The 271,139-nt window shown below is 45.6% G+C and overlaps 4 protein-coding genes and 1 long non-coding RNA gene across 32 annotated transcripts; 4 read left to right on the forward strand and 1 right to left on the reverse strand.

The window, feature by feature from the left end:
- Positions 1 to 12,067: 12,067 nt before the first annotated feature.
- On the reverse strand, positions 12,068 to 148,718 carry LOC131485790 (uncharacterized). 3 transcript variants are annotated; one of them, XR_009249015.1, is made up of 12 exons: positions 147,862 to 148,578; positions 147,711 to 147,765; positions 146,817 to 146,954; positions 101,220 to 101,340; positions 64,342 to 64,398; positions 56,721 to 56,888; positions 54,819 to 54,917; positions 53,809 to 54,099; positions 51,084 to 51,225; positions 50,634 to 50,795; positions 44,104 to 44,236; positions 12,068 to 12,657 (listed from the first exon to the last, which is right to left on the reverse strand). It is a non-coding gene; the product is annotated as an uncharacterized LOC131485790 (long non-coding RNA). The 3 variants fall into 3 exon arrangements; XR_009249017.1 differs by lacking the exons at positions 54,819 to 54,917; positions 147,711 to 147,765; positions 147,862 to 148,578 and adding an exon at positions 148,608 to 148,718 and having other exon boundaries at positions 53,809 to 53,990; XR_009249016.1 differs by lacking the exons at positions 54,819 to 54,917; positions 147,711 to 147,765; positions 147,862 to 148,578 and adding an exon at positions 148,608 to 148,718.
- SRSF6 (serine and arginine rich splicing factor 6) lies at positions 148,601 to 152,668 on the forward strand. Its single transcript, XM_058685679.1, has 6 exons — positions 148,601 to 148,853; positions 149,077 to 149,225; positions 150,565 to 150,689; positions 151,051 to 151,259; positions 151,529 to 151,612; positions 151,709 to 152,668. Exons 1-6 carry the CDS (start codon positions 148,747 to 148,749, stop codon positions 152,067 to 152,069), a joined length of 1,035 nt encoding a protein of 344 aa, XP_058541662.1. The 5' UTR covers positions 148,601 to 148,746; the 3' UTR covers positions 152,070 to 152,668.
- Positions 152,669 to 152,817: 149 nt separating this feature from the next.
- On the forward strand, positions 152,818 to 197,072 carry L3MBTL1 (L3MBTL histone methyl-lysine binding protein 1). 17 transcript variants are annotated; one of them, XM_058685652.1, is made up of 24 exons: positions 152,818 to 160,606; positions 161,602 to 163,697; positions 169,333 to 169,485; positions 169,638 to 169,864; positions 170,192 to 170,333; positions 170,561 to 170,711; positions 170,884 to 171,013; positions 171,649 to 171,733; positions 179,279 to 179,367; positions 179,888 to 179,992; positions 180,888 to 181,023; positions 181,357 to 181,466; positions 182,637 to 182,788; positions 183,222 to 183,298; positions 183,868 to 183,953; positions 184,153 to 184,263; positions 184,729 to 184,843; positions 185,685 to 185,784; positions 185,960 to 186,157; positions 186,248 to 186,297; positions 190,433 to 190,590; positions 191,021 to 191,083; positions 194,301 to 194,431; positions 195,951 to 197,072. In XM_058685652.1, exons 3-24 carry the CDS (start codon positions 169,350 to 169,352, stop codon positions 196,159 to 196,161), a joined length of 2,763 nt encoding a protein of 920 aa, XP_058541635.1. In that variant the 5' UTR covers positions 152,818 to 160,606; positions 161,602 to 163,697; positions 169,333 to 169,349; the 3' UTR covers positions 196,162 to 197,072. The 17 variants fall into 17 exon arrangements, with proteins under 17 accessions (XP_058541635.1, XP_058541636.1, XP_058541637.1 ...); XM_058685653.1 differs by having other exon boundaries at positions 152,818 to 159,568; positions 160,479 to 163,697; XM_058685654.1 differs by having other exon boundaries at positions 152,818 to 159,568.
- A 7,584-nt stretch (positions 197,073 to 204,656) lies between these two features.
- On the forward strand, positions 204,657 to 227,848 carry SGK2 (serum/glucocorticoid regulated kinase 2). 10 transcript variants are annotated; one of them, XM_058685673.1, is made up of 16 exons: positions 206,756 to 207,426; positions 208,449 to 208,514; positions 209,792 to 210,030; positions 211,235 to 211,294; positions 211,806 to 211,855; positions 212,390 to 212,447; positions 212,650 to 212,733; positions 213,643 to 213,774; positions 214,834 to 214,946; positions 215,242 to 215,278; positions 216,273 to 216,359; positions 219,016 to 219,111; positions 219,986 to 220,141; positions 222,146 to 222,235; positions 226,153 to 226,352; positions 227,454 to 227,848. In XM_058685673.1, the coding sequence occupies exons 4-15, from the start codon at positions 211,259 to 211,261 to the stop codon at positions 226,315 to 226,317; spliced, it is 1,104 nt and encodes a 367-aa protein (XP_058541656.1). In that variant the 5' UTR covers positions 206,756 to 207,426; positions 208,449 to 208,514; positions 209,792 to 210,030; positions 211,235 to 211,258; the 3' UTR covers positions 226,318 to 226,352; positions 227,454 to 227,848. The 10 variants fall into 10 exon arrangements, 9 of the variants coding, with proteins under 9 accessions (XP_058541661.1, XP_058541659.1, XP_058541658.1 ...); XM_058685676.1 differs by lacking the exons at positions 206,756 to 207,426; positions 208,449 to 208,514 and adding an exon at positions 204,664 to 204,851 and having other exon boundaries at positions 209,786 to 210,030; positions 213,646 to 213,774; XM_058685670.1 differs by lacking the exons at positions 206,756 to 207,426; positions 208,449 to 208,514 and adding an exon at positions 204,668 to 204,851 and having other exon boundaries at positions 209,786 to 210,030.
- A 1,659-nt stretch (positions 227,849 to 229,507) lies between these two features.
- Positions 229,508 to 263,540, forward strand: IFT52 (intraflagellar transport 52). Its single transcript, XM_058685669.1, has 14 exons — positions 229,508 to 229,650; positions 231,401 to 231,525; positions 232,392 to 232,479; positions 236,095 to 236,224; positions 236,504 to 236,579; positions 237,663 to 237,734; positions 243,232 to 243,358; positions 246,590 to 246,676; positions 249,025 to 249,093; positions 253,069 to 253,223; positions 257,564 to 257,651; positions 258,740 to 258,848; positions 261,556 to 261,701; positions 263,274 to 263,540. Exons 1-14 carry the CDS (start codon positions 229,630 to 229,632, stop codon positions 263,319 to 263,321), a joined length of 1,341 nt encoding a protein of 446 aa, XP_058541652.1. The 5' UTR covers positions 229,508 to 229,629; the 3' UTR covers positions 263,322 to 263,540.
- Positions 263,541 to 271,139: the final 7,599 nt, after the last annotated feature.

A 271,139-nucleotide genomic window follows, 5' to 3' on the forward strand; every position in this document is an offset into this window, starting at 1 on the left:
TGAGAATGGAATCTGTACCCGTATTTATATGACTCCAAAGCTGGTGTGAGTTTCTAGAAGGCCTCACTTGTCATCCCTTGGCTGACACTGTTCCCTGTATGTTACAGATGGTGTCCATCTTGTAGACATTCTGCCCCAGCCAAACAGATAGATGCTTATGCTGAGCTAGCCTGGGCCTGCTGCCCACACACCCAAGTCAGTGAGACAGTAGTGAGAGATCTTCCAGATCACCCTTCTTATGCAGAAGGGTGTTGCTGACTGGCCCCTTGAACCCTGTTCCAGGGTTTCACTCCAGCATAACCATGGCCAGACACCTTTACCTAGTACGTACCACCCCAAATCCTCAGGGCTGCCTCAGCCCTCCCTGGGTCGCTGGCTCATGACCATATCATCTTTCTTCTCTTCTCCCTGAAACAGATATTTATTGAGTACCTTCTCTGAACCATTCCCAATGCCAAGTTCTCAGGGTCCAGCAGTAAACAAGACAGCCACAGCTATAATCCTCACGGAGCTGTTAGTCTACTGAAGGAGGAAGACACTATATAATCAGAGACCAAACATCTCCAGAAATCATCTACTCAACACATCAATGTTTCCACTGAATCTGTAAAAGACCATCCAGCACTGAGTGAACACGATCCCACGGATGACCTTAGCTAACCCCCTACAAGGGTCTATGAGTTAAGTATTAATATTATTCCCAGTTTATAGATGGAGAAACTGAGTCCCGGAGAGGCTAAGTAAACCCAAGAGCTCATAGTTGACAAGTGGAGGAGCCAAGGTCTGAGCCCAGGCTGTGTGACTCCTAGTATGATGGGCTCAGGTAGCCAATAACCTCATTTATTTAAAAACAAGTTTAAAAAATAATTCAGATGGAGGCTAGCATACTCATGCTGGCCAGACATCATCTTTTAAAGCAGCTCATTTTCACCAATTGACAGGTGTCTGGGTGGCCCTAGGCACAAATCAGGACTCATTTCTTTGCCAGGAGAGTGGAGCAGAGGCTGAGGATAGAGGACGAGCCTTCCCGACAGCCCTTGGCAGGCCCCATCCATCTGGTCGGCTGGTGTCCCTTGCAAGAGGCCGCAGCTGATGCTCCCTGTCCTCCCAAGCAGCAGGTGGGACTGGCCACTCCGTGCAGACAGCAAGCCATTGATTTCAGATCTCTTCTCCCTCTCTTTCTCCCCCTCTCTCTGGATCCCAGGAATCCATCAACTACCCGTGCACACGCGGCCCATCCGAGGATGGCTATTACCTTCTGTGCTCACAGCAGAACTGCACGTCTCTATCCAAGCACAGATGGAAGACAAGGGCGTGGGGTTAATTGATCAAGCAGCACCAGCTCCTGTGCAAGGGTTGGCATAAAATGGCTCATTTCGCAGATGCACAGGCCCCTTGCTCACCAGTCTCCCGTGACTAAACCAGGTCACTAACACGCTTTTGAACAAATACCCCTGAACTTACACAATCAGGTTCATCTTGTGTCCCCCAAAGCGGTCATCTTGGAATACCGCAGTCACCTTCCTCCGTTCTGCAATCGTGTTGAATACTAACTAGACACAAAGCAGGCAGTAGGGCTGGGAGGCAGAGGGTGGGTTACATACAATTCAGTGCAACTTAGTTCATATCAATCAACATTTCTTGAGCACCTACTAGGTACAAGGCCCCATGCATGGTGGACAATTAGAATATAAAGGTGGGTCCTACCATCAGGAGTGGGATAGACACACAAACAAAAGGGTTTTCTGAAGGCGGCAGGGTGTGAGGAGGGCAGGAAGTGTGGGGAGAGGGGGAAACACAGGTTGGGGACAATACAAGAGAGATGGTGCTAAATCCTGGAAGAAATGGTAGTGGGTGTTAAGCTCAGAAAGGCAAGAAATGTCACAATAATTTTATTTTCTCTGCACCTATCTCAAGTCCCAGCTTACAGAGCTGGCAGGAAATTCACATGTGGGGTTCCTTTCTTGTCCCCAGGATCCTGTGAAGGTCACAAGGATCTTCATAGAGCCAACTTTAGGGATGTCCAGTGGCCATAGGTCCACTGGTTGCCTTTGTTAGGATATTGCCCAAGCCCTTGGGGATCCTTCTTGGCAGATGACAATGCTGCCCCCATGCCAAGCTGGGCTCAAGAAACTTCCCAGACTGGTACCTCCAACACCAGGGACCCTCTCACAGTCATCTTAAAACCCCTTCACAGTCATCTTGTCTTGATCCAACTACCTCCAGGATTCCTTTCTGCTCACAGAATCCCAAACAACATGTCCTTCCTGGCCTTTGGGAATTTTCTCTCTCTCTCTCTCTCTCTCTCTCTCTCTCTCTCTCTCTCTTTCTCTTCCTCTGTCTGTCTGTCTCTCTCCCTACCCTCCCACCCCCTAGTTCTGTCCACTTGGTTCTACTTTATCTCCACCAAAGGCCTCTCTCCCTCCCCACTTTGCAGAACCCCCTGTACTCAGTGAGCCTAGGTTATCAAAAATAACAGAATCAGGAAAGAGACCCTTCTACAGGCAATGTCTCCTTTAATCCTACAATGCAAGCTTCCCTTAGCAGGAGAGACAAAAGCCTCTCCACCTTGGAATAGGGAAGGCAAGAATACAACATGAATCAATGTAGTACGTTATCCCATCTGTCAAAGGAAGACTCAGAAACAGAAGTATTCAGAAAAGAAAAGGAAAATAAAATGTTTTTCTTGCAAAGAGTGCAAGAGAGTCAGGCTTCAGAAGAACTGGCTCACCAAATTCAAAACAAAGCAATTATTTCAGGAAAAACAACTGCAAAATGCCCTGGCTCGCTGGGTTTACGTTCGCTTGTTCATGACTTGAAAACAGCAACTTCCTCACACGATGATCATATGCACAAAAGTATCTGCAGAGATCACAATAGCAGGACCCAAGGACAAACCTGTCTTTGTTAGAGAGGCCAGACTTAAGGGAAGTATTCGAGGATATATTGTCTGGGAGACCCTAACAGACTGGGTTTGTCTCAGGGTTTATGAGTCTCTGTCGGTTCAGGGTCTTTCCCCCCACCAGTGTATGTGAAGTGCTTGATCAGATTGGAAGCGGGGCAAAGTGGCTATTTTGGCTTCTGCAAACCACACAATCTATAGAGAAAATGCAATGGAAATCCAAACGAGGAGATCATAAAAGTGTGGGCAGTTTGGGCAGCTGGATGTAGGGAGGGCAGAGACAGAGACACATTCAGAGTGGCTGACATTGGATGACAGGTGCTGCGAGGCGAGGCTGGAAGAGCCGGCTGAAGGTCAGACCGAGGACCGTGGGTGGCCTTCTCTGATACCTCAGCTGAGCTGAGCAGAGTGTGTGGAGGATGGCAATTGCGTGCCAGTGCCCCAGGGCCTAAAACATCAGCCAGACCCCGAGGCCATTTAATCCAACATTGTCTGACACAGGTGAGGAAACCGAGGCCAGAGAGCTTGGCCCTACAATATCTTCAGCAGTAGCACATTTGGCCTTCAGGTCAGCGGACTGAGCAGGGGGAAGGGAGGCATGGGTTTCTGAAGAGTAAGAAAACATTTAGAGTCAGGTGTGGCTCATGAGGCAAGGATCAAGGTGAACAACGTCGCTTCCTGCTAACAGTTTTGTAAAAGTAATTTTAAAGGATAAAGACAAGGATGAGAGCAAAATTCTTCTGCTGTTCACAGCCACTAACGGGCACTCCCAGGAGGGTCCAAGCACCGTGAACAGACTGATTGGAACATGGACACGGCCTCCCAAAAGGGTCAATCCTCATTCTGGCAGTTACACTCTGGGTTCTTTTTTTTCTTCCTATATATTGCTCATTTTAATTAAAAATAATAATCCATGCTCACTCTGAAACATGTAAACAATAAAGAAGGAAATGGAGCAAAAAGTGAGGGCCCCCTTTAATAGCTACACCCGATCCCACCCTCCTCCCCAAAGACAAATGATCTTGGCAATTCAGTGTCTACTTTTCCAGATGTTTGCACTGATTCACCAATTTGTATGCATACAAACTCATTTAATGAAGGGTTTTTCTATTCAAAGGGCATTACACAGTATATTCTTCAGTTCTTGTTTTTTTTTCTCTCTATTCAATTTGGCATCACAAACATCTTTTCATGTCACATACTTGACCTCTTTCTTTCAAACAGCTGGAAATTATATTGTGTGGGTGCCCCATAACTGATGTAAATATTCCACATTAATGCGCATTCAGCTTATTTTCCAGTTTCTGACTAGTGTAAATAATGCCATCATGCTTGCGTATGTTTTTGTACATCTACACATATATCCTATAGAGTAGATTCCCAGAAGTGAAATGCTGAATCGGTGAATATGTATACTTTATACTCCTGGCACCAGCACAGTATGAGAAAGAGGTTCATTCTGTTCCCCCCTCACTAAATAAGGTATTAATGACCCCTTAAGAATATTTGTCAGGGGTGCCTGGCTGACTCAGTCGGTAGAGCATGCAACTCTTGCTCTCAGGGTTTGAGTTTGAGACCCATTTTGAGCACAAAGATTATATAAAAGACATAAAAAATATATTCGTAGTTTGATAGGTAGCAAATGGTATCACATCGCGATTTGTGCTATTTATTTATTTATTTATTTATTTATTGGAAAGAGCAAGAGAGAGAAGGAGAGAGAATGAGCAGGGGAGGGACAGAGAAAGAGGGAGAGAGAGAATCTTAAGTAGGTTGCATGCTCAGCATGGAGCCCAATGTGGGGCTCAATTTCACGACCCTGGGATCATGACCTGAGCTGAAATCAAGAGTCGGATGCTTAACTAAGTCATCCAGGCATCCCATGTGCTACTTTAATTGTAAGTAAGGCTTATTGTAAGTACTAGCATTTTTTTAAATTCCAGTATAATTAGCATACAGTGTTCTATTAGTTTCAGGTGTACAACATAGGGTACTTCAATAATCCTTTACATTTGGGTTTATCATTGTTTTATTTGGGGTCTTCTGAGAAGCACACGCCAAGGCAGGATTGAACAAGCACGAGCCTTAATGGGGACAAAGGGAGGTGGGGGAGATGGGAGAGCTTTCAGACCCACATGCAGGTCTGATGTTTATCAAAGGAGAGGGAGAAGGAGGATTGTGCAGGATGATCCTCGGATCACAGTGCTGCTCTGAGAAAGCCTCCAACAGACCAGCGGGGTGGTTTCCAAAGTGGAGGGGCTCTGTCACTGGCTGGGAACAGACTAGGGGAAGCACGACCCAGTGTGACCACCATAGTGGACCCAAAGATGCCTTAGCTTGAGACTGTCAATCAGCTGTTTTTTTCCTCCCACCAAAAGTTCTTCTGGAGGGAGATCTGACCAACCCACCTCTATGGCCACCACTGTAGTTCAGCTTTCTTCTTCTAGAAGTTGGCCTAATTTTCTAAGGCATCTTTGTGTTTTTGTTACAGATCTGCAGAAAATCTTCATATATTTGATAGAGTAGTTCTTGGTTGAATATACTGCAAATATTTCCTCCCAGTCTGCTTTCTTTTAACTCTGGGTTTTGTTTCACTGGATAGAAGTTTTTTAAGTTTAAAAAACATTTCATAGTAAAATCTGTTAATTGTTTCCATTAAGGTGTCTGTGTCTTACTTAAAAATGTTATCTTCTAGGGGCACCTGGTGGCTCGGTTGGTTGAGTATCCAACTCTTGATTTCAGCTCAGGTCATGATCCCGGGGTCATGGGATTGAGCCCCATGTTGGGCTCTGCACTGAGCATGGAGCCTGCTTGGAATTCCCTCTCTCTTTCCCTTTGTCCCTCCTCCTACTCATATGCTCGCTCGTGCACGCTCTCTCTCTCTCAAATAAAAAAGAATGAAAAAGAATGCTATCTTCTTTTAGTACAAAGAAAAATGAGAGGAGGCTCCCATTACTTTGTCTTGTACCTTCTCTGACTCTGCAGTACATTATGGATGTAATTTTAGTATAAATGACTATACTACGCACTGACCAGGGCTTGACTGAATTTGCTTGATTTTTTTCCATCTAATTATTATAAAATATGTTTCCCTATTTTGTTACTATATTATAAAATATGTTTTGAAATCAATGGCAGGGCTCTGTTCATTCACATCAAAACCCATTTCTGGAAAAAAAAATCTCTGCAACTGAAGACATGGGCAAAAATTCAGCATTTGTGAGAAGAAGGTGGTGTTGCTTTCGTGATGAGCTGGGCCTGATGATGTGTGTGACCCCAGGTAGCAGCAAGGTGTGGGAAGAAACAAGGGGAGCCTGCACTCATAGTGCTCTGCTCCTTCCCTCAGAGAGCTGGTGAGACAGTTCTAAGGATGATGATCCAGCCCACACATGCCTGGATCGTTCCATCACAGCCTCCTTCTCATTTTCTCCCTAGCAGCTCTCTTAAGCTCTATTTGTTACATTTCTGACTTGGAAGCAGAGGTTTCCTGGCCCCTTCATGGCTCACTGAGAGTCAGGTGTTTGTGGCATATCTGCTGACCACTAGCCCACTTGGAGAGGGATTGGGGGAGAAAAGGTCCACCTTACAGGACCAGAGGAAGCAGGACCATCTACTGCTCACACTTACCTTTCCTATCTTATTTTCCAGTGTCACTGTCCTCCTTCCAAAGGCCTCGCAGGGGACAACCCAGCATGTCCCAGGATGCCCTCTACCACACCCACCTTCCCTTGGCTTCTCCCAAGCCCCCCCCTCCCCTGCAACGAGACCACAGCAATTAGCCCCAGACAATTATCAGTGATCCGGGACTGTCTTGATCTTACATTTTTATGTCAGGATGAATTTGGATTCTGAAGTTGATCTTATTGTGAGGGTTTTATGAGGGAAAGATTAAATTGTCCTCTGATGTGTGCTTCATTAGGCCCCAAATCCTTGAAGAGTCATTAAAGCATCTTCTCACTGAAATGTTCTCAATCTCAGCCTGATGGATAGCCACAGGAATAATCTCCCCATTATTTGGGAGCTAAAATGGCTGGGAAGCTCTGCCAGATGTGATTTTGCAGCAGTCCTTTGAGCCTGGCTCTTTTGTGGCCTGTGATCCCTCAAATCCATGAGTGTAACAACGCCAGAGCCTGAGCCTGTTCTGCTTTTCCCGGGAAAAGTCGTTCCTGCCCCTTCCTCTAAAGGGACAGCTTTTTCCTGAGTTGGCTACACTCTCACCATGAGCCCCCAGCTGTAGGTCTAGTCTGTGAGGTGGGTAGGGCTTAGTCCATGGTCAGAGCACAGCCTGGGACCAGGATCAGGGCTCAGTCTAGAAGTAGAGTCAGGCTGAGTGTGGGACCAGGATCAAGGCTCAGTCTGTGGCAAGGGTCAGGGCTCAGTCTTAGACGAGGATCAGTGCTCAGTCTATTATCAGAATCAAGGCTAAGTCTAGAAGCAGGGTCAGAGCTGTGTCTGGGTCCAGGGTCAGGATCCTGTCCACAGCCAAGATCAGGCTGTGGCCAGAGTCAGGGCCTTAGTCTATGACCTGGTTAACAGTCCAGTCTGTGGCCAAAGGCTCACTGACTGACCCTGGCCTGGCATCAACCCCATCTCAGCTCAGCGTACAAGGACTTGCCACCTTGCCTGAGTACTCTTACTCTCAAATATTAGCCAGACCTATGCCCAGGCAGGTTGTGCCAACAGCCACTGAGAAACTCAAAACTATTTCAGGTCAGAGACGGCAGACAGGAGTGCCTGTCGGTGAGGATCTGTATTAGAGGTGGCATAGGGGAAAGCTGAGGCAGAACTGTAAGGGGTCTGGAATGGTGACGGAAAAAGCCAATGTGACACCAGGGCCTCAGCCTCAGAAGTCCAAGGCAAAGGCAAAGAGATCCGGCATTATTTCCAACCCTTTTCCGGAAAGACTTACCACTTGCTCATCTTTCTGATTTCAGCAACAGAAAGAGCCAAATCTATGGGGAAGGGTCCTTGCTGATGCCACGTTTCCTTCCAATCATGGCTAAGAGGAGAGCTGTTCTGCTTTAGTATGAAGCACGCTGGACTTGCTGGGAAGCCTTTGCAAATTGCTCTTCCTCTCTGGGCTTCAGAACACTGAAGGAAGAGCCCTGAAGGGCTTTAATCAGGAGAGTGAGCACCATCAGGTATGCATGTTTGAGCGATCACTCCGATTGCTGTGTGCAGGATGGATCAGAGGGGACAACAGTGGAGACCAAGAGGAAACTCTGCAGTGGTCAAGACAAGAGGTGCTGGAGGCCTGGGCTAGGGAGAGGGCAGAGGAAGTGGTGGCAGAAGGATACTTCTGAGAGCATTCAGTAGGCAAAATCCACAGGACTTGATGGCCAGCAGATATGGGGGTGAGGGAGGGCTCAAGGGGAACTGGTGAATTCCAAGGCTCTGCCTTGTGCTACAGGTGGGTACTAGTGAAACCCACTAACATGGGCAGGTTAGAAGAGCAGGGTGGGTGGAGGAAGGTGTTGGTGAATTCCAGTCTAGAACTGTTGAGTTCAAGATGTCCATGGCACTTCCAAGTGGAGGCGTCCAAAAATGAATTGAGAATATAGGCCAGGAGTTCAGGTGAGCAAACTGGGCTGAAGATAGGAATTTGGGAGACTTGAACCCTTACCCAGGGATAATGTATAGGGAGAGAAGAGAAGGAGACACAGGATGGAACCTTGGGACACTCCAACATTTAAGGAACCAACAGGGGGAGAGAAGTCAGCAAAGAAGCCTGAGGAGGAGTAAGGAGAGGTGGGGGAAACAAAGTTGAAGAGGTGGTGTGCATGCTGGGACTTATAGAAAGAATGATATTGAATATGGCCAGGAGACAGGCTGTGAGAACTCAAAGGGTACAGTGACCATGACCTTGGAAGTCACTGGTGACTGCAGAGAAAGCAGTTTCTGGAATCCTTCTAGGGGCAGAAGCCAGAGTGATGGAGTTGAAGGATGAACTGAGGAGTTGATGTGGAGATTGGAAGTGTAGACAACTCTGGAAAGGTCTGCTCTGGAGGGGATCAGGTACGATCACAGCTGGAGAAAAGCCTGGAGTTTGAGGCAGAGAGGTATGTTCTAAGCACAAGAAGCCTTCATGCGAGTAAATGCTGGTGGGAGGGATCCACTAGAGGAAGAGATTAAAGGTACAGGAAAGAGAGCTGTTGGGGGAAAGAATGCATCATTGAATGTCTGTCACTTATCGTCATACCAGTCACTTCCCATACCCTTTTAGTATTTAATTCTGTCAACCTGCCTGTGGTGTCACATAACCATGCTCACTTCCCTCCCAGCACTTACCACAGTCAGTAAATTATTTTAATTATTCTTTGGCTTGTTTATTGACTCCTTTCCACAGATCTCAGCTCCAGGGATTCTCCAGTCCCCATCACTCCTATTTTACTTTGCTTGATTTTTCATCACGGCTCTTAAGACTACCTGATATTATATTACTTATGTGTTACCGGCTTTTGGTCTGTCTTCCCCACCAAAAATGTAAACTCCAGGGGATATGGAACTAAGCCTGTCTTGTCTCTGCTACACCCCAGCACCATAACTGGCCAAGATCATATTAGGCACACAATCCATGTATGGAATGAATGAATGATCTAAGAAAGACTGCTGAGAACTACAAAGTACTGTTCAAAGTGAAAGACAGGGAGAAAAGCCTGACACTGATCAAACCTCTACCATCTACCATATATATGGGTTCATTCATCCAAACTTCATAGCAACTTTTTGAGGTAGGAATGATAGGTGCCTTTTCAGAACTGAAGAAATTGGGCTCCAAAGAGCTTTTAAATGCTGTCAGAAATCACACAGCTAACATGTGCTGTGACCAGCACTGAAGGCCAGAATGCTTGGTTTAGTTTATTTGTTTTTCTCAAAAACCTGAGCTCCTTTCCTGCCTCACCCCCCCACCCAACCTCCTATGTCCCCATCCCCCACCCCACGGCTTCTGGGAATGATCACAAATCCCTCCCTCCACCTGTCCTCAGGACTGCAGGCCTGACACACCTCAGTGTGTGCTCCAGAACCAGACCCCTGGCTGCAGCCATACAGGGGGTGGAGGGGGAGCCCTCCACAGGGGGTTGGTGGTTGGGGCTGAGTGGAAGGACAGTCAGGAGAGAGATTTGAGAGAGAACGTGGACAGGACCTGATGGGTGAAGGGATATGGTGGCAAGAAAGAATGAGGTGCCCAAGATGGACTCCCAGGCTTCAGGCTCAGGGAGGGTGGGTGGCCAGTGCTGCTGAGGGCTGAGATCCAGAGAAGAGAAGAAGCAAGGGAAGGGAGCAGACAGGCCTGTGGACATCCAGGCGGTAATGTCCAGTATAAAGCTCAGGGGAGCAGTCTGAGTTGGGAGTGGTCAATAGAGGCATCATGATGGATGCTATTATAGAGGTAGCGTGGTGAGAGGGAGGGCCCAGGGTGGGCAGAAGAGGGTCTGTGAGCATGCTCAGAGGAGCAAGCAGTCAGTAAGATGGGACGAGAGCATCCCTTCTGAACTATGTAGCTGTGGAGACAAAAGACAAGACAAATGAGCTTTTCTGTGTGTTCACTCGACAGAATATTTTATAGCCTCCCTGGATAAACAAGCTGTCATCTACCACCAAACCCTCTATCAACTGAAGCAGCTTGGGGAAAAGATAATGCTGCAGGTTTGAATACTCTTAGCTGCTGTGCCTAATTACTACACAAGCAAACAAACCAGGAGAGTTGTAGGCAAAGAGGGGCTTGGCCGCTGCCTATGGAGGAGAGACATTTCCTTGCTCCCAGGGGAGGGATGGAAGACAAGCACAGACATTTATTGAGCACCTACTGTGTGCCACACACCTGGAACATGTCATCTTATTTAATACTGTATAAGAGGCATCATCCCCATTTTGCAGAGGAGGAAACAGAAGCTCAGAGAGGCCTGACAATGCACCCAGCTTAAAGGATTCACCCAAGAGTCTTCCCAATGCACTTCACAGCCTCCCTGGAGAAGATCCACGTTGTTCCCTTCCCTCCTTCCCCAATCCTGCAGCGTCAAGTCCAAATGCCATGCCCCTGATTGTGCAGCTCTGTGTACTATTCCTTTCGTCAGATGTCTGTTTGCAAGAAATAAAACTTTTGGGTTCAGCAGCAGAGCAATAACTATGAAGAAAACTGCCACTGAGAGCATGGAATTCAGCTCCCAGAATTACTGTATATTCAAAGCAGATTTCCAAAACACCATTTGACATAGGTGGTAATTCCAAGGGAACCCATTTGCCTCTTTCCTCCTGCCCTGCCCCAGGCACATACATCCAAGGTCAAATCAGCAAGAAGAAAAGGAGGTGAGGGGGCTGAAGGACAACTAGACTGCCCCTCAAGAAGATGCCAGCAGTCTTCTCTTTCAGGAGACAGACCAGCTCTCCTTCCTCACCCTGCAGATGGGGTCAGCAGCAGTGAACAGAGTGTGACAGAATTAGACCCCAATCCTCTTGCCTCCTAGCCCACTGCAATCTTCCCAAGACAAACTGCAGCTTCATAAGAAGCCAAGAAATCCATTTATGAGGAAAATTTATATATGTATTACTAGTAAGATTTAAATTAATTATTTTACTTTCAAAAAGAATCCCAATATGTAGCTTCCAATGCAAATGTGCAAAGATCACATTTCTATAAAAAAGAGAATGAATATCTAAAGAGCAACCAGAACGTTCCTAGCACTGTCTGTCATCATGAATTTGCATGACTGTACATGACACTCCAACCATACTGGCCTTTTTTTTTTTTCAGTCTCCCAAGGCCCCCAACTTTGATCTTATCTCAGGACCTTTTCATTTGCTATTCTCTCTGCCTGGAAGATATATCTCTAGGCTTACACAACTAAACTCTTATCATTGAGATCTCAATTCAAATGTTACCTCCTCTAAGAAGCCTTCTTGGACTACCCTACCTCAGGCAACCACACTGTCACTCTATACCAGTGGATTTCAAACTTGAACATGTATCAGATTCACCTGGAGGGCTTCAAATACAGATTGCTGGGTCCCATTCCTCAGAGTTTCTAATTCAATAGGTCTGAGTGGGTCCTGATAATGTATATTTCTCACAAGTTTTCAGGTTGTGTTAATGCCATTAGTCTAGGAGCAAAGCTTTGAGAGCCACTGTTCTATAACATCACCCTGTTTTATTGTCTTCATGGTGTTTATCACAGTCTGAAATTATCTTGGTAATCTATTCAGTTGCTTTACTATGGTCTGATTTTCATACTTATTGGCTGCTCCTGGGAAAGGGGTATCTGTCTGTTATTCATTATAGTATCCCCAGTACCCAGAGCAGAGCCAAGTACATGGTAGATGCTCAATGAGTATTTGAATAAATGAATTAGTGAATGGGTGGGTGGGTGGATAGACAGACAGATGGAGGATGGATGGAGGATGGATGGATGATGGGTGGATGGGTGATGGAGGATGGATGGATGATGGATGGATGGATGATGAATGATGGATGGTGGATGATAGATGGATGGGTGAGTGATGTATGATTGTGAATGGATGGCTGATGGATGGAGGGAGGGGTGGTGAATGATGGATGATGGATAGACGGATGGATGGATGATGGATGATGGATGATGATGGATGGATAGATGGATGGATGGATAGATGGACAGATGGATGAATAAATGAATGGATGCTCACCTCAGCCTCTGGATTCCTGCTTCTGTACGTGCCATCTTTGTTCTACACCAAGTTGATCCACAGGTGAAAATAATCCCATCTTCAATTTCAAAATCCCACTGATAAAAAAGCAAGAATGTAGATGGGGCGCCTGGGTGGCGCAGTCGGTTAAGCGTCCGACTTCAGCCAGGTCACGATCTTGCGGTCTGTGAGTTCGAGCCCCGCGTCGGGCTCTGGGCTGATGGCTCGGAGCCTGTTTCCGATTCTGTGTCTCCCTCTCTCTCTGACCCTCCCCCACTCATGCTCTGTCTCTCTCTGTCCCAAAAATAAATAAAAAAAAAAAAAAAAAGCAAGAATGTAGAACATTTTGCCGAAGATGTTGGAAGGCCATGGCCAGGAGACACATAATACAAAACAGCAAGTGAGTAAAACAGCACTTAGGCATGGCTGCTTTTAAAAGTCACTGGAGCTATCCTATCACCTTAAATGGTCCCCAGACAAAAACCATCTTGAAGGCTTCTCTCTCCATACCTCCTCCTCAGTGTCCTCCTCCTCCTTGCTCTTTTCCTCCTCAAATTTCTAAAAAATAATCTTTCTCATTTTCCCATATAGAGCAGCTTGACCATAATTTTTTCATTGCTTGAAGACCCCAAGCACACCAGTACACCTCATCTGTCTTTAAAAATTCCTGCATCGGGGCGCCTGGGTGGCTCAGTCGGTTAAGCGTCCGACTTCAGCTCAGGTCACCATCTCGCGGTCCATGGGTTCAAGCCCCGCATCGGGCTCTGGGCTGATGGCTCGGAGCCTGGAGCCTGCTTCCGATTCTGTGTCTCCCTCTCTCTCTGCCCCTCTCCCGTTCATGCTCTGTCTCTCTCTGTCTCAAAAATAAACGTTAAAAAAAAAATTAAAAATTCCTGCATCTTTGGGGCACCTGGGTGGCTCGGTCCGTTGAGCGTCCCACTGCAGCTCAGGTCATGATCTTGCAGTTTGTGAGTTCAAACCCCGCACTTGGCTTGCTGCTCTCAGGGCATAGTCTGCTTCGGATCTTCTGTCCCCATCGCCTCTGTCTGTACCCCGCTTGCGCTCTCTCTCTCTCTCTCTCTCTCTCAAAAATAAATAAAACATTTTTTAAAAATCCCTGCATCTTGGAGACTCTTTCCTCTTTTCTAATATTCATATAGTCCCTCGTATCACTTCACCATGTGTGTCTGTCTCCTTGGCTAAAGAGGCAAGAGATTTAGACAGAGAATCCAAGTTCAAATTTAGTCTCTTTTCTGACAAGCTGTGTGAACCATGAACTTGGTCAAATTGTTGCCCTCTCGGAGCTTCAGTTTCCTGATGCACTCGGGAAAAATGCTGACTGTTCAACAGTACTTATAATCAGTGGCATTACAATATTCACCAAAAAAGCCTTCCAAACTATACAGCACATGAACATTACCTATTATCACTACCCCTAGTTTATAATTCCTTTGGGAGTGAGGCTCATACTTTATGTGTGTTTTCATCCACCCCTCCAATGCCTCACACATTGAAAACGCTTCATAAATGCCTTAAGAGGTAAATAAGCCTTTGGATAGCACACTAATGAACATTTAAAGAGGGAGTAAAACATCACCTTTTAAAACCTTCTCCTTCTCCCTCCCATGGTGAACTTTGCTCTGATTTGATTTTTCTCTGTTCTAGAAGCTCCACCCTGGCCCGTAGGCAGAAATTAGTCTGTGTGCAGTGAGATGACTGCCTCCTGATGGCACAGCCCAGATGACCAAACAATGAAGTGTTAGAAGGCCCTGGTGAAACATTAAGATCTCAAGACTTTTTGATGCATTCAACAAGCTAATCCAGTGCCTCTTTGTTCAGAGAGGTTGGTATTTGCTGCTCTTCTGAAATTGTTGTCCCTAGTCACTTGGAGACCCCAGAAAAGGGGCTTCCTCTCAGAATAATCTGGTCACCCACATCCCTGCAGATGCCCCTCTCTCATCATGGGCAGGGGCCATCACCACCCCGACCACTCTCACGTCTAGGCTCAAATATTGCCTTGGGACTATTTCATTTTTATTTTTATTTTATTATTATTATTTTTTAGGGATTATTGAATCTTAAGAGACACAGACGTACCTGGCAGTGGAGCTGTCACAATCTGTAACAAAAAGGCCCTACATGATGAGCTGTTTGCCTGTTGGGGGAAGGAAGAATCAAATAGGACTAAAGCCAATTCCCACCCAGGAATAGACCTCAGGCAGCACCGATGCCTGGACCTGCTGAGTGAGCTATGTCTAGAAAATTCACCTCTGGATCTCCCAGGTTCACAGCCATCACTCAGAAGGGCACTACAGCTGCACTTTACTGGTTTGTTGGCAGAGTGTCCAGAATAATCAGGGGGTTGGGGAGCACACCTGGAGACTATAATGACTCTTATGAGAATGGCAAAGGTTACCTTCTCTCGGCCAGCAGTAGCAACAGCAAAAACTGAGCATCTCCTTAGAAAATTTTGGGGAGCCCTACAAGACTAAATGTCTCTGGGAGTCCTCTGTGCTGTCTCATGCTTTCTATAGCTGGATTCTCTCTCTGGAACTTAAATCTTGAACAGAGGTACAAAGTAACTTTTAAAAATATAGGGGTTCATCCCATCTCTCAGGGACTCTGCTTCCTACCCTCAGGAGCTGCCTTGATTTCCACACCTGTTCTCCAGCCCCCATACGCTCTGAGGCTCTGAGGCTCTGAAGTCTCTGAGAACCTTCATCTTATGAGGGTGAGCCTCACTTAGTTGCTGAATCTTGTAATATGATCCTTGAGGAAAGCAGGACCATATTCTCTGAATTCTCCTCTTGGTTTCCCTATATACAGATAATGTAAACATTCAGCAAAGAGGCTGGACACATTCGCCTCAAATGATGAGGTACTGAACCACTTCCCCTTTCCTTCTGAAGCAGATATGCACCAAGAGGAGAATATACACTCTTTGTCCCAGATCTCCCAGGGCAGGAAAGAAGTTGATGGTAGAGCTTCAAACTCAGTGATCTTTGCTTGCCTTGTGAACTTCAGTGCCACTGTTAACTGTTCACACAGTGAGCAGGAAAAGTGGCTCTCAGAAGTAGAACCATTTTCCACAAGTAACTCATAGTCTTTCACTACCCCAGAAGGAGTAGAATTGACCCTATGTCATTGGGATGTATCATACCAAGAATCCCTGGAGGATGAGAAATGCAATTCTCACCAACAATTTGGGGTAAGTATTGTTGCCTGAAGTTCTTTCTGTCCTCCCCAAAGAGCGTCACAAAATCCATTTGACTGGGTTTAATTTAACATATGTGGAAGCACATCTGCCCAACTCCCCAGCTCCATACTTCTCTTGTCCTGGCAGAGAGCCTACAGCTTCCTTAATGAACTGAGTAGGAGTCTGACCTTTCCCCCAGCAGAGAGCCTTCCTCTAAGAAGGCCAAGGAGTTCCCAAAGCATTCTTCCTGACATGTTCCCTTAGGGCACTATGTCAGTCAGACAAGGGAACTGATGTAAAAAACAACCCATTTCAGTGACATCAGGATACAAGACAGGTCAGTTAGAATCATGGATATTTCTCCTCTGGGCAGTCATTCAGAGACCCAGGTTCTTTCCCTCTTGTGGCTCCACCCTCCTCTCAGTGCTTGGAGTTCTCTCCATGTATCCAGTGGATGGTGAAAAGGAGAGAAAGTTGAGAACTGCATAGGAAATTTTGCAAACCATGCTGGGAATTGGTCTATATTGCCCACATTCCATTGGTCAGAACTCAATCACATGATCTCACCTAATTTCAAGGGAGTCTGGGAAATGTAGTCAAGCTCCATGCCCAGGAGGTAAAGGAATGCCACTGACCCTAAACATTTGTGTTGTCATGGAGTAGGGTCTGCCTCCCCTGGGCTCTGAGCATCTCAAAAGCAGGATCTATATTTGCCTCTCTGATTCATGACCCTCCAGGCTCTTGCAGGCATTTGATTTGTAATCTCAGTCCTGTTGTGTTTTCAAGTCTTCAATTGCTCATTCCCTCAATCATTCAGTCAGTCAGTCAGCAGTTGTTTGCAGGACAGTGGGGATGAAAACAAGAGATGGCTCTGTCCTCAGACAGCTCATAGCTTGTAGCAAAAGACAGACAAATACAGAAACACATCACTGAAAATGTAGGATGTGCTATGGACCCCAGATTTTTAAGTTTGCATAGATACCATCAGCGTTTACCCACATCCCCTCGGCACTCGCCACTCCTGTGCAAGGCGATGGCTTCCTAGTGCAAGTACCTGCATCCCTCCCTTGAGTATCCCCTGTGTGCAGGCTAGAAGTGCTGGAGAATAAATGTCCCCAGGAATAGCCTTCAAGCAACAACTCACCAAAGTTAGCGCAAAAACACCCCGGCTCCCTCAGCCCTCGGCAGGGCATAACCATGCTGTATGTTCTAAACTGCCCATGAGGAGTTCCCAGTGGCCAATGGCAGTAACCTGCTCAATAAGACAGCCTATGCATTCCCTTCCCTGTCCAACCTTCCTGGTTGCCTCTTCAGATCCCCTCCCAGAAAAACTACTCCCATGCATATCTTTGTCTGCTTCTGGGGGAGCCCAATCTAGAACATGCACCAACAAATAAATGAGGTGCACAGCCCCTTTACAGGTCTTCAGAGTCTGTTAACCTCAAATGAAAATTTACTGTTGACTAGCCTGTAATGGATCAGGGGATATGTCTAAACAATTCACTAGTTTTTCTTTAAAACAATCATAAAAATCAGGCTCAAACTAATGAAATATAATAACATTATATTAAATATATTAATATAAAACAATAAGCATAATCATGAAAATGCTGCCCAAGCAAGCACAGAGGGCACATGTTCCAGCAGGTGGGGCTGCTGGTGTTGTCTCCCTGTGGTCTCCCCGCACATTAAGTCAGTTCATTTAGTCCCTCATAGGGAGGCAGGGCCCCACAGCTGCAGTGACCTTCCCTTCAACTAACTCCATGGCTGTCTCTTCTTGAAAGAAGGAAGGTCTATGAAAATCATGCAGTAGATCAGGACTCTAGAATCTTCTACACGTTATTTCATCAGTTCCTCCAAACTGACCTTTGAGGAAGGCAGTATCATCTACCTCTCCTGTGGGGTAACAGGGGCTCAAGGGAATCAGGTAGCCTGTCCCATATCACAGGGCCCACATCCACATGACTTGAAACCCACACTACTACCTTCCCCCTTAGAGTGTGAGTGTGTGTGTGTGTGTGTGTGTGTGTGTGTGTGTATTTCCTGCATCTAGAGACTGGGATACGAGTGTTAATACTCAACCTCGGGTCTTGGAGGAGCCACAGTAGGAATGGTCATTCAGCCTTCAGGTTGCTGCTTCCCTTTGATCTGGAAGCTTCCCAGAAAAGAATCAAGGCAGAGTAGGCAGTGGGATAGCAGGACAAGAATTTGGAGCAGAAGAAACAAAGGGAAAAAATTTTTTTAATCATGAGCAAGGGCTCAGGAGACTGGTAGTACCCATGGGCAATTTAAAGGAGGTATTTTTAAAGAATCGGATAGAAGCTTTGCACTAATAGTTTGCACAGACAGAGAAAACAAAATCTCTTTGTGTAATCTCATCATGTGGTCACAGGTAGGTGAAGCCAAAAATCTAGGGCTCCTACCTTTTTGGGCGACAAAAGGACTAAGTGGCAACATTCATAAAGGGCCAGCACGAGGCCTGGCTGGCTCTCAGGAAGTGGCTCAAAAAATGTTTGTCACTCCTCACACCTTTCCCCAGTTCTAGCTAATTAGAAGGTCCCCAGCCTGATTTTTCATTGCTAATGTTTGCCTTCCAGGATCCCATACTGCCTGCTTCTATCAAGAAGCTAAACCAATATTTCCAACCCATCAACACTTAAACACGAGGCCAATTTGTCCAATACACTGTCTATTTATTTTCCAGGCTGCAATCTTTATGATGCATATTCCTGAGGCAGTTAATTTGCTCTTGAATACATCTCTTTGTGTATTGGTTACCCATTTCATTAGCTGCGATATTGAGACTGGCTGGGACATGTGGGGGATTTTTCACTGAGTGAAAGAAGGTTTTTAATAAGCCCCATCATCGCTGGCTTTATGGTGCCATTTGATGAGCAACAAATGTATTCATTTGGCAGCTGCATTCCTTAATCAGGTATTCACTGGGTAACAGCATATATAAATATGGAGAAACACAGAATTTAGGGAGCTGAGTGCAATCATTTTCCACAGGGATTGGAGCATTGTCTGTATTCACCATCAGTTTTCAGGCAAGAGCCTCTCCTTGTGGTGCATGGAATTCTGTCTTTAAGCACACCGTGCCCAGATCTAACTCATGGCCACCTATCAAGAGCACTCTTCCTCCGAGGCGCCAGATCCTCCAGGGGATGCTTGTCCCCTCTCCCACATCAAGTAAGTCCCCAGCATTTTGGCTTCTTTGACCGATGATACCAAACCTTCCCTGTGGCTCTCACTTTATTTGTTCTCAAAATGTCTCCAGATTTAAGTTATTGAAGTGTATTAGCTTTTTTTTTAAACAGGTTTACTGAAGTATAAATGACAAATTAAAATTGTATGTATTTAAGGTGTACAACTTGATGTTTTGATATACAGATACCTTGTGAAACGACCACCACAGTCAAGCTGATTCACATGTCCATCACTTCACAGGGTTACCATTTTCTTCTTCTTGGTGTGTGGTGAGCCCACTTAAGATCTACTTAACAAACTTCAAGTACACAATATAGTGAGTCATACTATTGTACGTTAGATCTCCAGAACTTACTCATCCTGCATAACTGAAACTTTGTACCCCTTTACCAACATCTCCCCATTTCCCTCTGCCCCCACCCTCGGCAACCTTCATTCTACTTTTTACTTCTATGAATTTGGCTGTTTTATATTCCATATAGAAATGAGATCATACAATATTTGTCTTTCTCTGTCTTGCTTATTTCACTTAACATAATATCCTCCAGGTTCATCCATGTTGTCAAAAATGGCAGGATTTCCTTCTTTTTTAAGGCTGAATAATATTGCTATATATTACACCTTTTTCCATTCATCCTTTGACAGACATCAGGTTGTTTCATTATCTTGGCTCTTGTGAATAATAAAGCAATGAACCTGGGAGTGTAGATATCTCTTCAAGATCCTGATTTCAGTTCCTTTGGATATATACTCAGAAGTGGGATTGCTGGATTGTATGAAATTTTAAAATAAATGAGGAACCTCCATACTGTTTTCCACAGTGGCTGCACCAATTTACATTCCCACCAACAGTATACCAAGGTTCCCTTTTTTTCCACATCCTTGTCAGCACTTGTTATTTCTTATCTTTTTGATAATAGCCATGCTCGTCGGTGTGAGGTATGTTTCTAGGAATTTCTTTTGTTCTCCTTGGGCCTGGGACAGAGGCCATTCCCTGAAGACAGTGAGACTGAGGAGGGTGAAGATCAGTGTGTGTATATGCATGTGTATATACACACGTGTGTGTGTTAGGTGCCCCCACTGATAAGGAACGTGTAACATGCTCAGCTAGTGTGTCAGGTTAGGAACCCTGCCTGATTACTGCTGCTGTGTCCATGACACCGGGAGCAGGGCCTGGCACATCTCTGGCACATTCTCAAAATAAGGAAAGGACTCATCAATTAAGGACCTGTTCTCTGTCCAGTTACTTCTAGACTATAAGTGAAAACTCCCAGATGTGCCAACAGAAGATGGCTTAGCAACAGACTTCCCTCCCCCTACTCCAGCCAACAGTGGCCTTTCTGAGACAACACCTCCACTCTCTGAACCCTGAGGGAAGAAGAGGGGCAAAAAAAGGAGAATGGCAAAGGAAAAATGAGCAGATGGAAGAAACCTACCTACGTTGCTGGCAGCCATGAATAAGGAAAATTAATCTCAGTGTGGAAAGGGGAATGTTTGCAAGGACTTGTCCAGGATTATAATAAAAGGGGGGATTGCAGTAAATGTTGTAGAAATAACACAGATTTTTCTCTTGTATTTTGAACTCCCTGAACTTCTCTTTATAAATGCAGTGTAAAAACAGGCCCTGAATCATGGACAGGCAGGCTAGGATTTCTAACATGTAGGGAGCGGGAGGCCCAAGGCCATGACCAAAGGGATATGCTGGGCTCAGGTGTGGACAGTCTTGTTCAGATGGCAGGGCACCTGGACCAGAGTGCAGGCAACAGTGACATCACAGCAGCCCTGTGTTTCTAGTGTGTGGTCTTTGCTTAAAGGAGCAGAAAGATAGGAATCAGGAAGTATCTACACAGAGTGATAGACTAATAGCCCATCTCTTCCAAGGAGACCTCCCTGACTTTTTCCACTACACCTTTCTCCAGGAGCAAGTGCCCCCATCAGCCTCCATATGTCCTACACTTAGCTCTACTTTACAAAGGACAGCTTTCCAAAGGACACCTCAACCACTGAGACCTCCTTATTGGCAAGAACCACATCTCACAAGACATGCAAAATAAAACGGAAAGGGAAGAGCCTGCCATTCAGGTTTTCTGTTTGGGGAAGAAAAAAATATCACTCTGGAACCAAAGACAGACTAAAGTTTTGCTACTCAAAGTTGTGCTATTCCAAAGCCCAGCAGCATGGGCACTGCCTGGAGCTGTTACAAAGGCAGCATCCCGGGCTCCATCCAGAGTCTGCATATTAACAAATCCCCAGGCGACTTATTTGTTCATTATAATTTGAGAAGCAATGGGCTAAAGAGTTGAAATTGGAATTTTGGGACTCTAAATCATTACCTCTCCAAACACCCACATTTCCATGTTGCTTTGAAAGTCGTGCTGATATATGATATATTTCTCTGATGTAATTTCTCCTTGTGCTCCCCCTGAATTGACTTCAACAGGGAGGAAGAGAATATTATGAAAGAAAAGGGAAGTCATTAATAGAGTGCCTACTCTAAGCCAATCACAATGTTGGCAGCTGTCACATGCATTCTCTTAGTAAGTCACCACAGCAAGCACTGAAATCATAAGAATAATGGGTACCATTTTCCTAATGGAGTGAACTTGAGAATGGATGAGTTAACTTTACCAAGTTCACACAATTTGGACTTGTTTTGCTGCAAGAAGCAGGGATCTCATGCTAACTCAAGCAAAGAGGGGTTACTATAAAGAAAGTAGATGACCCAACATTTTGGGATAGGAAACACAACAAAACGAATCTTATGGACAACAGTATCTCTTTTTTTCTTGGGAATCCATCTGGCCCTTGAGATGGGAGATTCTTGTGTAAATGACTTACTGAAGGGGCTTTCAGGAGAAAGAGAGAGAAGGAAGCAGGACAAGGAAGTGGAAAAAAGAGAGCTAAGCAAGGTGGAAACCAGCTTGGGTGGAAACCAAGCTTCAGCCTGATCTCACAGGGAGCTCAAGAGCATGAATGGAAACACAAAGTTGGTTCCCTCTTGAATAAACGAAGCTGGCTTTTTGTACCCCATGTAAGTCAGTCATTGGCAGCTGGTGGCTGAGGGTGGGGAACTAACCAACGTGGCCGGGAAGTCATTAAGTCAAGGGTTTCTCTGGAGAAGGACCAACTATAAGGCATTAGCAGCCAACACTCACAGGATCTTGAGGGATTGAGGGATGGGGTGCCTGCCCAATGAAGGGGAGAAGCACCAACTGTGTGTGTGTGTGTGTGTGTGTGTGTGTGTGTGTGTCTTGGGGACAATCTCTACCCTAGTACAAGGGATCTCTGTATCTCTCTGTGCCCTGTTCCATTCTCTCCATCTCTGAACGCAGTCCTCCATTTGCCCACACCTGTCCTCCAGAGCCTTCTAACCCCGGAGTGCACATGACCCAAAAGGACCCTTCCAGCCCAACAACACCTTTTGACTAAAGGTTTCAGCTCCCATGGTCACTGCTCAAGCATCTTAGCCAAATGTCTGAGAATGAAATCTGATTGGGCATCCAAATCATGGGTCTCAGCCAACAGATGGGGTGTCCTTAAGTCACATGTCCACCCCAGTCCAATCAGCTGAGCCTGGCATGACACAAGGGAATGTGATGAAGAGAAGTACAGGATGAGCCCATTCTTCTCAGAAAAGGTTTAGACGAAACAGGCAGTGGTGGAAATTTCTACTGCCCCTTAGCTGGAATCCAAGTTCACATTTCTCTGATTCCAAAGTTTATAGTCCTGCCACTTGACTTCCTTTTCGTAGTGTAGCTGTTCAGAACAAAACTCCACAGGGCTTCAAAGCCAAGCTCTACGACTTGCTAATCATGAAGTCTCAGGTGAGTTATAGGACTTCCTTGTGTCTCCATTTCCTCATCTAGGAGGTAATAACAGTACCTGCCTCATAAGGTTGTTAGGAGGATTAAATGAGTTAATATTTGTAAAGTGCTTAGAATAATGTCTGGCACATTGTAAGCATGATAGAAGTGGTGGTTAAGTAAATGAATATAATAAATGAAATTTTCAACCTCCTAGAAGGAGGGAGAAGTTGCTGAACAGGAATGGCCCTAGAGGGCAGAAGGGGGCCAGCACTCCAGAGACTGTTGGCACACTGACCTGTCCAGGATAGAGCGCTGGGAGACGGACAGGAGTGTCACCATCGTGTCTGAGGCAGGAAAGACTTTGCTGTCCCCTTTTCCAGGAAATCAGTGCCATGGCTTGGGGCAGGGTGACATGTCAAAGCTCACAAAGACCTGGTGACAATAATGACCGAGATTTCCAGTGTTCTGCTCTAGACCCTAGAGCTGCTCGTTCCAGGTTGAATTTGTCCTCCCTCCAAAAGTCATAGGCTGACATCCTAACCTCCTCCCACCTTCAAATGTGACCTTATTTGGAGATAGGATCTTTACAGAAGTAATTCAGTTAAGATGAAGTCTTTCGAGTGGGTCTCAACCCAGTAAGACTGGTATTTTTTTTAAGAGGGGGGATGTCTGGACACAGGCAGGCACAGGGGGAAGACAATATGAAGAGCCACGGGGAGAAGGCAGCCACCTACCTGCCAAAGGAGAGAGACCCGGAACAGGTGCTGCCTTACAGCCTCAGATGGAACCAGCACCATCAACGCCTTGATCTCAGACTTCCAGCCCCCAGAGCTGTGCGATGCGCTGCTGGTTAAGCCATCCGGTCTGTGGTAGCCCCAGCAAACTAATCCGGTGTCCTCGTCCGCACCAGACACACACTAGGCACTTCACAGGCCTCAGCTCAGTTCATCCTCTTACCCATCCTGTGAGGTAGGGTTTGTACTGTCCTGCTTCAGGGGTGAGGAAACTGCAGCACAGAGCAGGTGAGCACTCTGCAATCACGCGGTTAGTGAAAGGCAGAGCAGCACCTTAAACTCCTGTCAGCCGCAACAATGCCTGGCACACAGGAGGCCCTCGCCCTGTTTTTGCGGAGTCTTGAGACACTGTCATTAGACCAAAGGCCAAGCTGACAACCAATCCTACGAAGCGCTGAGGAGTCAGAACTGTCCCCGCTCTGGGAAAGATCAGGTAAGAAGCCAGAACCCAGGGAGAAGCAGGTCTTGCCCAAACCCCTCACGTCTCAGGCTCCAGGAGGTCCAGGAGGGCTGCGCAGCACAACCTCTTCAGCGCTTCCTCCTTCGCGGTTCCCGCACCATCCTCCAGAGCCATCCTCTGTTGAACTACCCCTTTGTTTCCCATCTCTGTGCAGGAGCTCGTGCTTCCTTCCTGAGAACCAGAGAACTGCTCTTAATTATCCCCCTGAAGGAGAAGGCCACGTTTGAGGCTGGCTGTATTCCTGGCAGAAAAGTGCCTGCATCACACTAAAATAAACTCACTGACAACCCACTCTGGGCTTTCCTATCTGAGGCATAGAATAGACAATGCCATCCCTTTGCATGAGAAATGAGAAATCCACCAACAAAAGAGGCCCAGCAGAGCTAAGTCAGAGAAGAAAGGAGAGGTGGCCTCAGACACAACACACATTGCTTTGTCTCCTAAATTACTTCTTTTAATGTATCTATGCTGAGTTTTTCTGACTATGGGGCAGACAGTTAATTTGTAGGAAATTGGGAGAACACAATAAAAGCACAAAGAAGAAAAGTTAAATCATCTACAACCCCAGCTCTCAAAGATAACCACTGTTTATATGGGGGGGTGGGGGGAGAAGAATTGTTTGTATGGGTACATGCAGACATGTAAAACTGATCCTGTTTTATTTCCCGCTTTTCTCATTTGATATGTTGTAAAACTGTTTTCTGTGCTGAGTCAAAGGGTGCTATTTGCTCTCCAACATCCACTCTCCCATTCTCCCCCTACTAACAGAATCCTCCCAAGTTTTTGATGATTAGCAGCAATTTTTAAAAAAAAAAAAAAACTACATTTCCCAGATTCCCTTGCAGCTAGGGGGTAGCCATGTGACCCAGTTCTAACCAGTGGAAGTGATGTATATACTATTTCCAAATGTTGCACTAAAAGACACATGCCCTCCGTTGCTCTCTTTGGCCACTTTCAGCTACCTCTCAGGGAATGAGGATGAAATATGGGCGGCCTTGCACCATGCTGTACAGAGGCAGAGCAACAAGATAGAAGGAGGCTGGGTCCCTTAGTGACCTCATGGAGCAGAGCCGCTGCAAGCCCAGGACTGACCGTCTCCAGACCTCTGGGTGAGGGAAAAGGAAACGTCCATCGAGTTCAATTCATTGTTAATTTGGGTCTGAATCTATATCCTAATTCATGTCTCTGGATCTTCCTCCATGGTATAGTGTGAATGACTACATGTTTTTCTGCCATATGAATGTTTAGCATCAAATTTTATTGAATTAAAAAAAATTATTGAATTGAACTAATTATAAATTGTTGGTCATTTGTGCAATAAATATCCTTCTACAAAATATCCTTTGGGTATATTGCTAATTATTTCTTAGGACATAATTACAGAGGTAGCACTCCTAAGTCAAATAACCCAAACTTTAAAACTATTTTTTATTCTTGGGGCACCTGGGTGGCTCAGTCAGTTATGCGTCCAACTTCAGCTTAGGTCATGATTTTGCTGTTCATGGGTTCAAGCCCCCATCGGGCTCTGTGCTGACAGCTCAGAGCTTGGAGCCTACTTCAGATTCTGTGTCCCCGTCTCTCTCTGCCCAACCTCCACTGCACTTGCACTCTGTCTATCTCTCTCTAAAAAATAAATAAACATTACAAAATATTTTTTTCTTTCAAGATTATTATGTGTTTTTGTGGGAAGGTATCTTGATTGAACATCCACCAGAACTTTCTCCTGTGCAAATCTTTATTTACACAGATTTGCAAGATTCACCCCATGGCTACTTTTATTTTTATTACCCTCTCCCTCCAGTATATATAGAAAGGAGTATAGGGGCGCCTGGGTGGCTTGGTCGGTTAGGCGTCCGACTTCAGCTCAGGTCATGATCTCATGGTCCGTGAGTTCGAGCCCCACATCGGGCTCTGTGCTGACAGCTCGGAGCCTGGAGCCTGTTTCAGATTCTGTGTCTCCCTCTCTCTCTGTCCCTCCCCCGTTCATGCTCTGTCTCTCTCTGTCTCAAAAAATGAATAAATGTTAAAAAAAAAAATTTAAAAAAAAAAGAAAAAGAAAAAGAAAGGAGTATAACTGGCCACACAAGCTCTGGAGTCAGATTTCCTGGGTTCATGTGCGTATAACCTTGGGAGAATTACTTAACCTCTCTATATTCAGCTTCCTCATTTTTCAAATTAGAGTTTCTAAAAGTGCCCACCTCAGAAGATACGAGAATTAAATCAATTAATACGGGTAGAGCATTTAGTGCCTACTATATAGGAAGTGGTCCCCAACCATTAGCTATTATTATTTTCATTGTTTCAAGAGTTCTTTATGACATTTGCTTTTCATTTAAAGATCTATTTAGATTGATGCTAGGTTTAAACTATTTCTATTCTTACTGCCCGCCATTGATATCTTGAATTTTCCATTTTTTAAAAAATGTATGTATTTATTTTGAGAGAGACAGAGACAGCACAAGCAGGGAAGGGGTACAGAGAAAGAGAGAGAGGCAGAGAGAGAGAGAGAGAGAGAGAGAGAGAGAGAGAGAGAGAATATCCCAAGCAGGCTCTGCCCAGAGCCCAGTGCGAGGCTCAAACTCATGAACCCTGAGATCATGGCCTGAGCCGAAACCAATAGCCAGATGCTTAATCAACTGAGCCACCCAGGTGCCACCTGAATTTTCCATTCTTTAAGTGTTTGCTTCAGACCTTGATATTTTGAAATGCATTTTCTAGCCTTTTTTTTTTTCAGAAAAAAAATATATACAAGTGATAAAATCTCTGTCTCTGTATACCTAACAATGTTTTTTAAGTTGTCATCCAATATAAATGACCTCTTGCCTGGGCACAGAATTTTGGGGTAACTTTTCCTTCAAAGCTTTGCCTCTGATTCTTTTCTTCTGTATTTAATATTTGTGAAGAAATCTGCAGTCAAATCAGTCTGTTTTTTTCCCTTTGTTTCTTTTGAAAATGTTTACCTTCAAGTACACTTGTAAGATTGTTTCTTTATCCTTGAAATTTAAAATTTCTCCTGGCAGTGACTATGGGATGGCTTCTTTTTCTTATTTATATAGGAAGGCTTTCCAGCTATAGATTGAAATCTTTCTTTAGCTCAGTGGAGTTTTCTGTACCTGAACCTTTAGATACCACTGCTATTGTTGTGCCTTGCTGAAAAATAACAATGTTCCATGTTTCAAATCTCTCTTGCATACCCTCCATAGCCTTCATAGGCCCTCTGATCACTTTCAGCTCCTTGTGTTCTGAGACACTTCCCAGCCTCAAGGTTCATTGATTCCCCCTTCCAAATGTTTCTTAAATCTGCCTACCTCCCTCCACCCCAACGATTCCCACACTATCAGATCTCCCTGCTTTCAGTCCTGCACCTCTACAATTCATTCTCTACTGAGCAGGGGGGTGGGGAAAACACACCAGCATCTCTTTTAAAATGTAAATTATGTCATTCTTCTCTCAGGTTGTAACATCCTTCAGTGGTTTCTGGTTGCACTTAGAATGAAATCCAGCCACCTGCTGGCTTCCATACACTGCCTGGTTTGGCCCGTGGAACCTAAGAGTTGTCCACCAGCCTAGCCAACTCTGTCCTGTTGGGGTTGACGGCATCCCAGGATAGAGCTTGGGGTGCTGGCAGAGGCTAAGAAGGTAGAGCTTCTCTCACGGAATATGCCCGAAGTACAGCTATCAGGCTGAGGATAAAAAGAGGTGAAGATGCTGGGGCGCCTGGGTGGCTCAGTCGGTTGGGCGGCCGACTTCGGCTCAGGTCGTGATCTCGCGGTCTGTGAGTTCGAGCCCCGTGATCTCGCGGTCTGTGAGTTCGAGCCCCGTGTCGGGCTCTGTGCGACTTCGGCTCAGATCATGATCTCGCGGTCCGTGAGTTCGAGCCCCGTGTCGGGCTCTGTGCTGACGGCTCAGAGCCTGGAGCCTGTTTCAGATTCTGTGTCTCCCTCTCTCTGACCCTCCCCCGTTCGTGCTCTGTCTCTCTCTGTCTCAAAAATAAATAAATGTTAAAAAAAAATTTTTTTTTAAATTAAAAAAAAAAAAAGAGGTGAAGATGCAAGAGGTGAGGACACAGTATGGAGGAACAAGTGGCCCCAGTTCTAAAGGGCCAGTAGATTCTAGGTTCTGAAAATGTCTTAGAACCAGAAAGATGAGAAAGAGCATGTTTACTGAGCACCTACTATGGGCACATGCTGTTCTATATATGGCTCACTTAATCTTTGCATCTTTATTAATTATTCTGTTTTGACCAAGAAATAGAAGCTCTGAGAAGATAAATAACTTGCCCAAGATCCCATGGTTAATAAAACAAAGATAAAATTCAGGTCTGCATGATTTCAAAGTTTCTGATCTTTCCCTCCATCTTGTGGCCTCCCTAAAAGGTGAGTTCCAACAAAGCATCTGGGGATGGGGCCAGGCAGAAGCGGAAGGCTTTAATAGGTCCCCAAGATGGGTAATCATCTCCTTGCTCTGCTCCAGAGACTTTCAATCTTTATATTAGACGACGCTAAGTTTGGCTGAAGTAATAAATAGACCTCAAAATGCAGCAATCCTAGCAGATATTTGTGGCTGGAGGATAGCTTTTTCCCTTGTTCCCTCTTTTTTTTTTTTTTTAATTTTTTTTTTAACGTTTATTTATTTTTGAGACAGAGAGAGACAGAGCACGAACGGGAGAGGGTCAGAGAGAGGGAGACACAGAATCCGAAACAGGCTCCAGGCTCAGCTGTCAGCACAGAGCCCGACGCGGGGCTCGAACTCACGGACCGCGAGATCATGACCTGAGCCGAAGTCGGCCGCTTAACCGACTGAGCCACCCAGGCGCCTCTCCCTTGTTCCCTCTTATGGATCCACCATGCTTGTCACCCTGTCTCCACCTTGCAGAAGGAGGCCCTTTGTCACCTGTTCTTCAGGATCCTTGAAAATGGCAGAGCCAAGAGATGAAAGGAGCCTGGATTCCTGAGTCACTATATGGGAGCCCATCTATCAAATGTCCAATTGTTCTGTATCATAAGCAAAAAACACAAAACTTTTATTGTTGAAAAGCCACTGAGGAGTGCCTGGGTGGCTCAGTCAGTTAAGCATCCAACTTCAGCTCAGATCATGATCTCACGGTTCTTGAGTTCAAGCCCCACATCGGGCTCTGTGCTGACAGCTCAGAGCCTGGAAACTGCTTCAGATTCTCTGTCTCCCTCTCTCTCTGCCCCTCCCCTACTCATGCTCTGTCTCTCGCTCTCTCAAAAATAAAAGAAACATTAAAAAAAATTTTTTTAATAAAAAAAGAAAAGAAAAGCCACTGAGATTTTGGAGTTGTTTGTTATAGCAACCAGCATTAATTACACTAACTAATACAAGTAACATCCCAAGTTTAAAAACTGAATCTCCAAGAGCCACGGTTTATATTTAAGTCTGTCTCATATCCGGTTCAGAGCTCCTGCCTCCATGCCGCCCTGCCCCTGGTGACCTGGAGCCTGTCCTGGCTCAGGTTCTCGCTCTCTGTGGAACTCAGAGAAAGTTGCTTCTCCTCTCTGGGCCTCCTTTACCCATCTGCCGAATGAAAGCTCTGTCCTGGTTGGTGGCATGGGGCACTCTGCAGGCAAGTCTTACAGTTCCCCGGCCCAAAGGCATCATTCCACAGTGATTCTATGTAGCATCACACCCACGGTCCTTGGGTTCATTGCAAGAGGAGGGTCAAAAACTTTTTTTTTTTCCCCAGAAGAGTTATTCCAGCTGATTATGCAATCATCTACATTTAGAATGCCTTTATAGTAACCATGGCAACCATGGCATGTGTGTGTTTCAAACTTTGTTCCAAAGCTGCTGATGAAGATTAAAAAAAAAAAATGGCTCTTTGTGTGGACATTACAAGGACTGAACTGGTTCTGTGCCCTCCTCTGTGGGGCTTAGTCTGGCTGCTGGCCACGAGGAGCCACGACCAGGAAGGGAAGGGCTTTCCTAATGGAGGTGACCATTATCTGAGCTGAACTTTGCCAAATGAACTGAGGTTTTCCAGGCACAGAAGAGAAACGGGGAACTCTGGCTGGAAGGTAGAGTGTGTGCACAGGCCTGGAGAAAATGAAGGTCCCTGATGTGTCCAGCAAGACAAGCAGATGGATATTTCTCGACTATAAATATGAGGAGGAGACCGTGGCAGAGGCTAGGGAGTTAGACCACCAAGGAGTCTGTTATACCAAGCTCAGGAATTTAGACTCGATTCTCAACTCCCCCGACCCTCCCCCCACATCACCTCCAGACCTTCTGAGTCAGCATCTTTCAGGGTGGACCCAGGCAGCCATATTTTTAAGGCCTTTCCAACAGTATGATGGTCGCTCAAAAGACTAAAAACAGAACTACCATGTGATCCAGCAATCTCACTTGTGGATATATGTCCAAAGCAATTGAAAGCAGGGTCTCAACGAGGTATTTGTACATCCATGCTTGCTCCCAGCAGCATTACTCACAGTAGCCAAGAAGTAGAAGCCACCTAAGTATCCACCAGTGGATGAAAGGATAGACAATACGGTCTACACAAACACTGAAATATTATTCGGTCTTCAAAGGAAGGAGAGTCTGCCACGTGCCACAAAAGGGACGAGCACCTCCATCTTGAGGGCAGCGTGTTGAGTGAAATAAGCCAGACACTGAAACAAATATTCTATGCTTGCACTTATATGAGGTACCTCAAGCTATCAAATCCACAGGTGGCTGCTAGGGGTTGGGGGAAGGGAACGGGGAGCCGTTTCATGGGTAGAAGATGAAGAGGTGTTCTGTCGCACAACAATGTAAATATAATTAACATTCATCAACTGCATAATTAAAAATGGTTAAAATAGTACTTTTTTAAGTTAATTTTAATTTTTTTTTTAATGTTTATTTGTTTTTGAGAGAGAGAGACAGAGCATGAGCATGAGCAGGGGAGGGGCAGAGAGAGAGGGAGACACAGAATCTGAAGCAGGCTCCAGGCTCTGAGTTTTCAGCACAGAGCCTGATGCAGGGCTCAAACCCATGAACCGTGAGATAATGACCTGAGCTGAAGTCAAACACTTAACCAATTGAGCCAGTTACATTTTACGCTATGTGTTTTCACCACAATTTTAAAAAATAAAAACTTTCCAGGTGTATCTTGTGCCCCACTGCCAAGAGCCCTGGGGAGCCATGGAGGGATTACTGTTATGGGTGTTATGAGATCAAACATTTCAGAAGGAGCAACCTGGCTGAAAAAATGGAGCAGGGGGTCATGTGAGATCAAATCTGAAGGTGGGAGACTGCAGCAGCCAGCCAAGAGAGACTGGGCTTCTGAAGTCCAGAACTAGGCTGGGAGAGGGTAGGAGAGCTGAGAGATGTCTTGTGTAAGTGGGTTTTACTGTCCCCATTTTACAGGTGAGAAAATGGGGCTCTAAGAGGTGTCTACCTTGTAGCAGGCCCAGAGTAGAGAGGATTCATTTATAGGTAAGTCTGGTTCCAGGGGGTCAAAGACACACAGGGCTTACTGTGCCCTTAGGAAGCACATCAAAAGATGTGTGTAGATTTCAGGAAAGGGAGACTCTCTTGCTGGAGGAAATGGCTGAAAGGCCTCTAGGTCATGCCACAGGGGCTTAGGCGGACCCCAGATAGGGTATATAACCCTGAAAGTCAAAGATGCTTGTGTCCAAAAGGCCTCTGGCTTCTAGAAGGCTGCTGCAAGCTTCAGGGACCAGAGCTGCCCCTGATCTTGCCCAGAAGAGGCAACGTATGCCAGCAGGAACTCAGCCTCCTCCCAGGCCTCAAGGACATTTCACTCTCCCCTCCCACCTCAGGGCCTTTGCACTGCTCTTCCTCTTCAGAGAAATTCCTTTTATCTCCCACTTTCTCACATCTGCTTAACCTTTATTCCTCTTTCAAATAGCAGTTTTAATTGCAAACAAGCATTCCTTCACACACACGCACACGCACACACATGCACACCAGAGCAAGCCAGTGCTCCTCGTGGTCCCTTCTCATAGTCCCCTGTATTTCTACCAACCCAGTCGGTCCCCCAGAAGAAACATATGGCACAGCCAGGCTGAGTAACCCAAGGTTTAAAAGAGACCATTTACAAAGATAAGTCAAGGTGAAGGGAAACACAGAGTGGCTTAGGCGGTGCTCCAGAGCCAGAAACAGTGGGGCGACATTAACACCCCTTGGCCTAGCGGGGAGGAAGCTGTATCAGAACCCGAGAGCTGAGTGGAGAGCTGTACCATTCAGTAAGGACACAGCCAAGTTCCAGTGATCTGGGGGAATAAATACCCCATTTCCCTCCCTCCCTCTGGTCTCTGGCCAAGCCCCCATTGGCCCACACCCCAACCTAAAAGCAGGGGACAGAAGAGCCATTGATGCAGTCCACAGTGATCAGCTTCCAGGGCACAGAGAAAGGGTAGAAGGGGGAAGGTAGAGTGTGGATCTGGAGAGGTAAACAGAGAGCATGTAGCCCACCTGGCTCCACCCTATAATTAGGGGGATATGGAAGTCTGTTTGATTATTTAAAGCCTGACTGTCCCTGACAAGATGCTTTTGCTTTGCCACAGGGCAGGTTCTTTCACAACACCCATTTGGGTGGTTGAAATGATTTTATTCTTGGGAGTCAATGGGCAGGCTATCTGACTGTCCCATTCGACCTTGAACTTCAGCCCCATCCAGGAGAGGGGCCTGGAGTAGATGAGCTACACTGACATACCGTATCCCCCTCCACAGACTCAGAGCTGGACCCCACTGTCCCAGACTCAGTCTGGGACCCCAGGTGACCACAGTCCGACTGGCCACCAAACCCTTGGCAGGTCTCGTCCACCCTTCTGCCACATCTGATCCCTGTATATGAATACCAGCCTGATTGTCTTAAAGTCACCATGCCTCCTCCAATAGTGCAGTCAGGACCACAGACTGCCCATGACTGTTACTGCCTACCCACCACCCAGTCCTGTGGCCAGATTATACCCCACCCTACCACACCTTACCCAGCCCAGTCCAATTGTCTTCCCTTATGGCTACTGCTAACAGCTTCTGCATAACATCCAACCAATTAAGGTGGCCAGGGGGCAGAAGGCACCTGTAGGCTTTGTTCCCAAGACAAGCTTCAAGCCAGCAAGGTCTGGTTCTGCCTTCCCATCATATCACTCCACATGGAGAAGAATATCAAGTTGGCTGTGTATGGATGTAAAAGTTGTTCACTGCACTGCCTAGCTGGATGGGACGGTGAGGGTTAAAACCTAGCCCATGCTCCCCTGGCCAAGCTATGCACCTGGCATGAGAAAGCGTGCCTTTCTCTAATTTGAACAAAGATGTCTTTGGGCCAGCGAGCCACCTTGAAACAGATCCTATACAAAATCCGGGCAAAAGAGCTTGTGCCCAACACATCTGGGGCCTGGAATATTCTCTATATATCTCTGAATTTCAGGAAGTCAGATGGCTTCAAGGCCAGTCCTTCCTGTGGAAATTCATTACACAAAAAAAGACCTTCTGGAGTAACAAAAGATATCACTGCAATTACATTTATTAAAAAAAAAAAAAGCATGGCAATCAATGTCTCATGCACAGACTGTGTTTCAAATGCCCTTAATCAATGGCTGTGCTAATTACACACTTATTGCAATTAATTTCATTTCAATTATGCCTTAATTACTAACCTTGAGTGAGACTGGGCAGCTTAGAGAATTTGTGTCACCACAGAGCTAGGACCCAGAGATAAGTTGCCATCGTCCTTCGACTGAAAGATGCTGCTGGGTTAAAAGTTGGTTTATTGGATCAAGGCCTTCTTTGGGGAGGAGGAGGCTGGTTTCTCCAGGGAGGCAATTCATAACGTGAGTCTGAAATTGAATGCAGGAAAGCAAGCAGCTGTGCTTACTAATTAACTGGAGCTGGTGTTTAATTTGCTTCGTATTGATGCCGATTCCTCACTGGTTCATTGGCTGTGGTCAGAGGATAAATGCCTTCAGAGTTCATGCTTTTGTGGTGTCCTCAGCCTCTGGCTTAGTCCCACCTGCTCCTTCCCTTCCCTCCAAAGGAGGGCTCTTTCTTACACCCTCCTCATGTCTACAAGGCTCAGCTCTACATTTCTGGGGCAGGGTCCAGGGAAGGTGTCCTTGGCATTGATGGCCTGCCCATTGACTCCCAAGAATAAAACCATTTCAACAACCCAAACGGGTGTTGTGAGAGAACTTGCCCTGTGGCAAAGCAAAAGCATCTTGCATGATAGACAGAACTCAGGCTCTAGAACCCCCAAGTCCTGGGTTCAAGTCTCAGTTCTGATCATTCCTAGCTCTGTGGGGCTTTTTTTAATATGAAATTTATTGTCAGATTGGTTTCCATACAACACCCAGTGCTCATCCTAGCTCTGTGGTCTTGAGCAAGCCATTTAATCTCATGAGTCAAGTAAATGAAAAACAAAAGTGTCCAGCAGTTGGTAGGAGCTCCAAGTGTCAAGTGCCTTCCACAATAAACCCCTTTCTAGGGCTTACAGAAAACCTGCCTCTGAGACATTTCTTTGTTTCTAGGAGAGCAGATATTTCCACAAAACACCTTTTTGAACCAGCTCAGGAGGAGGGAACTGTAGAAATATCCTAGTCCAGATCTTCATCTTAAAGATGGGGAGACTGAGGGCAAGCAAGGGAAAGGTGGAGGGCATATTGTGAGTTGATGCCAGAATTAGACTAGAACTAGGTAACCTGATTCCCAATTCTAAAACTTCCCTGCCACATGACAAGATAGCCTCTTTAGAAAGCCATTTGTCAGTATCTGGTAAAGACCGAAGACATACAAATATCCCATAAGTGTGATCAAGGAGAAAGGTATAAAGATGTTTCCGTGCAGGATTGTTTGTCATCAGAAACAAAAGTATGGACAACCTAAAAATCCCTCAATAGAAAAACACAGAGGCAAATTGCGCTGGAATAGCCACAGCAGCTAAAATGTATGTACTTGATCTGTCATCAGCATGGAGGAAATTCTAAAACTTAATGTTTGGGGGGCTCTTGGATGGCTCAGTCAGTTAAGCGTCTGACTTTGGCTCAGGTCTGTGAGTTCGAGACCCGCGTCAGGCTCTGTGCTGACAGCTCAGAGCCTGGAGCCTGCTTCAGATTCTGTGTCTCCCTCTCTCTCTGCCCCTCCCCCGCTCATGCTGTGTCTCTCCCTCTCTCAAGAATAACATTAAAAAAACTTTTTAACTTAACGTTTGAATTTTTAAAATCAAGTCTCAAAATGTTTACAGCACAGTATCCCTTATTTAATTTCTTTTTGAGAGAGAGAGAGCGTGTGAGAGCAGGAGAGGGGCAGAGAGAGGGAGAGAGGGAGATTCTCAAGCAGGCTCCACACTGTCAGTGCAGATCCTGATGTGGGGCTCAAATTCATGAACCTAGAGATCATGACCTGAGCCAACACCAAGAGTCAGATGCTTAACCGACTGAACCACCCAGGTGCCCCACTTATGTTAATTTTTTAAATTCACAAAGGCAAAGAGAGAGATTATAAATACATCCATATGTAATGTAGGTATTAAAACATGAGCAGGAAGAATATGTCAACTGAGGACAGGGGTGACTGGAGGACTGGAGAATAGGATTGAGGAGGGCGCAAAGGGCACTTAGACACGAAGCATAGCATTTTACTTATCCTTTTAAGAAATAGTTAAAGCAAATGATTAAATGTTCACATGTGCTAGTTTGGGATGATAGTTTCTTGGTTCTTCTTTCCAAATTCCTCATTCTGTTTGCAACATTTCATCAACACAGAAAAAGTAAAATGGTCAAGCGGTGGTAATCATCATCGACTAAGAACAGAGATACTTAACTTTGATACGATCGTAGGTTAACACTCAGTGCCACCAGAGATAATGTGACCACACATCCCAGCCTGACAGGCCCCAAACAGAGCTTGCAGGACATCAAAGATACTCAACAAATATTAAATGAATGGATTAATTAAAGAATTAAACCTTAGTAGATACTCAACAATGCATTTTCTCCCCTTTGCTTATAAAAGTTCACAGGAAAATCAGCAAAATGGACACAGTGAGACATAGATCAGTGATGAGTTCATTGCAGTTACTTAGATCCTAGACTCTTGGAGAGGGATGATGGTGGCAGGGATTAGGGAGAGGGTAGTAGAAATGGAGAGAAGTGGACAGATTTCAAAGATAATTAGATGAAATTAGTAGGATACGCTGATGGACTATTCATGGTGTCGAGTCCCATCTTGGACACAGTGCATCTAAGGAGCAACCCAACCTTCGAAGGGTAACATGCACCTTCAGTTTCCCTCCAGCACTGATAACATCTCTTCTTGGGGCTCTGTGTGCTCAGCTCAGCCCTACACCAGGGTAGTGCCCATTGGCTGAATGCCCCCAGAGGGTTCCCTGCTTCCATCCCGTGGATTTTCAGGAAGGCTCTGGTGACTCAAATGTTAGTTTGCAGGCTGTCAGGCGGACTTTGAAGCAGCAGGTTGGCCTAAGCAGAGAGAGGAAGGTCTCTCCCTCTCACCTCTGCATTGTCCAACTTCTGACAATTCAAGTGGCCTGGATAAGAATGTTCCCCAACCTCACCACTAGGCTTCTATCCTGACTGGATCCCCAGGGGGATCCACGCTAGAGCCTGTCTGTCACCTGCAGGACAGGGGCTGGTGCCAATTACATAAAACTATGAAAGGGTTCCTGGCCCCCAAGTTGCTAAGGAAATGCTCTGCTCTGACAGCATTGGCACGCGTCCAACAGCCAACGTCTGCCTTCACATCCCTTAAAACGGAACATAGAGGAAAACCCTTCTGTGAGTGGAAGCTTGACAGTGCGAGTGAAAATTATGCAAAAAGTGGTTAGCATAATCAAATCTTTGTGGGTCACGCTGGAAATGCCTTTTCTTCAAACATGAGTCTTGCTCTTGGGTCTCGTCCATTCTTTTTCTGTCTTGAAAAGTGTGGAAATGTTGGCTTTATCCAGATGGACTCACTGACTCTGGGTGGCTGCAAATGGATTCCCCAAAGGCTGTGCACAGTTGGTTTTCTTTCAGCTTTTCTTAATTTTCATTTATTTTTCTTCTACCCTCACCTGGCACTGGGCCAGTGCTTTTGGGTTGAATAAATTTAAATGTCATTACTGATAATAGGAAAATCATGCCCACCTGTGAGCCATGCCACACACTATAACTTTCCAGAAGAGGGGATTATAGGCCATCAACAGCCTCCCTCCCACTTATCCATCAATCCATCAGCCACCAGTACACCAAGTCCCAGTTTAAGTTTCGTGCAGCTCCAGGGTGCCTCCAATTATCTCAATGACTCTTGCAAACTTCTCAAAAATTTCTCAAAACAAATTGAATTTTCATTCAGTATCCCGTTAAAAATAAGTTCATATCATGCAAGACTTCAAAGCAGAGTTTCTTTGCCTGGATTGGACAGGTCTATGGAAAGAATTCAGTGATCTTTGAACTTAGGCAGGAAAAAAAAATTACTCTTTTTTCCCACTGAAACTTAGTATTTTCTTCCATTATGAATATGGGCTACAAACCACAGTAGTATGAGAAAGACAAGGGGCGCCTGGGTGGCTCAGCCGGTTAAACACCTGACTTCGGCTCAGGTCATGATCTCATAGCTCATGGGTTCGAGCCCTGCATCGGGCTCTGTGCTGACAGCGTGGAGCCTGGAGCTGCTTTGGATTCTGTGTGTGTCTCTCTCTCTGCCCCTCTCCTGCTCACACCCTCTCTATCTCTGTCAAAAATGAATAAACATTTTAAAAAAAGAAGAAGAAAGACCTGGGCTTTCACCATTTAAACCCATGGATTTTTTTCATATCACCTAACAGTTGCTATATACGTCATATATTTTGAAATATTTACATTCAACACTACTTACAAATTTTTTTTATCATTTATTTATTTTTGAGAGACAGAGTGAGACAGAGCACAAGCGGGGGAGGGGCAGAGAGAGAAGGAGACACAGAATCCGAAGCAGGCTCCAGACTCCGAGCAAGCGTTCAGCACAGAGCCCGATGCGGGGCTCAAACCCACAAACTGTGAGATCATGACCTGCCAAAGAAGGTCACTTAACCAACTGAGCCACCCAGGTGCCCCTACATTCAACACTATTTCAAATTCTCCTCTAGGTTGATAGTTAAAGCATTCATAAAGAAGCACACTTACCAAGATATCACAAAATTGTTTTTCTTAACATTTGTATAACTATCTTTCAATATAATTGGTTTTCTTTGGATTCCTATGTATTTGTTACGCATTTAAAACCTTTATATTGAGCAGAGATCCATAGGCTTCACCTGGCTATTGGTGGGGAGGGATCCATAGAGAAGAACAAGTCTAGGAACTCTGCTGTGGAGGGGGAGAAAAAGGGGCACGAGGGGAAAAATTTTTAATTTAACAACCATGGACAGAGAAGCTGTTAAGATGCCATCTTGTTCTGAGCTTACTCAAAGGATAAGATGTCCAAGGATAAAAGCAACAAGATTCCACCTCTCTTCCACCCCTCTTCCTAAACAACACTTCTCAAACTTTAATCTCATGTGGTAAAGAACTGGGGCACTTGGGTGGCTCAGTCAGTTAAGTGTCCGACTTCGGCTCAGGCCATGATCTCACGGTTTGTGAGTTGGAGCCCCGCATTGGGCTCTGTGCTGACAGCTCAGGGCCTGGAGCCTACTTCAGATTCTGTGTCTCCCTCTCTTTCTGCTCCTCCCCCGCTCATGCTCTGTCTCTCTTTCTAAAAAATAAATTAACATAAAAAAAATAAAATCATGAGGTAAAGAATTAAGCCTTGCCCAAGGAGAGATTCTGGCCTTTGTTCCTGGCTCCTAGGAGGTAACCTCCAAATCCTTAAAATTTCCCGGGATATAGAGGTGAGAATTTGGAGGTGGTTTGTTATGCAGCTATAGGTGACTGATATACCCCTGAACACTAGTGCATACCTCACCTGACTGAACTTTCTGCCCCTCTATCTTCTGTAAGTCAGTCCCCCAAGACCCTATCCCATGTTAGAAGCAAACCTTGTGCCAGTTCCCAGCCCTCCCCCTTCACTTTCTCTGTTTCTATTTTGATTCTCATTAACTGTGTGATCTTGGAAAAAAATATTTAACTCCTCTGAGCTTCACTTCTGTAGAGTTGTTGGGCATGTTGGGAACACAAACACACCTTCATGTTTATAAACTCTCTAGGACAATTCTCAGTATGCAGAGGATGTTCAACAAATGGTACTGGATCAGCCATTCCAGATGGACTCCTGAGAACTAGTGTGAGCATCACTGCACTGAGGCGCTACAGGATGAGCCAAAAGCTAAGATGGATGGATGATGGATACACAGGGATCTGGTTGGATAACTGAATAGATGAATGGAAAGATGGATGGACGGAGGAGGGATGGAGGGATGGATAAATTAAGATGTGTGTACCTTTGGAAGGGCATATAAACAGATGGTTGAATCATTTATGGGTGGAGAACGGAGCCCCTCATCCCTGTGGACACCCAACTACCTCACATTTGCTTCTTTGCCTCTTCCTTCTAACTCCCACTCATTCCTCGCCTTCACAATCAACTCCTGGGTTTATTTTAAGTGTCCTATTGAACAAATCACAAAACCTAAATTGGCTGGTTGAGGGTTTCTAGCATTCTAATTGTGAAGCATGCTTCTGAATGACTTAGGAGCTGAGGGGAGCTTGAAAAAAGCCCAAGATGCTGAGAGAAAATGAGAAACATGACATTTTGAAAAGGAAGCCAATTTTCTTTAACTAAAACTGTTGCCTCTGTAAACCATATTATAAATCCAATAAATTCACATAATTCTATGGTAAGTCCTTCACAAAAGAGAGAGAGGAGGGGAAAGGAAGAAAGAGAAAAAAGGATAAGAAAAATGTTGCAGATTTCCAAAGCCTTCCACCCTTTAAAAACAATTGCTTTGAACCTTATCATAGTTATTAAGAGTTAAACTACCTGAATTCAAATACAGGCTCCATCAATTCCAAGTGGCATAACCTTGGGTAAATCATGTACCCTCTCCATGCCTCAATTCCTTCATTTATAAGATGCAGAGGACAATAATACCTGCTTCATTGGGTAGCTGTGAGGATTACTGAGATAATATAGGTAAAGCCCTTAGAAATGTTCCAGGTATATGGTAAATTCATGGTAAATGTGAGCAAATATTATTACTATTACTCCCACATACAGTCACTAGGTGAAGAACACAGCAGTAGGCAGGACTTGGGTGACCTAGATGCCCTAGGGAATACAAATGAACTTGTCACTGCTCTGAAGATTCTTATCATCCCCTACAGCTTCACATATTGATATTCTCTGCCCTGATTATCACCCCCAACCATGATCCTGACGTCATGTAACCCAAGTATGGATGTGGATTATGTGGTCCAGTCTCAACATAATGTTCTATTGAAAGAAACAATCCAGGAACCAAAAAGTAATTTAAAGTATTCAAATATTTGCTCAGCATCTCCAAGAATTTCAAAGGGAGACATGCATTAACACACAATAAGCATCTTTAAAACCTCCTCTCACTGCTGCTTTCAATCTCTCACATAGCATCTCCCCCAAAATTCACCCTCTCTCCTCACTCTCAACCTCCCAGCCATGAGGCTTTTCTATTTCTTACCCCTCCATGTATTCCCATATTAGCTCTTCACCACGTAACCCATCTCAACCATCTGACAGCATTAGTGCCTTCTGCCCATTTCCTACTTTACCTGGATTCTGAACAACAAAGGTGAGCTCAGGAGGTGACCAAGAAGGCCAGAATTCTTACCAGAGAATCAGGGAAAGTTAAAAATACTCATTCATAACTGTTGTCTCTGCTACATCAAGTTCTCTGAAATCTCCTGCTTTGGCTCAAGCTATTTCCTCTGCCTAGAATGCACTTCAATTCTTTTGAGAGGCTTTTGGTTGGATCTGCATCTGTGTTGTGACAGCTGGGAATGAGGCTGGGATGGAGAACAAAGGAGGTGTGAGGTCTAGTCTGGGCAGTCTGACTAATCTCCAGTCTGGTTTGGAAAATGCAGAATGTGCTCCCACATAGATTGGGTGACCCCTGGCTGAGCATGTGGTCCAGGAGACACAATGGCTAGTAAAGAGTTGAACTAATTGACCCCCAAAAACATAGGTCTTATGGCATTTAGGACAAAAGAGCCCCACGATGGGGACAAAAGGGAGGACTGGGAAGTAGGGCAATGTGCACCCACAATGTTCATAGCCACCAAATACCACCCACTAGTCTCGATGAGGCAAGAGCCTCAGACTCGGAGGGTAGCACAAGATTCTCCAGACCAGCAGGCCCATGGTGGCATCTCTGTATCTTTACCTCCACCCCCTGCAATGTGGAGCCTGTTTCCCCTAGACCAGACCTTTGGAAAAACACCTTAGCAAGTTCATCTTTCACACTGTAGTTTACAGTTTTCAGTCTACTTTTACCTTTGTCCACATGAACCCATGAGACCACCAGGAGTGGAATCCCAGCTCTGGCCATAGCTCCATTGACTTTGAGCATGTCACTACCCCTCTCTGGGGCTCAGTTTTCTTACCTGAAAAATGGGAGTGTATTAGGATAAATTGAGCTATGCTACATAACAAACAAGGCTCAAAACTCAATGCCTTTAAACTACAACAACTTATTTCTTGTTCATAATATCCAAGGTGAGCCTGTGAAGAACTCTGCTCAACACAATCACACAGACTGAGAGTCTGTACCCTCTTGTAGCTGAACCATCTGAAACACAGGCATCTATATTCATATGGTAGGAGAAGAACTAAATTAGAGCAGGCTTCTAACTACCTCAGAAGTGACATGCATTACTCCCACTCATATTTTATTGGCCAGAACTAGTCACCTGGCTCTGCCTAATTCCAAAGAAACCAAGAGATATAAGAAAAAAAATGGATCTTTAGTAAGCAATACTGTCTCTGCCACAAGGTAGAATAATAATACCTCCCTTACAAGGTAACTCAAAGGATTAGATGAGCAATTATATTTCAAAAGGATTTTAACATTTAAACCTCAGTAAAATATTTACTGTGCAGCTTCTATCTGCTAGGCCTGATGCTCAGCGCCAAGAATATCCTCATGGAGCTTACAGACTAGTGCGTGAGACAGACAAAAATCAGATAATCCCACCAATGAGAGTGTAAGGAAGCACTGAGACAGGTGCACTGAGAGAGAGAGATCCATGGTGATGTAACAGGGAGCCCAGAATCATCTGGGGGTCCAGGAAGTATTCTCTGAGGTCATTGTTGAGTTAAGATCTGAAGGATCAGCAACAATTAAGTAGACAAGCAGTTAAAGAGAAGGTACAAAGAGCACTGATAGCAGAAGAAATAGTATAGACAAAGGCCCAGTGGCAGGAAAATTCCAGCTTGCTTGGAGGACTGAAAAAAAGTCCAAGAGGCTTGAGTCCTGAGACCAAAGGGCAGCATGGCATGAGAGAGAATCATTAAGTTCAGCAGGGGCCATACCTTGCAGGCCAGGACAAGGATTTATCAAACTGTGATAACAGTTAATTGTGGTCATTGTTACCACTTTGCAGAAGTAGAAACTGATCCCCTGAGAGGCCAGAAGACCCAGTTAGAGTCACACAGCCATCAGAGGAGGAGCTAGAAACCTGATTCAAGTCCTAACTACTGTGTGGCCTCCTCCAAAAGCTTCAGGGCAATTCAGGACTAACATCCTTCTCCCCCATCAGGAATAACCCTAGATCCTTCCTGGGACGCATTCAGCCTCCCAGCCAGTGATGCATGCCAATACACAGTGTTGGCCTGGGCTGGGCCAGCCCCACGGATGGCAGCTAGGATGGCTGAGGCCAAGAGCTGGGAAGAGACCACAGAGACCTCAGGCACTTCTCTTCCATACCAGCTGCACTGCTGTTGCACCACAGGGCTTTAGGCAAGTAATTTCCCCCTTCCAGCCCTCAGTCCCCCAATCTCTGAAATGAAAACATTGAACCAGATGGTCTTGAGGTCCCTTCCAGCAACAGGAGGCTTAGGTGTGTTTTCCAGCTGAGTAATGAAGGGGGAAAGTGAATAGGCTCTGAACCCAGTCTTTATCTGGAGAACCGCAATTTGCCAAACAAGAAAATCAAAGGGAAATTGCAAAGATGATGAGGGATGAACCTTTTTTAGGAACAACAACCTAATCACAAGTCACTGCTAGAGAAGAAATGTCACAAAAACCTTGATTTGCAGCTTTAGGGAGCAGCATGCCATGGAAGACAGGCAATTAACAACGTGAGAAGCTTCTCAGAGGCACAGATGAATCATGGAAGGCAGTGCCTATAGGCTGGAAAGGATGCCAGACAGCACGTGATCAAAATCCTAGTCTGATTCATAAAGTCCTTGTGGAGCTGCTCCAGCAAGAAGCCAGTCTGAATCTTCCTGAACTCCCCTTGTAGTAGGAAGCTTCATACCCATTCCCCTTTTGGACAGTGGCCAGCACAGTGCAATGCACATAGAAAGAGCTCAATACGTAATTTTGAATGAATGAATGAATGAATGAATGGCCCTGGTGCTGCTCAAATAACTCTCTTGATATTTTCACCCAGGAGTCCTGGTGCTACTCTCCGGAGCACGCTTGGTGTCATGACTGTCTATCTTAGGAAGGGATCGCCCAAAGCAGACCCTGGTTCTGGAGGTGCTTTTAGGAACCTCTAGCTGGAGAGTGGGGAAATAATTTAGGGAAAGGAAGGAAGCTAATAGGGGGACATTAATGAACAGGTTACCACTGTGGGGAATTTTGGCTTAAAGATTTTTGCTTAAAGAAGATGATAGGGAACCATGCTGGCCAAGATGGGAGCCACGAGCCACGTGGAGCTATTGAGGACTTGAAGTGTGGCTAGTTCAAATCGAGATATAGAGTAACTATAAAATACACACCAGATTTTGAAGACCTAGTATTTAAAAAAAGTAAAATATCTTATTGATGATTTTTGTATCATTTATGTATTCAGGGGACAACATTTTGAATATATTGGGTTAAAATATAGTATTAAAATTGATCTTACGTGATAATTTCTTTTTGCCTTAAAAGAACATAGGTGGCTCACAATTATGGCTCACATTATACTTCTATTGTTCGATGCAGACATAGAACATACCTTAGAGTTACTCCTCCCAAGGGGTGAGAGAGCTGAACTTCTACCCGCCAGCTTCTATGCATCATCGGTTGAGTGCTGCTCCCAGGGGTTAATTTCCCCGGCATTTCAACATGCCCCACGCACCAGCAAGTATCTGCAACCGGAGAAAACCCTCAGGCGGAGTTGCAGGATCTTGCCATAGGAAGCCACCAGCATGCGAGTGTAGGGGATGTGGGCGGAGTACCAGTAGCACCTGCTGTGCTGTGCCTTTCATCACAACTAATACACACCCCCAGGAAGTGGTAAGCCAAATTCCCTATTACACCATTATTACTCCTTCTTGCTCATTCAGTCATTCACACATCTAGACAAAAAGCATCTGTACTATGGGAATGCTGGCACACCAAGACAGCCACCAGCAGTCTTATTTTATCAGTGCCTCGGAGGAGAAAAGAAAAGGAGGACGGCTCATGCACTGTTAGCAGAGCTCGGGGGGTGCTTGGCGTTGGGCCCTGGATCAAGGGAAGGAGCAGGGACTAACCTCAGAGGTGAAAGCATGAAGGCTTGACCCTAAGTGGTGCCCTCTGGCCCAGCCCAAGGGGAACTTGGTCTGAGCAGCTCTAAGGTTTAATTGAATTAAACCAAGACAAGTTCCATTCTCCAGAGAGCCTAACATGACAGCTGTTAGGCATGGCTGGGGAGACAGTATGCCTCAACCACTCCGTTGGTGGGGGAGATATTCCTGCCCTAAGGTCATGGGGATGGACAGCTAATCTACCACACTCGACACTGGACAGATACGCTTGACGGCAATGTGTTGATCACACATACGGCCCAGGTGAGGAGGACACTGCATGTCACACAAGGCCACATGGGCATCGTATGCCAGGACAAAGTGCGCCACCAAGGGCTGTGGGTGGCAGGCCTGTATTATCAAGAGAGTGAGGTGACCCTTGTTTCCCACGAGAAGATGTGATTGGCTTCCTTGAATAACCCCATGATCTGGCAGGGAATTGAAACCTGCTATTCAGGGATAAGAGGGAACTGCACCCGGTCCCCTTGAGAAGGAGGGTTGCTCAGCAAGGGTACCTTAACTGTGGAAGCAGAGTGGAAAGGGGAACTTGCAGTCAGGCCAGGCAAAGCCTCCCAGTTTCACCAGATGTAAACACAGCACACCACACTGTGCCTTAATTTTAATTAGTGCGCCCCAGGGATGACAACAGCAGCAGCCACAAAACTCATCTGGGTTAGTGGTGTCAGCTCAGGTAGCCTCCACATGCACAGAATGTCAGACCCCCCCCCTTCATTAATACTCAGTGCTGCCCAAAGTGGGCTCAGTGCTGTGCTTCAGCCTGAGGGGCGAGTGATGGAGACGCTCCGTTATGGGCACATTGCTGACCCTCCTGTCTCCTCCTAAATCTCCCAGCCCCAGCTAGGTCAAACATCCCCACCCCCGGCTATTTGAATCCCTCGCTTTCTTTCCTACCTCTTGCATTTGGCACAAACAGACATTAATACATCTGCCCTTTGCTCCTTTAAGAAAACAGGCCCCATAACCCAGACATTTAGTTTTGCCCTACAGCACTGAACATGGAAGGAAGCTGGCTGTCAGTAATAAGGGTCCAACCTGGGACCCTGGCTTCTAGACCCCACCTCCCATCCTTCCATCTTGTCTGCTCCCGGTGACTTAGCACAGCCAATCAGAGGGCTGGGTTTGCTTTCTGCACTGGCCTTTCTCAACTTCTATAATCAATGCCTGGCTTGAGACACCATCTAGACTGAAGCCACAGAGAGATGCACTTTGTTCTGCTCTTAATGTAGCCCAGGCATCCAGCTAATAAGAGCTTCAGAACACTGCACCTCAGAGAGATGACCCCCTGAGGGCATATGCGAGACCCTATGTGGCTACTACTCTGCTTGGGTGGGAACTCCAAGCCACCAGTGCTTGAAACCCACCCCAGATACCTCCTTCCAGCTGCATTCTGGAGGTCAGGTCCCACGCAGACCCACCGTCCAGTGCTGATGGGGAGTGATGTCTGGGAACCAACTTGGGCCCCAAGCATCTGGAAGCATTCCTAGAGTCTGGCCAAATCTGTGTTGTTTACCAGAATGCCCCGGCTGGTAGCCTTAATTAATCCAATTTCCATCACAATCTAGCAGTTAGGTCAGACCTGCCACTCTGGGCACCCGGGGACCATAACCCCACAGTCCAAAGAGGGGTTGAGAGACTCTATAAACAAGGCACTAAAATTAGGCTTCAGATTCCTGGAGAAGCAAACAGTACTGCCAAAGCTTTGCCATGACTTATCCAGTGGGCAGCCTGCTAGGAACTTAGACTATGCTTCTGTTTCTGGGATCAGGGTTTTCTCTGCTTCAGTCAGAAGTCACCTTCTCTTGGGGCACCTGGGTGGCTCAGCCAGTTAAGAGTCCAACCTCGGCTCAGGTCATGATCTCATGGCTTGTGGGTTCAAGCCCCGATGTCGGGCACTGCGCTGACAGCTGAGAGCCTGCAGCCTGTTTCAGGTTCCTCTTTCTCTGCCCCTCCCCTGCTTGCACTCTGTGTGTGTGTCTCTCTCTCTCTCAAAAAGAAATAAACATTAAAGAAAAAAGAAGAAATCACCTTCTCTTTCCTGGGAAGGTGGGGGGTGGGGCTCGTGCAGAGAGTGACCCCTCTGAGAAGGAGAAGAGGCCAGTTTGGGAGGTTCTGATAACTAGTTTGCTGGGGCTGGCACAGACAGGATGGCCCAAACAGCAGAAAGTGAATTGCTCCCGGTTTGGAGACTAGGAGTCCAAGATCAAGGTGTCAGCAAAGTTGATTTCTGCTGAGGCCTCTCTCCTTGGCTTGCGGATGGCCTCCTTCTCCCTGTGTCTTCACATGGTCTTTCCTCCATGTGTGTGCATATCTATGTCCTAATCTCTTCTTTTTTAATGTTTATTTATTTTCGAGAGAGAGAGAGAGAGAGACAGAGCGTGAGCAGGGAAGGGGCAGAGCGAGAGGGAGACACAGAGTCCAAAGCAGGCTCCAAGCTCTGAGCTGTCAACACAGAGCCCAATGCGGGGCTGGAACCCATGAACCATGAGATCATAACCTGAGCTGAAGTCGGACACTTAACCCACTGAGCCACCCAGGCGCCCCTGCTATGTTTTAATCCTTTAAGGACCAGTCCTAGGGGATTAAGGCCCACCCATATGACCTCATTTTACCTTAATTACCACTTTAAAGTTCCCATCTCCAAATACAGTCACATTCTGAGGTCCTGGGGGTTATAACTTCAACATATAAATTGGGGGCAGGGGGCACAATTCAGCCCATCCCTGACCCTTCCTCTTTCAGAGTCAGCAAGGTCAGGATGCCTCGTACAGGGCAGGGTTTTATTTTCCTAGGAGACCAACAAGCCCCACCATGGAGTAAAGAATCAGAAGAAGGGCCTCTGTGTAAAATGGCCTAAAGAAGAGGGGGCAGCACCCCAAGAAGGAGACTGAGTAGAGGGGAAGATGAGGGCATTTGGATGGGGGCAAGAGATTAGGTCACAAGGTCAGAGCATTGATGTGAGCACATTTCCCTGGCAGTGTGTGTCCAGGAAGGATGACCGGCCCATGAAGAAGCTTGCAACATAACAAGGGATATTTAGCTTTCAGAAGAAGGGGACGGGATTCCTATCGTCACCTCCCAGCAGAAGGGTAACCAGTGTGCCCCAGAGAAAATATTGGACCTGTGGGTATAACCCAAAGAGAGGTATCTTTCAGGTACAGGAAAATAAAAACATTCTAGGCATTGAAATGTTCAGCCTTGGAGTAATCTGCTGCCACCAGTAGCGACCTCCCTTCACTCCAAGTATTTCATTCGGGCTGGAAGATCATCAGGGCACTTAGGGAAGTTTTCCTGTAACTCCCGAATCCCTGTGATGTATCAGATAAGAGGCTGAGACTACATAATTTAGCTCACAGACTGCCCTTGTGGTCCTTCAGGCTGCTATAACACCAACCTCTCTCTTTCCACATTGGATGAATTTAGAGTAGCTAATGACACATAATTCTGGCACGGAATTCATGACATCCATCCAAAATGTCCAAGCTACTTACTATATATTCATAGTAGCTACTACTGTAAATCAACAGATCTTCATACACACACACACACACACACACACACACACACACACACACAACAGCAAGACAGTTTACCTAAAAAGTGTAAAAGAACTTCTGGGCCCTATCAAGAAATTAAATCTTTTGGAAGAATTTGGCTGTGTGTCTATTGGGTCAGAAGTACAACATCACTTGGGGCGCCTGGGTGACTCAGTCAGTTAAATGTCTGACTCTTGATTTTGGCTCAATTCATGATCTCAGGGTCGTGAGGTTGAGCCACGTTCAGCGTGAAGTCTACTTGAGGGTCTCTCTCTCTCTCTCTCTCTCTCTCTCTCCCCCTCCCCTGCTTGTTCTCTCTCTCTCTCTAAAAAAAATGCTAAGAAAAAAAACACAATATCACTCTAGAAGTCCCCCAAATTATGTCTACATCCCAATCCCAGTGAATAAATTTTTTTATTGAGGTAAAATTCACAGAACATAAAATTAACTATTTTAAAGTGTACCATTCAGTAGCATTTAGTGCGTCCCCACTACCTCTCTCCAGCTCCAAAACGGTTCCATCAGCCCAATTGCAAACCCCCTTCCCATTAAGTCACCCCTCACATCTCACAGCCCCCAGCCCCAGGCAACCACTGACCTACTTTCTGTCTCTATGGATTTACCTCTTCTGGATATTTCATATGAATGAAATCATACAATGTGTGACCCTTTGTGTCTAGCTTTTTTTTGCTTAGTGTAACGCTTTTGAGGTCCATCCATGTGGTGGCACGCATCGGTATTTCATTCCTTTATATGGCTGAATGATATTCCATTGTCCTCAAACTTTGAATAAGATGCTTCTCTTTTTCACTTTGAAGTGGGCTCAGAAATTATGAAGCTGGTCTCAGCTGGCTCTCATGGGGGTTTGGAGCCAGTCACGCTCAGCAGGACTGCCGCCTGCCCTCTGTTCCATGCACCTTGCGCCATACAGCCGAAATGGTCTTCCTCGGGGAAGCCTGACCATGTCCCTCCCTGTGTAAGATCTTCCCACAACTGCCACTCATCTGCCCCCAGCCTGTGTCTCAGCCCCACGGCTGTGGGCCCCAGCTCTCTGAAGGACCAGGCTCTGGTGACTCTCCACGTGTCCCTCCTGCCCCCACCTCCCCCCTCAAATTGGTTCTAAGGTCCTAGTGCTCAAAAATCAGGCAAAAGTGGTGGATGGGCCATCAGATCAGGGGTGACAAAGCTGCAATTTGCCTCAAGGCTGACCTTCCAGGAAGACAGGCTGAGAGATTGATGAGTCCATTTAAGCTTTCACGCTGACACTTTTGGGGATCATGGCGCTTACTTACGAGGGGACTTATGTAACCAATGAGATATAAATAAGCACATTAAAGTATTCCTGCTCCAGCCCAGCTTAATGGCGAAGAAACTAATTGTCAGAAATTGGAAAGGGTCTGAAATAAATACGGCACTTCATGTCACATAGGGAACCCGGCCAAAGACGTCAGATTAAACGCAGGGATGTTGAGAGCACGCTTCCAGACACCCACGGAGCAGTTTTTTTGTTTCATTTTGGTCATTAGGTTCTCCACTTTCTCACATCAACCAACACAGAACAGTAACCGGCACCAGCTTGATTCTACCTCCTTCCAAGAGCCAGGAGAGTGAGCCAGAAGCCGTGGGTCCAGAGAGCACCCATCTGGCTTGTCCTCTCAGTGGCTGATGCCTCTATGGTCAGGAGTGTGTGACATCAGAACCTCAACCGTGAACAGGGGTGTCACAGGTCAGCCTCTGTAGACTGGGTTCCCAGTTGTCAAAGCCGACACCTGCCACCTCGGCGTTCCCCTGCTCCTCGCCAGGCCCTGGGTCACCACCTCCAAGGTCTCACTCCACCAGGGCAGCTCTCTCCTGTCTCTCCCCCTCCAGATTCCTTCGTGCCACCCTTCAGATGGGCTTATCTCCCCATCCAGACAGGAGCCCCCTGCCCTGGCTCCACCTTTCCCCAAGCTGCCATGTCTTCTCCTCCCCCCACCCCCCGCAACCGGCCATCCACATCTGTGCCTAGCCTTCTTATCCTCCTCCAGGACCTCCAGCCTCCAGCTTCTGGAGTGCATCCCTCCTCCACACAGAGACCTTTCTGAAGCATAACACAACCCAACACCCTCCACCTAAACCTTCCAGCAGCCTTTATCCCCAAGAGGAGGCCACATCTCAAGCTGGGCATTCTAGGACCATCTTGGCATGGCCTCCTCCCCCTCATCTCTCATGTGGCAAATACCCTGCAGCACCTCCCACCCTCCTCAGGCCCCTTGCCTGCTCATCCTTCCCAAACCGTATCTCTCCCCCATTCATGCCCCAGTCCCTATTTCCTGCCTTCCACCCCTGGGAGCCTTGGCTTCCCTATCTGTAAATGGATAGGTTTGGACCAGCTAATCCCCAAGGTTCCTCCCTCTTGGTTCTAAAAGAATAATGCAGCTTACCCTTTGTTCTGAGTATCTAAGTGCTTTCCATGGAAAACTCAGGAACAGCCAGCAAGGATCCCAGTGGAAGCAGCGGGCGTTTTCTCTCTCACGCCTTTCCCCCCCTCACTACTTTCAGTGTATTTCACCATCTCATGAACAAAAATAACCTGGTTTGATTCCCTAAGGAAAAAAGAGGAAGCTGAGAGTTAAATTAGTGTCCACTCTCAGAAAATCAAAAGGAAAAGTAGAGAGAAAACAAAACAAAGCATAGGAGACATCAAACCTATAGATTGACCAGATAACTTACCCCCCAGCAGCTGGGGACCCAAATGGGGCCAGAGGGACTGGGGAAGTTGAGGCAGGAAGAAAGGTTTGCCCACGGTTCCCTCATGGGATACTACTCAGAGGTTATCATGAAACATTGACACCTGTCAGTTCAGCTCAGACATACAACCATTCCCTTCTTACTTGATGTATCAGTTAAGGGCAAGCGCTCCCGCCAGTGGGAGGTCTGATTCTCAAGACGTAAAGTGTACAACTCTGTATTTGGGGAAGTGGCAGCTTATCTCTGTCTCCTGCTTGATCCTCAAAGCAGATGTAGTCCAGCCTTCTGGGGAGGAAGAAGGATGGGCTGGTGTGTCTTCAGATCATAGAGGACAGGGACCCCAGCTGTTACCTGTGGGTAGTACACCAGAGTTGAACAATAAAGAAAGGGACTTTTATTCCTATTCTTTTGTCACATGGTAATTATTTGGTTGTTTCAATCAACATATGCAGTACTTGGCTTGGGTGTTTTTTGTTTTGTTTTGTTTTGTTTTGTTTTTTAATGCGCCCACAGATGACAAAAGTTTTATTCCCCGGGTTGTTCGAGGAAACAAACTGATCCTGGAAGGCCAAATTACCTGTTGGTCATCTCCAGTGTGTTAAACTATCATCTATAGCATGGTCTGCAAACTATGTGATATAAGCCAAATCCAGCCTGCCATTTGTTTTTGTAAGTCCCACCAGCTTAGAATGTTTTTTTATTTTTTAATGATTTTTTCTTTTAGTCTAAAGAAGACTAGTGAAATGTGAAAATTACAGAAAATTCAAATTCTGGTGTTCACAAATAAAGTTTTATTGGAACACATCTGTGCACATTCATTTGCATAGTGCCTGTGGCTGCTTTTGCACTCCAACAGCAGCCTATGTAGCCCTTAAAGCCAAAAACGTTTACTATGTGGCACTTCACAGCGTTTGTCAACCCCAGCTCTGTATTTCCACATCCTGTTATTCAAGTATTAAAGAGTTAAGAATATATTTAAAAATGAAATTTTAATCAAACATCTGTGGAACCTTGAGTATATTCTTGAGGAACACTATTTGAAAACATACTTAAGGATTTTGTTTAGTAATGTGGGGTTTTTTTAGAAAAATCTTTTCCTCTTTAATTTTTTCGCTATGGAAAATTGTAAACATGTTCAGCAGTATACAGAAAATATAATGAGCCCCCATATACCCACCACCCAGCTTGAACAATTATTGATTTATGGCTGATCTGGTTTCAACTGTATCCCACCCACTTCCCCCTCCTGCATTATTTTGAAGCAAATCCCAAACAATATATAATTTCATCTGTATATATTATGTGGCATACGCAGTTTTAAAATAAACTTTTACAACTGGGGAGACTGTGACAAGCTGCATATAATAAGGAGATTTCTGCTAAAGAGTCAGAAGTCCGTGGGGAGGGAGATAGGACACAGACTTTCTAACTGATTGAGAAACGCATGTCACTACCTGATTTTCCAACCAAACTCCAGGCTGGGTGACAGTCACCAGCCATCAGGATAGGGCAGCCTCTCCCTCCCCCATCTATCATGATCAAGGAAAATAAATTAGAGCTAGGGGCAACAAAAGGGGGCTGATTAATATAATTCAAGACTGCAAAAGAGACAGACACACTTTCAGCTTAATGAGTTTGGAAAGCCATATGAGTACTGGCATAAGACGCACCCTGGCAGTGGGTGATGCTGGCTTTTTTTTCTCTTTAATAACCAGGGTCAACAGGAAGGAAGGAGAAGCAAGCTGCCTTTATGCAACCAGACTCTTTCTTTCATCTTCTCCCCTCTGCCACCTCAAGAACCCAAAAGACACCCCCAAATTCTGCTACCCATGGTGGGGAGGGGGTGGAATAAGAAAAACAAGAGCCATGCAGGGGGTCAGGAATGGAGGGAGAGGCAAAGGGTGTGAGCAGGAAGCTTCCCCAGAGGTCAGACCTAGCTGGTCACTGTGGCCTGCATGCAAGGGGCCAGTTAGCTGGGTTAGGGATGTCATGCCCTAATAAAATTGGAGGGACAGCGTTTATCTGTCAGCTTTATATGTCAGCTTGGCTTGGCTACAACACCCAGTTTATTTAATCAACCACTAATCTAGATGTTGCTGTGGAGGTGTTTCATAGATGTGATTAACATCTACACTCAGGCAGAATCCTTTACTTTAAGTAAAGGAGATCATCCTCCATGATGTGAGTGGGCCCGCTTCATCTAATCAATTGAAAGGCCTTCAGAGCAAAACTGAGGTTTCTCTGGGATGAAGACATTCTGCCTCAAGACTATGGCATGGGCTCCTGCCTGAGTCCCCAGCCTGATCCCCTGCCCCCCAAATGTCAGATGTGCCAGCCTCTGCAATCACCTGAGCCAATTCCTGGAAATAAATGTATGTATATAAATATATAACTGAAGAGAAGGATCAAATGTTAATTCATTTTCTCACAATTTTACAATCTGTAAAATTGTCCCCATTTTATAGATGAAGAAACTGATGCACAGAGAGGTTGGGATCACTGTGAGCCTGCCCTAAAGGACTGATGGAGCGATGGAGCGTGAGAGCAAAGGTGAGGGAAGCATTTGTGCCTTCCTTGCAGGCTCACCTGAGAGGCTCCAGTTCACTCCAAGGGAGGCAAGAAGACACCCACCTGGAAAGGGGGGTGGACAGGAAGAAAACACTGAAAACCAATGCAGATTGCACTTTCTGACCCCACTATAGCAGCATCAACAAAGCCCAGAGCAATCCCCATAAGTTATCCCGTCACATTTCCACGTTACCACAATGAACATCTAATATAGTAAATCTTTTCGTGTTCTCATTTACACCGTGTCCCCAATTTTATCTTACACTGTGCTTCAGGAGCTACTAATTCAATCAAAGATACCTTGATCAAGCCCTCTTGCTGCGGGAGAGGGAGAGAGATCATGCTGAAGACATCCATAGGAGGAGGCAGATGGTCCATGACGCCCAAGGAATCTTTGCTTGAGGAACCACATCCAGGGGCCCTGAGATGGGTGGTCTCTCGCAGGCATGTCATCCAGGCCCCTTCTCTGCTCCAGCTCCAATCTGGGGACCCAGCCATGCCTGTGGATGTGTCCCCCACCCTCTTCCTTGGAAACATACCTGACTGTTTTGTATTCCAAATGCAAACAGTCTGACAAGGTGTCAAAGTACCCTGAAATGCACAGAGATACCCGTGGAACACAGTCAGAGGAACGGTTCCTTTAGTAGGGCCAGCCCAGTGGGGGGCTCTCTAAATAACAGGGTCTGCCTGCTGGACAACCTCCGGAATAAATCCTAGCTTTCCGGAAACTAGAAGAGCAGGAACTTGTTTTCCCAAGTGGAAGCCTCATCCACACATGATCTTTCGGCCCACGAGAAAAACCCAGTCTGGGGACACCAGGGGAACCCCAACACAATTCAGGCCATGGAGAACAATGCAGCCCAACAAGCCAAAGGCTCTGCTATTCCTGAGCTCACATGCTGGGGGTGAGCTTTGGAGGGCATTCCTCACGTGGCCCTCAAGGCAGCAGGACCTGGGGAACCTGGAAAAAAATGCCTCTTCAGCGGCCTTTTCTCCAGCTCTAACACTGACTCCTAAGCTCTCCCCACCATCCATTTCAACCACACCCTCTCTTACATCCCACCAGGCATCCTCCTTTCTTGGACTCGAGCAGCCCCCTGGGTGGACCCATCACCCTTACATCACACTGGCCTGTTAGCAGGAGGGTGTCCCCATGGAGCCAAGAGCTCTCTAGACTCCCAACCCAGGCAAGCTGTGCCTGATGTCCTCCCTCCCCGTCACCTTCTTCACCTTCCCCTGACAGTCACAGGGTTTATTCTATGCCAGGACCTACTCTGGGTGCTGGAGAAACAGGAGTGAACAAGACAGACCTGGTCCATCCCCTTCTGGCGATTCCATGCTATTCATTTGTTCAGCCAACAAATACGGATAGAAAACCCACCACTATGCACTGGACACAGTTCCAGGTGCTGGGGAAACAGAAGTGAACAAACAGAACAAAAATCCCTTCCCCCATGGAGTTTACATTCTAGATAAGACACTCCATAAATCATTACACAAATTATTAATTACAAATGTGTAGCTGCTACAGGGGCAGAGCTCAGGACATGAAGAAAGCATATAGCCAAAAATCTAACCTGGTGACCCCTTAGGAACCACATTAACAAAGGCTTCAAGGAAGAAGGGGAATCAGCTGGAAGGGTGAGGGTGGAACCTGAAATAAGGTAGTGGCAGGCTTGGGGTCTCCTGAGGCTGTGAAGAAGAGATCTGTTCCAGACCTCTCTCCTTGGTCTGTGCATGGCCGCCCTAAATTCACACGACCTGTCTCCATAAGGACATGGGACATACTGGATTAGGACCCACCCTAAAGACTTCATTTTCACTGGGTTAAAAAACAAAATTCAGGGGTGCCTGGGTGGCTCAGTCAGTTAAGTGTCTGACTCTTGATTTCGGCTCAGGTCATGATCTCACAGTCCGTGAGTTCTAGTCCTAAGTCGGTTTCTGTGCTGACAGTGCAGAACCTGCTCCGGATTCTCTGTCTCCCTCTCATTCTGCCTCTCTCTCTCTCTCCCTCTCTCTCAAGATAAATAAACTTTAAAAAATAAATAATAAAAAAATGTTTTTTAATTCAAACAAGTCCCTTTGAAGATCTAATTGGCTTTATTAAGCAGTTCATGAGGCAGGCAGCATCCCGCCTAGCAAGCAGAGAGAAGGTCTGGGTTGTACAAAATGGAAGGTTTTCAAGGGAAGGAGGGTGGGGCAAGGAGGTTACTAGCAAAATAAAAGAAAGAATCAGACCAGGACTCCATCTATTCTCACAAAAGGGACCCAGGGTTATTGTTTTGCAGATGACCTTACTGGTGTTGATCAGGAAGTTTCAGATTGACCCCTAAAAGATCACATTCCTAGGATCTGTTGACAGGCTAATATTTAAGTCTCAGTTTGCTGTCATGGGGTTGGGTGGCAAATGACTCCATTTGGGGCTTGTTTTTCTTTTTTTATTTATTTATTTTTTTCAACGTTTTTTATTTATTTTTGGGACAGAGAGAGACAGAGCATGAACGGGGGAGGGGCAGAGAGAGAGGGAGACACAGAATCGGAAACAGGCTCCAGGCTCCGAGCCGTCAGCCCAGAGCCTGACGCGGGGCTCGAACTCACGGACCGCGAGATCGTGACCTGGCTGAAGTCGGCCGCTTAACCGACTGCGCCACCCAGGCGCCCCTGTTTTTCTGTTTTCGACAACGAAATTACTTCTCTCAAGACCCTACCCCAAATAAAGTCACATTCTGAGGTACTGGGGGACAGGACTTCAACATGAATTTTGGGAATGATTCAACCCATAACACTGACTAAGAAAAGTTTGGTGGGGAGTGAGAAGTTTTCACAGCCTTTCATATTTTTAGAGAGACTCGGTCAAGAAAACCCCTATGTACCCTTTTTAACTAACTTGACGGTCTGATTGTTTGTTCATCTGGGGCCATGCTTTACAGAGAGGACCACGCCGTCTGAGATTCCTAGTTCCCAGGGGTGAAAATCCTACCCCACAGACATTCCTGCCGGACACTTCAGCCAAGGACGCAACTAAAGGTTTGTTACCCAAAACTAAGTTTGCCTTTTAGTGGGTGTCAAGCCAAAAGAAAACAACCAAGCCACAGAATAGGAAAGGCAAGGGTTTTACTAGCAACAGGTAAAGGAGAACACCAGAGATATCTCCCAAAGCAGTGTCTCCTTGAGCAACAAAACTGGGGAAGTTTTAAGGTAAGGAGGCATACCTGTTCATGAATCAGCTTGCCCAATGGGGAATCCAGCATGGAATTGGGGAAAAAGTCATTTTAAGGGGACAGAGTTCAGGTCAAAGTCATGAAGGCCAGCAACGGTCAATATTGTCAATTCTCTGGCTTTAGTTGGTCGGTGTCTGAATACTCAAAGGGGCTTAGATCCTGCAAAGACAGAACATGCTTCAGGTCAGTCTTTACTTGTGAACCAGCACTAGAAGCTTTACCTCTGATCCATTGCCCCTGATATGATTAGGCTCTCTCCTGGCCTGATAGTGGCTCTTATATTCTTTTGTTCCCCTAAAATCATTATCTACTGGGGTCTATTTTTATGCAATTTCAACATATCCCAGGAATTTCTGTAAGAAATGTGCTTTGGGCATGGATCACAAGATGGGCAGAGACCTAAAACGACTTTTTCTATGTCTTGAAAGCTTTGTCTTTTATTTTTCCTGGGACCCCTAACTCTTTCTGCTGACAGGTTGGGCTAGCTACAAAGCGTGAGCCAGTGAAACGTAAGCAGGGCATTGGGGAAGGCTGAGAAGGAAGCACAGTAGACTGTCCATTTTCCAGTCAGTTCCCAAAAATGTCCGGAACTTTATCTACAGTAAGACTGTCTCCTGTCAGAGGTCCCCCAATCTGAACCACAGTCACCCAGGGAGCTTGTTAAAATACAGATTCCCGGGCCCTGCTTTGGAAAGACCCCAGACGTGTAATTTTCTTACATGCCCCAGGTGACTCAGGTCTCCAGTGGATTTGGAAGCTGCTGGCACACAGGCCCTTTCTTCCACTGGGCCTGAACATAAACATGTACTCAGGGCTCTGTGGAACCCAGTGGTTTTGATCTGTGGGGAACTGGCACAATTCCTAGCCCTTGATTATCCCACTAAATTGTCTCAAGACAGATTCTGATTTCCATTTCTATTCCTGCCTCTCAGCTCTGATTACTTCAGCAAATGCTTTTCAATTGCCCCATTCTTTTCTTTCTTAAAGAACAGCCTCTAACTTCAATTTTTTTTTAAATATATATCAGCCATTTCCCACATTCTAGAAGCTTTGTCCTTTCTACCTCGGGGGAGGGTTTAAGAAAAGATTTTATTTCTCCTACTTTTGATTCCTTTAAGTCAACAGAGATACCCTTACACAACATTGATCGAACCTTTTAAATGTGGTTAGTTAGAGATGGCCACTGGAGAGTTACTCAGCTGACAGTTTGGATTGGCCCCATGGCTGATGCTGGCAGTTCCCTGCCCATGGACCTCCACACACCATGGTCTGCTTAGGGCCAGCCCTGCAACTCACCTCCCGTGGCTGTGGGTACAGGCAAGACAAACCAGAGTCCTAAGGAGTTCACGTCCCTGGAAGTAGCCCTCAGCCAACTGGCAGACCAGGGATTGGTGGATAAATGCTCCAGCTTTTCTGTTTCTCCACGTAGAGAACTCAAAGCCATGTTCTACACTGGATCCCAGAGGTCCCTGGCTGAAATGAGGTCTGGTTGCTCACAGTGGCAACCTGCTCCATGATACACCCCTTACTGACTTCCTGCCCCTCGCTGTCTCACTTTCTTCATGCTTTACCAGATGCTTCCTGGGGTCACCTCCCAAGGAAATGACTTGTACTCAAATCTTTGTCTCAGCCAAAAGGAACTCAAAGCAAGATAGGCACTGTCCTAAACTGTTCTTCCTGTGCTAGATGACAGCTCCTCCTCAAGAACTCAAATCCCAGACTGTACCATATTTTAAATTTGATTACAGGACATTTAAGGTGCAACATCATAGATCACAGCAGGTCCTTCCTGGCCATGCTAAATTCAATCCTGTAATTCTATCTGAATGTTCCTCTGAGACTTGGGACCAAATCGGGCTTGAAGCTCAATAAATTGTCAGCATCTGCATTTCAACCAAAAGGCCAAAATAGAGCTTCTGGAGATGGGGTTGTAAAGTGGTGCACCCACTTTGGAAAGTGGTCTAGCAGTTGCCCCAAATGTTAAACAAAGTTATCAGCTGATCCAGTAGTTCCATCCCCAGGTCTATACTCAAGAGAACTGAAAATATGTGTCCTTATAAAACTTGTATAGGAACTGTCATCGCAGCGATATTCATAATACGCAGAGTGTAGAAACAACCCAGGATCACCTGCGTGGCTCAGTTGGTTAAACATCTGTTCATCTGTCCCACTCTTAATTTCATCTCAGGTCATGGTCTCATAGTTCATGGGGGTCATAATCTCAGGATTCACAGGTTCAAGCCCTGTGTCAGGCTCCATGCTGGGCTCCATGCTGGGAGTGCACAGCCTGCTTAAGATTCTCTTTCTCTTTCTGCTCCTTCCTCTTTATCTCTCTCTCTCTCTCTCTCTCTCTCTCTCTCTCTTTCAGAATAAAGAAATAAACTTTAAATCTTTTTTTTAAAAAATGAACTACTGGGACCTCATCAAAATAAAAAGCTTCTTCTGCACAGCAAAGGAAACAATCAGCAAAACTAAAAGGCAACTGACAGAATGGGAGAAGATATTTGCAAATGACATATCAGATAAAGAGTATCCAAAATCTACAAAGAACTTATCAAACTCAACACCCAAAAAACAAATAATCCAGTGAAGAAATGGGCAAAAGACATGAATAGACACTTCGCCAAAGAAGACATCCAGATGGCCCACCGACACATGAAAAAATGCTCCACATCACTCATCATCAGGGAAATACAAATCAAACCCACAATGAGATACCACCTCACACTGTCAGAATGGCTAACATTAACAACTCAGACAACAACATATGGCAAGGATACGGAGAAAGAGGATTTCTTTTGAATTGTTGGTGGGAATGCAAGCTGGTGCAGCTACTCTGGAAAACAGTATGGAGGTTTCTCAAAAAACTAAAAATAGAACTACCCTACGACCCAGCAATTACACTACTAGGCATTTATCCAAGGGATACAGGTGTGCTGTTTCGAAGGGACATATGCACCCCCATGTTTATAGCAGCACTATCGCACTATCAACAATAGCCAAAGTATGGACAGAGCCCAAATGTCCATCGATGGGTGAATGGATAAAGGAAATGTGGTGTGTGTATGTGTGTGTGTGTGTATATATATACACATATATATATATATACATATATATATATACATATATATATACACACATATGTATATACGTATATATATATACGTATATATATACACACATATACATATATGTATATATATATATACGTATATATATATATATATATATATACAGCAATCAAAAAGAATGAAATCTTGCCATTTGCAACTATGTGGATGGAACTGGAGGGTATTATGCTAAGTGAAATTAGTCAGAGAAAGACAAAAATCATATGACTTCACTCATATGAGGACTTTAAGAGACAAAACAGATGAACATAAGGGAAGGGAAACAAAAATGATATAAAAACAGGGAGGGGGACAAAACAAAAAAGACTCATAAATATGGAAAACAAACAGAGGGTTACTGGAGGGGGTGTGGGAGGGAGGATGGGCTACATGGGTAAGGGGCATTAAGGAATCTACTCCTGAAATCATTGCTTCACTATATACTAATTTTGATGTAAATTTTAAAAAATAAAAAATAAAGTTAAATTCTAAAAAAAAAAGTATAAACAACCCAAACATCCATTAGCTCTGGTGATGAATCAACAGCATGTGATGTGCCATCAATTGAATGTCATTCAGCCAAAAAGGAATGAAATATTAAAACCCACTACACCATGGATGAACCTGGAAAACATGATGCTATGTGAAAGCAGCCAATCACAAAAGGCCACATATCAGATGATTCCATTTATATGAAATGTCCAGAATAGGCAGACTCACAGAGACAGAAAGTAAATGAGTGGTTACCAAGGATGTACGAAAAGTGACTGCTAACAGGTGTGGGGTTTCTTTGGGAGGTGATAAAAATGTTCTAAAATTAGACAGTGATGATGGTTGCACAATAATTCTGTGAAAATGCTAAAAAAAAAAAAAACCACTGAATTGTATTCTTTTACAAGGCAAATTTTTATTTTATGTGAATTATAATTAATAAAGTGGTTATTTATTTAAGATGGAAGAGTGTGTATTTCTGAGATCCCAGTGGAACTGTACGTCTAATTTTTTTCTACAACTTTCTCATTTTCCTGAAACATCTTTTCAAAGCCATGTCACAATCTCAGAAGAAAACGAAATGAAAAGTCTGACCATGAGTCTTGATGTTGCCAAAGCTAAATTCCAAGCAGAGGCTGGACCCGTGAGCACCAGCGGGCACAGCAGAAAGAACACAAGGGGGTCTGGCTCTGCATCCTGGGCAGCCACCTGCTGCTTCTGTGACCTCAGCAGGTGGTGCCTGGACACAGAGTTTTAAAAACATTAAATGAGCTATATCTAGGTGAAATATGTCTCAGCCAGGCAGAAATGAGTCTTCTTAAAGCAACATTTGTGGGACAAAGGTTGTTCACCCATTTGCTCATTCAAGGCATCTGAACCTTGACCACAAGGGACCGGCTGACTCAGATGTCCCTCTGTAATAAAGCCAGAGGGACTCTTTAACCCAGGAAATCTTAAGGTCACAGAAGAATTCATTCAGAAAGACCGAGGTCATTCCCTGGGGTGAGGGCACAATACAGTTCAGCATGCAATTTCAACATCATGATGTTTAACCAACTATAAAAAGTCTTAAAGTCTATAAAATCATCCCCACTTCAAAGAAGAGAAATTGAGTCTTAGGGAAATCAAATGAGTGACTCCAGGTCACTCAACTAGAAACTGGCATTGCTGGGGCTTAAACCCACATCTCCAGCCATACACCATATACACAGGCAGAAGTCAGGCAGGGCCAGGGCTTGGGTGGGATCAGGCTAAGGAATTCAAGGAAACAAGGATGGGGAAAAAGTTAGGGCCACATCCAAAGCTGCTTCCTCCACCAGAGAGGCCGTGAGCATGGCCATCTGAAATGACCATTGGAGGGAAGCCTAGAATGACCAACCATCCAGACTGGGACCACACAGCCAGACAGCTTCCCAGAGAAGGCACACAATAGCCCTGTTCTGTGGAGATCATAAGGTAAGTGTGTGCACATGAGGAATGACAGGACTCACCCCAGCATGCAGTTAGTACCTTGGGGAGGCAGAATTCAAACGCAGGCCTATATGACTCCAAGCCCTATGCTCTTTGTCCCTTGGTACCTATTTGGGAAACCACTTAAAAAATTCTGTTGAACTTAGATAGGGGTGAAAGGACTGGAGAATGGCCCCAAAAGTAGCAGCTGCTTCTCAATTTGCAAATTATTTGTTCTTAGCTATAAAATGAAATAAAACCTATGCTATGAGGGGTGATGAGTTTACTGACATAAAGCACCTAGCAGGTGCTTGGCACATAGTAGATAGCCTAAATGCTGACTCTTTTTCCTCAGCAGGAAGGTTGGTGGTCTGAGGTCAACAGCCCGCCCCTCAGTATAAATAAAAAGACAGAGAGGCACAGTTGTAGCACACAGAAATTACAAAACAGGTGGGCAAGGCCTTGGGGAACATCTAATCCTATCCAGTAGATGGCGGCTTAAGAAACTGAGACTCAGGTTAAAAAAAATAAATTAAATAAATAAAAAAGGGGCACCGGGGTGGCTCAGCCAGTTGGGTGTCCAACTTCAGCTCAGGTCATGGTCTCACAGCTCATGAGTTCGAGCCCTGTGTCAGGCTCTGTGCTGACAGCTCAGAGCCTGGAGCCTTCTTCGGATTCTCTCTCTCTCTCTGTCTCTCTCTCTCTCTCCCCCTCCCCTCCTCTGCTCATGCTCTGTCTCTGTCTCAAAAATAAATAAACATTAAAAATAAAATTTTTTAAAAGAAAAGAAACAGACTCAGGGGTGCCTGGGTGGCTCATTTGGTTAAACATCTGACCCTTGGTTTCTGCTCAGGTCATGATCTCCTTGTTAGTGGGTTCAAGCCCTGTGTCTTCCCTCTCTCTCTCTCTCAAAATAAGTAAATAAACATTGAAGGAAGGAAGGAAGGAAGGAAGGAAGGAAGGAAGGAAGGAAGGAAGGAAGGAACTAAGGAAGGAAGGAAGGAAGGAAGGAGGAAGGGAGTGAGGGAGGGGAGGAAGGAGGGAAGGAAGGAAGAAACTGAGAGGTGACAGCTTGCCCATGGTCACCCACTAAAATGGCTTGGTCATTAAGAGATATTCCCAAGTTTTTTCCCTCAACTATGAGGAGCAAAAATAATTTCTCCTCCAGTAATCCTTGGCAACACTTAATAAAAACACTTCTCTGGCATAAATGCTAAAATTGCCTAAATATGGCTAACTCTTGGATAATGCTGGTTAATCCTGGCTAATGTTTGATTCTCTAAAGCGTCTTTTCCCATCAATAAACTTTTTTGTGGGAAACTCTCATTTGCCTTGTGTTTCTTATGGAAATGTGATTTGTACATACATCCTTTCTGCATAAATATTTAGCTCATCATTGTGCCGCACAAATTCCCTGCAAATTAGGTGGAAATCAGCCTCAGCTGACAGAAGCATCTATACTCATCCAGGGAAAAATCATTATTGTTTAGAACTTATTAAGCCCCGACAGTAAGTACTGGATGGGCCTAGGAACTTCAATAAATATTGAATGCAAATGTGAACCAAATGCTTGCGCTAAAGTTGTTCTTGTGATTTCTACCTACTAGGCACCAGCTAAGGTTGAGGGAAGAAAATGGGTTACAGCCTGGCTCTGCTAATTGCAAGCTATTTCAACCAAAGCAAATCACCAAGTACCTCCTCATCTATGAAATGGGTCTAACCAGCCCTATCTCATAGGGTTTTTTATCATAAAGATTAAATGAGATTACATGCATCAAGTACCCTGCATGAGGCCTGGCACATAGCTGATGTTCAATAATTGTCCATTTCTAACAAACTAATAAGCCTCAAGTGGGTGACATGTGGAACTGGTAGCTCACAAGTTGTTTACAGTTGTATCCCACCCCCATGCTGCAAACATAATTGCAGCGATCACAACTATTGGAAGATTGCAGTTAACTCCACCAATACGATATAAAACTAAGCAGAGGACCAGTTTCTAGATAGCTTGGAATAAGAATCTACATATTTAGGGGTGCCCTGGTGGCTCAGTCAGTTAAGCATTTGATTTAGGCTCAGGTCATGATCTCACAGTTCATGAGTTCTAGCCCCACATTGGGCTCTGTGCTGACAGCTCAGAGCCTGGAGCCTGCTTGGGATTCTGGGTCTCCCTCTCTCTCTGCCCCTCCCCTGCTCGTGCTCTGTCTCTCTCTGTCTCAAAAATAAAAATAAACATTAAAAAAATTTTTTTTAATCTGAAAAAGTGACCTCCCCGTCTGCCCCCCCACCCACACACAAACTTGCTCCTGAATTTGGAAACAGCCCCATCATCCACTTATCCTCCCAAGCTAGAAACATAGACATTATCCTTGCTTTTCCTCTTTCCCTCCCCTGCCCCCACCACTTCCAGCCATTCACCAAGTCCTACCAATGTGACCTCCTAAATCTCCCCTGGACTCAATCGCTTCTCTCCATCCCCATAACCACTGAGCCAAGCAAGATAACCACCATCTCTGGCCCGGAATATTGCAGTAGACTCCCACCTGTTGTCCCATACTCACCTTGGCTCCCCACACTTCCTCTCTCCATACCACAGCTGGAGGAATTGCTCTTTCGAACTGTAAATAATAATTCTAACAATTAATAGTGAATGCTTACATTGTGCAAGGTATTGTTCTAATCTATGACTCTTCACCCTAAAAGCTTGTACTTCCCATGGGACTTAGAATAAAGCCCCCAACTCCTTGCTTGAACCCTTCAAGGCCCTATATGTCCCGGCTCTCCCTCTTTTCTACTGCTCCTCTCATTATTTCCCCTGATGGATCAAATCCCAGAAGGTCTCTTCCTGACCAGTAATTTTTGAACAATTTTGGAGATCACCTTTCTGCTTTTATTTTTCCATGGAGAACTGGTAAAGATAAACACAGCCAGCAATTCATTATAGCAGTGAAAACAGATTTTATTCAGTACCCACTGACTGTAGGGGAAGTGCTGAGCTTGCTTCTGATTGTGCAGAGGTGACTGGGCATCATAAAGGGAGAATGGGGAAAGAGGGAGAGGGAATACTCATGAAAAATTACAAAAAGTGGGAAGGGGATGTTGGTCCACATGAAACCCACATGGATTTGCTAACTGGTGCCTACCAAAGTCAGGCCCCTACCCTCCCGCACAGGCTGGGAGTCAGGATCCCTATCTTGTTCCAGGTGTTGGCTGGAACAAACAGCAAATTCATTTGGCAGCCTTGATTTTTCTCAGGCAGGGACTTTAACAGGTCTGGGGTCATCCTAGTGATGTTGCCTTCAGCCATTAGAAATTATGTTAATGTTTGTTCAAATCTTTACAGGCCAACGTTGAAGCTTAGTCAAGAAGAAGATTCAGAAGAGGTTGGCTGGAGCTTGGTCAAAGAGAGAATCTTTGTCAGTGACACTGAATGTCCATCTGTGCCAACTCCCCATCCCCATTCCAACTGTTCACACACACCCCAACTCCCACCCATCATCTTCCCAGGCCCTAGTTTAAAGCCTTCTTCATCAGGCCCCTCACTAGAGCACCTGCAGTGATGAGTATGAGACTAAGGGCAGTTCTGTTTATCCCTTTTAACAATCCATGTTTTGTTTTGTTCTGTTTTGTTTTGTTTTGTTTTCATTTGGGAGAGAGGGAGAGAGAATCCCAAGCAGGCTCCATGCTTAGCACAAGCCCAACACAGGACTCGATCCCACCACCATGGGACCACAACCTGAGCCAAAATCAAGAGTCGGATGCTCAACCAAGTAAGCCACACAGGAACCCCTCCATAGGTTCTCCCCCACACCTCCTGATGGCCTGGTGCACAACCCAACACACAGTAGGTGCTCAATGAATGTTTGTTGAGTTAATTAACAAAGCCCTCCAGTCTTCATCACAAATGTGTGGAATCCTCCTTCAAACCACCACCCCCGGGACCTGCAGTTGACTGGAAAATGACTCCCATGGAACAAATCACCCTCAGGCACTCAATAAAACTATTCAGTGCTCACTGCTGCTGAAGGAGCTGATTGCGCTGCTTTGACCCCGAAAGTAATTACGTACACCAACATCCATCTGCTGGTGGGGTGGCCTGGAAGGGGGTCCTCACCTCTACGCAGCTCTGTCTTCTAAATAAACTCAAAAGATCATACATTGTCACTTCCCCAGGATCATTGTCAGTTGTTAGAAATCAAACAAGGGGTAAGGAACATGTCCAACCATCTCCCCAAGCTCTAGCCGTGCACCCTCCATCACCTCCAACTCAGACACGGAACACCATGAGGCTTCTCCTCCCTGGGAAGTCAGCAGGAGGGTCCTGATCAAACAGCTGCTCTGCCCTCGCCCATCATTATGACGTCTACACGCCAGGCATTCCAAAAACCTGGAAGTCAGCCTTGCTGCTTGTCTCGCTTCACCCACCCATCCATCATTCACTCTTTCCACAAGCACCTATTGCTTGTAATAGGTGGAGCCTATTAGTGCTGGATTTATACTAATGAACAAGACAGGCATGGCCCTTCCCTTCATGGAGCTCACAGTCTAGAGAAGAAAATGGAGATTAACCAAATGGACAAATGTTCAAGTTAAATTTAAAATGAACGCATCTATTATCTGCTGGGTTCTGTGCCAGGCCCTGTAGGGGAAGAAGGTAGCATGGGTGGGAGGTCATTGACCAAGATACCTCAATGTTCCCCTAAGCTTGACTATACCCTAGATAGTCCCTTCCTGACCATAGGCCCCTGACTTCTCTTTTCTTAGAGTGTTTACTTTAGAAATCTTGCAATTGTTAAGTTCTTTCTCTGCCCCTTTGAGATATAAATCTTCTCCCAGCCTCTTGCCATTTTTACAACCCTGATATGTCTTATTCAAGGACCTGGGTGCCATCCTTGAGAAATGTGATCATTAAGAAAGATAATACCATCTCTCCCAGTCTCTGGGACAGTAGGAGCCTAACTTTAACAAATACCAATGAGCCAATACAAATAAACCAGTGCCCTCCGTTACTTTTCCATTAGCTTGAAAACCCTCTTGCCTTTTGTTTCAGTAGACTTGAGAGGTCAGTCTCTCCCCTACTGCAGTAGTCTTACATAAAGTCTCCCTCACCTGTTTAACTCCATCCAGTGCAATGTTTCTTTGGCATCACACAGAAATGAGTAAAACATGGATCCTGACCCCCCAAAGAATTTAAAGTCTGATTAGGAAGACAAGTTAAAGCTTTCAAAATTGGGGGCGCCTGGGTGGCGCAGTCGGTTAAGCGTCCGACTTCAGCCAGGTCACGATCTCGCGGTCCGTGAGTTCGAGCCCCGCGTCAGGCTCTGGGCTGATGGCTCGGAGCCTGGAGCCTGTTTCCGATTCTGTGTCTCCCTCTCTCTCTGCCCCTCCCCCGTTCATGCTCTGTCTCTCTCTGTCCCAAAAATAAAAAAAAATTAAAAAAAAAAAAACGTTGAAAAAAAAAAAAGCTTTCAAAATTGTAGTAAAATCTATGGAGAAAAAAAAAAAACAGATGAAGCCATGAGAGGGTGTAACATGGGAAACAAACATAGATATGAAGGGGAATCAAGGAAGAACTCTCTGAGAAGTGATATCTCAGAAGGGACACATGGTCTAGGCAGAGGGACCAGTACACAGAAGACCTCCAGATTAAACATTCAGCTTCAGATATATTGAGTTCCTGTCCCCATCAAGTCCTGTTGTATTTGCACATGTGTCTCTTCTTTCACATTCCAATGCATGGCTCTGACAGGGTGCTCCCCCAGCTCAGCAGCCGTCCATGAATCTCCGGCACCCCCCTGAGGAAGTCTATTGCTCTTAACTTCCCCTGCCTTAGGTCAAGACTATATTCAATCTTGCTCCTCTTTCCCCTCCAACCACATGGAGAGAAAGTGTCTCCGAGAAACATAAGCTTCTGGGGTGTGACAGAGGAGGGAGCTTCCTGCGCAGGCAGTCCCAAGACAAACCAGGAAGTAGGAATGCACAGCAGTGACATGACTGAAGGTCAATTCATACAGCTCAAGTACTAATAGGACTGAAAATTCTTTACTAGTGGACTGAAAATAGAGTTATTCTGCCTTATTCTGTGACGCAGGGCCTTAAGCAACTAGGAAATGCAAGATCAGTCACTGCTGAATGTATTTCTGAAGCAAAAGATGTGCCTGGCGCATGGCTGTGCCCTGGGGCTTCACTAGCCCTACAGCCCCCTACTGACCCCCAACTCATAGATGCAGAAGGAGCATCAAGGTTACCTTTACAGTGGGAGAGAACTAGGGTCTTGATTACATTACTACATTTGGACACCCACGATTTCCTGACTTGTGCCTCTCCACAGGATTCCTCAGGGAGGCGTCACCAGAGAAGAGTCACCAAACAGGACACACTACATTCTGCTGCGGGGAGCTAGGCCCCATGCCCCATCCACACAGCCCAGAACTCCAAGGACCCAAGGCTGGAGCTCAGAGTTCAGGCTCATGACTGCTGGAGTTCCAGGAGCAGTGGGCTGGCTAAGAGGACACGCTGGCCTGGGAGCACCCCCTCAGGAAGGAAGGAGTGACTTATGTATACAACCCATGTGATCTCCTGCACAGGTGCATGATCTGATCACTTCACGGACTGACAACTATCAGATGGTCAACTCCTCCTCCTCCCTAGGGGCAGCGAGAGCCCATCTCCATCACCTCTGATCCTTCTTTTCCAACTCTCCCATCCTCCTGGCCCTAAGCACAGGACTGTCTCAGTCAGACCTTCTTCCTGGGTCGTGCTCTCCAACCCAGGGCAAAACCTGGGTTTTGTCTCTCCATTCCCCCAAACAGCTTCTTTTCTTCACGTCTAGGCCTTGTGCCTGCTTATGTCTCTGAGCTCTGGGCAAAGGCCCAAGAAATCAGCTCCTTCCCTGTCCAGAAGCTTCCTAAAGCCAGGCCAGCAAGTATCTTGGCAGAGACTCTTGCTACTGTGATGAGCTCTATCTGCATCCCATCAAGGGCGATGAGTTACTGTGGAGATAGGAGCAGGGCTTTTTTCTTTAATCCAATTAAGACACATGCTGACTGTGATACTTTCTCCACTATCTAAGGCAGCAGGTACCTTTGCAATTACTTCCCCTCTGCTGAGGCTGCATGCCAGCAACCAACTGGGAGTCTCTGAGAGATAGAGATGAGGCTGTGCAATCACAAGGGCAAAGTGATGGGGGAGGGGACAGACCAGGGAGGGGGAGGACTGACCAGGGAGCACCTAAGATGAAGATCCAGCAGGAGTGTGCAGCACAAGGCAAACCACGCCTGGGAGCCAACTGAGACGTGACTTCCAGCTGCGTGCAAGGGCCTTAGAAACAAGGGGCTTTGTCTTAATTTGGGTTTCCCCAGAGCAGACCCGGAGACAAGGATTTATGTGCAGGCAGGCAGTTTGGGAAGTGATCTGAGGAAGTAAAGTGGAAGAGTCAGGGAGTGAGACAGGGGAGCGAAGACAGCCAATAAAGTCTGCATTCCTGAGTGGGTTGGTCACTGGACAGGCCGGGTTTAATGCCACTTGGAACTCTTTAGGAGACCATGTAGAGCACACCCTAGAAGTGTCCCCAAGGGGTGAGAAAGCCAGATGTTCATTCACTGAAGTGACTGAATGGTGACCCTCAAAAAGATATGTCCAACGTTGTAACCCCTGCAATCTGTTAGTGTGAACTTAACTGGAAAAAGGGTCTTTGTCAATATAATTAAACATCTTGAGATGAGATCATCCTGGATTACCCACGGGGCACCTAAATCGAAAGACAAGTGTCCTTATAAGAGATGCACAGGGAAGAAAAGAAAAGATGATGTGATGTCAGAGGCAGAGGTTGAAAGGATGCAGCCATGAGCCAAGGAACACTAAGAGCCACCAGAAGCTGGAAGAGTTAAGGAAGGATTCCCCCCAGAGCCTTCAGAGGGAGCAGGGCCCTGTGATACCTTGATTTCAGACTTCTGGCCTCTAGAACTGTGAGGGAAGAAATTTCTATGTTTTAAGGCACCCAATTAGTGATAATTTGTTACAGCTACCAGGACACTGATATATCCACCAACTCCCATCCCTTCTTGGTTATGGGTTACTCTTGGGGTCAACTCCCCAGCATTTCCAGCCTCTACTACCAGAAGCTGAGTGCCCTTCTGTAGCCAGAGAAAGAACTCGGGCAGAGAGACACTGGTGTTTGCAGTAGGAAGCCATCCTGTATGCAGAAATCTCCCACTGAAATGGCAGGTGACTTCTGGGGCACAGTGGGGTCAGGGGGAGAGGGAGGGCACCGGCAGCCCCTGCACAGGGTGGCTGGATTTGGATCAGGGCCACCTTCTGGCCCACCTAACTATGTTCTCCAAGGGGACCCCCACCAGGAAACATGCTCCTCCTTAGGATTAGACCCTCAGGTGGGAAGAGAAACTCACAATAGGATGTGTCAGATGTGTGCCCACACACACGTCCCCTCACACACATCCTTCCAATGCCCTTGTGACATACAGAGGGCAGAATAATGGCGCCCAAAGCTGTCTGGTCCTAATCCCCAGAATCCCCGTGAATATGTGACCTTACATGGCAAGAGGGACTTTGCAGATGTGACTAAGTTGAGGGTCATGAGATGGAAGACTGTCCTGGATTGTCCAGATGGGCCCGGTGTTCTTACAAGAGTTCTTACAAGTGAAAGAGGGAGGCAGGTGGATCAGGGGTCAGAATCAGAAAGACAAAGATGCTATCCTGGTGGCTTTGAAGGTAGAGGAAGGGGCTAGAGCCAAGGAGCCTCTAGCAGTTGGAAAAGGCCAGAGGAAAAGATCTCCCCTACAAACCTCCTAACACCTTGGTTTTAGGCCAGTGAGACCCATTTCAGACTTCTGGCCTCCAGAACCGCAAGATGATGCATTACATTGCTTTAAGCCACTGAGTTTATGGTAATTTGCACAGCGTAGGACACGAATACACTTTATAGACTTAAAGAAACCTTGAGATGAGCCCACAGGCTGTGAGGAACAGGATGCAGCTATTATCAGAGGCTCCCCTGGACTCTGCAGGATGCCGTTTCTGAGATGTTGCTCACCGCTGTGTCTCAGAGCCTAGCAGGACCCTTGGCGCATGGCGGGAATTTGTCTCCTTTGCCTCATTTGATGGAATTATATTACATTTCTTTGCACACTTCATCACACCTAAGAGTGTTTCACACAAAGTAGTTGTTTAAAAATACTTGTCAAACAGTTAAATGTTTGGTCAATCGATAGGTTTTCAATTGAGTGAAACAAAACTGCTGCTCCTCGTGGTTTACTCTCTTGCTTTCTCCACTTCCTTCCCCAGCCCTGAAACAAGCCACCCACCTAAGCTCACTGCCTGGAGGACGCAGAACATCCTTCCGGTGAGCAGAAACAAGACCCCTGCCTGGTTTGGGGCTCCACAAGTCTGGCCCTTGGGGACTGAAACAAAATGTTTGAGAGGAGCCTGGCCCAAATGTCCTTCTCCTCCCCACCAGCCATGAAGATAACTGGGACTAAGAGGGGGAGGACTGGACAGATCCAGCAGGAAAAGGGTCCTGCACCCCAGGGAGGCAGCAGGAGCCCAGGAAAGGAGGACTGGGGATAAGACCAGGCAGGGGGCATCAGGAGGCTAGAGGGCTGGACGCCCCTGTGTATGATGTGGTATTTAAGACCGAACAGGGCAGACTTTAAGCAACATACTAAATGCTGTTGTGATTGTCATCAGAGCTGGGGGCCAGAGCAAACCCCTGTGCGTTGGGAGGGGCATGGGGGGGTGGTTCCCTGAAGGGCAGAGGTGTCTCTAGCATGATCCCAGGGCAAGAAATGAGGGGGTCTTGAACTGGACCACCAAAGACAGCCCTCGCCTGCTAAGGCCAAGGAGGAAATCTGGCTGGCATTCCAAGCCATATGGACACCTAGAAGTGCCAGCTGCTGGGGCTGAGCTGACCCTGCCCTGCGGGGGGCCAGCCAGAAACTCTTCGCTATCTCTAAGGTGCCACTTGGGTCTGTGGGCTGCAGGAGCACCTGCTTCTCATGGTAACCTCAGCCCCATGTCCTCAGCCAAAGTGGGGAGGGGGAGGGGGGCCCAGGAGGGAAGAAGGGGGATTAGCAGACATCAGCCACAAAGACATCCATGCCCCCAGAGCAGGTTTCTCATGGGGTCCCTGGGAGCAGCGTGGCCACAGTGACAGGGGGGCCTGCCATACCCCTCCCCACACATGCAAGATGGCAGCAGAAGAGAAGAGTAGCCTTCTGAAATAACTGAGGGGACACTTTCGAGGGGCTTTATTACCAGCAAGAGGCCCAAAAGGGGCTGACGCCAGAACGATTTAATTTTCTGCAGGAGGGGCGATCTCATTTCACAGCACTAGAGAGAGGCTTTCGAGTTACATTTGTAATAAAGCATTTTATGGGGAAGAAACAAAATGAGAGTGAATTTCAATGTAAGAATAAGCAATGTTTTAGAGTTTTCTATCATTAGCAGAATTGGATCAACTCAAAACACAAACCAGGAAGAATAAGCCCTCCCTCCCCGGGGACAACCTATGTATTAAATGAGGTATTGTGCACAAGGGACCCACCAGAGCCTACTATACAGTCAACAGAACCACGTAGGAGAGATCATTTTTTAACCCACCCTCTCTACTCTACAGCAAAATCATTTCTGGTAATAACTACTAATAATCTTTACTTTCCTGATTCATCCCTTAGTTTTGTTTTTTTCTTTATGTTTTATTTATTTTGAGAGAGATAGAGACAGCACAAGCAGGGGAGGGGCAGAGAGAGGGAGAAAGAGAATCCCAAGCAGGCTCTGCCAGTGCAGAGCCCGATGCAGGGCTCAAACTCAAGAACCATGAGATCATGACCTGAGCTGAAACCAAGAGTTGAACGTATAACCGACTGAGCCACCCAGATGCCCCTGGCCCTTAGTTTTAAAATGACTAATAATTATCAACTTATATATAAAGGAAATTTTTTATCTTACATATGTTATTCAGAGTCAATAAAATACTTACTGTAGGAATTAAAATTTTTACTTGCCAAGCAAAAACTTTCCCACGCCCTATTTCACCATTCTAAATCTTAAACACAAATAAAAGCTCCCAGTGGTCGTGCAGAATGATGGGATCAAAGTTGTTCAAGAGCTCCTTCATCATTTAGTTACTGGGCTATCACTGCTGATATTGAATTGGCTGTGGAAATACAGATATATGCATACTGCAGGCATCAAAGACCCGAACTGGGCCCAAAGCAAACTTGGATGATTCTGGATCTTTAAGGAACTTACCTTCAAGATGGACACATGTAGCTGAGCCCATGTATGTAGAGGCCTGACATGGACTTGTTTGAATTAGCTTCCATGAAAAACACAATGTTTGTGAAAGTGTAAATGACTGAAATATGCTAATTTGAAACTTATTATGAGAACTCAGCAGTGACCACAGCCAATGAGATAATTGATCAACCGAATATCTCAGGGTAAAAGAGTGTTTCACCAATGATATGGCATAGAATCCACTACAGTTTTTGTTTGTTTTTTAAGTAGGCTTCATGCCCAGCATGGGGCCCAGCACGGGACCCATCACAGGGCTTGAACTCACGACCCTGAGATCAAGACCTGAGCTGAGATCAAGAGTTGGTCACTTAACTGACTGAGCCACCCAGGCACTCCACCATTATAGTTTTTATATTCACTACAGATAATGCTCCCCGTTACTGCCTGTGCCCAGGGCAGCGCCCTTCCCCATATGCTCTGACTGGAGCCCTTTCCCTTCTTTGGGGGATTTCCTACTTCAAAAAGTGAAAACAGGGGGTGCCTGGGTGGCTCAGTCTGTTAAGCGCCTGACTTCGGCTCGGGTCATGATCTCACGGTCTGTGAGTTCGGGCCCTGCGTCAGGCTCTGTGCTGACAGCTCAGAGCCTGGAGCCTGCTTTGGATTCTGTGTCTCCCTCTGTCTCTGCCCCTCCCACACTCATGCTCTGTCTCTCTCTCTCTCTCTCTCTCTCTCTCAAAAATAAACATTAAAAAAAAATTTTAAGTGAAAATAGTTCACACTTATTGAGTGTCTGCCATTGTTCTAAGAGCTTGACATGTATTAACTCACTAACTAGAAACTGTCATTACTCCCATTTTACAGATAAAAACATTGATGCACTCAGAAGCTTAGGTATTGTATGCGGAAGTATTTTGTACTTGCCGTGAGGGTAGTACAAATATTTCTAGGGTTGGCAGTCATAATAGTGAAGATTTCATGCATTTGGTCGTGACAATGGACTGGAAATATCAGGGAGAAAAAGCAAGGTAGATGTTTATGAGGCTGTTAACAACCTGGACAAAATTATGCAGCCAAATTCAATAGCGCCAACATTCTGTTACCAAAATGGAGACTGTGAAGACAGCAAACGGTGTGACCATGTTTCCCGACGCCGAGCAGTCAGCTTCCAGAGAAGCAATTCAGCTCACAATTAGGGCAATTGAAAAGTTACATAGAAATGGCCTCAGTGTTCACCAGGCCCCCGGAAACCCAGCAGCCCCCAGCCCCCACCCCAGAGAAAGTTTCACAGGGATGGTTGGCTCTGTAGCCTAGCCAGAGGACAGAACTGTGAGCAGCAAGCTCCCACAAAGCTTTTCACAGAGATGCCAAACACAGCCCATGGGCTAAGTACAAGGTGATCTGGAAAATCCATGAACCCTTCAATAGAGGCAGATAAGTAGAATAAAGCTGTTTTTTACAAAAGCACATTTCATGAACACATAGGGTGCAGCCTGGATATTTCCACCTTGCCCCTTGTTGTCTTTCATTTGTTTAATACCTGGCCCCTAAAGCCACTCTTTTCTGCTCAGTAGTGAGTACTGTGTAGAAGACAGGTCTTTAGCAGGACTGGGGTGCAGGGAGAGGACCAGCACTAGAGGTCCCAGGCTACCCACAGCTGACCCCAGGAGAAACTAAACAATCCTAAGAGGGACTCATCCCAGAAGGTCACACAGACCACCCTTCCATCCAGCGCTAATGTGGTCATGAACCTCTGCTTGCATGCTTCCAAGGACAGGGTGCTCACTGCTGCTCAAGACAGCCTGTGGACATCTCAGATGGTGAGAAGAGGCAGACTATTGCCCGAGCACCCCAGCTGCTCCCTGTCTCGACATGCAATCTATACCTGTGGCTGAGAAGGTCTTTCTAAGCTGTCCTCTCTGAAGCACCATGCCACCCCCCACAACCTCCTGCCCAGTCAAAATGAATCCTTCCTCTTCCACATTATCCACCCTTGTTCTCAGCACACACAGCTATCTGTCTGTGTTTCCACCTGTTTTATAGCTATCTGCCTCCTCCATTTGACTGTGAGGTCCTTGAAGCCATAAACTGAGTCTTTCTCCTTGATTCCAAATAGATGCTTAAAAAGGCTTTCATTAAAAAATGCAATTCTTTAACAACAATCACCAAGTTTCCTTGGCTCACTTGCGTGTATTCTCTCTCTCTCTCTCTCGGCCACGTGAGGAAACTGGAAGGAGGGCCCTCACTTCTGTGCTGGACACACCCCCACAGGGCAACAGTCACCTCTTCTTTCCCACACTCTCATCCCAATTCAATTTCCAGTTTCCCTCCCCCCCAGAGAAGGGGAGCTCAAAGCAATGGTTTTGGGATCTCAAGTCAGCTTTCTAATCCAATGATCTGCCCCCTGATTCTCAAACTTGACCACGCATCAGAACCCTCCGGGGGGGCTCAAGTCACAGATTGCTGGAGCTCACCCTCAGAGTTTCCAATTCAGTGGGTCTGGGGTAGGACTCGAGAGTTTGCACTTCTAAACTCAGATGGTGCTCATGCTGCCGGTCCAGGGATCTCACTCTGAGAACCATGGTGGCACAGTGCTTCACTGAGGACAGTCCTTGAAAGACACATGGAGGCTCGGGCAATATTCTCCTTTTCTTACCCTCCAAGATGTCCACAGCTGTTTCAGGCAGCACTGAACACCTTGGAGGCATGTAACCAGCAGCCACAAGACTGTATCACACACACACAGCATTTCCACTCATGATTTACCTGAGCTGTGTTTATATATCTCCAGCAGCAAGATGCTCACTACTTGTGAAATTAGACTATCTTATCTTCAGTTATTTCTTATATTGAGGGACTTGTCATCTCCTACCTAGGGTTGTCGGATAAAACATAGGATACAGTTTATATTTGAATTTCTAATAAACAATGGGTAACTTTTTAGCAGTTGTGTCCCATACAAATAGAATGATTTTTATTTGCTAAATCTGGCAACCTTATAGTCCTACCCATCATCTCTCCAGGTGCCTAAGCCAAATGCATGCCAATCCCGAAGCAGCCAGATGAGCTCAATCTCAGGTGAAGCCACTTCCTCTGCTTCTCAAAAACCATTTAAGCCAAAGCCAAGAGCAAACAGAGTCAGCCTCAGGAAATTCACTTGGCCAGAGCTGCTCTTGGAGCCCAGGTCTTACAGCTGGCCCAGGGCTGGGTTGCTGTCCGAAACATGACCTTCCACCTGGGCTCCCAGCAGTGGGTCTCCTTGCCTTTGAAGCAGCTAGACCTCCATTCCAGAGCCCTAGCAGACTGCCAATAGCTGTCATCCATCCACAACTACGCTGTAGATTAACGTTAGAGCCCTGATGGAAACTTGCTTCTTCTGATTCCATGTTGCAGTCTTGTCAGTAATTCAAGAATCATTTACTGTGACGTAACCCCAGGATCCAGTACAGGTGCCAAGTGGAACCTTCCTGTGCAAGTCTTGTCATCTCAAAACTTCATATACCATGGATCAGAAGGGTCCTGCCCACTTTGTGACATCCTTCTTACACACCATCCAGCCCAACCACCTCATAGACGACCAGAAAAAGAAAGGGACTCACCCAAGCTCAAATTCAAGTTAACAGCAGAGCTAGATAAGAATCTAAGCCTACTGATCTCAGCTCAGCCCTCATCTTACCCTGCCAGGGCTCCCTCCAACCAAAAGGAAACTATTGACAAGTTAAAACCGCAGAGGTATACCATTTTTCTCCCACGGAGCTAGCAACAGTAAAAAATTCTGACAATATCAAGCATTGGAGAGGATGTGGAGAAAATTGGACTCCCCTAGACCGCTGTTGGGAATGTAAATCGTTAGAGCGACTTTGGAGAGCAATTGGCAATACCTCGTAGAATTGAAAGTGCACGAACTGTACAACATAATGATTCCATGGCTTGTGACATGCCCCAGAGAAACACCACCACGTGTGCCGGACGAGATCCAGGGCACGGATGCTTATTGCAGCACTGTTTGTTATGGTGAAAAATTGGAAACAATCTAAATATGCAACAAGGCGAAAATGAGAAACAAAACATGGCCTATCCACATGACAGAATACCTTGCAGCAGTTCGAACAAATGGATTAGAAATAAATTTATCAACAAGAATAGAGGTCAAAAGTGGCCTTACGTGAAAAAGCCAGGTGTAAAGAGACCCAGAGCAAATTTATGTACATATTGAAATGCATTTCCACAAAACAACCCCATGTATCTATTATTTATAATATAATACATATGTATATAAAAACACAAAGGTTTCAAAACAATTTCTTTTAAAAGGCTTGCCCAGAAGGAAACACAGCTATTCATGAAAGCCATGATAGCGACTGATTCTGGGAAAGGGGTAAAGGATAAAATTTGAGGATGTCAATCAAAGGGCGCTTCAACTTTGTAATGTTTTATCTTTTATTAAAAATATACTTGAGGTAAATATAACAAGATGTTCACAGTTATTATCCCAGCAGCGAGCGTGCCAATTTACTACTTTTGTATTTTTATTTTGTTTTAACTTCTCAAATAATAAAGCACTATTCTGAGGCCCTGCTCTCTCCCCACACCCCAAGCCTACGTGACTGACCAAATACAAGTTTCTCAGATTTCAATAATTCATGGCCTGAAGCTGGGTGTGAGTGCAGAGCTCCATCCTTAAGGGAGAATGGAGGAACGCATTCAATACAGGCTAAAATCGCCCTCCCTCCATCCAGACGAGAGATGACCTTGGGTTTGAGTGAAATGGGAGAGGGTTTAATGTACTGGATGCTTCTCCCGATCTACTTCAGGGAGATGGAAGGAAACTTTCACCTGGTTCAATAATTTATCAGAACCTAAGTATGATGAAATGAAGAACCTTCCATAGGCAAGGGCTGTGAGTCTAGCAATAGTTCTCTGAGACCACTCTCTGGTTGGTCTGAGGGGAGGGTCTCAGCTTGAGGATGGAAAGAGGGAGCATGATCATCGTTGATGGGAGAAGTAAAACCCCAGTGGGCACACAGATCACATGGGGAGCCTGTTAAATGTAGATCTTGAGTCAGTAGGTCTGGAAGGAGGGAAGGCAGGGACAGGAGGCAGTGCTGGGCATGTTGCATTTCTATCAAGATCCCAGTGCTATGGGTGTGCCTGGTCCACGGACCCCACTTGGTGTAATGAGTCTCCACACCACCCACTGTCAACTACCACCTGCTCCTTCTCTTCATCGTCCTACTTATAAATAAAACCTTAAGTGTTGATGGTGTCTGATGGTACTGAGGGTCAGGAGAACCAGAAACACCTAACTCCTGCCTTCAGTACCAAGGGAGATGGCTACTGGGGACCAAAGCTCCCCTAGTTAGAGGCCATGGGTTCTGTGAAGCAGAGTAAGGGACCTGTTTGGAGCATGAGGCTTGACTGGGGTGACCAACTGCTCTAGTTTGCCAGAATTTTCAGTGCTAAAACCAGAAAACTCTCAGGCAAACCAGAACATGTTGGTCACCCTTACAAAACCCCACTTGGAATACGAATTCACGGTTATAGAAATGAGAAAGTGGTTCCCTCTGGGATGGGGAGGGGATGGAGGCATTGAGCCTCTGGTTCAGCTACCATCTGGCTACAACCTGACTCTACTCAGGTCACCCCTGGCCACTGGGCCACAATCATTGGCCCTTTGAGGCCTGGGTCCCAAACAGCTCTTATGTTATTCCTATCTGAAAAACAAAACAAAACTAACATCTTCTACAGCATCAACTTCATGAAGGAAGCTGGGGAGACATGAGCGGAAGAGAATCTTTCCTCAAATAGGAAAGACCAGCCTGAGTTTAAATTCTGGCAGCGCCATCTGTGAGCCATGTGACGCGGGGCCGGCGAATTCATCCGTTGGGTGTTAACTTCCTCATCTGTGAAATGGGGCTAAAAAGTGCCCCCCCCCAAGACTGTGGTACAGATTAAGTGAGATGACATGAGGAAAGAGCCCAGCTCCCAGGTGGGCAGTCCATGGTCGCTGTCTCCCAAGCCCTCCATCACCCGGGGTCCGGTAGCACAGAGGGGCCATGCGTGAGAGAGGACACTTGTTCAGCGGGCTCTTCCTCCAGCTTCCTTCGCCATGCTTTCACTGCCCTTCTGCTTCCAGGAGGGGTGTGAAGGTCTCAAGTCCTATCAGCTGTTCTCCTGACTCAGCCTCGGGCAGTGAGCACGGAAATACCACAGGCAGAGCCTGTTCTGGTGACATTTCAAATCCAAAGTATCTTTCGCGTCCCCTCACAGGCTGCATCTGGTCAGCGTCCATTGCTCAAAAACTCTTGTCTCTTTTTTCAAGGGCTGTTTCTCACTCTACTTCCCTCGGGGACGTCACTTGATAGTTTACAGAGCACCGCCCCATGCCCCATCGTATTTCATCCTCCCGGCAACCCTGCCAAGAAGGAAACTAATGCTCAAAAAGGTCAAATCAACTGCCCAAACTTACCCGGCTGGTTTGTGACAGAGGCAGGATTTGTACCCAGGACCTCCCGACTCAGAGGAACTTAATTGACCACACCTGTCACTGCCCCAGGGGCCACCACCACACGGCTCCAGGCTTCCTCCAGCCTGACCCACTTTCATCACACTGCTCCCTCCCAGACCTCTCTTGCGCCCTCAGGAGCCCCTTTTTGATGTAAACAAACCCACCCCATTTCACCAAAAGCTCAGCAACCAAGCCTTTTGTCTTGCCTGACTTCTCTGTCCCCCAGACCCCCACTTGCCCTGGGGCCCTCTCCCCTCCCCCATGCACACACACCTTAGGGCCCGAATCTGAATCAGGGGTAAGCACCCTCAGTAAGCACCCTCACAGCTGCTAGTGGCCACGCCAGGGCCAGGCTTCCCCGGGCCAGGTAGAGCTGTTTCTTCAAGCTCTCTTGTCCCCTTCTCATCACCGTCCCTCCTCCTGAAGACTCCCCACCCACCTCCAGACTCAGTCTCCCTCTCCACCCTATGTCCTGGCGCCTTCCAGAGCAGGGTTTCTCAACCTCAGTCCCATGGACATTTTGAGCCAGATAACTCTTTATTGTGGGGACTGTCAGTACACAGTAGGAGGCTGAACAGCATCCCTGGCCTCTACCCACTAGATGCCAGTAGCCTGTCCCCCCAGTTATGACAACCAAAAATGTCCCCAGACATTGTCCAATGTCTTCCAGGGGAAGAGAACCACTGGTCTAGAGCAACATCAGCATCTGGACTCCATGTCCCGTGCCTTTGACCACTCCAGACCCAGTGACACCACTTCCATCTATCTGTCCCTTTCCTGGGGCAGCCACCTGCCTGCTCCACTGCCCAGAACCAGCCAGCAAGCAAGGCGAAGCCTGAGGACTGAATCCATCCACACCCACTCCCGCCAGGCTGCCTGCTTCCTAGCATTTCCCCCAACCTGTAATGAACTGTTCTTTGTTAGTATTTCTTCCCTTTGCCCATTCTCCTTTCTGCCTCCTCCACTGGGATACAAAGTCCTTAAAAGCAAGAACTTAACTATTCTCTTTACTGTTCTATCCCTGACACCAGCAGAGTGCCAGGCACAGAAAACATTTATGGAAGGAGGGAGAAGTGAGAAGGAGGAAAGGGAGAAAGAAAGGAAGGGGGAATAAAATCCCGAAGAGGACAGCACTGCAGAAGGCAAGGAGGTATTGATAGATGTAGCAACAAGAGTCAAATGTGACATCTGTGTCTTGAAACAATCTGTAGCTAATAAAAGGGATAATGCATCTCTAGATTCACTGACATGGAAACATCCCTAATAAAGCTGGCTATTTATATGCCCATCTGTGTATTTATGTCCAAAGAACTATCTGAAAGAATGCTCACCAAAAGGCTGAAGATATTGATCTCTGAGTGGTAAGATTTAGGGGGAGTTTTGCTTTCCCTTTACTTCAATTTCCTACAATAAGAATTACCCTCCGCAGCAGAAAATTTTATAAATCATGTGTTTTCAAAGAATGTATTTTAAGATGGGGAAAATCTCATGTGAGAAGTTTGGACAGAGGGGCACCTGAGTGGCTCAGTCGGTTGAGCATCTGACTCTTGATTTTGGCTCCCGGGGTCCTAGGATTGAGCCCTGCTTTGGGCTCTGTGTGGCACCTGCTTGAGATTCTCTGTTCTCTCCCTCTGCTCCTCTCCCTTGCTCATGCTCACTCTCTTTCTCTCTAAAATAAAAAAATGAAATAAGTTTAGATGGAAAGTGAGATACCCAAAGAAAATACTTACTATACATAATATATACCCCAATTAAAACAGCTTTTTAATTTTTATATGTAAAGAAATAAAAAAAATGTCAGGAGGTAATCCATCACATTCCAACAACAGTGGTTCTGAGATGCAGGCCACAGGTATACGATCCCTTTATCATTTCTCCTTTATGTACGTCTTTATTTTCCAAACCCTGTAGAGCAGTGCTGTCCAATATGGTAGGAAGTAGTTATTAGCACTTGAAATATGTCATGCAAGATATGACTGAGGGCCTGAATTTTTTATATGATTTTATTAATTGCAATTACCGTTTCCATAACCTCACGTGCCTACTGGCTACTGAATACAGTAGCAGAGCTTTAATGTGAACAAATATCTTTTAATACTTAGAAAAAGAGCACTAGATGACATTTCTAAGTTAATAAATAAAAATTCAGAACAGAAAATCCAAATGCTGCCCCAGCGTCTGGCCCGATTCCAGCCCAATGCTGCATTCTGCATCTGTTTATTATAAGATCTAAATGCCCCATCCAAACTTTCTTGGCAGATGTATCATTTTTTTTACACTTTTTAAAAAAACTGAAGGATGACTTCTTCATTTCTTATTCAGTAGTTGAAAGTGAGGCAGAGTCAATGAACTCACACATATTCCAGAAACTGACTTCCTTAGACCTTAACAGAAGGTACTTAAGTGCACAGATGTTTGCTCGTTTTAAAAAGAGGCCTTTGCTGCGTATGAAAAAACATTCTCCCTAATTTTTCGCTCAATTTGTTTTAAGTTGGTAATGAAATCTGTGAATCTGCGCTCCCTTTCTTTGGGAAAAATGGAATTTTGATATCTTTTAAAAATCAGAACGCAAGGGGATAATGGAGAAATCAGTCTCAATGGCACATTTCATGTTCGTTTCAGAGCTGTGATGTAAACATGATGATGCTACGCTTTTGGGGTCTTTGAGATTTTTGCCACAAGCCTAGGAGCTCAGGTGGATTACTGCCTAATGCATGCTTCTTTGGTCGATTTTTGTTAACAAATTGCACGTCTACTCGTTTGAAATAAAATCATGAAGTTGTAACGTCTTTGCACAAAGACTGCTCCATTCTGCTTGCCCTGTAGAGGAAGACTTTGTACTAATCACCCCCATGTTCTCCTGCAGTAAAGAGCTGAAGGAGGGACAGAAAGCCCACATTGATGGTGTTCTTCCCATGAGACAACTAGTCACACACAAAAGAGGTCTGAACAAGTATCTCCTCATAGGAGCCAGAGTAGAGAACAGAGAGAGTGCTGCTTGGCCTATGGTTTCACAAAATAAATAATAATGAAACAAAACACTGCACATTTGTGTCTTACTCACCACCTTAACGTATGGACTTTTGTAGATTTTGCATTCAAAGATGCAGAACAGGCTATAATGAACAACAAAAATGGTCCCCCAAATCTCACCACCCAGAGACAAAAATCATCCACTTTTGGAGAGCATTCTTCCACATCTCTCTCTATTCCAGCAGTCCTCAGTTGGGGAAGTTTTGTCACCAGGGGACATTTGGCAATGTCTGGAGACATATTTGGTTGTCACAACTGGAAGGGAGTGTTCCTGGCATTTAGTGGGTAGAGGCCAGAGATACTGCTAAACATCCTACAATGCACAGGACAGCCCCCCACCCACCCCACGCAAAGAATTATCCAGCTCAAATGTCAGTAGCACTGAGGCAGAGAAATCCTACTATACAGATATGGATATGTAGCTCTGTGATCAAGTCCTGCCCATTCCCTAGAGGGGGCCTCATTCCATTTTTACCAGAACTCTGTAAGAAGCATTTACAGATTCTATAGCAGGAGAGACTGAGGCTCAGAGAAGTGAAGTGTCTTGCCCAAGGTTGCACAGCAGTTAGTCATAGGGCTGAGTCAGAAATCCAGGCTTGAGGGATTCCAAACCCCGCCTTTCCCATCATCTGCAGATTTCCTCCCTTTTTCACCCTAAGACCCACTTTACAAAAGACAATTGGGGACTCTTGACCACTCTTCCAGAACCAAAGGGAGACAGGGCTTTAGCCTTCATGCACAGCGTTCAAGTGATTCTGTTATTTAAATACTCTCAACAATCTAATTTAGATTTTCATCAATACAATCTGTCAAGAATTAAAAGAATACTTTCAAGTCTCTCACTAATTGCTTTTCTATCAATTTCTGATTGGCATGTCCAACTTCATTTCTGTATATTTTTATAAGCTATATTGCACTCAAGGTTGTTATATCTTGATTGTGGATGAAACCCCTATCAGTTTGTCAAGTGACCTTCTTTGTCTCATTGAGTCATGTCTACCTTGAATTCCCCTTCCTCTGATAATAGTGTTGTGACCCCTGCCTTCTTTTCGTTTTCATTTGTCCAATGTATTTGTGATTATTGTGCCTTAATTATTTAATTTCAGGGATGTGCCTTGAAGTGGCATCTGGCTGGATCTGGGTTGAATTTACCCAACATGAGAGTCATTTTCTTTTAATGGATAGAATTTTTTTTTCAATTCATAACAGATATCTTTGGCCTTAATTCCATTTTTTGTTTTATGTTTTATATGCTTCTCTTTTTCTCATTTTTCCTACCTTCTGCTAATTTGGTAAACAGAATGTTTTTAGTTCTACTGTTGATTATTTTTATATCTTTAAATAACATACTTTGCATCCATGTCTGAAGATACTAATTTCAGAAACTAAAAAAAATAGCAGTTGACTCCCTTTATGAAAGATAAGAAAATACCTTCCTTCATGCATCCTCACTCTCTTTTCACCCCCTCTTCTGGTTTTTAGTGGTATGATCTGAGAGTTTTTGTCTTGATCTTTTCTAGTATAATTGTAGGGTTATTTTGTTATATTTATTTTTTATTTTACTTTTTTAAAGTTTATTTATTTATTTTGAGAGACAGAGAGAGATAGAGACAGAGAGCACAAGCGGGGGAGGGGTTGAGAGGGAGAGAGAAAAAGAGAATCCTAATCAGGCTCCTGATTATGTCAGTCAGACGCTTACATATATATGCTTATCAGTCATTTGGGCTCTTCCCATAGTTAGGCTATAGTTGATAACGCTGCTATAAACATCAAGGTGCATGAACCCCCACAAATCTGTATTTTTTTATCCTTTGGGTAAATACCTAGTAGTGCAATTGCTGGATCGCAGGGTACTTCTACTTTTAACTTTTTAAGGAATCTCCATACTGTTTTCCAGAGTGGCTGCACCAGTTTGCATTCCCACCATCAGTGCAAGAGTGCTCCCCTTTCTCTGCATCCTTGCCAACATGTGTGGTTTCTTGTGTTGTTAATTTTAGCCATTCTGAGAGGTACGAGGTGACATCTCATCGTGGCTTTGTTTTCTGTTTCCCTGATGACGAGAGATATTGAGCATCTAATATGTCTGCTGGCCATCTGGTTGTCTTCTTTGGAAAAATGTCTATTCATGTCTTCTGCCCATTTCGTAACTGGATTATTTGTTTTTTGAGTGTTGAGTTTGAGAAGTTCTTACAGATTTTGGATACTAATCTTTTATCAGATATGTCATTTGCAAACATCTTCTTCCATTCTATAGGCTGCCTTTCAGTTTTGTTGATTGTTTCCTTTGCTGTGCAGAAGTTCTTTATCTTGATGAAGTCCCAATAGCTCATGTTTGCTTTTGCTTCCCTTGCCTCTGGAGACATGGCTAGTAAGAAGTTGCTTTGGCTGCAATCAAAGAGGTTGCTGTGTTCTCCTCTAGGATTTTGATCATTTCCTAACTCACATTTTGGTCTTTCATCCATTTTGAATTTATTTTTGTGTACAGTGTATGAAAGTGGTCCAGTTTCATTCTTCTGCATATTGCTGTCTGGTTTTCCCCAAACCATTTGTTGAAGAGACTTTTTTCCATTGGATATTTTTTCCTGCTTTGTCAAAGATTAGTTGACCATATAGTTCTGGGTCCATTTCTGGGTTTTCTGTTCTGTTCCGTTGATATGTGTCTGCTTTTGTGCCAGTACCATACTGTCTTCATAACTACAGCTTTATAATATAGCTTAAAGTCTGGAATTGTGATGCCTTCAGGTTTGCTCTTCTTTTTCAGGATTGCTTTGGCTATTCAGGGTCTTTTGTGATTCCACAGAAATTTTAGGATTGTTTGTTCTAGCTCTGTGAAAAATGCTAGTGGTGTTTGGATGGGGATTGCATTAAATGTGTAGATTGCTTTGGGTAGTATAGACATCTTCACAATGTTTGTTCTTCCAATCCATCAGCATTGAATATTTTTCCATTTCTTTGTGTCCTCTTCAATTTCCTTCATAAGTTTTCTATAGTTTTCAGAGTACAGATCTTTCACCTCATTGGTTTGATTTATCCCTAGGTGCTTATGGTTTTTGGTGAAATTGCAAATGGTATCAATTTCTTGATTTCTTTTTCTGCTGCTCCATTATTGGTGTATAGAAATGCAACAGATTTCTGTATGTTGGTTTTATATCCTGTGACTTTGCTGATTCATGTATTAGTTCTAGCAATTTGGGGGTGGAGTCTTTCGGGTTTTCTACATAGAGTAGCATGTCATCCGCAAATAGTGAAAATTTGACTTCTCCCTTTCTGATTTGGATGCCTTTTATTTGTTTTTGTTTTCTGATTGCTGAGGCTAAGACTTCCGGTACTATGTTAAATAGTAAGAGTGGACATCCCTGTCTTGCTCTTGATGGCAGAGGAAAAGCTCTCAGTTTTTCCCCATTGAGGATGATATTAGTCATGGGTTTTCCATATATGGCCTTTGTTGAGATATGTTCCATCTATCCCTACTTTGTTGAAGGTTTTTATCAAGAATGGATGCTGTATTTTGTCAAATGCTTTCTCTGCATCTATTGAAAGGATCATATGGTTCTTATCCTTTCTTTTATTAATGTGTTGTATCACATTCATTGATTTGCAAATATTGAACCAGCCCTGCAGCTGAGGAATACATCCCACTTGATCATGGTGAATAATTCTTTTAATGTACTGTTGGATTTGATTTGCTAGTGTCTTGAGAATTTTTGCATCCAGGTTCATCAGGGATATTGGCCTGTAATTCTCCTTTTTAGTGGGGTCTTTGTCTGGTTTTGGAATCAAGGTAATGCTGGCCTAGTAGAAGGAGTTTGGAAGTTTTCCTTCCATTTCTATTTTTTGGAACAGTTTGAAAAGAATAGGTATTAACTCTTCTTTAAATGTCTGTCTGGTAGAATTCCCCTAGGAAGCCATCTGGCCCTGTCTTTAGTTTGTTGGGAGATTTTTGATTGCTGATTCTATTTCTTTGCTGTTTATGCCTCTGTTCAAATTTTCTATTTCTTCCTGTTTCAGTTTTGGTAGTTTGTATGTTTCCAGGAATTTGTCCATTTCTTCCAGATTGCCCAGTTTGTTAACATATAGTTTTTCATAATATTCTTTTATGATTATTTGTATTTCTGTGGTGTTGGTTGTGATCTCTCCTCTTTCATTCATGGTTTTATTTACTTGGGTCCTTTCTCTTTTCTTTCTGGTAAGTCTGGCTAGGGGTTTATCAATTTTATTAATTCTCTTAAAAAAGCAGCTCTTAGTTCGTTGATCTGTTCTACTGGGTTTGTTTGTTTGTTTGTTTTGTTTCTATATAATTTATTTCTGCTCTAGTCTTTATTATTTCCCTTCCCTTTATTTGCTGTTCCTTTTTTAACTCCTTTAGGTGTAAGGTTAGGTTGCATATTCGAGACTTTTCTTGCTTCTTGAGGTAGACCTGTATTGCAATATACTTCCCTCTTAAAACTGCCTTTGCTGCATCCCAAAGGTTTTGGACTATCGTGTTTTCATTTTCATTTGCTTCCATGTACTTTTTTACTTCTCTAATTTTCTAGTTAACCCATTCATTCTTTAGTAAGATATTCTTTAACCCTCATGTTATTTGTGGTCTTTCCAAATTTTTTCTTGTGGTTGACTTCAAGTTTCATAGCATTGTGGTCTGAAAATATGCATGGAATGATCTTAATCTTTTTGTATTTGTTGTGGGCTAATTTGTGACCCAATATGTGATCTATTCTGGAGAATGTTCCATGTGCCCTCAAAACGAATGTGCATTCTGCTGCTTTAGGATGAAATGTTCTGAATATATTATCTGTTAAGTTCATCTGTCCAGTGTGTCATTCAAAGCCGTTGTTTCCTTATTGGTTTTTCTGGTTAGATGATCTGCCCATTGTTGTAAGTGAGCTGTTAAAGTCCCCTGTTATTGTATTATTATCAATGAGTTTCTTTATATTTTTTATTAATTTATTTATATATTTGGATGTTCCAAGTTGGGGGCATAAATATTTACAATTGTTAGTTCTTCTCTTTTTTTAAGCTCATTTACTTATTTTAAGACAGAGGGAGACAGCAAGCAGGGGAGGGGCAGAGAGAGAGGGAGAGAGAGAATCACAAGCATACTCCATGCTGTCAGCACAGAGCCAGACACAGGGCTCTATCTGACAAACCATGAGAACATGACCTGAGCCAAAACCAAGAATCAGATGTTTAACCAACTAAGCCACCCAGCTGCCCCTACAATTGTTAGATCTCCTTGATGGACCGACTCCTTAATTATGATATAATGCCCTTCTTCATTTCTTGTTACAGTCAATCTTTGTCTTAAACTCTAGTTTGTATTAAATAAGTATGGCCACTCCGGCTTTCTTTTGATATCCATTAGCATGATAGATGGTTCTTCATCCCCTCACTTTCAATCTGGAGGTGACTTTAGGTCTAAAATTAGTCTCTTGTAGGCAGCATATAGATGGATCTTGTTTTTAAGTTTGTTTGTTTGTTTTTTTATCCAATTTGATACCCTATGTCTTTTGATTGGGGCATTTAGTCCATTTACATTCAGAGTGATTATTGAAGATACAAATTTAGTACCATTGTGTTACCTGTAGAGTTGCTATTTCCAGTGATATTCTCTGTTCCTTTCTAGTCTTTGTGGTTTGGGGCCTTTTATTTCCTACTCAAACAGTCCCTTTTAATATTTCTTGCAGGCCTGGTTTAGTGGGCACAATCTCCTTTAGTTTCTGCTTGTCTGGGAAACTCTATCTCTCCTTCCATTCTGAATGACAGTCTTGCTAGACAAAGTATTTTTGGATGCATATTTTTCCCATTCAGCAGGTTGAATATATCCTGCCATTCCCTTCTGGCCTGCCATGTTTCTGTGGACAGATCTGCTGTGAACTTGATCTGTCTTCTCTTGTAGGTTAAGCACTTTTTTTTTTCTCTTGCTACTTTCAGGATTCTTGCCATGTCTTTGTATTTTGTGAATTTGACTTCGATATATCTAGATGATGGCCAGGTTTGTTGAATTTAATGGGAGCTCTCTATGCTTCTTGGATTTTTACATCTGTGTCCTTCCCCAGATCAGGGAAGTTTTTAGCTATAATTTGCTCAAATAAACCTTCTGCTCCTTTTTGTCTTTCTTCATCTTCTGGAATACCTATGATACGAATGTTATTACATTTTAAGAATCACTGAGTTCCCTAAGCCTAACTTCATGACCCATTATGTTTCTTTTCCTCTTCTTCTCAGTTTCATTATTTTCCATAATTTTATCTTCTATATCACCAATCATTCCTCTGCTTTGCTCATCCTCATTGTTATGGCATTCATTCAGGTTTGCATCTCTGCTATAGCATTTTTAATTTTGGCCTGACTAGATTTTAGCTCTTTTATCTCTGCAGAAAGGGATTCTCCAGTGTCTTCTATGATTTTTTGTCAAGACCAGGTAGAATCCTTATAATTTTTGTTTTAAATTGTAGTTCAGTCATCTTACTTATATCTGTATTGATTAAATCCCTGGCCATTACTCCTACTTCCTGTTCTTTCTTTTGGGATGAATTCCTCTGTCTTGTCCTTTTGTCCAGGTTAAAAAAAAAAAAAAAAAGCTAGATCCTAGGTATATTTTGGTCTGCTTGTTAAAAGAAGCTAGATCCAAAAAATAAAAGCATTATATATAATATATATAATAACTAATAATCATATAATAATAATTAATATATAATATATAAATATTTAAATTGGGGGGGTGCCTGAGTGGCTCAGTCAATTAAGCATCTGACTTCAGCTCAGGTCATGATCTCATGGTTTGTGGGTTCAAGCCCCATGTCGGCCTCTGTGCTGACAGCTTGGAGTCTGGAGCCTGCTTTGGATTCTGTGTCTCCCTCACTCTCTGCCCCTCCCCAACTGGTGTTCTGTCTGTCTGTCTCTCTCTCTCTCTGTCTCTCTCTCTCTCTCAAAAATAAACATTAAAATTTTTTTAAAAATACTTAGAAGGTTGGAGGAATGTCTCTACAGACCTGAAAATCAGACCTCTGAGGAGCCGGCACTGCTAGGCCGTGCTGGTATCTCAAGGGACCGCTTGAGGCTGGAATCAGACCTTATATTTCCTATGCTCTAAGCCAAGCATTTAACATCCCCCTGCCAAGATCTGGAACCATGACAGGTCCTATGCAGAGATACTTCTGGGTCATGGTTCCCAACTTTGGCTGCACACTGAAATCACTTGAGAAATATTAAAAACACTGATGCATAGATCCTATGCATTGAAATTCTGAGTTAACTGGTCTGGGGTACTGCCAAGAATTGAGTTTTAAAAGCTCCCCAGGTGATTCTAATGTGTAGCCAAAGTTGAGGACCACTGACCTAGAATTATCTATGCATAGGACCTGTTACCACCTCTGACAATAAGGATTATTGTCAGACAATAAGATTAGTGTTCACAGCCCTGGTTTTATCACATCATTGTAATCACGTGGGGAAACTTTTTGAAACTGGTGATGTCCCACTTTCCCCCAGAGGTCCTGATTTAATTCATTTGAGTTGAGTTCCACATTTGGAATTTTTAAATCCCAGGAAATTCTAATGTGCAGTCAGGGTTTAGGTAGAGGAAAGACCCATAATGTTTCTTTCCCCAGTTTTGATGACTGGATAAGACATCATAAAGAGGTAAAAATGTCTAACATCATGTCAGCTTCAAGAATGCTAGGTTGGTGGGAGAAGTCTAACAATTAGATGATTTAATAGGGAGCCTCTTCACCATGAGATGTTGGAAATGGGGATAAACTCTCTCTCCTTCCCCGCCTCTCTCTCTCTCTCTCTCTCTCTCTCTCACACACACACACACACACACACACACACACACACGGTGGAGAGGACAGCATTAGGAGAAAATTATGAATGTAGGATTAAAAGGTAAGTTTTAACCTCCTTTAATATAATTGCATATTTGCTTTGGGCCACATTACCCTAGGTCGGTAGTTCCTAGCACAGCATCATTAGCATTACCTGCTATCTTGCCTGAAATGACAATTCTTGGGCCCCACCCCAGACCTACTGAGTCAGAAACTCTGGTGGTAGGGTCCGGCCATCTGTGTTTTAACAAATCTTCTAGATGATTATCATACTCAAATTTGAGAACCATTTTCCATAGCTGTGATATCTGGAAAAGTCACACCAGAAAAAAACAAAATGCTAAAAGGCCTGTGTCCTCCTCTGCCCCAGGAACCCCTTCAGTAGACAACTACAGACAGTAGCCTACCCTCCTTCTGGTAGACCAAGTACATCACCATAGCAACATGGATGCTCCTGGTGGGTCTCAGACATTTACCACAAGAACATCTTTTCTTAGAAGAATTTGTACATAAAATCAAACTCCTGTGCCCTTTGTCGCTTTGCCTGTCTGTGACAACTAGTCCCAGCTCTTTGCCTTTTCCTTTGGCACGCTGAGAACTTATTTTTGTCTAATCCCACTTTGTCCTCTCAAATCAGTGCAGAGTCCTCCCAGATTTTGACAACAGATCAGCTGATGGTCCTAGCTTTTGCCTACTGTTGTGAATTTTGTTCCTTTAGCAATGCTTTCAGCAATGCCTCTGTCACATTTGGATTTTGGAGGGCTACATCAAATGCTTGACACTAATTGAACTCATAATAAACAAAAGCCCCTGATTTATTTTCCATGAGTAATTCTAAGCCACATCCTCTCCATGCATTTCAGCTGTTGGTATTTTGGATCCAGGTATATAATCTCATAACATCTCATGAGATTTTAGTATGTCATTGTTTCTTGATTCAATTTTGCCCAGATAGCAGACTTTGTTCATGTTGCAGTGACCAACTGTCCTGGTTTGCTTGGGACTGAGGAGTTTCCCAGGAACAGAACTTTCAGGAATAAACCCAGGAAAACTCCCTGGGAGCAGCTTTCAACCAGTAAAAGTAGGATCTGGTGGATAAACCAGCAAACTTGCCTCTTGGGGGGTATGATAGGCAGCCTCCAAGATGGTCCCCAATTACACCACCACTTAATATTCAGGCCCTTGTGAGATCTCCACCCTTTAAAGGTGGGCTAGACCTAGTGACCTGATTCCAATACAGTAAAAGTGATGGGATATCATTTCTGAGATTAAGTTACAAAAAGACTGAGACCTCTAACTTGCTGGCTTCCTCTCTGATTTTCTCCCTTGCTGTCTCTAAGAAAAGACAATTGCCATGTTGAAGGATACCCTACAAATGGGTCCACATGGCAAGGAACTTATGTCTCTAGACAATTGTTAGGAATTGAAATGTGTCTCCCCAAAAGATATATTGAAGTCTTAATCCCCAGTACCTCATAATGTGATCTTATTTAGAAATAAGGTCATTGTAGATGTGATTAGTTAGATGAGGTCATACTGGAGTAGGGTGGGTTCTTAATCCAATAGGACTGGTGTCCTTATAAGAGAAGGGACACAAAAACACAGACACACAAGTGGAGAAAGTCATGTGAAGGCAGAGGCAGATTTCAGCTTCAAGCCAAGAAATACCAAGGATTGCCAGCCATCACCAGAAGCATTACACGGCTACCATGAATATTTTTAACCTTCCTTGTGTCCTTTGCACAAGTTATCCCTCTCATTATGTGTCCTCTCCATCATCATCATCATCATCATCATCATCATCATCATCATCATTCTTGTTAATTCTTCTGTTTGCCATGGGTGACCAACCATCCAGGTTTGCCCAGGCATGAGGGGTTCCCTGAGACACAAAACTTTCAGTGTTAAAACCAGGATGACCCTGGGGTGCCTGGGTGGCTCAGTCAGTTGAGTGTCTGACTTCGGCTCAGGTCATGATCTCACCATTCACAAGTTCGAGCCCTGCATCAGGCTCTGTGCTGACAGCTTGGGAGCCTGGAGCCTGCTTCAGATTCTGTGTCTCCTTCTCTCTCTGCCCCTCCCCTACTTGCACTCTGTCTCTCTCTCTCTCTCTCTCAAAACTAAACATAAAAAAAGAAAACCCAGGATGATCCCACGCAAACTGGGATGCATTGGTCACCCCAGCTGAGCTGCCATTTTTTCCACAACAGCTACTTAGAATCCAAAGACAACAGCCAAACATTTGCCTGAGGAAGGCTCTTGCCTGTTCCATTCCTGCAGTTTCTCTGTACTTTCTACCTCAATTAGCTAGTCACTGAAAGCTACTGTTAATTAACAATATATTGTAGACCAGAACTAATTGCAATCAATATTTTATTAATTTTCAAACAAAAGGTTGCCTTCAATTAACCAAGTGTGAAAAAGTTGATTACGGTGATTTGCACATATGCCCATAGTCACCATCACCAATTAGCATGCTGATGCCCCAAAAGCACTCATTAGTGCATGCAATGATGACATATTAACAAAAATAAACAGCTATGGTGCTGTGGCATTGTTTTTTTCTAAATTCCACCAAGGACAGGGAGGGAAACATAGTACTATTTATGCACGATTGTAATAGCAGTCTTTACATACAGTGACATGAATCACAAACCACGTTTTCAAAGTGTTTGCCAACTATGCGATCTCCTATAGGAGAAATCCCTTACCTGGAGATGCTACCATGTTTTGCATGCAGTCGGCACACCATAAATGTTTGTTAACTAAAGTTGTTGAACATTAGAGATACAAAGTTTCTAGAACTAATTCTCCATGATCGTGAGGCTCAGAAAAATGAAGCGATTTTGCCAGGGTAGCACAGCTATGAAGTAGAACTAGGACCAGGGCCTTATTCTACAAAAGGGGTTGTCGACCTCAGCACTGCTGACATTTTGGGTTGGATAATTCTTTTGGGGGGGGGGGGGGTTGTTGCATCCTCGGCCTCACCCGCTAGATGTCAATAGCAGCCCTTCACCCAATCACAACAACAAGATTATCTCCAGACATTGCCCAATGTCCCCTGGTTGGGGTGAGGGTAGAGGCAGAAGGGGAGCAGAGTTGCCCTCAGTTGGGGACCACTGTAACTGTGGACCCATGGTTCTCAAAGTGTGATCCCCAACGGGCAGCAGCAGCAGCATCACTGGAAGCTTGTTAAAAATCCAAATGTTGGGGGGCGCCTGGGTGGCGCAGTCGGTTAAGTGTCCGACTTCAGCCAGGTCACGATCTCGCGGTCCGTGAGTTCGAGCCCCGCGTCGGGCTCTGGGCTGATGGCTCGGAGCCTGGAGCCTGTTTCCGATTCTGTGTCTCCCTCTCTCTCTGCCCCTGCCCCGTTCATGCTTTGTCTCTCTCTGTCCCAAAAATAAATAAAAAACGTTGAAAAAAAAAAATTAAAAAAAAAAAAATCCAAATGTTGGAAGGCCCCACTCTAGACCCATTGAATCAGAAACTCTGGGAGTGGGTCCCAGGAATAAGGCCTCCAGGTGGATCTGATGCTCCTTCAAGTTTGACACAGCGGTGTCAGTTATATCTTACCTACATAAAGTGAAAGTTTTGTCCCTATTTCATAGACAAGGAAACTGAGGCTGAAGAGTCCTCATGCCTTCCCCAAGTTCTGATTTAGTCCTGACTTAGTAACAGGATGAACTTCACTCAGTATGATACCAGGGACTGCTGTTTCTGTTCTAACACATCTCCTTGAAGACAGGCAGCAGGGGATGAGGGAAGGCTGGCTTGGGGCACAGTCCTGTCTCTTTCAGACCACGAATACCACAAAGGCCAGGCCACCAGCCCCAGGACCCTTTGTAGTCGCTGTGGCCTTTGGAGTCTGAGGTAATGAAGACAAGCATCAGTGCCTGGAGAAGCTTATTAAACCTGATGATAAACTAAATATACTGAGGTCAAACTGAGCACCTTTGGAGCAAAGGCACTGGTATCTCCAGACCCTCTCCCACATGAGCATTCTGAACAAACCTTTATCGAAAAAATATTTCACCAACCCAGCTCACCAACTGTCTTTGGTGGGAGCCTTTGCCACCACTCCCATGGCTACTACAAAGGCAGACATTTCATATACTATGACCTCACTCCCCTGGCCACAGCTGGGTTCTTGACCTAAGGTGAACCCTTCCCTGGGATTTTGGACTTGGAACTAACAGAATTGAACTTATCCCTCCCTGGTGGTTGAAACTGTGAGCTCTCAGGCTCCATGTTGTTCTACTACTACAACTATTACCACCAGCACATGAGTGTCTTTCACTTACAACCAAAGAGACCTGACTCAAATAAGCAAGACTTAAATACAAAAGAGTAAGTCCCTTTCATGACTAACCCAAGGAGAGGGTAATATTTTTCATGACATTCAGGAGACAAGGGGGAAATGTACTACTGTAACTCAAGGTTTTTTCTGGAAAGTTCTCTCCCATCTTCTCCATGTCCTGTGGCCTCTGAAGATGGTTCCAATCTTCCCTGAAAAACCAGAGCCATGCCAGACCCCTTGGCCCTGAAAGTCATCCTTGGATCTCCCCATCATGCCCAGCAATGATAGCTCAGACTGATAGCAAACTTTCACATGGGAAGGAGGAAAGGAAAATATGAGTCAAAGGGACTACAAGTTACAAATGGATGGAGGCTGGTTCAATAGATGAGTAGATGCAGGAGTGATGGGGAAATCAGAGGCAAAATATTTACTGGAATAGCTATGATCCAGACCTACCAGTTTCAATGAGGAGCCCAAATTCACTACCCCCCCCCCCACACACACACACCCAATATGCATCTTTGTATACCAATGGCAAAAACTATCTGTGGCAAAGACATGGCATCAATGCTTTGGGCTAGATGGGGGGATGAAGGGAGGGATGATAGATGGTGGAGGAATGTGGGATGCTGAATGGATGATGGAGGGATGGATGGATGGATGGACGGACGGACAGACAAATGCTGAATGAGAGCATGGTAGAACTCTAGAGGCAGAATGAGGAACACCCGGCTGAGGTGAGGCCAGTAGGCTGGTAGATCTCCTAGGTTGAATGGAACACGTAGCTATGAATGGTATAGACAGAATACTGACCGGGGAGACAAAGGCTCCCTGACCTGCCATGTGACTCTGAGCCACTCCCTACACCTCACCAAGCCTCATTTCTCTGTGTACACAAATGTAGGGCTGTCCTAGCTCTCCCTCTCTCTGGTCCCTTCTATCTCCCAGATCCAAGGAATCTTCATGAGATTGTGGTGTCCCCAAACCGTTAAAGCAGAGCCATGTTCCAGGCCCTCTGCAAAGCAGGTCTCACTGCCCATCTGCCAGTCCTGTTTACAGAGCGACACCGGGATGGGTGGGCAGTTGGGAGGTCTCCAACTTCTCTGAGAACATCTCTACAGATGCTTCTGAAAAGGGTGAGACGTGGGCCTTGCGATAAGTGAGAAGTCTGGAGTGCTGCCACTCGGTCCTGCCTGTCCCCACGCTCCCCAGACAGGCACCATCCATCCCCTGAATGCAAAGCACTGATAACTCCCCATGGGGGTTCTGGGTCCTTCCAGGAGATGAGGGCACCCTGCGCTTGCCCAGGTGTCGATGGATACATTCCTGGAAGCATTGGAACACTGGTGGTGATGGAAATGGTACAATTCTACAGCCTCTGGGGTAGCACCCCTTTGTCCCGATTCAGTGCACTTCCTGCTTCTTACCGCCCGGGGCACTGTCAAGTCTCTTTTACAAAGAGGTTCCTCAGTCCCTAAGTAATCGGCTGACACAAACGTAAACTGGTGAAGTGCTCTCAATTCTACATTCTCTTGTAAGCCCAGCCAGGGCATCTTGATGCATATCATTGACAAATAATTTCCTTTTAACACCAGTCACTATCTCCTAGGTGCTGTGCCAGGATAGTGACTATGCAGGAGGTAGTCTCTCCCCAGTATAAGCCTGAGGGGTAAACTGAGGCTTAGAGAGGCTGCTAACCTGTCCAGGCTATATCATGAGCCAGTGGCAGGCCTGAGATGAGAATTTTGGTCCATAGGCAGAGCCTGTGTCTTAACCACTGGGAAGCACTGCTTCCCAGATCTTAGCACCAAAGACTCTCTGGCTGCAGCCTCACTACAGCCTTTGCAGCTCCTGGTCCTGCCATACCTCTGCTCACACCGTTTTGCCTCCCCTCAATGCTCCAGGCTCCACTCATGGGTCCCCTCCTCCATGAAGACTTTCTAACCCTTCCGAGCCACCAAGGTAAAATGAGCCCATCTCTCCTTCATTCCCCCGGTGACTCTGCAGGTATATCTGTCACAAGAAACATTTCCACCATATGTGGAAAATGTCCATCTCAGCATTCTGGCTTCTAGGCTTCTGGGAAATGCAGTCCTTGCCTTAGCCATCTCCGTTTGCCCAGGGCCTAGCTCAGCACTAGGCACATGGAAGCTCTCAGTAAATACTGAATGAAGAAACAAATGGACCAAAAGCTCATCAGAAACCCAATTCAAGCTACTCAGGAGAACAAGTTCACAGGGCAGGGATGCCTGGCACACGCATGTGCTTGCTCATAAAAACTTACTTCATGGTGAAAGAGAATGAATGATTGAACGATGAGCACAGCTGAGCATTTACACACTTCTAGTGAATGTCTTCCCAGGCATCCAGATATATCACAGGACTTAGAAAAAGAAACATCAGGGGGCTCCTGGGTGGCTCGGTCGGTCAAGTGTCCCACCTCGGCTCAGGTCATGAACTTGTGCTTTGTGAGTTCAACCCCCGCGTCAGGCTCTGTGCTGACAGCTCAGAGCCTGGAGCCTGCTTTGGATTCTGTGTCTCCCTCTCTCTCTGTCCCTCCTCTGTGTGTGCTCTCTCTCTCTCTCTAAGCTTTTTAAAAAATTAAAAAAACAACTGGAAACATTCAGGTACTTTTTAATAAACTGACCATTAACTCTAAGGTCCCTATTACAGGCTGAATGTCTGTGCCCCCCCACCCCTAAATTCCTATGTTGAAATTCTAATTCCAATGTGATGGCATTTGGAGCTGGGGCCTTTGGGAGGTGACTTGCTCATGAGAGTGGAGCTTCCATAAATGGAATGAGTGTCCTTATAAGAAGAGGGCAGATTGCTAGCTGGCTCTTCCTCCACCACACAGGGGTACAAAGAACAGTCAGCAGTCTGCAACCCAGAAGAGGCCCTTGCCAGAGCCTAGCCCTGCCGGCATCCTGAGCCCCGTCTTCTCAGCCTCCAGAACTGTGAGAAATCAATGTCTGTTGTTTATGAGCCACTCAGCCTATGGTACTTCATTATAGCAGCCCACATTGACTGAACAGTCTCAGAGTAACTTTTTAAATCCTAAACCATCCTTCTGAGACAAGAGACCTTCAAAACGCAATAATAAGCCTCAATTCAAAACCTTGACAATAGAAGGATATCAGTCACTCCACATTGCAAACAGGCTTGGCCTAATTCTGGAGGGCTAATGAAATCTTCAAAATAAAATCGTGCTCTATAAAGTCTTTTTAGAGTTGAGTTCCCCCAGAAGGGGACCCTGAGACAAGGGTTCGGGTGCAAGTGTTTTATTTGGGAGATGACCCCAGGAGGCACCAGCAGGGGAGAGGGGAGGAAAGACAGAGAAGGGATGGAACTAACAGCATGTTATCCACCCAGTTACCACCGTGGGTGACTACAACTTGATCCTACAGGGACTCTGGGAGACAGTACTGACTCACCTATGAATTGACCCACTGAAGGACAAAGGGATCTGGGTAGTTATTCTCCAATTCCAGGGGCATTAACTCTCCAGTAATTCCAGCCTGCCCAAGCACCAGGGCTGAGGGATAGTCCTTGGCAGAGTGGCCAGTGCCTCAAGTAGGATACCCTCAGCATATTTGGGAATGCTGAGGGCCAGATAGGGGTATGAGTCATCACCAGTGTCTGCTACAAAGCCCAAGGGAAGAACTGAGTGTAACAACAGCGTTGGTCTCCAACTAACAAACTAGTAGCTATCAGAACCTGATGTAAACTAAGCCAGAAAGTGGGGCCCTGAGACAAAAGAAAGCTGTGGGAAGAGAAGAAGCTAGAACCTTCCATCTGCCTCCTCTCCTCCTCTCTTTTCTTTGGAGCATATATGTCTGCCTTTCGTCTGCTCTCCCTCTCCAACCTGGAATCTATTTTCTTCTAAGTCTGAGTCTTTCTTCCTCTTCCCCCTCAATATCTTCCACCCACCCCTCCTGTCCCTACTTTTCCCATCTCTTAAGAGCCCATAACACGAAAGCAAAGTATCTTGCTTAATATTTGTTTACTTGGGAACAGTGAGTTTTATGTACACTGTTCTTAATTAAAATCTCAGCAAGTTTCTATTTGTGGATGGAGAGGCATTCTGCCCAAGAAGGGGGGGCTTTAAAATCTTGGCATCTTCTTACTGATGCACCCCCAGCACTTGGAATGAACACTTGGGATTTAGTCTTTCATTTGGGGCCCATGAAGCTATTCATGTTCTCAGCAACACCAATTATTGGCAATTGTACTGTGTGAAGGAAGTGAATTTCCTCCCAGACATGCTGTAGTGGTGTTTCTCACTGCTTCATCTGTGTGGGTGGCCCGTTAGATAAATGCTCATCCAAAGTGTCATGCAGGGTATCTACGGTGAAGCACTTGGTCTCCACCCAAACCATAGTCTGGAGTAACTGCTCTGCCCTGTGCTTTTTGGGAGTCCCTTCTAAATGACTGCATCAAGAAAGAAAGTTTCCCATTGTCTTCCAGACCCTCCTCTTCCCTTCCAATTCATTCTCTACATGCATTTCCTCAAGATCACTCAAGTGTCACCTCCTCCAAGAAGGCTTCCCTGGCTTCCTCAAGCTGGCAGGCATCCAGACCTCTGTGTTCCCTGAATTTGGGACCACTTGCTTGTGTGGCATGCCTCAGATGGTGCTGTCTGCTCAGCAGGCTGTGGACCCATAGAGGACAGAGTCCCCATACTGGTCAACTAGTTTCACTGGGGGTTCAGCAGGGAGTACAAGTTTGGTAAATGTTAAATGGATGGATGGATGCCAGGACTTATTAGAGCTTGAGACCAACTTGTAGGAACTGAACTCTTGGGCTGACAGCCAGTGAGAAATATAAGGAACCCAGAGATCAGGAAGCCCAGTGTTTTCCACTCTGAGGGGAGGGATGGGTAAGAGGGGCCAGAGGACTAAACTTCTCCCATATGGAACCAGGATGCTCCACTCCTGTTGATTTCACATATTGGGGTTCTGGAAATAGAGTTTCACTTCTCTAAAAAGTCAGAAAACCACTGCGGTGCCTGGGTGGCTCAGTCGGTTGGGCATCTGACTTCGGCTCGGGTCATGATCTCGTGGTCCGTGAGTTCGAGCCCCGTGTCAGGCTCTGTGCTGACAGCTCAGAGCCTGGAGCCTGCTTCAGATTCTGTGTCTCCCTCTCTCTGACCCTCCCCTGTTCATGCTCTGTCTTTCTCTGTCTCAAAAATAAATAAACATTTTTTTAAAAAAAGTCAGAAAACCATTATTCTACAGTTCCAGCTGCTGCATTTTTTAGAAGGGACATGACTTATTCCCCAGAGAGGCTGGTCTGGGACCTAAATTTACTGACTCCTGGTCCAGTGCTCACTCAGCTCAATACCACAGCCAAGTCCACCCACAGACATGAGTCTGCTTCCAAATGGGGGTCTTGCACCTGGAGGCCCAGACACAAGGGACATCTCCCCATCCCTGAGAGAGGGGTCTGGAATGAAGGCATGGGGGACAGGCAGCAGTGGAGGTGCAGGGCAGCAGGGCTGATACACTTGACCCATAGTGGGTGCAGGAATTCAACCTCCAGGTGTGGGAGGCCAGAGGGGATGGGATAGGGACCCCGGATCAAGGTGGAGCTCAGGAGCCTAGACCAGGTGGGGTGACCCAACACCAAGACAAGGTCCCTCCCCCAGCCTAGGCTGGCGTATCAGGGGTGGCCACAGCTCTGAAGGATAGAGGTCAGGAGCAGCCTGGAACACGCAGTGGAAAGGGAAAGTCCCCGCTGGACCCAGGTTCCACCCTCCCCAAACCCTGCCATGTAGGAAAGAGCAGAAACCCCAGCAGCCTCTGGGAGTCTGGGGAGGTGGCAGGGGCAGGGGGTCCCAGTAGCTCTGAAGCCCTCTAGCAACAGCCAAGGAGCAGAGAACCGGCGGCGCCACCTCCTGGAGCCTTCGGGGAGTGCAGTTCACACCCAGCCAGCCTCAGGCCCCCCCCCCCCCCCCCCCCCCCCCCCCCGCCTCCCCGGGGCAATAGGAGTTGCAGGGGTGAGGAGATGCCGTGCCCAGAAGAGCAGATCAGCCGTTTATTGTTCCTTTTTCTACATGTTATCATGGAAAACTTTAAACATACCCAAAAGTAGCGAGAACTGTAGTCACAAACTCCCAGATACCCATCACTCTGCTTCGTCAGTTAGTGCATGGCTGATCTGGCTTCCTCTTTACCCTTCCCTCCTGCTTACCCCTTCCAAATTATTTCCCAGCAAATTCCAGGCAACATATAATTTCACCCCTAAATGTGTTCTTATGTCTCTCTAAAATAAGTACTTTTACAAGGTAACCACAATACCACTGTCTCACCAAAAAAATCATATAAGTCCTTGATATCCTCAAATATCCAAACAATATCTTGACAACTGGGTAAGTGTCTCATGAATTCATAAATGCTTTTCTACAGTTTATTCACCAGAATCCTAATAAAGTCTACATGTTGCAACTACATGTTGCAATGTCTTTTGAGTCTCTTTTTTTTTTTTCCAAACAATAGCAATTTATTATTTATTTTTGCTTACCAATCTTTGGGTTTTGACTGGGCGGTTCTTCTGCCCCACATGGTGGTGGTTCCACCACCTCCCTGCATTCAGCTGAGGTGCCTGGGTTCTCTTTCTTTGGGCCTCTCCATATGGCTTCTCTCTTCAGCAGTGAAAAGAGTGGGAGGTTTTTTTTAATCTATAGGTTTCTCCTCCATTTGGGTTTTTTTGTGTGTGTTTGGGGGGAGGAATGGTTGTGGGGGGTATGGTTTTTGGTTTGTTTCACTTGAAATTCATTTGTTGAAAGAACCTGGTCACATTTCCCACACTTGGGATTTTGTTGGTTTCACCCCTATGGTAATATTTAACATGTTCCTCAGACTTCTAAGTTGTACATTCTGTCAGTGGGAGTTGAATCCAAAGGTTTATTCAGATTCTGTCTTCATCTCTTGTTATGTCTGCTATCAGGAGGCAGGTGGTGCCAACTGACCTCTCTACTGATGTCAGCAACCACCCATGGTCATTACCTAGATCCGTTAGGGTACTGCAGAACTCTGATATTCTAATTCCATCATTCACTGTTTACTTTTATTATTTTGTTTAATGTGTATCTATTTTTGAGAGAGAGAGGCAGAGAGTGAGTGGGGGAGAGGCAGAGAGAGAGAGGGAGACACAGAATCTGAAACAGGCTCCAGGCTCTTGAGCTGTCAGCACAAAGCCCGAAGTGGGGCTGGAACTCAGGAACGGTGAGATCATGACCTAGGCCGAAGTCAGACACTTAACCGACTGAGCCACCCAGGCGCCCCCTCACTGTCTACTTTTAAATCCAAAAGTCATTATTGATTCAGAATTACTTCCCACAACAGAACAGGCCCCTTGAGAGAAAATCTACTTCTGGACCCTGGGACAAGTCTTTGCCCTTTTCTAGAACTGTGCTGTCCAATGAGGCAGCCACTACCCACATGTGGCTACTGGACACTTGAAAGGTGAACGAGCCAAATTTGAGATGTGCCATATGTGTAGAATATATTTCAAGTTTCAAAGACTTGGTATGAAAAACTAATCTTAAATATCTCATTCATAATTTTTATATGATTTGCATGTTGAAATAATATTTTGAATCGATTGAGTAGAATGAAATACATTATTAAAAACTCAATTTTACCTGTTCCCTTTTACTTTTTCAATGAGGCAACTAGAAAATTTTAAATTGTATATGCAGCTCACATTTATGGCTCACATTCTATTTCTGTTGACAGCACTGGTCTAGGATCTAGTTGTCTCAGTGAATTTGTTAACTCTTCCTTGAGCTCTTCCTGTGTGTCAGGCACTGTTCAGAAAATGCAGTAGCGAACAAAACAGACAAAGCCCCTGCTCTCATGGGGCTTGGATTCCAGAAAAGACATACAATTAGCAAATCTCAAGTACACTGGTGGTGAAAAAGGGTTGGGGACAGGGAGAGGTTAAGGAGGAGCCCTTGGATAAGGAGACCTTTGATCAGGAAACTTTTGAAAGAGGCAAAGAGTGACTTCTGTGCACATATGGGTGAAGAAGTCCAGACAGACCTTGGGGTGAGATGACAGATTGCACAAAACCAATGTGAGAACTTTGGTAGAGCTTTATCTTCCTTTTTTTTTTTTATTTTTTAAAGTTGATTTATTTTAAGAGAGAGAGCGAGCAGGGGAGGGGCAGAGAGAGAGAAGGAGAGAATCCCAAGCAGGCTCCACGCTGCCAGCACAGAGCCCGATGCAGGGCTCCAACCCATGAACCACAAGACCACGACCTGAGCCAAAACCAAGAGTCAGACACCCAACTGAATGAACCACCCAGGTGCCCCCTATCTTTCCTTTTTTTAAGATGAGATACAATTTACACATGGTAAAATTCACTTTTTTGAAGTACACATTTCAGTGAATTTTGACAAATACATGGAATCATGAAACCATGACCAAAATCAAGATAGAATATTTGCATCGTCCAAAAACAATCCTCTTGCCACTTTCGAGTTAACCTCTCCTCTACCCTCCAGCTCTTAACAACTACTTATCTGTTTTCTGTCCCTATAGTTTTGTCTTTTCCAGAATGCCATGTAAATGGAAACATGTTAGTCTGGCTTCTTTCACTTAATACAAGGCTTTTAAAAGTTGCCTAGTCTCTGGGCTGATGGCTCGGAGCCTGGAGCCTGTTTCCGATTCTGTGTCTCCCTCTCTCTCTGCCCCTCCCCCATTCATGCTCTGTCTCTCTCTGTCCCCAAAAAATAAATTAAAAACTTTGAAAAAAAAAAAAAAAAAAGTTGCCTAGTTATTGCATTTATCAGTAGTTTGTTCCTTTTTTATTGTTGAGTAGTATTCCACTGTATGGATGTGCCACAGTTTCTTCACCAGCTGATGGACAAAAGAAAACTAAAAGGTAATAAAGGAGAAAAAAGAAAACAAAAAGAAAGCACAATTAAATGGGAAGTATGAAATAAAACAGCAAAAAATGAGGCCTAATATAACAGTGTTTAAAATAAAGATAAATGGGTTGAAGTCATCAACCAAAAGATAGAGAATCTGGGGCACCAGATGGCTCAGTTGGTTGAGATCTAACTTGAGCTCAGGTCATGATCCCACAGGTTCGTGGGTTTGAGTCCCACATCAGGCTCTCTGCTGGTAGCACAGAGACCACTTTAGATCCTCTGTCCCCCTCTCCCTCTGCCCCTCCCCACTCACACCCACTCTCTCTCTCTCTCTCTCTCTCTCTCAAAAACAAACATTAAAAAAAAAGAGAGAGAATCTAAGATTGAATAAGCAAAACAAGACCCAAGATGTGCTGTTTACAAGCAAATGCTTAAAACAAAAGGATGTGGAGATTGAAGAGAAAAGAATTAAAAATTATATATCAGGCAAATATGAGCCAAAAGAAAGCTACAGTCACCTTCATAGTAGCAGTCCTAAGATGTGACAAACAGAATCCAATGCAAACCATAATATCATAAGAAAGAATAACAGATTTTCAAATAACCACCCACGAGCATATATTTCCATTAAAAAATGTAGCTTCAAAATACGTAAAATGCCAACTTATAGAATTAGAGACAAAAATTATTTATTTTTTTTCTTTAATCTCTCCTGGAAATGAATCAGGCAGACAAACGAATGTTTCAATCAGCAAGCTGATCCGTGTATACAGAATGCTTAACCTTAGAATCGGCCAACATTCTTGTCAAGCACACACAGGACATTTATAAAAACTGTTAAAATAAACCAAAATAAATTTCAAAAGATCAAAAGATCAATTAGGCTCTTTTGCTGACCATATGCAATAAAATCAGCAAAGATAACTGACAAATTCTCTTATATCTGGAAATTAACATACTACATAACTTATGGATTAATAACTATTTGTAGAATTATAAGAATTTATAGAATTATAGGGGCGCCTGGGTGGCGCAGTCGGTTAAGCGTCCGACTTCAGCCAGGTCACGATCTCGCGGTCCGTGAGTTCGAGCCCCGCGTCAGGCTCTGGGCTGATGGCTCGGAGCCTGGAGCCTGTTTCCGATTCTGTGTCTCCCTCTCTCTCTGCCCCTCCCCCGTTCATGCTCTGTCTCTCTCTGTCCCAAAAATAAATAAAAAACGTTGAAAAAAAAAATTTTTTTTAATAAATAAATAAATAAAATAAAATAAAAAGAATTTATAGAATTATAAAACTAAGTACTACATGTCAAATTTGGGAGAATAGACTAAAGCAATGCCTAGAGCAAAATGCCTAAGTTGAAAAATATCAGAAACAAAACAAATCAACATGGGGGAAAAAAAAGAGAGAGGCAGACCAAGAAACAGACTCTCAACTATAGGGAAGAAACTGATGGTTACCAGGGAGTGGTCGGTGGCGAGCTGGGTGAACTAGGTGATGGGCATTAAGGAGTGCGCTCATCATGATGAGCGCTGGGTGATGTATGGAAGTGTTCAATCACTAAATTGTACACCTGAAACTAATAACACTGTATGTTAACTAACTAGAATATTTAAATAAAAACTTAAAGAAGAAAAAAAAGAATTTATCATAAAACCAGAAAGATTTAATGCAAACAATCTAAATGTTCAGTAAGGAAATTGGAAAAGAGCAAGAGAGGTGATGAAAGCTTGGACTATAGTAGCAGAGGCGGAGGAAGAGCTGGGATACTTTCAAAGACTCAGCAAAGAAGATGCATGTATGAATGTGGAACTCAGTGGGATAGTCATAACTAGACAGGAAGACCTGGAAGCATCAGCATTTAGGTGATATTTAAAGCCACAGTCAGAGAGCAAGCGTAAGTAGAGAAAAGCATAGGACTTAGGTGAGGTGGGGGGTCCCAGGATATGCTAGGCCCAGGATATCCCAGGATAGGATAGGCAGAAATGCTGCCTCAGACCAGCAAAGGTCACCAGAGCCTAGCATGTAAACCGGAATACCCAACAAGGAACATAATTGTCAGGCAGACCAGACGTCATCACCACCACCATCATCATCATCATCCCCATCACCACTGTCATCCATCCATTCATTTATTCAGTATCTCACGAAGACGGTATTAGTACCGATGTTACATGGAAGGGGACATGGAGATTGAGCAAGATTCAGTAACTGCTCCCAACGGTGGTCAGATTCTACTCCAGACCTTGACACTGCATTGCCAGTACAAGGATGCTCGTTGCCACGTTGTTTACAACAGCAAAAAACTGGACACAACCCAAATTGCTACCATTGAGGGAATGTTCAAACAACTATAGGTGTGAATGATAGACTGATACATTTAAGATCTACTCTAAATTCTGTGATATTTAGAGTAAGATCTACTTTACAGTCAGCAACAGGAGCATTGCCCATGGCGTCCACCGGGAGGGCTCAAGCCTTCCTCCACCGCTGATAGGCGTGTGGCGTGTGGCAAGTCACGTCACTCATCTGAGGCTCAGCTTCCTCATCCATTCAGTGAGAGCCTCATCCTTTCTTAGTGAGGTCATAAGTCTACGGTGACAGCCAAATAGAAACAGACATGAGAGACTTTCATATCAGTAGAGGCCTTTGTAAATTTGGGGGGTGATGGTTGCTGCTTCCAGAACAGTGAACAGGCCTGGCTTTACGCAGGCGACTCCTAGAACGTGGGGGAGGCCCTGTCCTGCCGGCAGTGTGACAGGGTCAGAGTTCAGGACCTCCATGCCTCTCTAGCTTTACACACACACACACAAAGAGAATCAGCCTTAGAGTCTAGCAACCAGGGCCTCCTTGCCTTGTACTCCTGCTTTAGAGGGACATTCTCTGGCCTTCCAATGGCCAATGTCCCCTCAGAGGGCAACAAATCCGAACGATCAAGAGAATGTGCCTCCTGTACGCTGCCACTCCCTCCTAGGTCATGTCGCAGTTTCCCAGGACCCCGAATTCCCTGCCTAAATGCCTGCCTCCAGGACCTTCTCCAATCCTTCTCTGGGTCCTTCTCCCCACGGGTGCACTGACCCCAGTGTGTGCACCCCTAGTCCCAAAGGGCCAAAAGGAGGTCATTTGCAGGGGGATGAGGAGGTGGGGAGGACTCAGACATGATCGCCTGCATGGAGGGAAACCCCTCACAGTGCAAGACAAAAGCGTGTGATAGAAAAGAGGAGGCTCCAGACCGGAGCCTCCATTTGCACTTGGCCCCCAGACCTCTCAAATACTGGGCTCGCACACAAACATCATAACCCTGATCTTACCCCTTCCCTTCCCCTGCAAGGCTGGTGATAAAACACAGGGAGCGAAAACAATCATTGCTGGAGGCCTAATTATGGCGAGCAGCCTGGTAGTGCTGTATATAGACTCCGCTTGGGGGGAAATGTGCTGATTTATGCAGTTCCCAACATTTAAAGGTGGAGACCAGACTGGCTGAATCAGATCTGATCGCTCTCTGGGACAAATTGGACCCTTGAGCCCTGAGCACAAGTTTGTGAAGTACTGTCTGTCTCTCCTTCCCCCAGCCTGTACTGGCTTCCCCTGGGGCTCCCTGGGTTCCCTAAGCCAAAACCTCAAGGTGGCCTCACAGGTACTGAAGCAGAAGTCAGTCATTAGCGAGCATCTGCTCTGTGCCAGGTTCTGAGGAAATGCACTTCAAACCAAGGCCTCCGGGAGCTTCCAGCCTACTGAGCTCAGACCCTCTTTGGCATGAAGGCTGTCCGGCTGTGAAAGATGGCACCAAATCCCCCTCGCATCTCATATTTGCACTTCCTGCTATGTTATTTCGAATGCCCTCCCAGTCCGTCCTCTGGGCTCAATCAGGTGACTCGTGTGGGCCAAGAGGATGTCAGCAAACATGATACGGGCAGAGGTTTGAAACACTCTTGGGCCTGGGGCTTGTCCTCTCTGGCAGCTCTCGGAAGCCACCGTGTGAAAAAAGCTGGGCTAACACGCGGCAGAATGAGAGACCTCCGGAGCCGTACGCAGAGAGAGCCCTGCCCACCATCTCAGATGATCCAGAGGAGGCCACCATAAGCCAGCCAGCCCTGGTCCCCCCACGCTGCAGACCACGAGCGAGCCCAGCCTAGCCCGCAAGAACCACCCGGCTGAGCTCTGCCCAAATTGCCAAACTACAGACCGTGAGTTCAATGGATGGTGGTTGTTTTCAACCCTCCACAGCAAAGGAGAGAGCTGAGGAGGATGAGGGGGATTTATCAGGTGGACAAATAAGGAAAAGTAAACCAGGCAGAGGGAACAGCACAAGCAAAGCCATGTGGGCTTGGAGGACTCTGTTTTCAGAGAAAGGAGTCACCCAAGATAACTGATTGCAGGGCCTCTGGGACAGATGGGGCCAGTGCCAAGCACGGCAGTTTGGACTTTATCCAGAAAACAGTGGGAAGGCACAGGAGGAATCCTGAGCAAGGGAGGGCTAAGGCAAGGTGCACTGTGCAAAGGTCACTTTGGCAGCAGTGAGGGTGATCAGATGCCCAGCCTCCACCTCCAGCAATGGGCGGGCCCCTCCAGCCTCTGCAGGGTGTCGGGCAACAGCCCTCCCTCCCTCCCGCCCTCACCCCTGACCTTACACAGGAGCTCCCGCTGAAGTTCCAAGACAAATGCGTTTTAAATGAACCAAGAGAAATCAGTTTCCAGAAACCAGTCTCCACGGGTGAGACAAGAGCAGTGCTGTCTCAAGGCCAGTGACAGGCATGCTGGAATCTCAGAGCCAGTGACAAGGGGGTGACAGCTGTGGACAGTGAGAGGACAGCTTCCCCGAATCATCCCCTTTTGGAGTTGGGTGGGACCTCAAGGGCCAGCTGGCCCAGCCCCCTCTGAAATGGGTTCCTATCACATACCCTTTCTTACATACCTTCAGTGACAGGGTGCTCAGCACTATATTTGCCCAAAGTTCTTTATCACAGGCTTATGATTGGTTCATACCTCCTGCTTCTGCCCACACTAGCCCTCAGAGGTGGCAAGATGCCCACCAAAACCCCTCTTTGTCTCTTCTTCAGCCAGTACACAATTCTGGAGTGATCTGACTTGCACAGAATGGGAAGGGACAGCATGATCTCATTCCCCAAACCACATTGCTATCACCGTAGCCCACATAAGCTCTCCTGGCACTTACATCGGCCCCACCCCACATCACCTCCAGGCTCCCCTCCCGGGATGAGGTGGTGTTTTATACATCCTTCTCTTACAGTTGAATTGCAATTCTTTGCCTACATGACAAGATGATTAAAAAACAGGCCCTGGAGGAAATCTTTGTCCCTGGCCAACCCCAGCCACAGCACAAGGTCTGCAGTAGAGTAGCAGCTCACCAAACATCCGCTGAATGAATGAGCCCATTCCCTACAGAGTAAGGGCTACGGGATGGGTTGCACTACTGGATGGATTGCACTGGGCCAAAGAGCCCAGTACCAAGCATGTGGGCTCAGGAGCTAGACTGCTTCAGCTCAAGTCTGCTGGCCCTCCCCCCTCAGGCCCACAGTTCCCAAAGCGTGTGCCAAGAAACCCCTGTGCACTGCAGCAAACACACAGGGGTAACATGGGTTATTTTAAGTGTTAGAAACACCGGTGTGTGTCACACAACCGCAAACCTATCATGACCTAAGTACACAGCGGCCACCCTGTGAACATTAATCTGTGCCACATTCCCTCTGACGACATCATATCTTTTCAAATCTGGGTTTTCAGTGGTTACAGAGATAAAAAACAAACACCATGTGAAAATCAGTGTAGAACAAGAAATGAGGACAGCAATGTCCCATCTGATTCTAAGTTTTAAAAAGTTGTGCAATACCCAATGGGCACATACATCCCGTTGCTACGTGATGGTGTTATATCAGACGGAATAAAATTTTTTTCTTTCAGTTTATGTGAGTTATTTTTTCAAATGGCTACTAAGCTGTGATGAAATAACTATCTTTAACTTGTTTGTACCTAACTACTCAATAAATAAGACTACTAAGGAGGTGTGGCTCAGTCGGTTAAGCATCTGGCTTCAGCTCAGGTCATGATCTCATGGCTCCTGAGTTCAAGCCCTGCATTGGGCTCTGTGCTGACTGCTAGGAGCCTGGACCCTGCTTCTGATTCTGTGTCTCCTTCTATCTGCCCCTCCCCTGCTCATGCTCTGTCTCTCTGTCTGTCTGTCTGTCTGTCTCTCTCTCTCTCTCTCTCTCAAAAATAATCATTAACAAAATTAAAAGAAAAAAAGACCAATAGGTATTTCTTTTGGCCTCTGGGCACTTGGAAAACTTACTGAAATACTGTGGGTACTGGGAACAGAGAAATTGTGGGAATCTCTGTTTTCAGCATTTTACTTCACTTCTCTGGTCCTCAGTTTCCCTAAGTATAAGTTGGGGATGATAATAACATATCATAAGGTTGCTGACAGGACTGAGAATATATGCAGTATTTAGGATAGGACCTGGTACGTAACAACTGTTGTATACACATTATTACTACACAGAAAGGCCACATGAGTTAGTTGGCAAGATTATAGGGAAATGTCTAAAATGCAGCAAAGATCCATTTTCTAACATTCTCTTCTTTTGTTTTTTTAAACATTCTCCTCTTTTATTAATAACCATATTCTAAGTGTTTTGACACAAGTCACAGAGAGCACTGGACTGGGGGTCGGAAGGAGGCGTGTTCCAGGAGCAGCTCAGCTTTGAAACCTCAAGGAAAGCACCCCTTCTCCCTAAGCCTCAGTTTCCTCGTGTGTATGTCACCGGTGCAGTGGTGATGCACAGAGTCCAAGGAGAGAGAGTTAAGACTCTTTCTTGGAGGGTGCAAACACCCACAGGAACCAGACCACAGACGGAATCTATCCCCTATACAATAAACAGTGCAAATATCAGGAAGTGGGTGATTAATAGTGCTCAATTGACATGCTAATTACAAACCATTCTTATTACCTTGTTGCCGCAAGTTCCCCCAGGCTCTGGAGGCCACAACCTGAAAGAATGAGTTTCCCAGCTTAGTCTGAGTTGAAGGTAATTAAGCCCGTCAGAGCTACAAAACCACATGCTTCAAACTGATTCAGACCTTTCACTAAATTAGACCATCTCCGAATGTGTAGGAATAGTGAGGTTTTGCCAGCTGTATAATCAGTTCCGTATTCAATTCCTTTAAATAGAGATTTATTGATTAAGCAACCTACTGTTTTTAAAAGGTAGTTTTGTCTTTGAAAATAAATAAATAAATAAAGCTTTCCTTTAAAAAAGATCTCAGTTTCCATCAGATCAAATTCCCTTTGCCTTTTGCCTCTAGGGTTCCTCAGGATTCTGACTTTTTTTTCAAATGTTAAGTTATTCCTTTATTAGATAGTCATTGAAATCGACCTCATTCCCATAGAGGAATGATTATGGGCACAGAAAATGCATTCATTCCTTTTACAAGGCTGGTGGCTGACAGAAGTGATTCTGCTGGTGGCTTCAATGGAAATGTTGCGTTTCATAAAACCAGCACGGAGATTGTTATAAAGCTGATTTGGGCATGTTTTCCTAAATTAAAAAAAAATGAAAATGGAAAAATGGTTTCTCTCAGATGAGGGCTCTACATGTAGAGATAGGACTTAGAGATCAAAACTCCCCCTACCTGCCCTACCCCCCCCACCCGCTAATGAAGAAGATGGGTGTCACTTCCTGACCTCACCCCCAGGGTTCCCCCAGGCCACCCAGGTCTGTCTCTGAGCCTGGAACAGAATGTAGACCTACCCATGGTTCCCAGATCCTCCCTATGGGCACAAGGCATTTAGATATCATGATCTAAGAATGCTCAGACTGAACAAAACGAATGATTACCATTTTGGCTTTTAAAAAATTACCTTACCCCATCCTTGAGACTCACCCCATGACCTCATGCATACCTCTGGTAGAAGGGAAGGCATCCCACGTTAGAGAGGGATGGAATCAGGACCAAAATCATCCTTCCCATAGGCTGCTAGAGCCAGACCGCCCAGGGTTCAAACGTTGCTCTGCCACTTACTAGCTGTGTGACTCTGAGCAAGTCACTTACCCTTTCTGTGCTTTGCTTTTCTCATCTGCCCAGTGGAAGTAACAATTGAGAATCAAGTGACTTAATATTCATAAAATGCTTATAAAAGGCGCTGGAATACATTATTTGATGAAAGCAAGCTGCTGGCGTTTTGTCTTGTGTCTAACCAACACACACAGCCTCCTGCACCTCTGCACCTCCGGCACCTCCTGCATCTCCTGCACCTCCTGCACACCTGCACCTCCTGCACCTCTGCACCTCCAGCACCTCCTGCATTCCTGTACCTCCTGCATCTCCTGCACACCTGCACCTCCTTCACCTCCTGCACCTTCTGTACCTCCTGTATCTCCTGCACCTCCTACACCTTCTGTGCACCTACATTCCTGCACCTCCTGCACCTTCTGCAGTCCTGCATCTCCTATATCTCCTGCACCTCTTGCACCCCCCACACCTTCTGCACCTCCTGCATCTTCTGCACACCTGCACCTTCTGGGCACCTGCATTCCTGCACCTCCTGCACCTTCTGCACTCCTGCACCTTCTGCACACCTGCCTTCCTGCACCTCCTGCACCCCTGCACCTCCTGCACTCTTACATTTCCTGCACCTCCTGCACACCTGCACCTCCTATACATTTGTACCTTCTGCACTCCTGCACACCTGCACCTCCTGCACCTGTTGCATCTCCTACACACCTGCACCTTCCGCACCTCCTATACACCTGCACTCCTGCATACCTGCACCTCCTGCACCCCTGCACCTCCTGCACTCCTGCACCCCTGCACCTCCTGCACTCCCACACCGCCTACACACCTGCACTCCTGCACACCTGCTCCTCCTGCACCTTCTGCACTTTTGCACCTCAGGATGGTCTCTACTTCCCTGGGGGGGCTCACTGCTCACTTTCTAACTTTTGGTCACTCCTGCCGTTCACTCCATACAAAAGTCTGTCAGGCTGTGACATTGCTCGGCAACCTCTGATATGTTCTAGTCTGTCCTCTTGCCTTTTCCACAGTAATTGTTCCAGACCTGCCTCTCCCACAAAACCTATGACCCTCACTCAGCCTATTTCTCCTTCTTCACAATGAAAATAATGTCATCAAATAGAACCCCCTCAACATCCTTACATACCTCTCACTCTGTCCTGTTCCCAGCCACATGCCCTCACTTCACCACCATCCTCCCTGCCAGAGTGGAGAAGGTCCCGTTACTTATCAATCTGAGGCTGCTTCTCAACCCTGGTAGGGCCTGATAGTACAGTTGTGTGGGTTGTGCACTGCACAAGAGCACCTTGCCAAGGTGCCAGTAGGAACTAAAATCCAACCCACCTTTCTTTTCCAAGTCCTAGACCCTTGCATGAGATGTCTGGATATGCATGGCTTTTCTGATTCATCCACCCAGAGTGGCCCATTTTTCAAATGTGAACCAAAATACCATAGGCAAGTGGGAACCTTGGCTCCTTAGCTCAAAACTTCAGACACCTGTTCTTTCAGAGCCCTTTCTCACTCAATCACCTCTTTATTAGCCTCTCCTTCCCTACCAAGTTCTACTGTTGGTTCCAGAGCTGTCATGTGCAGAAGATAATGTTATAAGAAAAAACTGGCCAACACTTGGAAATGGGGCAAAGAAATTACTGCGTTCCTTCAGTGTGAGGTGTTACCAGGCAGTTTCCCCCACCTCTCGCTATCTGACTTTCCAGGAACTGTGCTGTCCAATACAGTAGCCGTCAGCTACATGTGGCTACTGAGCCCTTGAAATGTGGCTAGTCCAAATTGAGATGTGCTGTAAGTATAAAATACATACTGTACGAGAAGAAAATTTCCCTGGTCCATTTTCATCAGTAAGACATAAAAATTACAATCACACCTAATAATAGAGCTTCAAAATGCATGAAACAAAAATTAACAAAATCTAACCTAACACTCCTCTCTCAGTGACTGGTAGAAAAACTAAATTTTTAAAATAATTAAAAATGTAGATTTGAGCAATCTATAGCATAAACCGCTTCAATCTAATTTATATTAATAGAACACTGTACCCGACAATGGCAAAAAACATATTTTTTCCAAATGCTTATGGTACATTTACCCTAGGCCATTAGCCAAGTCTTAATAAAATTAAATTGAAGTAACACAGAGTACATTTTCTGACAATGACTGAATTAAATTTAAACTCATTAGCAATTTTAATTAATTAATAAAACCATTAGCAATTAGAAATCTAGAAAAAACAAACATTTGGATATTAAGCAATGGACTCATAACTATTGGGTCAATGAAGAAATCATAAGAGAAACTTTAAAACATATTTATATAAGTAATAAAAATACAATATATCAGAATATGTGGAGTGCAGCTGAAGCAGTGCTTAGAGGGCTTTTTAAAATCTAAATATTTATGTTAGAAAATAACATAGATGTAAAATAAATGACCTAAGTTTCCACCTCAAGAAGCTAGAAAAAGAAAACAAAGCAAAGCCAAAGTAGGTAGAAATAGAGATTTTTTTTAAAAAAGCAGAAATCATCAAAATAGAAAATTAACAATAGAGGAAAATTAACAAAGCCAAAAGCTGTTTCTCTGAAAAGATTAAAAAACCCTAGCTTGACTGAAGAAAAGAAGAAAAAGAACCCAAATTACCAATATCAGAAATGAAGGAGGAGACAGCCTTACAAATCCTACAGATATTAAGAAAATAATAATGGAAAATTATAAATAAGTTTATACTTAAAATTATTTAGAGAATCTAGATAAAATAGACAAATTCCTTGGAAGAACAACTTCCCAAAACTGATTAACAAATCAAACAGAAAATCTAAATTGCCATATATCTAGTAAGAAATTTAATCCATAATCTAAAACCTTCCCATGAAGAAATCTATATGTAGTTTCACCAGTGAGTTTTATTAAGGAGGAATTAACTCTTCTCTTAAAAAATTCAGAAAATGGAAGAAAGAACACTTCCCAACCCACTTTATGAGACCAGCATAACCTTAGTGACAAATCCGAAAAAGAAAGTACCAAGAAAGAAAGAAAGAAAGAAAGAGAAAGAAAGAAAGAAAGAAAAAGAAGATTCCAGGGGCTCCTGGCTGGCTCAGTCCATACAGCATGCAACTCTTTTTTTTCTTTTTTAAATTTTTTTTTTCAACATTTTTTATTTATTTTTGGGACAGAGAGAGACAGAGCATGAACGGGGGAGGGGCAGAGAGAGAGGGAGACACAGAATCAGAAACAGGCTCCAGGCTCCGAGCCATCAGCCCAGAGCCTGACGCGGGGCTCGAACTCACGGACCGTGAGATCGTGACCTGGCTGAAGTCGGACGCCTAACCGACTGCGCCACCCAGGCGCCCCATACAGCATGCAACTCTTGATCTCAGGGTTGTGAGTTAAAGCCCCACATTGGATATGGAGGCTACATTAAAAAAAAAAAAAAAAAAAAAGTAAGCAGCAAAAAAAAATTCCAGACCAATCTCATTCATGAACATAGGTTCAAAATCCTTCAGAAAATATTAGCACATAGAATTCAACAACATATATCAAAAGTATAATGTATCATGACCAAATTGGGTGTGTTCTGGGAATCTAAATTTGGTTTAGATGCAGAGCCAATTAATATAACTAACCATATTAACAGATTCAAAAGAAAAATTAAACACTTAAGTAGATGCAGGAAAACCATTTGAAAAAATAAATCAACAGCCATTCACTAAAAAAAAACCTAGCAATTCGGAATTCAAAGGAAACTTCAACCTAATTAATGGCATCTTCAAAAAACATACAGCTAACATTATATTTAATGGTTAAATATCCATTTTCACTACTTCTATTCGACAGTGTATCAAAGGTCCCAGACAGTGAATTAAAGCGAGGTAAAGAAGTGAAAGACATACACATTGGAAAGGAAGAAGTAAAAGTCTTTTTTCACAGATGACATGATTGTTCACACAGAAAATCTTAAGGAATCTACAAAACATCTACTAGAGCTAATAAGTAAATTAGCAAACTTGGAGTTACAAGGACAATACACAAAAATCAATTGTACTTTTATATTCTAGTAGCGAAAATAGTTAAGTGAAATTAAAAACAATTTCATTTACTGTATCGTCAAATAACACAAAATACCTGGAAATAAATTTAACAGAAGACATTACCTCTATGTTAAAAACAACTACGATAAAAACATCTATATCAAAAACTACAAAACGCTACTGAGAGAAATCAAAGAAGACCTAAATGAGTGAAGAGGTATGCCAAACTGACCGATTGGAATATTCAACATTTTTAAGGTGTCCATTATCTATAAATGTAGTCCAATCTCAACCAGAATCTGATCAGTCCATTTTGTAGAATCTGACAAGCTGATTCTAAAATTTACGTACAGGGGCGCCTGGGTGGCGCAGTCGGTTAAGCGTCCGACTTCAGCCAGGTCACGATCTCGCGCTCCGTGAGTTCGAGCCCCGCGCCAGGCTCTGGGCTGATGGCTGAGAGCCTGGAGCCTGTTTCCGATTCTGTGTCTCCCTCTCTCTCTGCCCCTCCCCCGTTCATGCTCTGTCTCTCTCTGTCCCAAAAATAAAAAACGTTGAAAAAAATAAATAAATAAATAAATAAATAAATAAAAAAAATAAAATTTACGTACAAATGTAAAGGATCTAGAAATATCCAAAGCAATCTTGATAAAGGACAAATTGGAAGGACTAAGCAGCCTGACTTAAATAGGCAATGTGCTATAATACCACACTAAGCCAGGAATTGCAGCACTGGTAACAAGAACAGACAAATACATCAGTGAAACAAACTAGAGAGCCCAGAAACATATTCTCATCCATGGGGGCATCAGATTTTTGATGAATGTGCCAAAGTGATCCAAAACAAAAAGCAATGTTTTCAACAAATTTTTCTGAGACAACTGGATATCCAATGTAAAACAAAAACAAAAACAAAAACAAAAAACCTCAATCCTCACCACCTCACACCAGGTACCAAAGTTAAGTCAAGATGGATCTTGCACGTAAATGTAAAAGCTGAAAAGCACAAAACTTCTAGAAGAAAATGTAGAAGACTTTCTGCTCAAATGAGGGAGTAGGCTTCTTACATAGGACTTACAAAGCAGTAAGCACCAAAAAAATTGTTTAAAAATATCATAAAAGTGACAATCATAAAAGAAAAAATTTATAAATTAGACTTCTCACAATTTTAAAACTTCTACTCATCAAAAGACTTCTGTAAGAAAACAAATATACAGGGTGCCTGGGTGGCTCAGTCGGTTATGTATCCAACTTCAGCTCAGGTCATGATATTGTGGTTCATGAGTTCAAGCCCCATATCGGGCTCTGTGATGACAGCTCAGAGACTGGAGCCTGCTTCAGATTCTATGTCTCCCTCTCTCTCTCTGCCCCTCCCCAGCTCATACTCTCTCTGTCTCTGTCTCAAAAATAGACATTTAAAAAAAATTTTTTAAAGGAAAAGAATATGCAATTCTCTGAGGAAAAACATCCATGAATAATAGATACCTAACAGATAGCCAGTATTCAGAGAATATTTAGAAGGAAAAAAAAAACTCCTACCACTCAATATTTTTTTAAAAGCCTATATAAAAATGGTAACGGGGCACCCGGATGGCTCAGTCGGTTTAAGCACCCGACTTTGGCTCAGGTCATGATCTCATGGTTCGTGAGTTCGAGCCCTGCATCAGGCTCTCTGCTGTCAGCACACAGGCCATTTTGGATCCCCTGTCCCCCTCTCCCTGCCCTTTGCCTGCTTGAGCTCTGTCTCTCTCTCTCTCAAAAATAAACATTTAACAGCTTTTAACAAACACTTCACAAAAGAAAACATATGAAAAAGTGTTTGTCGTTAGTCATAAGGGGAAAGTAAACCAAAATCATAACGAGATGCCCCTATTTACCAAAACGGCAACATTTAAAAACCAACAACAACAATTTTTGTTAAGGCTGTAGCATAACCAGAATTCACACTTTGTTGAGGGAAGCGTAAGATGGCAAGAACATTTTGGAAAAAGATCTAACCACACACCTACCCTATGACCAGCCATCCCACTCCAGAGCATTAACCCAAGAGAATGGAAAGCCAGTCTACCAAAACACTCACACACAAATGTTCACAGCAGCTTTACTCATTCATGATAATCAAAAGCGGAAACCAGCTCAGAAGAATGATAAACCCACTATGATATATTCATAAAACAGAATATTGAGCAATGAAAAAGTAGTATAAATAAACTTCAAAAATATTATGCGGTGTGAAAGACTTATTAAAAAGCATTGATAGGGGCACCTGGGTGGCTCAGTTGGTTAAGCGTCTGACTTCGGCTCCGGTCATGATGGTCCATGAGTTTGAGCCCCGTGTCGGGCTCTATGCTGACAGCTCAGAGTCTAGAGCCTGCTTGGGATTCTGTGTCTCCCACTCTCTCTGCTCCTCCCCTGCTCATGCTGTTTCTCTCTGCCTTTCAAAAATAAATAAACGCTAAAAACAAAAAAACAAAAAAACCCAGCATTGATAATTGGTTAAGATCGTGGAGGAGGAGGGTGACCCTAAGCTTGCCTCCTCCCCCAACAGCTAAATATCAAATCATTCTGAACACCCAAGAAATCGATTGGAAGTTTAGAGAACAAAGCTGCACATCTACAAAGAGAAAAAAACAACTTGTGGAAGGTAGGGACTGCGGAGAGTTGAGTTGTGGGAGACGGCAGGCACTGCAGTGGGAAGGGATCCCTGATCAAGGAGAGGTGAGCCAAGAGTGAAGGAAAAAATAAAAATAAAAAGAGTGAAAAGCCACGCAGGGGACTGCACAAGAAAACTGCTCCCCAAAACCACTGACAGGAAAAAAGGAGAGGATTTTAACACTGCCAGTTTTTTGTAAACAATGGAGCACAGAATCTGAAGTTTTGGAGCCCAGTGCCTGGTGGCACTTGGGAGAGGAAGCTGGGTAGAGCTCAAGGAAAGGCAGTTCAGACTGTGGATCCCCCGCCAGTCTAGGAGAAGCCGTTCCCCTGCTTGGAGTGCATTTGGTAGGGGTGATACAGCCTCTGTACAGGCAAGAGACCTGGTGGGCACCATAGAGCTGCCTCATTCAACAGCACAGGAACAAAGATGCCTCTGCAAACCCTGGTGGCAGCTGTGTGTTGCGATTTACCGTAAACTCTGAGCCGCTGCCCCTGCGGGCACTGGCCACAGCATGGCAAGACCCTCCCCCAGAGGATCAGCACAGGTTGAGCCACAGGGTCTCTGAAGCGTGGGGTTTTGAAACACAGCCACACCTGATATAAAACTCAGGAGGGCAGAGCAGCCTGGCAGGTGAACAGCTCTGACACAGGCAGGGTGAAGGTAGGGAGGTGGTGGAAGCCAGGGACACAGGAGGGGTGACTAATTGCGCATCTATGAGGGCTTGAATTTACAAATCCGCAGACTAGAGAGCCAGGTGAAGTCATTTTGACCATTGGCCGACCAGCACTGATCTACCTCAGTGAGCTAAACAGCGCCATCAAGTGGAGAACGGAGCGCTTACATCAAGCCCCAACCCCTTAAGCTTCGCAAGTGCATCTCCACTAGGGCCGACCCGCCTGAGAATCGGAGCACCAAGCCCCTCCCCCAGAAGGCCAGCACAAACTCCTCCCAAGCACCAAGCCTGATCATAGAGTGCTGCAAAGCTTCAGATCTAGGTGAGACAGGATCTAGCTTCCTTTGGATTTTGTTTGGTTGTTTTCTTTCTCGTTTTGGTTTTGGTTTTCTTTTATTCAGAAAGAGCCCATTTTTAATTTATCTTAACTTTTAATTTTTTTCTTTTTTTCCCTTTTCTTTAATGTTTATTTTTGAGAGAGGGAGAGAGAGTGTGGGAGTAGGGAAGCAGAGGAGGGGCAGGGAGAGGGGAGGACAGATCCAAAGTGGGCTCTGTGCTGACCGCAGCAAGCCTGACATGGGGCTCAAACCCACGAACCATGAGATCATGACCTGAGCTGAAGTCAGACACTTAACTGACTGAGCCACCCAGGCAGCCCCCTTTTCTTTTTTCTACCAAGCTTCTCTTAAAAAGCAGTCTGGGGCACCTGGGTGACTCGGTTGAGCGTCCGACTTTGGCTCAGATCATGATCTCACAGCTCATGAGTTCGAGCCTCACATCAGGCTTGCTGCTATCAGCACAGAGCCCACTTTGCATCCTCTGTCCCCCTCTCACTCTCTCATTCTGCCCCTTCCCCACTCACACTTTCTCTCTTAAAAATAAGCAAACACTAAAAAAAAAAAGAAAAAGAAAACAAAAGTACACCTAGGATCTAGCTTCCTCTATCATTTTTTAATTAAAAAATTTTTCTTTTCTTTTATCATTATTATTATTATTATCAAATGAAAGAACAGGAAGAAATGACAGCCTTCCTCCCTGAATATAAAATACAATTATAGAAAATAATAAAGCTGAAAATATGAGGGAAAGAAAGGCAATGGACCACAAAGGTAGACTTAGAGAACTCAGCAACTTCTTCAAATGTAATAATATTCTTATCATAGGAGTCCCAGAAGATGAAGAGAGAGAAAAAGGGGCAGGTTTATTTGAGCAAATTACAGCTGAAAATTTCCCTAATCTGGAGAAGGACATCGAAATCCAAGAAGCACAGAGAACTCCCATTAAATTCAATAAAAGCTGGCTATTGCCAAGGCATATCATAGTCAAATTCACAAAATATGCAAAGAAAGAATCCTGAAAGCAGCAAGGGAAAAAAAAGTCCTTGACCTACAAGGGAAGACGGATCCAATCAGATTCACAGCAGATCTATCCACAGAAATGTGCCAGGCCAGAAAAGAGGGGCAGGATATAGTCAGTGTGCTAAATGGGAAAAATATGCAGTGAAGAATATTTATCCAGCAGTCTGTCATTCAGAATAGAAAGAAAGACAAAGAGTTTCCCAGACAAAAAAAAAAAAACCAAAAAAACAAAAAAAAAAACTAAAGGATTTGTGACCACTAAACCGGCCCTACAAGAAATATTAAGAGGGACTCTGAGTGGGGAATAAAAAGACCAAAAGCCACAAAGACTAGAAAGGAATGGAGAACATCAGCAGAAACACCAACTTTAAAGGTAACATAATGGCACTAAACTCATATCTTTCAATAGTTACCTTGAATGCAAATGGATTTAATATTCTAATCAAAAGACATAGGGTATCAGAATGGATTAAAAAAAAACACAAGACCTATCTATATGCTGCCTAAAGGAGACTCATTTTAGACCTAAAAACATCAATAGATTGAAAGAAAGGAGATAAAAAAGAAAGAAAGTGAGGGGACAGAAAATCATCTATCATGTTAATGGACACCAAAACAAAGCCAGAACAGCCATACTTATATCAAACTAGATTTTAAACCAAAGACTATAAGAAGAGATGAAGGGCATTATATCATACTTAAGGGGTCTATCCATCAAGAAGATCTAACAGTTGAAAATACTTATGCCCCCAATTTGAAACACCCAAATGTATAAGTCAATTAATAACAAACATGAAGAAACTCACTGATAATAATACAATAATAGGGATTTTAACAGCCCACTCACAGCAATGGGCAGATCATCTAAGCAGAAAATCAACAAGGAAACAATGGCTTTGAATGACACACTGGACCAGATGGACTTTAACAAATATATTTAGAACTTTCCATTCTAAAGTAGCAGAATACACATTCTTTTCGAGTGCATGTGGAACATTCTCCAGAATAGATCATATACTGGGTCACAAATTAGCCCTCAACAAGTACAAAAAGATTGAGGTCGTACCATGCATATTTTCAGATCACAATGCTATGAAACTTGCAGTCAACCATAGGAAATTTTTGGAGAGACCAACAAATACATGGAGGTTAAAGAACATCCTACTAAAGAATGAATGTGTTAACCAGGAAATTAAATGACAAATAAAAAAGTACATGGAATGAAAATAAAAACACAACAGTCTAAAACTGTTGGGATGCAGCAAAGACAGTTCTTCTTTATATTTTAAAATTTTTTTTAAATGTTTATTTATTTATAAGAGAGAGACAGAGCACAAACAGGGGAGGGGTATAGAGAGAGGGAGACACAGAACCCGAAGCAGGCTCCAGGCTCTGAGCTATCAGCACAGAGCCCAATGTGGGGCTTGAACTCACCAATCATGAGATCATGACCTGAGCTGAAGTCAGATGTTCAACCAACTGAGCCACCGGGCATCCCAGCAAAGGCAGTTCTAAGAGGGAAATATATTGCAATACAGGCCTACCTAAAGAAGCAAAAAAAAGTCTCAAATAGACAATCTAATCCTTCTTCTAAAGGAACTAGAAAAGGAACAGAAAATAGAGCCTAAAGCCATCAGAGGAAGGGAAAAAATGACTAGAGCAGAAATGAATGATATAGAATAAAAAAACAAACAGAACAGATCAACAAAACTAAGAGCTGATTCTTTTTTTTTTTAATTCTTTTTAATGTTTATTTATTTTTGAGACAAAGAAAGTCAGAGCATGAACGTGAGAGGGTCAGAGAGTGGGAGACACAGAATCTGAAGCAGGCTCCAGGCTCCGAGCTGTCAGCACAGAGCCCAACGCGGGGCTCAAACTCAGGGACTGTGAGATCACAACCTGAGCCGAAGTCGGATGCTCAACCGACTGAGCCACCCAGGTGCCCCAATTTTTTTAATGTTTATTTATTTTTGAGAGAGAGACAGAGCACAAGCAGGGGAGGGGCAGGCAGAAAGGGAGACACAGAATCCAAAGCAGGCTCCAGGTTCTGGGCTGTCAGCACAGAGTCCAACGTGGGGCTCAAAGTCATGAACTGTGGGATCATGACTCGACCTGAAGTCGGCCACTCAACCGACTGAGCCACCCAGGTGCCACAAGAGCTGATTCTTCAAAAGAGTTAATAAAATTGATAACCCCCTAGCCAGTCCTACCAAAAAGAAAAGAGAAAGGACCTAAATAAATAAGACAGTGAGTGAAAGAGGAGCAATCACAATCAACACCACAGAAATACAAACAATTATAAGAGAATATTATGAAAACTTATATGTTAACAAACTGGGCAATCTGGAAGAAATGGACAAATTCCTAGAAACATACAACTATCAAAACTGAAACAGGAAGAAATAGAAAATTTGAACAGACCCATAAGCAGCAAAGAAATTGAATCAGTAATCAAAAATCTCCCAACAAACCAAAGACAGGGCAGATGGCTTCCCAGGGGAATTCTCCCAGACAGACATTTAAAGAAGAGTTAATACCTATTCTATTCAAACTGTTCCAAAAAACAGAAATGGAAGGAAAACTTCCAAACTTCTTCTACTAGGCCAGCATTACCTTGATTCCAAAACCAGACAAAGACCCCACTAAAAAGAGAATTACAGGCCAGTACCCCTGATGAACCTGGATGCAAAAATTCTCAACAAGATACTAGCAAATCGAATTCAACAGTACATTAAAAGAATTATTCACCATGATCAAGTGGGATGTATTCCTCGGCTGCAGGACTGGTTCAATATTCACAAATCAATGAACGTGATACACCACATTAATATAAGAAAGGATAAGAACCACACGATCCTCTCAATCAATGCAGGGAAAGCATTTGACAAAATGCAGCATCCATTCTTGATAAAACCCCTCAACAAAATAAAGATAGATGGAACATACCTCAACATCAAAAGGCCATATATGAAAGATCCACAGCTAATATCATCCTCAATGGGGAAAAACTGAGAGCCTTTCCCCTATGGTCAGAAACAAGACAGGGATGACCACTCTCCCCATTACTATTTAACACAGTACTGGAAGTCTTAGCCTCAGCAATCAAACAAACAAACAAACAAAATTAAAAGCATCCAAATCGGCAAGGAAGAAGTCAAGCTTTCACTATTTACAGACGACATGATACTCCATGTAGAAAACCCAAATGACACCACCCAAAAATTGCTGGAACTAATATGTGAATGCAGCAGTCACAGGATATAAAACCAACATAGAGAAATCTGTTGCATTTCTACACACCAATAATGAAGCAGCAGAAAAAGGAATCAACAAATCAATCTCATTTGCAATTGCACCAAAAACAACTGGATATCTAGGAATAAACCTAACCAAAGAGGTAAATGATCTGTACTCTGAAAACTATAGAACACTTATTAAGGAAATTGAACAGGACACACAAAAAATGGAAAAGCATTCCATGCTCATGGATTGGAGAAACAAATATTATTAAATGGGTAGTCTACACTACCCAAAGCAATCTACACATTTAATATAATTCCCATCCAAATACCACAGAGCTAGAACAAACAATATTAAAATTTGTGTGGAACCACAAAAGGCCCTGAATAGCCAAAACAATCCTGAAAAAGAAAAAGAAAACTGGAGGCATCATGATTCCAGCTTTCAAAGCTGTATTACAAAGCTGTAGTCATGAAGACAGTATGGTATTGACACAAAAACAGACACATATCAATGGAACAGAATAAAAAATCCAGAAATGGACCCACAACTATATGGTCAATTGATCTTCATCAGAGCAGGAAAGAATATCCAATGGAAAGAAAGTCTTTTCAACAAATGGTTTTGGGAAAACTGGACAGCAACACGCAGAAGAATGAAACTGGACCACTTTCTTACACAATACACAAAAGTAAATTCAAAATGGATATAAGACCTAAATGTGAGACAGGAAATGATCAAAATCCTAGAGAACACAGGCAGCAACCTCTTTGACCTCAGCCAGTGCAACTTCACTAGACATGTCGCCAAAGACAAGGAAAACAAAAGCAAGCATAAACTATTGGGACTTCATCAAGATAAAAAGCTTCTGCACAGTGAAGGAAACAATCAACAAAACTAAGAACCAGCCTACAGAATGGGAGAAGATACTTGCAAATGACCTATGTGATAAAAGGTTAGTATCCAAAATCTATAAAGAACTTCTTAAACTCAACACCCAAAAAACAAATGATCCAGTTAAGAAATGGGCAGAAGGGGCACCTGGAATGGCTCAGTTGGCTATTGTGTCAGACTCTTGATTTTGGCTCAGGTCATGATCCAAGGGTTGTGGGATCAAGCCCCGAGTTGGGCTCTGTGCTGAGCATGGAGACTGCTTAAGATTCTCTCTTTCTGGGGCGCCTGGGTGGCTCAGTCGGTTAAGCGTCCGACTTTGGCTCAGGTCATGATCTCACGGCTCGTGAGTTCGAGCCCCGTGTCGGGCTCTGTGCTGACAGCTCGGAGCCTGGAGCCTGTTTCAGATTCTGTGTCTCCCCCTCTCTCTCTGACCCTCCCCGGTCATCCTCTGTCTCTCTCTGTCTCAAAAGTAAATAAACGTTAAAAAAAAAAAAAAAAAGATTCTCTCTTTCTCTCCCTCTGCCTCTATCCCCTGCTCCCACTCATGCACTCACTCTGAAAGACGGAAAGAAAGAAAGAGAAAGAGAGAAAGAGAGAAAGAGAGAAAGAAAGAAAGAAAGAAAGAAAGAAAGAAAGAAAGAAAGACATGAACAGATACTTTTCCAAAGAAGACGTCCAGATGGCTAACAGATACATAAAAAGATGCTCAACATCACACATCATCAGGAAAATACAAATCAAAACCACAATGAGATACCAGCCCACACCTGTCAGAATGGCTAAAATTAACAACACAAGAAACAACCAGTGTTGGCAAGGATGTGGTGAAAGAGAAACCCTCCTGCACTGTTGGTGGGAATGCAAAGTGGTGCAGCCACTCTGAAGAACAGTATGGAGGTTCCTCAAAAAGTTAAAATAGAACTGCCCTACTACCATACTACCCTACTACCCTACTACAACCCAGCAATTGCACTAGTAGATATTTACTGAAAGGATACAAAAGTACAAATTCAAAGGGTTATATGCACCTTGATGTTTATAGCATCATTATCAACAATAGCTAAACTATGAAGAGAGCCCAACTAACGAATGGATAAAGAAGATGTTGTACGTATATTTCTAATGGAATATTACTCAGCCAATAAAAAGAATGAAATCTTGCCATTTGCAACAGCGTGGATGGAGCTAGAGTGCATTATACTAAGTGAAATAAGTCAGTCAGAGAAAGATAAATATCGCATGATTTCATTCACATGTGGAATTTAACAAACAAAACAGATGAACATATGGGGAGGGGCGGGGGAAAAAGGGAGAGGGAAACAAACCACAAGAGACTCTTAAAGGTGTGAAACAAACCGAGGGTTGATAGAGGCAGGTGGGTAGGGGGATGGGCCAGATGAGTGATGGGTGTTAAGGAGGGTACTTGTTATGATGAGCACTGGGTGTTATAGGTAAGTGGTGAATCACTAAATTCAACTCCTGAAACCAATATTGCACCATCTGGTAACTAACTAGAATTGGAATAAAAATCTGAAAAGAAAAAGAAGCATTGATATGCTTAAAATCATATGATTTTATCTACATGAAATTCTAGAACAGACAAAACTAATACAGCATGAAAAACTTTTCCTTTCCTCAATTTATTTGCCACCTATGTGATGGTGTCTCCCAAGTGTCCTTCTTGAGCTCTGTCCAGACATCTCTATTTGGATGTCCCATCAGACTCAGCATGGCCAAAACTAACCTTATTGTCTTTCCCCCAAAACCTACTGCTGCTCGTCCTGCAGGCAGATGTCAGGGAATGGCAGACATGGCTGCCCGCACAGTTGCTCAAGCCATAGCTTGGGTGTTACTCACTCTCTCTCTCACCCCCACAGCAGATCAATTACCAAGTGCTATCAAATCTATCTCTTGGGTCTCTATCCATCCTCTTGTCTGCCCCTCCACTTGGTCCAGGTACCTTTTATCTCTCTTCTAAATGGCTGAAGCAGCTGTTAACTCATCTTTCTGTCCACTGTCTCCCATTCATCCCCCAGAGAAGCCAAAGAGATCTTTCTAAACCACAAATCTGATCATATCACCTCTATCCCACTTTCCACTTACGAATTTTGAGGGTTTCCCACTGCTCTCAAGACCAAGATCAAACTCTGAGTCATGACATACTGGCTTAACGATATGTTCAGCCTCCACCAACATACATCACTTCCAGCCCCTTGCTTCTGTCTTCACCCCTTAACCAAGGAGAGAGAGTATTGCTGTGGGTCAAGCTCGAGGTCTAGGGCACTAAACTAGTATATGGTACAGGTTGAAGACCTGGAACACTTCACAGAGGTGGGAATGTCTTTCCCTCCTCAGAAAACTATTTGTGAGGTGTCTAAGGAAGTCAGAGAGCAGAGGCTGCTTCTTCTAGGGTGACAGCCTGCCCTCTCTCACACATCCCTCTGACCTGTCACTCCCAAGAGGGCAGGGATGGGCAGGGATTGGGCTACTCTACTGATCACAGTGAAGAAAAGCCTGGAGTGGGGGGAAAGCCAGCTTTTCCTTACCTTTCAGGAGAAGTTTGTCCCTGGCCTTCTTATTAGCAACCTCCATTTTAATTCCTGACACCTCAACATCAGAGCTTGCGACCAAGCCCAAAGCGTTCCTTTGCTAAGGACTGTCCTCTGCACATATACCTCACAGCGCTGGGCACAATAAGCGTCTAACTAAACCTTATTAATGGACTGTACAATACACATTTCCCCTTAGATCCGAGCTCACAAGCCAGCAGATGAGCCTGAATAGCCTACAAAAAATGAAATAAAGAAAAGGGAGAGTGTGAGGCTGGGCGGAGGAGCCTCACCTCCTTAGAGGTACCTCACAAAGTGACCATACACTACCTTTGGGGTCCAACTATGGCTTTAGGTACTGGCCCTGCACGTCACTCACTGTATGACCTTGGCCTCAGTCTCCTCCTGGGCGAAGACCAGGAGATATCCCTGTCTCCCGTCCACCCTCCGCCCCGCCCCCCTCCCCAGCCTGGCAAAGGAGCAGTGGGACTTACAGGGTTCATGGCTCACGTGTGATGCCAGCTTTTCAGAAGGGTCCCAACTTGAATGCTTCCTAAAGAACACTAGGCCATTCTTTCTTTGGTAACTTCCACATTTACATATAAATTGCTACCTAATGGCTCTGCCCTCCTTTATCTTAGCTCCACGTTCTAATGAGCTGGAAAAATGGTCCTGTGTGAGGAATAAGGAAGGAAAACAGTGGTTCCTCCCTTACTATGCAGTGGGGAAGGCAAGGAGTGAAGGAAGGGGGAACACGATGCCCTTTCCCCACTGGGACATATGTCCCAATGTCCCAGAAAAGGGAAAAAAGCATTTTTGTATCAGTTTGAAACACGGTAGAAAATCAAGCGTGAAAATATGTGAAATCCACAACACAGTTTGTGAAAAGTGAGTCATAATTCTATTTGTTCTGCCCGGTCTGCACATCGCAAATTTTTCATCCAGACAGAAATTGAAAATAAAGATGGACTGGGAGCGCCACCTGGGGTGAGGTCTGTCACTACCTCTGCTGCTCAAAGTCAGAGATCTCTGCTAATCCCTGGGGATGTGGAAGAGAGGTTACAAAGTCCCTTCCTCCCAACACACCCAAGTGCGCGCGCGCGCAAACACACACACACACACACACACACACACACACACACACACACACACACTACCAGGTGCCCAGCCCCTCTTAAAGCCATTTCTGTTGAATTTCTACAATCCATGAAGTCCAGATTCCCATTTAGAGATTGAGGATCCATCCCCAGCTAAGCAACTGGCAGTCCTGGAATTCACACCCAGGCCTGTCTGATTCTAAGTCCCAAGTTCATTTACATTTCACCACTGAATGTGTCCACTGGAACAGAGGTTCTTAACTGAGGTCTGTGGATACAATGCAGGGGCTCCATGGATGAAAAAAAAATCTTACATCTTTATTTCCTCCTATTTCTAACTGAAACTCAGCATTTCCTCTAAATCTGAATGTGGGCAATAAATCAGTACCTGTGATTTTGTCACCAACAGTGAGGCACAGATATTTGCACATTTCATATGTTGCTGATATCTCAAAATGTCATTTATGTTTATCACTCTTTGAAAATGTCAGCAGTTATTAGACCCACTGCAAGATCTTGTCATTTAATGTGTTAACAGAGAAGCACTGTGGTAGACAGGTGGTTCCCAGAAAATAAAGCTCTGTTGTGCAGCATTTGCTAATTCCCTTGGTGTAAATATTCCTACCATTGCCAGTTTCAAGGATGACTATGTTTAACAACTGGTTTGCAAATTTCCTGAAGATTTAACGATCAATGCTTAGAAGCAGGGACAAGATGGCTTTAGCACACCATTGGCGATGGAATGGATTAACCTGGGTTTGCCCCCCTCCCTATCAGCACCTGTCTTTCCTGAAACTCTTTATGGCCTTCAGTAAAATGATGTTAATAATAACAATAATAGATTTGAAATAGATATATTAAATCCTTACTCTAGGCACTTAACATGAACATCATTTAGTCTGCCAATGACCCTTTAAGGCAGGTATTATTGAAGTGGTTCTTATTGGAGGCAGGGAGATGTGATTTTACCTCTTGGGGACATTTGGCAACATTGGGAGACATTCTTGATTGTCGTAACTGGGTTTGCTACTGGCATCTAGTGGGCAGATGCTGCTAAACACCCTCTAATGTATAGAACACACACACCCCTGGAGAAAGAATTATCTAGCTCAAAATGTCAATAGTGCCAGAGTTAAGAAATCCTGTAGTACTGTTGGTCCCATTTTATAGCTGGGAAAACTGCAGCCCAGAGATTAATGCACCCAAATTCACAGAGCTAACATATAATGAGTTCTCTGGGGAGACTAGTTCCTACTCCCTGACTCCCTCACTAGATGTAGAGAGAGGAGTTTCCTGGAAAGAAAGCAGCCTGCTGGGGTTAGTCTTGGCAACGGGGGTCTCAAGGAGGCTCAGGCATTACATGTTGGAGGATCTAACCCCAGCTGCTTCTAAAAAGTTTGAAGGAGACTTGATCCCAGAAATGATTCCCAAGGTGGGTCAACCAGATGGCCCACTGGGCTGTCCTTTAAGACAATAAAATGGAAAGGGGAGGTGAGGATTGCTCTCCCGCAAATATTTATTAAGCACCTACTATGTGCCAGCACTATTCTAGGTGCTGAGAATAGGGAACAAGACAAAAGTGGCTCTTGCTCTCATGGAGTGTACAATCTGGTGGAGGGTACAGAAAAGCAAATTTTAAATGGGTTAAAATAATTACAGTTCATGATAGATGCTATGAAGGAAGCAAGTAAGGTACTATGATAAACAATTTTAGATGGACTTGCTTTAGATAGGGTGGTCAAGGAAGTCTTCTCTGAAGAGGTGACATGTGAGCTAAGACCTGAAGAATGAGAAGCCAGCCATGGGAAGAGAGGAGAGAAGAAGCAACAATCCAGAGGGATTAGCAAGTAATGGGAGTGAGGAGGGAAATAGGTTAACATGTTCTAGTCATCAAAAGGAGGTCACTATGACTAGAGCACAGAGGACCAAGGGCAGGGGAAATTCAGGACCTAAGAGTAAGAGATCAGCAGGGTCCACCCACCCTGTGTGCAGAGGACTCCAAACAGGTGTGACAAAGTAAGTCCCAGGCTCTGAGAGCTAGGCAAGTGGGGGATGGGGGGGGGGGGGGGGAACTATAGGTACCTAGACCAGTTCTGGCCTCTTCTAAGAACTCCCTCACCCAACTTTCTTTTCTTTTTTAAATGTTTATTTTTGAGAGAGAGAGACAGAGACAGAGACAGAGACAGAGCATGAGTGGGAGAGGGGCAGAGAGAAAGGAAAACACAGAATCTGAAGCAGGTTCCAGGCTCTGAGCTGTCAACACAGAGCCCAACGTGGGGCTCAAACTCACAAACCAGGAGATCATGACCTGAGCCGAATAACCGTCTGAGCCACCCGGGCATCCCATCCCCCCACCCAACTTTCTTAACCCAATACATCTGCTGACCCAAGACTCCCAGATGCTAGGACCCGAAACACATCAGAGAGAGAGAGAGAGAGAGAGAGAGAGAGAGAGAGAGAGAGAGAGAGTGTGTGTGTGTGCGCGTGTGTAATAATGATGATGACCAAATAGTCAAACAGTATTGGGGAAATCTTCAGCTCCAAGGTGAATCACAGCAGTGGAAAACAACACACCTGGCTCTCTGCTGAGAAAGTTGCATTGATAATTAGTCATATGCATAGCCACAGTCCACTTATGCCTAATCACTGAGCTGTTCAACAGCAGAGGGATGGGCTGGCGCTCCAGAGTTGGAATGAACCTTACTGAGTAGGTTAACAAATCCAGTACTAAGCTTTTTAAACAGAATCCCAGAATTCTGCAACAGGGAGGCTCAGCTCAGAGGACAGGGGATGGCAGGAGGCTGAGGAGGGAGGGCAGTGGAGGAGGAGAGGAAACAGGCACAGAGTGAGCACACAGTCTATGTCGGCTGCTCTGCAAAGCTTCACTGCACACCTATGATCTTGTTGAATCCCCACAACAACCCTTGTGGGGGTACTGTTTCCCCCATTTTCCACACAGGGACTTCAGACTCAGGTCCAGGAGTGGGACCCAGGGCCCCCTTTTCTTCACTAAAGTTCCCACCCAAAGTTGGGATTTCACTGCCAGTAATTCAAGGAGCTTCTTTATCCACTCAGAACTTAAATAAATGAGCAGAGGAGTTCTGTGCGTCTGAGACAAATATGGCCCTGATATAGGGAGGTCATGCAAAACAGAAGAACTTGCCAGAACTCTCCAGAAATAGTGAATTCTCAGGAGGTGAGCAAAGCTACTGGGACCTGGGGGATCTGTTTGACTTCATAAAGGGAATAATGTTTTTGAAACTATCAAATTGGGGCACCTGGCTGGCTCAGTCAGAGGAGCATGCGGTTCTTGATCTTGGGGTCGTGAGTTCAAGCCCCACATGGGGTGTAGAGATTACTTAAATAAATAAAACTTTAAAAAAAGAGAAACTATCAAAAACATCCATATATTTTGCATCCTCACGAATCATGATGTTCTGTCCCTTCTTCACCCCACCACTCCTCGGCCAGTTGGATCAAGGATATTTATTACTTTAGAAGGAGTGTAGATACCACAGAAATCATAAGGTCATAGTTTAGCTTTGAGTCTATACAGAGACAGTAGTCTTAAAACCTGGCCAGAGAAAAGAGAGAGAGAGTTTCTTAATTCCAGAACCTACTCTACAAATCAAGGGTAACGTTTGGAGGTCTGAGCCTGAAGTTTATGAAAAGCAGTCATGAGATGGGACTCAGGAAATGAGATCAGGAGAGTGCCCATTCCATGAGAAGGTGGTGGTCTCTTCTAGGCCTGGGGGTGAAACCAGGGAAAAAGAGATTCGGAGAGAATGTGAATGGGAGAAAGTCACTGCTCTCAGGGACTAGTACCCCTACCTCCCTTGGCCTTGGCCCCAAAGTGGGAAGGTAAGAAAATTGCATCTCCAGTAAGTGGGGGAAAAAGGAAAGATCAGAGGGCGCATTGCTTCACTGAAGCTCTATGAGGAAACTGTGCCTGTGGTTCCCCCACACCCACTTGAAGCAGCCAAGACAGTGAAGAAACATCAGTAGGCTTCAGGTATTTGTCAGGATTTAGTCAGAGAAACAACCGCCATCTTGTCTGCCAGAGCGCTGACCTGAGTGGACACATAAGAGCTTGCAGGGAAATCCAAGAAGCTGTTCCTGTCTGCAAAGGGAGAATGCACACCTCCTTTGTGGAGGAGTCACGGCAATGGAGATGGAGAAAAGAGAGCAGATTTGAAAGATGCTTGGAGGTGGGTCAGAAAGATCATAATGGTACAGTTGGGGAGGGTGCCAGAAGGAGAGGAGCCACAGTGGACCCCAGATGCCTGGTTTGAGCAGCTGAGTGGCCTAAGTGCAATCTACCAAGATGGGGAACACAGGGGAGGGTGCATGAAAGGCCAGGACCACAATGAGATGGGTGAAGTGCCTGCCTTAGGCACCAAATACGAGGGTGTGCCACAAAACCTCAGTAATCAAGAAAAATAATGATTTAATGCAATTTTTTTAATCAAAATTAATACCAAAAAAATCCATGATGAACACGATCAGTATTACTGATTTTTCCTTTTGCTTTGGGCTTCAATATGGCTCAGCCTGGCACTATTACTGATCCTGTCTTGATTTAAAATTCTGATACTTTGTTCATCATGGATATATTTTTTTTTTTTTTGCATTCACTTCTGTGTTTTAAGTATTGCGTTAAAATATCATTTGATGGTTGTGGGTTTCAGTGCCCTCTTAAGTGTTGCGCCGGGTGTAGTAAGGGCTTCACTCACTCTAGTCCCAGCTCTGAGTAGGTCTGAGAAGAGAAGGCTAAGATACAGTCTTGGAAATATGCCGGAATGAAACAGGATGGCAGATGTTAAGTCTCCAGACCAAAGTAGGTCTTCAATACATGCTGTAATGGACTCAGTGGGCACCTCTGGCTTGAATCCTCCAGGCCTTAGCATTTCAGGACATGCCAGCTACCAAAACCTGCATTTCCTTCTTGAGGATTATCCTGGCCACCAAGTGAGATAGGTTAGAAGCACTGGGGAATGAACACCCCTGCAGCAGCCTTCAACCAACCATCCCCAGGAACCAGTGTGTAAATATCCCAGCTCCCTGGCCTCTCGGATGGGGTCACTGTGAGGTATATGTGTAACACCATTTCCAGAGTCCCCAGGTGAGATTAAGCTCCATCACCCACAGTGCTACTGGCTTGATAACATACCTCTAAGCTCTGTCCCCTCCCCACCTCCCCACCCACCTACTGATGTCTCCTGGGATCACCTCCCAAGTAAACTTCATGTAGTCCAATCTTTTTCTCAAGGCCTGCTTCTAGGGCAACCAAGATAAATGGATGTCTTTCCTTCACTTGCCTTCTTCTCTGTGGAAACACGGAATGTTCTGCACAAACTTGGAAGTCTGAGCATGCCCTTGAAGGAGAGACCCCTGACTCCAGCACTCTCCTGGCAGGGAAGTCAGTAGGGGTAATTGTCAGCCAGTGCTGGGAAGCCTGGATCTAAGATGGGCTGGCTGTGTTTCTGTAATCTCTGCACCTAGAGTTGAAAAATAATTGGCAGACACCTTTCCTGGCCATTAATTCTTTACAGCAGACACTGAGCCCTTGAGGCAAAAACTGGTTGTGTGCAGTTACTGCCAGGCTGGCCCTGAATTCAGAACAAGGAGCATGACTTTCCCCTCACCCTCTCTACAGACCATCAGCCTTCTTCTCCTTCCTTCTCCTTCCTCCACCCACCCCCTGGCCCAAGAATGGCCAGAAAAGGCTGTTTGTGTAGGCTGGAGGAGACAAGATTTAGCCCTTAATCCAGAAGGACTCAGGCTTGAAAGCCATGGGTAAAATCGTGAAGTGTGGAGACATCATTCATGCTTTCTTTTTAGAGAATATTTGTTCACCACCTACACGTTTTCCCACAATCACCATAACGCTTGCAACAATCTTGTGCAGTAAATATTATTTCTGTGCCCACTTTACAGGCTCAGAGGCTCAAAGAGGGCAAGTGTCTTAGTTTAAGTGACAAAGAGCCTCCCCTTGACCAAAATGCAATCAGACTCCTTTGAACCTTCTTCCCAAAGAGGCCCTGACTATGGGGATTCTGTGTTCGCCTCTGCTGTTATACACAACTTTAGCAAGAATCATGCTAGGTTGGTTAAGCTGGAATCCCTCCCACCTTAATATCTGATCCTCCTCTATGTTCAACCACGTCCCTCGTCCCCCACCCCCCCCCCCCAGGTCTATCTAACCACCCTGGCCTGCCTTTAACAGGCTAGGTCAGAGTCCAGTTAGATCAGTTTAAGTAGAATTCCCCGTACACCCGGGGTGCCTCAGTGTTTCAGTCTGACCCTTGATTTCAGCTCAGGTCATGATCTCAGTTTCATGAGTTTGAGCCCCACATCAGGCTCTGCACTGACAGTGTGGAGCCCTCTGGGGATTCTCTCTCTCTCTCTCTCTCTCTCTCTCTCTCTCTCTCCCCCTCCCTCTCTCCCTCTCTCTCTGCTCCTCCCCCCATCTTGCGCTCTGTCTCTCTCAAAATAAATAAATAAACTTAAAAAAAAAAACTCCCTTACTCCTTATGTTTCCTCTTAGTAATTTCCCGTCCACTGACCACCCCCTGCTTTTCAGCTATAAATTACTTGTCCTTGTGTTCGGAGGTGAGCTCGATTTCTCTCCCCTGCTGCAAACCCCATTACAATCACCCCTACACCTATCCCCAGGCACCTGCTGAATTAAGTCTGCTTGCCGGTTCTTAACAAGTGTCATGAACAATTTTCTCCTTAAACAGGTCACATAGAGAAGACATCGATTTAGATCCAGGTCTGTTTGACTCCAAAGGCCTTTCTCTTCCCTATGTCATGTGTTGTTTCTCTTCCTTCAGTAAACATTTCCTGAGCACCTACTATGTGCCAGGCCCTATGCTGAGCCCAGAGGAGGACACAAAGATGAATAAGAAATATTTCTTTCCTCTAAGAGGGAGAAATAAAATCTTCCTCATTCTGCCTGTTCTCTACCCCAGGGGTCAGCACCTGTTTTTATAGTACTTCAGCCACCGGGGCTTGAGCTACTAGGGCAGATTTGACTAGGTAGCCACAAAGCCAAACTACTGACTGCCTGACCCTTTACAGAAAAAGTTGGTCACCGCTGGTCTACACCACACCAGGCATTGAAGGTACACTGTCTTAGTTACTCCTCAAGTCAACTCTATGAGGCTCATCCTTCGATTGATTACACCCATTTTACAGATGAGGAATGAGGCTCCAGGATATGAAGTGGAAAGGTATAAAGTTGGATGATCCCAAAGCCCTCCCCCCTCACCCCCTTCCAGATGCCCCTTCTCTGCTCTAAATCACATCTAAAATGTTGGTGGCCAAAGTTTTGAAACACTGACATTGACACTTGAAACAGCCTACAACCCCCACCAGGAGTGGGCCACTAGGCCACTGGACTCTGCCAGGCTGGTCTTAGAGCTGAAGCCAGTCTGGTCTCCCATGGAGGTTTGTCTCCAGCTGGAACAAGAGGCCTTTCATGTGCTAATCTGCAATCTCAGGCGGGGTAATTATTTCTGTTGGTTTTATTATTGAACCTTGTGGGAAGGACAGAGTGACAACCACAAGGGGCCAACTAGAAGCCATACATCAGTAAGTTCTGACCAGGGCTAGATGGTGTACAAACAGAACCGCCAGAGAAGGCGAGCAGAGCTGAGCCGGCTGCTCGGTTACCTCGGCAGGCTTCTCCACAAGCCAAAGTTGAACACCTTGATGGGAACACCTGCATCTCTCCACCCAGGGCTTGATCTCTCTTGGCCACTCAGGCAAGCTGGAAGTGCCAGAGTGAACACTCTTGGAAGCAGCCTGCAACCAACACAGCTGGCCAGCTGATGTACAGGTAATGCGGCTTCCTCGCGCCTAGGTCTGAGGTGTGTTCACCGGCTCCTGGAGTCCCCAGCGGAACAAAGCTGCCCTTGCCACCATTGTCATCAGCCCAATAATGAGCCCCTCCCTGGCTTTCTTCCCTTCCCTGTCGTGTCTTCCCCTCCCAGTGACATTTCCTGGCATCACCTCCCAAATAAACCACTTGCCCTTTCATCTTGTCTCAGGGTCGGCTTCCAGAGGAACCCAAACCAAGGCAAGCCCCACGCCTTCTCACCTGATCTCTACCTCAGCCCTGGGAGCCGGGATCATCCCCATTTTTCAGAGGTGGAGACTGAGGCACTCATAGAGTTTAGGCAGTCAGAACCCCAAGGGATTAGTAAGAGCCAGAGGCTCAAGAAAGGTTTCTGGGGGGCTGGGGGGACATATTTGAGCCTGTCTTCTTGACCACAGAGCAAAACTGTCCCACACCCAGGCTAAGCCCCAAACTTAGAGCTTGTTCTGTTCCAGTTCCTGCTCGTGTCTCCCCCAAGGCCATTCCCCCAGAGTCCTCCATCAGTGACGATAGATGGAACTGGATCAGAGGTTGCTTCTAGAATCAACCTATCATAAAAGATAGAGAACTAAGAGTTCTTAGCTTGTAACCAGTCCATAAAAATGATCTCCATGGCTATGTTAAGCAGGGGTGGGGGAAAGGAAGTGTGGATAAAATTTGCATTTATTCAACAATAATAGCCAACACTTATTTAGTGCCTACTGTGGTGTCTCTCCCAATTGGATGGGGGTCCCCAAATGTAGGGCAACTAGATTGGGTGGAAGCCAGAGGCACAGGCAGTGAAATAATTCAAGCAAGGTAGAATAAAGGATAGAAGTTTGTTGAATGCACGGGCCAGACAGCAAAGCAGAGACTGTCTGCCACAGGGCAACGAGAGGGGGGTGTGTTTAAAGGGGGAAGGTGAGGAAGTAGGAGAATGCACGGAATTTTCCTTTTTTGGTACCTGTGCCTGGTTGTAAGTAGCTCATTGGTTAGTTAAGGCTTATGGATGTTTTGAGGTGGGTCACCTGATGGGCCTGTTTGCATCAGCTCATTGGTCACTCTGGACCCTTTTGCCTTGCTCTACCTTGCAGTGCTCAAGCCTGTTGCCTAAAAGTGACCTCTACATCTACTATGAGCTAGGCACTACTCTAAAACCTTACAACAAACTGACTTTTTAAAATTCTCACTCTTTGAGACAGGTACTATTACTTTGAGGCACAAAGAGGTTAAGAAATGTGTCCAAGGTCACACAGCTAGCAACTGAAAGAGCTGGAAACAGAACCGAAGCGATTTGGCTCCAGAAATATGCTTTTAATCCTTGTTAATAAGATAAACAAACACAGAAACTAATATTGTATGTTACTTATATTTCCTTTTTTTAGAAGTTTATTTATTTATTTGGAGAGAGACAGAGAACAAGCATGGGAGGAGTAGAGAAAGAGGGAGAGAGAGAATTCCAAGCAGGCTTCTCACTGTCAGCACAGAACCCAACGTGGGTCTTGAATTCACAAACCATGAGATCATGATCTGAATCGAAAGCAAGAGCCAAATGCTCAAAAATGAGCCACCTATATCTTTTTTTTCTTTAAGTTTAGAAAATGAACAAAAGCATATTAAAAACTGTAAGAGTTTATTGGAGTAAAAACCTATTTGAATCTGGCAGCATTGAACCACTCCTCCCACAGGGTTAGGAGGAAAGACAAAAAGAGAAGGCGGGGAAATGAAAGGAAATTATTCGGTGGGCTGTAGCTTAAAGACTGGTGGGCTCTTTGTGACTGGTTGTCCTTAGTATTTGCCTGATTTGGAAAAGCCTAGTTGACTATGATGGGCTTCAATTTCTTACCCTTCATGCATTTACAGAGCTGGGGTTGTGTTTACTTACACAGGCCACCAAAATATTAACATGCTCCCGTTGAATCTATTTAACACCGTGTTCACCACACTGTGCCTGTAGCAGAAAGCGAGGCCACCAGAGACACTGCAGGAGACAGCCCTTTAAGGCCAGGAGGGCCCAGTTTTAGTTTTTGGTGAGATGAGTAGGAAGCTCAGGTGGGGGTTGCATGGAGGCACTGGGATGGAGGAGGGGAGACTTAACTGAGGCTCTCTGGGAACAACAAAGATGGCCCAAAGTACTTGATGCTCTTGGTTTTGCTTTTCTTGTTTTTATCATTTTTATTGATGTACAATTTATATACAATAAAATTCACCCATTTAAAGTATCCAGTTTGGGGTGCCAGGGTGACTCAATCAGTTAAGCATCAGGCTTCCACTCAGGTCATGATCTCACAGTTCGTGAGTTCAAGCCCCGCATCAGGTTCTGCGCTGACAGCTCAGAGCCTGAAGCCTGCTTCACATTCTGTGTCTCCTTCTCTCTCTGCCCCTCCCCCACTCATGCTCTGTCTCTGAAAAATAAATTAAAACATTAAAAAAAAATACGTTAAGTGGCGCCTGGGTGGCTCAGTGGGTTAAGGGTCTGACTTCAGCTCAGGTCATTATCTCACGGTTTGTGAGTTTGAGCCCCAGGTCAGGTTCTGTGCTGACAGCTCAGAGCCTGGAGCCTGCTACAGATTCTGTGTCTCCCTCTTTCTTGGCCCTTCCCCCGCTTACACTCTGTCTCTCTCCCAAAAATAAATGAAAACAGTAATAAATTAATTAATTAATTAAAGCATCCTGTTCAATGAGTTTGGGTAAATGCATAATTGTGTGTGAATACCACCACAATCATGGTATGGGTCATTCCCTTCACTCAAAGAAGTTCCTTCCTGCTTCTCTGCAGTCAGCTCTCTCCTCCAAACACCAGCCCCTGCCACCAGGAATTGGCTTCCTGTTCTTTTAGTCCTGCCTTTTCTAGAACATGATATAAATGGACTCAAACATCATGCGGTTTTTTGCGTCAGGCTCATCCCACTTGGTATAATGCATTTGAGATTCATCCACACTGTTGGATTGTTCCTGTGTATTTCTGAGTAGTATTCCATTTTACAAATACACCCCCTTCTGTTTATCCATTCACCTACTGACATAGACATTTGGGCTGTTTCCAGTTTGAGACTGCTATGGATAGAGCTGCTGTGAACATTCCTGTACAAGAACTTGCTGGTTTATACAAAGTTTTTCATTAATTGATTTTTAATTGCCAAATAATACATGAATGCATTCTTTCTCTTATCAAAACAATACCAAAGTAAGGTGAAAATCCTCACACACTGCACTGGCAATGCTTTTCAAACTTTAACACAAATCCTCCTGGGAAGCTTGTTTAAATGCTTGTTTTAGTCCAGTAGGTCTGGGTGGAACCTGAGATCCTGCATGTCTAACAAGCTCCCAGGGAATGCTGACAGGAGCAGGGGCTCCAAAGACCCAAGAGCCCTGGCCAGTATTTCTCAAAGCATGATCACCTGACCATCTGCTTCACAGTCACACTGGAAGATGCTGAACATGCATATTCTGAGGCCCTGCCCTGCACCCAGTGACTCCACCTACGAGGGATGGAGCCCGTAGACCTTCATATTTAAATGGTGCTCACCAGTATCTGGGGACCACTGCTTTGGGCCTACAATTTTTGGAAGAGCTGACTGGGTGTGTCTCGTTCCCTGTTATCCCCCTGAGCCTAGCACAGTGCCCGGGCCATGCAAGGTACCTTTTAAAAAGACTTATTTTCCCTCACTCTGCTAGGAACTGGGTTCTACACCCTGGGCACACACCCTGGATGCTCTCTGGCATGGTGCAGTTCGCTTGACTCCTCTGTTCTAGGTCATTAGAAACCACCATTTGATGCAGCTTTTGCTGCCAGAATAAGGGCTGTGGTGATAAGCAAGGGCACGCACAAGACATTTGGGAATATGTTTCAGCCTGAACGTATCCAAATAACAGCATGTAGAACTAATGATGGGTAAAATGTCTGCAAGCCACAGCCTAGTGTCTGGCAGAAAAACAGAAACCTACACGCACCAGCTCAGGGGAAGACCTGGGAAGAGAGCCCAGCATTGCCTCCCATGGGACTCTGACAAGCATGGAGACCACAGTATCCATGAAGTACGCCATGGGTTCTTGTATTTGTCTTCGGAGTTTGCCCATGGCCTCGTGCTCTTCACCGGACATGAGGCCAACTAGGACTTTCCTCATCAGCACTTTTTCTCCCGGCTGCCCCAGGACTGAGCCTACCTGCCAATAAGCACCGGATTTCCATTCTGCTGCCTCACCTGCTCCCATTCTCAAGACAAACATTGTTTGCCACAACTGGGCTATTCCAGAATTCCAGTTAGGTTCCTTGTAAGAGATGTAGGGCTGAGTGAGGAATTGGACACCAGGCAGCTCATAACTGGCCTGGAGAACAATATGGCCACAGCAGCAGCAACGGGCAGGTGCAGAGAAGTCCAGGGGGGCAAGGTCAGCCTGAGGGCCACCCTGAAGAAGGTCACCAATGAGTCTGAGTACAGACTGCTTAGCAGCCACGGTGACAAACAATCTGAAAAGCAAGCCCCAGGAGAGATGTTTTGGGGACTGTGGACATCTAGCCAGAAGAGAGGACTTACTTGAACAGAAGGTCTGAGGGCTGCCCCCAAACATCTGGACGACCTAGGTGTGGGAAACAGATGTGGTTATTTGAACAGCCTCAGGGACACAATCAGGACCAGTGGCTAGATAAGTCACGGAAGCAATTTTTCACTTTTATAAAGAATTTACTCAAAATGAGAGATGTCCAAAAATGGACTTAGCTGTCTGGTTAGGCAGTAAACTCTCAACTTGGGAGATGTTCAAGTAAGGGCCAGAAAACCTGGGAGTGAATAAGGTGTTGACAATCAGAAGATTTAGATTGAGGGACCTTCAAAGACCTCCTCTCTCTGAGCTTCATTGACCCCTGGACCAGGCAGCCAGTGGAATTTACCTACCGCTGTAATCATACAAATGGCCACCAGATGGCAACAGACCCCCACCTTCCCAGTCAAGGAGCACTGGGTCTACAGAAACCTAACTGGAAGACAAAACCAAAATAGTTAACTGATTCAGACAAAGTGACATTCATGGGCAAAGACTATGAATCAAATCCTCAGGAGCTAATTAGTCCAGCACAACCCAGAGTGCTCCAGGTCAAGTAAATTATAATTTTTTGTTTTACAGAGATATTCCTTTTTTTAAAAAAATCTTCCATCGAAGTACAACATACATACAGCAAGGTACACAAATCAGAAGTGCACAGCTCAATGAATTCTCTCAAACAGGGCACACCTGTGCAACAAGCACCCACCTCAAGATACAAGCTAGGACCCGAAGTCCAGAAGCCTCCTTCCTGGTCACCACCCCCACTGTAACTTCTGATACCATAGATCGGTTTGGCATCTTCTTCAGCTTTACATACATGGAACCATATGGTATGGGTTCCTTCGTGTCTTGCTTAGATGCTTATGTCGTGAAATCCACTGACTGGGCTGTGTACTGTAGTTCAATCTCATTGCTGGGTAGTAGTGTGTGGTACGAATAAACCACAAATGATTTGACCACACTCTTTTTGATGCACATCTGAGTGGTTTCCAGTTTGGGGACTCCCACGTATAATGCCGCTATGGATTTCTAGTACATTCCTTTTGAAGAGCATATGTACACGTTTCTTTAACAGAACTGCCAGGTCACAGTGGTGGGCGGTGGGCTAGCAGCTTTCAGCTTTAGTTGACACTATCACACAGTTCCCAAAGTGCACCAATTGCCATTCCCACTGACCATGTACGAGACTTCCTGTGGCTGTCTAGCCACACCAGGATCCTGTCTAGGTAAGTTCCAGTGGAAGAGATGTGGGATCTGGAGCGAGCATCCCTGCAGAGGGTCTGAGTGGCCGGGCAGCATGAGTGAGTGGGGCTTGAATCAGAAGGAAGAAGAGTCCATCCCATCAGCAGGCCCTGATGACCCCTGCAGCAATAATACCTGCTAAATGGACATACTCGCTTCGTGAGTTCGCAACAACTGCCTGAGCGGCGCTACTCTCACTGAGCACTCACTGCATGCCTGGCACTTCTCAGGGCTGGAGACGGCACACAGAGGAAACAGACAACGTTCCTGCACTAATGAAGCTCACGTTCTAGCGGGGGTGGGCACAGACAGTAAATAATATGTCAAGTGATGAGAGTTCCATATAGAAAAATAAAACAGCATAAGAAGATATAGAGTGCAGGGGCGCCTGGGTGATTCAGTCGGTTGAGCATTGGCTCAGGTCATGACCTCATGGTTGGTAGGGCCAGGCCCTGCGTCAGGCTCTCTGATATCAGCTTGGAACCTGCTTAGGATCCTCTCTCTCCCTCTCCCTCTCTACCCCTCCCCTGCTCACTCTCTCTCTCTCTCAAAAACAAATAAAACAATTAAAAAAAAAAAAGATCTAGAGTTCAGAGAGGGATGCTAGTTTAAAATGGGGGTTATTGGGGCTCCTGGGTGGCTCAATCGGTTAAGCAATCGACTTTGGCTCAAGTCATGATCTCACAGTTTGCGAGTTTGAAGCCCATCAGCTGCTGTCAGCACAGAGCTGGCCGGCTTCAGATCCTCTGTCCCCCTTACTCTCTGCCCCTCCCCCACTCTCACTCTCAAAAATAAAATAAAACATAAATAAAATACAATAAAATAAAACAAAACAAAACAAAATAAAATGGGGGTTACAATGAGATGTCACCTCACACCTGTCAGAACGGCTGCTTTCAACATGTGTTGGTGAGGATGTGGACAAAAGGGAAGCTTGTGCATTGTTGTCGGGAATGCAAATTGGTGCAGCCACTAGGAAAACAACGGGGAGGGTTCCTCAAAAAATTAAAAATATAAATACCATATGATCCAGCAATCTCGCTTCTGGGTATATATTCAAAGGAAATGAAAGCACTATTTCAAAAAGATACCACTTTTTGAATATGTTCATTTCAGCATTATTCACAATAGCCAAGACGTGGAAATAACATAGGTGGCCATCGACAGAAGAACAGATAAAGAATGTGGCATATGTATATGGAATATTATTCAGGCATTAAAAAAAAGAAAACCCTGCCTTTTGTGACAACATGGTTGGATCTTGAGGGCACTGTGCTAAGTGAAATAAGTCAGACAGAGAAAGACAAATACCACATGTTCTCACTTATATATGGAATCTAAAAAAGCTGAACTTGTAGAAACAGTTGCCAGGGGCCAGGGCGGGCGGGGGGGGGGGGGAATGAGATGTAGGTGAAAGGGTACAGACTCTCAGTTATAAGATGAGTAAGTTCTGGGGATCTAATGTACAGCATGGCGACTACAATTCACAATAGACAACACTGTATTAACAACTGGAAAAATGCTGAGAGCAGATCGTAAATGTTATCACCCACATATAAAAATGGTAATTATGTAAGGGGACGGAGGAGTTAATTAACCTGATTGTGATCATCATTTTGCAACATACATGCGTATTGAATCATCACATATTACACCTTAAATGTATGTCAACGATATCTCTATAAAGCTGGGGGGAAAACAACATATCAAAGAATAAAATAAGTAGTTACAGGGGTGAGAAGGTGACTTTGAACAGAAACCAGAGATGAGGAGACAAGTCACAGGAAAAGAGAGCTCCAGACACAGAGAGGCATTCAATGCAAAGGCCCTGTGGTGGGTGTGTGCTTGACATATTCAAGGCACAGTAAGGAGCAGATAGAAGGAGGAGTAAGGAACACTGAGAGCAAGTTAGTGGGGACATGATTATGTAGGACCTAACGTCACTGATGCTGAGAGACAACCACAAGTCCAACTCCACATACACATGCATACTCATATAACGTGTTGGGGCTTGGGAGGTTGAGAAGGTTATTGTTGTTTAAAAAAATGAAAGCATGCATATATTAACCCTGGCCTTTCTCACTTAACAACATACCATGAGCATCTCTATAAGTCTATATCAGGGGTTGGGGTAGGCAAACATTTTCTGTGAAGACCCAGCTATTAAATATTTGAGACTCTGAGGGAGACAGTCTCTATTGCAACTACTCAATACTGCTGTTGTGGTTGAAGAGCAAACACGGTATACGTGAGTGAATGGCTATGTTCCACCAGAACTTTACTTACACAACAGGTGGCAGGCCAGATGTGGCCTAAGGTGTGTTTACAAACCCTGATGCATAGCTCCCCTGTTGTATTCCCAATGCCAAGAGCAGCGGCTGGCACACAGAGGGCACACAATAAGTATTTGTCAAATCGATAAATCTAACATTCTTTTTAGTGATTAGAGTATTCCACTGCTAGAATATCATCTTAGGGCCTAAGGTTTTACAAATCAATCCTCTTGTCAAAAAGATTTCTAGGAGTACGGTGGCTGGGTCAAAGCCTCGTGAACTTTCTGTTTGTTGAAGGTCACCACCTCCTTGAGACCCTTTCCTCTCTTGGCTTCTTCTGTGACACTGTATTCTTTGGTTTCTTTCCCTATCTCCCTTCCCAGTCTCCTTTCCTGTATTTAAGTTTCAGAGTCCCTCTGGCAGGCAGAATAGTGTCCTCACCAAAGATGTGCATGTCCTAATCCCTAGAATTTAAGATGTTACTTTACTTACATGGCAAAAGAGACTTTGCAGAAGTGATTAGGTCAAGGATCTTCGGATGGAGAGTGTATCCTGGAGTATCCAAGTGGGCCCAATGTAATCACAGCTGGGGTGGGGGTAGGGGTGGGGGTGGGGGCGAGGGACTTATAAGAAGAAAGCAAGAAGCTCAGCATCAGAGGAGGAGATCTGACAATGGAAGCAGAGGTCAGGGTCAGAGTAACTGGATGCAAGAAGGTCTCACCCAAAATTCATGGTTTCAACGATGGAGGAAGGAACCACAAGCCAAAGAATGCAGACAGTCTCTAAAAGTTGGAAAAGGCAATGAGACAGATGCTCCCCTAGAGCCTTCAGAAGGAGTGCAGCCGGGCTGACACCAATTTTAACCCAGTGAACCACTTGACTCCTGCCCTCTGGAACTGCAAGCTAATAAATTTGTGTTGCTTTCAACCCTTGAGTTGATGGTAATTTGTTACAGCAGCCATACAGCTTACACATAGGAGTTAATACAGTCCCCCAGGGCATAGTTCTGAATTTTCTTCTGCTCTCCATCTACTTTTTTGGGGGGTTTCATCTAGTATGTGACAAACTCACAGATTTATATCTTGGGTCCCCTCTGTGCATTTTGTCCACTTGACATTAATAGAGTTTATTTATTTGTAGGTTCTTAATATAAGCATTATACCAGGCATGTGCTTGGATGCTGTGGGCTCAAATTCATGTATTGAGAAAGAAAAAAAAATTATATGATCACAGTTAATTATACTCAGAGCCTTACATTTTCTTGTCATATTGCTCAGATGACACCAGATATGTAAATAGTTCAGTATATCCCCAGTCTTCTTTTATTTTTTAATGTTTATTTATTTACTTTGAGAGAGAGAGAGAGAGAGAGAGCAGGAGGAGCAGAGAGAGGGAGAGAGAGAATCCAAAGCAGGTTCCACACTACCAGAGCTCAACACAGGGCTCAAACACACGAACTGTGAGATCATGACCTGAGCCAAAATCAAGAGTCCAATATCAACAGACTGAGCCACCATGGTATCCTCCCCAGTCTTCTTGGGTGGTGAAACCTCATTATCCTTCCACTTTTGCTGAAAATTCTGGTTACTCCTTGAATACTCAGAACACAAGGGAAGCCCATTCTCAGTGACACACATCCCCTCACTGTCACAAGCAACACCTTAGGTGTCAATTCTATGCTTTAGCAGACATTTGTCAACATTTCAAAACATTTTGTTAACTCCCCAATTTTTTTTATTGAATTATAATTGACATACAATGTTATATTAGCTTCAGGTGTGCAACAGATTGATCCAAAAACTATACATCACTCAATGTTCACCACCTTAAGTGTGGTCACCATCTGTCACCACACCATATCATTACAATACTATTGGCCATATTCCCTGTGCTATACTTTTCATCTCCATGACTTGTAACTGAAAGCTTGTACCTCTTAATCCTCTTCACTCAATCTATTTTTAGTTGTCACAGCTGGGGGGAGGGAAAGAGCTACTGGTGTCTAACAGGTAGATGCCAGCCAGGAACACTGCTAAACATCCTGCAGTGCACAGGACAGCCCCCACAACATAAAATTACCTGGCCCCAAATGTCAGTAGTGCTTAGGTTGAAAAACCCTGTCTAGATGAACCCTGTACAGATGTTTTTCAAAAAGGGTTTGGATTAGCTTGGCAACATTTAATCCAATACCGCAATTGAAATGTACCTTTAATCTCATCACTTCCGAGCTCTTTCAATCATCTGATTCACATTTCTTTCAAACTCTGTCCCTGACAATTTCCATTTCTGAATTCCATTTCTACAGCAACACCTGCATACATTCACTCCACTCCATGTAAACACACTTGAGTTGCCAAGTTCAACCCAAGTCCATTCAAGATGACAGCTTCTGGAATGCTAAGTTTTCCAGACATAATATAGCAAAACCTATCACAATTCAGTTTATACCCACTTCAAATCACATGGTACTTGGGATTGAAAACCACAACAATGCGTGCTCTAAACTATCCTTTACAATCTGGGTATTTATGGATGGATTCAAAGTTATTAACTCTCTTTTGGATCAGACTGAGGCCACTCTCTCTTGCTGACAGACATCTGCAGTTACCTCCACAATTTTAGAATCAGCAATAGTGATCTTTATCTGCCACAACTGTGGGTATCTAAAAGAAGTGGCCTCCTGTGCTATACATCCATCGTTTCTCCCTTGAGTCTTTCTTCCAAAATATCAACAGAGGTGAGTTAGATCATCAACAAGACTCTACAGAATGCTGATGGCCCAACAGTACCTTCAATGATGATCATTTGAGACTGTCTTCTGTAGTTGGTGGGTTAATGGTTTTTTGTTAAGAGTAGCCACTGGGGGGCGCCTGGCTGGCTCAGTCCATGGAGCGTGTGACTCTTGATCTGGGAGTAGTGAGTTCCAGCTGCACATAGGACACAGAGATAACTTAAACAAAAAAACAAACAAACAAGAAAACAAACAAACAAAAGTAGCCATTGGCCTTTGGGGAAAGGTTAGAGGAAGCAAAGGATGATGTTAGCTGCATCTTTCTCTTTGGGCACATTAACTGCAAAGACAGAAGGTGACACCCCATTGCCTATATTCATCTTTTAGTAAGTACTACCCCATTACCTTCCCAAATAAAATGTTCAGTCCAACCGACACTGTATCAGCGCCATTTCCTGATGCACCTCTTCCCATATAATGAATTTTAACATTTTTTAAAATAGTGACAATTTGAGGAGTGAAAAAATGTCGCACTGTTGAATTTTCTTTTCCCTAATTACTATATCCCACGAATTTTTATAGATCTATATTCTTGTGTTGTATTTAACTTTTAAGCACTATCTAGCCTTTACCGCTAGATGCCAGCATTAACACTTCTCCCCCTGTCGTAATAATCAGTTTGCTTCTACACTTTGCTAAAAGTTCCCTGGAAGGCCAAATCGCCCTGTCTCAACCAGCTAAAGAATATCAAGGTTGAACCGCTCAAAAAGAAATGGAATATTCGGAAATGCCTGAACAGCCAGTGTTATCTCACCGATACTGTTTCTTCTCTTGGCTTCTGTAACACCGTGCTATCCCGTCTTTCCCCACCTGTCTACTCCCTCGTTCCCAGTCTCCTTTCCTGTAGTCAAATTTCAGAGTACACTAGGGCTTTCTGCTCTCCACTTAAAACTCCTTCGGGGTTTTCATGTAGTTCTCCAGCTTTAAAAGGCATGTCCAATGAAACACTAAAAAAAAAAAAATGTATATTTCTATCGAATACACGGGGGCTTCCAACCTGTTGGTTCACGGGACTCTCCATGAGGAGGAGAAAAAGAGAGCACCTGTGTAGGAGGGCTGCCAGGTCTTGATTAACTTTCTTGGGCCAGAGACCTCGGTCGTACTCCCTTTGGGAGCACCCACAGCGAGAGTGGAATTACCACGTACACAGCAATCTACAGGTGACTTGCCAGTGTTTCAAGAAAAGACCCATGGAGGGGGACGGGCAGCGAGGGGGTCAAGGCTGATGATAGCTGTGAGACCACCAGGGATAGAGGCCAGCAAGGCTGTATGCTCGTAACGCGAAACCGTGCGGGTCACCACCACTCCGGAGGGTAAACCTCCGATTAGGTGAAACGGGATAATCAGGGGTCGGAACGCGCGTGGCCCGCCGAGCGGAGCGTGAGCCGATCAGCGGAGGAAATTCGCAGCCTCGCTTTAAGGAGCCAATCAGAGACCACAGAGTCCTATTAACGACAACATCAGGAACCAATGAAAACCGGGAGTCCTCCGGAACTGCCTCCCAAACTCCTGTCCCGGAGAGATCACACCAAGGAGGTTTTTTAAAAAGTAGAAATTTGAAGACAAGTCTGTGGCTCGACGACGGGAAACTACGTTTACAATGATGGGTGGGGAAAATTGTGTAAGCGAGCAGAACTGCACTTCCCCAAAACCTCGCGGAAGTGGACCTGCAAGTCACCCCCGAGCCCTGGGCTCCAGAGCGGGAGGGTACGTGCTGCGCGCTGACGCCACGCGCTGGCCCCGCCCCCAGCTCGCCCTCCCTTATAGTGCAGCTCTGGCGCGCGCGCACCATTGTGTGGCTGGACTCGGCCGCCGCTGCGGCGTGAGGCGCGTGTTCGGACTCTCGCCGTCCCCGCACCCGCACCGCGGCTCCTGCTTTGCGGTCAGCCGTTCGACGCCAGCCTTCGGGCCCCTCGCCCGCCACAGACATGCCGCGCGTCTACATAGGACGCCTTAGCTACAACGTCCGGGAAAAGGACATCCAGCGCTTTTTTAGCGGCTATGGCCGTCTCCTCGAAATAGACCTCAAAAATGGGTGAGTCCGGCCTGGGAGCCCGCGTCCGTCCGCAGTGTTCTGGGTCTGGCGGCGGCGGGGTCCGCTGGACAGAAGATGGCCCAGGCCGCGGCGCCGCGTGGCAGGGCCTCCAAAATGGCGGCGGCGCGGGGTCGCGGGAGCGCGCGCGGAGGGTGGGCGCGCGGGCGTGCGCGCCCCCGGCCTAACGTCGCCTGCCGGTTCCCGGCTCTCGCACCGCCCCCAGGTACGGCTTCGTGGAGTTCGAGGACTCCCGCGACGCCGACGACGCCGTTTACGAACTGAACGGCAAAGAGCTCTGCGGCGAGCGCGTGATCGTGGAGCATGCCCGGGGCCCGCGCCGCGATCGCGACGGCTACAGCTACGGAAGCCGCAGTGAGTCCCACCCCCGCGCGCTCCGCGTCCTTGGGATCCTGGGGGGCGGGCGCAGGCTTAGGGTGGGCGGGGTGGGGCCTCCCAGCCCGGGCAGGCGCGGTGGCAGGGGTCCACTGGCTCCAGTGTCCACGGGCGCCGCTGCCTTCACGCCTGCCCGGGACAGCTACGGGACGCCGGAGCGCGGGGATTGGGTTGTGGGTTTGGCTAGCCAGGGTTGGGCTGTTTTGGGGCTTATATATTTAATTTTGTTGTGGGGTTTTTTTGTTGTTGTTTTTTTTTTTGCTGAGTTGGGGGCGGGGGGTGGCTTGGGCCCCTGTCAGCACTGTCGTGGGCTCTGCCCACGGAGGAAGTGAGGGATGGCAGTATTTGTTGTATCCCCTTGCTTACCTGACAGTGCTTTAGCTAGAAATGTGAATGTTTTAGAGTAGAAGTTTGAGGGCAGGCTGGGGTGGAGGTGGGGTGGGGTGGGGACGGGGTAAGGGGAGGAGTTTTAAGTTTAGGTCTTAGAGTTATTAAAATTGGCGGGGGCCAAAGAAAATACTATTTTTAACTAATGTGGTATAGTACCACACAGATTTAAATAAGCTTTATGCTGCATTTGAATTATTTGGGGCATGTTACTGGGAGGAGGTGGGAGGGGTTTGGTTATGTTAAATGTTTGATGTTGAAATTGTTGCATGTTGAATTCAAACTTTTTAACAAGTCCTTGATGTTTCAATTTGAAAGTGACCAATGGGGCTGAGGCTGTGTCCACTGAGGCTAAGATGACTGCCTTTCCTGATTGGCCTTGGCTTTTCCATACATTGTGTGACCCTTGCCCTATGACCCTTTGGCTGACCTTACCGGAAGCCATGACGACAGCAGCCTTTTGCCATTAGACGCAGGGTGATGGTGAGGATTCCAAGGGTTAGACAAAACTGGTTAATCTGAACTAGGTGACTGTTACCTTGCGTGTTTTGTGGCCAAACCACCACCAAAAACCTCACACTGTGATGTAAGTACTTAGTGTAACTAGTAAACATTTTTGTAAAATGTAGAAATGCATGTAATCAGTTAAGTTTTATATTTTACAATGTTCTGTAAAATAAAACTTAGCGAGGTAAATCGAATAAAGGAGCAGTCACTCTCTAACAGATTGTAGGAGAAGTTTAGTTGGATTTAGTCTATTTGACTTGCCCTTAATTTAATTTATGGCAAATCACAACTGTATCGAAGGTTTAGCAGTATAATAGCAAAGTCCTACTCCAGTAAATAAAAGTTGATATGTTTGTACTAACTTTCAAAAAACATGCATCCCTGTCATTACAAAGCATCTAATTATTCTCTTCATGTGATAAAGGTGGTGGAGGTGGATACAGCAGTCGGAGAACCTCTGGCAGAGACAAATATGGACCACCTGTTCGTACAGAATTCAGGCTTATTGTAGAAAATCTTTCTAGTCGTTGCAGTTGGCAAGATTTAAAGGTATGTGCTATAATTTGAGATAAAAATGATACGGCTGGGGCACCTGGGTGGCTCAGTTAAACATCTGACTCTTGATTTCAGCTCAGGTCATGATCTCACAGTTGGGTGGGTTTGAGCCCCACATCCGGGCTCCGCGCTGATAGCTCGGCGCCTGCTTGGGATCCTCTCTCGCTCTCTCTCTGCTGCTCCACCTACCCGTGTGTGTGCTCTCTTTCAAAATAAATTTAAAAAAAAAAAACGATATGGCTAATGTTTAAAAGGTAGGCTTTTGCTTCACTTTTTTCTTAAATTTCTGAGAATCCAGTACAGTACGTAGATTTTTTTCATTACATTTCTGAGTTTAATCTTGTTGCTTCTTTAGGATTTCATGAGACAAGCAGGTGAAGTAACCTATGCGGATGCTCACAAAGAACGCACAAACGAAGGCGTGATTGAGTTTCGTTCCTACTCTGACATGAAGCGTGCTTTGGATAAACTGGATGGTACAGAAATAAATGGCAGAAATATCAGGCTCATTGAGGATAAACCACGAACGAGCCACAGGCGGTCTTACTCTGGAAGCAGATCAAGGTAATTTGTTGAAATACAGGGAAAGGAAAAGAAACCATATTTGCTAAGAGCAAAGAAAAATTCAAGCAGCAGTATTTCAATTGATGCTTAACTGAAAGTTCAGTATGTAGTTTCTTTTGTGTTGTGCATCATTGAGGTTCTTTTCAGTGTTTTAAGGTGGACTTAATTTATGGTAAGAAATTATATTTTGTTTACTGTTATTTGTCAGTGACACAAAAGTTTGTGTTGAGATAGGAGATTAATGTTTTTTATTGCATCTTTTGTTACAGGTCACGGTCTAGAAGAAGGTCACGAAGTAGGAGTCGCAGGAGCAGCCGCAGTAGATCTCGAAGTATCTCAAAAAGTCGCTCCAGGTAAATAATGAGCTGTTAGATCTTTTTTTCTGAATGTTACTCTATTTGTATGTTCTGGCAAGGTATTGAGAAAAAAATCTGGCTCTTCTTGTCCAGATCCAGGTCTCGGAGCAAAGGTCGATCACGTTCTCGATCAAAAGGCAGGAAATCCAGATCAAAAAGCAAATCTAAGCCCAAGTCTGATCGGGGCTCCCGTTCACGCTCTCGAAGCAGATCTAAGGAGTATGAGAAATCTCGAAGCAGGTCTCGTTCTCGATCTCGTTCCCCCAAAGAAAATGGAAAAGGTGATATAAAGTCAAAATCTAGATCAAGGAGCCAGTCTCGTTCAAATTCACCCCTACCTGCTCCACCCTCAAAGGCACGTTCTGTGTCCCCTCCACCAAAAAGAGCTTCAAGATCCCGTTCTAGATCTCGTTCAAAGTCGAGGTCACGGTCCAGATCGAGTTCCAGAGATTAACTTAGAACTCTACATTCTTTGCACACTATTATGGAACACTTTCCTACTTGCTTAAGCAGTTACTCTTCCATGTTTGTACTTGGCCTCTTTGCAAGAGGAATCTCCTGAAAACAGGGGCACACAGAAATTTGATTTGTGGCCAAATTTGATGAAAAAGATGAGGTTCTAAAGAAATGGTGGCATGAAGTCAAAGATCCTCTCCCTTCTTTGTAGAATTAAGATAACTTTGATTTTATAGCTTTTGAGCTAAAATAACTTTTGTAAAGATTAAGCTCATTTAGATTTTTTTTAAGTATTTCAGCAGGATCTGCTGCAGGGGTTTTGTTGTTTTGTTTGCTTACTTTTAAATTAACCGTTTCAAGCTTTGAATACCTAAGGCTTTAGAGGGAGAACCCAATTTTCAATTATGTTGGCTTTTTATAAGCTCGAGTTATGTAAGATTTCAATAAAAATTTGCTACCAAGATAATTGCCTTACTGAATAGGTCACTATTAAATTCCTTTAAATATTGGTAATCTACTCTTTGTGGAAACGATGTAAATTCAAAGTGTAAAAGAAGGCAAGCCTCAGACCAGCAATAAATTATTGGATTTGGATAACATTTTGTGCTGTTAATCAAATTTGCCAAAGTCCTATCTGCCCCTTTGAGTTTAAAAGGTATTTTGTGGTCCGTCTATTATACGATTTTGCCTAAGTTAGTGGATTTTAAATGATGAAAACTTTTCAACTTAAATTTAATTGAACTCTTGAAGAAGTAGTTCTTAATACTTGAGAACCCGTTTAGCCTGGTAATCCCACTTTATGGAGAAATGGTCAGTGTAATTAGTGTTTTGTTAGAATATGATTCCATGGTCTTTAGTGTTTGTTGTATGAAAATGGAAGTAGCCTTTCTTTGATTGGAAATTCAGCATATTCTTGTTCAAAGTAGAAAAGCAAATACTGCGTTTTCAGCTGGAAGATTATTATATTTAACAGGCACTTAACAGGTTGCTTGGTAAAATTGGTTGCTGATTAGAGTGAAATTCCACCCAGCCATCAGTCGTTAATGGTTGATGGGGTTATGTGATAATTGATTAGATCATCCTTGTAACTTTACAGCATATGGTGGGCTTGAAAAGAATTTACATGGGTAACCTCTAAATTTTCTGTACTTTAATATATGCTGTGGAAGCCAAATTATACTGCAAATTTGTAGGAGTTACTGGATAACCAATGGGTCCATGCATCTATAAACCTAATTAGTTGAAGTTGCAATTTGAGAAATGAATTACCCTCTATCTTTATGTTCAGATACTTTAATTCCATTTAAAAGCACTCATTAATCTTGGTTTGAAACCAAGATACAGATTGTTTGACTCCGCTTTATTATCTTCTAGGATCTGTCACTGCGTAAGGTGTCAAGGACTGGATTGTACTATAGTGGGGCATAGTGGCATAGTGCTCATCATGCCACAGATGTGACTAGAAAGCATGATAGTCTAGAGTTGGTTTGTAGGTTCCAATAATCCAGAAGGCATACCTGAGATGAGGCTGCTTGAGAAAATGGAGTCAAAGATTTAGGTGTCAAAATCCCAGAGTAGCTGGGAGGAGTACTTGCTAGTGCATAGAAAGATTTGTTATTCAGAAATTTCTGAGCTTCCTGTTAGAAAATTTTAGAGCCTACTCTTAGGAAAATAGTGCCCCAAAAGGCTGATGCTTCTTCCATGACCTTATTTCCTTTTCTTTACTCTCATACTGTTTTAAAGTTTAGATATTCACAAGAAATGGGTTTTTTCCCAGTATAAACTTCAGAATTTGAAAGAAGACACTAGTGTCTGTGATTGTAGTTATTTTCCTACTTGAAAGAACAGAAGTTACAATTCACGAAGAGGCACATCTCCAGCTGCCTTTCAAAATTTGGTTAAAGAACAAGTTGGTTTAAGAATTGGCTTTGACCAAAGTTTTCTCGTTTTCAGGGAAAGAACAAAAGCTTTTAAAACCACAGCCTTTTAAAAAGGAAGGAGGGGGGAATATTGCAGTGTGAAATTTGACTTTGTAAAAGTGTAAAACATCTTTCAACTGGGCTTTCTTGTGTTAGTCTAACCTCACATGGTAATGGGCAGGTTTACCTACGTTGTTAGCTTGCTTGCCCCCAAAGTGGGTAATTATATGGGTAAGTGCCTACGCCCATAAAAGTTTCCTGGTAATAGCAAAGACCAACTTATTGAGAATCTAGTCCTATTCTGTCCCTGTGGACCTCAATGTCATTGGATATACCTAAACCACTATAACACTGGCCCACTTGAGAACAGAGTTGACTGCTGAAATGTTTATTAGTTCCTTGCTAACTTATCAGTAGAATCTGAGAGTCTGCAACATGCCATGTGTAAATCCTTGGCTAGATAGAGTATTAAACTGAGCGCAAAAATAGAAATGAGCAACATCTTGATTCCCCTTTCTTTTTACCTGATAGTGTTGACTGACACGCCATAGTGCCTTTAAGGCCAATTTGAGTCCTACCAGTTCCTGTGATTTACGTTCCAGTCCTGTGTTGTTACTACCTTTCATCTTGGTATCTTCTTTTCCCCACTTTGTTAACCTACTTTATGCTTTATCTCCTCAATAAAATGCTTACTGAGGGTTGCTGGTTTTGGATTTATTGTGTATTCCCACTTAGTACCAAATATTTGGTAAATGATTTTTCAACTAGAGTTGCCAGTTGGCAAGCCATTCCTGACTTGAGTATGAGGAAAAGGGCTTTTCAGTTCCTCAGAGACCTGTTTTAGGATCGACATAGTGGATGGTTTATCTTGAGCGAGTCGTTGTGCTTTAATGTCATCCATGAAATTGGCAAGGACAAGCCATGAGTTGTGGAGATTAAAGATGATGATCAGGAAACCTGGCTGGCCCCATCAGTGGAGCATAGACTCTTGACCTTGGGGTTTATGGCTTGAGCCCCATGTTGGGTGTAGAGATTAAAATCTTTTTTTAAAAATAGAGGTTAATATCAGGAACATGTTGTCATATGACATGTAATAGCCATAATAAGTACTATCTGCTGTTGTGAAGGATTAACCATATGAAACTTTTTTGTATTGTCTTGCTTTGTTTTCACATAAAATTTACCTGTTACCTTAATAGTGGTTTGAGCATTTTCTGTGACGTATTTTTCAGGTAAACCAGGAAGCTTTAATCACCTTTTCCAAAGTCCTTAACCTAATTTCCTTAATTTAGACTTGGAGCACTCTAAACTTTGGCAGTTTACATTTAGGAAACCTCACATTTTTATTATTTACCTTGTTTTCAGAAGGCAGTTTTCTGACTTTATCCAATTTCAGACCTATGGCTGTTGGATGTTTTGTTCTTAAGTTTTGACTTAATTTTAATTGCAAAATTAATATATACTTGGGAATATAAAGTATCTTTCCTTTAGAGCTCTCAGGCTAAGGTAGCTGCCGTTAACAGTATCTGTCACTGCCCAGAATTATTTGATCATAAAACCTATTCTTCCCAATAAGCTGTTAGTCCTTACCGTGAGTGGTGTTCTGCAGTTTGCTTTTACTAAGATCTGCTATTTTAAATGGCTGACTAGTATACTCCTGAGTGGATATATAGTAAGCATACTTGTTCAGTATCCTCATTGTTCTATTTAATCCCTTGGCTTGTGTAGCAGGAATGAAAAATACTATTTTTAATGTTCAATATCAAACGATAAAGTTTTTTTTTACATGGTTTGGTACCTACTAATTACCAATTTACACATTAAATTTTGAACTTTTTGAGGCAATGACCACATCTTGAATAAGATGGATCTATGTATGTTTAACACCAGGTTTCCATTTGCCAAAAGGATGAGTTGATGCAATTGTGTAATTGATCTAGGTCCTCAATAGCTTGTTTAGATTTGCTTGGCTAGGTTACAGCAACCCTACAGATGGGCCCTCAGTATAGTACTTAAGTGATTAGCCTTTTATACTTGAATAGAAAGGAGTCAAAAATTGAGAGATCTAAAAAGGTTAAGGTGGCAAATTTCACCTTTGACCCCATGGAAGAAGCCAGGAACACTAGTTTCTTGTGTATCCTGGAGATGTAAATCTAAAAGAACTGGTATTTCCCGGGTAGTCTCATCAGAGCTCATTGGAATTTTGCAAAAGCAGGTGATACTGAGTATTACAGCTCAGACACTAGGAAGCTTAGTAATTAAGTTTTTATTTACTGTTGATACTCGTTTATACCCATTTTCAATATCATTTCTGAGGAAATCATGGAATTAACATGAAGATTTATTAGCAGAGGCAAGCTTTAAATCCTGGTTCAGTTCCTAACAGCCCTAAAGGGTTAAAGAAAAACAAAAAACAATGTCAGATAATTCCTCCTAGTGAAAAGCGCTCAGATTAAGGAAGACTCAGAGAGTAGAGAATGAATAGACTTTTTAAGTAATAATTTTGATAAACAGAAAAATCTTGTACAAAAAACTGTATACCTTTTTCCCATCACTAATTATACTTTGTTTCATTTACAAAAATTTTTTTCCTGAATCATGAAAATAGAGACATATTGCTGTTTTTTCCTTAAAAACTAATTCCTAGGAATGGGACATTCTCTGTTAAACTATAGTGCCTACCAAAAATAACATCAATGAAGTACTGTTGTCTAATCCATGCTCCATAGATCTGTCTCATTAGTTGACCACTAATAATTCTTTGTCTTTTTTTTCTATTGGTTCAGGATCATTTGCCACGTTTTGTTGTCATGGCTTTTCGGTCTCCTTTAATCTGGACCATGTCCTCAGCCTTTTTCTTGGCCTTGTCATTTTTGAAAAGTAGAGGACAGTTATTTGTAGAATTGCCCTCAATTTGGGTTTGTCTGCTGTCTCCTCATTGCATTTTTAGCAGGAATATCACAAGAATGAGATTATCTTCAGCTCATCATGTCCAGTCATCTTGTAATAACCTGTAAGGCAGTACTTCCTGTGAATAGACTGTCTTATAAATAAAGTTAACAAAAGGGGTTTTTGTTTTTAGGAAGAGAAGGAGCTAATATTCAAGTTTAAGAGCTGCTGAAGGGGAGAGCTTGGATAGCATCAGAGAGTACACCATTACCACTGAAAGCTGGAGTGTGGTTCTCCTAGCCCAGGGCCAAAAAGGGAGCAGGAGGCTACTTTAAATAGAGGAGAGATTAATAGATTCCATAGAAAATAAGCTATGTTCTCTTGTGTAAAACCATGCCCTCTAGTATTGTTGTGGGGGTAAATGCTGTTATCAAAGCATTGGCACAGTCACTCCATGGACTAAAATATTGTGTAGTCAAACCCTAATACTTTCTTTCCTAGCCAATTGAGGAAAAGGTAGGCAAAGCACAGTTGCTGATTATGGTGCCCAAGTATCTGATTAAGTGACCACTGCTACCTTTTAGCTATTCATGAACAGCCTTGAGTATACTATTTAAATATCTTGCTGTTACTTTGATTTTATGAGCTTGCAAGCACCAGTTAGAGAATAGTATGGTGAACCAACTCCTGAATACTTAATTCAGCTTTAACAATGTATGTTTGTCCATTTCCTCCAGATAATTTTGAAGGAAATCCTAGATACTCCAGCTGAAGACCGTTCACTATATACGACTAAAAGACCTAAGTCTCTTTGTTCTCTTGTCCCTTGCAGTATATTTTTTGAAGGCCACTATTGAGTAGTTTTTCAGTCTTGATTTTGCTGATTGCATGCTAATGATATTTAGCATGTTCTAGACTAGATCTAAGAACAATATGATGGGTCTCAAAGTGTGCCTGGCCCAGTAACATCAGCATCATATGGGAATTTGTTAAAAACAGAGTTTCTCAAGCCCCACCCTAGAATCAGAAACTAAGTGGAGTCCAGCCATAGGTGTTACAATAAGCCTTCCAAGTGATTCTGGTGCTTATTCAAACTTGAGACCCATTATTCTAGAGGTTTTATCAGATTCTGTTTTGTTTTCCTTCCCAAAACTACTTGGGTATCTTTTTGTCATTGGCAGCCATTGATGATCTTTTCCTGAATCTATTATTAAACCCACAAACCATGATTTTACATGCCTTTTTTTTTTTTTTTTTTTTTTTTAATCCATTGGAGTTCTCCTTATTGATGTTGCCTTGTTCTGTCTTTGGTTCATGTAAGTCAACTCAGGTTGCCTCATGAGTTCATTTGAAGCAACCCTAATAATCTTTATCAGTTTCTTTTCTTTCTAATATGATAAGATTTCCAGGCTCCTCTCTCTAATCTCAGATCTGGAGGCAGCCATTTCTCCAGTGAGCTCTGGTTATCTTTATTTGGAAATGGTATTTTGTGAGTATAGTCTGGACTTTTGGGTGTTCATTGTTACTAGTTGGATCTTTCTCAGGCCCCACAGATCATAGTACTGTCTGCTCTTGGGAAGGTCTTCTGCAGGCTAAACATCCACTCAGCCCTTTTCAGTTCATCAGTTTTGAATTTGGTTTGTCACTATCCTTACAGAATGGGTCCCACTAGTAGCAACAGCACTCTAGGTTTGCTTTAACCTCCTCAGAGCAAAGCAAGTAGTATGTGGACTCCCTGCCTTAATAGATGTTCAGCTGAATTCTGGGCCAGTTCTGGCAAAGGAGTGAGGAAACTTTAGTATTCCTGCAGAATCTCTTCACCTTCAGAGAAGGGTTTAAAGTAATAATGTGTCCTCTTGTTCTGGGTGATAGGAGTAGAGGGAGAAGGAAATTCAGAGCCTAAATTTCAGTGTGATTGTAGCATACACAGCAGCATTATAATTGGGATGCACAAATAAGATCTTAAATTACAGCTTGTATCCACCTTTGCTATAGATGACATTCCGTTGCGGACCCAGCAGGAACCCAAGCCTGGATAGCTGTGGCTGTGATTATAGTAAGATGATCAGTATGATACCCGAGTCATAATAGTCTAAACTCACATTCAGTAAATACTTCTTAAAGGCCTTGCCAGATTCTTTTATAGGTGTGTGTGTGTGTGTGTGTGTGTGTGTGTATGTATATATCCCCATCCTCCCTTAATGAGCAGAGTACCTGCTGTCCTTTGATTTTGACCAGTGGAATTTTGGTAGGCATGACATGTTTAGTAGACTAGATACTGCCCTCCCCTTCCCCAAAGATGCCTGTCTTCTAACCCTGTAACTTGTGAATATGTTACCTAACATGGTAAAAGGAACTTTGTAGGTGTGACTAAATTAAGGTCTGGAAATGGGAAGCTTATCCTGGATTATCCCAAGCGGGCTCAGTGTAATCACAATAGGCTGGAAGGTAAAAGGACCAGAAAAAGCTGATGCGAAAACAAGCAAAATCAGACACCAGAAGATGCTACGCTGTTGCTTTGAAAACAGAAGGAACCTCAAGACAAGAAAACAGTTCTCTAAAGCCTCTGGAGGGAGTACAGCCCTGCCCACAGCTTAACCTTGTGAAGGTCCTCTCCAGGCTAAACATCCCCTCAATCCATTTGGACTAATGAAACCCATTTTGGACTTCAGAGCTCCACAACTGCAAGGTAATAAATTTTTGTTTTAATAAGTCACCAAATTTATGGTAATTAGTTACTGTAGCTACAGGAAACATACAACATGACTAAAGGCTTAAATGCTTACACAAATGGACTTGGTCTTTTGCATCTCTACCATCACTATGAGAATAATATCCCTCTGTCAGCCTGCTGGTCCTAGGATATGAGACAGGTGTCAGGGGGTAAGGGAAGGTACCTGTTAGCCTCAAGCCTACAGCTTGAGACCGCCCAGCCTAAATCCACCAACCTGTGTACGAAGAAGAAAAACTTAAGGGGTTAGTAATTTCATTTTGCCTGAACAAATAGACACTTTCCATTTGGCCCTCCCACACCACCACGCCTCCATTCTCTGTTCTGAGCCCCAGGAAGTTAATCTCTATTGGCTCCGTCCACATACTCTTTTGCCCTCTGATTTCTGATTAGGTTCAGCCATTAGGGAAAAGCAGTAGGAAAGGAGAGAGAGCGAAAAGATTGAGATTGAAACATCTATTTCCACAGCCTCCTCTCTGTAGGGTTCAGGCTGGTGGTAGTCCTCATCTGAAGGGCATAGTGTGCTACATATGGCCCTCTTGTTCTGAGTCCTGGTAACCACAGTCTCCCCTTTCTTTCCTAGCCCCAATGGTTTTACTCTAACAATTGTGATTTTCCAACAACCTGCCCATCCCTTTAAAAATAGATCCTTTGTTAAATTGTCTTCAGATTTACTCAGTTGGAGTGTGTGCCATGTTACTTAACAGATAACAAATATTTCGTATTTCAATAAAGCATAAAACCTTACACTAACTTGATGTTGCTAAATAAAGCAAAGTTGAAAGGTTGACTTTTTTCATTTCCTGTCCAAAGCCAGGGAGAGGTTCTTGAGTTAAGTACACCAAGGAACTTTATTTTTGCCTCTCAGTAGGTAAGCTTTTCTAAGGGAGATGCCCACCTACTCTGCCACCCCCATACCTGGCCAACACTGTCCAAGTAGCTGGTTTGTACCAGAAAGCCAATGTGTTCCTTGAGTGGAAGAAGGGAGATTGGAAGGTAAGTTCCAACCTCATCCAAACAGCTGATTGTGGGATATGACGTGCTATGGACTGAATGTTTATATCTCTCCCAAATTCATGTAGAAACATCCCCAATGTGATGATATTTGGAGGTATGGATTCTGGGAGGTAATTAGGTCATGAAGGTGGCGCCCTCATGATTAGAATTAGCACCCATATAAAAGATCCCTTGCTCCTCCTGCCGTGTGAGGACAGAGCAGGGAGATGACTGTTGGTGAAGCCAGGAAGCAGGCCTTCACTAGACATGAAATCTGCCAATGCCTTGATCTTGGATTTTCTAGCCTCCAGAACTGTGAGAAATAAGCTTTTTTTGTAAGTCACCTAGTATAGTCTGTGGTGTTCTGTCATAGCCTAAATGGAGGTATCTGATAAATGACATCAGAAGATGTCCTGGAGCAGATAGAGTCAGAGTAAAGCAAAATAATGGCGTGTATAGACTTCGGTTCTTGGTCCACCTTCCTAAGTGGTGTTTGTCCCCTTGACAAGGTAAATTCCTTGGGGAGAAAAATCCTTGGTACTGGGAAATAAAACCCCTTGAGACCCAGTGAGACCCAATTTGGGCTTTGATCATTTGTGTTGTTTTAAACCACCAATTTGTTCCTTGATAGAAAATGAATATGGCTTGGTTAGCTGATTCTTTTTTTGTTGGGTTCCTCAGGGTCATCATAAGACAAATTGTTGAGAACAAGGTTCAGATATTTACAGCGTGAGGGTAAAGGAAATGAAATAGCTGAAGCTCTGGGCTTCACTGAAACAAGTTTTTTCCTAGCGGTTACAAATAGAAGCTTCAGTTCCCAAACCCAAATATAAATTTTGTCAACGTCTGAAGTTTTGGGTAATAAAAACCCATGCTCTGGTGGAAGCAGGACCTGAAGCTAATCATATTTGGAAACTTGTGTCTCCCCTGCCTTTCCCACTATGGAGCCCACAATTACATTGTCTGGAGATGTGGTCTTTTCATGCGTTTTTCAGTACCTCCTCCCGGTATCACCTGGACCTAAGATCCCATCTCCTGCCACGAAGTGTGTGATGAAACCCCAGTCCTTAGCAGCTGGTCCCTGTCTATCCAATAACAGCCTCCAGGACAAGAAGGACACCAGGCCACCCCTTCCTTATTGCTCTGTTTCCCTCTTGTTTTTGACTCCTGTTCGTTCCCCTTATTGCAAATTCAACCATGAATTCACTCTTCTTCCTCCTTTGCTGGTTTCCTTTTTTTCTTGTAATATTTTACCTAGGATTTTGGCATGTTTATGCTAGAAAGGGCTTCCTGTTAGTAAAATCTTCTGTCAGAACCAGAGATGTTTGCACACTTACATAAAGGGCATGTTTTAATGATTTTCCTAAAACACAGTGACTGCACCAAGAGGGAACTAAATTTTGTAGGAACAGAAAGTTGTTGGCTGCTCACAACAGTTTTCTCCATGCTTCTACTATCAACATTTCAATCAAATTTGGGTCCACTGGGGTGGAAGGTTAACTTGGAGAAGACCTTGGGGCTATTAACATATAGAAGGGGGGCGTCACTTGAGGGAAAGATTGGACTAGCTCACTTGCTTTTGAGGGCATTCTGGCGTAGCACAACAAACGCTGGCTCTGTGAGAGAACCTTCCCCAAATCACATCAACTTGGGAGGAGATCTGCATCCCCGAAGGTGTTCAAGCAAGCAAGACCACCAAAAGTATCTGGACCAACCAAATACTGGTAATGGGCAGAATAATGTCTTAGCAACTCCTGTTCGTTCCTGCATCCTGCTGGCTCAGATTCCACTTGTCTGTCTGAATCACTGTCTGAAAGATGCATTTGTAATTGAGAAGCCATGTGTTTGTGTAGTTCCACCACTTTCTTGTAATCTGAATACCTAAAATAAACCTTTTGGAAAATCTAGAACAAGCAGTCTGGGTAGAGATGAGAGAAAAAAAGAGCGGATGGTTGTGTGTGTATTGGTGTGTATAAAGAGACTTACATTGTTATGGCAACCAGCATCCTCAACTGATGCAGTTCTGTTCCCAATAATATGAGATGTGATTAAAAATTGACATTGCAGCAAGGAAGAACACATGTAATGCGTTGGCGTGGCAACCAGAATAAAGTCTGGTTTATTTAAACCAGGTTTAAATCTGATGATCACAATTTGGGGAATTTGCCTACAATTAATTAGGAATCTTTTTCTCATTGGGACCAAGTCAGGAGGCTGGAGGTCTGACTGTGGTCATGATCTTAGTAGGCCAAATGGACAGCAGTGTCCTTTTTCTGTAAAATGAGGGATTCGGTTAAATCCTTTGGTATAGGAGAGGAGCCCCCGGCTCTAGGCTGGACCAAGAGTTGCCCTGTTTTCATCTGCATGCAGTATGTTATTAACATCCACTTTCCAGTTAGATCCAGGGAACTGAAGCACAGGGAAGCAGTGACTTGCTCAAGGTAACACCAAAACAGGAACTATATGCCATGAAGTAGGTTAGTCTTTACAAATGGAGAAATTAGTGCCAGGATTAAATGATGTCCTCCAGGTCACACTAGCAGCCGTGGCAACAGGGTTATCCAAATGCAGGTTTGGTCAGTGCCGCCCTTTACGCCAGGCAGGGTCAGAATTGGAACCCACGCCCCCCTAGGCCTCTTCCTCTGGTCGCACGCCCTTTCACCCATTGTGAGGCCGTTGTCTGACCCTCCTTGGCTCCCCTTCTCCAGGTTGGGGGGTGGGGCGGTGCGGTAGGAGGGCGTTGGACACCGCAGCGCCCTAGCCGGGATGCGTGCGGGAGTGCAACCCCGTCTTTTGTCACTGGCCACTCCGCTAGGGCCCAGCAGGTCGCTCTCCGGCTCGGCGGGTCCCGCGCCCCCTGCACACCGTTGGCCGAGATGCGGAGGGTTGGGGGGGGCAGGATGAATCTCCACCAAGAAGGCGTGGGGAGAGGCCACTAGGGCCACGCGGCCGGGCCCGCGCCCCCTGCTCCCACTCGGCGCTCGCCCCGCGTCCTGCAGGGAGGCGGGCCCGCCCCTTCTGCGCGCAGGCGCGCGCCGCGTGGGGCTCGGACGGCGGCTCGGCACCGGGCGGCCACGGGCGGGCCTCGCAGGTAAGGGACCCCGCGGCGGGGGCTCGGCCCAGGGTATGGGGTGCCGCCCGCCCTGCCGCAGGTGCCCAGCGCGCGGTCCGGGCGCGCGGCTCGTGGCGAGCGCCTCCGGCGGGGGACGCGGGCTGTGGACGAGGGCTGGGGGAGCGGGGCGGAAGGGGTCCGGGCGGCGCGCTACCGGGGCTGGGGCCGGCCGCTGCGGGGCTGGGGGCCGCGACCGCGCGTGGGAGAGGCGGCGGCTCCGTCTTCAGCGAAATGCAGTCAATTAAGAGTTTTTCATTAATACGACGGAAGGTGTAGAGGGCGGGCTTTGGGGTTTCTTAGGAAATGGGTCATCTGGCAAACTTTCTTCTTCCTACCGTTGGTTTCCGATTTTTATAACGGGAAATGGGATTATTATTTTGCCATAAAGGGAAAGAATAAAAAGAATTCCGCCATTTTGGCGTTTTAAAAAGTAACCGTTGCGCGTGGCCGACGGGTCGGTGGCCGCCCCGCCCGCCGCCGTCTGTACCAGTCCTCCGAGGGCGGGCGGGCGGCGGTTCCGACCCCGGAGCCTCTTTCGCCCCTCCCGCGTCCCAGCCGCAGCTGCTGGGGGCAGGCCCCAAGTTTGTGGCGCCCGATCTCGCTGGGGCTGAGTGTGTGTGTGTTGAGGCGTGTGGGGATGTCTGGGGCGCTAACCCCACTCCCGACACCTAGAGCCAGGGCCTTTATTGAGCGTCTGTTGTATACGAAGCCTTGAAGGGCAAGCAGTGGGAAGAACCCTAGCAGAGAGGAAGGGAAAATAAACAGGGACATACTCATTCAATAAATGTTTGCCTAGCATATGCTATGTGCCAGAGACCGCGCTGTCCCAGGGACCCAATGACTGTTTTAGGTCGGGTTCCCTGAAACCAGACTCCGGGAGGGAGATGTAAGCGCAGACTTACTGGAGTGCCCTTGGGAGTATCACCTGTAGGACAGTGAAGACAGCAAAGTGGTGGGCAGAAGTTGAAGTGCCAACGTAGTCTCTGCAGAGGCCTCAACCTGTCCCAGGGATAGCTCTGGAAGGGACATGGCCCTGCTGAGATAACCCAAATTGAGGCAAGGGGCAAGGCCCTTCTACCCTTTATCAACTAGTCTGACAGGATGGCTGCTTCCAGGAGAGGGCACTTGGGCGAGGCAGCTCCCCTGGCTGAGGGCAATTCCCAGAGAAGCTGACTGCCCAGGGCTGCCTTCAGGGTAGCTGACTGCCTCTTTATCCCCTCCTCCCCTAGCCTCTGAGCAATGCTGGAGGAAATTGTATTCTAGCCCCTAAGGAATGAATGGCTAAACCATTGATGTATTTCAATATCATTGTTTCTAATATGTTGACCACTTTTTACTCCCAGCTCTCTCATTCATTCATTCAGTGACTGTTGAGTGCAACCTCTGTGTCAGGCTTTTTGCACATCAGCTGCTTTGTGCCATCTCAGAGACCCACAAGTTAATGCATAATTAAACTGTGGTGGAATGAAGCACAGTCAAGGAGATGATTAACTTTGTTTTGGGGTGGATTTGGGGAACACTTCAAGGAAGAGGTGTCACTCAAGCTGGATCTTGGAGGGTGATTAGGATTTTTCCAGACCTATGGGATACGGAAAGGTACCAAGCAGAAGGAACCATATATGCGCAGGACACAGAAGTGGGGTTCTGAAGTTGCAAGCAGGCTCTAGGGGTGGGAGTGGATGTTCCTGGCACCTGGCTCAGTCCCGGGAGCCATTTCAGACTGGTTGTGCTATTATGTGTACCAGGTGGGACAGTGTTTATGAAAATGCCACATGGGCTGCAAGCACAAGGGGTGGCAGCGGGAGAGGAGGAACGAATTCAAATCACAGAGAAAGCAGTTTCGGGCCTCAGAACTCATGGTCTAGCTGGGGAGGAAGAACACAGAAGCAGTAGGTGCTTCTTGGCAGGAGCCCAAGGCTACTGTGTGTTGGGTCCCCACATCACAGATGCACTGGGTCCCCTTTCCTCCTGCATATTCAAGGATTTGTCTTCTAGACTGAGTCTTTCTTCCCTGCCCTGTCAGTTTTTTCCTCTCCATAGGCTCATTTTCCTCAGGTACAAACATGCTGTGACATCTCCTATTTAAAAACAAACCAACAAACACCCCACACCCCTTCCTTGAGACCACATCACTCTCCAAACACCATCCCCCAACTCCATGCTCTCCTTCACATCACAACCTCCTTAAGAGAGTTGGTAGTCCCGTTGTTTCCACTTCCTTTTCTCCTATTCTCCCACGAGGATCAATCCTTACTGTTAGTTTCCCCCACTAGAATGTGGATTCTGTGACAGGGTTGTCTGTTTTGTTCATTGATAAATCTGCATTGCCTGGAACAGGAACTGGTACATAGTAGGTGCTCAATAAATATTGAGCTAATCCATGATCTCTCTCTAGAACCCACTCCGGCCAGGTTTTTATGTCCACAGCTCCTTGGAAGTGGCTGTTGTCAAGGTTTCTAATGACTCCTTATTGCCCCAACGGTCCACTCCCTCACCTGACTTGATCTGGCCCCCTTTCCTGAAAACTTTGCTCATGTGTCCTCCAGAAGCTCAGACTCTTCTGGATTCCCCCTGACCTCATGAGAAGCTCTATTACTAGATCTTCTTCCTCCTCCCAACCTATAAATCTTGGTGAGCTCCAAAGCTCCTACCTTGTTCTTTGTACTCAGCTTTATGGTTTTCAACGCCAGCTATACATGATGGCTTTCAAATTTATATCTCCAGCCCAACCCTATCCCTTATTTCTACAATATATGCTTCATGAGAGCACTCTTTTTTGAGACTGTCTTCGCAGGGCACAGAACGGTGCTGACACCTAGTTGGCCCTCCAGTGTTTGCTGAAACGAGGGCAACAAACTGAATAGCAGGGCAGTCCCCTTAGCCTCCCTTCCTGGATACACCTAAAGCATGTGATAAGTTTGGAAACAGAATGAAATTCTTCCAGGAGTAACCATACTGACTTTTTTTTTAATTTTTTTTGATGTCTGTTTATTTTTGAGAGAGAGAGAGAGAGAGAGACAGAGAGCAGAGGAGAGGCAGAGAGAGAGGGAGACAGAATCTGAAATAGGCTCCAAGCTCTGAGCTGTCAGCACAGAGCCCGACATGGGGCTCGAACTCACAAACTACAAGACCATGACCATGACCAAGTCTGACGCTCAACAGACTGAACCACTCAGGCATCCTACTACATTGACTCTTAATGACTGCCAAGGTTTTGAGTAAGAAGATTGACTCTATTGAAAAGCACTTAAAATGGTACATCAGCCGTGCAAAACAAAATAAGGAGAATTGAAATTCAGGGAGTTCTATTTTATAATTTTAACACGGGACACACCTTGGTTTGAACGTTGCCTGAATTAATCAGGTTATGTATCTAGCCTTTGCCTACCTGATTACATACTCTATAATACAGAGGATGGACTCTATTTTAAGGAAGAAAATCTGGAAAATAAATGAATGCACAAGAATAGCAGGAGGGAGGCTGGGAGAGACAGTGAGCACTGTAAGCTGATTTTGCCAACAAGCTACCAAGCTTCCTGGAATTTCTGTTAAAAGGGAGTGGAGTTGGATTTGTCGAAGGTCTGCTCTGCTGCTACCAAGACTTTATGTATTTTGTCCGTTTAGTCTTCACCACAGCCATTTGAGGCATATACCGTTGCCACATTTTACACATGAAGAAACTGAGGCTCAAAGAGGGTAAGCTACTTAGAAGCACAGGTGTAAGTGGTGGAACTGAGATTCATAGTCTTAAGTCAGTCTTAAGCCTAGGCTATGTTTTCCTTTAACGTGTATGCCAGAAGCCATTGTCAATTACTGCTAACACCTTAAAGCAACCCAGTATCAATCACATATACAGAGCTTTTTATTAACAAGTTGAAATTACTGAAATACAACACTTTTTTAGCACCTACTGTGTGCAGGCACTATTCTGAGGACTGGCCATAGAGCAGTGGCCAGGACAGATAACAAATCTTTGCCTTCATGGAACTTCTATCTCAGTGGGGTTGACTGATCAAACACAAATAAGTAAATGAAGATCATTATTGATTGTAATGAAGGGTGTGAAGGAAATGAACACAGTAATGGGATAGGCAGTAGTGGAATGGGTGAGGGGTGTGCTGCTTTAAATTGAATGGCCAGGAAAGACCTCTTCTGAGGAGATGGCCACTGAGCCAAGGCCTGGAGGATGGGAGGGGGGCAGCCAAGCAAAGAGGATGGGGAAGAGCATTCTAAGCAGAGGGAACAGTAAGGATCAAGGGCTCTGTGGTGGGAATGTTTGTTAATCAACAGAAGGAAACCAGTGTTTGTTGAGGGTGGAGAACAGGGGAAGATTGATGGAGGATAAGGTCAGAGGGGAAGACAGGGGTCAGATTCTATAGGATAAAGCACTTGGATTTTGTTCTAAGGGCAGTGGAGAGCCATAGAAGAATTTTAGATAGGGAAATAATGTGATTCGGTTTACATTTTTAAAGCTTTCTCTTGCCTGGGAATAGACTGTAGGGGGCAGGCAAGGAAGGAGGGAAATGAGTTAGGAGGCAGTTTCTCAAGTCCAAGGAAAGCTGATAGCAGTTGGCACTAGTGTGGCAGCAAGGAAATGGAGAGAAGTTGTCAGACTTTGAGATGTGTTTTGTAGGTAGTGCCAACAGGCCAATTATAATATGTGTACAGTTTTGCTGTATAATACAGTAACTGTGGTCACTGTGGCTATTCCAATTTAAATGAAGATAAAAAAAATTCAGTTCTTCGTTCACACTAGCCACATTTCGAGTGCTCCGTAACCACATGTGGCTAGCGACTACTGTGTTGGACAATATAGGCCTAAGATATTTCTATCATCACAGAAGATTCTACTGGACAGTGCTGGTAAGGCACTAACAGTGGCCAAGATAGTTTAAGAGTTAAGTAAATGATAGATATTAAGTATATTTGTTATGTCATTAGGTGTTTTTTCCCCATATATTTACCTGTTCAACCACCTCTGTATTAAATGCCTCTTTTGCCCTTGCTTTATTTATAGCAAACTCATGCACTGTCTGGGCTCTCAGATACCTCTGTGCTCTTCACATGCATGCATTTGTTCAACAGATGTTACGGTGTGCACTCTGTGCTTGGGGTTGAAGGATTGTGGGCAGGGGTTATAAAGGACTGTGATCAGGAAAGATCATCTCCCAGGAAAATGGACCTTGTGAGTGAGAGAGAACCTGGTACTTGAGGGCTCTAAATTTCCAGAGGGAGAAGGGATTGATTCTAGTGGGGCCGGAGGTCAGGGTTGAGAGAGGGGAGTTTGGACTTAGCCTGGGCTATGGCGTGACAGCTGGCCAGACAGAACCTTGGCCCAAGACCTACTCCCCAGAGTCAGTTCAGAACATCACAGTTTACAGAGCACCCTCACGCATGCCCATCTCCCAGAGTCTGGGGGAGATGCAGGGCCTGGCCAGAGCCCTCATCTGGGTGACCTGGTTGGAGCCAGGAGCCAGAGTTTATGTTGGTCTCCTAAGACAGTCTGCTCTACCTAGGGTTGAGGATTTTCTCTGCAGGTTGCCAGCCTGAGGGTGACCAGCTGCTCCTCAAAGAAGCCCCCTCCCGCCCTGATCGCCCTAGGGGTTGTCTTCAGCTTGTAGGCCTACCAGGATGGAGGGGAATGCCGAAATGGAGATGCTGAGGACACTGAAGGGGCCCTCCACAGGAGAGGTCAACGTGCACCTGGTGGCCAGAGACAGCTCAGGTTCTGGCTCTCACCTGCCCACTACTGCCTTCATCATCCCAGGTGGGCCAAGCCAGGGGTCTGGGGAGAAGGAGCATACCTGCTTAGGCAGGTATGGATCCTGAGAAAGACAAACCTTCACCTGCCCACACACATGCATGGGGCACGACCACCAGGCTTACCTGTGTCATGACAGTCCGTGTATTTGTTCACAGCCAGCTCGGCCACCCTTGGCCTGCCCAGCAGTGCCCTAGACGTGTCCTGTTTTCCGCGGGAACCGATCCATGTGGGCGCTCCGGAGCGAGTGGCGGGCAGTGTACCTGTCACGGCCACCGTTCTGCCGCAGTTAAGCGCCGGGCCTGTGGCCAGCTCCAGCGCCACCACAGTGCGGCTCCTGGAGTGGACGGAGGCTGCGGCCCCGCCTCCTGGGAGCGGCCTGCGGGTCAGTGTCTGTGGGGATTGGCGGGGCCCGGCGAGCCGCACCTGAGGGGCGGGGCCAGCGGGCCAGGGGCGGGGCTCGAGGCGAAGGAGGGGGAAGGGGCCTCGATGAAGGGTTCCAGGGTGCGGCTTTGAGTGCGGGACTCTAGGGGCATGGCTGGGGTGGAGGCGCTCGGAGTCTGGAGGGCTGCTGGGGGCGTGGCTTGGAGCCTGGCACCCGGAGGCGAGCCTTGCGGAGTAAGGCGGCTTGAGGGCTTGAGGGGACTGTGCCGAGTGGGGGACGGGTCGAGGGGGTACGGGAGTCCTGTCCTCAGACAGTCCTGCGCTCCAGTTCCGGATAAGCGAGTACGCACCGCTGAACATGGTAGGAGCAGAGCAGCCCCCGAGCCCAGAGCTGCGGCCAGAAGGTGTGGCCGAGTATGAAGATGGCGAGGCCCCGGCGGGAGGTGGCGATGCGGGCACCCAACAGCCCGGTAGGACCCCCACCCACCAAGTCCCCACACTGGGGCCTTGCACGGGTGGGGCGAGGCCCGAGCTCCCCAAGGAGTTTCCATGGTTAGGGGTTGGGGTGAGGGTGCCCTGGTTCTGTGAGTGCACCCAGGGATTGGTCCTGAGGGGGCGTGGGCTCTGAGGTGGGCGGGGCCTGACAGGTGCGGCTGTGGTGGGTGGGAGGCCTGAGGCCCCTTTGGCCCCCCCGCAGCGGACCTCCCCCAGGACCCTCCAGAAGATCCCCCGCAGGACCCCCCAGAAGATGATGGGAATTGTCAGTGCCAGGAGTGTGGACCTCAGCAAAGCGCAGGTCCGGATCCTGGTTCTTCCAATGATGACTGCCCACCGCTGTTCCAAGAGCGGTAAGGGGGAGGGGATTGCAACCCTACTTGCTCTGGCTGTGGGGCAATGGGGGGCGGGGGGTTGCGGGGGGTGGGGGAAGGGGGAGGCAAGCCCTCTTCCTGTTCAGGGCTTAAGAGAGGGACTGGGTGGTGCAGGGTGGGTGCTTCCTTCTCTCAGGCCTTCCTCCCTCAGGTCAGTCATAGTGGAGAACTCCGGCCAGAGCTCCAGCACCAGCGCTTCTGAACTCCTCAAACCCATGAAGAAGAGGAAGCGCAGGGAATACCACAGCCCATCAGAGGAGGAGTCGGAGCCAGAGGCCTTGGTAGGAAGAGGGCAGTGGGGAGGGAGAGCAGAGGCTAGAGACTGCCTCAGTTCACGACCCTCTCTGTTAATCTAGGCTGTGGGGCTGGGCCAGAGAAGACACATGATGGCTCACTCATCGTATTTTTGGGGTCCCATTTTGATTCAGGTCCTGTACTTGGTTAGAGGAAAATTATTAAATCACCCTCCTGCTTTCTGCAGCTCCCATCTCAGTCTCGTGTCAGGGCTAAGTTGCATTCACATAAAGCAGCACCCAAGTAGGTGTGTAGGCAGATGGAAAGCTCCATCACCGGAGCCCAGTCACAAGGCCAGAGGCCTGGGAGCACAGGGCTCTAGTTGCAGAGAAGCTGGAAGAGACAGAGCATGAAAGTGCCAGTGGGCAGGTAAAATCCACACAGAGCAGTTCTGAGGGGAATGAGGAAGATTGTCATCAGACTGCGTCACTAGGGGCTGTATGGTCATGTGAGTGCACCTCAACCTCATAAGGGGTTGTCCGCTGGAGCTGTGTTCCAGCTGGTAGCCTAGCAGAAATTCCACTTGTTTGTGACTGAACACCGTGTGGCCAGGGAGCCAGGCAGGGGAATAGAGTCTGGGACTTCAACCCTTGAGGACAGGAATAAGGCTTGCCTTCCACAGGAGAAGCAAGAAGAAGGAAAGGATCCAGAGGGACAGCCCGCTGCTAGCACCCCGGAAAGTGAGGAGTGGAACAGCAGCCAGCCTGGTATGGTGGCCTGTGTGTGTATATATATTGGTGTGACGTGTGTATATGCTTTTGGAGGTGTGAGGCTGGGAGTATGGGTTAGGAATGTGATGGTGGGTGGTATATATATAGATGAGTATGAACTGGTGTATGTGAGACAGAGGGAGAAAAAACGAGCGAGAGAGACAATGATTCTGATTTATGCGCTGGTATGCGTATATCGGGGAGAACTGTATCATGTAGTTGTGTATTCTCTATTATCTAGTTGTGAATAGGCCTCACTGCCAGGCTCACTATCCAAAGACTTAAACAGCTTTTAATGGCACCACATGGCATTGCTTCCCTTTGGTGGTGTGGGCAAGTTCATACCAGTCATTCCTCTGACCTTGCTATTTGGGCCTCCATTCTGGCCCTTTGGTTCCAAGAAAAGTGGAACAGAAGTCATTCATAGTCAGCTCTGGCCCTCAGCCCTTCTCCATTCCCATGTGACAACAGTCTGCTAAGCTAAGTAACATTTATCACACTTCTTGTTTAATGTCTACCTTCCTCCCTCAAAGCTGTATTAATCGTTGTATCCTCGGTACTTAGCTTAGTGACTGGTGTTGAGTAGACTCTCAATAAATGTTTATTCATTGCATACACGGATGAGTCGTATGTTGGTGGTTCCACTTGGACCATGGTTCAGTTGCATGATTTACTGTCTTTCCTGTCCCAGAGAGAGCCAGAGTCTGAGGTGAGTTCTTAAGACATTCTGCCTTGACAGATCAGTGCCAGCCAGAGGAACCCAGGCTGTGCCCAGGGTTCCGAACTCTGTAGTGCCTATTGGAAATTTTGCCCATCACATCCAAACCAAATTTTCACTGCTGTCTCTCACCCAAGGCTCTCACTTCAGAAGCCAAAAGCGTAGCTCTCATTGGTTTATGGCCTCTTAAGTCTTATTCAGAGGAAGGAGACAGTGTCTAACTCCTCAAGACAGTGGTTCAACTGCTCTGTCTTACTTAGGGAGCTAGATTCATGAATCAGCATTCTTTTAGCTGGGTCCTCTTGTCCAGTACAGAGTTATCTTTTGATTCATACTTCTCACCATACTTCTCACCATCTTCTGGATATTTTCCCTTTTCTGTCTTTTTTTCCTTTTTTCAAGGAAAGATACTCTGTTAGTCAACAGAAATTTGCATTTATGGCTAAATTTTTTCCCACTCATTTTTGGGGTCTTTTGGCAGAAGAATCTAGGGCTCAGGGTGGGGGTGGCAGGTTTGCTTGAGTGTCCTGTGTGTGTTTTGGAGAATCTGTGTTCTGTTTACACTGTTTGGCGGTTAGATGGCCAGCTGCTGGGCTCATGTTGTACAAGACTGACGTTATCTAGTCCTCACAGGATGTTCCAATAGTTTACGGTTTAGAACCGTGTAACTCATATGTGTACTCAGGCGCGCGCGCCCTCTCTCTCTCTCTCTCTCTCTCTCTCTCTCTCTCTCACATATATCTGCTTTATCGTTGCAACAGCCTCTTTGTTTGAAGAATCATTTTCTAACACACCATCGTAAAAGTCTTTACAGTATATTTAGTCATTAACAGTTATTCTGATATTCTCGTGTCCCCTCTCGTTCTGCCCACATCCAGATCAGGTGGGATTCTTTGGGGTCAACTTGTTACAGCCTTTTCACATTCAGAGCAGTCCTGCAAGCATCTTCTTCTGTTTCCTTATAGTTGCCTGAGACATACATTTTTGCCATTCTTAATCAAGTTGTTTATCTTCTTATTATTGATTCTTTATATAGTCTGGATATAAGTCCTTTATCAAACATATATGCTAAAAAAAATATTTTCTCCCAGTCTTTGGCTTGCTTTTTCCTTTCTAAATGATGTTTTCTGAGGAGCAGAATGTTTTCATTCTGATTGGTGTCCGCTCTATCCAGTTTTCGCAGTTAGTGCTTCATATGTATTTTTACAAGGTACAGGTTTTTTTTAGCGGCTTTATTGAGATGGAATTCATAAACCATGCAGTCCATCCATTTGAATTGTACAGTTCAGTGGGTTTTCATGTACTCACAGAGTTCTGTAACCACCACCGCAATCAATTTCAAAACATTTTTTTCATCACTCCAAAAAGAAACCCTGGGTCCCTTAGCTATCATTCCCCCCAAACCACCAATACCCCTGTAGTCCTAGGCAACCCCAGGTTTATTTTCTGTGGATGTGGATTTGCCTAGTCTGGACATTTCACATACATGGGATCACATAATATGGTGGTTCTTTGTGACTGGCTTCTTTTACTTAGCACAGTGTTTTAAAGGTTTATCCATGGGGTAGCGGCCATTAGTACCCCCATTCCTTTTTATTGCTGAGTAATATTCCATTGTGTGGTTATATCACACTTTGTTTATTTATTGATTGATGGATATGGGGTGCTTCCACTTTGGGGCTATTATGAGTAATGCTGATATGAATATCCATGTATAAGTTTTTGTGTGGATATGTTTTCATTCTTCTTGATTGTGTACCCAGGAGTGAATTGCTGGGTTATATGGTAACTCTGTGTTTAGCCTTTTAAGGAACTGCTAGACTGTTTTCCTAAGTGGCTGTGCCATTTTACATTCCCACCAGTTTGAGAGTTCCAGTTTATTCACACCCTTATCAATGCTTGTTATTGTCTCTTTTTTATTATAGCCATCCTTGTGGGTGTGAAGTAATATCTCATTGTGGTTTTGATTTGCATTTCACTGATGGCTAATGATGTTGAGCATCTTTTCATGTGCTTATTGGACATTTATATATTTTCTTTAGATAAATATTTATTCAGATCCATGCCATTTTTTAATTTGGTATAGGGAACGCATTTTATATTGAAATACAAAGAGTGTGCCGTAGAGTTGGGGAGCAAGTTGAGAATACAAGTGTGTGCTTTGGTACAAGTCATTTATCAGTAGGACTCTTACAACAGTGCCTTCGTAACTGAGGTCCCTAATCTAAATTTATGTGCAAAATTCTGTGAATTGCTTATTTTTCTGGGTAGATGGTCCATGACTTTCATGAGATTTTCAGAAAGGTCCATTTGTACTTACTAGAAACTGAAGGCCAAGTGAAGAATAGACCATAGCATTATGGAGCCCAGCCTCTTTGGTTTGGTGTTCCCAGGCATAGATCCTTGCCGGGTACATGTTGACCTCAAGTGGCAGGCTCTTGATTAAGTTTTCTGTCTTGAAATGAACTGATTCTGAACTGGCTAACCATGCTGCAGAAGAGATAGGCAAATACTGGCTAACCATACCGCAGAAGAGATAGGCAAATACATGTTTCTGTGGCAAATTTAAAACAAAAAGATCCAGCACATGGTTGGCACCCTGGTGACTGCTTGTGATTGGTTGTTCTTGAGCCATAGCATTCTGTTCTTTAGGTTTTCCTTCTCTCCTGTAGACCTTAGAGTGGAAAGTCTGGCTAGAACCATTAATCTGCGAATTATCTCCACCTAAACTACTTAAGCAGCGCTCAAGAAGCTTCCCAAGAGAGTCAGCACAAAGAGAGGAAATGGGAAGCAATTGGTGTATTTCTAGGGTTCCCACCATTGAGGAGCAGGGTTGGGGTGGGAGAAAGAACCACTGATGGCAAGAGAAGAGGAAGAAGATACAGCTAAGAGAGTGCAGCAAGAAGGCAGTGCTCATATGGAAGGGGGCTTGGTAGCACAGGGACATCAAGACATTTGAGGAATGAGGGGTGCCTGCATGGCTCAGTTGGTTAAGCCTCAGATCATGATCTGACGGTTCATGAGTTCGAGCCCTGTGTTGGGCTCTGTGCTGACAGTGCAGAGCCTGCTTAGGATTCTCTCCCTTCCTCTCTCTCTGTCTCTCCCTCTCTGTCTCTCTCTCTCTCAGAAATACGTAAATAAACTTTAAAGAGAGAGAGAAGGCACCTGGGTGATTCAGTCAGTTAAGCGTTTGACTTTGGCTCAGGTCATGATCTCACAGTTTGTGAGTTCAAGTCCCACATCAGGCTCTCTGCTGTCAGCACAGAGCCCTCTTCGGAGCCTCTGTCCCCCTCTCTTTCTGCTCCTCCCCTGCTCTCTCTGTCTCTGTCTCTATCAAAAATAATGAATGAAAAAAAATTTTTTAAACAGGTAGTTATGGAATAGTATAATAACTGTTGTGGTTGAGGTATGTAGGTACAAAGGACTGTCACGGAACAAGTGCTGCCTCATAGAGCCAAGGAAGGCTGCACAGGATAGGTGGGATGATGTTACTTCCCTCTGTGCGTCTATACATCCATACATCCCTGCATCCATACGTCCAGTCGTCCACATATCCGTGCATGCACACATACATCCTCCTAGTCATTCACTTAACAAACAATTGGTGATTATCTTTCTGTGAAAACCCTGTGCTAGTGCCGGAGCTGTGGGTGAGAAGAAGATAAGAGGATGGGACACAGTGGAGACAGCATCTATGAGGCAGAGGGATGAGGATGTGCAAAGGCACAGAAGCACACAGGGACATGGAAATGCATGGTAAGCTAGTCACAGCTTTGTGTGCTGCAGAAAGGTGTTTGGACTTTTGGTTGTAAATCAGAAGCCAATGTGGACATAAAGCAAAGAAAGAAATGATTTTTATTTTAGAGCTATTCTGGCAATAGACTGAATCTGAGGCAGAGAGATCAGTCCAGGGGCTCTTGAACCAGGCTCAAAGTGAGACCAACAGTGAGCATAGAGATGGGGATAGGTTCGAGAGACAGGTAGAAGTTGGAGTCAGCAGAACTCAGGGACTGAAGGAGGCTGGGCGTGAAAAAAGAGACATAAAGGATCCCTCTCATGTTCCTGGCTTATGTGACTGAATGGATACTCGTGCCATCGACCAGGATGGACTAGACTGAGAAGACCACAGCTTTGGCAGAGAAGTTATGAATTTGGTTTTGGACAGCTTGAGCTAGCTGAAGAAACTGCTAGTCAAGAGCATCTAGTCTAAGGAAGCAGGAATAAGCAAAGGAGCATTTCTGGAAGTCAAAAGAGGATGAGTACCACAGCTGGCCTATGCGGTACCTTGACACACATTGTAAACAGGTGCCCTTTCTGAACAGACCCAATTAGAAAAAGGCAACCTTTTTTCACAGTAGACTTAGCCACATGGCTCGGCAAGGAGCCTAGGCTGGATTTCAGCCCATTCACCCTCTTGGCTGGGCACCTGTGTACAGTGTGCATACTGTACAACTGTACGCAGAAGCGTTGGGACTCATCTGGTCTTGAGGATGTAGCTAACAGCTCAGCCTGTTGTTCACCATGGGAAAAGGATGCAGGAAACCAGAGGAGGCTGGGGCTTGGTCAGGGAGGAGACGTCGAGTCATTACTGAAGGGTTTAGTAGTCGGACCTCTCTCCACTGGATTCCATTTCTCATCTCTTTTCTCATCTGTGAAAAGGATTACCATGAGTCCTACCTATCTCCTTGAGACATTGTGTGAAGATTAAAGGGGACCACATATGTGAGGTCTCTGAGGCATCCCTGTACCCCCAGTTTCTGGCACCAGCCTTGGCACACAGGAAGCCCCACTCAGTGGTGAAGCCTTCACTCAGTGGTGAAGGAATGGTTAAGGGAAATGGAAATGGTGGTGATGGTAAACTGTAAAGTCGATATACCTGTTACGCATTGTGACTAGTGAGAGAATGCAGATAATAAAGGGTTAGGGAGGTAAGTGTCATGGTTGGGGGTTGGAAGGGTAAGACACAGAAGATGGGGAGGCCAGAGGTCTCTACTGTGGCCTGGGCAGCAGAGGGGGGGTGTCTTAGAGCTTGGCCACATTGGAGTGTGGCTGAGGGGAGAAGAACTTAGAGTTAGGAGCCCAGGAGGGGCAGAGCTTCCTGAGGTGAGAAGTCCAACAAGTGGCTCATGTACGGTTTAGGAAGAGTGAGAAGTGAGAACGTCTGGGGAGAAAGTCTCAGGGGTTGTGAAGGGCTGGTGATAATAGTGGTGATTTGGAAAAAGTGAAGAGGTATTATGCAGGATAACGTAGAACGGCAGTGGCAAGACGCGGGGAGACGATGCCAGGCCTGGCGTCCCAAAGCCTACTCTCTCCTTCCTTGGCATGCTCTGTAAGTCTGGATAAAGGCCAAGTGGGAGAACTGAGGATTTCTTGAGGGAACACAAGTGATGTGTTCAAGGGACAATCCAGGTTTCACTCAGGACAGAGGGTGGTGGGAAGAGATGTACTCTGGGTTGGTGTGTAGGTGTAGATCTCTGAGACAGTCTGATGGCTTGGTTGACCAGTTGATGAAGAAAAGACTTGCTTTGGCCCAGCTGGGTCAGATGGTGGGGATCTCAAGGCTCAGGACAGTGGCCAGGGAACTTAGGCAGCTCCTAGGGAGATGCTTCTAGCCACTGCGGTTCCAGCTAAAGAAGAAAAGCTTCTTCCTGAGTAACAAATCACTCCACATCTGAATGATCCAGGGCAGTAGCCAAGAGAGCCAGAGCATGGCAGAGCTAGAATCCAGATCAGACAGACTTCATGGAACCTTAGGAAGACCAGTAACACAAGACCAGCACTTTGCATTTCAAGAAGATCTTTTACTCACAGCATTTCATTTCCTTCTGCAAATGACTCCCTGTGGTAGATGAAGTTGTCTGCATATCTTAGATGACAAAATTGAGTCAGTGAGTTTCTAGAAGAAGCTGGAGCTATTTACCCAAGGGATATGAATTGATTTTTGCAGGTTTTTGCCTCTTTCATTATCTGTAGCCTTCAGCTAAAGGCAGCTCAGGCTGACCTTGTGAGTCTACCTTACACATCGCCACCTATTCTAGTCTTTAAAGGATGTTTCTCTCTGTTCTGGAGGCCTGGTCTCCATCTTACACTAACCTGAAGGTCCCGTAGGGAAATTTCTCTCCCTCTCCCCGGGAGGGATCTCCTCTGGAGATTCCTAACCACAGTGTGTGTGTGTGTGTGTGTGTGTGTGTGTGTGTGTGTGTGTGCGCGCGCGCACACACAGGTGCGTACACACATGGCATGTGTATGTCAAGGAGGGCCATGGAATCAGTCTGTACTCTGTGGGCATACTAAGCACACATATAACATACTCGTGTATCTGTGTGTACCTGTGTGTGTTTAGAGGAAGAAGATTTGAAAAAAGAGAGTTTCTCATTTCTGTGTGACCTTGCTCCTCTGTTTCTTCCTCCTTCCATGGTTTCTGTCTCATTTCTCTTTTTCCTCTTCTATCCCTGTGAGCTTAGGTGGCACTGTGATGAATTCCTCTGGCTCAGGACTTGTCACTGGGCTTTGTCAGAAAACTGAGTCCCTCTGTGGGACCTCAATTTAATTGCTAAATAATCCAAAGTACTTTTGCTGACAGTGGTCTGGGGATGAGGGTGGGGCAGACAGAATTGGGTGCAGCCCCGCCTGAGACTGACCCTCCCCTGAAGTCTGAACCCCTGCTGTCCGGTGCTGGCATGGCTGGGAGGGCCCAGAGGGCAGCATGTGATCATAGACAAAGGTTTGTTTTGGAGGTGAGGTAGAGTTGAGTCAGGGGAAACTCAGGAGGAGAATCTATCGGGAGCAGTCCAGAGGTTAGTCTGTCTGTCTCCTGTCCACAGCATCAGGGGAGAAGAAGGAAGGCTGGTCGTGGGAGCCCTACCTGGAGGAGCAGAAGGCTGTCACCGCCCCTGTCAGCCTCTTCCAGGACGTGAGTCAGGCAATTTCTACCTAGGAAGAGCTTGCATACCCAGTCCAGGAACTCACCACCAACCTCAGACCTTCTGGTGTTCTGTGTGTCTGATATCCCTCAAAAGACTGGTAGAATGGAAGGGGGAGAGGCTGGTTAGGGTCCCAGAGTAGAGAAGGGCTCACTCTTGAGAGGCGCCCAGGATAGGAGGAAGTAGAGAGGTGGGACCCTGGCTCACCCATCACTGGACCTGTGGACTTTTGAATCCTGGTACCTTCTGCTCAGTTCTTGTATGCGGATCTCTCTATGACTTGGGTAAGAGCAAGCCCTTAAATCCAGCCCTGACTTAGCCCACATTTTTCAGAGGACCTGGGAGCTAGTGTGTCCTGCTGTGGATCCCTGCACTAAAGATTCCCAAATAAGCTACCACTTTGGTAATACCAGGCGGGTGGGGTCTAAAGGCAGCTCCTTCACCCCAAGCCCACTAGGCAAGGCTAAGGCTGGATGGAGGCTGGGTCCTCTCCAATCTGTGCGTTGACAGTACCAGGCGGTCACTCATAATAAGAATGGCTTCAGACTGGGCATGAAGTTGGAAGGCATCGACCCTCAACACCCGTCCATGTACTTCATCCTCACAGTGGCTGAGGTGAGCTGAGACTTGCTCCCGTATTCTGGTGATGTCTCTCTGGGTAGCCTGATGGAGACTGCTAGGGACATGGAGGTCCTGACTCAGATGATGGAGACACTGCCCTCAGAAAGCACCCAGTCTTTAGGGGGTTATGGTGGAACCCACCGAAAGCTAAAATAGGAACAAAACCTAAATATTGGGCGTGGAGACGTTACTGAATGGTGCATCCTGCAGTGCTGGGGGAGCCTGAGGAGGAGGGATCCCGAGGGCAGAGGTGTTGGCATGAGTCCAACCATGATCTCGTCCTCTGGGAGCTCACACTTGTGTGGGAATCAGCCAGATAAACACATCAGCAGCTTACCACACGGGGCAGCAGATGTGAGCAGGGCAGCCCCAAGGGGGCAAGAGGAGCTTCATAGAGGAAAGGCCTCCTGCCAAGCATTGAGGGATAAATTGTGAGTGAATAGGTGTTCCAGGCAGAAGAAGCAAAAGTCATGGGCATAGAACAGGGAGCCAAGTTCAAGGAGCTGCCATCAGCTCAGTGAGGTCACAGCAGTGTGAGGGGGGAGCAGTGAGAGACGGTAGCAGAAGGAAGGGTCATCAGTGGCCCTCTGAACAGGCCTGAGCCTCGGTAGGTGCCCTTGTGGTTCTGTCCAGGGCTCAAAAGGGCAGGAGGATGTCCTAGACTCTGCCTGTCTCACATGCAGACTCGGCTCATGAGTACATGATCTGTCCTCAATGCAGGATGGGAGAGAGTGGGGCAAGGTTCAGGATGGGGGGAAGAGTGATGGGCTGGGGAACTTGCTAGCGTTCAAGACCCTTGAGACCACCAGGCTGGGCCAGGAGAGGTGAGGGAGAGGGAGTGGGAGTCTGCTGGCATCAGAGTCCCTGTGATTCCCCCTCATGGGGCTAGGTGTGTGGCTACCGCCTACGTCTACACTTCGATGGGTATTCCGAGTGCCATGACTTCTGGATCAATGCCAACTCCCCTGACATTCATCCCGCTGGCTGGTTTGAGAAGACTGGGCACAAACTGCAGCCCCCCAAAGGTAAGGCCTAGCCAGGTTGGTCACAGTGAGGCAGTGAGCCCTCAGACCCATTGGTTCTTCCCTGTGGGACCTTCTCCCCTCTTCCCCTTTCCACCACTAGCCTCTTTTAATCTCATCCTGCTGTGACTAGGCCCCAGGGCTTCTGCTTTGCCCTTGCCCTTGGAATGACAACCCGGGTCATGTCCCACCTCAGCAGGGTCTCCCTGGGCAGGTTCTTCAGGGTTGGGAGGTCCTTGGGCTTTCCTGATTCTGCTGCTTCAGCGCGGGGTGTCCTCGTGATGGCCCAGCCTCTGTCTGCACGGCGCTCTGTTCTTCCCCGCCTGAGGGGCCTAGGTTACAAGGAGGAGGAGTTCAGCTGGAGCCAGTACCTGCGCAGCACAAGAGCTCAGGCCGCCCCCAAGCACCTGTTTGTGAACCAGAGCCACGTGAGTGGCCCCGAGCAAGTGAGAGCGTATTCCCACCCTCTGGGACAGAATCCCAGCAGAAGAGAGCTCATCTACCAGTGCTCTCAGCTCACACCAAATGGGAGGGGCGCTCTGGGCAGGCCGAGGGCCAGAGGGAGACCTGGTTATGGGGTCTGCCCAGTTTCCCCTCCTCCCTACCGTAGAAACCCTGTCCTCCGGGCACCCACCATCTCAGCCTGGGCACTGGGATGCCACTGTCCTTATTTCTTGCATTGGTTTGCTCTGCAGACCTGGGGGTAAGGTCCAAGCCTCTGTTCTGGGAGCTTGCTTTTTCCTTCCTTTTGACCAACACCGCGACTCTCCCATTTAGTCCCAACGTTCACTCCTTGTCTTTTTCTCTGTTCAAGGCAGCTGGCAACTGTATCCAGCAGTCAAAGTAGCTCCTAATCTCTAGCTAGAAGTCCGCAAGATTTAGGGAACCCCCATTAAAATTGTTACCAGGTCAAGAGTGCAGGGTCCCCAGGGGTCAGGGCGTCCACCATGCCATTCAGGCAGTTACTCTCCCGCCCGGGTCTGTCCCCACAGACCATACCTACAGGTTCCCAGTGACTGGTGGGGTTCTGCCTGCTATTATGAAAGGGAATGCAGACTTTTAAGTCAAACTGTTTAAATCCTGGTCCCACCATTGACTAGCACTGTGGTCCTGCGCAAATTATGTAATCTATAAAATGGAGATGATCATACTTACCTCCACAGGGTTGTTGCAAAGGTCAAGGGAGGTGATGGCTTTTGAAGCTTACGCCCAATGGATGTTCTTCCTCCCCTCTCCCTGCCTCATGACAGCTTCTCCCTCCCAGCACCCACTAGTGACCCAGCCACCTCAATGCAAGCTAGGCCAGGCTGGTCTGTGTAGGAGAGGCTTAGACTCAACCAGACAGACTCTCTGGGTGAATGCGTGGCTTTCTGCCTGTCTCTCATCTTCCACCACAGTGAGGCTTCCTTCCTTGGAGGCCACAAGTTCCCAAGTGGCTCAGGGTTGGGGTTATGATTCTGCCCTGGAAGGACCCTCTTTCTCAGCCTGTTTCTCCCGTGCCCCCTACCCTACCCCACCCCAGGCATAACTCCTGGAGAACCTACTCCTTCCTTTGCCAGTGGGTTCTGGGTTAGTGCTAGCCAGCCTGTTATGGCAGCCTCTCTTCTTGCCCACAGAGTCCCCCACCCCTGGGCTTCCAGGTGGGCATGAAGCTAGAAGCTGTTGACCGCATGAATCCGTCCCTTGTCTGTGTGGCCAGTGTGACCGACGTGGTGGACAGCCGCTTCCTGGTGCACTTTGACAACTGGGATGATACTTACGACTACTGGTAGTGGGAGGGCCCGGACTTGGCCGGGGTCGGTGGAGGTGGGGGGGGCGGTGGTGGTGAGGGGATGGTGGGGGCAGGAGGCAATACTTTCAGACCTCAGGCACCATGTAACCCCAACCTGGTCCTGACATTGATATTTGCTCCGGGGCATCACGGACTGTCCTGTGGCTTTGATCTATATCATAAGAAATACAATGTAAAATGAAATGTTTCATCCTAAAAATACCAAGGTTAGGATGAGCAAACCTGTGATTCATGATTTTCCCTTATACGTTATGGTAGTCTTAGAGTTTGTAGTTAATGCTACAGTTTTCTGACTTCATCAGCCATCTGTGTAGCCCTCACTAAGCAGTAGAATGAGGGTGGGCACTGGAGCTGTGCTGTCATAGGCCTCAAAGTGTCACTTGGGACAGTGAAGTATTCTTGGTTTCAGGTGTGATCCCAGCAGCCCCTACATCCACCCGGTGGGCTGGTGCCAGAAGCAAGGAAAGCCCCTCACCCCTCCACAAGGTGACCCTGCAGCCTGAGCAAATGCCCCTTTCCAGGCCTGGCCCCACAGCCCTCCTCCTGATCCTTTACCTCAGTAGCTGGGTCTTTAGGGTCTGGGTGAGGGGACAGATGTATCCTGGAGCCTCATCGTCTTTGCCTGGGAGTTGAGAAACCTTTGATTTAAGGAGAGACCTGTCAACCCCTGACTCTGTTGAGGTTTAAAGGAAGAAAGTTAGATGACCCCCCTCAGCAAGGGAGCAGGAATCCAGAGCAGAGAAAGTGTGTCCTTTCTTTCAGAGTATTACTCTGATCCACACACAGGAGAGGTTCAGACGGGGCTGGGCTTGAGCTGGAGCAGCAGGACCAAGAAGGGGGAAGGGGGGCCAGCGTTCCCAGACAGCCCTGTGAACTGCTTGGTGATATGCTTGGTTCCGGCTAGCACCCTTCTGCCTCAGGAGCCCCTGCCAGCAGCTGGCTCTGGTGGTGTTGGGGGGATTGTACCCTGTCTGTTCTCTGGGTCCTGTTTGGGGAGAGAGAACTTCCCCTAGTGTGCCACAGTGCCTAGACATTGCTCTCATCCTCTCCTCCAGACTACCCAGACCCTGACAGCTTCTGTTGGGAGAAATATCTGGAAGAAACCGGGGCCTCTGCTGTGCCTACCTGGGCCTTCAAGGTGGTGAGTCAGCTTTCTCTGCCCCCAGAGCTGACCTCTGGGAAGGCATGGAGCACTTGGCCAGCCACATGGAATGGAGGCCAAGTGGAGTGCTCCCCCTTTGGCAGGCCACAATTTCCAAGTCACAGCAGTTGGGCTCCTTTCTTGGGGCCTCAGCTCTACTGAGCTAGGCCTTGGCCTGAAGGCTGCTGTCCCCCTGCAGCGACCCCCACACAGCTTCCTGGTCAACATGAAGCTGGAGGCCGTGGACCGCAGGAACCCAGCCCTGATTCGTGTGGCCAGCGTGGAGGATGTGGAGGACCATCGGATAAAGGTGGCTCTGGGCCCCTCAGGCCAGGGGAGTGGACAGGCTGTTTGGGCAGGAATTCTGTGGACTGGTTAGAGGTCAAGGGTGTGGCATGAGTCAGACATAAGGGAGGCCACAGGTTGTGGGAAGGGAGCTCTACATTTGAGGGCGAAGATCTGGGGTCAAACTTTAGCCTCATCCAGAGTGAGCTTGGGCAAGTCATTTCCCCTCTCTGAGCCTATAAAGTGGGCCTAATGATCCTTTTCCTGTGTGTGGATTGGTGGGAGATGCCAGTAACATAATGAGTGAAGCCCTTGGAAAAAGTGGTGGTGAGGTGGATTCTGGTGAGGTTGGTGCCTTGGTTCTTCCAATCCAGGATCTTGCTTCTGACAGGCCCCAAGGACGTGGAGAGCCTCCTGGAGCCTGGAGGTCCTCCTGGCTGAGCTGGGCTCCATGAGGAATACCTGACCTCCAAGGGCCTTTCCTCCGCAGCTCCACTTTGATGGCTGGAGTCACGCCTATGACTTCTGGATTGACGCTGACCATCCCGACATCCACCCTGCAGGCTGGTGCTCCAAGACAGGGCATCCTCTGCAGCCTCCTCTCCGTGTGTACCTTTTGGACCTTCTGACCCTTCTCCTACTGATGTCCACCTCAACCGCACAAGCTCTGACAGTCCCCTTCCTGCAGCTTGCTCAGGGGATTCTGACTGTGCACACGTGAACCCTAGTGCCTACAGTGAGCTCTGGAATCCCGCATTTCCCCTGCCTCAGCGGTCTCTGCCACACTGAGCCGTTGTTGGGTTTAGGGTACTGAGATGTGCAGGGCGAGCTCGCTTGGGAGCATGTACCTAGGAGGGAGTTATGCACCCAGGGAGTTCTCTCAGCATCCACCAGAGCCACACAGAGCAGACGTTATGTTTGCTGAGGAAAGCAGGTTTCTTTAAATAAAATCCTGGTCTCTGCAGGTAGGGTTGGAGGTCAGGTCACTGCACCACTCAGTTCCAAGTCACGTCGGGTATTGATCCTTCTCAGTTATTCTCCAAATCTGAGTAGGGCCTAAAGAAAGTTACTAACGCCTTGAGAATGAAACAGGGAAACAGAATAACATGAACCTATCTGATGCAGCTTCTCAGGTACAGCTGTGCCTACACCAGCTCTGAGTTGATCTTCTCCCAGAGGGTTTTCCTTCTCTCAGGGGCAGAGATCATGGCCTGAGGTTTGAACAGAGTGTATGAGAGCCAAGCCCTCATTCTCCAAAGAGGGGCAGATACCCAGTAGCAGGAAATGATGTCACAGTCTAGGTTAGGGCCCCTGTAGCTGAGGAACTCGATCCTAGTTCTAACCTTCCCCCTAGAAACTGTTCCTTCCCTGCCCTCCATCCCCTCATCTCACACCACTACCCCCGCCAAGGACGTTGTGCTGACTCTTTTCTTCCTGGTGCCCCAGGACCCAGAGAGCCCAGCTCTGCCTCCCCTGGGGGCTGTCCCCCTCTCAGCTATCGGAGCCTGCCACACACCAGGACCTCCAAGTACAACTTTCACCACCGGTGAGTGAAGGGCCCCTGCTGAGACCCCCAGGCCTTGTTCAGAGAGGGGCTTTTTTAACCTGCTGTGTGCAGCCAATCGGGGTTCACCAGGACACTCTCCCAATGGGACCAGAGTTGGGAAGGGGAACAAGCATATTCAACCCAGCTTATGCCACCTTCTTCTTCGCTTCCCCAGGAAGTGCCCCACTCCTGGTTGTGATGGTTCTGGTCACGTCACAGGCAAGTTCACAGCTCACCATTGCCTCTCAGGCTGCCCACTGGCTGAGAGGAACCAGAATCGGCTGAAGGCGGAGCTGTCCGACACAGAGGCCTCGGCCCGTAAGAGGAACCTCTCAGGCTTCTCCCTAAGGAAGAAGCCTCGCCATCATGGCCGGTGCGGAGGGCAAGGGTGCAGGGCCTCGTGTCCTCTTGGGCCAGGCCAGGCACTGATTCCCTGCCACGGACCCGGTCCCTCTCTCTCCAGGATTGGACGCCCTCCAAAGTATCGGAAGATCCCGCAAGAAGATTTCCCAAGTAAGTCCTGGGTCATCTACTCCCATGCCCTCCACAAGGTGTTCACAGTGAGTGCTTAGTAATTGGTGGGATGAGTCACTAGGGGGACCTAGAGGGGGCAACTGGAAGGGAGGCCTCCTCTTCCTCTCGGGCACTTGCAGAGCATAGAGCAGCGGCAAGAACACGGGGGTGACCATGGGTTCCAGTCCCGCTTCTCCCGTGGCCTTGCTGTGGGTCTGCAGAAGGGACTCTGAGCCTCTTTGGGCCTCTGGTTCTCCACTGTGCAGCAGGAGGATGCCCCCCAGCCCCATTCCCCTTGATTCTAGGCCTCCTGGGAGGGAGGCCATGGCTTTCACTTTCTAGCTGTGTGACCTTAAGCAAATTGCTTCATATCTCTGAGTCTCAGTCTCATTTGAAGACATGAGTAATACTTTCAAGTGTCAAGTACCTGAAATAATAGTAGTTACCAGTACTGTTTACTGAGCACCTACTACGGGCCACGCACTGTTGCAGGTGCCATACATATACTGTCGCTGACCCTCTCAGGCATCCTGTAATGTGGATGGCATTCTCTTCTTCTGAGAGAAGAGGAACAGGAGGAGGCTCAGAGGCTGAAGCCACTTGCCCAAGGTCATTCGGCTCATAAGGGGCAGAGCTGGCATTCAAACTCAGAGCTGACTCCTGCTCTGTGCTGCTGGCGTAACAGGCCAGAAGCACCTAACCCAGATATCCGTCCACCTCTCGGTCTCCTTTGCCTTAGCTTGGGCGCCACAACCAAGTGTCACAGACTCAGTAGCTTACACAACAGAAATGTATTTTCTCACACTTACAGAGGCTAAAGGTCCAAGATCAGGTATCTGCTAGTTTCTCCTGAGACCTCGCTCCTTGGCTTGCAGGTGGCCGCTCTCTTGCTGAGTGTGTCCTCGCATGGTCTGCCCTGTATGCGTGTGTCCTCCCAGTGTCTCTCTACATGTGTTCAAGGACCCCCGACTGGAGAAGAGCTCACCCTAACAGCCTTGTTTTAACTTAATCACCTGTTTAAAGACCCATCTCCAAATACAGTTGGCCCTTGAACAACAGCCACTTGAACTGCACACAGTCCTGTAAAAGTAGTTTTTCATGATTTTCTGAATAATGTTTTCTTTTCTCTAGCTACCTTTGTTGTAAGAATACAGTATATAATACATATGACATACAAAATATATGTTAATTGACCATTTGTGTCATTGGTAAGGCTTCTAGTCAGCTGTAGGCTATTAGTAGTAAAGTTTTGGGGGAGTCAAAGTTGCACATGGATTTTTGACTGCATGCGGTGTTGGTGCCCCTAACCCCCACATTATTCAGGGTTAACTGCACAGCCCCATTCAGAGGTACTGGGGGTTGGGCTTCAACATATGCATTTGGGGGAATACGGTTAAGCCCATAACATGCTCCAAAGGGAGGGACAAGGTGACTGAGCCTTCCATTGGGTGACAAATTCATCTTACATCTTCAGGACAGGGCCTGGGGTGCCTGGTGGTTCAGTCACTTAAGCGTCCAACTTCGACTCAGGTCATGATCTTGCAGTTCGTGGGTTCGAGCCCCATGTCAGGCTCTGTGCTGACAGCCTGGAGCCTGCTTCAGATTCTGTGTCTCCCTCTCTCTCTGCCCCTCCCCCACTCACACTCTGTCTCTCAAAAATAAACAAACATTAAAAAACTTTTTTTTTTTAATTCAGCACAGAGCCTGATACACGGCAGGAGCTCTAGAGATCATGCCTTATTTGAGTTGAATGCACACCGTGTTAAGGCTAGAAGAGACCATGAGAGATAGCCTGGCTCATTGCAGTTTCTGGGCAGGACTTAAGGTGTTCCGGTTCTTCAGGAACAGTCTCTGCAACCCAGATAATCTGTAGCATGGTGATTAAGAGCACAGCCCTGGACTTGGGCAGCCATTTGTGAGACCTTGGGGAGGGACCCCCTGTCTGAGCCTCAGCTTGCTTATCTGTGCAATGCTGAAAATATGCCCACCTCAGAAGCTGGTAGGAGGCTTCTCATTTAGAGAAGGTCAGGTAAAGGGCTTAGCACAATTATGTACTGGTATTATTAGCCTTGTCTATTGGCTCACCTCTTCTTGCTGCCATTCCATGCTGTCTCCTCCTGGTGGAAACAGACGGCACTTCCTGCAGCTTCAGGCTTGAGTGAGAAGGGGCTTGGCCAGCCTTCAGGCCCTCGGAGTTAGGACTTCTGAGGATGGGACTGCAGTGGGCACCTCTTCTACCCACCCAGGGGACATCTGGCCAGCTTCCACTCCAGGGTCTGGCTCTGGCCACCAGAGGGCGTGTGCCTGTGCGTTCATTCCAAAAGTATCCGGAGAACTTGGGAAGCTAAATCTTTCCAGAGACTGAGGCTGTGGCCCAGAGAGGGCAAGGAAGGGCTTACCTAATCATCATCATCATCATCATCATCATCATGCTATAGAATGAATGTTTGTGTCCCCCCAACAAAGTCATATGTTGAAACCTAATCCCCAATGTGATGATATTTGGAGGTGGGGCCTTTAGGAAATGATCAGGTCAAGAGGGTGGAGCCCTCAGAAATGCGGTTAGTGCCCTTATAAAAGAGACCCCAGAGCCTTCCCTTGTTCCTTCCACCATATGGCAACACAGTGAGAAGTCGGCCATCTGTTAACCAGGGAGTGGGCCTTCACCATTTAGTGTATCTGCTGGTGCCTTGATCTTGGACTAACCAGCCTCCAGAACTGTGAGGAGTAAATTTCTGCTGTTTATAAGCCAAAAAAACAGAAGAACCTGCCCCTAGAAGGCTTGCAGTTAGATAAGACACCCTCACTGCCTGTGAAAGTTCCCATCCTGGGCTCCGGGGAAGAAGGATTAGGAGCAAAGCTCCCTACAGCCTCTCAGCCTTGTCCCTCACCTGGTTCCTGGAGAACCAGAAAGAGGACTTGAAACAGGACGCCAAGGCTGTGGCCGGGCAGATGAAGTGCTTGTGGTGGTAACTGTCAGGAGAGATCCCGGCTGTGCTGCAGGCAAGTGCTGAGAGCAGGTGGAGCCGGGGGAGCAGCAGGTCCTTCACGGTGCGGAAGGCTGGGCTGTTTGTGGAGTGTGGCCCAGAGCTTGGGTCTGATAAGCAGACATGGCGGCAGGCGGCAGGACGAGCTACAGAGAGCAGCCCGTGGGGCTGGTGACAGGATCCCCAGAGGCTCCGAGAGTGACTGGAAGTGCAGAGGAGTCAGGGTGAAAGGCTGAAGCTAAGGGCCAAAGGGGCAGGGAAAGCCGGTCTGTGATGAGCTGGGGGAGGGCCCCTGGGGAGGCGGCAATGGCAAGCTGCAGCTGTGTGTCTAGAACTAAAAGCTCAGTGAACAGGAGGGAGGCAGCTCTCTTGGACTGTGGGCAGAGAGAGGCAGGGCAAGCCCCATGGGACAGTGGCCACATGGCCCAAGGCCAGTCGAGGCTGGTAAGGTAGGCGGGGGCCAGGTGTGTCTGAGCCTGCAAGAGTAGACGAAGTCCAGGCAGGTGAGCTCCAGGCCTGGTCAAGGAGGAGGCCAAACAGCGTCAGTCATGAGATCATACAGCAGCTGAGGCCAAGAGCCAGGACTACAGGAGCAGGTCAGAAAGCAGGGTGACAGGCAGGGTGGAGTTGGCGAGCGGGTCAGGGATCACCTTCTAGGTCCGGAACAGGCTGGGGAGTGGGTGGGGGGAAGAATGGAGCTGGAGGCAGTGGCAGACGCTTGCGGGGTGGGTTCTCACACAGAAGCACCCTGACTCCGCCAGAGTCAGGCAGGAAAAGAGGGCAAACAGAACAGGCTTCTGCTGTCAGGGCTGAGCTTCTCAGATGTTGGAAGCCATCCTGCTACAAGGTATCTAGAGAACAGTCAGGGGTGCTACAGCACCCCCTTGCCGGGGCCCCGGGTGATGCAGCCTCAGAGAGAGAGAGGGCTGGGCGGGTCCTAACAGCCGACTCCTGAGAGTCTGTAACGCGAGGCGCTCGCTTCACCAGGAGGAGTGGGCAGTGGCTGAGGAGTCAGATCTCCCTGTTGGCTGTGCAAGTCTCTCAGGAGGCCCTGGTCCTCCCTAGGGGCATGGGTAGGAGTGGGCCTCAGGGACCAGCTTAGTCCTCAGCGCCAGCCTGCCAGCCTCTGCCTCTGCCTTTGCCTTCAGCACTGGCTCCCGACGCCATGCACCAGTCCCTCTTCACGTCAGCCCTGTCGGCCCGCCCTGACCGCTCGCTGTCGGTGTGCTGGGAGCAGCACTGCAAGCTCCTGCCGGGAGTGGCAGGCATCTCAGCCTCAGCAGTTGCCAAGTGGACCATTGACGAGGTGAGAGCGAGGACCCCTCCCCACTCCTCTTCCCCACTTGGTGCTGTCACCACACCACACCCTGGAAGGAGGGTTCAGGAAAGGCCCTTGTCAGGCAGAGCAGGCACTGCACCTGACACTACCTCCCGCTCATCCCTCCCGTCCACAGCCCCTCCTGGTGCCCGGCAGGGGCCGAGACGTGGGCCAGCAGGCCTACCCCGGTGGGTGGGGAGAGGGACGTGCTGCTGGTTCACGTGGAGTCCAGCAGGAGAGACAGGCTTCCCCTGGGCTTCTCCTTGCTCACCCAGCACCAGAGACACAAGGATCCTCTTGGGCTGACAAGAAAAAGCAACACTGTCGAAGCCCAGAGAGCACCAAGTCCACCTGGGCCCGCCTCTCCCCTCCCCCTTCCCCCCAACCCCTTGGCAACACATCTTCTTTGGTTTCCAAGGTCTTCAGCTTCGTTCAGACCCTGACTGGCTGTGAGGACCAGGCACGACTCTTCAAAGATGAGGTGAGGTGAGGTACAAGTGCAGAGCGGGGACAGAAGGGTCACTCAGTGAGACGGCAGGGAGCAGGTGGCCTCATCAGCGCTGCCCCCTCTGCTAGGGAGGGCCTGTGGGAGACTGGTCACAGTGGCCCATGCCTCTGGGAAAAATCGGGTATAGGCCGTGGCCCAGGTTGTGAACCCGCTGTGTTCAGAGCGACCTCAGGAAGGAAAATGCCTCCTGGAGACAGGGCTCCATTCACTCCTCTCTGCTCTCCGCCCAGCTTGTTTTCCAAACCTAGGCTTCACCAGGGACAGTAAGTTAAAGTGTGTCTTGAATGGCACAGGTATTGCCTTTTACTTCAAGGATCCTAACACATACTTAAAACCGAGACCCAAAAGTTTACCAAGGATAAGAAGCCATGAGTTGTACATAAAAGAACCCTAGCTTTGCAGACAGTGTAGATGTGAATCCCAGTTCTGCTGGTTTGAGCTCTTTATTGTCTCTGAGTCCGCATCTTCTTATCTATAAGATGGAAATAGAGCGGGTATAACGACAACCTTGCAGGGCCATTGTGAGCATTGGAAATGGTGAACGGATCGTTGTACCAGACTGTCTAGTATAAGTATATCACCACCATGCTGTAGAATAGTATATAAATCCTATCACTATACAAGAGTGCCTGATACAGTGGGGGCTCAATGGTGGTTCTGACTTTTAATAGTTGTCCTTAAGTAAAGAACTTTACTGTGACTCTCCTAGTTTACACAATTTGAAACTAGAAGGGACTTTGGAGTTTGTTTAGATCTTCTTTCCAAAGAATACATGCATCCCCCTTCACCCAGCAGCATGTAGTCTCAGCCCCTCCAGGTCAGGTGCCCAGAAGAAAGAAGTCTGCTCCTCTTCCCCTAGAAGCTTCTCTTTATCCAGACCCAACACAGTCAGCCGTTTCTTCATAGTGTCCTTGTGTGGTGGAGCCCCCAGACTCCTCCCCATGTGGGGTGTGGCCTCGTGGGCTGGTGATCTTACTGTCACCTATGTGTCCACAGCTGTACCCTGGTTTCAGATGCCTTGTGACCAGCACAGAACACACTGGCTGTGTTCTGCCCCCTCCTAGATGTTTTTTGGTTTTATATTTAAAAGGATTTAATAGAGCACTTTTAGGTTCACAGCAAAATTGAGAGAAACGTACAGAGATTTTCCATATACCCCCATCCCTGACATGTGCACAGCCTCCCCAGTTATCACCTCCACTCAGAGTGGTGCACTTGTTATAACTGACAAACTGATACCTAGATTGTTTTTTCATGGAGATAAAAATGTACATGGAATGAAAATGCACGCATCTTAAAAGTACAATTCCACAAGTGTTGTGAAATGTGTACACCCGGAACCCAGTACTTCAGTCAAGATATAAAACATTTCCATCACACCAGAACGTTCTTTCATGGCCCCTTTGTCAGTCTCCGCCCTCATGGGCAACCACTGTTGTAATCTTTAGCACCATAGGTTAGTGTTACCTGTTCTTGAACTTCTTATAAATGGGTCCAGCTTCTATTCTTTGGTGTCTGTCTCTTTTCACTCAGTGTAATGTTTTCGAGGTCCATCCGTGTTATTGTGTATACTGGTAGTTCATTTTTATTGCTGAGTAGTGCTCCATTTTATGAGTAGCCCACAGTTCTCCTGTTAATGGATATTTGGGTGGTTTTCTTTTCCCCTAGATATGAACTATATATATATATATATACACATATATATATATACACATATATATATATACATATATGTATGTGTATATATATATATGTGTATATATATATATATATATATTTTAGTAACATTTAAGTTTGCATGAGCTTTATTGCAGCCATATCAGACCAGTTTGGAGGTCATGAAAGTCCCCAAGTGCCTTTTATATCAATTATCCATTGTAGTCTAACCACATCTTCCACTTTGTTACTTGTACCACTGGGTTTTTTTTTTTAATTAACCTAATGTAAAACTTTACATTTATCCCTATTAAATGTTATTTTGTTGGTTTCATAGTCTCATTGTTTTAAATCTTGATTCTGTCATGTCTGATATTAATGAGCCTTTCCAGTCTCATACAACTTGTCGTTTGATAACTAAACCTTCTGTGTTTTAAGTCACACCTTCACCACACGTGTTTAATGAAATAGAACCATGTGGTACCCTGCAGAGGTCTTCCTTTGGTGACAAGAGTCTTAAGTGGTCTCTGACTGCATGTGTTCAGCCAGCCACAGAACCACGCAAGAATTTGGTCCTCGTCTCTCTCCCCAGGGCATCTACCTCATCTCTCAGTTCAGCATGGTCTGTGATACAAAAGCAATGGCCAAAGGGGGCAAAGGGTGGACTGCCAGCAACAAATGGAGTCTCAGTGGGGAGCAGGACCTTTGAGAGGGCTGAGGATGATCTTTTCCAGGACCTAGTCCACGGCATCAACTTCCCCAAGGAGGCGCATGCTCCAGGGAGTGGCCTTTGTCTGGCTGGACTGATGCATTCAGACACACGGGTCAAGAATCTCTCCAGCCAGGACACAGACCGGTCATGAGAGGGATATTTCATGATTGAGAAGTTAGAGAGCAAAGCAGACAGATGGTCTTATGGGTAGTCAGCCTGTCCAGTCTGGCAGTTGGCACTGATGGCCCTAAGGAAAGTCTGCCCAGATTCAGATTAAATCAGCTCCCTTTCTCTCTGCCTTCCTAACCCCCCTCTTAAGAATAATAGCTCATAGGTAATACTGTGTACCTCATAACTGCATCACCCAGACACGCTCACAGTGCCTGCCTGTTTACTGTCAGCAGCACTAACACTCACCAGTAGGTTTATGGGGGGACTGCAGCAGCCAGTGTTTTGAGGCCACTGTCGGTGACGACTGAGAAGATATTATGCAAACACACATTGAAATCAGACCAGTCAACAGAAAGAAAGAGAAAGTGTATGTGTGTGAACATGGGGAAACCAGTGGATATCTCTCTTTCCTTCTCTGTCCCCATTGCTGTCTTCCTTTTTTCCTTTCTCCTTCCCTTCTCCTTTCTCCTTTTCCTTCCTCTTCCCGTCTCTGTCCTCCGTCCCTCCTCCCATATATCCTTTACTCCCTATTCTCTTTCTCCCTTCCCCACTCCCCATGGATACCCCACCTGTCCTTCACGCCTTGCCTTCCCCGCGGCCCTCTCCACCTTCTCCCCACTTTCCTTCCACCTCCCTCCCCCAACCCCTCAGATGATTGACGGCGAGGCCTTCCTTTTGCTGACACAGGCGGACATTGTGAAGATCATGAGCGTCAAGCTGGGCCCAGCCTTGAAGATCTATAACGCCATTCTCATGTTCAAAAACGCCGATGACACCTTAAAGTGAGTGGCTCAGGGCTGGGCTCTCCTCCAGCCTGAGCTGGGCCTCCCTCTGCAGCTGATGCTTCCTTCCTGACTTGAGTTCCTCATATCCACCCCACCCCCTACTCCCAACACCCTCTACATCTTACCAGGGGTCCTCCTTCTCTCCGGGGCTGCTTCCTACAAGGTACGTGGGAGCAGAGGAGCCCTGGGGAATTTGGAGTCCTGGCTCCCGCGTCCTGGGGCTCATCTGCCACCAGGCACACCAGTGAAAGTGTGACCGGGCTGGAGGAGCATTACCAATGGAACGAACTGGAGGTGCCCTGCCTATGGCAGCCCCACACCTCCAGCTGACTTGTTTTATCACCAAAGGGTCTTTTTCTTAGCCGTTAAGGACAATCTGGTAGAATGGGAGGCTTCCCGTCAGAGGCTCATTTCTCTTTGGCATCTCTCCATGCTTTTCTTTCCTTGGCTCCTACCCAGAAGTGACCCTGCCACACACATCTTTACTCACTCTGCTGTCTGGTTTTCCGGGGCAGGGCCCATGCCATCACCCACTCAGACCACTGGCTCTTCCCTCTTGGATGGGTGAGCCTCATAAGCATGTTTTCATAGGCCCACTGGGAGTTTCTGGCTGCCTTTCTCCCTTTTACCCACAAGTGGGGGATTCCAAGCCAAGATGCCTTTGTAAGCATGCCCAGTTCTGGATCGGCTAGCATTTTAGTGGCCCACGCCAAGTCCTGTTTCTAGCAGAATAGGTGATTAGAGCCTGTTTTACCTCTGCAGAAAAGGTCAAGGCTCCACGGATGTTCCCCATATACCCTTCCTCTATCAGGTGTGGGGAAGAGGCAGCTCAAGGGTATGTCAGACAATCTCGGGTCTTTGGTCAGAGGGAAAGCTCCAGCAGGCATGATGGTCCCCAAAGCTGGGCATAGCGTCCTTCCCTGCAGCCATGCATTTCAGCCAAGACATTGCCCATGGGGTGAGGGCCCCACACCTGCCAGGCCTCCGGCTGTGGGAATATGCCACTATGTCTAGCACACATACCTCATGACATCACATTCGACCTGTCCCTTAAATGTCTTGCTTTTGCGGAGTCTTACAAAGCCCACTTGCACCTTGAGAAGGCGAATTCCTCTAGCTTTGAATTCTCTGTGGCCCCTACCTTTCGTACCACCCTCCGTCTGTCCTGCACTGCCAGCCAGGAGCCTGCTGGGGCTCTGGGACTTAGACCTTTCTGTCCAAGTCGGGGCCTAGCCTCCACCGAGCCACTGCCAGACCAGCCGGGGTGGGGCAGAGGCAGAGAGCCCGGCGGGAGCTGGCCCTACACAGAGGTGAGGAGCAACCACCACACTTCTGTGGCCCCAGGTGCTGAGATGGGCCCGTGGGGTGCAGAGCCAGGCCGCTTCCCTCAGTCACATGGTGTGTGTGCACCTAGGGCACCCTTGGGAGTGTTTGACAGGTGCAGCTATGAGGCTCGATGCTGGGAAAATGTCAAGGGCTATTATTGTTAAAATATGAAGCTTTATCTTCCCCACAGAAGTGGGACACTCAAAGCTCTGTTGATTTCCTGCCACAGTCCAGTAGGAGACCCTCTCTTTCGTGGGGTCACACAGCTTTGCCAGCACAGCCATTCAGCCACCCAGCTGAACTCCCACCTGACTTCAGACGTTCCTTCCCTTCGGCCCCGAGAGGCAGCTCTGAGCACAGGCTTCCCAAGAGGAAAGTGGGCAGTCTCTGCCTCTGGCTGACACTCGGGTTTACAGAGGTTGCATTGCCCCCTTGGCCAAGAGTAAGGAGGAGCGAGTCTGAGCCTCTCTGACTTGGTTGCTTGGGTGGTGGCAAAACTCACCAGCTCCTTGGCTTTGCTCCTCTTTGAAACTGAGGAGAGATGCTCACTGGCTTTGTGGTGTGAAGAGGAGGCAGCAAGTGCTCACAGCTGTGCTGCGGGACCTCACCTGTCCTAGTGAGTAGGGCTGGGACAGCTTTGCCATGTGGATCTACCAACCACACTTCCACTGCTTGCCCACGGGAAGGGCAAGGTGGACTTAGGGCCTTGAGAAAAGGACCCCCAGGCTCTGAACTTTGAGACCTCGGCACTTTCTGCACCAACGTCAGACTCTTTGGGAAAAAAAAAAAAAAAGAAGGAAAGAAATCTGCCCTACTGCCCCTTCACCCCCATCCTGTCCCCAGACAAGATCGTCGCACCTTGACCTGGGTGCCCAGTGAAGGGAGAGGGTTGGTGCCAGTGCCCATGCTATGTGCCTCTGCCCTGCTCTCCAGCAGCGGATACCGCTTACACTTTGGCCCCGGCAGCCACGACCAGCCCTTGCCCAGCCCTGGCTTAGGGCGCTGAGGACCTTTCTGTTTAATTTCTGAAGCAGAGAGAATGATCCCAGAGTTTGAAAATGAAGCCTGTTTGCACTTTCATTCACATGCACTTTGGTGGAATTGTTTTTGTACTTACTGTGTGTGTGTGTGTGTGTGTGTGTGTGTGTGTGTGTGTGTGCGCGTGTGCGTGTGCGTGCATGTGTGTTCTTTAAGAGAATCCTCTGGTTTAAGATAAAATGACTCTTGACTCTTGAGAGAGAAGAAGTTAAAACTGTGGTGTTTTGTCAGTGTATTGAAACAACATAAATAAACTTGGAACATCTGGATGATATATAGTCAGAGTCTGTTTGTATTTTCATGGTAAAACATCCAGAAAACATGAAATGTATATCAATAGTGCCATCACTGAAGAGAATAAAGTATTCTTTTTGTTGTTAGGAGTCCTTATTCTATTTTAAAGATAGGAAACAAAGGATAAAGATAAATGGATATACTTGTCTACACTGAGAAATGTAAACAATGGGAACCCCCAAAGAATAGTGTGGAAAGGGCCTGATCCTTGACAGTTTAAAAATGGTCAAGGGCAGAAAATTCAATGAAGCCTCCCGTTTTTAAAATAACATCATACTTTCAGGTGGGGAAATGTCAAGCTGAATGGTTAGACTCTTAAGTTTCCCAGAGATTGAGCAGGTAGGCAAGTGGCAGAAATGCCCTGTTCGATCACATCAACCCCTTTCTTGTCACTATCCTTAATTTCTTTGCCCTGCTGCTCTTCTGGACTACTTAGCTAGAGTACCAACCGTGGAACTGTCCAAAGCCCATCTTCTCCACACCTTTCCCGAGAGCTTATCTGACTAAGGGGATTGGTGCCATGGTTGACTGATGGTCTCTGGCTTCTGTGTGGACCCTCAAGGCTGCCCAGGAAACAGTTGGTTTTTTGTGGGGGTTATCTTTGATTTCCCTTTTCATACTCTTCAAACATCTTGCCCCATTACCTTCCCTGTTGTCTCAATACATGTGTTCATCATCTATATCACAGAGAAAATGAAAGTCATCAGGAGGAATACCTCCACCCTCCTGCCATTTCATCTGCCAATCTCCTCCCATCCATTTCCATTCTTACTTCTTTCCTTCCTATTATAGTAGAAGAGTTGATCCTTCCACTTGTAGAAGCTAGTCCTCTACCAGCCGTGGCTGCTGTAAAAGGAAAAGAAACATTAAGAGACAAGAAAGGACTTTTGGAAATTTAAAATCGGTTGCAGAGATTATACGACACATGGGTTGAAAGATAAAGTTGATGTTGCCCAGGAAGTGGAATAAAAAGACAATGAAATGAAAAACGGGAAATAATATTAAAGGACTAGCTGGAGGTCCAATATACAACTTATAGGAATGCCAATAAAAGAGAACAAAGAAATTATATTAAAAAAAAAAACTTTTACTAAAAGGAAATTTCACAGAGTTGCAAGACTATAGTCACCAAGTTGAAAGGTTATACTGAATGCCTGAAACAGTGGGTGAAAAGGAATGACACTAAGCTACATTACTGTGAAATATCAGAATAATGACAACAAAGGATTTAAAAGCTTCCAGAGGGAATAAAACAGGTCTCATCCAAAGGAACATGAATCAATAGCATTGAACCTCTCAACAGCAATGCTGGAAGCAAGAGAGTGTAGCAATGTTTTCACAATTCCAACGGAAAGTTACTTCCACCCTAGAATTCTGTACCCACCTGAGCTGTCAATCAAATGTGAAGGCAGAAAGAGCATTTTCAAACATACGTTTCAAACTTTTATCTCCTGTGAACCTTTCCTCAGAAAGCCACTGGAGGATGTGCTCCATTAAAATGAGAGAGTAAATCAAAAAAGAGGAAGATCCTCAAAATGCAAAGGCATTTCAGGGCATCTGGGTAGCCCTGTCCGTTAGGCGTCCGACTCCTGATTTCAGCTCACGCTTTGTGAGATCAAGCCCTGAGTCAGGCTCTGAGTTGACAGCGTGGAGCCTGCTTGGGATTCTCTCTCCCTTTCTGTCTGCCCCTTCCCCACTCGTGTGCTCTCTCTCTCTCTCTCTCTCTCTCTCTTTCTCTTTCAAATAAACATTTTTTTAAATGCAAGGATAGTTCAAAATAAAGTCAGTCTATGTATACACCACATTACTAGAGTGAAGTGGGGAGGAAACACAATCATCTCCATTGATGCAGAAAAGGTATTTGCCAAAATCCAACACTGTTTCACAAGAAAAACAGAAAGCTAGGAATAGAGGGGGAAGTTTCTCAACATGATAAAAGACATCTACAAAAAACCCCACAGCTAATATCATCCTCAATGGTAAGAGACTTTCTCCCTAAGATTGGAACCAGACATGGAAGCCCACTTTTCACCACTGCTTTTCATACTGGAAGTTCTAGACAGAGGAATTAGATAAGAGAAATAAATAAAAGGCACCCAAATTGGGATGGAATAAGTAAAACTATTCATGGATGACATGATCTTATATAAAAAAAATTCACAAGAGATCTGCCATAGCTGCTAATTTAAGCAAGACCACAGGGTATAAGATTAACACATGCAAAAATCGCTTGTGTTTCTATACCCCTGCAACAAACAATACAAAAAGGAAAACAGGAAAGAAACTCTACTTACAGCAGCATCTAAAAAAATGAAATACCTAGGAACAAATTTAAAGAAGGAGGTGAAAGGCTTATATACTAAAAGCTACAAAACCATTGCTGAAAGAAATTTAAAAAGACCTACATTCATGGAAAGACATCTGTGTTCATGGGTAGGAAGACTTAATACTGCTAACATGTCAACACTACCCAAAGTAACCTATAGACTCAAACCTATTGAAATGCCAATGGCCTTTTTTCAGGAATAGAAAAGCTGATCTTCACATCCATATGGAATAGCAAGAGGATCTCAAAAGCCAAAACAATCTTGAAAACGGACAAAGTTGGAGGACACAGATGTTCTGATTCAAAACTTGCTGCCAATATAATTAAAACTGTGATATTGGCATAAGGATAGACGTAAAGACCAATTGAATAGAGTTGAAAGTTCAAAAACTAACCCATACATCTATGGCTAGTTTTTTTATTAGAATTCCATTCAGTGGGGGAAGAACAGTCTCTTCATCAACTGGTACTGAGACAACTGGATCTCCACTTGTGAAAAAATGGAGTTAGACGCCTACCTTATACCACATAAAAAATGAACCTCAAATGGGTCAATGACCTAAATATAAGAGCTAAAACTGTAGAGGTAAAATAAAACATGGAGGCAAATCTTTATGACTTTGGAACTGAAGGTGAATTCTAGATGTGACACCAAATGCACAAGCAACAAAAGAGAAAACAGACAAGTTGAAGTTCATCAAAATGAAAGACTTTGGTGCATCAAAGGACTTCATCAAGAAAGTGAAAAGACAACCTATAGAATGGCAGGAAATACTTGTAAATTGTCTATCTGACAAGAGTTCAATATCCAGAAAGTACAGAGAACTCCTAAAACCAAACAACAAAACGACAAATAACCCAAATAAAAAATGGGCAGAGGGCTTGCCTAGACATCTCTCCAAAGACTACCATAATGGCCAATAAACACATGATAAGACGCTCCACATCATTTGTCATTAGAGAAATGCCAATCAAAGCCACACAAGCTGCCACTTCACACCTACCAGGATGGCTGTCGGCATAAAAATGGAAAAGAATCATTGTTGGCAAGGGTGGAGAAGCTGCTGGCTGGAATGTAAAATGGTGCAGCCACTGTGGGAAACAGGTTGGCTGCTTGAGGAGGAGTTTGGTTCCTCAAAAAGCCAGACATAGAATTACCACATTACTCAGAAATTCCAGGTATGCACCTGAAAGATCTGAAAAGAGAACTTGTGTGCCACTGTTCACTGCAGCATTATTCACAATAGCCAAGAGGTGGAAAGGACCCAAGTGTCCACCGGTAGATTGATGGGTAGACAAAATGTGGTCTATCCGTACTACAGAGTATTACTCAACCATAAAGAAGGATTAAACCCAGGGGCACCTGGGTGGCTCAGTCGGTTAAGCATCTTGACTCTTTATCTTGGCTCAGGTCATGATCTCATGGTTCATGAGATCAAGCCCCATATTGGGCTTCGTGCTGGCAGCATGCTTGGGACTCTCTCTCCCATCCTCTCTGCCCTCCCCCACTTCTCAAATAAATAAATAAACATTTTTTAAAAAGGATTTAACAACATGGATGAACCTTGAAAACATGATGCTAAGTGGAATAAGCCAGGCACAAAAGGACAAATACTGCATGAATTCCACTTAACAAGAAATATCTAGCATAGGCACATTCATGGAGACAGCAAGTAGACTGGAGGTTACCAGGGACTGGGGCAAAGGGGGATGGACAGTTATTGCTTACTGGCCATAGAGTTTCTCTCTGAGGTGATGGAAAAGTCTTGTAAATAGATAACGATGATGGTTGTACAACAGTGTGAATGTACCTAATGTCACTGAGCTGTCCACTTAAAGATGGTTGAGGTAGCAAGTTTTGTTGTATAGATTTACCCACAATTTCAAAATTAGGAAAGAAAGAAAACAGAAAGAAGAAGGAAGGAAGGAAGGAAGGAAGGAAGGAAGGAAGGAAGGAAGGAAGGAAGGAAGGAAGGAAGGAAGGAAGGAAAGAAGGAAAGAAGGAAGGAAGACAGAAAACATAGGTGTCCACGAAGTAGGACATCCAACAAGGAGAGAGATGAAGGGAATGTCCAGAGTGATGGGAAGGAAGGGCCAGGTTGACAACTGAACAAGTGTCCAGGTGAGAAGAGAAGAATGAAAATGTTCAGAAAGGATGAAAACAAAACAAATGAATCAAAACTGCTGTATTATTGTATTAAGAGGATATTTTCAGCTCTATCAGACAGAGTTTAAGAGAGAATGTGTGTGTGTGTGTGTGTGTGTGTGTGTGTGTGTGTGTGTGTGTGTGTTTGGTGTGTATTTGATATTTCAAACCATCAAAGGAGGTAGTATTAATTAACTTTAGGAAAAGCAGAAGCGTGAGTTTGGATGGGTGAGATCTAAAGGTTCTCGTTCTGTAGTAGAAAGGAGTCCACTTGATAATTTTTTAAAATCATAAGGAGGAGGAATATCAGGATAATCATGCTATTTAGACACATGGAGATCAATTCCCAAGGAAGCAGCTTTTTAAAAAGTTGAGGAGTGGGAAAGGACCTGATCTTTTTCATTATCCACCTCATAGTCCTATTTGATTTGGGGGGAATGGGGGAGAAGGGAGGGTGCAAGAGAGCGAGGGGCAGAGACAAAGCGAGTGAGAGAGAGAGAGAGAAGTGGGGCTCACCTGAAGCGGGGCTTGTGCTCACCTGATGTGGGACTTGAGCTCACCTGATGGGGGACTTGAACTCAAGAACCGTGAGATCATGACCTGAGCCAAAGTCAGATGTTTAATGACTGTGCCACCCAAGCGCCTGTCCTATTTGATTTTTTTAAACTTTTGTACATTCATCCATTTCTAAAAATCTTTTTTTCAGAAAGAAACCTGGGGCCCCTCTCTGGACTATGTGTGAACACTGGCCCAAAGGTCCTGTGCCCAGCTCATGTGAGTGACAGATTTTTCCCTACGAATCCCGTGGCCCTTATCCCCTCTGCCTGTGGATGAACCTGCAGGTGAGAGAAAGGGTGTGTACAGGTGGAGGAAGTGGTAGGAGTGTGGGTGGGGGCCTAGGAAGCACAGAAAAGTGGGCTGAGGAACGTCAACGTGGAGGGAATATCCATGGACGTGGGTTCCCATTGGTTCAGTGTCTGGCTCCCCTTGTCATTCCTGAAAACATGTCTTTGGCCTTCATACCCAAACGACAGAGTCCGGCCAGCCAGAGGGAGAGGAGGGGACAGGGAGGGTGGCAGGGGAAGGAGGAGGAGGAGGACAGAGAAGAGATGCACCCCTGCGGTGGCCTTGCTGCAGGAGTGGCCTGGCTATTTTCTGCAGCATCGGGGAGGGAAAGGCAAGTGGAAGCACTGCTGATAGCCATGTCAGTTGGCCCAGCTTTTTACACAAATTTGGTAGATAGGTCAAAATGAACCCAGCCCTCCCCCCGGGCAGGAGTTTATCAGACAGAAACAGGAGTGCAAGGCCACAGGACATTAACACATCCGTGTTCTCCACGGCCTTGTTAGAATTATTGTGAAATTGGTAGCAGCTTAAATGTCCAACAGCAAAGAAACGGTAAATAGGGAACAGGGATACAGAAATTAATCCCACATTATACAATGTGAGGCAGATGGTTTTTTTTAAAAAAACAACTGAATCTCTTTTTTTTTTTTAATTTTTTTAATGTTTATTTTTGACAGAGAGAGAGAGAGAGAGAGAGAGAGAGAGAGACAGAGCATGAGCGGGGGAGAGGCAGAGAGAGAGGGAGACACAGAATCGGAAGCAGGCTCCAGGCTCTGAGCTGTCAGCACAGAGCCCGACGCAGGGCTCGAACCCACAGACTGTGAGATCATGACCTGGGCCAAAGTCAGACACTCAACCGATTGAGCCACCCAGGTGCCCCAAATCTCTTATGTGTTGACATGGAAAGATGTGTGTGAGAAAAAGTGAGTTGCTATGCATATGTATAGTATGACCTGTTTTTCTGGGAAAACTAGTATAAGATATATAGGTTGTAGACAAAGGTCCAAAAAGATGGTCACCATTTAGTTTACAGCAGTTACTTTGGAAATGAGATTAAAGATGGGTTAGAGGAGAAGATTTCACTTTATTCCATGTTCTATATGCTGGAATTTTTCAAAACGGTTTATGCAGAACCATCGTGTGGGGTTGTTAAAAACCAGCTTTGGGAATGCAGGGGGAGGAGGAGCCTGGTGGAGCTGAAGCAGGGCCGCTCAGGAAGGGGGCAGGACCCAGGGCTCGGCCCTGGTTTGCTCCTGGCACGTGGGCAAGCCACGGCCCCTGTTTGGGCGGAGGCTGGACGCTTGGTGCTGTGTGTGCTGCTGACGGTGGGGACGAGGGCACGCAGGGCCACCCTAGGGCACATCAGAGCAGCCGGGCCTTCAGGCGCTAGAGTGAGTTAGAAGTTGCTGACATGCTAATGAAAAGGCAATGGAGGAAGCTGCGTGACAGACCCTGAGTTGCCAACTGAGGAGGGCTCACCGGGCAGAACTTTTCTCACCTGTGCAGCGGGCCAGGCCCTGCCCCTGCTCTGAGTTAGAACCCTCAGTCTGGGCAGCTGCAGATGAACCAGGACAAAGCCTTCCTTCCATGCAAGCTGGGGAGGGCTGAGCCCTGGTTCCTGAGCCTCGGGTCTCCAAAGGGCAGAGTGGAGCATGGGGCTCAGCTCGGCTGCAGTTCTCTTCCCAGGACGGTTCCCCGAGCGGTGCCAGAGCAGGTGAGCTCTGGGCAGCAGACTTTGGCTCAGCATGAGGGTGTGCCAGAGTCTTCAGGCAATGAGGCTGGCTCAGGACGGAATGAGCCGTCCATCCCCAGAGGTGTCTGGGGACGGGCTAACTGCAGAGGCTGGTGGTCCCCTTCCAGGAAGGGGTGGAGAGGACAGTTGTGTGAGACAAGCCCTTTCAATGGCCAGTCCTCCAGGCACTAAGGGAAAGGGGATGTGATTTAGCTGGTGGAGTCAGGGAAGGTTATGTGGGAGACTAGCATTTGGGCTGAACCTGGGGGCCATTTCAGAGAACACAAATGTGACCATGTGGCAAGGGACCTCAGAGACCCTCCCTGTGAGGCAGGACACGCAGGATCCTCATCAATCCACATGAGGCTCAGGGAGCTGGAGTCACTCGCCCAAGGTCACACAACTTGAATTGTGCAGTAGCTCTTAAAAGTTCAGAGGGTCCCTGGGGCAGGGCCTGTCTAGAAGCCAGTGGGTACAGCTGGGCATCTTGATTCAGGTCCAGAGTTAATTAGTAACTGAAAGGCCCTGCAGCCAGCTCCCCGCTGGTTTGGGAGCCAAGCGAGTGGGTGACAGGTCGCTCCCAGCTGGGAAGGTTGTCCGGCAAGTCAGGACTGGGTTTCAGGTCAGAGGGACCATGCCGAGAGACAGGAGGACAGAGCTGTGCCCAGGACTGCTCCCCAGGACCTGAGCTTGGACCCAGAGTTTTCAGGTGAGAGGCTCAGGCATGAGCAGGACCCCTGCCTGCCAGCCTGCTGGGCTGCCAAGCTGACACACGAGGTACCTGGCTCCTTTCCTTTCTGGCTACCAGTTTCCTCCCTTTCCTTCCTAACACCGTCTTTCCTAATTCCCTTCCTTCCTTTTTCTTTCCTAACTGTCCCTGCCTTCCTCTCTTCTCTCCTAATTTCCTTCCTTCCTAGCTTCTTCTCCCCTCTCTCCTTTCCTTCCTTCCCTCTCAACTACCTCTCTGCCTCCTGGGCCACCCGATTTCCTTTCTTCCTAACTAATCCCTTATACCCTCACTTCCTTCCCTCTAACTCCATGCCTTCCTCTTCTAAATTCCTAACTTCTTCCTGAAATTCCAGGACACAGGCTTTGGAGTCAGACTACTTAGGCTCAAATTCCAGTTAGATCCTTTACTAGCTAGGGGTCTTGATCAAGCCACTTCACCTCTCCATGCCTCAGTTTCCTCCTCCTCAAAACAGGGATAATGATGGTTTCTAATCCCTGGTGCTGTGGGAACAAAATAAGACCAAGCTGGCACTTGGTTGCACTGTTATTGGTATGTCATTGGTATGCACTGGGCAGACGGGCATGTAAATGAATAAATTCCAGCAGAATGAAGACAAGTGTAATAACAGCAGTGGGCCCAAAGAAGGGGACAAGAGTTTATGGGATCGGGGCCAGCGGATGATCTGGCAAGACTTTTGGGGAAAGCATATGAGGCTGAATGCAAAGGGCTAGCCGAGAAGACCAGAACGGTCAAAGCAGTGCACCAAGGACAGGGAACTGTGTGACCCCCACCCTCACTGTGTCCAGCAGGCTCAAGGACGAGTGAGCAGGTCCATGAGCTGGTGGGACAGAGGCATGCAAGTCTAGGCTGGGGCACTTAGAAGGAAGGGGCGGGCTTGTGGGGCTCAGGGAGGGACTTGGGCCACACGCTGGGAATTCCCAGGGGTCTCTATAGGTCTGAATAGTCAGGAGAAGATATTGATGCCCAGCCTCTGGCCAGACAATCAGAAGACTATGCTGCAGGAGTGAAAGCAGCCATAGGCTGAGAGCTGCACAGGTGTGAGTACCAGTCAAGGCAATGGGAGTGTGATGGGAAGTGCACATGTCAGAGTTCTCCCCAGGCCTTAGTGCCGCAATATTAAGTGAACAGCAACACCTTGAGACATTTTACACAAAGGTACAAATACAAAAATTAGCCTAACCCACTGTCCCCTTGGGTCACAACCCTCTAGCCTTTTTTGGTGGCTACGCACAAATGTATCTGCGCATACATGTCTTTCTTTTCTTTTTTTTTTTTAATTTTTTTAATATTCATTTATTCTTGAGAGAGAGAGAGACAGACAGACAGAACACAAGCAGGGGAGGGAAAGAGAGAGAGGGAGACACAGAATCCAAAGTAGGCTCCAGGCTCTGAGCTGTCAGCACAGAGCCCAACACGAGGCTCAAACCCATGAACCACAAGATCATGACCTGAGCCAAAATCAGACGCTCAACCCGCTGAGCCACCCAGGTGCCCCACATTCTTATACAGCTGGTATCCCTGATATACCTATCATTTTGAAAAGTCCTTTTTTGCTTGACATTGTATGACACACATATTCCCGTTTTGATTTACAAAGCCTTAGCTATTATTTTTCAATTGGGTACTTTTCCACCTTATGTATGTACTATAATCGATCTTATCAGCTCGTTCCTGATTCATTAGTCAAATACGTACTGAGCTCCGATCATATTGCTGGTCCTTATCTAGGTGCTGTGGATTCAACAGTGAACAAGAAAGGTCTTTGCCCTCACAGAGCCAATGTTCTAGTTTAAGACGGAAAACAAAGAGTTGATGATAAGGTGTCAGCGTGGTACGTGTTATAAAATAAAACACAAAGCAGAAAAAGTGGATCAAGAGTGGGTGGGAGTAGGGTTGTACAGTGACCAGCCATCCTGGTTTGCCCCAGAGCTGTACTAACTTTAGCATTGAGAGTCTCATATCCCAGGAAACCCTTAGTCCCAGACAAACCAGGGTATTCAGTCACTCATAATCTCAGAAAAGGCCTGAGAGGTGACATTTGAGCAGAGGCCTCTGGGATATTAGTGGAAGCCTAGCCATGCAGAAGTCTGGGGGAAAAGCATTCTAGACAGAGTGGAAAGTAAATGCCAGGGGCAGGAGGCCAGAGGGCACTCTGTGTGTTTGAGTGACAGCAAGAAAGCCAGAGAGGCTGGAGTGTAGTGACAGGGAGAGCATGGGAACCAAGGTGGAGAGGGTGATAGGAGCTAGGTCTCATGGAATCTTGCAGACCATGGTAGACTTTGGATTTTAATCCTAGGTGTGACCGGAAGCAACCAGAGTTTTTGAGCAGCCAGCTCATGTGATCCACTTAGATTTTTTTTTTTTTAAGTGGCTCTCTGGAGTTGGGTGGAGAAAGATTGTAGAGGGTAAAGATAAACGCCAGGAGACAGTAGGAAGCTATTGCAATAGTCCACGCCAAGTGGTGACCGTGGCTCAGACAGGGAGGTTGCAGCAGAACTGGCGAGTAGCAGTGCCTTCTGGATTTAATTTGAAGGTAGAGTCTCATGGGGATTCATGGTGGACTGGAGGTGGGTGAGGGTGCCATATTTCTAGATTGAACTCCAAGTTGCCAGCTTGAACTTTTGAGCAGGTGGTAGATGGAAGACTGACAGAGGATCAGGGTGGGGCCGAGTGGAAGGGATGTGAGCCAGGACTCTTGTTTTGGATGTGTTACGAGTGAGGTGCCTCCAGGGACCCAACTAGTGAGCTGCTGAGGGAGCAGTTAGAGATATAAACCCAGATTTAGTGCAGGAGAGAGTCGGAACTAGGGTGACAAGTTTGGGAATTGTCGAGTGTATAGCTGGTACTTAAAGCCATGAAACTGGTTGTGATTGACTCAGAAACAAGTAGAGATAGAGATCTGGGGACTATGGGGATAGGCCAGTGGCAAAAGAGGAGACAAATCCAGCAGAAGAGATGGAGAAAGAGGTGAGGTGGAAGGAAAACCAGGTGATCCCAAAGCCAAGTGGGAAGACCGGTGTGCCACCACTGGCTCTGGAATGCGGGGGTCACGGGCCCGCTGCTTTGGTGGAGTGCTGGGATTAAAGCCTCTTTGGGGGGCGCCTGGGTGGCTGAGTCGGTTGAGCTGTCTGACTTCAGCTCAGGTCACGATCTCGCGGTCCGTGAGTTCAAGCCCCGCGTCGGGCTCTGGGCTGATGGCTCAGAGCCTGGAGCCTGCTTCCTATTCTGTGTCTCTCTCTCTCTGCCCCTCCCCCATTCATGCTCTGTCTCTCTCTGTCTCAAAAATAAATAAATGTTAAAAAAATAAAAAATTTAAAAAAAATAAAAAAGCCTCTTTGGAATGGGTTCAAGAGAGAAAAGAAGGAGTGTAAACTGAGTCCAGACAACTCTTTCGAGGAATTTAACTGGAAAGGAGAACAGAGAAGCAGAACTGTGTCTGGAGAGGGACGTAAGGTCAAGAGAGGGAGTTTTACAGCCAGCGGGTCTTCTGACGTGCTCTGAGCCGGGCATTTCAGTTATGATTATGGTCACTATTCTTCTCCTGTTCTAAAACAGTGCTGCTGAATAAAGGCCTCATCGGTGTCTTGTTACTGAGAAGAAGTGTCCTTGTTCTGGTTATGTGTTTTGTCAACATGACATCCTACCCATCTGTGTATTGGTTCAACATTTCTGTGCGGTTGAAAGATGGAAGACTCTGATATTGTTCACTCTGGCTTTCTTTGCTGCCACCCTCAGGTCCCCTGCTCTTCGGAGCCCAGAGAGAACCGCCGAGGCCATTGGGCTCAGGTCCCTTTCTGTCCAACCTTCTTAGTCCCAGCCTATGGATCCCTCCACTGTGGTGAATCGCAGAGGCTTAAGTGTAGCATATGGTTGTCACACAGAAAGTTCCGGAAAGGCAGGGTCTGGGTCAGGCCCTGTCAACTCTTTCATTCCTCAGAACAACCCTCAGGATCTCCTGGGGAGAGGAAGGGACCCCACGAGTACCTAATGACTGCACCATGCAGCCGGGCCTTCCTGAGCCAGGGTGCTGACTGGGGCCCTGCTTCCTATTGCTCACAAAGCTGGAGAGCTCTGGGCCGACCTGACCTGCCCTGGAGACAGTGGGCCAGAGTCCTGGAGCAGCCAGCAAGCAAGGGCCCAAATGGCCAAGTGTTCGGCAAAGACCAAGGCCAGCTGCACTGAGCCAGATACCTATGCCCTGAAATATCTGTAGATTCTCAGGAGGCAAAGAGCTCTCAGTTGCCATGACTGAGGTCTCTGGAACCTTATGATGGCCTGTCTACACCAGGCCTGGGTAGGCCCCAGGGAGCATGTCTTCTTACAGACAAGTCCCCTACATAAACACACACACACACACTCACTCACTAATATAAACCAATACGAACAGACACACAATAACCTATAAATACACATGTGGTTACACATGCAGTCATACACATGCATTGACACCTATACTCATCTGCAGACACACACACAGACTCACACTCACACACATACATACAACACATCAACATATATAAAGATACACACTGACACCGACATGTTGACTCACTACACAGAAGCCCATCGATACACACACAGAGAACACAGTTACAGATGCACAGACACACTGACAAGATTAAATACACGGTCACATTGATGCACACTAATAAGCAGAACACATGCAGTAGTCTACACATAGACTCAGACACACTAACACAAAAGCCTTCACGTGCAGGGACACGCAGACACACCAGACACACTGAAGCACATCGATGCACGAAACACCTGTACACACACTCACACACACCACACACACAGCCTGACCCCCACACAAACGCATTCTAAAAAGCCCCAAGCGTCAGCAGGGCATTCCTACGGCTGTTGCCCACCCCCTTCCACCCACCCTCCAGGGGGAGGCGATGTCCCTGAGGGAACAGAGGTCTCTGGTCTCATCTTAAGCACTGCTGGATCCCATGTGACATCAACAGCCCTCTGCTGCTGCTGGGAGTTCTGAGCTGGGCACTGGGGCAGGGCCGGCGCCAGGCACAGACACTTCGGCCCTTGTTGGGAGAACAGAGAGAGGCTCTCTTGTCCACTGCCTGTCTTCCGGCTCCAACTGCTGGTTCCCTCCGGGGCCTCTCCTCAGGCTGTGCAGGTACGTGGGGCTGGAGAGGCCAGGGCCTGGCAAAGGGGCCTACAAGGGTCAGCCCAGGACAGGGTGTGGCGGTGTGGTGGGCCCCCTGGGGGAGCCCGAAACTTGGGGCACTGGCTGAAGCCAGGCTACGTTTCTCAGGCAGTTCTCCGGCTTGTTCTCTCAGGGCTCCACAAGGTTGGGCCTCTTGGAGCAGCCTGGGGTGGGCGATTCCCTCCTTTCCCCTGTTGTCACTTCATCAGCTCCCAAGAAGGCCATGGGGTGATTGCTGTAGGATCCTGCCTTGTAAAGATGAGTGGTTTCTACCCAGAGAGGCTAAGCTGCAGCCCAGGCCCCACAGTGGGTCAAGGCTGGGGTCTTGGGATATACAGTACCAGGCAGCTTCCATGAGCCTCTAGGTTCTTGGCCTTGGCCTTCCAAACAGGGGTGAGTCTGTGGGGCGCTGGGCATCCTGAGCCAGGGCCTGGGCACATCAGCCTCCTTCACCCTGCAGGCCAGGGGGCAGGAAAACACTGTGCTCCTAGCTGCCTAGACCAGGTGGTCACACTCTTCACTATTTGATTTCAAACAGACACTAGCCAGGCTTGGGTCTCTTCATAGCTCGGGCCCAAAGCTCCCAGGGCAGCTGGCATTCCAGGGGCATTAGGTAGAAGTCCTTGTGGCAGGGAGATAATAGTCAATATGACACAGATCCCAGATCAGGGTGTCCACAGGAATTTGGGGTCACAACATGCCTGTCTGGGAGCCTGGGGAGCCCAGCCTGCCCCTCACAAACTGTGTAGCCCCAGGTGAACCCCTTTCTAGACCTCAGGTTCCCCACCTGTGAAAGGGGGGCAAGGGTTGGGACTTTATGCTCTGCACGGGTCCTTCCAGCCCTGGCCATCCTAGATTTCTGGATCTGCCCTGGCTCACAGGGATCTTACTGTCCTGGCTGTCCCCAGCCCTTGAAAAGATTCAGCTTGGGAGGGATACCCTGGGCCATTCTCCCTGGCTCTCTCTTGAGATGTTTGATTAGAGATGCTGGGTCCAGGGCACCTCAGTTCTTTTCCCATGCAGGGGGCACTGGCCTCCGGTAGGAGATGCTCAGACTATGGCAGGTGCACAGGGCCAGGGAGGTGTGGACAGTGCAGCGGTGCCTGAAACTCTAGACAGGTCATGCTCCTTCCCCAACAACAGCTCTCATTCCTGGTCCCCCTTGTGCCCCCAGAACCCACCTGATCACGGTTACAGAATGGACTCTAGCCCGGCGGGCAGCCCCAGTCCTCAGGTGAGTGAGTCTTGGTTCCCCCACCCACCACCAGGGGGCTCACTTCTTCCCACACTGGAGGAAGCCTGAGGACGCACAGGCCAGCCTGGTGGGCCAACACAGAGCAGGACTGGGGGGCCGACAGGGGTCACTGTGAGCTCATGCAAATGGGCTAATTTGCAGGGCAAGTAGGGCGTAGAGTTGGGCAAGAGATTCAAGAAGAAGATGGGATACACAATTGGCCCTGAAGACCCCTGGATTCTAATGCCAGTGGAGCTGCCTGTAAGTCCTTGGATGGCTTTTCTCAGGGTCTCAGTTTCCTCACCCTCATAATTGGCACAACAGTCAGCAGCCTCCCAAGGCTGTTAGGAGGAGCAGGTGAGATGGTGGATAGGTTGGTAGACGAGTGGAAAGAAGGAAGGAAGCAGGCCTGTAGAGAAGGGAGCAGGGCCTAGGCCAGAGGAACGGGAGGTGCAGAGGATCCTAACACAGTCCCTGATGATCTTAATAACTTTTCTGTAAATATCTTTAGCCCTCAAGGGCCAATGGGAACGTCAACCTGGGGCCTTCAGCCAACCCAAAGTAAGTTCTGGTCTCTCAAGCAACTTTCTTCCTCCTTGGCTCTCCTCGTACCTGGCTCCCTTCTCCTTGAGAATAAAATCCAAGTTCTCTGGTCTATTGCCAAGACCCTCTGCCATCTGGGACCCAGGACTGTCCCCCTGCTTTATCTCCCACTACTTCCCAAGCCTTTGCCCATGATGAGCCCTGTGCCTGAAATGCACCCCAAAGTCTGCATTTTTAGCAGCTCCCCACCCTTCAGGCCCTTCTCGGGCTTTGGAGGCCAGATCCCTTGTCTTCTATACAGTTGTGTCTGGTTTTCTCCTTCTCCCCAACTCGCCTGTTGGTTGCTTGACTGGATCCCCAGGGGCAGGGGCCTGTCCTCGAAGCCCTCTTGGCTGGGAGATCATGGCATGCTTCAGTGGTGAGGAGGCTTGGCTCTTGGAAAGCGCCCTCTGTTCCCCAGCTTCAAAGTTAAAAAGAAGCCTGGATATGATCTCAGGAGCCAGGTTTCCCAAATTCACAAACACTGACCCGTGTTCTTTTCCCCTCCCCCAGTGCCCGGCCCACCGACTTTGACTTCCTGAAAGTCATTGGCAAAGGGAGCTATGGCAAGGTGAGTGACACAGTGAGGCTGGGAGGCCTGGGTCTTCCCTTCCCTGACCTCCTCCACCCTCTGCCTGTCACTTGCATGTGCAAAGAGGGAGCTCACAGCCTGCAGAATCATGGACGTGGGGCCAGAACTGGGGGCTCCTGAGAAATAAGAAGTTCAGAGGAGTAGGTCCCCTGTGGGGCCTTGCATTTGTGCTTCTGCTCAGGTGCTACTGGCCAAGCGCAAGTCTGACGGGATGTTCTACGCAGTGAAGGTGCTGCAGAAAAAGTCCATCTTACAGAAGAAAGAGGTATCCAAGCTTGCACACGGGCATTTCCCCTCCTGCTTCTTGTTCCCAGGCTAAGGTGGTTTCCCAAGCTCTTGGGTGCCAACTCTGAAGGACCCATGGAGCTGGGTGCAGCGGTGGTCATCGCAGGGGGCAGCCAGGTGGTGCTGAGGGCACTGACCTTTCTCAAGGAGGGCAAGCCAATCGACTCACCCATAGGACCTTCAGAAGGAAGGTCCCAGCCCTCTGCCTTTGCCTGGGGAATTCGGGGCTCCGTGGCAGTCCTCCGTCCTGTCTAGGTGCCAGTCTCCCTATCTGTGCAGTGTTGGGGGCACACTTGATACCCTCCAAAGGCCCCTCAAAGCCACAGCCATCCTGGAGTTCTAGAGGCTTCAGCTGACTTGAGTCTCTTTAATGCCAACCCCATGAGGGGGATAGAACAGGCCCTGAGAGAGGCTTGAATATCAATCAGAGGACTTGGGCAAGGAAATTAATGATAACAAGGACATCAAGAGGGCAGATGGGGGAAGTCTTTGCGAAGGAGGTGGCCTGGCAGCTGGCCTTGAACGTAGGATTCTGATGGTCTGAAAAGAGGACGTCCAGGCAGGGAAAACAGCATGAACAAAAGCATGAACGTAGTAATCACATACACTTTCCTTATCACCCAGAGGAGGGCAGCAGGGGTTTCTGACCCCTGGGGCTGGAGCTGTACCTACGTGCTGTGGCTGGGAATGAGGCTGATCCGTTTAGAATCCTGGCTAGTAGGCAAGGAGCCTGGCTCTGAGGGGAATAAGGAACCACAGCCGTTATTTGAGTAGGGGCATGAGAAGGCCCTGGGCCCGGCAACCCCCACCAGTGAGGCCGTGTGGGCGGTGCCAGGGTAGAAGGGGTTGTGCTGGGTTGTGACATGGGCCCCTGTCTATGACCCCACAGCAGAACCACATCATGGCGGAGCGCAGTGTGCTTCTGAAGAGCGTGCAGCACCCCTTCCTTGTGGGCCTACGCTACTCCTTCCAGACGCCCGAGAAGCTCTACTTTGTGCTCGACTATGTCAACGGGGGAGAGGTGGGTGGGCCCACAGGGAGCCTCCCCTGGGCTGGCTCTGACATGCCCATTGTGTATCAGGTTCTGGAATGATCTCACCTCATCCTTAAAACAGACCCATTTTGTAGCTGAAGAAACCGAGGCTTGGGAGGTAACTCACTTGCTCAAGGCCACCCAGCCTGCTGTACCTAGCAGAGCCAGGATTTGAATGCAAGTCTGTCTGGCTCCCAGCCATGAGCATTTCTTGACTGCCCCACGCAAAGCTGCCTAGACACTCTTCAGGGCACCTGGGCAAAGTCAGTGTTAGTGGAACTCTGTGGTCAAGATTTCCAGTGTCCCCATTTTATACCACAGGCCACTGGGTGGGGGTGGTCCCTGTGGTAAATTGAGACCTGAGGTCACCTGGTGACCCGGAAGCACAGCTGGGATAAACTGGGCTCCATCCTGGACTTCACTCTGTCTCTCTGAGCAAGTGACCCCAGATGTTGTCTGTGTGACCTCATGGCTTTTGGCCTGATACCAAAGAGGAGAGTTTTTGCTTTGCATCCCTAAGTCCCCTGGTGCAGCTAAGGCCTTTCTAGGCCAGCAAAACAGACCAAAGCAATTGGCCCATGGACAGATCTAGGCTGGGCTCAGTTTGACAGCTGTAATAATCTTACTGCCCAGGTGGGAGGAAAAACACATCTTTGAATGACCCAGGTTCAAATGGCAGCTCTGTCAGTTATGAGCTACATGACCTTGGACAAGTCACCTGGCCCCTCCCACTTTCCTCTTTGGTGAAACTGGCATCATATTTGATACCTGGAAGGTAGTCATGAGGATTAAATGAGATAAGAGTTGTGAAGGGGTCTGGCTTGGAGCCTGGAACCCAGTACCTGTCAATCCATGTGAATTAGTCTCTCCTGCTGACCCTTTGGACACACACAACTACGGTATGGGGTGGGGGCCAGCATGCTCTTTTTCATCTGAGTACGTTGCAGCTCACAGAGGGGGTGACTTGGCCAGCTGCCCCCCACCCTGCACTCTAGGAGCTGGAGCCCCCCACCTAGAGACCTTCTCATGCACCTCCTCCCCCTCCAGCTCTTCTTCCACCTGCAGCGGGAGCGCCGGTTCCTGGAGCCCCGGGCCCGGTTCTACGCCGCCGAGGTGGCCAGCGCCATTGGCTACCTGCACTCCCTCAACATCATTTACAGGTGAGGCCTGCCTGTGGCTCAGAGCCAGGCCTGGGCTGTCTGATGCAAATGCCAGGGGTTGTGTGGACCCCTAGGTCCCGATTAAATGCCAGTGAACTTGGTCCTCTAAGGAGGATGGTTCAGCAGTGGGAGTAGGGATCCTCCTTTCTAGGATCAAGTGCCCATTCTCCTTGGTCTCCCCCTCTACATGTTTGAGAGCCTCCGTGAATAGTCCTCCCACCAGGACTCTAGAGGCCCAACTCTCCTCACTAAGTGGTTGAGACATTACAGTGCTCTTTCCTCTTGTTTTCTGTAGGGACCTGAAACCAGAGAACATTCTCTTGGACTGCCAGGTTGGTGTATGTGTGTGTGCATAGGTGCACATGTGTGCTATGTGCTTACAAGTGTGCATGCATGCATTGTACGTGCGTGCATATGGGTAGGGATGCATTCAAGTATGTGTGCATGTGTACCCATGTGCGTGCACACGCATGTAAGTGCACATCGCATGCGCATGTGCATGTGTGTGTATATGAGGTCTGTACGAGCAAGGGTGGAGCCAAGTGGAGGCTCTTGGATTTTGTAGTCTCTCCATGTCCTAGATTGGGTTCCCTGGAAACAGATGGAGTGTTGAATGCAGATGGTTACTGGGGAATGCTCTAAGAGATTCGGTTTTAAGGGGGTAAGGAGGCAAGATTGGATAGAGGTGGAAGCCCACCTGCATTGTGGTTGCAGATGAGGAGGCCTCAGGTGATCTTACAGGGGTGGCGAGGGCCCCAGCTGGGACAACTCTTTGGAACTGTTCCAAATTAAGGCGAGGAGGCTGGGCTTTTGTGTCCCTGCATTGACCTGTCATTGGGTGTGGATTGCCCCTTGGGAGGGGCATAACTTTGAGAGAAGGCAGTGTCCCACCAGTCGGGGGGCGGGGGGAGGGGATGGGCATGACAGTCCCTAAAGACGGGATCTGAGCAGAGTCCCATGCTACCCACTGTCTCCACACCCTCCACTAGCCACTCTCCTGCCCAGCTGCCCAGTTACTTTCTGAGTCTCCAGCCTTCTGTCAGGGCAGCTGCCACCACCAGACCCCTCCAGCAAGGACATTCATGGGGCTGCCATTGTTGTAGAGCACGGCTGAGTCTGTGATAAATTGGGAGCAGACAGTGGAATGCTATCTCCCCACCTTGCCCCTTGTATTGCTCCTGGCATCCAGTGGAACATATAGCCAGTGCCAGAGGCATAAGTCTCCGTAGCTGCTGGCCTGGGGTATACTACCTGGGCTTTGGGGTTAGGCCTGACCATACCTTGAGCTCAGACCACTCTCCTGCCCCTGCCCCCCCTCCCCTGCAGGGACATGTGGTACTGACGGATTTTGGCCTCTGCAAGGAGGGTGTAGAGCCCGAGGAGACCACATCCACGTTCTGTGGCACCCCCGAGGTAAGCCAAACCTTGTAGGGGAGGTCAGAGGTCAAGTCATAAGTGGTTGAGCCTCAACTCCTGCTTAGAACCAACAGGTTACACTGGGCAGGGGCGGAAGAATGCTCACGCCTTTCACCCAAGCCCTTGCCCTGATCTGGCTGTGCACTCTGCCTTGGTTTCCTCATCTGTGTAATGGCAGCACCAGCTCAGGGGCCTGCTGGGCCCCGGCCAGCAGGTGGTGAAGCTCTGTAGCAATGCAGACCTATAGAGATAGAAATAGCCATGCAAACCATATAGTCAATGTAAAGTTTTCCAGTAGCCACATTAAAAAAGTAAAAAGAAGGGCACCTGGGTGGCTCAGTCGGTTAAGTGTCCAACTCTTGATCGCGGCTCAGGTCATGATCTCACAGTTCATGGTATTGAGCTCCGCATCGGGCTCTGTGATGACAGCATGGAGCCTACTTGGGATTCTCTCCCTCCCTCTCTCTTTGCCCCTTCCCCACTTGTGTGTGCTCTCACACCCTCTCTCTCTCTCTAACAAAAAAAATAAACATTTAAAAAAAATAAAAAGTAAAACGAAACAGATGGAATGCATTTTAGTAGTACGTTTTCATTAACCCAATATATACAAAATATTGTCATTTTAACATACAATCAATATAAAATTGTTGAGATCATTTATTCCTTTTTTCTAACTAAGTCTTTGAAATCCAGAGCATATTTTACACTTTCAGTCCATCTCAGCTAAAATCAGCCTCATTTCAAGTGTTCGGGAGCCACATGTAATAAGTGGCTGCCGTATGGGACAGCACTGCCCCACAGGGTGAGGGCCGTGTGGAGCAGGAGGGCTCGGCCTGACAGTTAAGATCAGGACTTGGGAGTGTAAGACACCTGTCTGTCTCCCTCTGCCAGCCACCAAGAACCTGGAGGGCTCAGATTTGTGGGTCTCAGCAGTAGCTCCTACATGTGTATCTGTCCTGCCAAGGCCTCCCTGTAGCCTTGGGGTTAAAATCTTTCCTTGAACTCCCACCCTTGGACCTGGGATGCAGAGGACTTCCCAGTTGACAGATATCTGGGTGGGGGCTAGAAGGCAGAGGCCGCAGGGCAGAAGCTCCTCCTGATGGGACATGGGACAAGACTTTAGCGGCTCTATTGTTCTCCATATGCTTGAACATCTGGATCTCAGATGTCAGCTGGGCTTCCTCCATTTGGTTTTGGGACAGCTGATGGACAGGTGAGTACTCCGAGCAGGAGCCATTGTCTGTGTTTGTATGTGGCAGGATGTCTTCTGGACAGAGCTGGTGTCCCAAAGCCTGACAGCCCAGCCATCCCTTCCTTGGACATTGTCAGCGGCAAGGAGCAGGGCATATGACACCCTGGCTTGTGCAGGAGACATGTGGCCCCAACATGTCATCTCTTCCATAACTCAGCCCCTGCTGTGATGCCAGAAAGCATAGACAAGAGTAATGATAGTTGCGACCACTGTTTAAGGCCTACACGTGTACCACATTCCACACAGATTAGCACATAACCTTAAAAGAGAGATCCTGGAACCCCATTTCATGGAGGAGGAAATCAAGGTTCTGGTAGGTTAAATGAGCCCTATATAGGGCTCAGGTCTGTGTAACTTCCTGCCCTTCCCAGACCCACACAGTCTCTCAAAATGGCTTTGTCTGTTGCTGTCCCTTTCCTCATGGCAGAGATGTCAGGCTAAGAGGTCGCCAAGCCCTTGGGTTTGGCAGAAAACACTGTCATGCCTCAGGTCCTCTTCTCGTTGGAAGGCACAGCTCTGTGACATACATTCGTCTGTCAATATGAACTCAAGTGTCACCTTTTCTTTCCCGATTCCTGTCCATCTCTCTGTTACTACGGTTTCCAGTACAAGCACGTGCCATGTTTACTAATGCTTTACCATTAGTCTCCCCAATGCACTGTGAGTACTCACAGGGCTTTCCTATTCCCAGGACGATTGGATGCTTTGCGCAAATTAGATAAAGGCACCCCCTTGGGCAGATTCACTAGAAAAAGTTACCCCATTAAATGTTAATAAAGTTGCCGGATATAGCCCTATACTAGGGTTATGGCTTGGTGAGTTGATCACAGCCAGGCTTGCATCCCCCTGTCTCCTTTTGGCTAGTACTTTTGTATGTTGCACAACATATACAACTGTACAATGCAGTCCTGCCTGATCTTCCCTATGTCCCCAGCACGTTGGCAAAGGGTCATACACAGAGTAAGCCTTTGACAAATGGATGCTGAATGAACATATGCACACAGCCAGGTGAATATCACAGCAAGAGCAACCCTTGGTGATCTTTTCTTCCCAGTGCCTTGTTTACAAATGGGGAGTCTGAGGGGCCCCTGAGTGGCTCAGTGGGTTAAGCATCCTACTTCAGCTCAGGTAGTGATCTCATGGCTAGTGAGTTTGAGGCCCACATCAGGCTCTGTGCTGACCACTGAGAGCCTGGAGCCTGCTTTGGATTCTGTCTCCCCCTCTCTCTGCCTTTCCCCTGCTTGTGCTGCATTTCTCTCTCTCTCTCTCTCTCTCTCTCTCTCTCTCTCTCTCTCTCAAAAAGAAATAAACATATAAAAATAATTTTTTTTAAATAAAAATAAAACAAATGGGGAGACTGAGGCCGGGTGTCTTTAGATAACGTATGTTTCTTCTCAATAGTACTTGGCTCCAGAAGTGCTCCGTAAAGAGCCTTATGACCGGGCGGTGGACTGGTGGTGCTTGGGGGCAGTTCTCTACGAGATGCTGCAAGGCCTGGTGAGTAGGGTGTAAACATCTGCAAGGGACCTGTGGCTCGGTCCCTTGGGGGTGGATCTCTGCCTTGTGTGGCCATTCAGGCTCCTCAAGGAACCGAAAGAGCGCTCGCTCTCTACTCCAAGCTAAAAAAGATGATGTGAGGATTATGTATATTTTTCAGTAATGTTAGTTCAGCGCTTTATAACACACATACTTTGGCACCTTGAAACAGCCTTTGGAGGCTGCCACTATAGGAAATGGAGCTGTTCTTATGTACAGAGAGGGAAACAGGCCCAGAAAGATCCCAAGGATGGTAGTTTGTGGAGCCAGCCCTGGGCCCCATCCTAAGCTGCCTGCTTAGTTGGAGGCTTGGGTAGACTCACCCCAGCGCAGGCATTGCTCGGGCGGCTTTGTCAACAGAGCACGGGGGATGTGAAAGAGCAGGCTCTGTGGCGTCAGGACAAAGAAGAGCCAGTGGAGGAGGTGGGGGTGGAGAGCACCAGGAAAGAGTGGGCTCTGGGCACATTTTGGGGCTGGCTCTTTTCCTGGCCATGTGGCTTGATCCCTCTGAGCCTTGTGTTCTCATCAACAAATTACTGCTTGCCTTCAGAGACGGCTGTGAGGGGTGGGCCGGAATGACAAGGGGGGAAGTGTTAACTTTGCAAAGTGCAGAGTTGGTGCACAAGAGGGGGTAAGAGAGGTGGGATGGGGCGGGCTCCCGGGAGGTCCCTTCTCAGCCTTCCCAGCAGCCAGAAGCCCAGAGGTCTCTGTCTCTCTCTGATCTGCCGCGGTCTGGCTAAATCTTTCCATTATCTGGCTTTGCTCCAACTCTCCCTGAGACCTTCCCCCCGCTTTGGCGTGGATGAGCCTCCAGTTTCTCTCTCTCTCTCACCAGCCACCCTTCTACAGCCAAGACGTGTCCCAGATGTATGAGAATATTCTGTACCAGCCGCTACAGATCCCGGGGGGCCAGACGGTGGCCGCCTGCGACCTCCTGCAAGGCCTTCTCCACAAGGACCAGAGGCAGCGGCTGGGCTCCAAATCAGACTTTGTAGGTGAACTGCCAGTGGACCACTGGCCCCTGACAGGGCACTCAGCATCCTGCAGAAGCGGCTGAGAAGCACAGTGATGTGCATCCAGCTGCCCTCTAAAACCAGGCACTGCTAACTGCTTCCTCTGGAAATTCACAGCTGCTGCTGCTTAATTACTTCCTTTAGTTTGGTTCTTTTATTCAGCCAATGTTTACTGAGCACCTACTATGCACCAGACATCAAGCTAGGTGCTAGGGATTCAATGGACTGGGTCCTTGGCTTTATTAAGTTGGGGTGGGGGGGGGGGCAGACAACAAACATCATGGTGTATAATTATTGTGGAGTGTGACAAGTACCAGGAAGTAAATGAAGCAAGATAGACGATAATGAGAGGGAGTGAATTCACACTGGCATGGTGAGGGAGGTCCACTCTGAGGAGGTAGCAATTAAGTTGAGACTTGAAGGATGAGAGGAACCACTCATGCAGAGAGCTGAGAGGAGGCATCCCAGACACAGGGCACAGCATGTGCAAAGGTCCTGTGGCAGAAACAAGAAGCATAGTACACTTTAGGGGATTTTGAATAGGGGTGTGGTAAGACCCAATTTCAGTTTTAAGAAACTCCTCTGGCTTCTGTGCAGAGAGAGGACTGGACTTGTTTTGTGCCAGTGCCAGGCTGGGCACTCAGGATATAGAGATGAATAATTTGTCCATTCCTGCAATGAGTTCATGATTTTTTTTCATTAAAGTAGCACTTAAAAAATAATCTTACATTCTCGAGTCAACCCAAGACGGTTTGAATTTATAAGAGGAAGACCACAGTGCATTTCTCCCTGGAAGTTTGCTTTCTCTTTCTGGCAGAGTGGTTGTGATGCACAGACTATGAGACAGACTACCTGGGTTCAGATCCCTCCTCCACCTTACTAGTCCTTACTGGTTGTAGATAGAGCCTTGGGCAAACTTCTCTTTTTAAGCCTCAGTTTCCCCACTGGCAATAATGGCAACTAGCTCATACCTGCTACAAAGATTACGTGAATTAATATATACAAAGCACTTAGGCCAGTGCCTGGCACATAGTGCTTTTTAAGCATTTGTACCCCACATGCCAGATGCTGTGAAGCGTAACAATTTTTAGGGCATTTGTCTACCCATCCCTGGCCAGCTTAAAGAGGGAGACTTTCATGAACACTGTTCCCCTTCTTCCAGGTGGAAATTTGCATCTTAAAAAATATGTATGATTTTTCAAATAAGGTGTATATTCACATAGATCATAATTCAAAGGATATTCAGAGAAAGTTCCTCTAGTGACTCAGTTCCTTAGTTTAAAGGCAACCAGTGTTATCTGTTTCTTGGGTACTCAGTATATCATGGATCTGGCTTTTTAACAAGTCCACAGGGTGGGGAGGGTATGATGTAGGGAGCTGGAGAATCATTCCTTGCAAAACACAGATCCAGAGAGGGTCCTGCTGGGATAGGAGGCACTTGATGCTGACATTGGCTTAGATTAGGAAAGAAGTAGTGATTCATGCCCAAGGTTGAGTCTTAAATTCTGGGTCTCTGGGAAACTGTAGCTTTTCTTGGGGCTTTACTTCCTTAACCTTCCTTACTGACTTGATGTAATCTTTTCCTTTGGTTTGTATTCTAGAAGAATCAAGATGCACTGAGGCAGGTGGGTGGGGTTGCGAGAGCCCCTGGGAACCCCAAGGGCAGGTCCTGCTATCTTATTCATGGACATACCTCCAAAGCATACCATGGTGCTGGCACAGAGTAGGTGCTCAGTAAATAATTGTGAATAAACAAATGCTCTGGGGGAGAAGGGTTTGGGTTCTAGATGAGAGAAGAGGCCTGGCTACAAAACACCCCTTTGTCCCAGGAAACCAGCTGGAAGTGTAGGTTACTTTCCCAGTAAAGGTTTTATGGCTTGACAGCCAGCTGCCAGTAGAGTTGGAGATCTGGGACATGGGGGTGGGTGGTGGAGAGGGGTGGGGTGCTATGGGGAACTCTGATCAGCACCTTCTTCCTGCAGCTTGAGATAAAGAACCATGTATTCTTCAACCCCATAAACTGGGATGACCTGTACCACAAGAGGCTGACTCCACCCTTCAACCCAAATGTGGTAAGAGGTCACCATGTCCCAGATTCTGGATTCCCAGGGCTAATGGGAGCTTGGAGGGTATCTGGACCAACCCTCTTTCTACAGGTGGTAAAACCAAGGGCCCAAGAGGCTCAATGATATGTCTGAGACCACATGGTGAATTAGAGGCAGAACTGGTTCCAAACCTCAGAAGTCCCGACTTCCAGCCCAGCTCTGTGTGATGAGCCACACAGCCTTCCTTCATTTTCAACACCAATAACCCTCATTGCTGTTTAAAGCACTCTCTGGGGGCACCTGACTGGCTCAGTAGAAGAGAGTGTGACTCTTGATCTCAGGGTTGTAGGTTCAAGCTCCATGCTGGGTGTAGAGATTACTTAAAAATAAAATCTCAGGGCGCCTGGGTGGCTCAGTCCATTAAGCATCTGACTCTTGATAGCTCAGGTCATGATCTCACCGTCGTGAGATTGAGCCCTGTGTTGGGCTCCACGCTGACAGCGTGGAGCCTGCTTGGATTTCTCCCTCCCCCCCGCCCCTCCCCCACTCTGAAAATAAATAAATAAAACTTTTTTTTTTTTTTTAAATCTAGATGACCTTGGGCTTGGTGATCACCTTTTATTTTTTTACATTTTATTTATTTTTGATAGAGACAGAGCACAAGTGGGCGAGGGGCAGAGAGAGAAGGAGACACAGAATCGGAAGCAGGCTCCAGGCTCTGAGCCGTCAGCACAGAGCCCGATGCGGGGCTCGAACCCACAAACCGCGAGATCATGACCCGGGCCGAAGTCAGCCACTTAACCAACTGAGCCACCCAGGCGCCCCAATAAAACATTTTTTAAACCTCAAAAAGAAAGAAAGAAAGAAAGTGGTCTGTCACATAGCACACCCAGACAGAACCAAGCCCTATAAAAATGTCTTTTTCTCTCTTTAACCTTTTTTCTCCTGATAATAAAAATGACATGTATTTATTGTAGCAAATATATAAAACAGAGTTTAAGGCAACAGGGAGGAAAAGCTTATTATCTCACTGCCCGAGAGAAACTGCTGCTGACGTGTTCCCTACGGTCTTTTTCTGTGTTTCTTACACAGGTCATACTTTATACATAGAGGTATCTTCTCCCCTTCCTTTTTCTTTTCTGCTAAAAACTATGTCATTATTTCCCCAATTCATGTAAAACTTTTATAAGTATCATTTTAAATGGCTACATAATATTTAAACCCTATGTTGGTAAGTAACATAATCTATTCAACCATGCTCCTAATGGTGAGCTTTATGTTACTACCATTCTTTCTTTATCATAATGTACTGATGAACACCTTTAAGTGTGTATCTTTAAAAAAATTTTTTTAATATTTATTTTTGAGAGAGAGAGCATGAGTGGGGGAGGGGCAGAGAGAGAGGGAGAATCCAAAACATTGCATTGGGGCAGAATCCAAAACAGGCTCCAGGCTCTGAGCTGTCAGCACAGAGCCCAATGCAGGGCTCAGACCCACGAACCATGAGATCATGACCTGAGCCGAAGTCAGATGCTTAACTCACTGAACCATGCAGGTGCCTCTTTAAGCATGTATCTTTGCTCAGAGTGCTGATTATTCCCTTAAGATGGATTTCAGATGGGGAATTGCCAGGTCAAAGTATGTGAACACTTTTAGGCTTTTTTTTTTTTTTAAAGTAATCTCTACACCCAACATGGGGCTTGAACTTACAACCCCAAGATCAAGAGTCAACACTCCACAGACTGAGCCAGCCAGGAGCCCTTTGGTTCTTGATTCATAACTGTTTAGGCTCTTGATTCCTACTGCTTTAACTGTGTGGTGGGGAGGAGAATCAGCTTCCTGCCAGCAGCGTCTGCTGGAGAATTCTTGTCTGTCTCTGCAACATGTGCAGTTCATTGTTTTTAACTTCGCAAATTTGTTAAGTAAAAAATGGTATCTCATATTGTTTTAACTTATATTTCTTTGTTCACTCTTTTTTTTTAAAAAATTTTTTTTTTCAACGTTTTTTATTTATTTTTGGGACAGAGAGAGACAGAGCATGAACGGGGGAGGGGCAGAGAGAGAGGGAGACACAGAATCGGAAACAGGCTCCAGGCTCCGAGCCGTCAGCCCAGAGCCTGACGCGGGGCTCGAACTCACGGACCGCGAGATCGTGACCTGGCTGAAGTCGGACGCTCAACCGACTGCGCCACCCAGGCGCCCCTAACTTATATTTCTTTGATTTATAGTGAATGCAGTTAGTGTTTGAATGTTAATTAGCAGTGGTAGTATGCATGAAAGGAGCCTCATTCGAAGCGGACATTGGAGGGTCTCTCAGCCACCTGCGGTGTCCAATAGGGTCAAGCCCTTTCCATCCATGTAGTTTGCATATGTCAACACTGCAGTGTGAACTCGCTATTTACACCTGGCCTTTCGTCAATTACCCGCTCACGAACGTATCTTTGAGCTCCAGATTCTTGACAGTGGTTGTCAGATAGGTTACGCTCAGTCCAGGTACCTGAAAAATTTCTTTATCTGGGAATGTAAAAAAGACCCAGAGGATAATATTGAACATACACCCTGGAGAGAGACCAATATAAAAAATACTAGACAGGGAGGCAACAGAATGCAGTGAATAGACTTTAAAGTAAGACACGCTGGGTGTGGATTCCTGGTTCTGCCACCTACCCACCTCTGTGAGGACTTGGATAAGTATCTTTGGCATCGATATAATTTGTAGAAAACAGATAATGTCTGTCTTGTCTAGGACCACACAGCTAACAAGAGCCAGGGCCAGGATCTACACTCTGGTCTTGGAACTCTCAGCCCTGAACTGAGACCACTGTGCCTGGTCGCCTTTTAAAGAAGCTGGAAATCATGGTCTATTTGGTTCTGCAACCTAAGGCTTGCACACTCAAGCACATACATACACCCTTCCACCTGTTCACCTGCTTACTTCGGAAAACCCAGGTGGCCTAGCATTCTCCACAGACTGTGCCTTCTTCACAAAGAGACTAATTTGGTTAGCTCATGCTGCATAACAAGTCACCCCCAAACTATGTGACTTAAAACAACAATTTTGTATTTTGCCCCAATTCTCTGGGTTGGTTGGGTGAGTTTTTTTGGCCTGGGCCAGGCCAGCTAGTCTCTGCTGCTCTCTCTCATGTCAGTGGTTTAGAGGTGCCTCACTCAAATGCCTGGGAGTTGGCCAGAAGCTGGGGAGACTGGGTTCTCCTTCTAAGGCCTCTCATAGTCCAGCAGCCTGGCCTGGGTTTGTTCAGGAGGTGGCCCGGGGTTCCAAGTGCTGCAAGAGAGAACAACTCCCAATGTGCATCTTTCAAACCATTGCTTGAACCACATCTGGTAACAGATTGCCCCAAACAAGTCACATGGCTAACCCATATTATAAGTATGGAGAGATGGACTCTACCTCTGGATGGCAAATGCAGGATTTGTGACCATTTCTACAATCTCATACACAGGTCTTCCTCCAAAACGGTGAAAGCAGCCAGTCACTCTCTACCATATTACCCTATTCTATCTTCTTCATAAGGCCTGTCAACAACCCAGGTTGTCTATTTGTCTATTTGTGTACATGCTTATTATCAATCCTCCTACCCTCTGCATAATATAGGCTCCATGAGAGCCGGGGCCCACTCTATTTTGTTCCTCTGTGTCCCCAGTGCCATGAATAGTGGCTGATAGACAGTAAGTGTATGTTGACTAGACTTGTCTGAGGGTTGATGTGAAGCAGGCAGGGTGCCAGGAGGTTAGAGGAATTGATATGTGGTTAGTGGACCATGTGGAATAAAATGATTAATGTAAACACATGGGTAAGTGATAGCTAAAGGTGGGTGTCCACAAGGCATTCAGAGGGGAGGCCTAACATCGCTCTCAGGGCTCGTGGGTTCCTTTGGCGGCTCTGACCCTAGTGTTCCCATCTCACCATTGGTTTATATTCACAGGCAGGACCTGCTGACTTGAAACACTTTGACCCAGAGTTCACCCAGGAAGTTGTGTCAAAGTCCATTGGCTGCACTCCCGACACTGTGGCCAGCAGCTCTGGGGCCTCAAGTGCATTCCTGGGATTTTCCTATGCACCAGAGGATGATGCCATCTTGGACTACTAGAAGAGAACCACTCTTGTAACCACTGAAGACAGCTGGTATCCCTAAGGACTTGCCTTCCTTACCTTCAGCTGCTAGTAACAGAGACTCAAAGTAACAATGGCTTAAATAAGGTTACATATATGTTTCCAGCATATGAATGAGGAATGTTGTTAGGTAGTCCAAGGCTGCTGGTTCGACAGGTCATCAGATACTAAGAGGCTTTCTGTATCTCTTCTCTGCCATCCTTGGCAATTGGCTTCCAGTATCAGGATTGCTGCATTGATACAAAGTGGTTACTGGAGCTCTAGCCACTGCTTCTGTGTCCTGGGCAGGGAAAAAGGAGGCAAGGAGAGAAGAGCAAAACAGCACCTTTAGGGAGCTTCCCCAGAAGCCCCAACCAATGGCTTTGGCTCATTAGCCACCCACTCCTACTTGTAATGGAGGCTGGGATATGTGGTTTATTAGCTGGGTACATTACTACCCCTAAAAACATAGGGCTCTGATACTAAGGGAGAAGGGAGAAATGTTCAGTAGGCAACCAGGATCTCTGTACCAAAGGACCTCTTGGTGTTTGGATCTTTAACTCAACGTGTAAAATGACAGAAATGTAATAAGCCTATAGGCGATCACCCAACATGCTCTTATGTTTCTCTTTTGATGGTATCTTTCTTTGTTGTGGATGGTATTGGACATTTATTATTAGGTTTGTCTGCCTGGCATCTGAACCCTTTCCTATATTCAGGGAATGTCCTAGCTAATAAGCCTTTATGAGGGGGCAATAATTACCTCTACTTACAGTAGCTGAAAATGCTAGATACTGACTGTCCCAGCCTCCTCTGCTGCTGGGGCCACGCATGTGGCCCAGGGATGCACCTGTGCCAGAGTTTGACTCAAGGGAGGGACTAGAAGCTTTTATGTGGTAGCTACGGCAACAGTACTCACAAAACTGAGTAGGATGGATCATGCTGCCTTATTTCAGTGGCAAAGTAGTCTTCCCTGCCCCCGCTCCCAAACCTGTTTCATCGGCTGTTTCAGGGTAGGCTTACTAGGTTTTTGGCTTGTGGACAAGGAGACAACTTTAACATCAGTGTGTGCTGGCAGTTTTATTGTCTTTTCCTGTTAATCTCATTCTTGCTCTTCCATTTGTGTTTGTCCAGCTCCCTGCCCCAGGAATAATGGGGGATGAAGCTGGAAGATCATGGAAAACACACCTACGACACTAACACAGACCTACTGCAGATCTAAGCTGGGTCAGGAAGAGTTACCATTACCCTTTGGCATGTGCTGAGAACTCTGAAACACTGTGATTTGATTTCCATCATAGCAGTATCTGTTATTTGACAAGTGTGTGGAACAAGATGTGGGAGTGGCCAAAATTTCCCCAACTTCCCAAAGCAAAAAGCAACAGAGTGTAATTGTTGGAAACATGATAGTACTGTCACAAGTATACAACCCATTATGGGTTGTGAAACACATAATGGTTCCATGTGTTCTAAGACTGTAAAATCACAAAATTTTCACCAAGACAGAAAATAAAAATGTAGAAAAACTATGATATTGATCATACTTCTCCTATGTTTTTTGAGCACATTCTGATCTTTACATGCATTATCTACAATCCTCACAAGAAACCAGCATTTAGAAATTATTAACCTCACTTTTCAGATAAATATTCACTGAGAGATTAAGCAACTTGCCCAAGGTCACCCAGCTGGTACAAGGCACAGCCAGAACTGAACTTGGTGGCTGCTGCTTTTAAAACCCATGCTCTTCTACAGCCCCCATCAGTGGGAGAAATGCTCTGAGCAGGTACTCCTTTGGTTTTATAGTAAACACTGACTGCACATCAGGCAGAAGAACTCCAGACCTGTCCAAACTGTCGAGTGGCACGCCCTATGTACCCTTTCTAGTAGAATGTATCACTTCTTCTTCTTTTTTTTAATGTGTACTTATTTGAGAGAGCATGCACGCACAAGCAGGGGAGGGGCAGAGAGACAGGGCGAGAGAGAATCCCAAGCAGGCTCCAGGCTGCCAGCACAGAGCTCCACGTGGGGCTTGAACTTAGGAACCATGCAGGAGATAATGATCTGAGCCAAAATCAAGAGTCAGATGCTTAACCAACTGAGCCACCCAGGCTCCCCTCACTTCCATTTGTATTAATTTCGCACCAAAATACAGCATCTCCACTAAGAGAATTCTCAACCATCCTCTTCACTTTTTAACTTTGCAGTGGCAGTAGTTGTGTAAAGGCAACAAGAGTTGTGTGTTTCAAGCTCCTAAGACGACTGCTCTGTACTTAACTGAAGACTGTAACAAACATAAATGTGAACCAAAACCGTGGTGTGTCTCTGCTCGTTTGCGCCGGTGAGGCGGCGGCACTGCACACAGTCCACACACTCTCAGGGCAGGCAAGGGCTCCCCTGGAACAAACTGTGGCCTGTTGGTGGTTACTAGAGCCTGGTTTTTCATTTTGATGGCGATGGCTCTTTGGTGTAGCAGTTCCTTCTCCAGCCCATGCCTTATCAATATTACTCCGCTCATCCGGAGCGCCTTTCAGATCAGCTCTGGTCCCTCACAGCTCCCTTAGTGCAGTTTATATTTTCACTGTTTGGTAGGATCTGGCCAAGGTCCAACTCCCCGTCTGGGAAGGCCTAGAGGGCGAGTTCACCGTCATATCCTGGGCCTAGCACTTTGGCGCTCAGAGATGCGGGGCTAACTAAAGAGGAAGAACTATCTCGAGTGACCATTCGCACCCCTATACGTGTCCATCTTTCGCGGGGAAGGCTTCCCAAGGTGCCAAGTGGCCGAAACCCTTCCACAGCACGTATAAGAACCTCTCATCTGGCGTTTCCGACAGCTAGACTCGGTCCTCCACTCTCCGCCCGGATTCGCCCCGGAGCTGTGCGCCTGCGCTCTTGGGAGTTGAGGATGGGGCATTTCCCACCCGCCACCGCCGGAAGCCTTCACTTTCCTCCCTCAGGGTGGAGCGAAGTTTGGGCCCCAGGGTCCTACTACTTGTATCAGTCTCCAATAATACTTGATATTAAAGTACGAAACGAGATGGGTTTATTTTTGGCCTAAAGTTAATTCACGTTCTGTTTGGGTTTACCCCTCAACCAATGTAATGGTACAGTCCCACATTAGCTCCGCCCCCTGTCCTCCAGCCCCGTGACGCTCAAGGCGAAATGGCGTCTTCCGTTCTGTCGTCATCACGTTGGTTCGGAGGTAGGTCCACGCCGCAGTGCACGCCTCCCCAGCGCGCTGCCTCGCCTACGCCGTTGCTAAGCGGCCTTGGATACCTGGCCGCAGGATGCTGGGCGGTGTCAGGTGAAGATGGTGGTCACTGGGCCTCAGGTAAGAAGGGCTCCGACTGTGATGGGCCGGCATGGCCGTTGTAGCGTCCTGGGAGCTGGCGGGGGCCTCGCCGGCCTGTTCCTGGGGCCTCTGGACCAGTCTTGTGGAAAATCGAGGTCTTATGAGATAAAGTAAACTGAGGCCGCAGATACAGGCCCGGATCCCGAACTTCGGACTGCATTCGAATCTCCGTTGCCTGTGGCTGGGCTGTTTAGTTCTCTTGCTGAGTATCAGAGAGCATTGTCTCATCCCGTTTTCCTAGGAATCCTAGGAAATTGTTGGGAATTTGTCCTACAGCAGAAATAACGGCAAAGACAGACGTGTATAAATTCCAATAGGGTTTGTGAAGGCGAAATAATTGAAAAGATGTTCATGAAAGCAGTGGTGGAGTTCATTAGGGCATAATCATGCACTAGATCATGCAGCCACTATCCTAACCATGGAGACTTTTCTTTTAGTTAACTGAGAAAGGCTGGATAGGGTATTGTATGTACACATTGGGAAAACAATAGTGTACAAGGATGGTTGGAACATGAAAAGATAGTGGTGCTGTAATCATGAGGTTTGTTTTTGTTGAGCTTACAAAATGATTTTAAAGTTCAATTGGAAGAAAAAATATGAGACTAGCCAGGAAAATTCTAAAAAGTTAGTGAGGATTAGTTCTCCAGCACCACCAGATATTATAACATATTATAAAGTTATAATAATTAAAATAGTATAGAAATGAGCAGGAACTTACATGCAGATAGAAAATAATGGAATTCAGAATAGATCCAAGTACAAATACTTCTAGAGATTTATTATGTAGTCAAGGGGTATTTCAAATCAGCATTAAGAAGATGGTTTGATGTCAGGCAGCTTTATTGTAATTAAAAAAAAAAACAGTAATGAAGCTTATTTTGATCACCCAAATAAATTCCAAACAGACCAAATTTAACTTAACCACATAACAAAGTACTGGAAGAAAGCATTGTATTTGTAAACTTAGCACAGCAAAAAAAAAAATTTCTAAATATGTCATGTAATCCAAAAGCAAGAAAGGAAAAGATAAATACTATTGACTCTAAAAAATTTAAAACCTCTGTTTGGCTTCCAAAATTCCACCAAGCCAAACCAAAAAAGCTACTAGAAGCTAAGTCTAAAGACAGGTAAATCTATGAAAGTAATTAATGTCAGTTAGAAAAATATTAAACCAGGGGCGCGTGGGTGGCTCAGTCAGTTAAGTGTCCAGCTCTTGATTTCGGCACAGATCATGATCTCATGGTTAGTGAATTCAAGCCCCACATGGGGCCCTGCAGTTTGGAGCCTGTTTGGGATTCTCTCTCCCTTTCTCTCTGCCCCTCCCTCCCTCATGCTCTCTTTCTCTCAAAATAAATAAATAAACATTAAAAAAATAAAGAATCTGAAGGGCTATACCCCACACTTAACAGTAGTTAGCAGTCAGAAATCAGGTGGGCATCATGGTCTCAGGGCATAAAGGTAGGGTGATGGCAGGGCAGGGTCCTGAGAATAGGCTGGTGGGAAGGCCAGGGCCAGAGACAGGAAGCAAAAGCCAGAGATAGCCTCAGGTTTCTGCGGCTGTGAGTATGCATTTTACTCTCAATCTTTGAGAATTGTAGGGATTTGATAACTAGGTTGCAGCTGTATTTCCTCTCTTGATAAATTAGAAGAAGACTATTTTTTCCATTTATGGTCTTTTGGAATATTGTTTATTGTTTCATTTTTTCTGATCTCTTCTTTTTTCCATAAGGTAACCATGGAGAAAGAGCTTCGGAGCACCATTCTTTTCAATGCGTACAAAAAAGAAGTATTTACCACCAACAATGGCTATAAATCCATGCAGAAAAGACTTCGGAGTAATTGGAAGATTCAGAGGTGACCATATATATTGTTTTCCTTTCTAAGTGATGACAATAGCCTGCTGGTAATATTGGAAAGTCTTTACTTTCTTATGTAAGAGGTTGTTTAGGCAGGAGAAATTCAATATGAAGAATATTCAGAAGTAAATAAATTGATTATAGAGGCGCCTGGGTGGGTCAGTTGGTTGAGCATCCGACTCCTGATTTCGACTCCAGTCATGACCCCAGGGTCATGGGATTGAGCCCTACTTTGGGCCCCTCACTGAGCGTGGAATCTACTTGAGATTCTCTCTCTTCCTCTGCCCCTCTCCTCTGCTTGCTCGCTGCTTCTCAAAAAAAAAAAAAAAAAAAAAGTAAATAAATTATTATAAAAACATATTTTTTTAAAGTTGGCAATTAGTATATTAAGTTGTCCCCCAAATCACAAATCAAATAATTATTCTAATTACACATACACAACTTTTTAAGAGGTTAGAGGCTTTCTCCATATTTTAACTTCAGGCAATACTTCAGTTTAGGGAAAGGAAAGATGAGAATTCCTCTCTGCCTTTGTTGTGTGTGTAAATGGTTTTTCTTAATGGGTAAGGCTATGTAATTATACAAACTAATGTAGAGTTGATTGAATTAGTAGTTGGAAGACTCTTTATACTCTTGTATGTTTAATTTGGGCATCTTGGCCTAGGGGAAGTATTTGAGCAGAGGCTGATCTCAGACAAGCCTGTAGAAGGGATTCTCACTTTGGGAGAGAGGCTGTACCTGATACCTCTAAATCCCTTCATCTCTGGGCCTCTGTGGCCTCTGGTTCCATACAGTCTAGAGGCTAGAGTAATTCATAAATTGCTTTAAATTATGGATCTAACACTTTAAAAATCCTATTTCTAGTTTAAAAGATGAAATCACATCTGAGAAGCTAATTGGGGTGAAACTGTGGATTACAGCTGGGCCAAGGGAAAAATTTACTGCAGCTGAGGTAAGTAATATCCAAAAAGAAGAAATACAATGAGATGGTTGGCAGATGAGCTCTGAAATTCCGGATATGAATCCCACTTCACCATACACTGTATCACCTTAAGGTAATCACTTTCATCTCTTTTTTCATCGTGGAGTTGTTGTGATCATTAACTGAGATAATGCATATAAAGTGCCAGACACATAGTTGAGACTAATTAAATACTAGCCATACTTGTTTGCCACATTTGAAAATAGGAAAATTCCTTTTAAATTTAAGCTGTTTTTAATTCTATTTCATAGAGTAGACAAAGATAAACGTAAAACCCAGAACACAAGTATTGGTAAAAATGTAGAGAAATTGGAACCCATGTGCACTGTTGATGAAAAGGTAAAATGGCACAGCCATTATGGAAAACAGCATGGCAGTGCCTCAACAATTAAAAATAGAATTATCATATGATCCAGCAATCCTACTTCTAGATATATATCCAAAAAAATTGAAAGCAGAATCTCAAAGAGCTATTTGTACATTCATGTCTAAAGCAGCATTGTTCACAATAGCCAACAGGCAGAAGCAACCTAAGTCTACCAACAGATGAATGGATAAACAAAATGTGGCATACATGTGATAAATTACTATTCAGCCTTAAAAAGAGAGGCAATTCTGATACATGCTACACCATGGGTGAATATTGAGGATGTTAGGCTAAGTGAAATAAGCCAGTTACAAAAAGACCAGTACTGTATGATGCCATTTATACGACATATTTAGAGTAGTCAAATTCATATAAAGTTAGAATTGTGGTATTTTGATAGAGATTGCATTGAATGTGTACATTGCTTTGGGTAGTATAGACATCTTAACAGTCTTTGTTCTTCCAATCCATGTACATGGAATGTTTTTTCCATTTCTTTCTGTCATCTTCAGTCTCTATAGAACTAGAGTGTATTATGCTAAGGGAAATAAGTCAGAGAAAGACAAATATCCTATGATTTCATTCATATGTGGAATTTAAGAAACAAAACAGATGAACATAGGGGAAGGGAAGGAATAATAAGATAAAAACAGAGAAACAAACCATAAGAGACTCTTAAGGATAGAGAACAAACTGTGAGGGTTGTTGGAGGGAGGTGGGTGGGGAGATGAGCTAAATGGGTGATGGGCTTTAAGGAGGCCACTTGCTGGGATGAGCACTGGGTGTTATATGTAAATGATGAATCACTGGGTTCTACTTCTGAAACCAGTACTACAGTGTATGTTAACTAACTTGAATTTAAATAAATAAACTAAAAGAAAAAAAAATCGAGGTAGCCAGTGTTCGAGGAGGGGGAAATGGGGAGTTGTTTAATGGGTCTTGAGCTTCAGTTTTGCAAGATGAAAAGAGTTTTAGGGATGGATTGTGGTGATGGTTGCAAATAATGTGAATGTGCTTAACACTACTTAACACTACTTAATAGTTAAGATGGTAAATTTTATGTTATGTGTATTTTACCACAACTAAACAGAAACCCCAGAACACAGCAAGAGCCTTTCTCACAGAGATGTGAAAGTGCTTTGGTGCTCAGGGAGGGTTGTGGGGAGTAGGGAGGTGGTGGCAGGGTGGCACCGGTGTGGTCCAGTCTTCTGCTCTGACTTTGGATGGGGACATAGGGAGGAGGTCCACAGGGAAGTATTTCTGTTCTTTTGTTTGTTGACCCAACTGCAAGGCCACCTTGTCACCTGAGAAGAGACATAACTGATCAGGTTCATTGAGAGAAGGAACAGGAATTCCTATTAGGAACATGGAGGTGGCCAGCTGCCCCCACCCAGTGAGAGCCTGAGGGAAATGTACACACAGTGTGCAGTGGCCTGCAAGGGAATACTATATTCCATATTCCCCGTTGATTTGGAGTGGCCTCACGCTACACGCTACCTCCCTTCTCCTCCTCCCCGACTCCCCTCCCCCCCCCCAACTTCCCTTCTCCAGCTAGTGAAGACAAAGAGACGTGAGGAGGTTTTGCTGAGGAGCAGGCAGTGTCAGGAAAGCCAGGGCATCTGGAAAGAGGGTCAGAGATAGGTGCCTGGTCCTTTCCCCAAGAGGGAACAGGCACTAGGTCAAACCTTACTTCGAGCTCTTAGAGATGGAAGGCAGTGGCTTCCAAATGATAGAATTCCTTGAGAGGCATATTTAGCCTAATAAAATGTTCTCACACCAGACCAGTTCCTGGCACCTTGCCTTCACTTTAGAGGTGGAACGAGGTAGGAAGGAAAGGCAGAAGCACTTTTAACTTTTTTATTTTATTTTATTTTTAATTTAAATTTTAGTTAACATGCAGTGCAACATTGGTTTCAGGAGTAGAATTCAGTGATTCATCACTTACATACACCTTTATTATTCTGAATTGAAAAGCCCAGGTAATATAACCCACCACCATTGAAAAAAGTGTCTCAACTGTAATGTAGTTAAAAAAAATGAGTTATAAAAGAACATGTGTACTTCAAATTGTCAATGTTTTGGTGTATAAACACTAGAAGAATATCAGTTTGTTACTTCTTGAGCATACATACATTAGAGCACCTCTTGATATTCCACATTTTGAAACAAAGGCTAAATAGGTATGTAGGATCCCCATGAAGGGCACAGTCTTGTGCAGAGTTCAGGATCTGTGAAATTATGTCTCATTTGGGAGCAAGCCCCCTTGGTGATGTTAACTGTTGCACTATCTTCTATATTTGGGGGGCTGGGAGAGAGAAGGAAATCCAGGGAGTGTGCAAGAGCACAAAGGTTTGTCTGTAGCAAAGCTGGGCTGGGCCAGTGGTTTCCAAAGTGGGATGTGTGTGATCAATCACTGAGGTGCCAGGGGGAAATGATATTTGTCATATCTTTATTATCCTTCACATTTTTCCTTTTTGGGAGGATGTTCTATAATTATATAAATATACATACTTTACTTTTCACATTATTTGCTGTTGGGGTGCTTGAGGAAAGTTGAGGGACTATTGGTCTAGACCACTCACCCCAGGTTTTCTCAGGCTGGGTCAGCAAGGTCAGCCCTAGATTTTTCTCCCTTCTCTAGCTTTGTGAAAACAAGAGAGAGCTTCCTAGAAGATAAGCAGATGCCATGCATTTCTCACTAGGGCTTGATCAGTCAGTGACTTGACCAGAATTGCTCCCTGGGGGTGGTGTACAATACTCTCATCCTGAGTCCGTGGCTGGCAGGGCAAGGTATGGTCTGGAGCGATAGTGTTCAACCATGGGTGATTTTTTTCTACACACTCTCCCCTGGCCCCAGGGGACATTTGGCCATGTCTGAAGACCTTGTTGGTTGTTGGCAGGAGAGGGTAGGTGCAATTGGCATCTGGTAGATTGAGACCGGGGATGCTGCTCAATGACCTGTGAGCTTCTTTTAGCTAATACTTTCCACTTTGAGTTTGCTTTCCAGATAGTCAGTGTGGAAAATGTCAATTCAGTTTGAGTATTTTGGAACTTTGTACTTAAAAACAAACTTGAAATCCTACATAGAGAGTAAATTTTATATATCTTACAGATGTTTATATTTAAGTGCCTCATAGATTTATTTATTTTTCTTCATAGTACTTTGGACAGAAGTCTTTGGGGTATATTCATAGATTTTTTTTTTTTCTTTTATGTAGTTTGAAGTCCTGAAGAAATACCTTGATGGTGGTGGTGATATCCTTGTGATGCTAGGAGAGGGTGGGGAATCCAGATACGACACCAATATTAACTTTCTCCTGGAAGAATATGGAATCATGATTAATAATGGTAATTATTATCATTTTAGTAGAGGTAGCCGTTTCCTATTTATTATACATACTGTAGTCCTCTGGACCTAATAGTACAATGGGAAGAGCCCTGGGCTGAGGGTGCATGGTCCGGCATTCTGATCTCAGTGGCGGTCTGAGCCTTCTGGGGCTTTTTCCATTTAGAAAGTGGGAGGAATTGCAACAGAGTTCCAGGGTTTCTTACAGGTCAAGTTTGTATTCATCTGATATCAAACCTATTTCTAATTAAGGTGCAACTTCCTCTCTTTGCCCTTTAAAGATGCTGTGGTTAGAAATGTATATTATAAGTATTTCCATCCTAAAGAAGCTCTGGTTTCCAATGGAGTCTTGAATAGGTAAGCATGTTGAAAGCAGAAATGTTTTTACAAATAATTCCTATCTTCTCTCCTCTCTTCTCACACATTCTTTTCGCTGGCCCTTTCTTGCCTTTTTGTTTTATTTCACTATATTGTAATTTATTTTACTGTATTACTTCTCATTCCTCAAGTTATATTCCTCCCATCTTTTGAAACCTTATTCCACATTCACCTTTTTGTCAGTTAATGCACTCAGCTATAAGCACAGAAAACCCTATTCAAATGGGATTAAACAATAAAGAGACTTTACTGATTCATGTCATTGAAAAGCCCAGAAATAGGGCAGGGTTAGGGTGTGGATTGAAAATTCATGATGTTGTCGGGTTCCAGTTCCATTGCTCTCCAGTTCTCTTGGCGTTGCTCTCCTTTGTGTGTGGGCTCAATAGTTTTAGCAGTTCCCAAATTTATATCTGCACGCCACATCATGAGAGCCTGTCTTGGTCACAGCGTTCCCAGCAAGAGTAGTCCTGCAGTTTGCTCTGGTGGAGCTGGCCTAGGCCACATGCCCATCCTGAACTGGTCACTGTGGCAGGAGACATAGAATACCCTGATGGTAGGGCGAGGTCATATTCTCTACCCCTGGAGCCTGGGATGAAGTTAATTTTTTTTCTGATTTACTGGATCTTAGAGGATAAATTAGGGGCTTTGGCGAAGTGGGAAATGAATGCATGAGAGGAACACCATCAGGTGGCCTCTGTGAGCTTTTCCCTATATTCAAAAATTTTCATTCCACGCTTGAATTCGCTACATGCCAGGCACTCTGCTGAGTCTGATGATATGGAGTCTAGAATATAGGACTAGAATGTGGGTCTAGTCTAGAATGTGGTCTAGTATATTGATCCTTCCCTCAGGAGTCAAGAAAGAACTGATCCTCATATTTTAATGTTAACTTTTGCAAGCTACACAAAGTGGTGTAGGTGTATAGATGTACCTTTATTTAAGTTTCAAGAATTACATTTTGAACAAGTCTGAAAAATGCTTGCAGTTCATTCATACTTATTATTAATGAATGGGGTGTGAAATTCTAAAAATATTTTGTTTACTAGATTTTTTTTCTTCAAGGGAAATCAGCCGAGCTGCAGGGAAGGCTGTGCCTGGAATCATTGATGAGGAGAGCAGTGGTAACAATGCCCAGTGAGTGTGTTTTCTGAGGCTACCTAAAGAGGATGTATTTATCATTTTAAAGAGTTTTCTTTTTCAAAGTGAAGAGTTTTCATTTCTGATTACAAAAGTCATTCTTACCAAAAAAAACATTGTGAATAGTTCAAAGGAAGAAAATAGAAGCCCTCCACTGTAAATGTATGCTCCTTTCCCCAAAGATAATTATTCTTTTTTTTTCACTTTTTTTTAATCTTTATTTATTTTTGAAGGAGAGAGAGACAGAGTGTGGGTGGGGGAGGGGCAGAGAGAGAGGGAGACACAGAATCCGAAGCAGGCACTAGGCTCCGAGCTGTCAGCACAGAGCCCAATGCGGGGCTCGAACTCACAAACTGCGAGATCGTGACCTGAGCTGAAGTCGGACGCTCAACCGACTGAGCCACCCAGGCGCCCCAAGACAATTATTCTTAATACTATGGTATTTAGATTTCTAGATTTTTTTCATATATAAAAATACAGATAGGTACCATATCCTTTTAATGACTAGATTAAATTTGAGTTATTCTAAGTTATCTAACCAATCTCCTATTATTGAACATTTAGGTCATTTATGACATTTTGCTTTATGTATTTATGTATTCATTTATTTATTTTAAAGTTTTTACTTAATCTCTACCCCCAACGTGGGGCTTGAACTCATGACCCTAAGATCAAGAGTTGCATGCTCTTTTGACTGAGCCAGTCAGGAGCCCTGGTGATATTTTGTTTTAATAGTTAAACCTAACGTTTATTGAACACTTACTCTGTGACAGGAATTTTTACCTCTTTCTAATCATCACAACAACACACTAAGATTATAGACGAGATACCAGAGAGGTTAATTGCCCAAGCTCACTTGACTAATAAGTGTCAGAACTTAGTTTTAAACTTCTGCTCCATGGCCTGTACTCTGAACTTCTGCTCCATGTTGATATTACAAACAGAATTTTATATTTGTTACTATAAATGAAGCACTTGGTGAATGTCTTTGTATGTACAATTTTTGTGCACTTATACAGATATTTTAGTAAGGCTAGATTCATAGCATTAGAACCTCTGGGTCAAGGGTTTTCCAATTGATGCATTGCCAAATGTGATACTTCGGTAAATTGCCCTCCAGGTAGTCTATAGCACTTATTGTCCCTATGAACGTGCTCCTTTTTCCTCTCTTGCCAGCTTGCAGTATTCTAGTGAAGGTGATATCTCTTTCTTTTAATTTGCATTTCTTTGATTATTACTGAGTAGGATGACCTTTAAAATCTTTTGGCTGATTGCATTTCTTCTGTGAATTTCCTCTTCACTACTTTATGCCCATTTTTATTGTGATGGTTTGTCTTTTCTTATGCATTTATAAGACTTCCCTGTGTTGCAGATATTTTTTCCAGTTTACCTTTCTATTTTGAGGTATTTCACCCCATAGGACTTGAACATTTTATGGACTTAAAGCATATTATAAAACTCTAGTGATTAAAATAATGTGGTACTAACACAGAAATAGTGAAAAATAAATAAATTAGAATCAGACTCAATATATATGAGAGGTGGGAATTATTAGTTTATAGTAAAAGTGACGTTACAAACTATTGGAGAATGGATAGCACAATTGTGGGTAACCATTTGACAAAATATTTCCATTTTCACAACACACTCATATATTTCAGATGGATTAAAAGTTTAAATGTTAAAAATATAAAACCATAAAAGTACTACAAAAAAAGTATGGGCGAATATTTTATAATCTTAGAGTAGGGAAGATCTTTCTTAGGATAAAACCAAGGTAAAGTAAAGGGGAAAAACGTATGGCAATACATATCATAGAGTTAATATTATTGATATTCAAGAACCATAATCTAATTTTTTAAAATTTATGTCCAAGTTAGTTAACATATAGTACAATAAATTCAGGAGTAGAATCCAGTAATTCATCACCTACATATAACACCCAGTGCTCATCCTAACAAGTATCCTCCTTAATGCCCCTTGCCCATTTAGCCTGTCCCCCCACCCAAAATCCCTCTAGCAACCCTCAGTTTGTTCTCTGTATTTAAGAGTCTCTTATGTTTTGTCCCCCTCCCTGTTTTTATATTATTTTTGCTTCCCTTCCTTTATGCTCATGTGTTTTTTTTCTTTTTTTAATTTTTTTTTAAATGTTTATTTATTTTTGAGAGTGAGAGAGACAGAGCATGAGTGGGAGAGGGGCAGACAGAGAGGAAGATACAGAATCTGAAGCAGGCTCCAGGCTCTGAGCTGTCAGCACAGAGCCCAACACGGGGCTCAAACTCACGAACCGTGAGATCATGACCTGAGCTGAAGTCAGACACTTAACCGACTGAGCCACCCAGGCGCCCCTATGTTCATCTGTTTTGTGTCTTAAATTCCACATACGAGTTAAGTCATATGATATTTGTCTTTCTCCGACTGACCAATTTCATTTAGCGTAATATACTCTGGTTCCATCCATGTTGTTGCAAATGGCAAGATCTCATTCTTTTATATTGTCGAGTAATATTCCATTGTATATACTTACCATATCTTTATGCATTCATCAGCCGACAGACATTTGGGCTCTTTCTGTACTTTGGCTATTGTCAGTAGTGCTACTATAAACATTGTGGTGCATGTGTCCCTTCGAAACAGCACGCCTGTATACTTTGGATAAATACCTAGTAGTGCAATTGCTGGGTTGTAGGGTAGTTCTATTTTTAATTTTTTGAGGAACCTGCATACTGTTTTCCAGAGTGGCTGCACCAGTTTGCATTCCCACCAGCAGTGCAAAAGAGATCCTCTTTCTCCACATCCTCGCCAACATCTGTTGTTGCCTGACTTGTTAATGTTAGCCATTCTGACAGGTGTGAGGTGGTCTCTCATTGTGGTTTTGATTTGTATTTCCCTGATGATGAGTGATGTTGAGCATCTTTTCATGTGTCTGTTAGCCATCTGGATGTCTTCATTGGAAAAGTGTCTATTCATGTCTTTTGCCCATTTCTCTACTGGATTATTTGTTTTTTGGGTGTTGAGTTTATAGATTTTGGATAGTAACCTTTTATCTGATATGTCGTTTGCAAATATCTTCTCCCATTCCATTGGCTTTTAGTTTTGCTGATTGTTTCCTTCACTGTGCAGGGGAGGGGCAGAGAGAGAGGGGGAGACAGAAGATCTGAAGTGGGCTCTGCATTGACAGACTGACAACAGCTAGCCCCGATGCGGGGCTCAAACTCACAAACTGTGAGATCACGACCTAAGCCAAAGTCAGATCCTCAACTGACTGAGCCACCCAGGTGTCCCGATCATAATCTAATTCTTAAACTTTGTGTCAGCTTATCCAGTTGGTGTAGGTAAAAGCACTTGGACTTGGAGGTAAAAATTTTCATTTTTGTGTCTTACTTGCAAGGTGACCCAGGCAAGTTACTCTTAGCTTCTGTTCCCATGTCTGTGTAATGGAGACAATATGAATCTTACAAAGTTGTTGGGAAAATCTAGTGAGGCCATACTTGTAGAAGTGCTTGGTAAGGCACATGACATAGTATCTTACCTGCTGTTGCATTATTATGTCCTCAGTTGTGAAGGGCAGAGGGCTGGTTGGTTATTTTCTGGGTCATCCTGGAAGCAGCACTTTCTGGGCAGGCTTTGAAATGTGGGGAACTAGTTGTGCTTTATGTTTGGAGATATCTTGACCTATTGGAGTCTCAGGTTCTCATTTTGCCCATATTCTATCATGTCCCTTTTCCCTTCTCTCAGCCATAGCCTCACCGGCTTTGTTTCAATTCCTTAAATACACTACGTTCATTCCCACCTTAGGACCTCTACATATAAGGCCCTAAGGCCTTACATTTAAAGTTGTGAATACACTTTCCCAGTTATTCAGTCTGCTAATCTTACTCATTCGTGTGTGGTTTGGAAAAGTCCTGTTTTTGTTTTTTGCATGGGTGTATAGCCTTATGTTCAAAGTCTTATCAAAATGTCAGTCTGATTGATTTCTTAGTAATAATAAAAGAAATAGAGGAGTATAAATAATAGCTGACAGTTTTCATCATATGACTCAAGTGTCCGTTCTCCCTTCCTCCTTGCGAATCATCTCCTTAGAGTGCGTTTGGGGAAAGTGTGGGGCAAGGATATGCACCGACATCCATGTAACCATTTTCCCCACATCCCTTTTCTTCCTGCATGGCAGCTATTCATTTTTTTTTTTTAATTTTTTTTTAACGTTTATTTATTTTTGAGACATAGAGAGACAGAGCATGAGTGGAGGAGGGACAGAGAGAGAGGGAGACACAGAATCGGAAGCAGGCTCCAGGCTCTGAGCCATCAGCCCAGAGCCCGATGCGGGGCTCGAACTCACGGACCGCGAGATCGTGACCTGAGCTGAAGTCGGACGCTTAACCGACTGAGCCACCCAGGCGCCCCGGCAACTGTTCATTTATTTCTGCTTCTGGCCTAGGATTCATGGCCTATGGTCCCCTTCCCTGGGCTACTGCTTGGGTAGGGATGAAAAGGGGAGAATGGAGAATGTGGGGCAGGTGCCACTTCTCACCCACAATATGACACAGAAGTCAGAGGGATAGGTGAGACTTGACTGAAGGGAGGGGAAGACTTAACACTAGCAGGAAATCACTGTGAACTTAAGCTAAAAAGAAAATTCTTTTAGCTTGGTCTAAGAGAAATGAAAATTAACATTATCTTTATAGGGAGCTCTTCATGGGTGCTTCCCCCCACCCCCTGCCGATTTCTAACTTTATGCTTTGTTATAAGATTCCTGTTGCTCTCCATTCTGAGAGCACTTCCTTCAAATAACTACCTTTGCAGAGCTCCATCTTACTTTCAGTAAAACCTTAACCCCTCCTGCAGGGGTTGTCCATACTGCAGGGTCTGCATCCCACCCTTACCCGCCCCTCCCCCGCTCCTCCACCATCCTATACCCTTTCCAGGAGTACATTGCCTCAAGTCAGACTGATTCACTCTAGATACTCTTAGGTCTTATTACGACACAGTAGGGGAACGACTCCAAGGCAGGTCTGTGTAGCAGGTCTTTATTCACATAAGTACTCACTGGTAACACAGCCTTCTAATGACAGCCACTCATTCCTGGAGATAACACCAGTCAGATCTCTAAGGAAGAGGAAAATGTTTACCTGGAAGACATTGTCACACAGAGCAAGCTCATTTATAGCTCTAGTTCAGCTCTTAGATGAGACTCCTCTTCTTCCTCCTCCTCCTCCTCCATAGGGATTTCTTTAGTTCTTCTAGTTACAGTCATTTACACATACAATGAGAAGTTAATTTACATTGATATATTTTTAAATGCTTTATTAAACCAGTAGCTAGAGTTATACCAGTTTTTGAGTTAACAAACTAAAGCTTAGAGAAAATTTTTTTTACGTGTTTTTTTTTTAATTTTGTGTTTGATTTTGAATTGTTCAAGAAGCACTGAGATTATGTTCAGAAAATTTTTATTCATTTTTTAAAAAATTTTGATGATTTCTTTCATTTCTTACAGGGCTCTCACCTTTGTCTATCCTTTTGGTGCCACGTTGAGTGTCATGAAACCAGCAGTGGCTGTTCTGTCCACAGGCTCTGTCTGTTTCCCGCTGAACAGACCCATTCTGGCTTTCCATCACTCGAAGGTACAGCCTTTCTTAGATATGGGTGGATATGTTATTTTTATTATTGAAATAATAAAAACTATTTCCAGAGGGGTTTCTTGTATTTTCTCATTGGTCTTTACAACAGCCCTGTGAGGTAGTACTTCAATTAACTATACTTTACTTATGGGGAAATAGCAGATTGTCCAATAATCGATGGAGTCAAGACTTAAACCCAGCTCTTATCATTCTAAATCCACAGCTATTCCACTGTAGCATGAGGCTGTCTATATTATAACCGTCTGTAACTACAGGCTGTCATTCTGAGTGTAAGAGGACCCATTCAGGGAAAGGTTGAGTTAACAAACTATACCAAAACACACAGAATTGTACTGCCTTTATTTTAGTTTGTCCCAGAGCAACATGTCAGAAGACTAGTTGTCATCCTGGAGACCCCACAAAATGTGGGAGCATGTAGTCCCAGAGGACATAGCCCCTCTCATTGCGACCCCACTTATCCACTGCCTTAAAAAAATTTTTTTTATTATTTATTTTTGAGAAACAGAGAGACAGAACATGAGTGGGGGAGGGGCAGAGAGAGACGGAGACACAGAATCTGAAGCAGGCTCCAGGCTCCGAGCTGTCAGCACAGAGCCCGATGGGGGGCTTGAACCCACAAGCCATGAGATCATGACCTGAGCCGAAGTCAGACATTCAACCGAGCCACCCAGGTGCCCCACCACTGCCTTTTAATTCGTGTTTTGCTGAATTCACCTTTATTTGTCTACCAATCACCAGCTGACCTCCCAGTTTTTCTTTAGTTCCTCATATCCTATTTTTCTTTGTGGGATTTAGGTATTTTTCCCTTCCATATTTAAAAGCTCTGACCTCATTTTATTAGAAAGTAAATAAATATCTATGCTGTGTTTGAAAGTGATATTTAGACAAAATTCAAAATATGGTCCCCTTCCCTGGGCTACTGCTAGGGAAGTAGTTATAGTTATTATGGGGGCGCCTGGGTGGCTTGGTCGGTTAAGCGTCCGACTTCGGCTCGGGTCATGATCTCACGGTCCGTGAGTTCGAGCCCCGCGTCGGGCTCTGTGCTGACAGCTCAGAGCCTGGGGCCTGTTTCAGTTTCTGTGTCTCCCTCTCTCTCTGCCCCTCCCCTGTTCATGCTCTGTCTCTCTCTGTCTCAAAAATAAATAAACATTAAAAAAAAAATAGTTATTATGATTGTTATTCTCTCCCAAAAAACTGGAAATATTTCTTTAAAATTAAAGTATTAAATGATTTAAGATGTGGAAATAATTGGTCTACATAAACTGTCACTTAGGCACAAAAGTAATGAGACACTGTTTTTAAGGGGCCTCTGGTAGTGTAATACCAGAACTATAATTATTTTTTTATTTTTTAACACAGAGATTCTACCTGGCTTAATTAGTGGATTTTTATGAAGCATCTATTAGATACAGAGTTCTATGCTAACTGTGGTGATTCTTCTTGAACTCATGAGATTATCATCTGCCCATTGCCTAACTATTTAAAGCCTGTTTTCCTAACAGGTGTTTAGTCCTGCCTTATAAATACAATCTTTCAGAGAGGATGTTGCCTGTCACTTTTAAGTTTGTGAGATAAACCAGTGGAAGGGGGGGGGAGCAGTGCTGTCTCCTTGCCCAGGGTCATTGCCTTCTTGAGCTTGTCATGATCTTTTCTAGGTGTTTTACTAGGATAGACTCAATAATATCGAAAGAGCAAATCAGTCCTTGAGTAGATATACTCTTATTTAATTGGAATAAATTATAGACAAAAGCTGGAAAAGGAAGCTGAAGACAACGGTAGGATCTCCATAGGATCTCCATCGGACAGAATAAAAGGATTAAAGGAAGATCTGTAATCTATTTGAAATAAAGGAGGTAGGGAAAAAAATAATATTAAAGAAAAATTCTAGGCCTAACTGTGGGTAGTAGTAAGAAGGAAAGTCCTTTCCTCTTCCTGTATTTAGTTACATATGTCAGTTCAAATCGCAGCAGAGTTCACTCGGCGCTCCCCCATTCTTTCTGTGCGTTTCCACCAGATTCACTTCCTGTTCTCAGTAACTGATGTGTTTTCAATGGTTGTGTTATAGCAATAGTGTTATTTTTCCTATGAGACATTTGCTTTTAATGTGGTACAAGTCACAGTTCGTTTTGCAAATTTTGTTTTATTTATAGAATTTGTCTATTTGTATCTCTTGAGAGTCCTTCTTTCATAGTACCTTACAGCTGTGCCAATTCCCTGATGCTGCTAGAAAAACCGCATTTGTTTTGCAGTTTGAACATTGCGCTGTTTTTCCCATTACAAAAGTAATTTATGCTCATTGTAGACAAATTGAAAATACAGTCATGATAGAAAAAAAAGAATGCCTCTCACTACAAAACTGATGTCTTGATCATTTTGCTTTGGCTTATGTTTGCTGGTTTGCTTCATGGGCTTTACGCTAGGGTGACTGTACAGCGTCTGGTATACTGTTTTTTTTTTTAACCTAATGTTATGACAAAAGCATTCTTCCATGTCACTGAAAACCCTGTGTCACTATAACTTCACGACTGGAGGATTTCTGTTATTCTTAACCACTTCTTCTGTGGTGAACATTTGGATTTCTCACTTTTTGTGATTATGACTGTAAAATTGTCCGGAGAGTCTTACCTGCTGTGTTGCATATGTTGACAGTTTCAGCAGTAATGTGTGAAAGAACTTATTTCACTGAGACTTGACCAACGCTGTTGATAGCCATCTTTTTCGTATTTATTAATCTGATCAGCAAAAATATTGTGTTTTGATTTTTTTTAAGTCACTAATTAAAGTGTTTTCTTATTAACCGATTCTTTCTTTTATGAATATTTCTTGCTCGTGTATTAGTGTTCCGTTTGGATCTTAAACACTGTCTTTTGGTACTCTAAAATATCTTTAGATCTTTACAGGTTGCTTTTGGATATTTTTTTCCTTTAAAATTCTAATCTTCGTTTACAAGTTAACTGGGAAAATACTGTAGAACCAGTTCACATTGCTTTTTTGTTAAAGTCAAATAGAAGGATATGGAAGTGTCTAAAATGAGAAGCATGTGGGAATGTAGTTGTGGTCATAGTTGATATTTTTAGACCATTAAAATCCTGATATGAATTGGCACTTAGTATATAAGACAGTTGCTCACATGATTCTGATGATGAGTTGTTGGAGACCAGGATGCTTGGGGTGCATTTCACGATCTATGTGACACTACTTTGTCATCAACAGAACCAGGGGGGGAAGCTGGCAGTTCTTGGCTCCTGTCACATGTTCAGTGACCAATATTTGGATAAAGAAGAAAACAGCAAAATCATGGTAAGCTCTTCTCTCTCATCACATTAATGTATAATGTGTATGATTTTCATGTCATTAAAAAAAATACTGCTAAGTTCATCTATTCATTTAAAACCAGCTTTTCAGGGGTGCCTGGCTGGTTCCGTCGGAAGAACATGGAACTCCTGATCTTGGGGTCGTGAGTTCGAGCCCCACACTGGGTGCAGAGATTACTAAAAAGAAATAAATAAACTTAAAAAAAAAAAAAAGATAGTAACAAAATAGAGAACAGCTCTTCAGCTCAGTTCCTCACACTAAGGATACAAAGTTGAGTCAGGCATAGTCATTGCTTTGAAAAAGTTTGTAGTACATTGAGAGAGAGCATGAGAGACAGAGACATATGTTTAGAAGGATGAGGTAAAGAGCATCTGGGTAGCTCAGTCAGTTGAGTGATTTCGGCTTGGGTCATGATCCCAGGGTCATGGGATCAAGCCCCACATTGGGCTCCCCTCTGAGCATGGGGCTTAGGATTCTTTCTCTCTTGCCCTTCTCCCTCCCTCACAGGTGTTCTCTGTCTCCCTCTTTAGAAAAAGAAGAGAAGGGAAGGATATGGTGAATGTTTTCAAGCATGCCAAATTGGGGTGGGAGCCAACCCTGGAGGTGAGGAGTAAGCTCAACCAGGGCCTCACACGTAAAGCCCAGGAACTTGAACTTTCTGCAGAAAGCTGTGGAGAGCCCATGTAGAGTGTCCAGCAGCCTTGAGCACGGTCAGATCTGTGTTTCAGAAAAACTCTTCTGTCAGGCATGTGGCAGGTGAGAGAGAGGAGGTGGAGTCAGTTATGAGGTTGGTAGAGTCAGCCAGGCAGCGAAGGACGCTGACATGAGTGAAGGTAGGGAAGGCGAGAATGAGGGGAAGGGCCGGCTGGCAGGAGCGGTGTCAGGAGCGGTTATGACAGGACTGGTCACTGGTGGATGTGGGGAATGAGGTAAAGGCATTGCAGTTGTTTGTCAGCTTTGTGTGGTGGAAACATGTCCTGTGAAGAATGACAGACGGTGGGTGCCAGAGCTGGACATTGGTGTGATTCTGGTGACTCACTTGCTGGAGGAAGGAGGTCCCCTGAACTTTTTCATTAATGGAACAAATTCCTTCAGCCTTAAGGACTGTTACTGGTTTGAGAGATTGATTAAGATCTTGTTTCTGTGGAATCTACATGAAATTCTAGTGTCTCTAGACACATTTCAGGGGTATCTAGATATAGTCCACTTTCTTTTTTTTTTTTAACTTTGTTTATTTTGAGAGAGTGAGAGAGAGAGAAAATGAGTGGGAAAGGGGCGGAGAGAGAGAATGCCAAGCAGGCTCTGCACCATCAGCATGGAGCCCAACGTGGAGCTCAATCCCAGCTGAGACCCCATGAGATCCCCTGTGAGAACATGACTTGAGCTGAAATCAAGAGTCAGATGCCCAGCACACTGAGCCACCCAGGCGCCCCGATACAGTCTACTTTATAGCACATTTATTTTTTTTAATAATTTTAAAATTATTTTCTAAAGTGATTGATTTATTTATTTAAATAATTTGGTGGGGGGGAGAGCACGAGCGGGGGAGGGGCAGAGAGAAGGGGACAGAGGATCCAAAGAGGGCTCTGTGCTGACAGGCTGATAGCAGTGAGCCCGATACGGGGCTCAAACTCACAAACCATGAGATCATGACCTGAGCCAAAGTCAGACACTCAACCGACTGAACCACCCAGGTGCCCCTTATTTATTTGTTTTTAAATGTTTATTTATTTTTGAGAGCGAGTGTATGATTGTGGGAAGGGCAGAGAGAGAGAGGAACAGAGGATCCAAAACAGGTTCTGCACTGATAGCAGAGAGCCCAACATGGGGCTCGAACCTACCAACTGTGAGATCATGACCTGAGCTGAAGTTGGATGCTCAATTGATTGGGCCACCGAGGCGTCCCAGTTTTTTAATTTATTTTTTTAAGTAATCTTTATACCCAACGTGGGACTCGAACTCATGACCCCAAGATCTAGAGTTGCATGCTCTTCTGACTGAGCCGGCCAGGTACCCCTGTCATGGGCACATTTAAACAGGAGTTGTTTTGGGATTGATCATGAGCAAGTTTTAATAAATTTTGGCCTGTGGTTAGAGGTGAAAGTGCCCTAAGACAAATAATAACTTTCCAGTAGTAAAAGTGACATTAGGTTGGGGAAAACTTTGAATTCGTATGATTTCACCAAGGGAATGGTGGTTACTCTTTTTTTTTGAATCACTGCTGTATAGTCTTTTTCCCTTTATCATTTTTTCTTAATTGATGTAGTTATCTAGTCCCACTTTGGTTTTCTCAAATAACCAAGTGTAACTCTGTGTTTGTTTTTTAAATCCAGGATGTTGTTTTCCAGTGGCTCACGACAGGAGACATCCACTTAAACCAGATTGATGCTGAGGACCCAGAGGTAGGGGTCTGTGAATCATTAAAAAACTTCAAAGTGAGTGGCACCTGGCTGGCTCAGTCAGAAGAGCATCCGACTATTGATCTCCAGGTCATGAGTCCGAGCCTCACATTTGGCATGGAACTTACTTAAAGAAAAAAAAACAAAAACAAAAACCCTTCTAAGTGAACAAATGGGTCCAGCCTGCCAGCACCAGCTCCAAAGGATTATGTATCTCTTACTTTATCTGTAAGACAGATGGAAAGAAGTGATGCTTTCTGGGGTGATGAAAACCACATTATAAAAAAATGATCAGTGAATTATAGAATTAATTGAGATGGGAACCTCTTTATATGTATATGCCAAGCTTTCAAGATCATTATTTGTAGGGAAATACTTCTTTCAGAAATACGAAGGATATAAAAATAACTTTTTTTGAATAAACATCATCTGAATTTAAATTTTAAACTATAAATTTTAGGATTTATATTTAGGATATATTTATCCTTTAGGATACTATTTATCAGATGGTGGAGAGTGAGACCAGCGTGGAAATAGGGGCCAGAAACCTGCTTGTCTATCCTGCTCCATTCTGGCCATCAGACCTTAAGCAGGCTATTTCTTTCTTTTTTTATTTATTTTATTTATTTTTTTAACATTTACTTATTATTAAGAGACAGACACAGAGCATGAGCAGGGGAGGGGCTGAGAGATGGAGAGACACAGAATCCGAAGCAGGCTCCAGGCTCCAAGCTGTCAGCACAGAGCCCGACACAGGGCTCAAACTCACAAACTGCGAGACCATGACCTGAGCCGAAGTTGGACGCTCAACTGACTGAGCCACCCAGGCACCCCATTAAGCAGGCTATTTCTAACCCTTTCTTGTCCTGGTTTTCTCATCTCTCACAGACACACCAATATCTGTACTCTGTCTCACAGGATAATTGTGAGACCTCAATTAATAGATGTATACTTACTTATTAAATTAAAAGGTGTAGGAAGTGCTATACAGCTGTCAGACTTTCTTAAACACTTGTATTTATTATATACAAGCACTGTGTATCATATACTTCCACATAAATCATCTTATATAATCCTTACAACAGCCCTGGGAAGGAGATGGTCTTATTCTCATCTTAGAGATGAGGAAATGGAAATTCTGCAAGATTGCAGTATGCCCCAAGAGCAAACACTTGCAGAGCCAGAACTGAAACCCAGGTCTCGATTCAAAGTCTGCTTGTTCTGGAGCGCCTGGATGACTTAGTCCGTTAAGCATCTGACTCTAGATTTTGGTTTAGGTCATGATCTCATAGTTTGTGAGATCGAGCCCTGTGTTGGGCTCTGTGCTGACAGTGTGGAGCCTGCTTGGGATTCTCTTTCTCCCTCTCTCTGCCCCTCGCTCCCACGCGTGCTTGAGTGTGTGTTTTCTTTCTCTCTCAAAATAAATAAAAACCCCAAAAATGTTTATTTTAAAAAATAAAAAAATTAAAACAAAAAACAAAAACCCAAAGTCTACTTGCTCTACAATTGTGTCTCTGTTTCTTAAACTCTGAAGTGTGAGGAAAGTGATTTCCTGGCTGCGGATAGCAGGGAGTGGGTAAGAATATGGTCAGAAATGGTGGACTGCTGCCTGCTTCCTCCCTCGGCTGAGGGTGTGGCCTCCCCAAAATGGACTTGGGTTAGGAAACAGAAGAGCCCCGTGTCTAAAACATTCCCTCATACGGAAACATGAAGTATATGGATGTTTTGCTTAAATTCCTCCCGAAAAGTGATATAAGCCTCCCAAATAAAACAGTTGGGGTACAGTCAGGAATTCACTTTTCAGATCTCACAGGACCCAACTCTTGAGTGGATAGCATCTTTGGCAGCTGCCAGTCCTAGTTAGGGCGTTGGGGGCCGAGGGAAGCAGCACTACGAGATGCTGTGTCTGCTCCTGGTCTTTGTGGCCACCTGCTCTTACTAAGTTTCTGCCATTCCTGTTTTCTAGCTGAGGAAATGGAAGTAAGTACATTCTTCAAGGTCCCTGCTGAAATTGATACCTGGCCAGCCATAACTAATGCGCATGTTAGGCTGATTCTGGAGCGTGTGCTTTTCTGCTGCTCTGTTGTTGACTGTCTACTGCATGCGACACTGGACTGGTTCAGAAGGGAAGTGTCAATAGGGAGCCAGAGGAAGATGGGGTCGTTGAGGCCTTTCTCTAAAATCATGCAGTCTCCTGTATGTTCTGCATATGAGACCTGGTGCAAATGTCCTTTGCATTGTAAGGCTTTGGCAAGTAAAATGCTGGGCCCAGTAATGCTGTAAAGTAAGAAATTCTGAAAATCCAAACTTCATATGATTTCAGATAAAATCTTATGTTGGAATAGGTTTCAAACCCAGACAACAGCTCAGTTTCAAATGTTACTTAATGAAATGGTAGCTGAGTAAAGAGCTAAGAGGATTTACATGACAAGTTTTAATCTCTAAATCTGCTAGGAAGTCATGAAAACCAGTGGTCTTGGGAACACTTATGTTTCTGTCTGGACATCTAAGGTCTTGATGGTTTTCTGAACTAGGATTTGGTAGCAAGTCTCTGTGCAAAGATGCGAACCATCCTCAGGACCTTTGGGATGCTTGGCCCTTACTGATGTTCCTGCTGTGCGTGTTCTGACACAGTCAGGGCCTTTGTTATTGCTCTCACCTTCAACCCCCATTCTGTTACCGGGTTGAAACCTCTAACACAGACATATCTCTTGGGACATACATCTCTTGGGATATAGAGAAAAACGAGCCTGTTTGTATAGGCTTATTTCTGTAATGCTTAAGTGTGTTTCCTCAAGTTCTGGCACTGGAAAATGTGGAACACATTGTTGCAGGGGACTTCAGAGGGCAATTAGGAGTCAACTTCTTGTTGTCAGCACGCCTTTATTTAAAGTTAAATGTACTTTTTAGGTAGGTAATGCATTCACAGTTGGGAATTCAAAAGCATACGCAATGAACAGTTTCCCTCCTGTTTTTGCTGAACCACTTTGTCCCCCTCCCCAGTGACAACAATCTCAACTGTTTCTTGTATATTCTTCCAGAGATGTTTTATATATCTATAAGCAAACAAGTATGTGTGTGTATCTCCTTCCTTTTTGTTTTACACAAATGGTACTATATACACTGTGTGTATTCACCACCTTAGTTTTTAAAATTGGCAATATGTCTTAGAGATGTTTCCTTATTTACATATAAAGAGCTTTCTTTCTATTTTTGTTCATTTTGTTTCTTTAAGACTATTTTCTAATGTTTGTACTGTAGTATGTTTAACCAGTCTCCTATTGATGGACATTTAGGTTTTCCTGGTCTTTTACAGTTACCAGCACACAGCATGTGTCATCATTTAGGGCTCTCAGCAGTGCTGGAGGCATGTCCTTGGTTAGGTGAGAAGGGCTGGGATCTAGTGTCCAAGTGGGAGGGTCATCTGTGCCGGGGTCACAGGCGGTTCATACATATAACAGGAGAGGAAGCCGAGTATAAGGCCTAGATGCTGGTGGGTGGATAGCTGTAGTGGGAGCTTGTGGACTGTCTTTTATGATTGCTTCTGTTTTCTCAACTGAAATAGAAAATAAGGTCTTCAGCTAAAATTAAGAACGGTAAAATTGTTTGAGATGGATGAAGTGACAAAAGGAAGGTATTGCCTAGGACAACGGGAAGTGAATGAACTAGGCAAATACAGCTGATTACTGAGCACTTGAGATCAGTGGTCATGAAATCAAAAGGAGGCCAGTCGGCATGGTTGTTTATCCAGCTGTGTTCAGTACTGCATGAGGAATTACAGAGTTGGATTTAACCAGCGTTGGGGTTTAGCCAAGTGACTTTTATTCCTCTTTCCACATGAAATGGCTTATTTAAGGTTTAGTTGTTAGTGACCAGAGACAGTGAAATCTCTTGGCAAGAGCAGAACTATTGCAGAGTTAGACAGATGAAATTCTTACTCCTGCTGTGCTGTGTGATGAACCCTCTTGTGGCTTTCAGATTTCCGACTACATGATGCTGCCCGACACAGCCACCCTGTCAGAGCGGCTTCGAGTGTGTCTCCAGGAGGGCGATGAGAACCCAAGAGACTTTACCACCCTCTTCGATCTGTCCATTTACCAGCTGGATACCACCTCCCTCCCCAAGGTCATCAAGTCAGTACCTGTAGCTCTCAGCTGCACTGCACTTCATTCTTGAGTGTTTGGTTTGAAAACATGAGCCTGGGGACGGGAGATAGGGTCATGGCATATGTGGTATGCAAAACATGTTCTCAGATCTCTGATGAGATCGACAAAGATAGCTGAGAAAATTGGGGTGGGGGTTGCAGTTATTAGTCTCCTGTTGTGTCCCAGGCTCTGTATCAGGCATTTGGGGCAACCAGCTTGTCCTGGTTTGCTTAGGACTTACCTGGTTTCCGCAAAGAGGGTCTCATGCCCCCAGGAGCTCCCAGTAAAGTGAGTTGGTTAGGCAAGGTGCCCTGCAGGCACTGCATGTTATTACTTCACTTCATACTTTGAAGTGCCTCTGAATTACCTGCTGCATTTCCAGCTGAGGAAACAGGTTTAGGGAGGGTAAGGTCTTCTCCCAAGGTGGGAGCCTGAATGGCTTTCAGACTGGGGCTTTCTCTTGTTTCATTGCCTGCTCTGTTGCCTGCTTGTTGTTATTGTCCATTCCTAATGACAGGGACAGAGACTGAGGGCAACATTTCTCAGCCTCTTTGGCCAGGCATGGGGTTTACATCTGGATAAACCAAAGGCTGAAGGTGTAAACTACTGATGAGTGTCTAACTTCCTACTGCTGTATTTATGTTCAGGTTCCCCAGATACTTACTGACCACCTCCTGTGCCAGGCACTGTGTCCACAGTTCATGGTTTAATGCAGGAGACAGACAGAGGCTGTGGTGCAAGGTCATTATATTAATGCTAAACATGGGCGTAATGAAGAGTGAGAATTTGACTCTTAAGGGGGTGAGCAGGGAAGCCTTTATGAAAGAGGGGCCCTCTTAGCCAGGCATTGATTCTTTCAACAAACAGTTTAGGGGGCCTTGTGTCTGCTTGGCACTGTACTGGGTGCTCCCCCGTAAGGGGTGAAGAGGCTTCAGGAGATGACAGGGATGTTCAGAGAGAGAGGTGGGCGATGATGTAGCTTCTGTGCAAAGCCCACATGTTCACATGTGTAGGTGTGTCCAGGCAAGGAAGTTTATTTCTAACTGCTCTTTGAACTGCATTTAGCCTTGACTTCAAATGAGGCCAACTTAGTAATAGTTGAAAGCTTGGTCCTCTGAAGTGCCCTGCAACAATCTGTTCTGTGTTCTCCAGCACGGGCACTTGAGGAGACCTGCCTGAGCATCACAGAAATAAGAAGCCAAGGCAGACAGCCTGAGGCTCAGGTCAAGGGCCTAATTTGTGAATGGGATGCTAGTAAAGACCTCTAGAGGAGGGACAGGATTGAATCTGTTTTCTAAAACCAGATAAAACAATGCCTTGCGGCAGTTTATACAATTGATGGGGGGGGAGGGGGGAGTAGAAGAAACCAGCTAGGCGACTGTTGACAGTAGATTGGAGGGTTGAGGGGCGACACTGGTGGGAGCAGTAGCTGTGGTTTCAAGAGATGTTTGGGAAGAAAGAATCCTAAGCCACAGGCCATGGAAGGCTGTGATGGCAAGGTCAGAGATAGTGGTTTCTCCCTCAGGGATCTGGGCACCTGGCAGTGCTGTGGACTGGCTCTCAGGATGCAGGGAGAGGAGAGAGAGAGGAGTTCTGCTCCAGGCGCCTCCATCTGATGTGGCTGAGAGGTTGCCCTGTGAAGAATGCAGGTGGAACCACCAGTGTAGATACTGAAGAGGCCTAGAGAAGGTGATTAGAAAAGTGGGGGAAGGGCTAGGTACTCTCAAGGACAGCACTGGAGTGGGAATTGGGCTGGAGACAGGGCCTCACAGCTACCCTTGCTTTTGAGGAGGAGAAGAGGAGGGCCTTTGGCAAGCTGGGGAGAAGGAGCTGGACGGGCAGGGGAGTGCCGGCAGCAGGAGAATCCCTGGAAGGGTGTGGAGCAGGGATTAGGAAAGAACTGGGAAACTGGGAAACCAGATGGCCTGGAGATGGGCCCAGGGCTCCTCCTCCTCTGTGGTTGGAACTTTTCTCAGAATAACAAAAGGCACAGCAGGCTGCCCCACTTGTGAGTTATAGTCCACCCAGTTTCTGCCTTTGCTTTCTGTCATCTTCTGATGTGGTTTACATCAGGGTGTTGTGACTGTGCTGAATGTGGGATTGATTGGAACCATTATTTTAGTGCCATCAGAGTCAAGTAGTAGATATTTTGGAGCTTAGATAGCTCTTTTAATTGAATTTGTCTTTTATACCAAAGCAAAGGACAGTAGTTACGGGCCAGTTTCTATATGGTGCTCTTAGGAATTTATATTTGGTAGTAACATCTTTTGAATACAATTCCTCTTTTGTAAGTAAAAATTCGATTAGCCTTTAAATATTTAAACATCTGAATGATGTTGCTCTGAAGTAACTTCATTTGTCCATCTGGTATTTACTGATGCCTGTGGGGGTAAGGTAGAGACAAAGAGCGTGGAGTCCCTGCCTTCTGAGTTCATGGACTGATGGGTTGGGGACTGAGACATAGAGTGGTGAAAACACAGTGCCAGAGGTCAGGCCAGGGTGTTCTGGAAATAGATAACTCAGCCCCATTTCATAGGTTTCTATTTAGCATTGGCATTTGTTCCTCCCCTTATCCCCCCCGCCCAGCACCCCCACCCCGCAGTCAGCTTTCTGAATTAGGTTTTCTTGGTTTTAAGATTAGTTTCTCCACGCATCCCCCACTCCCATCAAGCGCACGGTGACTCGTAGGTGGAGGAAGATTTGGGCGAGTTGCGAGCTGAGCAAGAAAGAGAAGATGCACTGGTGTTTGTTTTCTTATTCACACAGGGCTTCAGTGTAGCCAGCTCCATCTGCAGACAGAAAGCAAAAAATCATGGCTGGGATGGCCAAGGCCAGAAAATCATGGCAGCAGGGTTCTTCGTGTGCCAGTGGTGGGACCTTTAGCTTAAACACTGCCCCTAATGACATTCTGCCTTCAGTATAGACTGAGTCATGGGGCTTTGGGTTGGCAGGGATTGGCCAGCTCTGAGTTCTAATCTTGCCTTTGTCACTTCTTACCCATGTGACCTTGGGAAGCTTCTTTATCTCTATACTTCTGCTTTTTTTTTTCTATAAGAGATTATACCCACTGACCAGGGTTGTTTTGCAGTCGGTACTCAGTGAAAGTTATTCCTGTTCCCTCCCTAGGGATCTTCTGCATTGCCAGGAAAGCTTCTTCGCCCCAGGCACCTGGGAATAGTGGAGGCAGTGATAGCAGTCAGCTCCGCTAAGTGCCTTTCTGAAGTCACAGACCTCTTTCCTTTCTAAAATCACTTGTCCATAGGAGCAGGCATGAACTTTGTTCACACCCATTGACATTTGCTTGTTTAGCTTAATTTTAAAAGGTCACAAATGTGTTCATAGTTTAAATTAGGTGAGTATATTTTAATTTGCCTCATTTCCAGAGGAGTTCAGCCAGCTTACAAAATTATTACGCTGCAAAAGGATAAAAGGAATGTTTGAGAGAATGGAGGCAGAGGGGAAGCCATAATCAAAAAGAAACACAGGGGTAAGGTCAGCACTTGACTCTGTAAACTCATCACTGGTGTTCTCCCTCTGCTATAGCCACTCTGGCTGCCCTGAGGTTCTGTGAAAATATCTAGCACCCTTATTCCTGTTCTCCTTGCTCTTGCCTCTGCCTGGGATACTTTTGAAAGTAAGTGCATGACTTCCTCCCTCACTTCACTCAGGGCTTCTCTCACTTCTCTCACTTCTTCACTCAGGGCTGTACCCCCTGCCTCTTCCCTGTCTTTATCCCTCTGTCCTGGTTTGCTTTTCTTCTTACTACGTATTGACACCTGTCATCTAGGGTCTTGTTTATTGCGTGTCTCTCCTCTAGTAGAATGTAAGTTTACGAGGGCTGCCTTGGTCTCTTGTTTTCACCGTTGCTGTTCTCCTGGTGTATAAAACCGCCTGGTGCACAGTACATATTCAGTAAATACTTGCTGAGTGAGCACACAGAAGTATATATTGTATAGATCTGTTCAGTTGCAAGAAGCAGACTTCAGATTTGACTCCTGTCTCTTGGTGGTGAAAAAAAATAAGGAAACAGAGTGAGTTACCACATTTATAGTGTCCACTGGGTAAAAAGAAAAAGCCTGTCTAGGAGAAGCCTGATATGAAACTTGAAAAAACTTTCCCCTTCAGTTCACAGTATAGTTGTGCCGTGTGACACAGTAGGGAATATTCGTGAAAGGATCGTTACATACACCAACACATTTTGTGTGCTTTTCTGTGAAAGTGTTGAACCACGTGATTTGATGGAGAACAGCGCAGTGTGGTCGGTTAGATGTGCTTTGCCACAGTGTCTCATCCTGATTCCTGCTTTTTTTGTCTTCTTGCTAACACAGGGCCCATGAACAGCTAAATGTGAAACATGAACCTCTCCAGCTCATCCAACCTCAGTTTGAGACCCCACTGCCAGCCCTTCAGCCAGCGGTGAGTAGGTGTGCATGGGGATCCTGCTACAGAACCCCACTGTTTGTCCTTACTTTCCAGCGGGGCCATCACATGGTCCTTCTCCCAACCATGTGTAGTTGTACACCCAATGCATGTGGTACTTCTCAGGAAGTTGTGTTTCTCTGGCTCTAAACATGCAGAGACCAAACCTATTAGTACTCCTTAGGGACTTCCACTGGGTGTAGCTCCCAACTGAGAAATCAAGGGCGTGGACTTTTCTGGTCGTTAAGCATTTCCCATCTTGTGTACTTGGAGGGTATATAGGAGAAATCCTGGGTGGAAAGGAGGAAATGCTTTGTACTGCAGCTTTCTAGGCAACAGGCCCTCAGATTCATAGCACAGTCTGTAGCCCAGGGGGTAGTCACGTGTGCACAGGTCACTTTCAACATTCCAGTCCAGCATTAAGTCAACTTACCTTCAAAACTCTCTTATCCCACCACATTCTGGAATACACTTTCTTTTTTTTTTTTTTTTTTTTTATTTATTTTTGGGACAGACAGAGACAGAGCATGAACGGGGGAGGGGCAGAGAGAGAGGGAGACACAGAATTGGAAACAGGCTCCAGGCTCCGAGCCATCAGCCCAGAGCCTGACGCGGGGCTCGAACTCACGGACCGCGAGATCGTGACCTGGCTGAAGTCGGACGCTTAACCGACTGCGCCACCCAGGCGCCCCTGGAATACACTTTCTACATGGATCTACATCTGCTTCCCCAATTTCTGCCCCTAATGAACTCATAGTTAAATGAGAAACAAGTTGTCCAATCAGATGTTCAACACAAATAAGCATAATTATCCCCAAGCTTTTGTCCTTGCACAAGTTAGTGGGCACTGGTGTGTCAGTTTGATCAGTTTAGTGCTGTTTTAGAGCTGGTTCTGTTTGATTGCTTACAGTGCACTAGTCCTCTTGCTTGATATGGTCTAACGGGTTAGGGCAGGAGGAGGTGACAGGCATTTGGGTGGTTCATCCCAGGGAAGGGCTGAATTGGCTTCTCATTTCCTTCCATCTTATCACTGTCAGTTGTGGCTTTGCATGCCTTCTTTCATGAAAGACCTGATTTCCTTTCAGGTTTTCCCTCCCAGCTTCAGGGAGTTACCACCTCCCCCACTGGAGCTGTTTGACTTGGATGAGACATTCTCTTCGGAGAAGGCCCGCCTCGCTCAGATTACCAATAAGTGTAAGTTTGGCCAGGTTTTTTTTTTTTTGTTTGTTTTCTTTTGTAAGTTTTATGTAGTTGTGAACTTCTGAGATTTGCCATGAGAGAAAGCTGGAGTTTGTTCAGGGAGAACAAAATATGAATGGCAGTGTAAAATGAGAGTTTCTGTTTATTTCATGTAAATGATATTGGTTGTTTCTCTCAGGCCAGTTTGCTCAGTGAGTTAGAACATGATGCAAAGCAGAAGCCACGGTCTCAGCTTTAACCCTTATAGGTCTTTAGTTCTTTTTTTTTTTTTTTTTTTTTTTAATTTTTTTTTTTTCAACACTTTTTATTTATTTTTGGGACAGAGAGAGACAGAGCATGAACGGGGGAGGGGCAGAGAGAGAGGGAGACACAGAATCGGAAACAGGCTCCAGGCTCCGAGCCATCAGCCCAGGGCCTGACGCGGGGCTCGAACTCACGGGCCGTGAGATCGTGACCTGGCTGAAGTCGGACGCTTAACCGACTGCGCCACCCAGGCGCCCCAGTTCTGACTTATTGAGTAACCATAGGATGCATTCTGACCCTGGCTGCCACTTAGCAAGTCTAGGTCATCGGTCATACGAGCCGTTAAATAAGAAAATTCAGTCAAGGCCAGAAGAATTATAGAGACTTCAGATCGGAAGGGATCCTGGGAGAGTTATGTGTACCCACCTTGACATGTGGATGAGGAGGTGAGGCCCCAAGCCTCATGCCTACGAGGTGAGTGGTCCTCCTGACTCTTGGCCCAGTGCTCCCCTGACATGCATAGCAAATGGGCCTGCACACAGGTGCTCAGAGGCATAAAATTAACCATCCATTTTGAGGCAGTGACCCCACTCCTGAGAATCTAATCTAAGGAGATATGTGAAGGCATATAGATGATTACTATGTTATTTATTTTTTAAATTAGGAATAAAAATTATTTACCCATTGGGAATAGGCTTAGGGTACACTAGCAGGGGAATGGTAGTAAATTGTGTCACATTTATTTGATGGGATGACATGTCATTATAAAAGAGGTTTCCAGGGGCCAGGGAGTGACACTGATAGAACTTAAGTGAGAATCCTAAATGAGGAAGGGCAGGATATAAAATTCCATGTTCACTAGGATCCTAACTATGAACAACATCTATATGTACCCAAGGACCAGGAAGGAGACTGCAAAAATAAAAACAGTTCAGTGTAGAACACCTTAACTGCATCTCTCTTCTTTGTCAAGCCTTGTGGTAAGTGCTGAACAGCAAAAATTAGCAAGATGTCGTGATTGGTGCAGTAGGAATAACACACCTGTGAAGTGTCAGATGGTTTGACCCAGCATTTCTGTTTCTAATTTATCTAGTTTATCCAAAGAAATCCTTGTAGAAATGTGAAACAAAAAATTATAGCTATAGAGATATTAATTGTAGCATTAAAAAATTGACAACAGTCTAATGGCCCATCAGTAGAGGGTTTGGTTTAAAAAATAACGAAATATTATACATCTGTTAAAGGAAAGATACAGAGCATAAGCTTTGACATAAGATGTCCATGAGACATCGTTAAATAATGAAAGCAACTTACAGAACTATTATAGTTTGATCCTATTTTTTACACATATGTAAATATGTAGGCATACATGGCAATAATTACCTTAGGTGGTATCAGTGGATATAGAGTTGGGGCAAGAGATTTTTGCAGCTGTATGGTTTGATTTTTTTTTTTTTTTTTTTTTTTTTTTGAGAGAGAGAGAGTGTGTGTGTGCATGCACGAGTAGGGGAGGGGCAGAGGGAAAGGGAGAGAGAGAATCTCAAGCAGACTCCATGCCCAGTGTGGAGCCTGACATGGGGCTTGATCTCACGACTGACCATGAGATCATGACCTGGGCTGAAATCAAGAGTCAGATGCTTAACTGAGCCACCGAGGTGCCCCTATGGTTTGAATATTTTAATAAAAAACTTACATTTCTATCATAGCTTTAAAAAATGCACATCAGAAGGGGAAAACAGAAAGGAATTACAGTATAGTGTAAGAAGGGCTGTAATGGCTGTCCATCCTTGATATAGGGCTGCTGGGGATGGCTGCACAGAGATATGTTATTGGTGGAATTATGAGTGATTTTTTTTCTTCTTTCATTTCCTTTTCTATAATATTGCTATAATAAATGCTATTTAAAATACTCATATGCCCTTCTCATAATTGTCCTTGCTACATTCAGAGAATGGTAATTTGATTTCCTTCTAGTTCCTCCTATTCTTTGTAATGTAGGAATGCTGGATCTGGGAATAGGAGAGCCAGAGCCATTCCAGCTTTATTCTAAAGTGTAATTTACTTAATTTTGAGAGAAAGAGAGAGGGAGAGGGAGAGAGACTACCAAGCAGGCTCCACATTGTCAGCAGGGAGCCCGATGCTCGAACTCACTAACTGCAAGACCATGACCTGAGCTGAAATCAAGAGTCGGATGATGCTTAACTGACTGAGCCACCCGGGCGCCCCCAGCTTTATTCTAATTAGGAGTGTCACACTTTTGTCCTGATTTATAAAAGCAGCACATCAGAGATCTCTTTAGTTTGTTACTGTGTAGGTCCTGTGGTCACATTACCCTAGGAAAAGTGAGTGATCTTGAGAGGTATAGGAACCTGACAAGGGGACACCTATACCACAGTAAGTCTGTACTTTGGAAAGGACAGGAAATAAGGGTTAATCTGACTGCTCCAACTGTGCTTAGGTACTGAAGAAGACCTGGAATTCTACGTCAGGAAGTGTGGTGATATTCTTGGAGTAACCAGTAAACTACCAAAGGACCAACAAGATGCCAAACATATCCTTGAGCACATCTTCTTCCAAGTAGTGGAGTTCAAGAAGTTGAATCAGGTAGAGCCTAGAAAGCCCACTGAAGTGGAAGCTCTTTGAGTGGTGGTATCTTCCATAAACTGGACTTCTCGTATTTTATGCCATTCATTCATTCTGCAAGTATTTATTAAGTATCTACTAGGTAAACAAAACAGACCATGATCCCTGCACTTATGTTCTAGCTGAAGCTTGACAGAAGACAATAAACATAATAGATAAGTCAATCACATGCTATGCTAGAAGGTGATGGCATAGAAAAAGTAGAGCAGGGATCAAGCGTGCTGAATGTGGCAGTATTAAATAGGGTGGTTAGGGTAGGTCTCACTACAAAGGTGATATTGGAGCAAAGGCCTGAAAGTGTTGAGGATTTTGCCATGCAGATAGCTGGGAGATGAGTGTCCCTGGCAGAGGGAGACCTGTACAAAGTCCTGAAGGCTGGGCTTGGCCTGGCTTTTTTGAGGCATAGCAGTGATGTCAATGTTGCTAGAGAGACCTGAGCACAGGATACAGAAGCGGGCCATGAGGTCAGCACCTCATGACGGAAATCATCTTTCTCTGGACTGAGGATCAAGGGCTTTAAAATTATGCCTGGCCTTCATTTTGTCTATCCCTTGATGAGATTTCTAAAATTAAATGTTCAACCACCGTTGGAAATGGGCATTTATATACTACCTATTCTACCGATGGGAGAATAAATTTGTCCCACTTTTCTGGAGAGCTTTTTTATATTGCTTAAAAGTCCTCAAAATGTATGTACCTTTGACACAGCAATTCTAATCCTCAGAATTTGTCTTAGTAATATAATCCTGAATGTGTGTAGATTTGCCAACCAGGATGCTCCGTGTAGCACTGTTTTAACAGAAGAAAAATCTTCATCAGTATGGAGCTAGTTAAGTACCAAGGGCGCATCCCTAAGATTAAAAATGTTTAGAAGAATGTTTAAGGACTTGGGAAGACATTCAGGATATGGTAAATGGGGTTGGGGGGAAGGGCTATAAATATATACATACTTAGGATTGTATGTGCTGAGTGGAATGGTTGGAATCTACTGGCAGGGACTGACTCTGCTGGGTACTCATGATGCTAGATGTTGGGGCTGTGGTAGTAAACAAGATGAAAGTGGCCTTTGCTATCTCTTCCTGAGCCACATGCAGTGGGGGAGACTGGAATATATAGGGGCAATTAACAGCGCTCTGATATAATGCCGTGAGGAGCACAGAAGTGAGTTGATATAACTGCGGAGCACTGAAATGTGGAATTTTGCTCAGGTAGGTTCTCAGCAGTACTCACCCTGCTGACAAGGCAGAGACAGGCCCCTAAGGCCAAGATAAGAAGTCTGGTGTGGTATTTGCCTTGGTGCCTTCAACTGTATTTGCTCCCCGCTCATTGCGGTGGGTGGCGGGCAGTAGTCAAAAGCCCTGTCCTGAGAGTGAAAACTTGATCCTCCAGCTGGATTCAGCCTTAAAGCCAGAGATTACTATATGTCCCAATTAATGATGGTTCAGAATCTTAATCAAAGTATAAAACACCAGACTTCCCATTTCATGCTTTGTACTGAAATACTAAAATTCTGTGTCTTATTTCTTCATTCAGGAACACGACATTGATACAAGTGAACCAGCCTTCCAGAACAATTTCTGAGGACCATGCCTCTTGAAGCATCTTCTGCCTCCTGATTCCTTTGTAAACTATTTTTGAATTGTTTCTCAATTCCTTATCAACATTGTCTATACACTCTTTCTTCCATGAGTTGTGGAAGGTCTGTGCGTCTTCTGTAGTGCCCAGATAGGTATAGCGTTTCTAACAAGATCCTTATGTAAGATACATTCCATTTTTAAGATTAAACCTACTGAATCTGTACTTTTATAATTTATGAAAGTCTTTCATTGAAGTCTTTTCTTCCAACTGTAGTTCTGAATTTGAGTCTCCTTTATCAAAGGCATAAATGTCAATATTATAATATTATTCAGCTTTTGGACTACCTCAAGGATATAAAGCAAACTTAACCCACATGACCTGTTCGCCAAATGTGCTTAATGAAAAAGATGAAATAGTAGATAGATACCTTCCTTACATAGATCACTCACCCCTTCCTTTCTCAGCTACCCCCAGGACACAACCATTTGGAGGCTATTGTCTCCATTCACACTTTACCACCCTCCTCTGAGCTCCTGAAGCACTGAATTGTCATTTTCGGTTATGATGATGTGATCATCTGTCCCAAGGACAATGGGAAAGACTGTACGTGCTTGAATGGGACAGCTGGGTACTGGATACACTGGGGACCTGCATTGGTGGACCCTCAAAGCCAGATAGAAGATTGCAGAGCCACTACCAGTGTGTAAGGAATGTGTTGCAATGGGAACAGTTTAGCTGGTGGGTTCTATAAAGATGGGAACTGTGGAAGGAAGGCCATTTATGGAGACTGATATAACCCCAAGAGGAAGTAATGAGGATGAACTCAAGTGCTGTTGTAAGAAAGGTGGCATTTTGAAATAGATTTGGTCTGATGGTTGGAAGGTCAGATTGGCAAGATTTTGAGCCTGATATCCTGGGAAGTGGTGGAGCTATTGGAAGATGGAGATTCTGAGAAGTGAGCTGCTTTGGAGCATATGAATCCAGTTGAGATGATGGCAATTCATAGCAGTGGAAATAACCAGTAAATAGCTAGAAATCCGAGGTTTAGAAAAGATATCGCTATTGTTCATATGGAGTTGATAATTGAAGTCATGAGAACAGTCTACCAAGGAATTAACATTTTTAGAAATTCAGAGCCTTGGAAATAAAGGCTCATATCCTGAATTTCAAACTATTTATTCATGTTAAAGCTCTGTTCACAGGCTTCCATTGTCTCACACACTGGAGCCCTAGTGTGGGGCTTATTCAGAGTAGCCAAGTCAGAGCAGAGTCTTGGGGAAGGAGGAGACCACTTTGCTCAGAGGGTAGAATCTGGAGGCCAGCTGAGAGAAAACTAGCCATAGAACAACTGGAGTGTTGTGGCAATGTATTTAGAATACATTTCATAAATGTACTCAACTATTGTCTCCCAGCCCATATCCTCTTCTCTTACACTGTGGGTTTAATGCTCCTGCAATTGAGAGATGAGGTCCATGTTCCCTCCCTCTGAATTAGGCACTATAGTGGAAGTGACACTGACTTGTGAAGCTAGGTCATAAAAGGCTATACAGCTTCTGCCTAGTTCTCTTGGGACACTCACCTTTAGAGCTACAAGCCAACAATGGAAGAAGTCTGAGGCCACTTGGATAGACTATGTGGATGGGCCACATATAGGTGTCCTGGCCAACAGCTAGAGGACCCAACCTATACCAGTATCACCTGCTAAACATGTGAGTGAAGATGCCTCCAAAGTGATTCCTGTCTCCAGCATCAAGTCATCCCTAGCCTTTGAGTTGTCTGAGCTGAGGCGGCAGACATCATGGAGCAGACAAGCTGTCCCTGTACCTTTCTCAATTCCTGATCCACAGAATCCACAAACATTATAAAATCACAGTTTAAGCTACTTATTTTGAATAGTTTGTTATGTAGAAATAGATGATTAGAACATATACCTACGATTTTAGCAAGAACTTTTTGGATCTATCTGAATTTAATCCAACTTTACTTCCCAAAGGGGACACAGAGGCCTAGAGAGACCTAGGGGCAGAGGAGCACTGACAGCCTGCCTACTAACCTAGAGCTGTTCCCATTACATGGACTTGAAAAGGTGCCTTGGAGGGGGCAAGGCCTGTCCTGTCATGGGTCATGTGGCTTTTTCCCTTGTGGCAAGGTGTATGTTTTTTCCCAACTTTTTGAAAAATTTGAAACATCTAGAAAAGTGGAAAGAATAGTATAATAAACACCAATACCTACCACCTTTTAAAAATTAACATATTACCATATATACTTTATATATGTGTGTATATTTTTCTGAATGCTTAATATTAAACTTCAGACATTATATACTTCATTATATAACTACAGTATACCATTATCATTTCTGATATTTCATGCTTAGTCAGATGTTCCCCAGTTGTCCCCAAAATGTTTTATAGATGTTTTTTCAAGCCAGAATCCAGTCAAGTTTCACACATTGGATTTGATTGTCTCTGATCTGTTTTAAGTCCAAAACACAGTTCCCTGTATTTCTTTCCCTCCTCCTCCTTCCCTTCCTCCTCCTCCTCCTCCCCCCACCCCCTCCTCCTCCTCCTCCTCCTCCCCCCACTCACCCCCTCCTCCTCCTTCTTCTTCTTCTTTCTTTTTTTTTAATGACATTGATTTTTTTTAGGAGACTAAATTATATGTCCCACATTTTGGATTTTTCTGATGGTGTCTATTGTCCCATTATCTCCTTTACTGCAAAGTGGAAGTTAAGTTTAAAGGCTTGACTATCTTTGAATTAAACATTTTTGGCAAGAATAGCTCATAGCTGATGCTGTGTATATCACAGTCCTCTATTAGAGAAATTAAGTTCAATCCACTGGTTAAGGTAGTGAGCAGGGGTGCTTTTAAATTCAAACATGAGCTACAAGAATGCTTTTATCCCAGTTGCTGTTCACCTATATTCTCAAACTTCTGGTATGCAAGCCTCTCGAAATGAAAAAGTTAATGGAACTGAACAAGTATTTCAACTTCACTCTTAAAACATACCCGCAACTGGGGCACTTGGGTGGCTCATTTGCTCAGGTCATGATCTCGAGGTTTGTCAGTTTGAGCCCCATGTCTGTGCTGACAGAGAGCCTGCTTCAGATCCTCTGTCCGTCTCTCTCTCTCTCTCTCTCTCTCTCTCTCTCTCTCTCTCATGCATGCACAAAAATAAACGTTTAAAAACTCCTTAAAAAAATACAAACACAAAAAGAACAAAAAGTGATAGTATCAGTCTTAGTGGGTAACAGCATAAAAATAACTGTTGGAGATCTTATTTGTTGAACTCAAATACATCTCTGCTCAGAAAAACTTGAGTGTCAAAAGAAGAGGAGATATAATGAGAAAGGGGAGATAACATGTTGGGGACAAAGGTCTCTCCTCTCCCCAAGAGCAGGAAGGAAAATTTGGAGTATCTTATTCACAGATCTACCTACAGTCTGGCTTTTGCTAACTTATTTATTTATAAAACCAAATATGAGAGGTTTTATTCAAACTGTTCCCTAAAAGGTTCTAGAGTGTTACGTGTGCCCTAATGAAACTTAATTTAAAAGATTAGGTAATACCTATGCATGGAACTGGAGGATTTTGAAGAGAAAGAATTTCAACCTCCTCAGCCATTCAGTTCCCTATTCTGAACTAATGTCATCAATTTCTTCCCCTGCCTTCAAGAGACAGAAATATTTATTAAAAAAAAATTATTTTTTAACATTTATTTATTTTTGAGAGACAAAAAGAGACAGAGCATGAGCAGGGGACAGGAGGGAGGGAGAGGGGGAGGCACAGAATCTGAACCAGTCTCCAGGCTCTGAGCTATTCATTAGCACAGAGCCCGATATGGGGCTTGAACTCACGAAGTGCGAGACCATGACCTGTGCTAAAGTCTGACACTCAACCGACTGAGCCACCCAGCTGCCCCAAGAAATATTTACTTTAAAAAGAATAAGAAATCTTGCGTATACCAAATTTTACCATGAAGCCTACCACCGTTTACACTAGCGTTCTGCTTCTGCAGCTCACAATCTGGGGAGAGAAATTAACTTCGTAGAGTCGCAAATGGTTACGCGCAATGGTAGCATGAAGGAAACTGCAGTGTCAGGAGCCTGTGCCGGGCTGCTGAAATACACGGGGAGTCAGGGCCGGGTGGAGGCAGAGCGGTCAACAGGGCTCTGGGCCCGAGCGACCACTGGACGCCAATTCCCGTGACCGCCACGAGGTCGGAGCCGACCACCTCCATAACCCCTGGTCCTTTTTTTCACCCGTCCTCCGCACGACCCGAAATGGCAGGCGTCGGGAGAAGCCTCCCAGCTACTACAGCTTCGAGGGATCACGCGCCAGGCAGCAGCCGGAAGAGGCAAAGCTGTCAGGGCTCCACACCTCGCAGCCTGGCTCCCAGGGGACCCCGAGCGCAGGCGCCCCCTTGTGACGTCAGGAGGCGCGACTCCCGCGATGCTTCACGCCGCGCCTGACACAGAACGCGCGCCCGGCAGTCCGACCGCTCGGGCCTTCGTGTGGCCCCGTTTACCAGAGGGGCGATTCAAAACAGGTCACGTCACTCGCTCCGGAGCACAGCGGGCGGCGACAGACTGCCACGTGGACTTCAAAACCCGATTTTCCTTTCATCTTCCCAGGTGTGGGTGATGATGCGGCCCTGGGCCATGGGTGGCCGCGGGGCATGGCCAGGCTGTGGAAGTGGTTTCCACCGCCGCCAGAGGAGGCTTTGGTGTCCCTCGACGGGTCCATCCCTGACTTTGTGCCGGAACTCCCTAACCTGTGAATCCTTCCCTGCTTGGTTGCTGGACAAGTGGACACATTGCAAAAGAAAGAACTCAGTTTGCGAAAGCTGATGCCCAGAAAGCCCAGGGTAGAGGTCGGGGCTGTAGGCTGAACATTGTGTATAAAGCAGCCCAGGGCCCTGGCAGCTGTATCTGAGTCTCCTCTTCCTTACAAGAACGCCAGAAGTTTGGGTTAAATGGTTTCTAAAAGACCAAATTCTCATTCTGTGCAGTTGTGAAAATGAGGACACAGCAGGGGCCGGCATGATCTGGACAAACCCAGCAGAGTTGTTTCCCTTGTTCTGTGGTCAGTGACCCCACACTTCTCCCAGTGATTGAATAGGCACCCCTAGAGTTATGCAAATGGAACATATCAGTCACTGCCCCAAATTCCTTCTGTCCCTTTGTAATCCCTTCTCTGCAACCATGGTCACTTTGATTGGTTCTGTTATGCAATTTCTACAGTTGTATGTAAATGATATACAATATCCACTTTCTGGCTTTTTCAGCATAATTATTTTTGAGATTCATATTGTATCAATAATTCCTTTTTATTATTGGATAGCACTTTACTGTATGGATATATTTATTTTAACGTTTATTTATTTTTTTTGGTAGAACATAAGTGGGGTCGGGGCAGAGAGAGAGGGAGACACAGAATCCGAAGCAGGCTCCAGGCTCTGAGCTGTCAGCACAGAGCCTGATGCGGGGCTCGAACCCACGAACCATGAGATCATGACCTGAGCTGAAGTTGGACAGACACTTACCCGACTGAGCCACCCAGGCACCCCTGGATATATTTATTTTATATCTATTATTTGTTTACCCAGTCATCTGTTGATGGACATTTGGGTTGTTTCCAGTTTGGGGCTGTTGCAAACAAAGCTATGTAAAAATCTCTGTGTGGACATACGTACTCATTTTTCTTGTCTCCATGTGGCTGGGTGGTTTTAATTCACATTTCGCATATATTTTGAAGGTAGAGTTTGAGGGTAGAGCCAATAGGATTTGCAAATGAATCAGATAAGTAATGTGAGAGAAGAGTCAAAAATGACTTCAACTCTGGCCAATCCCTGAGTACTTTTTAATATTTCTTCTCCCTGGCATGCACTGGCTGCTCCCTCTGCCTGAAGTGCTATTCCCCACATTAGCAACCTTGCAAATTCCTAAACCACCAAGGTCTGAAGAGCCTTCAGTGACCCTTTTGGGTGGCACCCACAGCCCCTGAAGTTTATCTTCACCCTTACAGTTCTACTTTTCTGTTTACTCATTGTCTATCCTATTAGCTGATGAGTTTCTGGAGAGTATGGATGGTTAGATGACCTCACAATGACTAGCCCCTGCCTGCAGCCCAGTCTCAATCATTTCAGTGTATTTTCACAAACAGTATCCATTATATTTACATTTCAAATTATGGGTGCTTTATGTCAAGCTACGAGCCCTCTAGCAGTATGATTATGGCAACTTTTCTAACTTGGATATTTTGCCTTTTTTTTTTTTTTTTTTTCCTGGAACTCACAGATAGGTGCTTTACAAATAGTTACTCATAAAATCTCAATCTTTTGAGAAGTGAGTGGGAAAATTTTTCTGTAGAGGTCAGATTCCTTGCAGCAGGTGATTGAATTGCTTTCCCTGCATTGGGGAATCCACCCTGTTGTAGTAACTGTGCCATTTCCAGTCCTGGTGCTGGCCTCTCAGGTCTGTCTTCACCCTTCACCACTTACCTGCTACCATGACTGTCCTCTACACTGAGACCCTTGAGCGTGGGGCAAAAGTATCTGAAAAACTTGCCTTTGTTTCAAAATCTCTTGATGTCCCATATCTTACTAAATACAATTCAGACTCTAGCGTGGCACATTCTCTCAGTTTTGGTCTATGCCTTACTAACCCTCTAGCCCAAATATTAGTGTTATATTTCATTCATTCAATTAAAAAAAGTGTAAAATCCCTTCTGTGAGTACCTACTAGGAGCCAAACATTATGGTAGAGATCTGAAGCTAAAAATGTGAATGTGGAACTGTCCAGGCTCTTGAGAGAACAATGAAATTGTGGGCGCAGGAAGTATGATGGGAGAATGATGTTAAGGAAGGTGTTCTGTAGGTGGAGAGGAAGCCGGGCAGAAGGGCCACGTGATCCTACTTATCATTTACCTGTCTTCAATCTGTTTGTTTTGTGTCCAGCCTGGTGCTGGGCCCCGAGCATTTAATAAGTAGATTTCATTCTGTGTTCCCAAGACCGAGGCAGGCCCTGAGTTTGGAGCCTGGGGTGGGGAATATTGTGGAATAACCAAATGACTGCAGCTTCCCTGTCCAAGATGGGCATGTCCAGGAAAGTTTTCCCAGACAGCAGTGTGTAATCAATCCTGGCCCCAGGGACCACTCCCACGTGTGGCTGTACTCAGTATACTTGGAGTCCTGTCTCCAGAGGGTATCTGTTGATATGATGGTAACTGGAGAAAACACAGTCATGGAGATTACCAGATTCCATCCCGCACCAGGGTGATCTCCCTGCTCCCTGACTCACTGCACTGACCCTAGGCTTCTTAGGCTCTCGTGTATTGGTCAGGTCAGCCCCAGTTCCAGGTTCCGCGTGGGCTCTCCAGCTGCTCCCTGTCTCTTGCCTTGGACAAATACCTTGCCTGAGCCGCCAGGTTCTGTCTTTCTCCTGAAATACAACTAGTAATCCGTGTGGGAACGTGTGCAAAGCAGCTTCCTGGACTTCAAAGAACAAGCATGAGGGCAGCTGAAGAGTCATCATCATCATCACCATCATCATCATCACCATCACAATAACAATAACAAAAACTAAAAGTAAAGTAATATTTACTAAGGGCCAAGGATTCTTCTCAGTGGTTTATACATATTAATTTGTTTAGTCCTACAACCTTCCTACAAAGTAGGTACCAGTGTGGTGATTAAAAGCATAGACTCTAGGGACGCCTGGGTGGCTCAGTGGGTTAAGTGTTTGACTCTTTGTTTTGGCTCAGGTCACAATCTTGCAATTCTGTGGGACTGAGCTCCGGGTTGGGCTCTGCACTGGCAGT

The sequence above is a fragment of the Neofelis nebulosa genome, chromosome 9 (genome assembly GCF_028018385.1).
Source record: "Neofelis nebulosa isolate mNeoNeb1 chromosome 9, mNeoNeb1.pri, whole genome shotgun sequence".
NCBI lineage: Eukaryota > Metazoa > Chordata > Mammalia > Carnivora > Felidae > Neofelis > Neofelis nebulosa.

Bases quoted from the DNA above. Each gene is read 5' to 3' on its own strand.
- SRSF6 (XM_058685679.1), top strand. From the start codon at position 148,747: ATGCCGCGCGTCTACATAGGACGCCTTAGCTACAACGTCCGGGAAAAG. The intron at 148,854-149,076 runs GTGAGTCCGGCC...CACCGCCCCCAG, and splicing joins GAAATAGACCTCAAAAATGG to GTACGGCTTCGTGGAGTTCG. The intron at 150,690-151,050 runs GTATGTGCTATA...TTGCTTCTTTAG, and splicing joins GCAGTTGGCAAGATTTAAAG to GATTTCATGAGACAAGCAGG.
- L3MBTL1 (XM_058685652.1), top strand. From the start codon at position 169,350: ATGGAGGGGAATGCCGAAATGGAGATGCTGAGGACACTGAAGGGGCCC. The intron at 169,865-170,191 runs GTCAGTGTCTGT...CCTGCGCTCCAG, and splicing joins CTCCTGGGAGCGGCCTGCGG to TTCCGGATAAGCGAGTACGC. The intron at 179,993-180,887 runs GTGAGCTGAGAC...TCATGGGGCTAG, and splicing joins TCATCCTCACAGTGGCTGAG to GTGTGTGGCTACCGCCTACG.
- SGK2 (XM_058685675.1), top strand. From the start codon at position 211,259: ATGGACTCTAGCCCGGCGGGCAGCCCCAGTCCTCAG. The intron at 211,295-211,805 runs GTGAGTGAGTCT...AAATATCTTTAG, and splicing joins CGGGCAGCCCCAGTCCTCAG to CCCTCAAGGGCCAATGGGAA. The intron at 220,142-222,145 runs GTAGGTGAACTG...TTCTTCCTGCAG, and splicing joins TGGGCTCCAAATCAGACTTT to CTTGAGATAAAGAACCATGT.
- IFT52 (XM_058685669.1), top strand. From the start codon at position 229,630: ATGGTGGTCACTGGGCCTCAG. The intron at 237,735-243,231 runs GTGAGTGTGTTT...CATTTCTTACAG, and splicing joins AGCAGTGGTAACAATGCCCA to GGCTCTCACCTTTGTCTATC. The intron at 258,849-261,555 runs GTAAGTTTGGCC...AACTGTGCTTAG, and splicing joins CGCTCAGATTACCAATAAGT to GTACTGAAGAAGACCTGGAA.